Source organism: Chionomys nivalis, assembly GCF_950005125.1.
Source record: "Chionomys nivalis chromosome 23 unlocalized genomic scaffold, mChiNiv1.1 SUPER_23_unloc_1, whole genome shotgun sequence".
Classification (NCBI taxonomy): Eukaryota; Metazoa; Chordata; class Mammalia; order Rodentia; family Cricetidae; genus Chionomys; species Chionomys nivalis.
The window spans coordinates 257,944-540,792 of NW_026646869.1; the positions used below are offsets into that span (position 1 = coordinate 257,944).

General features: G+C 45.4%; 6 protein-coding genes and 2 pseudogenes across 7 annotated transcripts; 1 reads left to right on the top strand and 7 right to left on the bottom strand.

The window, feature by feature from the left end:
* Positions 1-1,804: 1,804 nt before the first annotated feature.
* On the bottom strand, positions 1,805-31,841 carry LOC130868879 (melanoma-associated antigen D1-like). The gene is given in 14 exon segments (XM_057760883.1): positions 1,805-3,184; positions 3,186-3,445; positions 3,448-4,334; positions 9,868-10,018; positions 10,181-10,286; positions 12,726-12,839; positions 13,700-13,837; positions 14,283-14,343; positions 19,092-19,198; positions 19,876-20,007; positions 20,189-20,310; positions 23,971-24,124; positions 29,188-29,379; positions 31,752-31,841. Coding segments are annotated over 14 exon segments (3,687 nt in total). The 3' UTR covers positions 1,805-2,011.
* Positions 14,341-71,153, bottom strand: LOC130868880 (E3 ubiquitin-protein ligase HERC2-like). Its single transcript, XM_057760884.1, is given in 34 exon segments — positions 14,341-14,545; positions 16,738-16,810; positions 23,971-24,124; positions 29,188-29,379; positions 31,215-31,354; positions 31,752-31,938; positions 33,561-33,732; positions 37,740-37,964; positions 41,343-41,487; positions 42,104-42,275; positions 42,363-42,444; positions 42,629-42,806; positions 43,076-43,166; positions 44,239-44,382; positions 44,480-44,561; positions 47,937-48,048; positions 49,253-49,428; positions 54,503-54,630; positions 54,682-54,787; positions 55,600-55,790; positions 58,378-58,503; positions 58,600-58,768; positions 59,001-59,099; positions 60,294-60,430; positions 60,523-60,790; positions 60,999-61,141; positions 61,416-61,547; positions 62,768-62,954; positions 64,104-64,334; positions 64,648-64,844; positions 64,918-65,065; positions 65,471-65,652; positions 68,596-68,779; positions 70,964-71,153. Coding segments are annotated over 27 exon segments (4,179 nt in total). The 5' UTR covers positions 71,108-71,153; the 3' UTR covers positions 14,341-14,545; positions 16,738-16,810; positions 23,971-24,124; positions 29,188-29,379; positions 31,215-31,354; positions 31,752-31,938; positions 33,561-33,732.
* Positions 71,154-71,945: 792 nt separating this feature from the next.
* On the bottom strand, positions 71,946-92,376 carry LOC130868881 (uncharacterized). Its single transcript, XM_057760885.1, has 7 exons — positions 92,362-92,376; positions 91,382-91,726; positions 90,779-90,871; positions 77,073-77,187; positions 74,195-74,332; positions 73,112-73,173; positions 71,946-72,118 (listed from the first exon to the last, which is right to left on the bottom strand). Exons 1-7 carry the CDS (start codon positions 92,374-92,376, stop codon positions 72,086-72,088), a joined length of 801 nt encoding a protein of 266 aa, XP_057616868.1. The 3' UTR covers positions 71,946-72,085.
* A 10,745-nt stretch (positions 92,377-103,121) lies between these two features.
* On the bottom strand, positions 103,122-119,502 carry LOC130869026 (transmembrane protein 143-like; annotated as a pseudogene).
* LOC130869027 (intraflagellar transport protein 172 homolog) lies at positions 118,937-144,934 on the top strand (annotated as a pseudogene).
* Positions 144,934-181,962, bottom strand: LOC130869022 (uncharacterized). 2 transcript variants are annotated; one of them, XM_057761135.1, is made up of 4 exons: positions 181,828-181,962; positions 162,411-163,077; positions 161,549-161,644; positions 144,934-160,643 (listed from the first exon to the last, which is right to left on the bottom strand). In XM_057761135.1, exons 2-4 carry the CDS (start codon positions 162,440-162,442, stop codon positions 146,840-146,842), a joined length of 13,932 nt encoding a protein of 4,643 aa, XP_057617118.1. In that variant the 5' UTR covers positions 162,443-163,077; positions 181,828-181,962; the 3' UTR covers positions 144,934-146,839. The 2 variants fall into 2 exon arrangements, with proteins under 2 accessions (XP_057617118.1, XP_057617120.1); XM_057761137.1 differs by lacking the exon at positions 181,828-181,962 and having other exon boundaries at positions 162,411-169,247.
* Positions 181,963-211,377: 29,415 nt separating this feature from the next.
* Positions 211,378-238,765, bottom strand: LOC130868883 (E3 ubiquitin-protein ligase HERC2-like). Its single transcript, XM_057760886.1, is given in 24 exon segments — positions 211,378-211,558; positions 213,184-213,355; positions 217,355-217,579; positions 220,953-221,097; positions 221,715-221,886; positions 221,974-222,055; positions 222,240-222,417; positions 222,687-222,777; positions 223,850-223,955; positions 223,957-223,994; positions 224,092-224,173; positions 226,179-226,290; positions 227,495-227,670; positions 232,160-232,251; positions 232,341-232,446; positions 233,282-233,348; positions 233,350-233,464; positions 235,198-235,321; positions 235,436-235,544; positions 236,589-236,666; positions 236,834-236,979; positions 237,212-237,310; positions 238,519-238,608; positions 238,757-238,765. Coding segments are annotated over 22 exon segments (2,442 nt in total). The 3' UTR covers positions 211,378-211,558; positions 213,184-213,355.
* Positions 238,519-269,026, bottom strand: LOC130869023 (putative HERC2-like protein 3). The gene is given in 25 exon segments (XM_057761138.1): positions 238,519-238,655; positions 238,748-239,014; positions 239,221-239,363; positions 239,638-239,766; positions 240,959-241,097; positions 241,898-241,923; positions 241,926-242,127; positions 242,441-242,637; positions 242,711-242,858; positions 243,264-243,445; positions 246,245-246,427; positions 248,628-248,820; positions 249,600-249,787; positions 254,292-254,483; positions 256,082-256,233; positions 256,348-256,484; positions 256,559-256,732; positions 257,382-257,515; positions 263,492-263,687; positions 263,773-263,900; positions 264,007-264,139; positions 264,334-264,548; positions 267,019-267,169; positions 268,086-268,189; positions 268,891-269,026. Coding segments are annotated over 23 exon segments (3,588 nt in total). The 5' UTR covers positions 268,119-268,189; positions 268,891-269,026; the 3' UTR covers positions 238,519-238,655; positions 238,748-238,801.
* Positions 269,027-282,849: the final 13,823 nt, after the last annotated feature.

Genomic DNA, 282,849 nt, shown 5'->3' on the forward strand with positions numbered 1-282,849 from the left:
AGAAAACAGAGAAAGCATACATTAGAGGCTTAACAGCACACCTGAAATCTCTAGAAAAAAAAAAAAGAAGCAGACTCACCCAGAAGGAGTAGAAGACTGCAAATAATCAAACTAAGGGCCAAAATCAACAAAATAGAAACAAAGAAAACAATTCAAAGAATCAATAAAATAAAAAGCTGGTTCTTAGAGAAAATCAACAATATTGAAATACCCCTATCCAAACTAATCAAACGGCAGAGAGAGAACGGGCAAATTGATAAGATCAGAAATGAAAAGGGGGACATAACCACAGACATAGAGGAAATTCAGAGAATCATTAGATCTTACTGCAAAAGCATGTATGCCACAAAATTGGAAAATGGTAAAGAAATGGACACTTTTTAGATAGGTACCATATACCAAAATTAAATCAAGACCAGGTGAACTATTTAAATAGACCTGTAAGTAGCAACGAATCAGAAGATGTCATCAAAAACCTCCCTCCAAAAAAAAAAAAAAAAAAATCCCAGGACCAGATGGTTTTAATGCAGAATTCTATCAGAACTTCCTTAAAAAGCCAATACCTATACTCCTTAATATATTTCACAAAATAGAGAAGAGTCATTGCCAAACTCCTTTTTACGAAGCTACAGTTACCCTGGTACTAAAACTACACAAAGACTTAACCAAGAAAGAGAATTACAGACCTATCTTACTCATGAACATTGATGCAAAAAAAATTCTCAATAAAATACTGGCAAACTGAACCCAAGTACACATCGAAAAAATTATACATTATGATTAAGTAGGCTTCATCCAAGAGAGGAAGGGCTGGTTCAACACATGCAAATATATCAATGTAATCCATCATATAAATAAACTGGAAGAAAAAATGATCAATTCATTAGATGCTGAAAAAGCATTTTACAAAATTCAACACCCCTTTATAATAAAGGTCTTGGAGAGATTGGGTATACAAGGATCATACCTAAATATAATAAAAGCTATATACAGCAAGCCAACAGCTAACATCAAATTAAATTGAGAGAAACTCAAAGCCATTCTACTAAAATCAGGAACAAGGCAAAGCTATCCACTCTCTCCATACCTCTTCAATATAGTGCTTGAAGTTCTAGCAATAGCAATACGACAACATAAGAGAACGGGGATTAATATTGGAAAGGAAGAAGTCAAACTTTAATTATTTGCAGATAATATGATAGTTTACATGAGCGATCCCAAAAACTCTACCAAAACACGCCTACAGATGATAAGCACCTTTAGTAATGTGGCAGGATACACGATCAACTCCAAAAAATCAGTCCCCTACTATACACAAAGGATAAAGAAGCAAAGAGGGAAATCAGAGAAGCAAGACCTTTCACAATAGCCACAAATAGCATAAAGTATCTTGGGGTAATGCTAACCAAGGAAGTGAAGATCTATTTGACAAGAACTTTAAGTCTTCGAAGAAAAAATTGAAGAGGATATCAAAAAATGGAAGGATCTCCTATGCTCTTGGATTGGGAGGATCAACATAGTAAAAATGCAATCCCCATCAAAATCCCAACAAAATTCTTCACAGACCTTGAGAGAACAACAATCAACTTTATATGGAAAAACAAAAAACCCAGGATAGCCAAAACAATCTTATACAATAAAGGAACTTCTGGAGGCATTACCATCCATGACTTCACACTCTATTATAGAGCAACATTAATGAAAACAGCTTGGTATTGGCATAAAAACAGAGATGTTGACCAATGGAATTGAATTGAAGACCTGGATATTAACCCACAAACCTATGAACACCTGATTTTTTTTTCACTTTGCAATTTCAACATTTATTTCTGATACCAAAACTTGGCAACACACAAGAAAAAAAAAGTAATAGAATAGCAAATAAATTTATCTTGCATACCACTCAGTCAAGAGGATGTGGCTCTCTAGATAGCTGGGTTCTGAAGGAATCTGAGGCTTCAGCCTTACTCAGAGGGAAAACTATTGCAAATGATGAGCAGGATTGGACATTTTACTCAACCCAGAAGAAGCCAATGGCACTGAATTTGGCGGCGAAGTTGGCAGTAGCTGTACCACTGGGGATGATAATGTGGCCAGTAAAGGCCTGAGGAAATCTGGAGCGGGCATTCTGGTGGTATCGGGCCCAGAAGGTAAAGGGGATTCTGGACCAAGGATCTCCAAAATCTCCTTCCTCATCCCAGGTCAGCAGCTCAAACTCAATGTCATCCCAGCTCCAGGGCCCAGACACAGCCTCATCTCCAATTCCCATGCGGGTTCATGCTTCAGCGCAGGCCTCTGCCTCAGCAGCAGCAGCATCCAGAGCATCCAATGCTTCATCTGCAGCTTCCATGAACTGTGCGGTCCAGTCACGAGGGTCTCTCTTCTGAACCTCTGCAATGAATCTCAGCACTTTCATCTTGCTAGTCTCATGGTAGGAACGGAGGCCCCAGAGGAACTCATACTCAGGAGGGTTGAGGTTGGGCACTTGTCTGTAGTCCAGGTATTTTTGCTTCACGAACTCGTAAGTAAGAAGTTTTCTTGGATCACCAAGGAGGGGGTGTCTGACCCCAGGACGCAGTCCCACCTTGCGCAGTGCATCCCAAAGGACAGCCTCACTTGCACGGTTGCCATTCATGAAGATAATGCCCAGAATCACCAAGAGGAGACCAAGCTTGGGTGTATCTTTGGTCGTTCCCAGTATGCCAGCCAGGGACTCAGGAGTACTGATGGGAATATACAGGTGCTCTTCTTTGTCAATTTCCTTCAGCTGAATTCCAAACTTCTTCTCCAGGACAAAGCAGGCGCGTTCGATGATTTCTGGATAAACATCAGTGTATTCTCGGATGATATCCCTCAGTATTTCTGAGCGCTTGATGAGCACCTTCGTGTAGTCTTTAAGCATCAGGTACTTGACCAACTTATTTGCTCTTTCCTGAAGAAGGGCCACATCTCGGGGCTGTGGTGCACCCTGGTTCTGTGAGGCACGAGAGTTGGGGGAGGATCTCAGATTGGGCGAGGGTCGTAAATTCTGCCAGTCAGGTGGAATTGGCCAGTCGGCAGGGATCCAGTCAGGTGGATAAGGCCAATCAGTGGGAACTGCCCAGTCAGGAGACAGTGACCAGTCATGGGGTAACTGCCAATCTGGAGGGCCTTGCCAATCTTGAGGGTTCTGCCAGCTGGGTGGGAGCCTGCCAGGTGGGTGGGGACTGCCATCCAGTTGTATTCTGCCAGACCATTGGGTTTAGCCAGACAATTGGACCGGGCCAGACAATGGCATTTGGCCATATCACTGGATTCTGCCAGATCACTGGGTTAGGCCAGATCACTGGATTCTGCCATGCAACTGGGTTCTGCCAAGCTGATGCTGTCTGCCTAGCTGGGGGACTCTGACGTGCTGGTGGGGTCTGCTTGGTTTTCTGGTTTTGCCAGCCTGACAGGTTCTGCAAGCCAGTGGGGTCTGCCACAGCACATTCTGGGGTGTGCCAGGTGGGTTCTGAGTGGTCACTGGAACTGGAGCAGACCTCCAGTTCCCTGAAGCCAGTGAGGCCCGTCTTTGATCCGCACTGCTGTTCTCCTCCACATTCAAGTTGTTAATCTTGCCGGTCTTCTTGCCCTGAATTATAGTCCGGGACTCCACATTCTGAGCCTGGGAGCCATCTGCTGAGGTCTGTGCAGCTGCGCCATCAGTTTCAGAGATACCTGGGCTGGTCCCTAAGTCAGCCATCTTGGCCTGGTTTACATTCCGGATCTGGGCATCAGCTGCAGAGACCTTAGTGGTATCATTCCAAGCCTTAGTAGCTGTCTTAGGCTGGTTGTTGGCCATCTCATTGGCACTGGGAGACTGAGAGAAATTGTATGTGGCACTGGGGCCTGCCTTAGTATTCTGGGCCTTAAAGGCCATTTCAGACTTTTTAGCTGCTGATTTGCCTGCGCTTGCTGCCTGGGAAAACTCAGAGGCAGCATTTGGGCCTTTAGCGGTGCCATTCTGTGACGTAAAGGCTGCCTTAGACTGGTTCTTGGGCATTTCCTTGGCATTACGTGCCTGAGAGAAATCATTTGGACCCTTGGTATTCTGAGCTTTAAAGCCTGTCTTAGGCCTAGCAGCAGCTGTTGAAACCTCAGTATCAGCCACCTCATTGGCAGTTGGGGGCTGTGAACTCTGGGGACTAGCATTCTGCCCACTGGCAGCTGCCATGGCCTGGTTGGTGGGTGGAGCCTCGGAGATCTGGATGGCTTCCATCAAGGTCTGCACATGTAAGGCGCGGTCTTCAACAGGGGCCTCAGCCTGGAAGCCGTGGAGGCCTGCACCGCCGTCCGGTTTCTGAGCCACCGGTCTTGTCTCGGTGGCAAGAGCAGAGCCTTGTCTCAGGCTCTAACCCCAGCCCCCTTGCTGCCTTCCTTCTTCACGACTCAGAGAATCAGGACTGCTGGGCTCCGCTCTTGGCAGCCGCACTCCGCACTCTCTCCGTGTCCAGGAGAAAATGCCAGCGCGGCAGCCGAACACCTGATTTTCAACAAAGGAGCTAAAATTATACAATGGAAGAAAGAAATGATCTTTAACAAATGGTGCTGGTATAACTGGATGTCAACATATAGAAGAATGAAAATAGATCCACATCTATCACCATGCACAAAACTCAAGTCCAAATGGATCAAAGACCTCAATATCAATCTCAACACACTGAACCTGATAGAAGAGAAAATGGGAAGTACCCTACAACATATGGGCACAGGAGATCGCTTCCTATGTATAACCCCAGCAGCACAGACATTAAGGGCAACATTGAATAAATGGGACCTCCTGAAACTGAGAAGCTTCTGTAAAGCAAAGGACACTGTCATTAAGACAAAAAGGCAGCCTACTGACTGGGAGAAGATCTTCACCAACCCCACTACAGACAAAGGTCTGATCTCCAAAATATATAAAGAACTCAAGAAACTAGACTTTAAAAGGATAATTAATCCAATTAAAAAATGGGGCACTGAACTGAACAGAGAATTCTCATTAGAAGAAGTTAAAATGGCCAAAAGATACTTAAGGTCATGCTCAACCTCCTTAGCGATCAGAGAAATGCAAATCAAAACAACTTTGAGATATCATCTTACACCTGTCAGAATGGCTAAAATCAAAAACACCAAGGATAGCATTTGCTGGAGAGGTTGTGGAGAAAGGGGTACCCTCATCCATTGTTGGTGGGACTGCAAACTTGTGCAACCACTTTGGAAATCAGTGTGGCGGTTTCTCAGAAAAATTGGGATTAACCTACCCCTGGACCCAGCAATACCACTCTTGGGAATATACCCAAGAGATGCCCTATCATATGACAAAAGCAGCATTATTTGTAATAGCCAGAACCTGGAAGCAACCTAGATGCCCTTCAATAGAAGAATGGATGAAGAAAGTATGGAATATATATACATTAGAGTACTACTCTGCGGTAAAAAACAATGACTTCTCAAATTTTGCATGCAAATGGATGGAAATAGAAAATACGATCCTGAGTGAGGTAACCCAGACCCAAAAAGAAGATCATGGGATGTACTCACTCATAATTGGTTTCTAGCCATGGATAGGGGCCACTGAGTCTATAATTTGTGATCCTAAAGAAGCTAAACAAGAGGGTAAACCCAAGGAAAAACATATAGATATCCTCCCAGCTATGGGAAATAGACAAGATTGATGGGCAAAAAATTGGAATCTTGGGGGGTGGGGTGGGATGGGGATGAGGGGTGATGGGGAGAGAAAAGTGTGAAGGAGAGGATGAGGGGAACTGGGGGAATCGGGGTGATTGGGGTTAAAGGAAGGTTGGATTGGGGAGCAGGGAAACTCATACCTTAGTTAAGGGAGCCACCTAAGGGTTGGCAAGAGACTTGAACCTGGAATGGCTACCAGATGCCCAGGGCAATGTCCCCAGTTAGTTCATTGGGGCACCTGAGGATAGGGAACCTGAAATGAACCTATCCTATAATCATACTGATGAATATCTTGCATATCGCCATAGAACCTTCATCTAGCGATGGATGGAGATAGAGACAGAGACCCACACTGGAGCACCGGACTGAGCTCCCAAGGTTATAATGAGGCGCAGAAGGAGAGAGAACATGAACAAGGAAGTCAGGACCATGAGGGGTGCACCCAACCACTGAGACAGGGGGGCCGATCTATTGGGAGCTCACCAAGGCCAGCTGGACTGCTACTGAAAAAAACATGGGATAAAACCGGACTCTCTGAATGTGGTGGACAATGAGAGCTGACGAGAGGCCAAGGAGAATGGCACAGGAACTTTCATCTGGCGATGGATCGAGAGAGAGACAGAGACCCAATTTGGAGCAACCGTCTGAGCTCTTAAGGTCCAAATGAGGAGCAGAAGGAGGGAGAACATAAGCAAGGAAATCAGGACCACGAGGCGTGCACCCACCCACTGTGACAATGGAACTGATCTATTGGGAGCTCTCCAAGGCCAGCTGGACTGGGACTGAGTAAGCATGGGTTGAAACTGGACTCTCTGAACAAGGCGGACAATGAAGGCTGATGAGAAGCCAAGGACAATGGCACTAGGTTTCGATCCTAATACATGAACTGGCTTTGTGGGAGCGTAGCCTGTTTGGATGCTCACCTTCCTGGACCTAGATAGAAGTGGGAGGACCTTGGTCTTCCTGTAGAGCAGGGAATTTGGACTGCTCTTCAGTATCGAGAGGGAGGGGGAGTGGACTAGGGGGAGGAGAAGTGGAGTGGGGATAGGGGGGAGGGGAGCGGGGGGAGGGGGCAATATGTGGGAGGAGGGGGAGGGAAATGGGAAACGGGGAGCAGTTGGAAATTTTAATTAAAAAAGAATAAAAAAAAACAGGAACAAAAAAAAAGAAGGAAAAAAAGATGAGAACTGGGGAGATGCTCAGTGGTTAAGAGCACACAATCAGGACCTGCATTCTCAGCACCCACCTCAGGGGTCCACAACCCCCTGAAATTCCTGTTAGGGCCCAAAGAAATTCAGGACAAATGGCTGAGGTGCCTAGTAACGTATCAAAGTAGGTGCTGGCCTCAGGCTCTCCAGACAGGCTCCTCCAGGCAGTTCCAGAGTCCTGGCTCCTCTCAGCACTTCTCACCTGTGCCCCGAGCTTTGTTCCCTTCCCCAGCTTCTCCAGCTCATCCTTCTCATGTGCTCTCATGGCCCCTCCAACTCTTTGCTCATACTCTCAGTCTCTCCCCTACCCCACTGTGCTCTCTGTCCACTTGTGGCCTGGTCTATTCTACCGCCATGCTCTGTCCAGACCCTTCCAGGTGCCTCTGGCTGTTCTTTCCCTCATATCTACAAGAAACCTTCTCCTTACCCACACCTAGGAGCGGCCATGTCCTCATTTTCATTCCGCTCCAGATCTGAGACAATCTTCTGGCCCCAGACACCCATTTACATATGTGCACACACGGAGACACCAAAAATAAAACTTAATTTAAAAGGAAAATAAACCTTGGGTCAGCAAGAAGGTCCAGTGAGTAGAAAGGCACTTGCGGCCAAGCCTGATGACCTGAGCTCAATCCCAAGACCCATGTTGTGGAGAGACCTGTCTCCATATGAGTGCCTCGGCACATATACGGACACACAGGGGCGGGGGCACGACACGACATGACTGACTCATAAATAAATAAATAAGCGTAATAAGATTTAAAAAAATAAAATTGAGGCTGGGGAGAGGACTCAGCAGCTAAGAGCACTAGCTACTCTTACAGACCTGGGTTTGATTCCCCGCACCCATGCAACAGTTTACAGCTGTTTGCAACTCCAGTTCCAGGGGATCTGACGCCCTCTTCTGTCCTCCAAAGAGCATAGAACAGACATGGTGTACAGACATACATGTAGACACACTCACACATACAAAACAAATACAAGTAACCTTAATTATCAGATTACACAAACACCAGTTGGTCAGATATAAACTGGGGCCTGGCAGTATGTCGACTGACTCTGCAGCGGTGCCAGCTTCTCCTCTCCTCTCCTGCCAGCGCCCAGGGCAAAGGCACCCCAGCCCCATCTCCTCCAGATGATTGCCACCGGCTCCTATCTGCACCATCTGCCAACACTGACTTCCCAGCAGTTCCTACCCACCCAGCAGGCAGAAAGTCCATCTCTGTAATGCCCTTGCTGACCCCATGGTCTCCGTGGGCAAGGCTGTCCCTGTACCTCAGGAACGTGGTCAAAGGCTTCCCATCACCAGCCTCTGGCCTCACTGGTTCAGCCCCTTCCACCCAGTTCCCTCCCCTCTGAACATGCTGCCTTCCTGCCTGGACCCCGGCACCTTCTTCCCTTGGTTCTCCTAAGGCCTCAGAGCTACCACCCCCACCCCAATCTACCCAATGTCTTCTCAGAGCGCTCCAATCTCTTTCTGGCACAATTCAAAATTGAAGCATCTCTCTTTGGGAGCTGGGCGCTGACAACCTATCCCTACCACTCGGGCTCAGCTCCCTGTCACATGTGCAGCCCAGCACAGGGCCACACCAAAAGCAGCCGCACAGGAGCATTCACGGAGCTTGCAGCTGAAACCTAGCATGGATGCTCCAACACAAAAGCAGAGGGGAGAGCAACAGGACTTGAACCCAAGAATTATTTTCTAAGGGTAACTGACTTTCTTCAAAGTTGAAGGGTTGCAATGCTTCCTTGGTGACTAGGCTCCTAGCTTTGGTGTCAGCAACCACCTTGTCCTTGTCCCTAACACTTCCTTTCTTAGTTCCTGTGACCTCAGCTATTCAGGCTCCCCAGCCCCTGCAATGCTGGTGGTATTCCACCTCCAGCTGACCAGCCTAGGAGGCCAATCATCAGGATGCAGGAGAGTGTGCCACCTAGTGGCCATGTGGCACCAAACCTGAACCCTCATCACCTGTCTCAGCAACACCTCTCTAGGCTGCAAACCCCTAAATATCTTTCCATTCCGTCCTTGACATGCATGTAATCAGTGACTACATGGTTAACTCTACCAACAACCGGAAACATCTCCAAGAACACCTCCACACCCACCACCATCAGAAAAGCCAACAAAGCCCTCTGGGATCAGACAAGGAAAGTGCTCACTTCAGAGAGATTTTTCTAAGACAGACAGACAGAGGTAGAAATATGATTATTTATTGTGTTTGTATACATGTGGAGGTCAAGGACAACTTATACAAGCCTATTCCCTTCTTCTACCACGTGGCTCCCAGGGATCAGATTCAAGTTGTTAGGTGTGGCAGGAGGCACATTCGCCTTCACCTTTTTTTTCCACTTTAACAAACACATTTTAACTTAAAAGCAAAAGAAATCAATCCTTAGTGTCCAACACGCAAGTGTCTTCAGTTATTAAGACTCAGCTCTCATCTTTCCAAAAGAAAGCCAGCAGACTCTCGAGAGCTACTGGAACTGAGGGAATCCTGGGCAGAAATACAGTCAGGTCAAGGCTCATTTTCTTCTCCACCACTGCTAAGAGAGGAGCTGGGAGGCTCCCAAGACTGCACACAGCCGTGGTTGGCTAGTTTATGTCACTTCACACACGCTGGAAGCATTTGGGAAGAGGGAATCCCAACTGAGAAAATGGTCCCACCAGATGGGCCTGTAGGCAAGCCTGTGGTTCATTTTCTGGACTGATAACTGATGTGGGAGAGCCCGGCTCACCGAGGATGGTGCCACTCTTGGGCAGGTGGTCTGCATATATAAAAAAGGAGGCTGAGAAAGCCAGATGTCAGCCATCCATGGCCTCTGCTTCTGTTCCTGCCTCCAGATCCCTATCTGACTTCACTCAGTGATGGACTGTGATATGGAAGTGTTAGCCAGATAAACCCTTCCCTCCTCAAGTTGCTTTTGGTCATGGTCAGTAGTCACCCTGACCAGACAGCACACTTACCCAGTAGCAATGAGGTCTGCCAGCTGCGGAGTGTTGGGTGCAATTTTGATGGTGACCATCTCAAAGTAGAGATGCTCCTTCTGAGCATGGATGGTGTACGTCCCTGTCGTTATGTTCTCTAGGCGGAAGGAGCCGTCAGCTTTTGTTCTGACTGTGAAACCAAAGCGCGTGAATCAAAGAGAAGCCCAAGCTTGTGTCCCATGGAGATTCTGCCCCTTGTGTCTCTATCGTTCCAGGATTCAAGCGGAGCCTTTGAGCACACTCAGGACCACCATGCCTGCCCACCTCTAACCTGTTGTTCAGGGTGACTAACCTTTAATCTGGTTGTTCAGGGTGACCACAGCCTCTGGAACACCTTCTCCTTCAGGTCCATTCAAGACCCGCCCAGTGACAGAGAAGCCCATGACATGGAACACGGGCTGCAAAGTGAAGAATAGGTGTTCACATGCCAAGTCACCAAGACCCCATCCTGGCCAGCACCACGGCTCCACGTGTTGGCCCTTGCAGCTCTAGTTCCAGCCAGGCCCCTCTCCCTCACAGCATCTATCCTTTCAGATGGTGAACGGTCACCAGAGTGGAATAAAAACAGCCGCCAGGCTCGCTCCCCAAGCCAGGTTGCTGCTTCTGGATTGTGGGTTTCCCCAGCTTTGCCCTTTCCTGCTCCCTCCGCAGCCCCATCCACATGTCCCCACTTTGGTGAATCCCACCTGTCTCCAGCCTCTCAAATACAAGCCACCTTGTCCCAGAGCATCTCCTGGGACCCAGCCTGTCCCCCAGAATCTCCTGGGACCCCAACCCCTCCCCCAGAATCTCCTGAAACTCCTGCCTATCTGTCCCCTGGTGTCCCCTGGGACCCTAACTTGTCCCCTAGCATCTCCTGGGACCCCAGCATCTCCCTAGACCACCAACCTGTCACCCCCAACATTACTTGTGACCCACAGCCCTTCCCTTCACCCATAGCATGTCCCTTCAGCATCACCTGAAACCCCAACCTACTCCACCAATATTATGTAAGATCAGTGACCTACCCTCCCCTTTCAAAGTCCAAGAGCCCACAGCTAAGATCCCAGGCCAGGTTCCTTCAGTCCATACTTCATCTGCAAAGTCTCTCAACACACAGCCCCATGCCTTGTCGGTGTGTGCCCTGTTTGGTCCAAGCACCAAGACTGGGCTCTCCTGGGTAGCACTGAGCTCCAAGCCCCCACCTTTGATTTCTCAGGTGAGCTATCTGGGTGAGATATCACCAACCCAATTTTCTATCTTCAAACTCCTCAGCATCTAAAAGGCCCGACTGATTCCCTACATCTCATTTCCCTCTGGTTAGGCTCAGTGGAGCCCGTCCTGCCTCAGCCCCATGCTACGAAGTATGCATTATTTGAGAGAGAGCTGCAAAGAGGCAAAACTTTAGCCTGGCACATCAAAACGCCCTTGGACTGCAAGCACCAGGTATAACTGCAGGGCACGGTGGCACTCGGCACCCAGGCGGCACCTGCCTGTGATCTCAGTACTCAACTGGCTAATCAGGAGGATCATAATGGTTCTGTCTCAAACCAAAAACAGGAAGAGTGTGCAGAGGGGAGAGGAGGAGTAAGAAAATGGCTTCCATTTGATTCAGGGATAATCTTCTGAAGGTAAGATCTGAGCTGGCTATTTATCCACTTATCAACTCACAAGTCCAACAGATGTTTTCAACGCTTACTACGTGCCAGGTGCTTGAAGCACACAGATGAAATGGGGAAGCTTCCCTGGCCTGATGGAACATTTTAGGCCCTCACTTGAAACTCTACACACTGCGGGTTAAAGCCTGCATCTGACCACTGTCTGGTACTTTGCCCAAGGACCTGTCACACCCTTCCTGCAAGGCCAATGCTGGCAATAAGGCTCCGTGTTCATCCTCCTGGCCTCCTGGACTTAGGTGTCCTAATGCAACCTTAGACGGCGGGGCCAGCTCCCTTGACTGCTATTTTAGAGGGCTGCTTCTCAGTGCATCATAAAACAATCCGAGAATAACTTTTCACTAGCACAACTGCCAAGTACCCCCCTTAGGGCGCTTCCTCTGTGTTGCAAGCTGCCAGCAGGGACCACTTCCATGTCTGTAAGCAAAGACACAGAAGAACAATGAAAACACACTTACCATGTCTTCTGAACATCTCACCATCCCCTGAGGGCCATGCTCTCCTGAGCTCACATGGTTACTGCCCAGGCCAGCTTTCCTCATCACCTCTCCTCAGCAATACCCAAGTCCCAGCAGCATTGGAGAGAAGTGGCCAACCAAGGTCTACACCATCAACTCTCCAAGCTCCGTCCTCCCCTCCACTACAGCTCCCCTGACCTCCTCAGGAGCACTCCTGCCTTGAGACCTTTGCACTCACCACACATTTTAGGGATAACTCCCCTTTAGGCGGTAGCCCGGTGTCACTTTCAAAGGGGACTCTTGATGGCACATGCAGCCCTGCGTCCTCATCCTGAGCTGCACAGCCCTTCTTCTGTCCAGACAGTGTGTGCTTCCTCTAGCACACTGACTAACTTGCTTATCTAAACAGGCACTGGCTCTTCCCGTCACAAAATGCAACTTCCAGAAAGACCATTGGCCACTTAAGCCCACACTGCATGGCCAAGACAGAACAGAACCCAAAGCACAAGCCAGGCTCTCAGTGGGCAACCTCACTGAAAGAGCAGCGCTGACCAGACTCCAGCTAGCTCTGCGAGATGAAGACACTGTGTAAGAGAGGTGGGATATCTAGTGTACCCCAGGCTAGGGCACAGAGTCCACGTCCTCCAACAGTCATCCTGGGCAGGATGCTGATGTGGACAAGTTTGCAACATCTGCGCCCAGAGCTAGGATCCCAAACGCCTGCCTCCAGGGCACGACGCAGCTTCACCTCGAGTCTCAGGCTGTCGTGCTCCACAGTGAAGTCAAGCCTGGAAGGTGCCACATCGAAGGTGATCCTCTCTCCTCTGTAGAAGGGCACCTAGAAGGAGGGGTCTGGTGATTATGAAGAATGCACCGCACAATTCCACAGTCAGTATTCACCTGGGCCTAGCAGCCAACACACCCAGAGGAATGTGAATCCCAGCTGCTGGTCTAGTGGAGCCCTGTGCTCCATGTCTCATGTCAGTTCGGGCTGTGATCCCCAGGGTATCCCCACTGAGCTGCTCAGATGCAGGACTGCCTGCAGTGCATGATAAGACATCTTGTGGGCAAGTCCAAGTCTGAACTTGAGATCCACTGCATTCCACACACATAGTACAGACAAAGAGACAAAACCTGATGGCAAACTCAATAGTGTACTCAGATTTTAGAGTGTTTTAGATATGGGATTTTAGCTTTAGGGACAGTCAATCTATCCTTGCTTGGCTGATTGCTCATGGATACAGGCTCACCATTTATTTGACTATTCAATATCTACTACTGATTTGGATCTGAAATGCCCCCAAATCCTATGCACTAGCAGGCACATCCAACACGCAGTCCATGTGCCACACGTGTCCCAGGATAACTGTGGATGTGGCGGCAGGAGGGCCGTGCTGCCACGTGAAAAGGCCGCTCCTGGGCTGGGACGTGGCAGCACCTGTAGGAAGCAGGGCCTGAAGGAACTGAATAGATTTCCTCTACCACAGACTTCAACCACACCCTACTGCCTCACCTCAGTCCCAAAAGCAAGAGGGTAATCAGCCAGAAACTGAAACCATGATCCAAGATAAACCTTTAGTCCTTTCGGTTGGCTCAGCTCAGGGGTGTCGTCATACAGAAAGATGACTCGCACAACGCCCAAAGGGCAGGGCTCGTCTCCCGCCACAGTGTCCTGTACAGAGAGACCCACTCACTCACCACAGTGCAGCCCCCACTCGGCAAGGAATAGAAAGAAAACGAGCAGTCTTCTTTGGAGACCGCATGGCACAGATAAACCAGGCTCTCATCTGGATGCTGGAACCCGGACACCGGGGACACATTGCAGCCCAGGACATCCTATGTCAGAGAAGAAGAAATTCCCATGTTCCGATTACCCAACAGCCACAAACAAGACCAGGCCAGCTTCTAGAGGTCAATGCATGGGTTTCTTACAAGAGGTTAATTTAAGCAGGCAAATGGAACACAAATCTCTACACCCGGCCTCAGAAGTTAAAAATGGGCAGTCTTCTTAGGAAAACTGGTGAGGCATCTCCCCAACAATAAGAAAACTGGCCAAGGAAGAAAAGTGACACACCCAAGATGCCACAGAGCAACAGGTGGTAGAACCTGACACTGTGTGAGCCTGGCCAGAACCCAAGCATCTCCCAGCTCCACGGCCTCGCGGTGCAGACAGTCCATGGAGATATGGTGTTCTTAAACATCCAGGTCACAAACCAACCACTACTGGTATGGTCAACAGCAAGTCCCAACCTGCCACTCCCCACCCCCGATCTATGCTTACCTCTTTGTTTACTAAAGAAGAAAAGAGAAGAAACTTCACCCCTTTCATGGGCTCCCCGTCACTGCGGACAGAGCCAGACACATTATAGCCAGCCACTAAAAGGGGGCCGGCTGCATGAGCATTGGAGTTCGTCACCCTCACCGTGGTACTTGCCTAGAAGAAGGAGGAGTTCTTAGTTCAACAGTGCTAAACCCTGACAGCCCAACACAGGAGTAGGAAGAAGACTGTGAATTTGAGGACACCCTGGGATACAATGTGACAGTCTCAAAAGGAAACAGACAAAAATAATAAGTCCTTCCAGAACACTCAGCAACAGAAGGACATGTTTAAATTTTTAACTAAAAAGGCAGTATGAACACAGAATTCATAATAAAATTACAGACACGGGCATCCCAAACTCAGACAGCCTCAGGTACCCAGTCCTTTTAAAACAGCATACTGCATGTACAGAGGCTATACACATCTCCCCAATACTAAACCTCCATTAGTTTCCATATCCAACAAACAAGCAGTATTTACCATTTGAGAATCAAGAATAAGAAAAATGCCTACGTATATCCAATCCATAGCTGGTTGAATCTGAGACTGGCTGAAGCAATGAATATTTAACCCTCAGCCAAGGAGGGCTGGCTGCCGAAAACAACACAGCCACTGTGTGTTCATGTGTTGACTGCAGATGCGCATGTCATGGAGTGCATGTGGGGGTCAGAGGACAACCTGAGGTGGCAGTCCCAGCCTTCCTTCCACCTCGCTTGAGGCAGAGCTGCTTGTGGTTTCAGCTGTGTGCACCAGTCTGGGAGGCCCGGGAGCTAAGGGATTCTCCTCCCATCTCCCCAAGGAGCACTGGGATTGCAGACAATCTTTCACATGGGTTTTGAGACCGAAACTCAAGCTGTCATGTCTGCATGGCGAGCACTACCCACTGAGCCCTGCAATTTCTTCTTTTCTATGTGAAGTGATGAAAGGAAGTGTGAGATGGGGCACCCACCCATGTGGGTGGTGACCCCACACTGACGGACCCCTCCTTCCTTCACGTCCCTCTCACAGTCCAACTTCTTGTTGTTTGTTTTTTGAGACAGGGTATCTCTCTGTAAGCACCTTGGCTGTCCTGGAACTCACAGAGATCCACCTGCCTCCGCCTCTGGTGTACTGGGATGAAAGGCGTGTGCCACCATCACCCCACACTTCTTAATATAGAAATATTTATATGTTGGGGGGTGGGGCCATGCCATAGCACACATGGGAAGTTGGAGGGCAACTAGGAATCTCTCCTTTCACCATGTGGGTCCCAGGCTTTTAGGCCTGGCAGCATGTACCTTTACCCTGAGCCATCTCTCGAACCCCTCCAATTTGTGTTTTAATGAGCAGGCTGGTTTTCCCTTTCTGTTGCAGAGCGGCTTCATACGGACAGAATGCAATCCCCAGACACCGTGCAATGCCCCTGCTAACCAAAATCTGACAGAGACAAACCCAGGGCCAGAGCCCCTGCTCCCTCAGGGTAGCCAACACCCCATGTTGACAAAACAGAACCAGGGCCAGAAGCACTGACCCTGCCAAGTAACTGTTAGCCGAACTTATCATATCATGCTTTGCTTTATTATTTATTTGTATTCAAAAACATTCAATAACTATAAGATGATAGAATCAGCCTTTATATGACATTTCAAGCACTTATAATCTTTTAGATAGTCTTTGGGGTGTTTTTTTTTTTTTTTTTTGAGTTAAGGTCTCACTCTATAGCCAAGGCTGATCTAAAATTCACATTGGAGCCCAGACTACAAAGCTCATTGTGATCCTTCTGCTTCAGTATCCCAGGTACTAGAATTACAGGCACAAGCTATCACACCTTGCTTAGACACTCTTTCAATGAACACTGCTACTACTCAGTCATGTCTGATTAAATTTTCAATACCAAGCAGAATAAAGTTGAAAATTTCAACCAAAAAGGAAAGCACTGTTGTTTCTTTCCTTGAAACAAGAAGTTTTCTCTGGCTTGCACGCTCACTGCTGCTGCTGACACTCAGACATGACGCTGCCACTCACAAGACACTGACACTCAGATAGGACAACACGCAACCCATTCTCCCTGAACAATCATAGGCTGTTTGAGATCTCCCTCTCCCCGGGAACGTGGACAATAGGCCTCTAGAATATTAGCATATTATCGATTTCTGTTTTAGACAGAAAAAGAACAAACTTCACTGGGAATTTCTGGTGTTGACTTAGCTCAATACAGTGACAGTGGATGGCAGAGAATGTCACAACTGTCACCTAAAGAAGAAGCCAAAAGCAGAGGCACCCACTGTGGCAGGGGAGTTTTCTCTCGTAACACCTACATCTTCAGCACCCGGTTCTTTCAAGGTATCTGGAGAACACTATGACTTATTTCATATCCCAAACTCATCCCCACAATTGCTTCCAAATAGCGCACCCACAGACACGGGACGAAGCTCACCTCCTTCAGAGCCCAGGTCGGATGGGTTGCAAGGATTTCATAATCTCCAGGAAGAACTTTAAAAAATGCAAACCTGAGAAACACAGAACAGCACATCACTTAACCCAGGTTTTAGACAGGGACTATGCGGGAATTACTGTAGGCTTCCAAGAGCTACTCAATCCAGTTCTGTCCAAACTCACTCACTGAACACTCCCCGTGTGCCAGGAAGCAAGGAAAGCCACTCTGCACACTGCTAGCACACAGTGAGCCAACACTCCCCGCGGCTCCAGGAGTCCTGGCGTAAGCTCACAATAATCAGCAGGCTTGATTGACGTGAACAGGGATGGGGAGGAGAAAAAAATAGCTAAAAGCTAAGGAGTGGGATGGGAGGAGCTGTGCCCCAGGCTGGGGCAGATAGCTAATACAGAGAGGCCCTAAAGCCAGGCATAGTGACATGCACCTGTAATTCCTTTATTCAGGAGGCCGAGGCAGGAAAGCTGAAAATTCAAGGTAGGCGCCAGAGAGCTGTCTCATGGCTAAGAGCACTGGCTGCTCTTCCAGAGGACCCAGGTTTGGTTCTGAGTTCAGGTGACCCCAGGTCCAGAGGATGCAATGCCCTCTTCTGAACAAGGTCAGTGACCTCTCTCACAGACAACTGTGACGAAGCCATCGGCCAATAAGCGGACTTCTAGAAACTCCAGATGAGCTAAGGCCACGGCCAGTTGAGACGGGACTGCAAAGGCTACAGCCAGAGCCATACCAGGCTCCATCTGAACAAGGCACCTGCCAATCAGAAGCTAATTTTGCCACAAGGAACTTACTACAGGCAGTAATTGCACTCTCCTGTGGTCTATGAAACGCCGCCGTCCGGACAGGGCTTGAGAATTACTTTGCTACAATAAAGCTGAAGAGGCCACTGTTTTCTGGCACTGTTAATTTAGCCTTTCTACTCCCCAGGTCCCAACATGCGCTCTGAGCACTGCTTAAGACAGTTCATGGCAAAGGAGCTTAAGACACCTCCTGGTCAGGTCTGCAACAAACTACAGCTGGGGCATCCTTCGTTTGAACATCAGAAATCCAAGATCCAGAACTTTTTGAGTACCAATACGATACCACAAAAGTAGAAAATTCTACACCACTGAATTGTGTACTGTAGTAATTATTTAAAATTCTGGATGGGAACTTCAGCCTGCATGCTTAAGACACGCACAGACGAAATGAAGTCCATGTTCACATGTCCCTGAAGGCACGTGTGCTGTGGTCTCGGTTCCCAGTACAGGGTTAGAGGGTTTGCCTAACCAACAGAGCAGCCGTTGACGGATTCGGGACAGGATGAACCATTGGAGGTGGTGGGGAACACAGAGGGACAGGCCTCAGGGAAGAAGTTGTCACTACAGGAGTGTCACTAGGTAGGGGGTGGGGCCTCGGTGCAGGAAGTGTGTCACTGGGGCAGGGGGCCCAGACACATGAAAGCTAAATGCCCATGGTCTGAAACCATGAGTCAGATAGAGCCTCCCTCCTGTCAGCTGTGATTATTAGCACTGAGAAACAAAACATTGTATGTATGAAAAACATTCCAAATTCTGGAAAACCGAGGCCCTTCTGGTTCCAAGAACCTGGCTGAGGGACACTCAGTCTAGGCTGGGCCAGGAAGAAGAACAGCTGGGTGCTACTCTAGACCAAGACCAGGCACTGATCAGGGACAGCCGATCAATGGCGACTTTGACGTTGGATAACACACTAGAAGCTGACTATTAGCTGCAGTTACCACGTTGGTTGGGTTTGCAGGCTGAAGTAGCAATGCTCTAAACGTTTGCATAAGTATCAGCTCCGATTACTCTGGTGTTAATCCAGCACATCTGCTCACAGCTACAGCCGTGCTCCCCCACTGCACAGCGCAGTAAACAGCTCTTTACGTTTCATTCCGCCAGGTTAACTAAGCAGCCACCAGATCCAACTACAAAATGGTTTCCATGTAAATGATAAAACGCTGTCTCTGAACCCTAACTGTGTTAGTCTGTGGTCAGCACACGCTCATTAGCACCACCTGGCCAATCTGAAACAATCACACTTGTCTTCCCAGGAACCTCTCTTTACCTTCATCCGTAAATTAGAAAAGCAAAGCAGTGGGGTAAAGTGGCTGTCCCAAGCCAAAGGCAAATGGAGGAGCCCATTCAAACCCAGGCTGGGGCACAGCCTTTACAGACAGTGGCTGGTAATTAATCACCCACCTGCACAGTGGGTCAGATGACTCCCACTTCAGGGAATGTGGTGTTCCAAAAGCATGAACTTGCTTAAGAGCCAGATCAGGGTCTGAGCCCACCCACCCCCTCAACCCAAGCAACCACACTAGACTCCAGGACGCCACTCACTTTCCGCCAGGCTGTGTGACTGTGAACTGGACCTTTGCATCAGTGCCTGTGCTTCTCAGGGACACCTGAACTCCTGCAGGCCCCCGGGGCTGCCCTTTGCTGAGGACCTATGAGAAGGAGGACATCAGGACCCAATGGGCAGCTCAGCCAGCCAAGGAGTCAAGGCCCCTGTTTCATGCTCCTGCGCACAAAGTGGCACCTAAAACATTTTTCTTTGTGTCAAGGGCCTCTCTGAGGAGGATGTAGTCAGGACTGGTGAAGAGGGGACAAGGACAGTAAAATGCTGCATCACTGAATGTAAGACAGCATGTGTACCACAGTGGGGCTGCAGGCTGCTCAGTGGTTGCTTAACAGTGAGCACTGCTCTTGCAGGGGCCTGGAGTTAAGTTCCCAGCACCCACATCAGGCAGTTTGGAACTGTTTTAACTCCAGGTCTAGGGTGATCCAATGCCTCTGGCCTCCAAGGACACCCACATTCAAACATACATATCCACACATAATTAAAAATCTTTTTTAAAATGTATCATTATTTTACAAATCTCTAAGAAAGAAAAATACCCAAGATCCCCTCTTGCAGTAAGAAACCCACAGGAGACATTTGAGGGCCTCACTTCCAGCACAAAAGAGCACTTCTAGGTCTACACACTGGACCCTCGCCAGCAGAGCCCTCATCTCTACTTGGGGGTCGGCGGGAGGAAGAACGAGGGCTCCACTGAGAATGGAGCTGGGAGCAGACACACACACACACACACACACACACACACACACACGAAGCAGCACTCACTGCCCAGGGCGCCAGCAGCTCCCCAGAGCAGCTCCGAGAGAAGGGGTGGAAGGAGCTTCCCCGGAGGAAGTGCACCTCGCTCTCACACAGCAAGCGCAACGACTCCGGTCCTGGGCATTTGCCCTTCCCTTTCTGCACCCCACCACAGGCCATGCCCCATAATCAAGCAGACCCCAGGTTACCACAAAGCACAGACCCCTGGAGCTCACTGTGGGTGACCTAGAAGCGCAAGAGCCCCACTTCTGTAAGGGTGACAGGAGGTGGCACACAACAGAGCAATGTAGAGAAGAGCAGACAGAGCCTGGAGCCAAACCTTTCCATTCACAGAGAAGCCAGTGAACACAAAGTTGACGTCCCCGCCCTTCATGCAGATGTCGCTCACATCATCCACGTGCAGCTCCACACTGTATCCTGCCTTTCTCGTAGAGAGTTTCCCTAGATAGCAAACTAAAAAGTGAGGGAAAACACCTTTCTAAAGTACTCAAGTTGATAAGTAAGAAGGAAGCAGTTCAGCCAACAGTACTACTTCACAACCTCCAATGGAGCAATAACCTTGGTGCTGAGCAGCAACAGCAGCTGACGCTCTAAGATGTGCAGATACAGGTGCATTACTGACACTCTGAGATGTGCAGATACAGGTGCATTACTGACACTCTGAGATGTGCAGATACAGGTGCATTACTGGCACTCAGATGTGCAGACACAGGTGCATTACTGACGCTTTAAGATGTGCAGATACAGGTGCATTACTGACGCTCTGAGATGTGCAGATACAGGTGCATTACTGACGCTCTAAGATGTGCAGATACAGGTGCATTACTGACACTCTAAGATATACAGATACAGGTGCATTACTGACACTCTGAGATGTGTAGATACAGGTGCATTACTGACGCTCTGAGATGTGCAGATACAGGTGCATTACTGACACTCTGAGATGTGCAGATACAGGTGCATTACTGACCCTCTGAGATGTGCAGATACAGGTGCATTACTGACACTCAGATGTGCAGATACAGGTGCATTACTGACGCTTTAAGATGTGCAGATACAGGTGCATTACTGACTAAGATGTGCAGATACAGGTGCATTACTGACACTCTGAGATGTGCAGATACAGGTGCATTACTGACACTCTGAGATGTGCAGATACAGGTGCATTACTGACACTCTGAGATGTGCAGATACAGGTGCATTACTGACCCTCTGAGATGTGCAGATACAGGTGCATTACTGACACTCAGATGTGCAGATACAGGTGCATTACTGACACTCTGAGATGTGCAGATACAGGTGCATTACTGACACTCTGAGATGTGCAGATACAGGTGCATTACTGACTAAGATGTGCAGATACATGTGCATTACTGACTAAGATGTGCAGATACAGGTGCATTACTGACACTCTGAGATGTGCAGATACAGGTGCATTACTGACCCTCTGAGATGTGCAGATACAGGTGCATTACTGACACTCAGATGTGCAGATACAGGTGCATTACTGACGCTTTAAGATGTGCAGATACAGGTGCATTACTGACTAAGATGTGCAGATACAGGTGCATTACTGACACTCTGAGATGTGCAGATACAGGTGCATTACTGACACTCTGAGATGTGCAGATACAGGTGCATTACTGACACTCTGATGTGCAGATACAGGTGCATTACTGACACTCTGAGATGTGCAGATACAGGTGCATTACTGACACTCTGAGATGTGCAGATACAGGTGCATTACTGACACTCTGAGATGTGCAGATACAGGTGCATTACTGACCCTCTGAGATGTGCAGATACAGGTGCATTACTGACACTCCAAGATATACAGATACAGGTGCATTACTGACACTCTGAGATGTGCAGATACAGGTGCATTACTGACGCTCTAAGATGTGCAGATACAGGTGCATTACTGACACTCTGAGATGTGCAGATACAGGTGCATTACTGACACTCAGATGTGCAGATACAGGTGCGTTACTGACGCTCTAAGATGTGCAGATACAGGTGCATTACTGACGCTTTAAGATGTGCAGATACAGGTGCATTACTGACACTCTGAGATGTGCAGATACAGGTGCATTACTGACACTCTGAGATGTGCAGATACAGGTGCATTACTGACACTCTGAGATGTGCAGATACAGGTGCATTACTGACACTCTGTGATGTGCAGATACAGGTGCATTACTGACGCTCTGAGATGTGCAGATACAGGTGCATTACTGACACTCAGATGTGCAGATACAGGTGCATTACTGACGCTCTGAGATGTACAGATACAGGTGCATTACTGACACTCAGATGTACAGATACAGGTGCATTACTGACGCTCTGAGATGTACAGATACAGGTGCATTACTGATTAAGATGTGCAGATACAGGTGCATTACTGACGCTCTGAGATGTACAGATACAGGTGCATTACTGACGCTCTGAGATGTACAGATACAGGTGCATTACTGACGCTCTGAGATGTGCAGATACAGGTGCATTACTGACTTAGATGTGCAGATACAGGTGCATGACTGACACTCTAAGATGTACAGATACAGGTGCATTACTGACGCTCTGAGATGTGCAGATACAGGTGCATTACTGACTAAGATGTGCAGATACAGGTGCATACTGACTAAGATGTGCAGATACAGGTGCATTACTGACACTCTGAGATGTGCAGATACAGGTGCATTACTGACACTCTGAGATGTGCAGATACAGGTGCATTACTGACACTCAGATGTACAGATACAGGTGCATTACTGACACTCTGAGATGTGCAGATACAGGTGCATTACTGACACTCAGATGTGCAGATACAGGTGCATTACTGACACTCTGAGATGTGCAGATACAGGTGCATTACTGACACTCTGAGATGTGCAGATACAGTTGCATTACTGACACTCAGATGTACAGATACAGGTGCATTACTGACACTCTGAGATGTGCAGATACAGGTGCATTACTGACGCTCTGAGATGTGTAGATACAGGTGCATTACTGACACTCTGAGATGTGCACATACAGGTGCATTACTGACACTCAGATGTGCAGATACAGGTGCATGACTGATGCTCTGAGATGTGCAGATACAGGTGCATTAATTAGGCTGGTAGAAACCAACAAGAAAGCTTGTTGAATCCTGAATCAGAAGGGCCAGGCTGAGGAACATGCTGAACTGTGGGAGTTTACAAAAACAGAGTTGGTCTAAGGAAGGTAAGTTCAGCCCCCTGAAGCCTCACCAGAGAAGTCATGTAGCAGGTGAAAGGGAGGAGTGGAAGGGGAGGAGAAACTGAAAGTGTACTATCGAGGAACAGAGCCTGTTGGAATTGTACATCAGCAGTGCTAGACACCAGGACGACTCTTGTCACAGGATGTGAGCATTGCTTCTAAAGAGCTGGTCAGCAGACTTCAAACGTAGGTCTTAGGGAAAGGGCATTCATCTAACAGCTGACAAGATGAAATTTATTAGGTGCATGTTCTAGTCAGCTGCAGCTATCAACCTGGCACAGCCTGGAGTCAGCAGAGGACCTGCCAGGTCAGATTGGCCTGGCTGATAGTTGACGCGAGAGGCCCAGCCTACTGCAGAGAGCTCAAAAGAGCTGTGGGTAGAAGCCTTGCACTTCCCCACTGTAGCCAAGTGTCAGTGTGTGCACCAGAGTCAGCTGCTGTACGCTGTGTCCACTGAAAATGCCTAGAAACAATGACAAGACAGCAGCCAGGTCTGGCTGCGTGAGAAAGCTAGCTGAGTATGAGCTAGTGAGCAACACAGTGAGCGCCATCGCTCCATGGATTCTGCTCCCACTCAACACAGACTGGAACCCGGAGGTAAAAGTCAAATAAGCTCTCTCTCTTTTTTTAATCTCAAGCTACTTTTGGTAACAGTGTTTATCACAGCAACAAAAAGAAAACTAATATAGTGCAGCTTCTGTGTTACATTTTATTTGACAAAGATTTCAGAAAAAGATCTGAGATGATCCTATTTCTTATTTTCACAAGAGGGAAATGGTTGCCCCTGTGGAGGAAGCTGTAAAACAAGCCTTCCACAGACAGGGGCCCTCACAGCCTTCCCAGGGTTGGTTCACATACCTGGTATCTTCACCGTGCCATTGGTGGAAGTGTCATCTGTATAGGGATGGCTACTCTCTACCACTACAGGCTGGGAGGAAAGACGGCCACTCTGTGAATCTGTAGCCACATCTTCTAACTCAGTTACACAGAGCTCCAACAACATGTCTGCCACCTAGGAAAGAACCAAGAAATGACTTGACGCTGCCCCTGGGTCATGCACGCTCATCCTGCTCTCTGCTTTCTACAGGGACAGGGTGGCAGGGTGGAAGACTTGGAGTTCATACAGAGTTAAGGGGCTGGGAAAATGGCTCAATGGTATGTAAGCATGCAGACCTGAGATTAGATCCCTCGATTCCATGTACAAAGCCAGGTTATGGCAATGCACACCTGCATTTATTGTGCCTAGGAAGTAAAGACAGGCTGTCCTGTCTTTCTAGCCAATCACTGTGCTCTGGGACCAGTGACAGATGGCATCTCAAAAAAACAAAGTATAAGAGTAATGGATGAGGGTGGTGGTGGTGCATGCCTTTAATCCCAGGGAGGATGGGGCAAGTAGATCTCTGTGAGTTCAAGGTCAGCCTGGTCTCCAGGACAGGCATCAAATCTACAAAGAAACCTTGTCTCAAAAAAAAAAAAAAAAAAAGAGTAATGGATGAAGATACCTGACATTGACTTCAGGTTAAAACACACACACACACACACACACACACACACCTATACATGCACACATCAGAGAAAAAAGCCATCAAACATGAAAAAATGATTCAAGACTTGAAAACCAAAATAGAGACAACAAAAAAAAATTCACAAACCAAGGAAATTCTGGATAAATAATCAGGAACCAGAAATGCAAGCATAAACAGCAGAATACAAGAGATGAAAGAAAGAATCCCAGTTGTTGAAAATACAATAAAGGAAATAGATTTGTTGGTGAAAATATTAAACAAAAGCTTAACATAAAACATCCAAGAGATATGACACAACATGAAAGACCAAACCTAAGAATAATAGGGATAGAAGAACTCCAACTAAAAGGCACAGAAAATATATTCAACAAAATCATAGAAGAAAACTTTCCCAATCTAAAGAAGAATATCCCTAGGAAGGTACAAGAAGCTTACAGAACACCAAATAGATTGGGACAAAAAAACAAGTCCCCATGCTACATAATAATCAAAATACTAAACATACAGAATAAAGAAAGAATATTAAGACCTGCGAAGGAAAAAGGCCAAGTAACATATAAAGGCAGACCTACTAGAATTACACCTGACTTCTCAAAGGAAACAACGAAAGCCAGAAGGTCCTGGTCAAGTCTTATGCAGACACTAAGAGACCATGGATGCCAGCCCAGACTACTATACTCAGCAAAGCTTTCAATCACTACCAATGGAGAAAACAAGATATTCCATAATAGAACCAGATTTAACCAATACCTAGCCACAAATCCAGCACTACAGAAAATACTAGAGGGAAAACTCCAACACAAGGAAGTCAGCTACACCCACAAAAACACAGGCAATAAATGATCTCACAGTAATACACCCCAAAGAAGGAAAAAATATACACAATAACATCACCAACAACAAAAACTAAAATGACAGGAACTAGCAGTCACTGCTCATCAATATCCCTTAATATAAATGGAGTCAACTCACCTATAATAAGACACAGGAACAGACTGGATAAGAAAACATAATCTATCCTTCGACTGCATACAAGAAATACACCTGAACCTCAAAGGTAGACATCACCTCAGAATAAAGGGTTGAGAAAAAAATTTCCAACAAGCTGGTGTAGCTATCCTAATATCTAACAAAATAGACTTTGATGTGGAATTCCCTTCTGTATGCTGTGAATATCATTGGTTAATAAAGGAACTGCTTTGGGCCTATAGCAGAGCTATAGGGGAACAAAGCTAGGTGGGAAAAACTAAATGGAATGTTGGGAGAAAGAAGGTAGAGTCAGAGAGAAGCCATGGAGCCACTGGAGACAGACACCGGAACTTTACCCATAAGCCACAGCCTCGTGGCAATACAGAGATCAATAGAAAAGGGTTAAATTAAGATGTAAGAGTTAGTCAATAAGAAGCTAGAGCTAATGGCCCAAGCAGTGATTTAATTAATACAGTTTCTATGTGATTATTTCGAGACTGAGCTGCCGGAAACTAACTAGCGACATCCTTCAACAAGACTTCAAACTAAAATCAATTAAAAGAGACAAAGAGAGATATTTCATATTTGTCAAAGGAAAAATCCATCAAGAGGAAATCTCAATACTGAACATCTATGCCCCAAATACAAGGGCATCCCCATATGTAAAAGAGACATTACTAAAGCTTAAATCACACATAAAGCCCCACACACTAATATTGGGAGACTTCAACATCCTACTTTTACCACTGGACAGGTCTGCCAGACAGAAACTTAACAGAGAAATAAGGGAACTAACAGATGGGCATAACAGACATTTATTGAACATTCCATACAAACATAAAAGAATATACCATGGAACCTTCTCAAAACTTGATCACATACTCAATAACAAAGCAAACCTCAACAGATATAAAAAAAAAAAAAATTTGAATAACCCCATGCATCTTATTGGATCAACATGGTTTAAAATTAGAATTCAACAGCAACACTAATTTCAGAAATCCCACAAACACATGGAAATTGAACAGTGTTCAGCTGAATCACCAATGGATCAAGGAAGAAATAAAGAAATTAAAGACTTTCTAATATTTAATGAAAATTACCACACAACATATCCAAACTTAAGGGAAATAATGAAAGCAGTGTTAAGTGTAAAGTTCACAGCACTAAACGCTTACATACAGAAGCTGGAAAAATTCCACACTAGTGAATTAACAGAACATTTGAAAACGTTAGAACAAAAAGAAGCAAACTCATCCAGGAGGACTAGATGGCAGGAAATAATCAAATTGAGAGCCGAAATAAACTATATAGTAACAAAGAAAACAATACATAGAATCAATGAGAGAAAGTTGGTCTTTCAAGAAAATCAACAAAATAGACAAACCTTCATCCAAACTAACCAAAGGTTTGAGAGAATAACCAAATTATCAAAATCAGAAATGAAACAGACTTAGAGGAAATCCAGAAAATCATCATAAAGCCAGCCACATAGAAGAGAAAGTGGGAAGGACACTTGAACACATTGGCACAGGAGACCATGTCCTAAATATAACTCCAGTAGTACAGACACTGAAAGAAACAATAAATGGGACCTCCTGAAACTGAGAAACTTCTGTAAAGCAAAGGACACAGTCAACAAGACAAAGCGGCAGCCTACAGAATGGGAAAAGATCTTTACCAACTCCACATTGGACAGAGGGCTCATCTCCAAAATATATAAAAAACTCAAGAAACTTAACATCAAAAGAATATAAAAAAAATGGGGTACAGACCTAAACAGAGAACTCTCAACAGATGAACCTAAAATAGCTGAGATTCCATTCTATACCTGTAAGAATGGCAGATCAAAACAAAACAAAAAACTGATGACAACTTATGCTGGAGAGGATGTGGGGTAAAGGGAACACTCCTGCATTGCTGGTGGGAGTACAAACTTGTACAACCCCTTTGGAAATCAGTGTGGCAATTTCTCAGATAATTAGGAAACACTGTACCTCAAGACCCAGCAATACCACTTTTGGGAATATACAAAAATGATGCTCAATCATATCACAAGGACATGTGTTCAACTATGTTCATAGCAGCATTGTTTGTCATAGCCAGAATCTGAAAGCAATCTAGATGCTCCTCAACCTAAGAATGGATAATGAAAATAAAAATGTAGTACAATGGAGTTAAGAAAAATAATGAGATCTTCAAATTTTGCAGACAAATGGATGGATCTGGAAAAATACATATTGAGTGAGATAAGCCAGACCCAGAAAGACAAATAGAATATGTATTCACTCATAAGTGGCTTTTTGACATAAAGCAAAGAAAAACCAGCTTACAGGCCACAACCCCAGGAAAACTAGACAACAAAGAGGACCCTAAGAGAGATATACATGAGTCTGCATAGGAAGGTGAAAAAGACAAGGTCTCCTGACCAAATTGGGAGCACTGGGGTCATAGGGGAGGGTAAAAGGGGGAAGGGGAGGGAGGGAAGGACAGAGGGAGTGGAAGAAAATGCGTAGCTCAATAAAAGCAATTTTAAAAAGTGAGAATTCCTGCAGGGCAAACAATATCAGTCTAATATCTAAAGAAAAACTAGTGGGGGGGCTGGAGAGATGGCTCAGAGGTTAAGAGCACTGACTGCTCTTCCAGAGGTCCTGAGTTCAATTCCCAGCAACCACATGGTGGCTCACAACCATCTGTAATGAGATCTGGTGCCCTCTTCTGGCCTTCAGGCATATACATAGACAAAACATTGTATACATAATAAATAAATTAAAAAAAAAAAAGAAAAACTAGTGGCAAACTGTAAAGCATACAGAAGGAGTTACTTAGTAAGAATAAGGTACACAGGGCTACCAAGACCACTCAGGGTACTTGCCACCACACCTGATGACCTGAGTTCAATCCCTGGAACATATAATGGTGGAAGGAGAAAGAAACCAATTCCTAAACGTGTCCACACACACATAACTAACACAAGCTAAAAAATGAAATAAAAATAAAATAATGTGGATTTTGTTGTTCTTGTTTTTCTGTGTAGCCCTGTCTGTCCTGGAACTAGCTCCTTAGACCAGGCTAGCCTCGAACTCACAAAGATCCACCTGCCTCTGCCTCCTGAGTGCTAGGATTAAAGGTATGTGCTACCACTGCCCAGCAATAACAATTTTGTTTTTTAAAAAACAAGAGTTAGATGGCTCAGTGGTTAGGAGTACTTGCTGCTCTTCAAACAACCTAGGTTTGGTTACTGCCACCTACACAGTGACTTACAACCATCTGTAAATCCAATTCAAGGGGATCCTATCCCCTCTTCTGGCCTCTGCAGGTACCATGTGTGAATGTGGTATGCACAAATACTAATACACAATTTAAATGAACAAACAAACGAAGGAATGAACGAACAAACGAACAGGTAAATAAATAAACAAATGTTTAAAAACAGATATACACATTAGTTCTAGGCTGGATAGAAGATGTCACTGGGAGAACAGTGTCAGATGTTGTCGTAAAGGACTACTCCTCAACCTCGGTGACACCACGCGTGAAGATACTGGGTGCTGCAGAGAACACTGGCCCCAGGACTCACCTGTGGGTAGGCGGTGTCCATGCCCGACAGCACAGCCGAGAGCACGTCCCTGCCGCTGTCTCCAGCCCTGCTGCAGACTGACAGCTTGAGCAGGTCCACGGCCACCCGGGTGTCATCAGCGATCAGCAGACTGGTGAACTCATCCAAAGACTGGGGCTCTGGACCTGATGTTTTACTTTGGCTTTCAACATCCTAAACCAATTGAAAATGAACAGTTAAAGAGAGAATGGAATATGGAGAGATGAAACTGACCAGCTGAGTCAGGACATGTCAGCAATGGGGAAGGGACATCAAAAACCAGATCAAGACATGATGACCCCAAAGTCTCCACTGAAAAGCAAGGAACTATTTTACAGAACTACAAGAGCATCCATCGAAGAATAATGCCTTCACTATAAAGAAATGCAGTTTGCTGCTGTGCCCACTTAGGCAGCACAGGTAGGTGACACAGCATGAGACTGGAAGGAGGCCACGGCACATGCAACCTACCGCTACTTATCAGATTTTATAACTTTCCTCTAGATCTCCTCCTTAAGTCTTCCACAGAATCTTATTTAAAATTAATCCTGTGTGTATAACACATCATTCATACTATCAACTCCCCTTGGCTTCCTCAGAAAAGCCATTTTTTAAACATTTTTAGATAACACTTTTAAATGTTTTTACTATTTTTCTACATGAAGTGGAAGAATCCCTGGGTGAATGTGTGCTGCTGTCATGGGTGCAGTCATACCAAGGCCCTTAGCCTCACACACACTGGAAAATGAGAACATACCACGGATGGGGGTGGGGGTGGGGGAGAGACATTAGACTCAGATGGCAATGGCAAAGCCTTCCCTTCTGGCCCAAGCATGGATGCTGCAGTATGTGCAGAAAATGTCCACCATGGCTGTGGTTTGAAATAAAATGGGCCCTCAAAGGGAATGGCACATAGGAGGTATGGCCGGCCTTGTTGGAGTAGATGTGGCCTTGGTGGAGGAAGTGTGTCACTGTGGAAGCAGGCTTTGAGGTCTCAATGCTCAAACCACTCTCAATGAGACAGACGCTTCCTGCTGCTTGTCAATCAAGGTGTAGGACTCTCAACTTCAGCACCAAGTCTGCACACTGCCACATCCCCCACGATGACGATGGACTGACCCTCTGACACTGTAAAGCACCCCACACTCCACGTCCCCCACGATGACGATGGACTGACCCTCTGACACTGTAAAGCACCCCACACTTCACGTCCCCCACGATGACAATGGACTGACCCTCTGACACTGTAAACCACCCATTGAATGTTTCCTGTATACGTTGCCGTGGTCATGGTGTCTCTTCACAGCGACAGGAACCCTAACTAGGACAACAGCTTTTTCCTCCCAAGATGTTTTAAGACTGTCCCTCTAGGAGATGTCCCTCTATGAGATACATGCTATACTTCAAGGTTTATCAGTCACAGAGCTCTCCCATAAATTTCAGAGAGAGTGGCACTAGTGTATGTTACTTGGAGAAACTACAGTTTATAGATGTATCTTTTAGTTAAACGCCTTAGTTTGGGTTTTTATTGCTGTGAAGAGACACCATGACCACAATAATTCTTAAAGCATACATTTAATCGAGGTGGCTTGCTTACAGTTTCAGAGGGTCCATCCATTCTCGACAGTAGATGTGCTGGAGCTGAGTGCTATATCTTGCAGGCAACAGGAAGGTAACTGCACTGAGGGAAAAGCCCACCCCCACAGTGACACACTTCCTCCAGCAAGGCCACACCTCCTAACAATGCCACTTGCTTTGGAGCCATTTTCTTTGAAGTCTGTCAGTATTTCACAAGGAAGCAAGGGTAGGACAGCTGGCAAAGGAGAAGAGTGAGAATGGGAAGGAGTATCTCATAGAGGAACAGTCTGTGGCCTTAAAACAGCTTGGGAGGAAAAAGCTGTGACTGATAAACCTTGAAGTACAGCATGTTCTAGCTTTAAATATGACTCCTGAACTTTTGAGTACGATTAAGGCAATTTTATATTTCAAGTCAAAGAAGATCTCCTGACCTCTTTGGTTTTGGTCATGGTTTCTGCAATGATGCTGGCAGCTCCTGGGTCATCTGTCACTGGGATAAATGGCCGAGATGAGGCCGAGGGAGCAGATGGTGTCACCGCAGAGGGGTCACAGCAATCTCAGAAGAGACAATCTAATTGGAGAGGAACAAGGAAAACACCTGTCGCTTTCTGGGAAGACCCAGCACTTATACCACATTCCCAGCTATCACCCTAGTGAGCCAAAGCAGCCCTAGAAACAGCAGGCGAGCAGGCGCACAAACCACTCTGCCCCAGCTCATGCGTCTCTAAGGAGTCTTTTCCCAAACAAACTAACAGTTTTCAACTTTCTGATTCCTAACATTTCAGAATTCTATTTAGTGACTTTTTAACAGCATACACTGATTTTCATTTTAACACTAAGAAATTCTTTAAATAGAATAATTTTACCAAGTCAAACTCAAAACAAATTGCAGACACAAAACTTAAGTGACAGAATGAGTAGAATTCCTTCGCCTTCAAATTCAACACAGCCTGAAGCTGCCCCTTTACCTCTCTCTTTTCTTGCCATAGATTTGGACTCAGTCTGTCCTCAAGATCAGCAGCCAGCATGCCTTCCTCTATGTTCATGGGGCTGGCCATTGCCGATGCATCAGAAGCAGGTGCTGAGGAGGAGAAGGAGGGGCATTCCACTGGGGCGAGCATGCCGGCTGGCATCAGGGCTCCAACCACCGCATCTCTGTCAGGACAGAAGGCCAGGACTGTGGTAAGCCACCCTGTCATCTGGGTACCACAAGAAGCAGCAGGAAGGGTCAAATGCTCACTAACACTATGTCCTCATTTTTATAGACTATGTATAAATGAGTTTTAAAAAACTACTGTGCATTTTTAGCCCACAGTTCTAGGGTAAAATGTATATCCCAATCTTATTTATAGGTCTAAGATACATAGTAACATTTCAGTCCACAACTGTGATTGTATATGACTATATCAACTAGAAAGGTCCCAGTGACTTTAATTTACATGTATATAAGAAAGTTCTTACAACATTAATATAATGCATTTTTCAGAATGTAACCTCATTGTTATATTAAACAACACATGGTTGTATTTTAGCAGACACAAGTAACAACAAGGGATGCCCAACCTGTGGGTCATGATCCCTTTTGGGGTCTGAACAATCCTTTCACAGGGATTACATATCATATATCCTCCATCTCTGTTATTTATGTTATAATTCATAACAGCAGAAAAATTACAGTTATGAAGTAGCAAGGAAATAATTTTCTGGTTGGGGTCACCACAACATGAGGAACTTTATCAAAGGGTCCCTGCATTAGGAAGCTGAGAACCACTGGTAAAACCAGAGCAGAGTAAGCCTCTAGCTCAGTCTAGGAAAACCTGCTGAGCTGCTGTTGAAGCTTAGGAATAGACGGTTGATGTTAATGAAAACTAGATATGGTAAGAGCAGATTAACTGTCCCCTGATAACTGCTTTGGGCTCCGCTCCTAGGTCTGTAAGCACGACTCTCAGACCCCAGCCAGGAAACAGACCCTGTGGTTGAGCATTGCTGCCCAGGCTTCACTGCTGGGAGCTGGTGGGACAGGGTCTAGGGGAGTCCTGGGGTCAGGAGAGCATGTCACTGAGGAGACTGGAACATGGCTTCCTTCTTTCTCAACTTTTGACCATGAGGTGGGCAGGTTTTGCTCTGCTTCTGGCTCCTATTATGACATGTTTACCAGAGGCCCAAACCTGGGGCTAGCCACTATGGACCAAATAAAATTTCCCTCTTTCTAAGCTGAGTGTCTCTGGTGTTTTCTTAAATGTTGGGAAGCTGACTGCAACAGGCTCTAACAAGAGCAGCAAAGGAGTACGTTAAGACAGTGAGAACCACCTTATCACGTGGATAAAAGGAGCAATCTTTTTTTTTTTTTTTTTTGAGACAGGGTTTCTCTGTAGCCCTTGCTGTCCTAGAAATCACTCTGTAGACCAGGCTGGCCTTCCGAATGCTGGGATTAAAGGCGTATACCACACTGCCCAGCAAGAATAATCCTTTTAAACAAGACCTTAAATTAGCATCAATTCATTCTTCCTCTTACCTAATACAGATATAGAATTATCAATAAAAAAGAAAACATCTTCAAGCCTGATGTTCTGATTCACATTTCAATAATGAGCTGGGTTTTGTCTGTAAGGCACCAAGAACCCATCAATCATCAGCATGGGTGTGTGACTCGTAACTGTACAACTAGTAGGGCTGACGACTAATAACAACATTTTCATAACCATCTGCTCAATCGCAATACTACAAACTATAAAGTTCACAGTGAGGCAGGATTTATAAACCAACACACAGCCTACCTGGCATACATGATCTGCAGTGCGGTAAGAATGTGTGATAAGGCCTGCTGCTTAGCCAGGTTTCCTTCCAGCGACAGGAGGATCTTGGCAAGAGAAGGGCGATTGGGCTTACAGTTATTTGCACCATTTATCTTATTGCTGGCAGAAGAAGAATCAGCATCTGAAGACACACCTAAGAAAGGGAAACAAAAAACAAAGCTGTTTTTAAGATCACAGATTGCTCGTTCTCTATTTGGTTTGACCACTTAGGCTATCTTGAAAACAAACCACAGTCTGCATTTTGCTTTTTGTGCAGCAGTACCTGCAGACATCAGTCAGACTGGCAGACCCTATGATTCACAATCCTCCTTCCTAGCATGGATAGGGAGGGGCAACCATTACCAAATGATGGCTGCTGGAAAAGAAGTCAGTTTTCTTCAGAGAAGATTGCCCTGAGAGGGGACCCATGCTCTAGCAGACCAAGCACATACAGGCAACACTAAATTGACTCAGTAAGTACTGAGGGAGGGGGGTGATGAGGGACAGAAGAGAAACTGGAGGGGACAGAATGGGGTCCTGGATTTAATCTAAGCATTATAGACATGCATGAATTCTTTTTTTATTTTGTTGGTTTGGTTTTTGTTTGTTTTTAGACAGGGTCTCAGCATGTACCTCTGGCTGTCCTAAAACTCACTACACAAAGTTCACATCAAGGCAGGATTTACAAACTAATACACAAGAGGCTGACCTCTAACTCACAGAGATTCACCTGCCTCTCTCTCCCTCTCGAGTGCTCTGGAATAAAACGCTACAACGAAAAACAAGTTGTGGAGGAAAGGGTTCATTTTGCTTACACTTCCACATCACAGACCATCACTGAAGAAAGTCAGGGTAGGAATTCAAGGCAAGAACATGAAAGCAGGAACTGATGCAGAGCCCATGATGGAACACTGCTCGATGGCTTGTTCTTCATGGCTTTTTCAGACTCTTATACACTCTAGGACCACCTGCCCAGGTTGACACCACCCACAGTGAGCTGCACCCACTTACGTCAATCATTAATCAAGGGAATATTCTACACTCTTGTCTACATGTGATCTGAAGGATGTAATTTGCTCAAGAGTCCTCTTCACAAATAACACTACCTTGTGTCAAACTGATAAAACTGACCAACACAGTCATAAAATGCTGTGTTTTACTATAGTACATAAAAGCTGTAGTAAAAGTTCCTGAAAATTTCTTATGAAAGAGAATGAAAAGAACTACTCTTGTAAAATAATGTAACTACATTATACCCAGAACAGTGCAAGGTAAAATGCACTGGTGTATGGTACGTAGCCAAAAATTACAGGGCTGGCAGAATGCAATATAACACAATACATAAATCACAAGAAGAAGTATAAATCAGCCAATGAAATCAACCGGAAGTTGACAGAGAGATTATAACTAGTAAAGAAAACACTTATCTAGTCCAAAAAGCAGACAGAAACATGACAATATGAGAACAGCCAACATCTGGGGAAGGAAACCTCCGGGTAAGGCGGTGACGAGAAACTGCCCGTATGACTAGGTCAAGGAGAAGTTAGGACAGGAACAGAGATGGAGCGAGGGAGGGAGAAGGAGAGAGAACATGGCCAAGCTTTGGAAAGTCACAAAGGCAGTGTGACAGGACACCAAAAGTGCAGACAAAACAACAGGTGATGCCAAAGGAAGCAGACAAGGCCAGAGACTCCAGCCACAGAGCTCCTGGCCGAGCGGGAGGTAAGCCAGGCAGCCCTGGACACAGTGAGCTGACATCCTGATCAGAGGACAGGCCCACGCCCACAGAAGAACTGGACAGGCGTCAGCAGTGGACAGGAATCCCATGTTGTCACTCCATATAACTTAGGAGGTTGTTATCTAGGTGCCATTTTGAGAGGAAATCTTCTGCTTAACACAGAACTACTCTGGGAGTCTGAAAACAGAGAAGACCTAGTTAGGAAGCCTGACATTCCACAGTCCCGGGATGAGAGACAGCCCTCTCAGGATGAGAAGCATTAAATATGCATTTTGTGTAGCAGACGGGGCACTGCAGGAAGCCATGTTCTCTTTCATGTGGACCTTAGCCTTCAATCTGTAGATAAGTGTGTTTAAGTTTGAGTACCCACAGAAGAAAGGAACGTCGGAAGGGGCAATGTGGAGGGCGGATGCCAAGGGAAGGACAGAATGTAGGTGGTAAGAAGGGTGAACAAGCAGGGTTAAATGAGATGGGGTAGGGTAGAGGTAGAAACACAGGCAGAGCTAAGTAGCACTAGAGATCTTTGACAAACTCACAAGGAAACTTACTCTGTAGCAGCTTCCTAAAATACAGACATATACATAAGCATCTATGAAAGGGATTTAAGTGGAGTTGCCTTGAACTGGGAGATAATGCTTTTCCCAGATATCATACGCTACCAAATATAAGTTCCAGTGTTAAATACAAGTTACCTCTTTTTGAGTTACTGATACAACTGTTTGCTTTCTTTTTCTGAGTGTTTTTAGAAACTGAACCCTCAGTAGCAGGCTGCTCAATAAGACGACTTCCCAGGGCTGGGGAGATGGCTCAGCAGGTGAAGACACTTGCTGCCAAGCCTGACGATTCCCACAAGTTGGCATCTGCCCTCCACAGGTTTAAAAGCAACAGTCAACAAAAGGAAGAGAGAGAACTGAAGTGGGGAGAGGCTACTGGCTCTCAAAATTCACTCTCATGGCTTCCCTCCTCCAGGAAGGCTGCGGCTCCTCATAACCTCCCTGAACAGTGCAACCCACTGGGGACAAGTACTCAAATGCCAAGCCTGTGAGGGACACTTCCCAATCAAGCCACCACAGTAAGGAAGCACACCCAAAGGTACTTAACGTGAGTCAGCCCACAGTAAGAGGCCGTCACACGCCCATCACAGGGCAAAACCAGAGTTCAGGGAACACTGGGAAATAGAGACGGCAATGTCAGAGACCAGGGCATGTGCTATACGATATTATCGTCATGAGTCTAAAGTATGGTCACCTACACAGCACCAACATGACAACACCACCAGCTGGCACACCAACGTGAATGGGAGAAATCTCACAAGGCCACACAGATCAATGAAGTAAAGCTACAGTCAACTAATGGCTGCTAGGCAAGGCGGGGGGAGAATATGATTCAGTCTTCTCCAGGGACCAGTACCTGATAGGTTATCCAATCTCAAGTGGTCAGCCCTAAGCACACGTAAATAGGGGCAACACTAAATGGATGCAGTAGTGTGTGTGTGTGTGTGTGTGTGTGTGTGTGTGTGTGTGTGTGATAACAACTAAAGAAGGAGGAGTCATAACTGGAGTGGGGGTGGGGACAGTTGAAGAGGGGAGTGAAGTGATGTAGACACAGTAGCCATGTAAATAAGTAATAAACAGTCCTTTGGGACTTAGTAGCTTAGTAGCTGTGTGTGGCTGCCTGCAGAAGATCTGTCCAAGATCGATACTGGGTCAATATTCTGCCATGGAGTGGAAAAGGGCTCAAGAGCCCCCGTTCCTAAGGGAGGATCTATCGACAGCTGGAGAAGGAGTCAATGTTCCTCTTATAGCCCCACACCCAGAAGTTACGTAGACATAGCACACACTGGAGTCTGTGGATTATTAAACTTTTAAAAAAAGAAGGTAAGAATGGGAGGAGACAAGGAAAGGGCAAATCTGGAAGGAGTTAAGGGGAGGAACTGAGGGTGAAGAGGAACAGAGAACACAGTAGGAAATGATAGGGGAAAATCAGATTATTCATCTATTGCTAACAAGAATACAAAAGAGTCCAGTTATTATAAAAACAATCTGACAGTTTCTCATGGCATGCACTTGGAAAGACATTCTTGGGCATCATACCAAAGAATCAAAACTTGCTTCCACTCACGCAAAAACAAAACAAAACAAAACATTAATTTGTAACAACCAAAAATCACAAAGAACTTAAATGTCCTTCAATGACTGAATAAAGCACGAAACAGTATTCAGGAACAAAAAGGCGTCCACTCTTGACACAAACAGCCATCTAAGTAGACAAAGCAATGCACAGGAAAATCTGCACAAGTAAGACAGGACAGAAGTTGCGCATTCAAGAGATGCGAGAGCCAGCCTGCAGGCCAGCAGAGCACAACCTTTGTCAGCAGGACCACACGCACCCAGGTGGCCATGCAGTCTACAGGAGAACATTACCTAAGTAGGAAGCACCTGGCGGGTCTCTTCCGTCTGGAAGAGGACAGGTTCGTGGACAGAGGGCGTGGCTACGTCCACTGTCGTCCAGGCTACACTATGTGAGGACCCACAAGCCACTCGAGTGATCTTCTGGCCCTCCAGGCCCTGCACCAGGGTGGGCTTTCTGTTAACTGTGGTCGTGCCATTGCCCTGTTGGCCATGGTCATTGTCCCCCCAAGCATACACCTGTTAAAGGGGAAAAAAATTATATTTTTCAACTTTACATTATTTCTAAAAACACTTGAAAATGCATAAAACATGTCATGGTCCTTGAAAGAACTGCACTCTTAAAGATAAAATGTATTTCACAATATAACAAAAGAGCATGCGTACATTCAGTTCTGAGGGAAAAAAGTCAACCATGAAAATGTTTAACAACTATAAATGCTATTTAATATTATTCTAATTAATTCGTCCTTCTTTGGGTGGAAGACAGAGGATGTACTGCTTTGGCTAAGTACAGTAAATCCACTATACTATAAAGAGTAACGAAAAAGAAAAATAGCATGCTCATTTTTCAAGTAATTTGCTCTTAGGTTTTACAGTTATAAAGCATAATTCACTTTGAACAAAACAATGTTAATTTTGTTTTCATAAACCAAACTTAAAATATGGCTCCATGGGCTAGTCATGGCATACTCTTCTTAAAACAACAAAATCAATAATATCTACGAAATCCTGTATTTCCAAAGTAAAGTATGTGTAGCCTCTATCATGTAAATACAGCCTCTGTTGTATAGGTATAGCCTCTATCATGTAAGTCCAGCCTCTCTTACATAGATATAGCCTGTATCATGTAAGTACAGCCTATGTTGCATAGGTATAGCCTATATCATCTAAGTACAGCCTATGTTGTATAGGTACAGCCTCTATCATGTAAGTACAGTCTCTATTATGTAGGTACAGCCTCTATTACGTAACTACAGTCTCTCTTATTGTAGGGATATAGCAAAAAAAAAAAAAAGAAGAAGAGGAAGAAGAAGCGGGATTAACTGGTTTTTTGGGATGATTGGTATCTGTGAATTACTGTTTATAGAAAATTGTATTGGTACTGTTTCTTGTATATTGATATGTTAAATATTGAATGTGAGTGTTCCTACCTCTATTTTTGTATGAGTATGCTTATAACTTTGTCTATATTGTATTGATACATCTACCATATTACATTGTACATTTCTACTTCTGATACTATGACATTGTTTACAGTTGAAGATCATTGTCTTCATATATTGCACAGTTGTTTATTCTTTTAGTCTTCAAAGTTAGATAGGTATTGAGAATTATATGTTTGTCATATTTATTTTTAAGTTAATCAGGTCTTTTAGTTACATAGAGATTATATTTAGTATAGATAGTATGATCTTCAGCCTCTTCGAAGAGCTGTAAAAAATGGCCTTTAATCTAACCTAAAATTTCTGTGCCAACGAGACACAATTACTCCTGACAACACCACTCTACTCCCGAGAAAACGTTGAGCACCAAAGACACTCCACTGGGAGCTTCTCTTCTTGGCAGAACTGGTCTTTGGGTTAAGAAAAACCCATACCTCAACTTCTAACAAAGATACAAAATATCCCTAAGTGGATAAAACAGGATTGTCTTATCTTGCCAAGACAGGGTAGGATAGTCCTAAAAAAGTTCCTTGCCTTTAACAATGGTATGCCAGTTATGTTAGGCCTTAGCCAAAGTTGGTTGACTCAGCATTACAAACGAGACTTTGGGTGATTGCCCAGATAGTCAGTTGTCTCTGTCAATTGTTGCACATTTTGGATATCTCTCAATTGTTAAGTAATATTTATTCCCTTCTCAGATCTTTAACGGAGTTAAAGATTATATAATTGTAGTTACTCTCTATGTTATTTAGACTCCTTGAGATAAAATGTTTAACAAAAGTTTTGTTCTCAATATTGTTTGTTATATTTATTATTTGTTATTATTGTATATAGTTGTATTTGGTTTAGTTCTATCTTATTTAGACAAAAGGGGGAGATGTAGGGATATAGCCCCACCCATTGGGGGTGTGTTTGCCTCGGGCTAATGTTTACGGATAAATCTGCCGGGCGTGATCCCAGGAGCCCCTTTCTTTTGCTCCGCTTTTCCTGTGCTCCGTGGGAACCTGTGGTCCTGTAAGTCTATTTCCTTATTAAAGCTGTATATATCTATATAATCTGTCTGCATTCATTTGCGCCGCCACATCTTATGTAGGTGTAGCCTATCATATAAGCACAGCATCTATTATGTATCTATAGCCTCTATCATATAGGTACAGTCTCTATTATGTAGGTATAGTCTCTATTATGTAAGCACAGTCTTTATCATGTAGCTACAGCCTCTATCATATAAGTACAGCCTCTATTATGTAGGTGTAGCCTCAAACATGTAAGTACAGCCTCTCTTATGTAGCTATTGCCTCTATCATAAGTACAGTCTCTATTATGTAGGTATAGCCTCTATCATCTATGTACAGCCTCAGCCTCTCTTATATAGGTATAGCTTCTATCAAGCATCAGGTGTCCCCCCCCCCCCGCAAAGTAAAAGCTGCTAATAGCTTAGGGGTGGGAGTATTTTCAATAATTTTTATATTCTAGCATGGACTTCACAATGTAAAGGATGGTTTGCCAAGACCCCCCCCCAACCTGTGCTAACACTTAAGCAATACACCAGGAAACAAGATGAACTCTGCTCCACCTTAACAGCTCTCCAATATCCGGTTGGCGCAAAACAGATTACAGTTTTGAAGCATGAATTTTAAATTACTGTAAACAGGTTCAAAACAAGTATTTATTAATCAAAATGGAAACCATTACAGCCAAAAGACACATTTTTGCAAATGAAATGAGTAAGAAAATCACTAAAACTTGGTTTTGTCTAGTATCATTTCAATAGTATAAAATAAATGACAAGTGTAAGTCATCATATATATATACACACATATACATATATGTATATGTGTATGGAGAGAGAGAGAGAGAGAGAGAGAGAGAGAGAGAGAGAGAGAGAGAGAGAGGTAAAATGATGCATGATAGGGATCGTTGAGAGGCTCAGCATTAAGTCCTTGTGGACAAGACTGACAACCTGAGCTCAATCTCCAACACTCACATGGTGAGAGAACCAACTCTAGAAAGTTGCCCTCTGACTTATACATGTGTGCACACAGATAGACAGACAGACATAAACACCCACAGATAAAATGATTATAAAAAAGTAAGAATTATGTATAATAAACATAATAAACTTATTTAGAATATATTTCAGTATCAAATGGCAAATTTCAACACAAAAACCGTGATTATTTTTGCACTAACCTAATATTAAACTCACCTAAGCATTTCAGGAGTCTAAGGGATATTTGTTGTTTTTATTTTCTTGGTGTGGCATGCTGAAAATGTGACCCAGGCTGGCCCACCAGAACTCACTATGTAACGTAGGCTGGCCTGCAACTAGCTATTCTCCGGCTCCAGACTTCCGAAGGCTGGGTGTTAGCGCGTCCTCCAGTCTGGACAAGACAAGCACTAAACCCGCCGAGCACTGCTAGAGCCCTTACCACAGGTCACTGAGCCTCACCTGTCCCGAGTCTGTGACCGCCAGGCAGTGCAGGGCTCCGACCGCCACATGCACGATCTTCTTCCCTCTCAGTCCCTCCACCACTTGCGGCTTCCGCACGTGCACATCTGAGCCGTGGCCCAGTCTGGAGTAGTCCCCTTTCCCCCTGGGGACAAAGCAGCAGTTCCGGATCACTACATGGTTACAGTCTGGCAATGCTACAGGAACACTTTCACGACCGCACACCTTCTAGAGTGGAGTGATAACATCACACAGAATATATACCACATCCAAATTAGCGCAGACTAACTTGGCGGGAAAGACCTCTCGTGGTGTCATGTGTCACATAAGAACTCAGTTACTATGGATTATAAAGAGACGGAATAGAGCACACCGCCAACCCCCCTCCCAAGCGCTATCTGGAATGTCTTTTCAACTTGATAATTGCCTGACATGACATAAGGAAGTTAGAAGTCTGTTTCGTTGTCTTATTTCATGTAGCTTCCAGTATAATGTAATTTACAATTTTTTTAAAGCTATATAAACCTCACACAAACTGGGTGAAACTGTCTATAGATTTCTTTACAAAATGAACTGTAAGATATTCCTTTTTCATAATTTTATCAGTAATCTCAATTCAACATAGATTTTTTTTTTCACAAAAAGATGCCAAATGAGTAAGAAAGTAACAGTTTTACTAGCAGCCGAGGCTGGGCACAGGGCAAAGCCAGGGCTCTCCAAACAGTCTGCCTTTGGCAATGACACTGAGGAAGCTTACATACCATGTCCACACCACTCCTGACTTGGTGAGTGCCAAGGAAAACTGAGCTCCGCACTCAATCTGGCACACACCCTGGCCATTTAGTCTCTCGATGTTCTGGGGAATGTTACAGCCTTCACTTCCCCCTCGGCCCAATTTTCCAAAATCACCATCACCCCAGGAAAACACCAAACCTAGGTTTAAAAAGCAAACACCTCAGGTAAATTCTTAGTATTTACATCCCTACCCAGAGGACACTCAGCATCACAACCAGCTCCTACCTTCATCAGTGAGAGCCAGTGTCTGTGCATCTCGGCTTCCACACGCAACCTGGATTACTCTGTGACCAAGAAGGACTTTCACCTACTCGATTACAAACACAAAAACAGAATGAAGCACGGGAACTGGGAAAGCAATGGGAATTTTTCCACAGACTGAAAGTCAGTATATTGTTCGTGTCTTTAAAAACCCAGACTTGAGGCTTATCTTCACTTGAAAAAAACAAAGTGAAAAAGCTTTTATAAGCAATGAAAATGTGTATAATCACCATTTTGGGCTTCAGCTGTGTGGTATTATCACCGTGTCCCAAGCGGACATACTCGCCCAGGCCCCAGGTGTACAGCTCCCGGCTGGACGTCAGGGCTGCACTGTGAGAACTGCCCCAGGCTATGTCCCTGATGCGCTTGGTTTTCGGGGCCTCAATCCGCCTTGGCTTGTCACAGTTCCTAGGGCAAGAGTAAAGTACACTTTTTACCAAGCTGTTTTTCAGAGACGGCCCATCTTTGATCAACAAAAAATATACGTCACCCTAATTGTCAAACCTTAAAAAAGAGAGTGAATCAAACTACAGTGTATCTATCTACGGTTTTAAATATTAATATTTATATCAATAAATAACTTCTATCAATAATTTTCTGTAAACAACTGTGAAAATACCCTATTATTACTAGCTAACAGTTTCTTAGGAATGAGCAAGATTGAGGAAGAGTCTTACATTCTACTGAAGTGTCCAAGTTTCCCATCATCACCTTCACCCCGCGAGAACACTTTCCCATCCACTGTTAAGGCTGTAGCATGCCGGCCACCTGCAACGTACACAGGGGAAGGTTGTCAACACGTAATGTCTAAAGAGTTCACCGTGTGCTACCTACTCTGCCTGGCATATGGAGGCACGTGCTCGATGTGTATGTGTTAGCTAAATGAATAACAGAACCATCACCACAGTTATCACAGAAAGCTTTCTGGGTGACATATATGTAAAATAAATGAACTTTTATTCCCCGACACTCTCCCATCCCAGCGCTCTGCCTCGCGTTACAGGCGTGAGCTCTGGCTGCATAGTCAGGGAAGGATCTACAAACCACTGAGCTCCAAGGCAGAGCAGACGGGGCTCCCGGCAGCAGGGACTCAGCAACAGACAACTCCATATACTATCAGGGGCAACAACAAGTCCAGCTCTAGAGAAGGGCTGCACAGGCTAGAGTATTACAGCCACCTTCCCCAGCAACAGGCCAGAAGGGCCAGTGCTCTTCACAGGCAGATGCCTTACAGATGGGCTCAGACCCTACCAGGAGCTTAACAGGGGAGAAGAGTAAGTCCTTGTTTCGCACATAGGTCCTCTGGAATCCTAACCAGTACAAGTGTGAATTGAGTTTAGTATCCAGAGTCGGCTCCATCCCTCGGGACCTGGCACGGTGTTCAGAACATTTCAGTAATGCCAAAGCGGAAGCTGAGGGGCAGCAGTGAACTTGCTTGAAAACCACTTTTCTCACACTGAGAATTCATTGGTGCTCTGGGGAATCTCATGGGAGCCACTGAGTTTTCATAGTAAGATACCCTATTTAAGTGACAGAACTTTACAGTTTCATAGCTAAAAAGTGCAGGGTCTGACAGATACAAGCGCTCCAGGACTGAGCACAAATCCTCTGAGAGGCACAACACACACCTGAAATGCCAACAATGATGGCTTCCAAAAAGCTTTATTAAGCTTTAATAACTAATCTTAGACTGAGTCACATCATCTACCTCTTTCTTCAGACTAGTTAACTAAAACTTAAAAAAGAACACAAGGATACTTCAGAGAGTTCCTGAAGGGCTTGAAACACTTGCAAAGCAAGAGGCACATCAGGCCCCTGTGCACTGGTGCTGGGCTCGTACCTGAGTGGACCGCTACCTTTTTGACCACGTAGCTGCTGAGGGCTGTGATCTGCCGAGGAATAGGGACCGTCCCGCTGGACATAGCCAGCCCCAGCCGGCCGTTTGTGGCTTCTCCACAGGAGTACACCTTCCCTTCCACAGTCACTGCAAGGAGCAGTCAGAAGTCTCAGCTCTCACAACATAAAGGCCACACTGTTTAATGTGTGTTCAACATAATTTACCAATACTAAAATCATCATACCTGCAAACAAACTCTTAGATCCACCAGCCACCTGAACCACATTCAGAGCAGACAGAGTCTCAGAGAATGAAGGAACCTTGATCTGGAAGGATTTTTTAAAGCAAAGGAAGAAAAAGAGAATGTTTATACTTTTTCACCCCTAAGTGATCTTAACAGATGATATACAGAATTGCTGTCAGTCTGTGATTACCTTAACCACAAGAGTCCTTAGCTCTTAGAAGTACAAACTAAAGTGTTTTAGAGATGAAAGAATACAATTAGATTTACTTATAGTGGGTCTACAGTACAGAAACACAATTAGATCAGGGGCTGGGGAGAAGACTCAGTCAAGGGTTCGCCATGCAAGGATGAGGATTTGAGTCCAATCCAGAGTTCAATAAAAGAATCAAGTGTGGTGTGATGCGGAATGTCCTTCTGTATGCTGCGAATATATGTTGCCTTTATTGGTTGATGAATAAAGCTGCTTTGGCCTATGGCAGGGAAGAATACAGATAGACGGGATAGCCAAACTGAATAGGCGGGAAGGCAGAGTCTGGAAGAGTAAGATGCCAGAGCATTACCAGTAAGCCATGGGGCACGTGGAGATACACAGATCAATGGAAATGGTTAATATAAATGTAAGAGCTAGCTAGTAAAAGCCTAAGCCATTGGTCGAACTTTTATAATTAATATTAAGCCTTGAACTGGCAGGCAGGAGAGAAACCTCCAGTTGTGGTGCTGTTCAGTGCTTATACTCTCAATGCTGGAGAAGAAAGGCAGCTGTCCTGTGCTTACTCATTGTTGGGAAAGAAAGGTAGCTAGATCCTTTGGAGTTTGCTGGTCAGCCAACCTAGCCTAAGCAATAAGTTTGGGACTAATGAAAGCATATGGTGCCTAAGGAACTGCCATATGCATGAAAACATACAAAGAGCAGCCAGTTGTGGACAACACTTGGAGTCTGAAATGAGGACAAGAGAAGTCACAACTCTAAACCTGTCTACCTTGGTACCTGTGAACATTTTTGTACTGAAAGGTCTAAGAAGAAATAAGCATGCCGTGACCTGAGGACAACATGCCCCACCAGTTCATGTGTTTGAACATTTACTCTCCAGTCGTAGTACTATTCTGGAGAACTGGAGACTACAACAAGGGGGAGTTAGGTGGAAGAAATGAGATACTTGGGGGTTGGCCTGGAGGGTTACAGCACCACAGACTGCTTGTAGTCTTCTCTCTGTTTCCTGATCTGCTCAGATGCAGTAAGTAAGCTGCTGCCACCATGACAGATTGTGTTCCTCTCGAAATGTGGACCGAAGCACACCTGTCTTCATGGGAGTGCTTCTTTGAGGTGTTCTGTCACAGCCTTGCTCACTCTGACTGTGACTCACATACATAAGAAACTGTGCTAACTGGGCATGGTGTGGCACATCCTTTATCTCAAAGTCTGGTAAGCAGAGGCAGATGAGGATCTCTGTGAGTATAGGGCAGCCCAGACTGCAGGCTTAGTGCCAGGCCATCCAGGGCATGAAGGGAGGGAGGGAGGGAGGGAGGGAGGGAGGGAGGGAGGGAGGGAGGGAGGGAAGGGAAATAAGGAAGGAAGGAAGGAAGGAAGGAAGGAAGGAAGGAAGGAAGGAAGGAAGGAAGGAAGGAAGGAAATTACATGTTTCTGCTTTTCACTGTGATAGATGTGGTTAAAATTAAAAATCCTGCCTAAGAAACCCTGTATTATTATATGGTGATTTGTTTTGCATTATGAATGGACTGGACTATAACCTGGAACTGTGAGGTAAAAAAGGCTCTGGTCCAGATAAGACCTATACCTAACCATCAATATACCTATACCTGACCTATACCTAACCATCAATATACCTATACCTGACCTATACATAACCATCAATATACCTATACCTGACCTATACATAACCATCAATATACCTATACCTGACCTATACCTAACCATCAATATAACCTATACCTGACCTATACATAACCATCAATATACCTATACCTGACCTATACATAACCATCAATATACCTATACCTGACCTATACATAACCATCAATATACCTATACCTGACCTATACCTAACCATCAACATACCTATACCTGACCTATACCTAACCATCAATATACCTATACCTGACCTATACCTAACCATCAATATACCTATACCTGACCTATACCTAACCATCAATATACCTATACCTGACCTATACCTAACCATCAATATACCTATACCTGACCTATACCTAACCATCAATATACCTATACCTATACCTAACCACTGCAAAATGGGGATCTGTGACCTCAGGACATAAATGTCATTTAAGGCTGCCTAAATAACAATATAAATTAGTTCAAGTAAGTGAGTTCCAGCAGTCTCTGCTTCCTAGTAATACCGGTGACAGAGGCACATGACTGATGTTGTCACCACAGAGACTAAAAAGAACAGATCTCATCAGGTGAAGTTGTCCCCCAATACTAAAAATTAGAGTAAGTTGGGTTTTTTGGACCTCATCAAACAAGATACAATGTACAATTAATTCAGTCCTAATTCAGATGCATTATTTGTTAGAGTTACTCTATTTTTTTATTTGGAAAATGTCACCTTTTTTGTGAGTAAGCACTTCAAAAATTAGCCTTTAACTCAATTATTTGTGAAATCAAGTATAAGCATAGAAGCAAATGTTTGGTTTTTCAAGACACAGAAAACCTTTGGAGCCTGTCCTGGAACTCGCTCTGTAGACCAGGCTGGTCTGGAACTCACGGAGATTCACCTGCCTCCACCTCCTGAGTGCTGGGATTAAAGGCGTGTAGCACCACTGCCCAGCAGTCTCAGGATGAATCAACAGTGAAAGGAAGGACTGGGTGGAGAGGAGTGAGGGGAAACCATGATCAGGAGGTAAAAATGAATGAATGAATGATAAGTGAATGAATGAATAAATGAATGAATAAGTGAATGAATGAATGGGTAAAAGGGGGAAGAAGGGGAAACCATGATCAGGATACAAAAATGAATGAGTGAGGGCTGGAGAGATGGCTCAGTGGTTAAGAGCGCTGCTTGCTCTTCCAAAGGTCCTGAGTTCAATTCCCAGCAACCACATGGTGGCTCACAGCCATCTGTAGTGAGATCTGGTGCCCTCTTCTGGCCTGCAGGCATACATGCAGAATACTAAGAATACTGTATACATAATAAATAAATAAATCATTTTTAAAAAAATGAGTGTGTCAATGAGTGGAGGGGGGAGGGGGTCTCTACCCACAGCCACTCCACAATGACAAGTATGCACAGATCTACTGTCCCATTTCTCTGTGCTCACAAAGCATTCTCTCCATACAACTGTATATAAAGGAGAGAAGCAGCTCACAAAGTCTGAACTCAGAACCCACATCTAGAAAGAGGGTTAAAGAGCCTGCCTAGCTGAGCCTCAGGCAGAAGCCACAAGCACTGCCATCAGGCACAGGGAACGGGGTAGGTACCTTAGAGCCTTTGAGCCCACCCAGCTGGTCCTTGTCATTCAGGCCCCACACAAACACTTTGGTTCTTATTGTAGCTGTTGACTCCAACCCAGCAGTCTTCTTTCTAATGAGACTAGACAGGAAACAAAGGTAGAAACAAAGCATTTAAAACATAAAGAGCTCCTCCAAGTAAGGAGTCCATCTCAAAGACTTGCTTTAGCACATGAAACCACCAGTCTGTATACAAGCAAATGCTCCAGAGCTGTGGCACAGATGACAAGAGCATGTGTTGAGCAGCAGTACAGATGGAGCTGCTCTCTGTCTCCTTACATCACTGAAAGTCACTTACAGCAAAATGCGTTTGGTCACCTGAGTTGTGTCCACCGCCTATGGAAGGCTCTGGCCCTACTAGGAAGCCAGCATGGCAGGAGCAGTGTTGGAGACACTGAAATGTGTTTTGCACGTTTGTCTGAACAACCCCACACGCACTAACCCATCTACAAAAGCTCAACTGTGAGGAAAGTGATCAGCACAATGTTTCTGTCAGGACTCCAAAGGAAGCCTAAAGTAGTCCTTGTTACACACGTCATGGAATTAACACACAATGGAAGAATCTTTGTCACCCCTGACACACCCTGTTTCATAACACTGAGCTTTCCTGTCCGGGGCAATGTTCCACTGCAGTCCCACACAACCCCTTTCTTCCCAGCTCCAACACCACGCTGATGCAGGGGAGTCTGTCCAGTGTCACCGTCCACCGCAGGACGGACCCACAGAAGCTGCTGCACACACACGTACAGAATGACAGCCACAGCAGCAGGCATCCCCACCTACAGAGTCAGGTAACAAGAAGTCCTAGGATTGCACAAGAATTATACACAAGAGCCTCGAGACAGCCCAGAGTCAGCAGTGTAACAACGTCCATGTCCTTAATGCCACCCAACTGTAAGCTTAAAACTGCAGAAGTGAAAAATCAGGCTTAGTGTATTTTACCATAATAAAGAAAAGCTAAAACATTTAAGTTAACAGTAAAATAGCTAGCAATAGAATGTGCCGTACCGTGTCTACAGAAAATCATGATCTAGCACAGAAAACAAAAGGAAGCTACAGGGATTTAAACCAAAACAGGAACAGAACGTTTCAGATTAAAAACAAAAGTAAGCTTTTTTTCCCCAATCTTCTCTCTAATGGTCTTTTTTTTTTTAATGTGCATTTTTTATGTTTTATTTTCTTGCAAGATATTATTTTTGACAACTCGACTAAGCATCCTAGTAGGCACGATTCACAAACTGGGGATGGGACAGAAGGCAGCCAGTCCCAGAGGAAGAAGCTCTCACCTCCCAGTGCTGCCTTTGTCATCCTCCTCCTCCCCGTTATCTGAAGCCAGAAAAGGAACCGCTGCCAAATCCTCCTCCTCAGCCCGGATGCGTCCCAGCAGGATGAGACCGTGAATTTTGCAATCGATCCCTGAGCCCCTGCACTGCTTTATTGCGATCTCAATGTACCTGTGATACTGGATGAGAAAATGACAAGTTACAGACGCCTCAGACTCAGAAGACAGACACTGACATTGACATTCTGGGAAGATTGCAGGTTACAAACTACATCTGTGATTTCACCAGTCTGGGTAGAAGAAGGCCAAGATAAAAGGAGAAATCAAAGAATAAAATGGAGAAATAACATAAAGAACTACAGAAAACAGGAAGAAGACAGAGTGGGATTTCATTTCCTGCCCCCAAAGAAGCCAGTTAGTTCATCTGACCACACCAAGGAGCATGGTCAGGGCTGAATCTTGCCAGCAAGTGCCCTGAAGGGACTCCTAGCTCCCAGGGAAAGCATGAGAGCTGCCAGGACAGACAAGTGTGAGCTGCTGGAAATTCAAACTGGAGTCAGAACATCAAGCTAACTAGACCTCGGGAAATTACACCCTAGAAAGAGGTGGAAGAACCTGAAACTGAACGCTTCCAATACTTAAAATCCTCCTTCCCCACCACTGCCTGGAGAAGTAACAGGTAATCTCACAGCCAGGCAGTGGAGAAGTGTAAAGAATGCCAGAGACTGAGCCAAATCTGTGCCTGACCAGAAAAGAAGAGTAGGGATTGTGGATCACACACAAGTGAATCAGACCCAGGGAAGGGGCTGTAAAACCCGGAGCATGGTACAGCATCTGGCCAGAAGCACCAAATGCCAAGCTAGACGGTGTAGAGGGGCAGAAGCACAGGCGCGGATACAAAGCTAAGATCTGTGACAGCCCCAGCCAGGTCACAGCAAGGAGGAGGTACAGGGGCTCCATGGAGTTGGTGGCAGACCCTGATGCACACAACACAGGGACAGACTCTCCCCTCCCAGGGTCCAGAAGCACTCCTGAGAACACAGTACCTCTTCTCTTTTATCCAGTATGGCTTTTTATCAGTAATCTTTTGATTTTAGCAACCTATTTTATACACATACATCTTTTTTCATTTTAAGAATTTAATTCTTCCATATTCATACTTTTGTACCTTAAGTAGTCGATTAATATGCTGTGGTTTATATCATGTTGGAAAAGGCTCTTAGATCCATGTCTCATTTCTCTAAATCTAATATACATTGTTTTCTACTGCTTTTTTTAAACCTCTAACCCACATACTTTCCTTCTTACTCTATTTTTCTCCACAGTTCCTTCACTGACTACTTAAAATACTGATACTCTTAATCCCTGTGAGTTTGCAACATTCTCTCCAACCACGAGGCTAGTGTCCCTGTCTCCAAATCTTATAGGGACAAGTAAGGGACACAGAACTCACTCCTGGAGCTAATACTAGTACTACTGTCCAAACATCAGAAATGTTACTGCAGCCAGTTTCCCCCTGAATATAAACCCAAGTGAAGACAACCCACATGGCTGAATTCATATGAAATAAAAGTGAGAAATCTATCAACCCAAACCCAAACCCACACACACGATGGATAGATAGATAGATAGATAGATAGATAGATAGATAGATAGATAGATAGATAGATAGATAGATAGATGATAGGATAGGTGTGATAAAGCACAGAGGGTCACTATATGCTAATAAAGAGAACAATTCAAGAGGACACAATTATTTAATTTTTTTAAGTAAAAATTTATAGGTAAGTATTTAATACCCAGAATTTTGGGCTCCAAATTCTATAAAATACTGAGAAAGTGGATTTAACAGGTATCCTGCCATTCTCTAAAAATTGATGTTACAGGCAGACAGAGAGCAGAAATAATCCCTGAATGCGATGGGAAAAACCCACCCCACAGTGACCCTTAGAAAACACACAAATACTTTAAGACTAAACAATACATTTTAAATGAACAGTGACTCACTGAAGAAATGGGGAAGGAAAATTTCAAGCTCCTACAACAAGTGTACAATGTTCCATCACCCATGGGATAACCTGAAAAAGATATTACTAAAACAGGCACCAATGAAGCCCACAAGATCATTAGAGAATACTTTGAAAATGTGTGTTCCAAGTTTGAAAATCAAGAGATAAAATTTCTAAGTACATATGACCTACAGGAATTAAATCTACAGGATGTTAACAATATAAACAAATTCATAACTTTAAAATTCACAATGAAAAGCCCAGAACTGGATAAGATTACTGATGAATAATAGCAAATATGTAAAGGAAATCTGACACCCATCAGCATTTATGAACATTTCACAAAACAAAAGGGGAAGGTATAGTATCAATTTTATCTTACTAAATCACTATCACCTTGATATCAAACCAAAGGAACCATGATTAATTTATTTATCAACAGATATAAAAACGCCTTTGTAAACTAAAGTCGAAATCACATTAATAAGATTATATGCCTTGATCAAAGTGGTTTCCTTCCAGAGATGAAAGGTTGGTTCAATATATGCAAATCAATCAACATAATATAACATATTAATAGACTTAAAAACAGAAACCACATCGTCATCTCAATAAATACAGAGAAGGCAATTTACAGAGTTGAACTAAAGATAAAAGTCCCTGAAGAAATTAGGAATAAATGGAACAGACCCCAATATAGTAATATTGGCTATTAGATACGGCAAACTTAGAGTCAACACCGTACTAAATGGGGAAAACTGACATCTCCTCTACAATTGGAACAAGACAAGAGAACCTGCTTCCTCCATTCTTATAAAATATGATGTTCATCATCTCAGCTATAGCAACAAGATAGAAATAAAAAGGGATTAAAAACTGGAAATATTAGTGTGCAGATGGCAAGACTCTATACTTAAGACACAGTGAGTCTAATAGGAAACTAGAAGACCTGGTAAATGCAGTATACAAAATGATAACACAAATAGTAATAGCTTTTATTTATACAACAATAGTAAACTTGCTGAGAAAGGAACTCAAAAGAAAAAATCCTGTATACCATATTTTCTTTTTTTTTTTTTTTTTTTTTTTTTTTGGTTTTTCGAGGCAGGGTTTCTCTGTGGCTTTGGAGCCTGTCCTGGAACTAGCTCTGTAGACCAGGCTGGTCTCGAACTCACAGAGATCCGCCTGCCTCTGCCTCCCGAGTGCTGGGATTAAAGGCGTGCGCCACCACCGCCCGGCTATACCATATTTTCTTAAAAGAGGGAGAGAATCTAGGAATGAACTCTCAGCAGAAGGTAAGTATACAAACGCTGAAGACAACACTAGGTGACTAAAACAAGCCCAGGCTCCTGTCTTGGCAGAGCTAATGTCATAAAGACAGCTCTGTCACCAAGAATAATTAACAGGTTCAATATAAGCTTTTTCCAAACTGCAATGATGTATTAACTGAAGTAGAAATAAATCTTAAACTCATATGGAAACATAAAAACAAACTGGGTAGTCAAAGTAATTCTATGCAGAAAGAACACTGCCAGATGCATCATAATATACAACCTCAAATTATTCTACTGAACGTTACAGTGACAAAAGCCACATGGTCCTGGTACAAAAACAAACACGCTGACAAACAGAACAGAATGGAGAACTCAGAAATAAATGCACACCGCTATTTTTCAAGAAATGATGTCAAAAACAAACACCAGGAGGGAGAACAAGAGCAAAAAATCAGGACCACGAGAGATGCACCCACCCACTGTGACAGTGGAACTGATTTATTAGGAGCCCACCAAGGCCAGCTGGTCTGGGACTGAATAAGCATGGGTTGATTCCGGACTCTCTGAGCATGGCGGTCAATGAAGACTGATGAGACGCCAAGGACAATGGCACTAGGTTTCAATCCTAATACATGAACTGGCTTTGTGGGAGCTTAGCCTGTTTAGAAGCTCACCTTCCTGGACGTAGATAGAAGACCTTCGTCTTCCCGCAGGGCAGAGAATTTGGACTGCTCTTCAGTATCGAGAGGGAGGGGGAATGGTGTGGGGGGAGGAGAAGAGGAGTGGGGATAGGGGGAGGGGAGTGGGGGGAGGGGGCAATATTTGGGAGGAGGGGAGGGAAATGGGAAACGGGGAGCAGGTGGAAATTTTAATAAAAAAAAAAAAAAAAAAAACTTAGTAAACAGAGGATTGACACAGCTATATGCCCACCTGTAGAAGAATGAGATCTTTATCTCTCACCCTACACGCAACTTAAAGTGAACAGGAGAGCAACTGGAAACACTGAAATGGCTAAAGGGAAATGCACAGAAAACACTTGGTATAGCTATACATGAGAACTTTCTACACAGAACACCAACAGTAGAGCTAAGAGCCCCAGAGCTAAGAAGCAGAATGACTAGAAGCTAAAGTCTCACACAGCAAAGAGACCATGTGCAGAGGGCACAGCCAGCTGAAGTCTCTGCACAGCAAAGAGACCATGTGCAGAGGGCACAACCGTCCTACATGTGTACAGAAAATCTGTCAGACGGACTTTTCAAGAGACACAACAAACCCAGATTCTTTCTGCAAGATATTTTATTATTACTTCACAGGTTCAGCAGTTGAAGCAAAGGCACATCAACAAAGAAGCAATTTCAATATCACAAATATTGTCAGAAAATCTACCTTAAGGAAAAGATATTAGGTGTTGACAAATATGTATGGATGTAAAGAGCAACTTCAGCCAGGGACGGTGGTCACACATGCCTTTAATTCCAGCACTCTGGAGGCAGAGGCAGGCAGGTAGATCTCTGTATGTTTGAGGTCAGCCTGGTCTACAGATCCAGTTTTAGGACAACCAGGGCTATACAGAGAACCCTGTCTAGAAAAACCAAAACCAATCCAAAACCAAAAAGAAGAAAGAGAGAGAGGGGGGGGGGAGGAAGGGAGAGAGAGGAAGGGAGAGAGAAAAGAAAGGAGGGAGGGAGGGAGGGAGGGAGGGAGGGAGAGAGAGAGAAAGAAAGAAAGAAAAACTCCAATCAAAGCTTTTTTTAGAGAGCACTAGGAATATGAACATATGCTTATTACCAAAAATAGGGAAAAGTGAAGTTGGTTTTGTTTCTTTCCCAGAGGTAATTGTATAAAATAAGGTATTAAGGAACGTAAATCATTTAAGAAGAAAAAAACTCATCTAAGTGCGAACACATAGCTGCCATCCATGGGCTACACACAATCACACAGAAAGAAACAGGTCACTACAACTCAACTCACCTCGGCACAGTCATTCAGCAGGGGCACGGTGGTGTCAGTTTGGTTGATATTAATAGTCTTTAGTTCAATTAGGTTATAAGGAACTTCCACCTGGGGGGAAAGAAAGGTAAAGAAATCAAACAAGCAATCTTTATTAAACGTTAGGAGAGGCTTCTTTTAGAGGAAACGAATTCAATTACCTGACACCACGACCAGGGATGGCATGTAGCTACTGTCTGCAGGATCTACTATCATTTTTAATCTATGAACAAGAACATCTGGGAAAATCTCCAAACGAATCCAATGCTTTTTTTAAAGGGGGAAGAAAAAAAAAATAGATGCTCAGTTACCGAAATTTAAGTTATATTTAGCTGCTAAAGAGTCTTCACTAGGCGCTAGCATGATGGCTCGGAAGACAAAGGCTCTTGCTGCTAAGCCTGATGATCTGCGTTCAACCCCAAGGAACCTACATGGTAGAAAACCACGAGCTCTGACCTCCACGTGCGTACACACACACACACACACAGACACACGCACACACACACCAACAAAGTAATATAAAACAATATCACTGAAGCCTGAACCTGAGTTTTAAATGTAAAATGTAGTGTGACGATTCACCCCTACTCTGGAAGAAAGAACATCCCTTCCCACCACTTGCTGATTTGAGCAGTCTCACTCCAAGTCACATAAATGGTACATTTACAGACTTCTGACCAGGATCTAGACTGGGTCACAGAAAACGTTTCCCTTCCCATCACATCTGCCCTGCTGGCACACAAGGTACAAACAGTGTTAGTGAAATCCCCAAAACTCATCTGTATGCCAGAAAAACTTGTAACCTGGAGTATAATAGGAATTAACATTTTACATATGAAAATATATAAAATAATTGGTTACTCAACTGGTCACTTAATAAAATCTGTATTCACAGTGTTTAAAAATCTAACAATAATACACAATATACTAGTCTGTATGTTTAAAATTATTTAATGACCTGAAATTTAAAATGAGCGCTGAGAGGGTATTTGCAAAGCTAAAAGTTCTCAGTTCAATGCAAAGGTCTAAAATCCACCTTCTAAATCAGAGTGTTTCCTGACACATCCCACAAACATTACCTTCCCTTGGGATCCAGATGATTGCCAACAGGGCTCACTGCCATCAATGAGACGAGAGGCCTGGTTCACAGAGGACGACACATTCAGACTCTTCACCATCCGCGACCAGCTGTCTAGCAGCATTCCAGGCTGACTGCTGTGACAGAGCTTCAGCTGCTTTCCGGAACGGCCACAGAAGACTGCAGACTGCCCTATTGCATGGTCAGACAGAGGACAGACACTATGGGACTGGACAGAGCCCCCATGTCTGAGAAACCAGAGGACTACACAGCAAAGTGCTTCTAACTATGCTAGTTTCAAATATCTTTAAATTTAAAAAGAGCCGTTAGTTAATACCAAAAATGGCTTTCAAAAAGCTATCCAATATTACTTTGTATCAATTTGAGAAATGAGGTCTGTATAATGCTGTAATTCATTCCACATAAATCTTCTCAGATAATAACAGGGCAATGTATTTCCAAACAACCTGTGTCAGTTCACAAAAAAATATTATTAGAATGACTTTTAGGATCTGAGAGAGTAGTTCAGTGGGAGAATGTGTGTGTGGTATACAGGATGCCCCAGAATCAGTCTCTTGACTACAAAAATAAGAATAATAATAATACTTTTATAAATGCAGCGCTAAAGATCAACTTTGTATTTACACATCCATTAATGGTGAATTCTGAAATTCAGTTAGCCTTTCCCAACTAAAAGAATAAGACAAAAGCGCCTTTAATCCCAGCACTTGGGAGGCAGAGGCAGGCGGATCTCTGTGAGTTCGAGACCAGCCTGGTCTACAAGAGCTAGTTCCAGGACAGGCTCCAAAACCACAGAGAAACCCTGTCTCGAAAAACCAAAAAAAAAAAAAAAAAAAAGAATAAGACAAAAGAAAAAAAAGTAAACAAACCTCTGTTTGAAAGTACCGAAATAATGAAATAGAAAAGAATTAAGGCCAGCAACTAAAGAAGGCTAGGGATAAATGGAAGTGTGCAGAGGAGACGCGGCCTGGATCTGACAGCTCCCTTTATTGCTATCAGAAAGGCCCAGGAGGGTTGTGAGCAGCTCCAGGAGCCGAGCTGCATTTGAAATCCCAGCAGGAAGTACAGACAAGAGTGAACTATGAAGTGACGTCACATTTGGGAGGTGTCTCTGTCCTCTGTTCACTAGATTACAGCTCAACATACACCTATGTCAATGACAGTTGATAAAAGTGAGCTCAAATAGGAATTGATCACTAACATCTGACAAACCAACCCTGCTGATTAAAGGCTCAGTTTACCCCACTGTCTTCAGGGTTCTTCTGTGCTGTAATGTTTCATCAGAATGTGTCTTACACAGTTGATAGTCACAACTTTCCACTGAATATGTATATCAAGTGTTTTTATCTGTGTATTTATTCATGGCCATTTAAGATTTGTTTTCCATGTTGGCTATTGTGAATGATGCAGCCATTAACATGGGTGGGCAAGCATCTGTTTGTGTCTTGGGATGGGAGCAAGCAAACAGACAGCACTCTTCTATGGCCTCTGATTTAGTTTCTGCCTTCAGGTTCCTGCTCAGTTTATAAATCTGTAAACTGCAAAATTAAATAAACCCTTTCTTCCCTAAACTTCTTTGATCATGGTGTTTTATCACAGCCACAGGAAGCCTAGCTAAGGCAGCAGGAATAGGAAAGACAAGATGAGGGAGTTAAATGCTAATGTCTGTTTGGATGGACAGATGGTTTTGGAAATACATAGTAGAGACAGCTAGCACAGGACAGAAACTACCTGAGACAACTTTACAGTCAACATAAACCTAAGCTCAACACTGCAGCTCTGTGGTAAGTGCTGTAGGCATTCCCATTCCTTAAAGAACGCTCCTTAGCAATGAGACGGCACTTAGTCATCAGCCAGCTCCAGCAGAGCAAGAGTGAGTTCTCTGTGGCTGCACCGATGAGAAGGTACAGATGCTCGTATCTTCTATTTGTGCTTATAATCTCCATACTAACGAGTTTTTAATTATAAAGGTCAAAAACTGAACTTAGTCCCTTCATATATTAGGAAATAAACCACATTAACAATGCTAAAACTTTCCATCCTTTAAGAACAATCTTCTGTCAAAACACTGATTTAGCAGCCATAAATGCTTTTTTAAACATATTTTTGTTTTGATACACAAGAATCTTTTAAGCAGCTGGGCAGTGGTGGTGTATGTCTTTAATCCCAACACTTGGGAGGCAGAGGAAGGTGGATTTCTATGAGTTCAAAGCCAGCCTGGTCTACAAGAGCTAGTTCCAGGACAGGCTCCAAAGCTACAGAGAAACCCTGTCTCAAAAAAAAACAAACAAAACAAAACAAAAAAAACTGATAGGGTTTCTCTGTAGCTTTGGAACCTGTTCTTGTTGACCAGGTTGGCCTCGAACTCACAGAGATCTGCCTGCCTCTGCCTCCCAAGTGCTGGGATTAAAGGCGTGCGCCACCACCGCCTGACTAAATAATCCTTTAAGTAAAGAAAAATACTTATAATAAAAATTAAAATATAAAAGAAGTCATTTGTTCTGCGCGACCTGGGAAGTTCTAACGATGGCCAAGCCCTGGGAAAGCAACAATATTCCAGAATCCAAGTGCTGAAACATAAAGTAATGGTGGCACTCGTCTGTTTAACCTGGCTATTTTTATGTCTGTTTATTCCTGGCCTTTACTGTATTTCTCAGACATATTAATCAAACTTTTATAGCATGGTAAAAAGAAATGTTAATGCACACAGTAATAAGGGAAACTATAGTCTGTAACAAAGCATTCTGTTGGCTGTTACCTTTCACGAGCCCCACACTTTGATGAGTAACGGATCCCCACTTGTATTTTGGTGTGGTTACGGAAGCTTTGACCCGTACTTTATCACCAATCTTGATGTGAGAAGAAGAACTCGGTGGGGGATAACCTAAGGAGTTCATTGGCAAACACACTATGATTAGTGCTAACTTTCTGGGAACCGTGTCTCTAAGAAATAAAATGTGTTAAAAAGGAGTGTGCTCACCTATGAGTTCAACGTGAATATAGCTAACCCACTAAGTACCCCCTTTCTGCTGCCAATCACACTGCACATTGAGGTCATGCAATCCATCTCTGTCCAGCTTGATGACTTTGCCCACATCACCTTCACACACTTCTTCATATGCTCGACAGCATCGAACCATCATTCCCACCTGAAATTGAAATGCAAAGTGCAGTAAAGTACACCTAGACAGAAGATACAATGTAAAGATTTTATTTAGGACCCAGAAATAAGCTAAAAATATTGCGCTGGTTAGTTTGTCAACTTGACACAAATTAGAGTCACCAAAGAAGACAGAACGTTGAGGAGCTGCCTCCATCAGGCTGGCCTGTGCGCCAGCATATGGGCGGTGCTCAAGCAGATGAAAGACGAACAAGGCCCACCTGAACGTTCTCTCTCACATACACAGCGTAGTCATCGTTACTCAGGAAGTCAGCACGCTTCTTGTAAGTCTGGCTCTCAGTCACAACAGCACCAGCAGCCTAAGTGACATAAACACATAAACAAATTGAAAAAGACACATAAGAAAGACTGTCAGCTGGGCATGGTGGCACACACCTTTAATCCCAGGAGGCAGAGACAGATGGATCTCTAGAAATTTGAGGTCATTCTGGCCTACATAGTAAATTCCAGGCCAGTTAGTTACACAATGAGACCCTATTGACAAAAACAAAAACAAACAAAAGTACTGAAATCCATAATATAAACAAATGCAGTAGACAATACTGTACTTTCATTATAAAAATTTTCCTACCTTATCAGCAATAGCACAGTATGTAAAATAAAGTTTTGTAAAAAATTTTAAATATATTAGTGTTTTGGCTGCATAGATGTATGTACACTACAAGCATGCCTGGCATCACAGAGGACAGATGAAGTTACAGATGGTTGTAGGCCATCATGTGGGTGCTGAGAATTGAACACAGGTCTTCTGTAAAAGCAACAAGTGCTTTTAACCTCTTAGCCATAATTCTAGGCAAAATGAATCTTAACAGTTTGCAATAAACAAAACTTTCCAGAGCTTTTAAAAATGAATTTTATAAAACAATTGTTTCAAATAAAAAAATCACTGTATCACACAAAATATGATTGCGTATTTAAATGGTTGTCTTTACACGGGCTGTCAGTATGCATCCCAGGCTAGTTTCTGACTCCTGATCCTTCTGCCTCAGTTTCCAAAGTAGTATTACAAGCATGCAGCACTATGGCACGTATTTTTGACTTTTAAAAACAGAGTATTGGTATACTTCCAAGGCTAGTCTAAAACCATCCTTGAACTCATGATCCTCTTACTATGGAGGGTTCAGCATATTTATTTGTATTTTAGCCAGACAATGTCTAATGATGCTGCCAGGAACAGCTTTGAACTCTCAGCTCAATCAATCCTCCTTCTTTCAGTCTGCAGAGTAACTGTGACCACAACAGACACGGCTGTCCAGTGTCTTCTACCCAACAGCACTCAATTGTTCTCATTGGCTTCTAAAACTAAGAGGAATTTAATAGAGGAAAACCAATCATTATCTCAGCGGCAAAAGACAACTTTGTTCTCTATATAGCAGAGCTGTGGGTAAAGCTTGCACAACTGGCCACAGGGCATGCACTGGCTCTTTTGAGGGATGGAGAAAAGTAACACAGAATCATCGTGTAAGACTGGTAGGGTACGTGGAACCACTGACCACAGGGTATGGGGTATCGTCCACATCTTCCACCACCTCCTCGTCTGAATACTCGTCAGATACTGTGTCCGCATCCGAGAACTCTGTAACCTGGACATCAGAGTGGTCTAGTAGCCACCCAACCAAGGCTTCCACACCTAAGAGCAAAAACACTCAGCTACCTTCAAGACCAATAGCACTGTACTTCAAACCCAAAAAACAAGCAAGCATATACAGGAAAAAATTATACCAGGCAAACCAGATGCATTCCCAGATGTGCCGGAGAGCGACTTCAGAGCAAACTCTATATTCTTCCTAGGAAATCCCATTTCCATGAGCTGCACCACAATAGGCAGAGCAGGCGCTGGCGACGGCCTGCGCTTTTTCGCCCTGGCAAGATGGATGTGCTGTGCAGAGACTGGGGTGCTGGCCTCACTGGAGATGCAGTCTTCACAGCCTGCACTGGAAGGGGGTGTGGGTTCCACAGCCAAGCACGGACAGAGGGCCAAGGCAGCAGCCTAGGCAAACAAGGAAGGTTAGGAGAAGGGCCCTCGACCATCTGAGCATCTTCCATGAGCTGCACTGCAGAGTACAGATTTACGAGTGCATCTCAAAATGAATTAATAAAGCACGTTAGGGAAGGGGACTGCTTCAGTTAGAGCTAGTCAGTCAGTCATTCGCAGTTAACCACACTGAGTTACAGCTATCAAGGTTAGACAAGTGTACCTCAAGTTCCTGTTTATCAAATATGGCTTTCACAGGAGATGGCTGGGTGGCTGAGGACAATAACTGCTGCAGGAGGATCATCGGAGGCTGTGGCCCTTCAGGTGACATGTCCCCGAGGTCAGGGGATGCAGCTGCTCCATCATCTGAATTTGAAAACAAAATCTGTATATCCTACTTCTCAACAGCCAACCCACCTCTACTGAAGGTAGTGTGCTGGCCCGCCTGCACTGTACACAGCCAGGCATCAGTCCTCAGACACACAGGTCTCATAGCTGACAACTGCATCTGCAGCGCAGCCAGCCCACACACCAGGCATGCGCTCTCCTTTTATCAACTGCTAATTCATGCTCCTTGTACATGTTTCCACTAGAGTATCTTTCTGTCACATCTACGTAAAACTCCCTGTTAAGAAGATACCTGCATGTAGAGTCCCGGGCTGAGACAGTAGATACTGTCTTAGTTTGTCTTGGTGGGAAAGCAGCGCCCGCCCTGCTTTCAGGATGTACAGCTTCGGCTGCTGGCTGCGCAGCAGGTCCAAGTCTACTTGTCCTATGGAACAAAAGAACCAGTCAGAACCAGATATCCAGCTCATGTTCACCATGCGTGCCATCGCTACAATGGGAAAGCAATGGTGTGGCTTTCAGGAATGAACTGATTACCAACAACTGTGACCTCTGACCCCTAGGTCTCCTTCCTTCGGCGCCCTAGGTATCTATCTTAATGCATTGAACTGAAGGCTAGAACCATGTAAGCATTTCCTGCTATCATTAAATGTTTCCCAAATTACTGAAATTTCAACCAGACACAAATAAAACATTTTCATATTTTCTTGCAATATTCCTAGGAGGAATTTTGTCAAAAGCATCTACTTTAACTGAAGTCATTTCCCTAGGATGAGCTCTCTGATGCAGTGATAGGAAGCCGTGCCACATGTGTCTGACAGCAGACCAAGGACCACAAAATAGCCTATGCAGGAGAGAAGCAACATTCCTAAGCAGGGGATGTAGGAGGCCTTAGGGATAGCACGGCAAGTGTAGGTTGAGAAAATGAAATTAGATGAGTCCTTGAGCACTAAACTTGGACCAGCGGGCAGACCAGTTTGTTCACTATGATGAACAAAAACGGAGACAATTGGGAGAACACAGACTGAATTTGAGACAAAGGGCTGCTATATTCACAGGCCGTCCACTCAGAGCTGTGAACTGCAGACTCAAAATTAAAGGTGTTTACCATCACAGACGTTGGAGCAACAACAAATACGGTGAGTAAACAGGGAGAGTATGTTCAAAGAGGAGACAGAATGAGATGGGGTTACGAGGGAAACCATAAGATTTCAATGGTATAAAGAGCAAGAGAAACAGAAACAAACTCCGAGCATAACCAAAGGGCAGGAAGAGGAAAATCCCAAGAGTGGTCACCCAGACCCAAAGGGAGGAAAGGTTTTAAGGAAGCTAGCTGCCCACCACAGTTAGAGACAAAGTCAAGAGAATCCAAAGACAAAGTTCTTTAGGGCTGACCCTGAGAATGTCATGAGCAGAGAAACAAACCCGATATCCTAAAAGTCTGCTAAGAATAGGTGCTGGCAGTTCAAAGTGATGGGGTTCCACATCTGAAGTCAACGGCAAACCTAAAAGGTACTTTATTTTCCTAACTATAGCCCACAAGTGCTACGTGAACTCCAAGGCTCCAACAGTCACACAACCCCACTCTGATAAAACGACAAGCAATGCCAGTTCAGATTATTTTACCGTGGAACACTATGCACTGACCTGCAAAGGCCTGTTTTGCTGATTTCTTTGTTTTGTGCTTTTCCAATTTGCTTCCAGCAAGGTTCACCAACTCAGCCCAGACAGAAAGCATAGGCTCCGTGAAAGGCAGGTTGTTTAGGCTAAAGGCCACAGCAGGGAGCTGAAGAAAGGGCACAAAATCCTTCAAAGAGTTGCTGATGAAGAAACCCTGTCTTGAAAAACCAAAAAAAAAAAAAATCTTTAGCCGGGCGGTGGTGGCGCACGCCTTTAATCCCAGCACTCGGGAGGCAGAGGCAGGCGGATCTCTGTGAGTTCGATACCAGCCTGGTCTACAAGAGCTAGTTCCAGGACAGGCTCCAAAAAACCACAGAGAAACCCTGTCTCGAATAACCAAAAAAAAAAAAAAAAAGAGTTGCTGATGAGATTAACAAAGTCTGAAATTTATTAAAGCATGAGACCTGAATTTAAATATGCATACTCCAAGTCATGTCCTGCCTGAGGATAATTCTGAAAGATACTCCAGAAAGATAAAAGTACACATACAACAGATATACTCTATATGAAGGTTTTCTTTACCAGTTCGTCAACACTAACCTATCAGGGTGGTAGTTATAATCTAAGACTTTTTCTGTACGTTCCAAATTTACTACGTGTTCTTATTCCTATTATAATCAAAAATATTTTATTAAAAAATACATAGTCAAATTGCACTTGGGTTACATAGAATTATATAACCTTCTCTACTGTCCTAAGGCATGGGCACTTGGGTTACGTAGAATTATATAACCTTCTCTACTGTGCTAGGGCACGGGCACTTGGGTTACATAGAATTATATAACCTTCTCTACTGTGCTAGGGCACGGGCACTTGGGTTACATAGAATTATATAACCTTCTCTACTGTCCTAAGGCATGGGCACTTGGGTTACACAGAATTATATAACCTTCTCTACTGTGCTAGGGCACGGGCACTTGGGTTACAGCAGCTAGCTAAGCTATGGCATTCCCCACGATTAAAATCAAGATTAAAAGCATTTTTCTAACTAAAGATTATTATTTTAAAAAATCATTTTTAGAAGCCAAATTATTCAATAAAAATACATTTTAGAAACTCTTATTTTAAATACTTAAAATTACCTTATAGAATGTCAATCTCTTTTTATGTCTAAAAGTCCCTGGCTGTATGCTCCCTGAGACGGGCCTTTCCTAGAAGCACAAGCTAGCGCAGAAGGAAAGCTACGTGAACTCCTGACTCACACAGACAGCTTCCTAGAAGACAACATAAAGTACAGGTTCTGACATTACACACCAGTTTCAGTGCCACCCCTAACACTCGAGAGCTCCACCAAGCTACATACCGGTTTGAGCTGATTCAACGGGCAAACTCGGCACATGCGCATGTCACAGAACTGCACAGTGATTCTGCCCTTCGGGGTGATGCGAGTCACTGTGCCCTCTCCAAACTCATCATGCATGACCTGGCTTCCCAGGCGCAGTCGGCCATCGATCCCTCCAATCACAGCCAGCACTGCCCTGAGGCCCCCCACTTCCAGGTTCTCAGAGTCTGGGAAGTAGTCCTCCAGCAGGGCCTAGAAGGGAGACAGCGAGTGTGAAGTGTAGCTAAACTCAAGTCCTTTATCTCATTCACTATGTATAAATTCACTTTAGGAAACAAGAGCATCACTACATTGTCCCAGACTTGTGAGCTCAGGCAAACCATCTGCCTCAACCTTTCAAGCAGCTGGGACTACAGGCATACACCATGCCTATCTGAATTGTTAATTTCTTTAATAGTTATTTCCATCAAAATGCCCTTAAGTAAACATGAAATAAAAATGCTTCGTGTTTAAAGATAACTTGACCGCTAGGATCCCAGCACACTGCTGGAAACCTGGAACACACCCTTTCTGGAGTCTTCCCAGAGCAGCTGTGTGTGACGGAGCAGAGCTGGGAGTTAATGTATTTGTTGATGAGGCCGTTCCACTGGGTGAGCGAGTGCAGAGTGCGGAGCAGCCCCACCACCTCCTCAGCCAGAGTGCTGCTGTGAGTGGCAGTCAAGGAAGCCTGCGGCCGCGCCCTCCGCTTCCTCAATGTGGATTCTGAAGCAGAGAGAAAAGCAAGTTGCACAGCACTCACTAAACAGGGGCACCAAGGACACGCACCGCCACTCACCTCTAAGGAATGGGACATCAGAAGAACAAGTAGTGAGCAAGCTGCCCAGGAAGCCAAACAGCTTTTCCACCAGACACTTCATGTCCCGTGCCCTTTCCGTCTTGTCCCATGACGGAAGAACTGCTTGTAGTAAATGGACAGCTAAGATCTGCTCAAACACAACACAAAATGATATCAGACAGCGTTACCTTCTCTTTTCTTTATCCCTTAATGAAATTAACCATCTGCAACTTTGACATTCATGATTAATCAGACGGTTAACAGGAAAGACTACCAGGAATTCAAAATGCATGAATTGAAGTGAAACTGTTCTTTAAACTTAACTCCTGGCAACTGTGCTACTGTTTTCATGGGCGGACGAGAACAACTGAGAAAAGACGAAGAAGCTTATTTAGCAACTGAAGGGACTGCAGTAATCAAGACCCTCAGCAGCCAAGGCCAGGAGGTTCCTGCTGCACCTGTGGCTATTTTCTCCATGAAGAAGCATGGTTGCCAGGTCTAGCTTCACTCAGGACTGCCCTCAGTGAGCTGGGTTTGGCTAGCAGCACATTACCTGCCTCTGCAGGGAGGCGGCAGTGAAGGGCGCATGCCCCTCCACAATCTTCATGAGCAGCGTGATCCACCTTGGGGAGCTGAGGGCCCCGCAGGCCTGCGGGGTGAGTGCGATGCTCCGGACGAAGCCCAGTGTACACCAGCTCCGGTGCTGCTCCCTGCACACCAGTCTGTCTGGAGGAGCTGCCAGAGGAGACAGGGCACGCTTGAACCAAGAGTCCAGAAACCAAGCGTGAGCACAACCCTCACAGTTAAATTACCTACCAATTCATTTTGGGCAATAAGCTGCCTTACAAGGGGACTCAGACAGGAGTGGAGAAAGGCTTTAAGTTGGCTCAAAAAACATTTCATGGCATCATTTTAACCCTTTCAAATGCATGCAATCAGACTAGTTAACCTACTTACCCTGTTTCTACACTTCTAACAGCAGTAATTTACAGTGTGCAGCTATTATACTTCTTAATCTCATGTGCCTTAAATGTCCCCACAATTTTGACTGACATCATAAAATGCCCAATCCAAGTTTACTTTGTTTTTTTCTTATGTAGCCAGAACACATGATCCTACCTCTACTTCTCCAGTGACTGGATTAGAGGGACATTCTAATATGCCCACGAGAACGAGGCTTTCTACTCCTCCTGACTTCCCAGTGTCCAAAGAACATGTCCGCCTTTCTATTCTCTCAAGTTAGGATGTGAAGCCTGTGGTCTGAGTTCCCATGGCAACAGCAGCGGCAGCAGCAACTCACCTTCCCCCAGCCCATACTGCATTCCTGCCCTCCGAGCTCACTAAGACCCATGTCTTAGCTAAGACACAAGCTCACATACTAACATTCACATATATACTTAGACACTAACTCCAAATTTCTGAGACATATTCAAATATTGTCTGCCACAGTCACTCACACAAGCTCTCACCTTTACTACTACTGCAATCACTAGTAGACTCACAATCATACACTGCATACAGAAGCAAAGGACACACTTTGCACACATCCCTCCTATTTACACAGAAGACATATGCTTAGACAATCACTCATGCTAAAATACGCATACACATCCATTTGCACTCATCCACCTATGCACATATATGTGCTCACTTTCTCCCTCTATCAACAAACAAGCCTCCTCCCAGTGACACATTCAAAAGTCTGACCTTTGCTCTCCTATGTTCGTTCACAACAGCGACACTGATAGCATGCATGTGCTCAGCTAACACTCAACACCTGCTCCCATATTATCACAGCCATCTGTGCCTATGTTTACCCCCCAGACCACACCCACACGCCCTCACTCTCACTGGCACGGACACTCATGCATGCTCATTCCCGATACTTGGTTTTGCACTCACAGTCAGGAACAGACACTCTCACACACTTGCAACCACACAAGTGGGACACACACAAGCACATTCCCACTACATCTGACGCAGCTACTTGTCCACAGACCTTCCCGTACATACATACTCACACAACCACACTGAAACACTCAAATACACATAACTTCATGCTTCCAACACAAGATCACTCATTCAGTGTGATTCTATTATTGGTTGCTAACCGACGACCTGGAATTAACTAAAAGCAGAGATGCTAGGTACAGCTGTGAGGAATTTTTCTTTTCTTTTTTTTTTTTTTGTTTTTCGAGACAGGGTTTCTCTGTGGTTTTGGAGCCTGTCCTGGAATTAGCTCTTGTAGACCAGGCTGGTCTCGAACTCACAGAGATCCGCCTGCCTCTGCCTCCCGAGTGCTGGGATTAAAGGCGTGCGCCACCACCGCCCGGCAGGAATTTTTCTTGATGGAATTATCTGAAGTCGGAAGACACTTCGTAAATCTGGGACACACCTTCTGGTGTGGAGCCTACTTACAGGACATGGAAGGAGGAAGCGTCTGTTCTTTCACGCTCCTCTCTCTCACTGAAGTTCTTGCCCTCATGGGCATTAGACCCTACTTCTTTGTGGTTCTGGCATACACTGAAGGCCAGTACAGACAGTCAGCCTTGTGAACCAAACAACCACTAGATGCTTGGTCTGTCTGTTGAAATAGCTGGACCATAGTCTGTAGGCCACTCTAATAACCCTGTTTTCACACTGATAGATTCATTTTGTCAGTTCTGTTTCTCTAGAGAATTCTGACTGACACGCTCAGCGGTGGCAAACAAACTCTGTCTCACACAAGCATTTACTCACACAGAGCTAACACACGCATCAGAAATGTATCCAAACACATCTGTGTGCATTCACACTCACAAGCATGCTAACAGCTACACATGCTCCAAATTCCTTTGACAGTCATACACACTTTCAGGCAACCAGAAACATCCACCCAAGTTCAAGTGATATTTGCTGTTTTTACACTGGTACTCAGTCAGAACACCAGCATTTGACCCTAGTTGAAAATAAGGTCTCTGAGGATTAATATTAAAGACTGAGATAACATGCAGGAAGGGGCTGGGCCCAAAGCAAATAAAGATTTCCACAAGAGAAGGACATAAGTAGTGCAGAGTGCACAGAAGACAAGGAGACCAGCAGTGAAGTCTGCAGCACAAGATGTCCAAAGAAAAGGCAAAGGGAAGGAGCAGGGCTCTGCTGAGAGCCTGCCGTGAGATCCCTGGTCTCCAGAGCTCTAAGGGAGCAGCACTAGAGGCTGAGTAGTCGTCACACATACACCTCCCCCATCCCATGCCCACCCTCATTCAGTGCTAGCTTTGACTCTAGCATCTGACAAGGGGAAGATGTAAATAGACCGGGTGAGGTTCACTGGTACCCCTGTAAAGAGGAAATCTGAAGCACATGCACACAAACACACACATGCAGAGGAGAGTGTAAACAAGAAGACAAAGACTATGTTCACATGCCTACAAGTCAAGAACTGTCAAGCAAACCAGTATTAGAGAAGCCTGGAACACATTCTCTCTGGTAGCCTCAGAAGGAAGCAGCCCTAGTGAAATTTTCTGTTGTTTGCTACATCATGCCTATAATGCTGAGGTCCAGCAGCCACAGGGGCCTTACTACACACACCTGACTCACAGTCTCACCCCCAGACTGGCCCACAGACATACAGACATGAGAAGTTCACACACACGCATCCACACTGAGGCTCTGTGCTCATATTGATTCATGTCATACATAGCTTATCTGTTGTTCCACTTTCCACTAACATTCTCAGCAGTCCACACAAAGTCTTGGTGGCCTCGCTCTGCATGACATCAGTGTGGACACCAACGGACAGACACAGAGTCTGCAGTAAGTTAATAATGCTGGTCAGCATCATCGCTGTGGGGTGGATGCTCCTGTCTCCTGGTTCAGCTTTCTGAAAACAAGAAACAGCCGTCCTGAATAAAATCATCTGGGGGTGTCATTTAAGGTACTTAATAACACACTCTGTTTTTCTTTACAAAAACTGAACAAAGTTTAGAATAGTTTTAGGTTCACAGAAAAATTAAGAAGATACAGAGATCTAACAAACTTCTTTTTAATACTAGAAAATGAAACAGACCTTCACAATAAAAAAGGAAACTTAAAATTTATTCTCTTTCTCCTTTCTTTTTTTCCCCAAGAGACTCTCACAATATTACCCAGTCTAAGTCAAGTCCCTGGGTCCAAGAGATTCTCCTGTCTAAGCCTCCTGCCACTGCCACTGGCTACCTGACCATTTTTGCTACCATCTTCCTCAAAGAAAATGAGATTTAGGAGGAGGAGGTGCAGGTGCAGAGAGAGTGTGGAAGCTAGAGGAAAACCTCCAGTGTCTTTTTTTCAGGTAACATCCATTTTGTTTGTAAAGACAGGGCTTTCACAGAAACTTGTGACTTGCTGATTAAGTTTACAAGTCTGGCCAATAGATCTACACCAACCAGAGTTGGGATTACAAGCATGCATGTTACCATGCCAACTTTTTGCTGGAGATCAAATTCAGGTCCTCATATTTACATAAGAATAATCACTTTACGAAGTGAGCTATCTACCCCACCCTAGAAAATGAGATTTCAGAGTAATATTGTGTTTAAGCAACCTTACTATATAAGCAATAAAATGATTCCAAAGTTTTGTATCTTGAAAAAGAAAACTTATCACCAGGCAGTGGTGGCGCACGCCTCTAACCCCAGCACTTGGGAGGCAGAGGCAGGTGGATCTCTGTGAGTTCGAGGTCTACAGAGCAAGTTCCAGGACAGCCAAGGCTGTTACACAGAGAAGGCCTGTCTCAAAAAATCAAAACCAACCAAACAAAAACGACAAGTTATCAAATGTCTAGGAACTACAATGGGAGCAAAGACAAAGCAGCAGCATCCCCTGAGCAGCCACGTGCATGGCGAGTCAGTCCAGCTGTGGGACAAGGAGGTCACGGCTCTGTCACACAGCCACCTCTTCCCTGGCTCACTCCACAATGACAAATACTCCCATACAGCTGGGAAGAAGAAGGGGCTACAAGAGGCACACACTATAGCTCAGATGCTCTGACAGTATAGCCAACACCCACCCACAAGATAAGCACTTGTCATCTTAGACTAAATGTGCACGCTCCGAGCCCACTGCAGTTTATGGGACAGCTTCTCTCACATTCAACACCAGGAGCTCTCTTCTTAGCACACCCTCCAACTATCAAGGAATAGGGAAGAACTTAAAGGAAGCAGGTGGGGCCATGGTGTAGGAGGTTCTTCTGTTCATGTGTTGCTTTCATTGGTTAATGAATAAAGAAACTGCTTTGGGCCTGATAGGGCAGAACTTAGGTAGGAGGAGAAGATAGAACTGAATGCTGGGAAGAAGGGCAGAGTGAGAGAAGTCATGGATTCTCTGCTTGAGATGGACGCTGGTTAGAATCTTGCCAGTAAGCCACAGTCATGTGGCAAAACACAGATTAATGGAGATGGGTTAAACTAATATGTAAGAGTTAGTCAATAAAAAGTTAGAGCTAATGGCCAAGCAATGTTTAAATTAATACGGTTTCTGTGTGGTTATTTCAGGTTAAGCTAGCCAGGTGGCCGGGACAAACAAGCGACCCACTCTCCTTACAACAGGGCCATACCTTGAAGCTGGTGGAGGAAGAAACAAAGCGTCCTCAAACAAAATAAGTACATAAATAGATTTGTTGTAGTTACTGTTTCAAGGTTCAGCAGGCAGAGATACCTGCCACCAGTGACCCCAACAAATTATCCCCTAACTTATCACATACAGGTAAGACACACAAACACACATATAAAAACAAATAAAAAGACTTTAAGATCCAATTTAACAAGCATGCTGCACTCTATCTTCCACCCCACTCTGGAAGGGCGTCAGGAAGCACAAAATAAAGGTGAAGATGCGTCAGTCTGTCCAGGCTACTGGACCGAGCCCCTTTACCCATCTATACCAGAATCATGTGTTTAAGGGGCAAGCAGAGCAATGTCTTCCAATGCATCCTGACCACTTCTAACTCTGCAGAGGGAAAGGACAGCCACCCAACTCATGAACAATCTGCCACGCTACCCTGACCTAAAGGATTCTGTGAGTCACCCACCTGAGTCATCTTCTGTGTCTGAATCCTCTGCAGAGGGCTGTGATGACACTGGCAACTCCACCAGCTTGAGGTCATACTTTCCTTCTTTACCCATCCTGTATGAGTTAGTGCTGCCCGTGTCCCACTGGACCCTGATCCAGCCATCCTCTCCCAGCTCACCAATTACACGGCCTAAGCCTGGCGGAGGCCCATCCTGAAACAGCAAAACCAAAGACCAGGTAAGAAAGTGACTGTCCTGTTCTGGACCCACCATGGTTCCTGTATTGATTCTGTACAGAGATTTTCATTCAGCCTCCTCCTGACCCAAATATAACTAAAAAAATGTATAGATTCTATCATTGTTTTTACTTTGTGTGGGGTGGGGTGGGAGGATTAAGACAGGGTTTCTCTGTGTAACTGCCCTGGCTGTCCTGGAACTCACTCTGTAGACCAAGCTGGTCCTGAACACAGAGATTTGCCTGCCTCTCCCTCACAAGTGCTGGAATTAAAGGCATGCACCACAACTGCCTGGCAATCATATCATTTTTATGCCATGAAATCACAAGCTCATGTTCCTTTATTAAAGAAAAGAATTCTGTCAACTAAGGAATTCTCTGAACAAAGCATAGTGAGTGTCCCAGCAATCAAAGTGGCCTTTCCAATGACCTCAATCACTAGGCCTTTTAGCAATATTCTGTCAAGTATCCCAAAAGAGAAAGGTATTGACAGGGTGCCATTACCTGATCTCAGACAATTTAATTTCTAAGAATACGGAGACCAAACCCATGCTTAGCAGTGTGTCTGAGAAAATCTATATGACATCACGGGAAGGAAAATATTGTTCTCATGTCTTTTGCCTCTATTTTATTGCTCAGAAATCAATAAGTCACCTATTAATCTTGTAAGTCCTGAGTTCAGATAGCCACCTATTCCAACTTCCACTGTTTGGTGTTAGATGTGCTAAGATGTTAATGAAAGCTCTGAGTACCTGGTCACCCCACTTCCAGTCCACGCCTCTCATGACCCTGGTTCAAATCTTCATCATAGCAGCCAGTTCTGGCCCTGAAACAGGGAGCTGAACAGGAGCGGTTTCCTTCCTTGTTTCCTCCAACACTGAAGCAGAGGCTCCCCGGGCAGAAGCACTCATGTCCTCCTCAACACTGTCACAAGTAGGACCTGTCAGAATGCCGAACAACAGCTGAGCCTGTAATTAGCCGCAATGTCCTACTTTTACTATTTTAAAAATTGCACTTATGTGTAAGTTGCATGTCTGAGCGTGGGTTTGCACATGTGGGTACAGTGGCAGCAGGTGCCATAGAGCTGGAGTTACAGGCAGTTGTAGAGCAGCAAACACGGGTGCTGGGAACTAACTAAACTCGGGTTCTCAGCATCAGGGGAAGTACTCCTTCAACAGCAGAGCCATCTTCCCAGCGTCCAATGTGCTATGTTTTTACAGACACATCAGAAAATGTGGTGACATCATATCATCCTAGCACTAAAGAGGATCATGAGCTCAAAGCAGACTGTTCTACACAGAAGGATCCTGACACACAGAGACACACATGATAGATAGACAGTCAGACAGACAGACACACACACACAGCACAAAGATCAAGAAGAACTGATCAGCACTAAGTTTAAAGAACTTATACTGGAGTCTCACCCCCAACCCTGCAGGAAACCATCTGCAAGTGTCTTTCCTCCCTCTCCATTCCCCGGGAACTCTGCAGATGCTGGCAGGACCCAGCCTTTCTCACCCAGCCTCATCCTTTTTGTCAGCCTCCAATACCCAAGGACACTCTCACCTGGGAACTCACTGGCCGCCATTGCCTGGGAACCCAGTAGGTGATCTTAACTTTCCCCCCATGGCAAGTTCGTCAGTCTCATCCCAGCCTGTAGCAGACCACATGAAGGGGCCTGGTCACCCTTTCTAACTCTACTCTATGTCAAACCTCACGGTAGACCCAGCTTTTTTCCTTCTTGTGGACCCACTCAGTCCCCTTTTAGCTCATCTCCAGGCATTCATATCAGACCCCAATACCAAGGAACAGATTCTACCCAGGACTCCCAATGGCCACACTTGGCAGCAACTCAAAAACCCAAAAGAAAGTAAAACTAAAATTTAAAAAATTTAGGAAGTCACACAAAAACCTCAGAGGTAAGCCTTACCAACAGAGTGGATGAAAGATAGAATCTCAGGCATTGAAGACAAGATAAAAGAAATAAATACCCTGGCAAAAAGAAAAAGGAAAGAAAAAAGTTAAATTCAAAAAAATTCAGGCACAAAATATCTAGAAAGTCTGGAACACTATGTAAAGACAAAATCTACGAATAAACATAATAGAAAGAGAAGAAACTCAGATCAAAGGCAGAGAAAATATTTTCAACAAAATCACAGAAGAAACTTTTCCCAACCTAAAGACGGTGATCCCTATCAAGGTCCAATAAACATATAGAAAACCAAAGAGAATGGACAAGAAAACAGACTGCCCTGACACATAATAACCAAAACACTAAACATATACAAAAAAGAAAGGACATTAAAAGCTGTAAGAGAAAAAGTCCAAGAAATATATAAAAGCAGACCCAATAGAATAATATCTGACTTCTCAATGAAGACTAAAATCCAGAAGGGTCTGGATCAATGAGTTTCCTAGATTAAAGTTATTTTAAATAAAGGTTATTATTACCAAAAAAGGGGTGGAGAGAAGCACCCCAACAGTCTACCAACTAGTGCAGAACATAATCAAAGTAGGCACACAAACAGTGAAATATTATTTAACATTTTAAAAGGTCACAACATGCACCCGGAAAGTAGAGGCAGGCAGATCTCTGACCTCAAAGCTAACCTGATCTACAGAATGAGTTCCAGGACAGCCAGGGCTACACAGAGAAATCCTGTCTTGAAAAACCAGAAAGGCTACATCATAGATAAATTTAAATACATACTAAGCAAAATAAACTAGATAAGAAGAATAAAGACTAAGCCTATTTATATGGAGTACTATTGAAGAATGAAGTGTAGCTGCCTGGAGGGCTAGAGGACAGTTTAATGGATATGGGTGGTAATACTTTTGTACCAGAATATGAACTGTGTGCTTAAAAATTAGTTATAATGGTTATATTTTTATCAGATACATTTTATTCTTATACTTTATATCAGACATTATTTTACTGTAATATGGGTTTTAATTTTAGAAAATTCCATTAACAAACAAAAACCTGATCCACTTATGTCAGAAAGTATAATACCTGGTTGCTTGCCCCACACCCAACTCTCCAGGATTGATTTGACTTTATACACGGGTGCAGGCATCTCTTCCTCCTCCTTCTTCTCTTTGTCAGTAAGATCTTCTTTCTTGGTTCCATTCTGAGTATCAGCACCATCATCTGGAGAATTAAAAATGTTTATGTCCATAATTGGTTTTCAAAATGCAACAGTCAATCTGGGCATGGTGGCTCATGCCTATAAACCCCAGCACATGAGTTCAGGACCATCTTGGGCCACACAGTAAGTTCCAGGCCAGCCTGGGCTACAGAGAGAGGCCCTGACTCAAAACAAGGATAGGAGGAAGGAAGGGAAGGAGAGAAGGAAAGAGATAGGAGGCCAGGGGAGCATTTCTTGCCAATCTCTACAAACGTTCTACCCAAACATGGGAAGTTACAGCATACATCAGTAACTCGATATTTTATTTTTTTAAAAAAACTGCAAATGATTCAGTATAGTTTACTCAATAATGAAAGAATACAATATAAGGGATTTTCAAATTCTTTAAAGCATGAAGTTCTTTCTTTAACATTTTTCAGTGTCTTACTAGATTTCAATGTCTTTAGCATTTATCTATTTGGATTTCACACTAACTGCTTTAATGCAGTGGCTCAAAACTGCTGGACGACCACAGGAAGAACTAGGGAGATAACTCTAAAATCATTTTCTAACTGTCCGATGTTCTCCTCCACTGCCAGCTGAGAACCACTGCCATAAAGACCACTACCACTGAGATGACAATGTGAGTTCCATTCCAGAACCACACAAAAGTGGTAACTGTCCTCTGATGTCCACATACCTGCCATGGCACGAGCACACACACACACACACACACACACACACCAATAATAAGTGCATTCGAAGGACCATTATCATTGAAATATAATTCAGGAGCATTGAGGCACAAAAGAAAAGCTGAAAAAACTACCACCTTAAGCCACTGTAAAGCCTCAAACAGTAATACGTGCCTTGAAACCCCACACATGGCTGTGAAGAGAAGATGGGATGAATCTTAGCCCTAAAATGTCAACAAGTCCTGTCATAAAAGGCTCTAACTAAAATAATCACATAAATTACATATATATACATATATACTATATCTTAGAGTATATGTTTGTGTTTCACACCAACCAAATCACAAATTTTCTGTTAACTAAACTTTGTTTTTTAAAGTGTCTAGAATTCCTTTGCAAGCCCTCTCAGGTTTTAAGTGGATTTTAGTTGGCCACATGGGCGCCAATTTGTTGAAGGGCGTTTGTACCATATACCCAAGGCGTCTCTGTTCAAACCACTGAGCCTAGGTCCTAGACAGTTGCCAATGATTCAAAAGAGAAGGCCCAAGAGGAGTAAGTTGACCAATTTCAAAGAAAACAAAATTAAGAGTTCTGCAAAATCCTGTGTGCTGAACTTCAAATGCTGTTCTGCTAACGTTTTCTGTACATCAACCCTAACTGCTCCATATCCTAAATACTAAGAGGCCTTATTACTGAAAACAAGTTTTGTAGGCTAGTGTAGCACAGCCCAGAGTGTCTGCCCAGCATGACCACAGTGTTTGCTAGCAAGCTCAAATCCCTAGGCTTCATACAAAAAGTAAATTTTGCTTCGTATTTGTTTCTTTCAGCTTTGGGGCCAGTTAACCTGGGGCCACAGAGAAGCAGAAACAAGACCCTACCTCAAAAGTCAAGATGAAAGGAAAGAATTGATTCCTGCAGTTATTCTCTGACCTCCTCATGTGCACCTGCTTGCAAATATAAACACACACACACAAACACACACTAATAAAGGAAAACTTTTAAATTAAAAAACTCAAGGTAACAATATGCAGGAAGCATGTGAGGAAGGCAGATGAGAGACAACGGCGAACAGGCACAGTGCCAAAGACTGTGGGGATGAATTTGCATCCACTCACTGTATATACATTTGGGAGAGTCTGCATGTATATGGAAACTTCCACATAAACACAAGAAACAGAGCTCACTCTAATAGATGATGTAACCAAAAACATAACCTAGTAATAGTTTTCCTCCTACACTTTCCAGTCAGCTGTAACCAATTCATTCCACAGGGAGAAAAGTCATACATTCTAACAGTACCAATGCCTTTATACTGGGAATGACACTCAACAGACTCTGCAGTGAGCCTCAACCCAGGCTTTTCAGATAGACAATCTGGAGTAAGTGCTGGCATCCATGTCCTTTTTCAGTGTTGGTGCTGATTTCAATGGCCAGGCACAGCAAGAACACATGAGTCGTGGTGAATTTTGAGCACTAGAGGCTTCAACAGGATTACTCCTCCCTGACAAAGGTTTACTCATGAATAATTTGCACCCAATCTCACAATAATCAACATCTATAGTTAGTAGGAAGATCTGTTTCAAAATTTAAAGGAGAAGCTATTCATGACTTCCTACAAGCTATACACTAGTTAATACAAACAAAAACTCCAGACAGCTTGGCATATTAACTAACATCTAGACAAAAATCATCAAAAGGAGAACAAAGTATCAAGATCAAAGTTCAAGTGCTTTTTCTAGCATATTACAGTCTCTGGAAAACGCAATTTACACACACAAATAAATAAGTGCAATTTTTAAAGGGGGAGGGGGAAATAGTCCAGCATGTAAAGGCACTTAACACCAAACCAGACGATCTGAGTCCAATCCACAAGACTCACACAGCAGAGAAAACCAACTCCCAAGTTGTCCCGACATGCACACCATAGCACCTATGCACACACACAAACATGCGCACAGACACACACACGCACGCACACACAGGCACAAACACATTTTTAAAATATTACTTTAAAATGCAATTACAATGATATTTACAAAATAAAAAAGTATTCATTAAAAGCTTTTACCCTTCCTAGAAGGGAGTTCTTGATCCTGGGTTAACTCTGTCCCAGTGTACACAATTTCTCCATCTTTAACCATTTCATTCCACAGACCACAGAGTCCATCTCTTGTGAATGCGAGCTGGCAAATACAAAAAGATAAACTTAAAGAGAGATCCATATAAATCTTTTTTATTTTAATTTTTTTGTTTTTGAAAATGTTATGAGTACTCAATCTACTCCAACTCATGTGCCCCTCTCAATTCATGACCTCCTCTTCTGCAATTATTGCTATCTACATAGATCATATATTGCACATATCTATACACATATATAAAATATACACTACTTACTAAGTCAATTTAATGTTGCTCATGTGTTTAGAACTGACCTTGGGAGCGGATAACCTATCAGGGGTTTCAGCACTGAAGAAAACTGATTCTCTCAGCAGGCATTGATTACCCATAGCTCTTGATGTGGGGTGGGGCCTTGTGAAATCTCCCCATCCACACTGTCATATCCACTGGTGCTAACACTGTGTAGAGACTTGTTTAGAGAACACCACTGCTGCATTGTTATGGATACAACATCCCTTCTGTATCTAGGAGACACTATCTCATAGGAGGCCCCTGGTCCTCTGGCTCTTACAACCTTTCCACCCCCTCTTCCATGATGTTCCTTTAGCCTTAGGTGAGGGTGTTATGTTGTGTCAATCACGGTTATTTCTCTCTGTAGTCTGACCAGATGTGAATTTCTGTAATTGCCTCTGTCTGCTACCAAAGAAACTTCCTTGATAAGGGGTGAGAACTACACTCACCTGTAGATACAGGGATAGCACTGGAATACAGTTAAAAATTACATCAGTTTACTCCAGGCACAGGTAGTTGAGTAGGTTTACAGTACTGGGCACGAATGGCCTACTAAGCTGGTTGCAAATACAATTGGGCAGCTGGTAGCTACTCCAAAATCAAAGTTCAACTGTTGCACCACAGGGGATATCTTAGTGGGCCTGCGATAGCTGTGTTTTGCAGGTCTGATGGCTGGGTAGGACTACTGATTCCTTTTGTCCCTTGGAAGCTTACAATATATCTTCAGATACAATAAGAGTAAGTCCTCACAGAGGGGCTTTCAAGTCAGTTCTAGCTCAATTTCTTCAAGTTCTGTGTGCAAAATGTATAGTGTCTTCAGCAACAGGGTCTTAAAGAATTATATATAGAGGGAGAAAAAACCCTGGTTCCCCTTATTTTATTCAATTATTCAATAACAAAACAATGGACTATTTACTTTACTTAAAACCAAGTAACATGTCAAAGATCAAAGAACAAAAACAGGACGGTGAAAGAGCACATTATGTCACTGTACACCATGTTGACTTTCATTAGTGGATCTGGGTTTTTGTTTGGTTTTTTTAAACAGGCTCTTACTAGGCATCCTAGTCCAGCCTCCAGCTCTAATCTTCCTGTGTGATTACAGGAATGTGTCACAATGGCAGGTTTTATGTACAGGAATGGGTAACCACTGAGCCATCTCTCCAGCCCCACTGAGGTACTATTTTAAATAATAATCTCTATGTCTGTGTTTTCAAGTATTTCCACACTATTTCCCACTAGCAGTTTCAAAGTTTCTGGTGTCACAGTAAGGCCTTTGTCCATTTCACTGGTTTTCACACAGGATAAAAGGCAGAGGACAAGTTTCAGCCTTCTCCCCGTAGAGTCACAGCTTTCAGCATCGTTCTGGAAACCTGACGGCTCTAGCTATGTGTCTACCTGTGTGGCTCCTTGCTGCACTCTAACAGCCAGGCTTTGTGGCATTATCATGGTGTCTGTCTTACTATCACTATATAGTATAACTTGAACTAAGTATTGAAACTTCCAGAATTGCTCTTTTCCCTCAAGACTGCTTTGGATAATCACTATACTAAATTTCATGTGACATGCAAAAGGGGAGTAGGGGCATACATGCATACACATGCTCTGAAGAGATAAATCAAAAATAAGACATAGTGATTATGTATGAGGAGACACTCATGGAACATGGAGGAAGCAAAGAATATAAAAAGCAGTGAGTGTTCCTTCTAAGTGTGAAACATAAACTGTTTCAGGAGAATTGGCTCAGCACTTAGGAACACTGGCTGCTCTTCCAGAGGACCTGGGTTGGATTCCCAGCACCCACATGGTGGTTCACACGCTTGCTGTTAATGCATAAATATACTTGCAGCCAAAACACCCATACAGATAAAATAAACATTTATTTTTAATTCAAGTTACAATATACAAAAACAAAACCTGTAACTGGAAACACGCAAAATAACCCAGGTTTATTTTTTTAAAAATACCTTTTGAGCCAAACAAAAACAACAAACATGCTAACATGGAAGGAAAAGCCCACAGGACATCGACCCTGTACAAGAGCTACAGGAACTAAGGAGTGCTGAGGGTGGAACACAGTCTTCCTCAGGCAGAGCACACCAATTAGTTACCCAGTACCAAGTGGTCAGCCCTGAAAACAACACAGAAGTAACATTATATAGACTGAGCAGGCTAAATTTAGGAATGTGTGTGAGTGTGTGCACACACATGGTTACAGGCAAAGAGGCCAGGTACTGAGGCTCAGGTGGTGTGCTATGTTACAGGAGTTACATCCAACCTTCATGCTCGGATCTCAAGGGAACCCAGGAGCCTTTCAAGCCTCCATGTCTAAAGGGGGAGAAAGAGGAAGAAACTATGAAAACATAAAGTAAAAGAGTCAGAGCCAAGAGCCAATCAACCACGACAAGGAAAGTTCAGATCAGTGTTCAGATCGGGTGTGAGAAGTTAGGAAAGACAGACAATAAAAACAGGAATGAAAATTGGTTCACTTTTAACTGTAGAGATTTACGCAAATGCTACGGTTTAGGTAAGTGTCCCGCAAAGTTCAGTTGCAGCTTGGTCCTCAGAGGGCTACTATTACAGAAAGGGACTAGAGTGTTTGTTCACACTCAACTGACCTAGGCTGAAGTCATCTGAGAGGAAGGAACCCAATTGAGAAAATGCCTCCATAAGATCAGGATGCAGGCCGGCAAGCCTTTATTGATGATTGACGGGGAAGGCCCATTAAAGGTGATGACACCCCTTGGCTGGTGGTCCTGGGTTCTCTGAGAAAGCAACTAAGCAAGCCATGGGAAGCAGCTCTCCTCCACGGCCTCTGCATCAGCTCCTGCCTCCAGGTCTGCCCTGTCTGAATTAATGTCCTGACTTCCTTCATTGATGAACGGCAACATGAAAGTGAAAGCCAAATAAACCCTTCCCTCCCCAGTTTGCTTTTCCAGGTGCTTCATCACAGCAAAAGGAACCCTGACTAGGACAGTGATCCTACTTGGGGCATCTGGTTAGTGACTCAGGAAACTGTGGAACCCAAACTATGTGTCTGCCTTCTGCTTCTTGGCTGATATGATGATCAAATTTGCTATACACGCTACCCTATGATGTACAGAAAAAACAATCAAGTCAATCAGCCATGAAGTGGAATCTTCAAAGCTCCTAGTCAAAATGAACCTTTTCTCAATGAATAAATTACTCACCATCAACGGCTCTCCCTACTAATATGCCATGAATATAAACCTAGATCTCAGCAGAGTGTTCCAGGAGAGAAGGCTAAATCTGGAAACCTCAGATAGATACAGGAAATGCCAACATCCCAATAGAGACAGTGGGCACTATGTTCAGCCCCAACTGCACTTTAGGACGGCCACAGACTGGCTATCAGTCTATCACCTATCAGTGCTCTAGAATACAGTCTAGATTGTTGAGACACTGGCATTCAAAAGTGAATTTGTAAAAATGTGGGCTAGGAGAACACTTGCTTAGTATTTAAGAGGCCCTAGGTTCAATCCCCAACACTGCATAAATCAGGTATGGTGATGCATGCCTGCAGTTCCAGCGCTCAGAAGGTACGACCAGGACATCAGAAGTTCAAGATCAACCTCAGCTACACAGAAAGCTGACGGCTAGCTTCAAAAACAGAAAACAGCAAAAAAAGATGAAACATTTCAATAGTTAAAGACTAAGCCAGAGCAGATGCTACATTCACAAGGAAGAAAGGAAGGAAAGAAAAGAGGGAGAGAGGAAGGAAGGAAGGAAGGAAGGAAGGAAGGAAGGAAGGAAGGAAGGAAGGAAGGAAGGAAGGGAAAGATGGAGGGAGGGAGGGAAGGAGAGGAAGGGAGGGAGGGAACAAATCCATTCTTTAATCACCGGGGTGGTGTAGGATCGTTATGTTACTTTTCTGTTGCTGCGACCCAAAAGTGACTTACAGAAGAGCTTATTATGCCTTGGGAAAGAAGGTCTATAATGGGGCTAGAGAGATGGTTCAGCAGTTAAAGAGCACTGACTGCTCTTCCAGAGGTCCTGAATTCGATTCCCAGCACCCACATGGTGACTCACAACTCCAGTTCCAGGGAACTTACACCCTCAAATAGACATACATTCAGGCAAACCACCAATGCACATAAAATAAAAATAAATAATTTTTTTTTTAAAAAAAAGAGGAAGTCTATAATGGCAGGAGAAGCATGAGAGCAAGCCATGGGAGCAGGAAGCTGAGCAGGAAGACAGAGCTGAAGTAGGATGAGGCTGAACGTCACAAAGCCCACCCACAGCGCAGCGCTTCTCCAGCAAAGCTTCATCTCACACAGTGCAACCAACTGCGGACCAAGTAAGTGTTCAAATACGTACGCCTATGAAGGGCGTCGCTCATTCAGACCACCACCACAATTATGCAGCAGTTTTTCAGAACTGAAATCTTCCACCCAGAAAGGAAGAGGGGAAGCTCAGAAAACTGAGAAGTAATTAACTTACAAGTCTCAGAAGGTCCTTGAAACTACCGAGATTTACAAGGACCCTCCTCGAGACTATAGACATAGTGCACAGACACCAAGAGAGGGGACGGGCACATCTATCAGGCTCCAGGGTGAGTGTCCACGAGTCCCCACTGGGGAGATGGGCCTACAGCGACGCAGCAGCCTTTGAGTCAGCCCCAATCTATAGAGCCAGAGCTCCCATGTTGGACTTTGGCAGGAAGTTTTTTGTTCTGTCATCAGGTCCCTGTGTGTGATCGAAATGTGTTGGCATCGCCCCAGGACAGCAAGGGACAGAAGCTGCGTACGTGGCAAGTCATCTTTTCTTGGAAGGCATGGGCTGGATGTCTTGAGGAACACAATGTGAAGGAACCGATAGCCAACAGATAGACATGAAGCATGGCCTCAAGCAGCACAACCCAAGTGCAACAGAGAGTATCCCCCAGCCAAGCATCACTAGTCTTAGGAAGGGCCCAGCCGCAATGGTTCAGACAAATTATCTAAGAGTAAAGGCTATATGGACCAACCTAACTAAGCACTAAGACAGAGCTTGGAACCAAAACTGATCTGAGGCAAATGACATATATGCCTAAGCAAAACTCATTCAGATTTTTTATTTTCATACACATACATATTGTACATTAACCATAACCCCATTCTCCCCAACCTTTGTTTATCCCTTTTTCAAAAAATCTAAGCTAAAATTAAATCCACAGCCAGGTACTATAATGGATGACTGTTGTCCCAGACATTCAGAAGGCTGAGGCAGTTGGATCAAAAATTTATAAAGTCAACTTAGGAAACATAAAATTAACCTCAAAAATAAAGATGTAAAACAAAGGCCGGGCGGTGGTGGCGCACGCCTTTAATCCCAGCACTTGGGAGGCAGAGGCAGGCGGATCTCTGTGAGTTCGAGACCAGCCTGGTCTACAAGAGCTAGTTCCAGGACAGGCTCCAAAACCACAGAGAAACCCTGTCTCGAAAAACCAAAAAAAAAAAAAAAAAAAAGATGTAAAACAAAATCTAGCATAACATTTATAATGCTCAACATTTAATCACATTTTAGCAAAAATACACCAACCTATAGCCAGAGTAACTGATTGATGCAAATGACAGAATCATTCAAGAGGTTGGTATCGGTGACTGATTCAGCAGAAAAAAGCATTAAAGGTTCTATAGAAAGAACCCAAGTAGGCTAGATGATGATGATGCCACACGCCTTTAATCCCAGCACTAGGGAGGCAGAAATAGGCAGATCTCTGTGAGTTCGAGGCCAGTCTGGCCTACAGAATGCGTTCCAGGACAGGTTCCAAAGTCACAGAGAAACCCTGTCTCAGAAGAAAGACCCGATAGAGTGATGTAAAATACGGCAGTGTGAACTTTATCTGTATGATGCTCTCCCAGTCTTTGCTCCTATCCCCTAAACACACAGGAGTCCAGGCAGAGCTTCCCATGACCACACCATGCCACTATTTCTATGCAGATCTATAGTCATGTGATATCAAAGAACTTCGTTTTTCTACTCATTCCTCAGGAGCCAGGAGAAACCTTCCTGAGGTACTCACTCAAGTCCAGGCAGATCTCACGTGAGGCAAGCACTCCACCCTACCACTGAGATCTCCACCTCCAGTCTTCCCAGCCTTTCCTTTTCTCCCCACAGCGCTTGGATATTTCTGGGGTAGTGCCTTACTGAGGTGCCCAGGGAAAGGACTTGAACTTCAACCCTGCTACCTCAGCTTCCCAAGAAGCCGGGGCTATAAGCCTGTCCCACCAGTTTGTGTCCTTTTTCCCTGAGTTTGGTTCCCTACACCCATGTCAGATAGTGCACAACGGCCTCTAACTCCAGCCTGGGGACCAAATGCACTCTGGGAGAACCCGTACACTCCTGGCATAAGCTCACTAGGACACACAGATAAAAATAGAAATATGTTTAATTTAAAAATGACTAACAAGATCTACAAAGTGCATATAATCAAAAGCATCAATAAAAAGCCACACTATCTATAAAAGTTATTATAGCAAATCACTATCAACTACTTTACACTGCATAAAACTGAAGAATTTGGAGGTAGTTAACAGGAACTCACTGCAGGAGAGAGGAGCACAAGTTTGCATCTAGGTCCTGCAGAGAGAAAGGATGCACTCCTGTGTGGATGTGTGCAGTGTGAAGTCTAGGTCCTGTGTGAGAGAGAGGATGCACTCCTCTGTGGATGTGTGCAGTGTGAAGTCTAGGTTTCACAGTGAGAGGATGCACTCCTCTGTGGAAGTTGTGAGTGTGAAGTCTAGGTCCTGTGTGTGAGAGGATGCACTCCCCTGTAGATGTGCGCAGTGTGACATCTATGTCCTGCAGAGAGAGAGGATGCACTCCTCTGTGGAGGCTGTGAATGTCAAGTCTTGGTCCTGCAGAGAGAGAGGATGCACTCCTCTGTGGATGTGTGAGGTGTGAAGTCTAAGAGCCAGATAGTGAAGCCCTGTCTTTTGCATGTGTTCCTTAAACTGGAACAGCAGAGCCAAGTTTGTATTTGAAGATTCTTTTTAATAACAGCATAGGAACACCCAAGTCAATAACTCTGCTCAATGCTTCAAACCCAACAAAATGTCATACACAAAAACAGCAAACCCTAACTTTCATTATGGAGGTCTATTAACAATACTATTCTATTGAGGCGATTATACTTAGATACAGGGAAAGAGAATCCCAAAGACATCAGATTCCCTACATTCACCATACTCTTTTATGTCAGCATATCAGCAACCAGCCAGTTAGTCACAACCTAGGAGCAGCACTCATCAGATGTCCATGTGCATACACCTTTGGATCTACTGACATGTCTAAGCATAATATGACATCATTTATAGTCAACCTTCAATTCTTTGTTTTTAAATATTTATTTATTTATTTATTATGTATACAACATTCTGTCTGTGTGTATGTCTGCAGGCCAGAAGAGAGCAACAGACCTCATTACAGATGGTTGTGAACCACCATGTGGTTGCTGGGAATTGAACTCAGGACCTTTGGAAGAGCAGGCAATGCTCTTAACCTCTGAGCCATCTCTCCAGCCCTCAATTCTTTTTTTTTTTTTTTTGGTTTTTCGAGACAGGGTTTCTCTGTGGTTTTTGGAGCCTGTCCTGGAACTAGCTCTTGTAGACCAGGCTGGTCTCGAACTCACAAAGATCCACCTGCCTCTGCCTCCCGAGTGCTGGGATTAAAGGCGTGCGCCACCACCGCCCAGCCTCAACCTTCAATTCTTAAGTGCACTTTTGAGCTTAATCATTTTGAATTGATGACTATGTGCCAAATACAGATAAATAAGTGATCCAGAATTTAACTACAGGTTAACACAAAAACTCTAAAGGCATTATGCTAAGTTAACAAAGCTGACCTCAGAAAAACCACGCACCATACGATAATCTAAAGATAACTTGATAGACCAGATTGATTCTCAGTGCTGGAGGGAAGTGACACAGAGGGGTAGCACCAAGAACACCACTCGGGTGGTGACAGCTCCATGAACTGACACTAAGGCAGAAGGGCACAGAACTGTGCATATGAACGGGAAGGATGCAAACTACTGATTTTGATAGTATACCACAGTGAAACAAAATATAACGCTGGGAGCATCTGGTTAAAGGGAACACACTGATCTTACTATGTTGTTGGCAACTTTCTGAGTCTATCACTATTTTCAAAATGAAAAGGTTAAAAAAAGTGCTTCAGGCATATCCAATTTCATGTGCCATTTCAAAGAATCCTTAAATAGAAAATGTAAGTAGCTTATGTAAGAAAGAGCAACAAATTTCTATCTAGTCTCATGCTCAAAGACATAACCTTAGTCTTCCATCAAGAGTGACAAAAGAAAAAAGTTTTAAGAAACAAAAGTCTGAAAGTATAACGTACTACTATGTCCTGTAAGTAATTTTCTTTTTGGCTCACTGAAAAACTACCATCAGCTCAGATAAACAGTAATAAGGTCATACATTTCACCCTTTTATTATATTGCCTTTTCGAGAGTAATGAACACTAAATGCCCCAATAAATCTACATAAAAATTAAGAGTGCTAAACATTCAAGTGTGGAGAGTTTCTTGGCATGTATATGCATGCATGGGTGGACTGATGTGTGCAAATGCACATACAAATGTGTCTGGAGGCCAGAAGCTGAGATCAGCGATCCCTGTTTCCTGACACAGAAAGCCTCCCTTGAACCCAGCGCCTGTCATTCTGCTAGTCCAGTTACTGAGCTTGTCTTGGGAACTCTGCCTTGGCCTTTCAGCACTGAGATGACAAAAGGGTCATCACAGCCACCGTGTGTGGTGGAAATCAGAGCTGGGTCCTCACAATTGCCCAGCAAGCTCTTCTCTGACTTTTCTGAGCCACTTCCCCAGCCCACAATGCTATAAATGTGTGTGTGTATGTGTGTGTATGTGTGTGTGTGTGTGTGTGTATGTGAAAGCCAGGTGAGCTCTTGGCCTACAATGGACACTATATTAAAAACTGCTGGTTGTAATATCCAAAATAATGTATCTATGCCAAGATTCTATGTTATTATACACATGTTAAATTTTTCATACTTCAAAAGCATTTCCTTTCTAAAGTTATTAACATTTCTTGGGTATTTCAAACAAAACAAGCTTATAAAAATGAACTGGCTAAAATTTACACGTATAAATACATACGTATATCTTTCACAAATACTATTTATTAACTGTATGTCAATACAAAAGCCTAAGAGGAAATAAGGAAATTCCCAATCCAGGAAGACAACACATACTCCACCTCCCACACAAAAGGCAAAGTCGGCCAGCGTAAGATGAGTATGTGCAATGTGGGTTTGCCAGGATCCCAAAAAGGGACACTGGGTCTAAGCCTTAGAGAAGAACAATTATTATTGTTCTTATTCCTTATATTTCTTTTCTTCAAAACAGGGTTTCTTTGTGTAGCTCTGGCTGTCCTGGAGCTCTGTAGACCAGGCTAACCTCGAACACAAAGATCCACCTGTCTCTGCCCCCCCACCCCAGAGTACTAGGATTAAAGGTTTGTGCCACCATTGTCCAGTCTGAATCCCTCATATTTAGTAAGCAATGATAGAGAAAGTGCACAAGCCATTTACATATCTGTATCACCAAACACATTTCCCTCTGACATGTAACCAAAACCTAGTCACTTGTTCTTGGGAGATATGGGAAGACTTTAAAAAAAATTTTTTTAATGTCTAAGAAGGGTCAAATACTAGTATGCCACTGAATAAATAAAGTGATATGTACTCTAAGAATGACTAGTGATTTATTTTATATATATCTGACTCTTCAGAGACAATCAGTGCATTATTAAGCTAGTTTTGAATCAAAATACTAAACTCACATTTGGCAGTTATTCAGTTTGATTACTAAGGCGGGAAACACAACCCCATTAGGTAAAGGGAGTAGATTCTCTGTTTTTGTTTGATGTGGGTTTTTTGGGTATGGTTTCAGGTTTTTGGTTTTTCTGCATTGATAACAATCTAAACCAGGGCTTTGAACACACTGGGAATCCACTCTACCACGGAGCTATAAACCCCCAGCCCTTAAAACATTTTCTTGACCTCAACGAGTGTCTCAAAGTATACCAATCACAAAAAGCAAATTTGTATTGGGGTGAGGAGTTGGTTGAGCAAGAAAAAGCAATTGTTAAGAAGCCTGACAACCTGAGTTTAGGTCTGTGGAACTTATATAAAAAGCCAAGCTCAGCAGAGCATGTGTGTAATCTCGGTATCCAATACTACAGGAAGACAGGAGGCAGAGAGAATTTCTGTGGAAGCACATGGGCCAGCTGGCCTGGACCACACAGAGCAGCAAATGAGAGTGACCCTGCCTCAAACACCATCGACGTTCAGGACCGACAGAGGTTGTCCTCTAACCTCTACACATGTGGGTGGCACATGTGTACCCTTGCACACGAGCACAATGACACCTGTCATATACACACAGGAGAAAATAAAATTTAAAAGTTTTTTAAAGTTTGTCTGACTCTCAATATTTCATAAGAAATCACTTATTTCTCACCTATCTAACCTGCTTATAAAAGACAAAAGAAAGCAGACACAAATAGTTAAACAAAAAAGAGGTATTTAAACAACAAACAAAGGGTAAGTAACAAACCACTTAAGTCTCCTTAGCTCAATCCTATCTATCTTCACACCATGAATAACACACCTGTCATCTGCAATAGTCCTCAACACACCTGTCATCTGCAACAGTCATCTACAACAGTCCTCAACACACCTGTCATCTGCAACAGTCCTCAACACACCTTTCATCCACAACAGTCCTCAACACACCTGTCACCTGCAACAGTCCTCAACACAGCTGTCATCTACAACAGTCATCTACAACAATCCCCAACACACCTGTCATCTGCAACAGTCATCTACAACAATCCTCAACACACCTGTCACCTGCAACAGTCCTCAACACACCTGTCACCTGCAACAGTCATGTACAACAGTCTTCAACACGTCTGTCATCTGCAACACATATGTACAACAGTCATCAACACACCTGTCATCTACAACAGTCCTCAACACACCTGTCATCTGCAACAGTCCTCAACACACCTGTCATCTACAACAGTCATCTTCACCAGTCCTCAACACACCTGTCATCTACAACAGTCATCTGCAAAAGTCCTCAACACACCTGTCATCTCCACCAGTCCCCAATACACCTGTCACCTGCAACAGTCATGTACAACAGTCTTCAACACATCTGTCATCTGCAACAGTCATCTACAACAGTCCTCAACACACCTATCATCTACATCAGTCATGTGCAACAGTCCTCAACACACTTGTGATATGCAACAGTCACCTACAATAGTCCTCAACACACCTGTCATCTACATCAGTCATCTCCAACAGTCCTCAACTCACCTGTCATCTACATCAGTCATCTCCAACAGTCCTCAACACACCTGTCATCTGCAACAGTCCTCAACACACCTGTCATCTACATCAGTCCATCAGTCATCTCCAAAAGTCCTCAACACACCTGTCATCTGCAACAGTCCTCAACACCTCTTATCTACTGACATTCAGTGTTTGAAGGGACTAGGAAATCAATAAGAGGCAATAAACTTGATTACAAAACTCCATGATCAAAGGCTGCTCACACTACCTTACAGTCACGAATGCTACATAATCAACTCTAAGCAAAACTATTATAAAAATGAGTTGTCTGACAATTATTTAATGTGGTTAGCCCCCGAAGAGGAAAGGACACAGACACTTTTTTTTTTTTTTTTTTTTTTTTTTTTTTTGGTTTTTCGAGACAGGGTTTCTCTGTGGTTTTGGAGCCTGTCCTGGAACTAGCTCTTGTAGACCAGGCTGGTCTCGAACTCACAGAGATCCGCCTGCCTCTGCCTCCCAAGTGCTGGGATTAAAGGCATGCGCCACCACCGCCCGGCTCTCAGACACGTTTTCATGTCTGTGGTAACGGAGGTCCAAAAGTACCCCTCTACACTATGTATAAACAGCAAGTAGCTCATAATCAGCCCCAAAATTCTTACTGTGATCATTTATCTCATAATCTCCTGACACTTGTAATTCCTTTACTAAACATTACAGACACAGGCCAGCATTCTGCTTCTCATATTCCTGGTGCAAAAATCTGAACATTCCTCTTCATTACAGCTGTAATCTATGTAAAACCAATAGCTCAACCAAACTTTCATCTCTCCAGAAGCAGAAACACAAAATCGCAGAAAATGATAACTTACTACACATCACTTCACTGCTTCCCCACACAGCTAACAATCTTCTCAAAAGTATCGGGAAGAAACAAACACTGGTGGGCAAGGTGGCACATGCCTTTAATCCCAGCACTCAGGAGGCAGGGGACAGCCAGCCACGGTAAGGTGCATAGAAAGACCCTGTCTAAAAATAAGAGAGGAAAAATCAAACTGACAACAGCCACGTCTTGACTAAGAGTGTTGGCAAGAGCTGGGATGGCATTCAGCTGGTCAAGCTCTTGCCTAACTGCACCACAGAAACCCAACAAGGTGGCACATGTCTGAAACGCTATCAGTCCAGAGGTGGAGGCAAAAGGATTGGATTTCAGGTCATCCTCACCTACATGGAGAGTTCAAGGCCAGCCTGGGAATATGAAACCCTATCTTAAGAAAAAAAAAGACTCCCGATAAAAATTGAAAAATTGCATAACTAGCTCTCAAGTTTCTTGCACTTACAAATGACTTTAATTAAAACATAACCACATAGCATCTACCTCAACAGTCATAATAAACATTACATCGTAAGTTATAAGAAATAACCCTCCTCAGACCAGATCCATCTACCTCAACAGTCATAATAAACGTTACATTGTAAGTTATAAGAAATAACTCTCCTCAGACCAGATCCATCTACCTCAACAGTCATAATAAACGTTACATCGTAAGTTATAAGAAATAACCCTCCTCAGACCAGATCCATCTACCTCAACAGTCATAATAAACGTTACATTGTAAGTTATAAGAAATAACTCTCCTCAGACCAGATCCATCTACCTCAACAGTCATAATGAACGTTACACTGTAAGTTATGAGAAATAACCCTCCTCAGACCAGATCCATCTACCTCAACAGTCATAATGAACGTTACACTGTAAGTTATGAGAAATAACTCTCCTCAGACCAGATCCATCTACCTCAACAGTCATAATGAACGTTACACTGTAAGTTATGAGAAATAACCCTCCTCAGACCAGATCCATCTACCTCAACAGTCATAATGAACGTTACACTGTAAGTTATGAGAAACAACCCTCCTCAGACAACATCTAGTTGCTAGCCACTCACATGTTCTACTTAACCAAAAACTTTATAGAGACGGGGACACACAAAGAACACCACAACACGCCAACCCCACCTGGATATCTGTCTTCAACCATTTGGAATCAAGTCGAGACTGGGCAGCCAAACAGAAGGACTCAGAAGGCATGTTTCCTCCCGGTGGTCGGGCCTGCAAGTCAAACAGAAACATTGGAGACCCATAGCTTATGAAACTATTACACCGTTCTGCAGTTTAACGCGGCAGAGAGGTAAAAAGGGGGAAAGGAGAGCAGGAAGGCGGGGGACAAGAGCTCGAGAGGGAAAGCTGGACCAAGAACGGGAGGAGGAAGCCCTTCCATTAGGGGTGGAGTCGCCAGCCCTGGAGTGGTCACAGGCGACCACCGCACAATGTCACCCCACTCCTTAAATCCCAAAGGGGCGCGCGCACACACGCCACGAAAACTCACTATGGCCACGACTGATGACACCACGGTGCATCAGCCGCTTTACCTACAGCAGTCACGGGTGTGGGGAATCAACAAAAGTCCCGTCTGCAGAGAGATCTACAACCATCGCCTGACCACTCAAGGCAGAGCCAGGCGGTCGCGGCCCCCCAAAGCGCACAGGCCCTGTCGTCCGCGACAACGCCCGCCTTCCGCCCGCCGCGCTCCCGGGCCCCGCGCGCCCGGATCTCCCAGACCTGGCGCCGCCCGTCGTCGCCGCTCCGCCCTGCTCCGGCCCGCGTTCGGCCAGACGCGGCGCCGCCCGCTCCGCCAGCCGGCTGCGGGAACCCTCCCTGCGGGAACCGGCCGGCGCTAGCGAGCCAGCGGTCCGGTCTGCGGCCCGAAGCGCAGGCTGACGCACGACGGCGCCCGCCCAATAGCGCGAGGCGACGGGACGGCCGCGGCCAATGGGCTCGCGGCGGAGCCCGGCCCGCCCCTCCCTCCCCTCCATTTCCGCTTCCTTCGCTGGGCGACAGCCAACCGCAGACGCCGGGAGGCGGGACTCCTGCGCGCGCACACTGGCTCGCACCCTCCCCTTTCTCCTACGGACCCGAAAGGAGTTGACCGTCTCCAAGGCGACGACACCCGAGAGGCTCTGTGCGCTGCACTTCGAAATTCGAGCCTCTGGGCAGGGGACAAAATTTAAGAAAAAGCTATTGGGGCAATATGTGGGAGGAGGGGGGAGAGATATAGGAAACGGGGAGGAGGCGGAAATTTTAATTAAAAAAGAAATAAATAAAATTAAAAAATAAATGAATAAATAATTGCTCTTCCTAAAAAAAAAAAAAAAGAATTTCTTTGCAAACAATGTAAACCTATTCCCATGTGCTATTTAAAAAAAAAAAATGCTCTTGACGTCCGAGAAATGGTGTCTTACCTGGGGCTGGAGGCTAGGCTAGACTAGGCTGGGTTTCTGTGCAGAGAGGCAAGGGTTCTTTTTAAAAATACATGTATTTATTTATTTATTATGTATACAATATTCTGTCTGTGTGAATGCCTGCAGGCCAGAAGACGGCACCAGACCCCATTACAGATGGTTGTGAGCCACCATGTGGTTGCTGGGAATTGAATTCAGGACCTTTGGAATAGCAGGCAAAGCTCTTAACCTCTGAGTCATCTCTCCAGCCCGAGGCAAGGGTTCTTGCATGCTACAGCCCTACAGAGGGAAAAAGTGTACCTGAGCCTCCCCCATCAGGCACGATATACTGCTCTGCTCCCCGCCTGGCTAACATGAGGCCTGAGGCCCAGCCTCATCAGCTGTGACCTCCTTTTATGCCTCTTGCGTCAATTCCAAGGTTGTTGTCCCCCACAAAGAGAAAGGAAACCTGGCCATCTCTCTCTGCCTCTGACCACACACCCACGAGTGTCCACTGGGCATGCACCTGCCATGTACTCTATCCTGGATGCTGGGGACAGAGGGAGGCCCAGGAAGCGACAAAGCCCACAGTATGGAAAGGCTGGCATCCCAGCTGAGGGTCCAGAGGTCAGGGGAAGGCTTCTTGAGCAGAGAAAAGGCCAAGAACAAAGACCCCGAGGCAGGAGCATGCCCAGGTTCTCAGTCTTGCGCTGTTGGCATTTAGGGCTGAGAATTCCTCATTGTGGACTGCCCTGGGCCTTGTAGGGTGTTTAGCAGAACTAAGCACAGAGGAACTCCAGCCTGTGGTAGCTGACAGCAGGGGGTGGACAGGAGCAGGCAGGGCAGAGGCAGAGGCCTGAGCAAGGCTACTACAGCCAAGCAATCACATCATGTCCTCTCTGTGTGTGCATGTGCGCGTGTGCGTGGGTAGGCATACAGTAGTACACATGGGCACACGCATGCGCTTACATCTGTGTACTGCCTGTGCATGTGACTCTGTACACCAATGTTTGTGGCATGTCTGTAAGTGCTTGTGTGGCAGGCACAGTGTACACGTGACGTGCTCAGGTGTGAGAGGGAAGACGGTTCAGATACTCAGACAAGGATCGGGGAGGAACGGCCCTGTGTATCCTCTTAATGGTCTCCCCAGGCCTGAACAGCAGGATGGGGCGGGTGTGTTTGGGGTTCCCTGCTTCTGTACACACCCAAGCTGACCTTTCAGAGCTATATTTCCCCTGGGTTGTCAGGATCAACCTCACCGTGCCCCAGGGCTGTCTGCTGGCTGTTGTGGGCCCAGTGGGGGCTGGGAAGTCCTCCCTGCTGTCTGCCCTGCTCGGGGAGCTGTTGAAGGTAGAAGGGTCTGTGAGCATTGAGGTAAGACACCCTGTTCCTCCCTGCCCTGGCCACTGAGATGTATCCTCAGAGATCCCTCATAATCTTCCCTCACAGGCCAGGTCCTGTCAACCACTGTAAGCCTCCTGCCCTCTGAGCACCCAATCCCCTACTCTCATATGAGCTACCAACTGTGAAGCGTGTTTCAGGGTTCCGTGGCCTATGTGCCCCAGGAGGCCTGGGTCCAGAATACCTCAGTGGTGGAGAATGTGTGCTTCAGGCAGGATCTGGACCTGCCCTGGTTGCAGAAAGTTCTGGAAGCCTGTGCTCTGGAGTCTGATGTGGCCAGCTTCCCTGCAGGAGTCCACAGCCCAATAGGGGAGCAGGTGAAGAGCCCCTGGGTCCAAATACCTCCCTGACCTGGGGATAGTATGATGAGGGACAATAGGGACAGAAAGGGTGTTGTGAAGGAGGCCCCAGCTCAAAGCCAAACACATAGCAGCTGCTCCGTTATTAAGGAGAAATTGATTTTAAAAATTAAAACAGAGACAAAAGGAGAGCAGAATGCCCTGCTGAGTAATGTTAGCCAGATTGTTTCCCCTTTCTTTGCCTCACCAAAGTATCTAAGCTGAGATGGTCCCCACACAGGACACAGGCATCTGAAGCTATTGAACACACAGAATCAGAAAACTATGTGCTAAGTGCTGGCCCCCTATTTGTTTTTGTAAATAAAGTTTTATTGGGACATAGTCATCTATTCACTGCCTATGATCTATGACTACTTCAGAGCTAGGAAATTGGGGCAGACATCAAATGGCCCTCAAACTTTACAAAAGTTGGGGCTGGAGAGATGGCTCAGTGGTTAAGAGCACTGGCTGCTCTTCCAGAGGTCCTGAGTTCAATTCCCAGCAACCACATGGTGGCTCAAAACCATCTGTAATGAGATCTGGTGCCCTCTTCTGGCATGCGGGCATACATGTAGGCAGAATGTTGTATACATAATAAATAAATAAAATCTTAAAAAAAAAAAAAAACTTTACAAAAGTTATTCTCTGTCCCATCCTAGAAAATGTGGAGTAGCCCCTGGGTTAGGGAACTGGGAATCACTGCTGGAATCAAGCTTTGCAGATTCTGAGCAACTGCTTCACCTCTGAGCTATAGTCTCTTGTTTTGTTTTGTTTTATTTTTTATTTTTTTGGTTTTTTTGAGACAGGGTTTCTCTGTGGTTTTGGAGCCTGTCCTGGAACTAGCTCTTGTAGACCAGGCTGGTCTCGAACTCACAGAGATCCACCTGCCTCTGCCTCCCGAGTACTGGGCTTAAAGGTGTACACCACCACCTCCAGCCTCATTTTAAAGATGAAGGATCCAGTGTATGTAGGAGCTGGTCCTTGTCTCTATGACAACACTCCAGTCTAGGGAAGCCCAAATCTGAAAGACATACTATCATTTCTCTTCTCCCAAACCACCTTACCTTTTTCCACAGCCCATCCTTAACCCATGTGTGCATCCCTCACCTGTCCTTCCTTCACCACCCAGATCAGCCGGTAGCTACGGCTCACATGGATCTACAGCAGAAGGGTCCTGAGGCAGGAGTCTGTAGAAAGATGCCCAGTGAGGCTTTGCTAATGATGCCTTTGGGAACTTGAGTTGAACTAGGCCCAACTCATTCTCTCCTCTGTGTGTCTCACAGGTGAAGACCACCACGTACCTGAGCTACCTGAAGGCGGTGGGCACACCCCTGTGCACCTACACCCTGTTTCTCTTCTTCTGCCAGCAAGTGGCGTCCTTCTGCCAGGGCTACTGGCTGAGCCTCTGGGCTGATGACCCGGTCGTGGACGGACGGCAGAAGCATGCAGCCCTGCGTGGCTGGGTCTTTGGACTCCTGGGCTGTCTCCAAGGTACCCTATGTCAGTGAGCAAAGCTCTGCTCCCACTCCACCCACTCCTGTCCTTAGATGTCTGCTCAGGACATTCTAGGAGCAGCCATCCCAGGTCCTTGATGTAGCCTGAGGACAGCTCTTCCCTACCAAGAAGGTATCTCTGAAGTTAGCCAGCTAATGGCCTCAATCACCCGCCCCAAACCTCCAGACAGCCACATTCATCACAACTGAACCCAGGCTACAACCCCTCCCCAGGGCACTCTCTTTGGCCTCTTTCACTGCCCCATTTTCTCCTCTTTCTTTTTCATTCTTTCTTTCTTTTCCTTCCTCCCTTCCTCCCTCTTTCCTTCCCTCCCTCCTCCCTCTCTCCTTCCTTCCCTCCCTCCCTCCTTCCTCCTCTCCTCCCTCCTTCCCTCCTTCCTTTCCTTCCTCCCTCCTTCCTTCTTCCCTTCCTTTCTCCTTCCCTCCATTCCTCCCTCTTTCCTTCTTCCTCCCTCCTTCCTTTCTTCTCAGGAACTTTTAAAAAACACTTGTTTGTTTATTATTCTCAGTTTGTGCACGGACACGTGAACACCACAGCACACGTGTGGTCACACCCGTAGGAGTGGGTTTTCTCCTTCTCCCACACAGATCCCAGAGTTGGTATGCCCAGGCATCAGCCTTGGCGGCGAGTCCTTCTGCTGAGCCTTCTCGCCAGCCCAGCAGGGCCCAGTGAGAGGTGCGTGCTGGATCTACCCGTTCAGAATGTACTGTTGAGCACATTCTTCGCGCTGAGCTATGGACTGAATCTGGAGACAGAGAAAACAAGATCTCTGTCCCCATGGAGCCCAAGACTCCTAATGGCGACAACAGCTGTGAAATCAAATGATTTGTCTGGTGAGAGAAGCAGGGACAGGAGGTCAGTGGATGTGAGAGGAAAAGACACAGTCAGGGCAGGCTCCCAGGAGAGAGTGCTGGAGCTGACCTCACGAGGGGGCAGGCCAGGGCTGGGACGGCTCATGAGTAACAAGCTTGCCTTTGAAGTAAGAGGGTGTGGGCTCAAGCCCACATTCGAACTCACCTTACCAATAACTCAGGTGTAGTGGCATGAGCCTGTCATCCCAGCACTTGGGAGAGAGGGCTTGGGTTGGAGGCACGTGGGTCCCTGAGGCTCACTGGGCAGCCAGCTAACTCTTTTGATGAGTTCTAAGCCAATGAGGGACCTTGTCTTAAAACAGGAAGGAAGAGCTGGATCCTGGTGGGTGTGCCTTTAATCCCAGCACTCGGGGGCAGGGGCAGGAGGATCTCTGAATTCAACAGAGTGAGTTCCAGGACAGCCACAAAAAAAAAAAGAAAGCCGGGCGGTGGTGGCGCACGCCTTTAATCCCAGCACTTGGGAGGCGGAGGCAGGCGGATCTCTGTGAGTTCGAGACCAGCCTGGTCTACAAGAGCTAGTTCCAGGACAGGCTCCAAAACCACAGAGAAACCCTGTCTCGAAAAACACCAAAAAAAAAAAAAAAAAGAAAAAAAAGAAAAACCTCAAGATGGATGACACCTGAGGAATGACTATTAGGGGACATTTGATCACACTGTGAACCCCGAGTTTGTATTTGTGTTAATTAAATAAAGTTAACCTTGGATCAGGAAGCCGAGTTAGCAGCTAGTTAACAGAAAGCAATCGTAGAGGGTCAGAGGGCACCGAGAAGAGATAGATGCAACAGAATGGGAGGGATTTGGAGTGGTGCAGCCTTTTTGTTTGGCAGAGCAGAAGGTGTCTCTCTTTGGGAGACATCAGCAAGGGGAAAAGGTCAGCTAGTTGCTACTCAGCCTCTCTGAGCTAGCAGGTTTTCGCCCCAGCCTTTGAAGCTCAAGATTTATTTATAAATAGGATGATAGAGATTTAGTTAATGCTACCTTTAGCAGAGGCAGAGCCGGTGCCTACGGGAACAGAATTCCCACCAGCCTCAGCCTGAGTGGCCGGGCCGCTGCCGGGAAGCAGGTCATAACTGCACGGACACAATAACTGGCTGAACTAGCAGAAGATTAAGGCGCAGCCACTGTGCCGAAGATAAAACAACAAATGACAGTTGAGACTGACCTCTGACTTGCACACACACGTGTACATGTAGCCAAACACCCACCAGGGAGAGGACGTCTCCAAAACAGGAAGCTCTGTGGAACTCCCAACATGTGCCAGGCCCTCGGCTGGGTGACTGGGCAAAGCAGTTAGGTCCCATTGTGGGGCCCCCAGTGGGTGCTGAGCGTCTACCATGACCAGAGAAGGGGGTCCTGCTCATCCTGCTGAGCCCTGCTTTCCTCCACAGGTGGTTGGCTGCCAACCTGGAGCTCCTGGGGAATGGCCTGGTGTTCGTGGCCACTCTGTGTGCTGTGCTGAGCAAGGCTCACCTGAGTGCCGGCCTCGTGGGATTCTCAGTCTCAGCTGCCCTCCAGGTACTCCTGCATCCACCCCTGCTGGAGGTGGGCAGAACAGAGACAGATGGGCCTGATGTGGGAGTGATTTCTTTCTAATCTGTTGCTTTCATTGGTTAATTAATAAAGAAACTGCCTAGGCCCATTTAATAGGCCAACCCTTAGGTGGGTGGAGTAAACAGAACAGAAGGCTGGGAGAAAGAAGCCGAGTCAGGGAGTCGCCATGATTCTCCCACTCCAGACAGACACAGGTTAAGATCTTTCCTGGTAAGCGAGCTCATGGTGCTACACAGAATATTAGAAATGGGTTAGATCAACATGAGAGCTAGCCAGTAAGAGGCTGAAACTAATGGGCCAGGCAGTGTTCAAAAGAATGCAGTTTCCGTTTAATTATTTTGGGGCATAAGCCATGCGGGCGGCCGGGTGCCGGGGACGCAGCCCCGCCGCTCAAATTACAACACGGGCCCTGCTGGAGTGTTCTCCACTGCCCAGCACTAGGGAACCTTGTTTGACCTCAAGCAAGTGGCTCAAGACCCTCTGTGTGCCCATCCAAGTAATGGTCCAGCACTCTACCTCTTCTGGTTAGGAGAGACAGGCAGAATGTTGAGAGGTGTCCAGTGGGGTGTTTATTGTTAGTGCTTGACAGTATGCAGTGCTGGGTTAGAATGCCTGTGTCCACAAACACACACATACACACTCTTACACACATATACACTCTTACACATAGTCTCTACACACTCACACACTCTTACACACAATTCTCTCCTCTTATACACACCATCTTACACTGTATCTTGCACATACATAAAATTCTCTCCTTACACACACTGTCTTACCCTGTATCTTGCACACTCTTATACACAATTCTCTCCTTACACACACTGTCTTACCCTGTATCTTGTACACTCTTACACACAATTCTCTCCTTACACACACCATCTTACACTGTGTCTTGCACATACATACAATTCTCTCCTTACACACATCATCTTACACTGTATCTTGCACACTCTTATACACAATTCTCCCCTTACACACACCGTCTTACCCTGTATCTTGCACACTCTTGTACACATGCGTGCACATACACTCTGTCTCATCTGCGCAGCAGCAGCAGTTGAAGGTGTTACTCTAAGAGCATCTTCGTAAATTACAGGTCATCTCCTTCAGAGTAAGTGCTCTGGGCAGAACCAGCAGCAGCAAGAGAGGCCATGGGGGGCATGTGGCAGGCTGTCCCTGTGAGCCAGCAGAGGGAGAGGAATGAGAGCAGGGCCAGCTACGGAACTGCTCATCGGCCCCAGCAAAGCACTTAGAGGCTCAGTGGGATGGACATCAGGGAAGGCCTGGCCCCTCTGTAGAAGCTGCCTGAATGGAACCCACAGACCCAGGTCTTATGTGAGTCCTGGAGAGGCCAGGCACCTTCTCTGGTCCTGTCTGGGACAGTGCTGCCCCCTGCATGCTCCATTGTCTGTCCTATAGGCCAGAGCCCAGTCCCACCCCTGAGGGCCCAGGTCCTCAACCTCCCTGTGCCTACAGTCCCTCTTTCTTTGCCTTCCCTGGCACTTGGCCAGGAAGACCTGATGAGACCCAGAGGAGCCCAGCTGAGGTGTCTTCTCAAACCAGGTGACACAGACCCTGCAGTGGGTGGTCCGCAGCTGGACAGATCTGGAGAACAGCATGGTGGCGGTGGAGCGCGTGCAGGACTACACCCACATCCCCAAAGAGGTGACGAGAGGGAGGATGCCTGCCCCTTCCTACCAGGAAGCAGCGTCCCTGTGGGCAGTGACAGCCAGGGTGACCGCGAGAGTGGAGAGTCTGAAGCCTCCTGCTGTAGCAGGACAGGTCACTGCAGCAGCAGGAAGGGCGTTCCCTCAGCTTTGTGACGTGAAAGTGACAGCCATGCTCCAGCCCTGCAATGGGGCATAGGACAGGGCGAGGCCATCACCCGGGCCAACAATGGTGGTAGAGTGATTTCTTAACTAGCGACAAGCCAGGACAGCTGCGGGTGCCGAGGACAGACCAGGGTTCTCATGGCACAATGCCACAGGAACGGAGCAGCGAGGTCAATGACGTGGCGTCAAGCTGGGCACAACAGCTCACAACTAAATCTCAGCTCTTAGGAAGTTGAGGCAGGAAGATCGCTGCTAGGTGGGAGCCTGCCTGGTCTGTGTAGTGAGTTAAGGCTACTCTGAGCTACATAGTGAGAAGCTATTCTGGATAGAAAATTTGAAGTTATCCTGGGCTACATAGCAGATTGGGGCTAGCCTGGGCTATATAGTAAGTTAGAAGCCAATCTTGGCTATATAAAGCAAGCAGGAACCTAGCATGAGCTACATAACAAGTTAGAGGCTATTCTGAGAGGCTATACATAGAGAGTTGGAGTATATATATATCCTAAATAGAGATTTGGAGGCTAGTCTGGGTTACAGCAAAGTTAGATGCTAGTCTTGGCTAGGTAGCATGTTAGAAGCTAGCCTGGGCTATATACTGAGACCTTGTCCTACCAACAAGATGCTGCTCGAATGACCTGGAGTGATTTCCAAATGAAGGTGTAGTGTGGGATGTGGGAAACTGAGGCTCTGAGGGGCAGACGCCCCATAAAGAGCTTAGGACAACTCCTCTGACCTGTGTCCAACCTGTTCCCCGACCCAGGCTCCCTGGAGGCTGTCTACCTGTGCAGCCCGGCCTCTCTGGCCTACGCGGGGACAGATTGAGTTCCGGAACTTTGGGCTCAGACACTGACCAGAGCTGCCGCTGGCTGTGCAGGGTGTGTCCCTGAAGATCCATGCAGGAGAGAAGGTGGGTGGCACTCCCACTACATCCTGTGGGCAACAGGCTCTAAGTCTGAGAGATGCCCAGCTTGCTTGCTTTCTGTTTTTGTTTGGTTGGTTTTGGGTTTGGAGTTTTTGATTTGTTTTGGTTTGGTTTCAGGTTTTTTGAGTCAGGGTTTCTCTGTAGCTTTGGAGCCTGCCCTGGAACTCGCTCTGTAGACCAGAACCTGTCTGGATGGAAAGGCCACTGCCTCTGTCCTGATGGATCAGAAAGGGTGGAGGCCACATGCTACAGGCTTAAGAAATGGGGAGAAAGCTCCCTAAATGCTGAGAAGGTAAGGCTTTCCAAAGTTGTAAGGAAATGGAGCGGTGTTGTGCCTGTGAGAGCCGTTCCCTGCAGCTGGGGAGAGCAGAAAAGGCCAGAGTTCTAAAGGCATGGAGTTGTCTCCTCCCAAATGTCTAAGGGTGGCAGGTGAGGGTGGGGATGGAGCTCATCAGGGAGGGTTTGTGTGGTCTGTGATCCCTGTGATACATACACCCCTGAAGCTTGCCTGGCAGAGACCAGCAAGCGGGGAAGTGGGGGTGGGCTGTGACCACACTGCGTCTCCCCCTACAGGCTGGCTGAAGGCAGTGCAGGTGCTCATGGTGCTCTCTCTGGTCCTCTGCTGCCTGTCCTTCATCCTCTTCATGTTCCAGCTCTACACCATGCGAAGAGGAGGGCTCTTCTATGCCACTGGCCTCTGCCAGCTTTGCACCAGTAAGCACTTCCCCGAGATCAGGGGATGGGAGTCCACCTCGCCAGGCCCTCCCCCAAGGACAGCCTCAGTGACCCCAGTTCTCAAGAGGTGCCGTGGAGGCCTTGGGACTTTAGAGAAGTAGGTTTTGGTAAATGATTTGGGTTCCAGGAATGGAGGCACAGAAGAGATACCAGGAAAGGAAAGCTCTGAAACCTATCCGCCAACTGCTGTTTCTTGTTCAGGGAGTTCACGTTTTCTCTTCATTCAATATTGGGGATGTAACAAAAGCCTCTGGCATGCCAGACAAGCTCCACACTGGTGGATTCTAGGCATGCACTCTCAACCCTCTTTCTGTTTGGAAAAGGGGCTCACTAAGTCGTCCTGGCTGGGCTTGAGTTGTCCTTCCCCGCCTCCCCCTGGGGAGCTGAGAGTGCAGGTGTGGGCCATCAAGTCAAGGTCCACTTTTTTTAAAGATTTGTTTATTTATTATGTATAAATGTTCTGTCTGCATGTTTGCCTGCAGACCAGAAGAGGGCACCAGATCTCATTACACATGGTTGTGAGTCTCCATGTGGTTGCTGGGAATTGAACTCAGAACATCTGGAAGAGCAGCCAGTGCTCTTAACCGCTGAGCCATCTCTCCGCCCCCCCCCCATTCACACATACACACACTTTTTTTTTAAAGGTCAAATAATTTGAGGCTTGAAGGGTTCTGGGGATGAAGAAGAGGTCACTGAGATTTGAACACACAGCTCTTTTTTTGTTAATTTTTTGGCTCTAGGTGCAAAGGGCTGAGTTAATCATGGTGGTTTGGGACACATCTTCCTGGGTTCCCTGGGAAACTCCGCCCATGTTACCTACTCATGTTTGTATGTTTGGTTCATGGAAAAACTCAAGAAGAATCCCATGGATGGATGGTTGCCACGGCCTATTTCACAGATGGGCATTTGGGGACCCAAAGCCACGCTGCAGCAGCTGGGTGCCTGTGGAGGTCTGGCGTACTGCAGAGGGCCCAGGGCAGTGCAGCCGCCCTGCCAGCCTCACACTGTGCTCCCGTTCCCCAGGTGCAGCCGTGTTCTCTGGGGCACTGATCTACGCCATCCACCCTGAGGAGATCCTGGAAAAGTACCCACGTGGGGGCAGCTTCGGCTACTGCTTCGCCCTGGCCTGGGTGGCTTTCCCCCTCGCCCTGGTCAGCGGTATCATCTACATCCACCTGCGGAAACGTGAATGAAGGCTGTGTGTCTAGAGAATAAAATCTGTTTGACCACGGTCCTAGCTCGGCTCCCTTCCTCCCTCCCTCGCTAACAGCAGCCCTCCTCTCCAGTCTCAGTCAGAGCTCAACTCCCAGGTTCTCTGCCCTGGGACACCAGCTGGAGCCAGCCTCCTGAGGGCAGTTGACCTAGGTAAGATCAGGATGACCGCGTTCCTCTCTGAAGACCGCATTAGAACTGTCTCAGAGCCCTCTCCCTGCTCCAGTTGTGTGGCCTCTCTCAGGGACCCAGGCTGCTCGCACTTCTGAGCTGGTGATCTCTTCCACATCTTGTCTCTGCCCCAACCACTGAAAGAGTTGTCTCTTACTGCAGACTGTTCTCCCCTCCCTCCCAGAACCCAGCTCTTCCCACACCCACACAGGCCACTGTAGAGTCAATGTAACACCCCCTCTACTCAGGCAGTGGGTACCGCTGGGCCTCCCAGGATTTCACCTGCTTCAGGCTGGGTCCCACTGTGTGCTTAACAGTCTGCACTGCCGCGCCCGGTCTTCTTGAGGTCCAGACTCTTGCAAACAAAGCTTTCCTCTGGCACCAGTGCCTTCTGAGACCCCCATCTGGGACCCCGCCACACCCTCTTTCCAGCATTCTGACCACCCCTTTCACCTGCAGCCACACTGACCAGATTTATTAAACATTATTTATTCCTCTGGAAGAAGGTAAAGTCATAAAAGGTGCACAGTAGGGAGACCCATACCAAAGCGGCTTCTGCAGCAAGGGCTGGTTGGGCCTGAGCTGGAGTGATCTTGGAGCGGAATGCTGCAGGCCCACCGTCTTCTTTGGGCCAGGCAGTTCCCATTGCCTTCAACCAGCACGGATCAGCTGCAGAACAGATGGCTCATCTCACATAGATTCGCAGAATTCCTCCAGGAATTCTGATTGGCTGCCCGTGGTTGAGGTGCCCAGGACCAAATGGCTTGCCAGCTGCAGTGGGCCCCGCCCAGGTGTGTGTGGCAGCCAGTTCCTGTGCAGGCTAAACGGAAGATGAAGCAGGGCCTCCAGGCACAGCTTTCACAGCCCGGCCGGGCTCACAGTGCCAACTCCAGCAGCTGCAATCCAGCAGCTGTGTCAAACCTCCCCAAACTCCGCCCCCTCCTCCCGGCCTGGGTGAGGATCCCGTCAGGGGCGAGGCCGAGAAATAAAATACAAGCTGAGATACACGACTTTGATTGGCTGGCTTCAGGAGGCTGCTTAGCAACTGCCGCAGCCCTGACTGACTACTCTTTAAGTGCATAGCCAAGAGTCCGGGCAGGAGATACAGGTGCCGCGATTGACACCTTGCTATGGAGGAGGCGGAGCTTGGCACCCTGCCAGTACCGGACATGGTTAAGTGGTCAGGATGAGGGGTAGCTACCACTGGGCGCAGCAGCCTGCGGGGCCTCTGGAGTGTCTAGGACCCGTGGGTCAAGTTGTGGCAACTCAGGTGGTGGGATCAAGCCCAAGCTGGGAGTCAGGGCTTGTAGGTGGGCTAGGGCCCGAGATCCATTGAAGGCCACATCACAGCCGGACTGGGCTAGAAGCCAGCTCTCCACTTCAGACTGTAGCCACTTGGAGGTCTCTGTGGGGAAAGACCATGTTCAAGCTGGAGCTAGACAAGACCTGGGCCTGAAGGTCACATGGCTGGCATAGAGAACAGCAGGGAAAGCCGAAGACCAGCAGGTTGGCATGGAGATCAAACAGCTGGGTTGACCTGGGGACAGCGGGGAGGGTCTGGGGACAGTGGGGAGGGTCTGGGGACAGTGGGGAGGGCCTGGGGACAGTGGGGAGGGTCTGGGGACAGTGGGGAGGGCCTGGGGACAGTGGGGAGGGTCTAGGGACAGTGGGGAGGGTCTAGGGACAGTGGGGAGGGTCTAGGGACAGTGGGGAGGGTCTAGGGACAGTGGGGAGGGTCTAGGGACAGTGGGGAGGGTCTGGGGACAGTGGGGAGGGTCTGGGGACAGTGGGGAGGGTCTGGGGACAGTGGGGAGGGTCTGGGGACAGTGGGGAGGGTCTGGGGACAGTGGGGAGGGTCTAGGGACAGTGGGGAGGGTCTAGGGACAGTGGGGAGGGCCTGGGACAGCAGCATTGGCATAGGAGACATTAAGGAGAACCTGGGCAGGGAGGGCCCAGGGGTAGCAGGGAGAGCCTAGGGACAGAAAGGAGGGCTTGAGGGACAGCAAGGAGGAGTTGGGGACCGAAGGGTTGGCATACGGGACAGCGGGGAGGGCCTGGGAGGTAATAGGGAGGCCTAGCAACGGCAGGAGGACCTAGGCTTCAGGGAGGGCTTACCTTCAGGGAGGCCTTGGGCGCCCCCTGGGCAGCGGGCTAGAAAGCTGCGAGCCAGCAGGGCCTCCTTGATGTGCTCCTCCTGTGCGCGCAGCGCCAGGGCACTGAGCAGTTCCGAGTTGTTGGATGTGCTGCGGTAGTACAGCACGTGCGCCAGCTCCAGCGCCTGCGCACTTCTACGCTGCCCAAACACCTGTGGGGACACAGGCTTAGAGACAGGGCTTCCTCAAAACCAGAGTGCCCTGGAGCCTGCGTTGGGGCTGAAGCCAAAATGCACCCCGCTGCCAGTGGTCCACGGCTTTGCTATCTGGCAACATGTTAATGGGTTTGTGCAAAGATATTAAACATGAGTTCTAGCCTAGGCAATTCCAATACCAGTACATCCTTGTCAAGTGTTCTTCCATAGCCCACATGACATGCCTAAGATTTGCTTTATAGTGACCCAGTACAGAGACTGGGGTGTTGTGATACAATCAGAACACTGGGTACAGCCTGGACCCTCCACCCTCCCAGCCCTCTACCACATTAGCCAGGATGGAAGAGCTCAAGGTAATCCTGGGCCTTTGTGTTGCCTCTGCCATCCCCGACCAGCTTCAAGCCCTTGACTGAGAGTGGTCCCGAGAGCACTGTCTGACTACAAGGTTGGTGCTGCAAGGACCCAGGAAGTCAATACACGGGACAGACAGCGTAAGGACAGAGCTACTATACCCACCTGTCCCTAGAGTTCAGCCTGAACTGACACAGCTGGGGGCCTCACAACATGGCTGTGTGGATGGACTTCCTAAGAGCGCACACCAACGAGTCTACCCCTGCCTTGGAGTCCATTGCCACAGAGGCAGGAATCTGTGCTAAGGGCCACCATGCAAGGAAGAGCTGGGTCTCCTGTGATCACCGGCCAAGACTGAAGTGCAGAGCTCTCATGGCTAACGGAGCACACCACACATGCTCCCCAACTACCCAGTCCCCGTTCCGGTAACCCCACCTTCTCTGTGTCACAGGCCACACCCTACCACCATCCTCATCCCTCCTGGCCAGTTTGGCTGTCCCTGGCCCATCCTGCTCCTTGCCTCCTCCCTGGCTTCATCTCCACATCCCCTGCTCAGCTCTGAGCTTCCCTGTACGCTGCTGTGCCCACATGCCCCTTGTCCCCTCAGAGCCTGGCTCTTCAAATGAGCAGTACCGCACAGTCTGTTCTTAGAAAACACTGTCCAGAGAGCAGATAAATCCTCAGGCTCCTACAGCCCATGCGCCCACCCGTCTCTACAGTCTGCACCCCACTGGAGAGACCTACACTCCTACAACCCATGCACCCACCCGTCTCTACAGCCTGCACCCCGCTGGAGGGACCCACACTCTTACAGCCCATGCGCCCACCCATCTCTACAGCCTGCACCCCACTGGAGAGACCCACACTCTTATAGCCCATGCACCCACCCGTCTCTACAGCCTGCACCCCGCTGGAGGGACCTACACTTTTCTGCAACCTCCGGGTTGCTCCTGTCCTGCTCTGCACAGCAAAGGCAGCATAGGGTAAGGTTCCAGAGACCCATCAGGGTTGATGGCCTCTGGGCAAGGGACAAGGAATGCACAGGGGTGGCCAGCCCAGTGAGAGAGAATAGTTAGCCAGAGGGGACAGCACACAAGGTGCAGAGTTTGGGAAGCAGGAGAGGTCAGGGGTCACAAACACACAAAGAGAAGGAACTGGGGTGCAGGTTAGAGTGTTGAAGGATTGTAACCAACCATGAGGTTCGCTGAACAGTACGCTCACTAGACAGTGAGAAGGAATGGTAGCCCTGCAAAGAGCAGATTTCGGAGACGTTGGCCATAGCAGCCAGTGAGAACCATTGCTTCAGGCCCAGATGGCCAGAGACTCAAGGTGGAGACAAAGGGTCTGTATCCTGCTCCAAGGCAGGAGCTGAGAAGCCAGGCAGAGAGCATAACGTTCCACAGAGGTAGAGACGGGAAAGGACCAGGACAGGGGCCTGTGGTACAGCAGACACGGGGACACTAAAGCCCAGAAGGAATGAATAATTAGGGATAGAGATAGATGGCTGGGATTTCTGGTGGGAGGCCATGGCTGGGGCCCAGTGGAGTATGAATAAACAGGTAATCAGAGTACCAGAACTGGATAAACTGGGCCCTTCCGCTCCTTTAAGCCCCGCTGAGGAGTGACAGTGTCTTCTCCCCACAACACTGGAATGCCCTCACTGGGCTGACCCCTGCTCTCAGTCACCCCCTCCATTGCAGCTCCACTCTGTTTGGGTTTTTTGTTTTTTGAGACAGGGTTGAGATCTCTGTAGCTTTGGAGTCTGTAGACCAGGCTGGCCTCGAACTCACAGAAATCCACCTGCCTCTGCCTCCCGAGTGCAGGGATTAAAGGTGTGCACCGCCACCGCCTGGCTCCTCCCTGCTTTTAACCTGTGTCCCCTGCGAACCTGAGGAGAAACCTAGATGTGTGCCCATGGGCCACCCTGGCCACGCTGGGCCTTGTCTAAAACCCTGCTGCACACCCCTCTCCCTGCTTCCCCTTGTGGCCCAGATGGTCTGGCCATCATTTGACAGCAACTTGAGAACTAAGGAGCTGGCAGGTAGATGACGGAATGCCGAGCTCACAGCAAGCTGCACTCCTGGCGCACTGTAACCCGGAAGAACTGAGAAACGCCACCCTTCCCACCCATCTCAGCCAACAGGGCATGCAATGGCAAGGAGAACCCAAGTTGGGTTCTTTTTTTTTTTCTTTAAGACTTACTTATTAATTATGTATACAGGGTTCTTCCTGCATGTATGCCTTCAGGCCAGAAGAGGGCACCAGATCTCATTACTGGTTGTGGTTGCTGGGAATTGAACTCAGGACCTCTGGAAGAGTCAGTGCTCTTAACCTCTGAGCCATCTCTCCAGCCCCCAAGTTGGGTTCTTGAATCCTAGCTCCTGAGCAACGCCTCTCTGAGGAGGCCCTGAACTCCACGCTGCAGCTCAGCAAGGAAGGTTATTAAATATGCAACTTCCTGGCCCAGACCCTGAGTTTCCAAACCCATCTTTTGGGGCTCTCTTACTGATCACAGTAGCCCTCCAGGAAGGAAACGTGGGAAACAAAGAGTCCCATTCTAGGAACCATAATCACCTCAGCAGTGACCCTGGACAGTACTTCCTGAACTGTGGCAGGCTCACACTGACTCCTGCCATCTCTGTCCATCCCTGCCAACCCGTCCACCCTTCGCCAGCAGGCCCTGGCACCATTCTCACCGTGCAGAGAGAAGTCAAGCGACTGACTGAAGACCGCACAGCTGCGGGACAGCAGCCACATCCAGATCCAGTCCGGCAGGCTCCGAAGTACACACCTTTGCTCTGCTCTTAAACTGAGGCACAGGGGGTAGGAGCCCTGTCTGGGGTGAAGGGTGCTGGTGAATGAAGTAAGGAGGATGTAAGGGCACCGGGCACCAGGAACAGGTTGTGGAATAACGGAAAGTACTGGGGGGCCTGGCCGGGCAGTTCAAGCAGCAGGGACCCAAGGGTGCTCACCTTGGAGGCCCTCAGGCCCATGAAGGCAGCAAAGAGCAGTAGCAGCAGGGAGGTGGCCATCTTGAGGTCAGACAGTATCACCATGCCCACATTGACGAAGAACACAACTCCCGAGACCACCAGCATCAGGTTGAGCATGGCGCGCTGCAGCATGGGCGTGCGCACCTTCAGTTCCGGCAGCAGCTGCTCTAAGCCCTCCAGCGGGGTATCCTTGAAGCTCTTCAGAACCAGGTGCCCTCGTTTAGTATGCGCTGCCAGCACCACACGCTTGAAATATCTCCTGAGGGCCAGAGAGGAGGGGGTGAGTGCAGGGTGAGGGGTGTTAGGGCCAGAGCGTCTCACCTTGTGATGGCAACTCCTGGTTGTCACCTTGACCACATCTGGAATCAACTAAAACCCACGCTGTCGGGCACTCCTGTGAGGGCGTGCTTGACTGGAATGTCACACTCTAGTGACAGCCCGTATAGAAGGCCTAGGGTTTGGGGGTGCACACGTTTGATTCCAGCTCTCAGTAGGCAGAGGCCGACAGATATTCTGAGTTTGAGGCCAGCCTGGTCTACATAGGGAGTTCCAGGCCAGTCAGAGCAACATAAGGGGAGACCATGTCTCAAAACAAATAAATAAAGGGGCAGGAGAAAGGAGGCTTCTGCTTTCTGCCTGCCTGCTCTCACTCCCACTGGCAAACTCATTCCTGGGTTAGGACTAACTTCAGGGTTCCTCAGCAGCTCTCCAGAAACCTTCATGACTGAACAAACACTGGATTCTTACCCTTCCCATCATGAGGCAGCCATGATTGGACTACCCTGACCACAGCCTGAAAGCCAGTCTAACAGATCATTATATACATGACTTATTATATATATGCACACACACATATAATCATCTCTGACTGATACACACCTAAAACTCCATGTCTCCATGCTATATGGCCTTTAGAAAGCTACTTAATCACAAGGAGTCAGAAGCAGATTACATGTTCAGCCATGGAGGGCGGTCACTTTATATTCTTATTGGACCAGAGCATGGCTGTGCCACTTCTTCGGGATGTGGCCTCCCCTCTCTGGCCCTCAGTTTTCCTCATCTGGAAAATGGAGATGACTGGCCTCCCCTACTCTTTCTCTAGAGACAGTAGTTCACACTTCCTCTTGGGAAGAAAAGGCTGCATTCTGACAATCATACCTCCCATTTCCGGACTTCTCCCTGGCCAAAGACACCAAAGTCAGACACTGACTTATCATCCCCTCTCAACTCAAACCTTGCTCCCCTTTGCTGCAACTGGGGAACAAGGGCCTCCTCACCTCTCCACAGGGGGCAACTTTCTGAAGAAGCCACGTTTGGAGCCTACACTGGACATGTGGGGCATCTGCCCAACTCTCTGGCCCAGGGCCCAGAACTGCATGTAGATATACTGATCCAAATCTATTGTCACCTGCCAAGGGGGAAAAAGGAAGCAGAGGTAGCTGAACATGAGCCAGGTGTTAAGGGCAGGGTGCCAGCATACACATCCGACCCAGAAATGGAGCCTGCCTTCTGTTGCTGAACATGCAGTGTGTAGGTAAGGGAGTCGTGCATGGTCCATGTTGTACATTGCATAGGGTTGGGGCTGCACACAAGAAACTGCTTAGAATCTACGACAGCACTGGCTTTAAGAGTTTCCGTTTATGAAGCAACTACAAAGACAAGACATCGTCACTTAAACCATGTCCCACCGCCACTGGCAGATCACATCCTAAAATATGACAGAATATGTCTAGAAAAAATACAGTTTAAAGTTCTCTAAAATGTAGAACTGGAAGATTTTAGTATTTCTTCACCTTTGCTGACTTTATAGAAGAGAAGACAGAGAGGTTTTTTGATTGTTATTGTTTGGTGCATTGAGACAGGGTTTCACTATATAGTCAAGACTGGCCTGGAACTCACTCTGTAGACCAGGCTGAGCTCCAACTCTCAGAGGCCCACCTGCTTCTGCCTTCCACGGGCTGGGATTAAAAGTGTGTACCACCACACCAGCCTATGATTTTTTTTAAGTTTTATTTTTATTTTATATGTACAGGTGTTTGGTCTTCACGTATGTAAGTGCACTGCAGGCATGCCTGGTGCCCACCTGAAAGGCCAGAAAAGGTGCTGGGTCTCCCAGAGCTGAATCACAGGCAGCTGTAAGAGGCTATGTGGGTGCGGGGAGCAGACCCTGGGTCCTCAGCAAGAGCAACAAGTGTCATCTCTCCAGCCCACGGAATGAGCTTTACACTGTTTACCACAGAACTGTCAGGTGGCAGCACCGCACCTGGCCAAGACCCTCATCTGATAACCCGTTCCCGGAAGAGGACCAAAGTGGCTGGGGAAGAGGGGTGCTTTCTCTAGGTAAGAAAACATGGCTCCTTTGGGGACAGGTACCTGGACCTGATCCTGAGGGTGATGGACGACAAGTGCGTAGGCCAGGGCATCTTCAGAGAGTGCAGAGAAGTTGGCCTGGGCCAGCAGGGGCTTCAGAGCCTGGAGCACATCCTTCTCACTGGACAGACGCTGGGGATCAGAAAGGGATGGCTGGTCCAGGGTCTCCCTGTCAGGGTTGATGGGGTCATACAAGGCCTGAGGGGAGACAACAGGAAAAACAGGGAAGTTACAACACAGGGATATGGACCCTGGGGCCTGGGGAAGCCCAGAGCTCGGTGTGCTATGCTCTCTTCCAAGAGAGAGTGTTACCCTGCCACACACACCTAAAACACTGTGCAGCTGGATGCGGCGGCGTGCACATCTTTAATCCCAGCACTTGGGAGGCAGACTCAAGTTGATCTCTGTGAGTTAAAGCCCAGCATGGCCTACATAAAGAGTTCCAGGTTAGCCACTGCAACATAGTGAGAACCCTGTTTCAAAACAAAAAGCAACCTTGTCTCGAAAAACAAAACAAAACAAAAAAACAATAAAACAATGTGCGGACAAGCTCACCCACATCGCCAGCTTCCGAGGTCTGCCCTGAGTGCATCTCTCCTCCTCCCAAGCAGCTGCAGGAGGCCGGACTGCCAGGTGGAGAGCAACCTCCCAGCCGCCCAGGGCCAGGGCACATGGAGGGACTGAATGGAGGTGACAGCTGCCCCGTGAACTTCTACTCCTACTTGTTGGGCAAGCCTCAAACCGTACGTGGCCTGATGAACTGTGAGTGCTTTAAAATTTGTACATTAGGGCACTGGGCCTCCCGTACTTTGGCTGGAGAATCCTTGAAGAAGAGGGCTGGGAGAGGTATTGGCTAAGCATGGTGGGATACACTGTCATCCCAGCGCTCAGGAGATTAACATACGAGTGAGCCTGAGTGAGCCTGGACTGTCGAAAGACTCTGTCAGAACGAAACCTCGCAGGCTGTGGAAGGCACGGCCATCCCAGCAGCAGCAGAGGCCCAGCCAGAAGTGTGTCTGAGGTGGGCAAGGTGATCGGTTGGTCTAAAGCTGCCTACATGCCTCCAGTCCTCCCACAGGGACCATGTCCTCAGAGGCTCCAGACCACGCACAGCCCACCACACCAAGCCTGCAGAAGGTCTCATCCTGTATAGTCCCAAGCTTCTGCTTCTTCCCTGCCTTTCTCAGAAATCCCAACAGAGCTCCCAGCATCCCAGGCCTGCCTGGTGTGGCCCAGCACAATGTGGTTTGGACGGCACCTGCCTCCAGGATAGTGAGGAAAGTAAATGCTTTCCCAGGTCTCCCCCACATCCCCTCCCATGGCTGTACCTGCTAACCTCCCTGATATGATTTAAAAAAAAAAAAAAGATAACATAATCTGGACCTTGTGCCAAGGCCTGTCTTCCCATCTTCTAAAGAAGAAGAAACAAGAACAGGGAAAGCTCAAAGCCAGCTTGGGCAACTTAGCAATATCCTGTCTCAAAAATGAATGAAAGAGGCCAAGTGATGGTGGCGCACGCTTCTAATCCCAGCACTCAGGAGGTGAAGGCAGGCAGACCTCTGTGAGTTCAAGTCCAGCCTAGTCTACAGAGCTACAGAGTAACCCTGTTTCGAAAGACAAGAAAGAAAGAAAGAAAGAAAGAAAGAAAGAAAGAAAGAAAGAAAGACAGACAAGACAGGAAGGAAGGGAAGGAAGAGGCTTCTGATAAAGTTCATGGTAGAAAACTTGCCTAGAATCCCCTATTGAGGTTTTGGGGTGTGGCTCAGCAACCTGGGTCCCAGCATAGCAAAAATATTTAAAAGAACAAAGAAAAACACTTTCAGCAGATCACAGGGGTCAGTAACATGGAAGGAATTGTTTGTCCCAGGGCCCCACAGGACTCCCTGCCTCTAGAACCCTGTATAGGATCTGTGTGTACAGCTGAGCCTGTGCACTAACTAGTGCCAACACCCCATCAGGACCTCACACTGCTGCAGCCCAACATGCCATCAAAATGGCCACTCTTCCTTCCCTCCCCAAGATGTCCCACCTGGTTCTAGACATGCCAGCCCGTCACTTCCAGTCGTCCCCCCCAGCACTCCCCTCCCAGGATACTTCATCTGCAGGCTCCCTCCTATCATCACCCCATATTCAATTCCTGATTCCACACACTGAACCCCGTCTCTCCTGACCCCTCCACTCCCAGCTGAAGCTTCCGTTTACCTATGGGCTCTCCCCACGTAAAGCTAACGCAAAGCCTCGCCTCACAGCTTTCCACTGAATTGGGAATGAAAGGTGAATCTTTTTTAAGAGCCCCTCAAATCTGCCCTAGCCCCCCACATCTTCTGTACTGACAACCACCCCCAACCATCTGGGGGTGGGGGAAGATGAGGGAGAATCGCAGCTGCCAGCCTATCTGGTCCCAAACAGTGTGACTTGCCTTGGAGGGAAGTGGAACCCAGCCCACAACTGAGGGACACGGGGTCTCAGGGTATCAGAACAATCTCTGAGCAGGTATCCCAGGGTGTCTGATGTCTTTTTCTGATATCTGTGGGTACCAGGCCTGCATGTGGTACACATACATACATGTAGACCAAGTATTAATACATATAAAGTAAATCTTAAAAAATCAAAACAAACAAGCAAAGACAAATGGGAAGCTCGTGGTGGTTAGATCTACATTGCGGGTGGGTACAGTGAACTGGGGAAAGCATGTCTGTGCTGGACAGCGACTCATGAGGAGGAGTAAATAGGGAAAGCAGTGAGCAGGGAGGCAGGGAGAAGGGAGAAAAGGAACATGGGGAGGAGGCGCATCAGGCCATGCGCCATGCCTAGGTGTCTACCTTAAAGCTGTCAGAGGAGAACCTGGCTGTGGCGAAGCCTGAAGGGTACAGCCCCTGCCCTCATCGTCATCCTCATCTTCTAAGGATGCAGCTTCAGTCCCAGCCGTGCAATCCTTCAAGGTCCTTCTGGGCATCTGAGGATGTGGTCCGTGGCCAACTTTGCTTGAGTCCTGGGCTGGCCTCCCCATCTGGATGGTCTCAAGACCTTACTGGGCCCTGCAGCCAGCTCACTCTCTCACACTGCTGTGACATCTCAGCGAAGGATGGAAAGGGCGAATGGAAATCCTGCACATGTTTCTGTTATGCTCGAAGCAGGTTGGAGGCACATTTCCAGCATGTGAAAATGGGACCACTGTCATCCTTGAGTACAGATGTGGGACTGAGCTATGGACCCAGATCTGCCACTTACTTACAAAAGCCCTTTAGTGCTTGGGAGGCTGAGGCAGGAGGATTGTGCATTTGTGGATCTGAGGCCAGCGTGGGCTACCAATGAGACCACACCTCAATAAATAAATAAATAAAGCCCTGGCAAGGTTTCCATTGTCGTTGGGAAGCAGAATCATACACCCGTAAGGTCGTATAAAACTTGCATGTAATACTGGTGTGTTTGTTTCCACCTTGACATGGGTGCTGGGGCTGGAACCGAGGTCATCAGGCTTGCATGGCAAGAACTTTCACCTGCTGAATCACCTCAATAGCCACGATGGAGCTTTTGAGGAACAAGTTTTACTCTATTACATAATTTTTAAGATTTATTTTTCTTCTAACTATGCATGTGTGTTTACTGTGAAGCCAGAGGAAGGCATTGGCTCCCAGGTGCTGCAGTCACGGGTGGTTATGAGTCACCTGATGTGAGTACTAGGAACCAAAGGGGCCTCTGGAAAAGCAGCGCGTGCTCTAAAGCACTGAGCCGTCCGTCTCTCCAGCCTGTATGTGTGCACATATATAACACACAGCACCACACAGGTGTGAAAGTCAAAGGATAACTTGAAGGAGTTGGTTCTCTCCGTCCACCATGTGCATTCCAGGGACCAAATTCAGGTCATCAGACTTAGTGGCAAGCACCCTTATGTTGGGAATTAGGTCTGTACGATAGATAACCAGACCAGCTCAAGAATAACAGTTATACTTTAATAGTTGAAAAGGGGAAACTCACGCTACAAGAGTGGGAGGTCCGACGTCCTATATGTCCGGTGGGCACCGCACAGGGAGAGAGGGGGGCGCACCTGGATCTCCCAGTATTTCTACTTGGGCCCAGGTAGCCACACCCTAATTAGATGCGATTGGTTGATAGTTTCCCCATCCCTTAGAAGCTGGTCCTGCTTGCTTTTTTGAAACACATTTATGTATCCAAGTCTGACCTTGAACCCTGATCTTCTACCTCCCAATGCTGGGGTTATAGGAGTGCACTGTCAGACTTGGTCCCTGCAAGTTTAAACTTAAAAACCGCATGAGGTCAGTTGCTACAACAGTGTATCTTGCCAGGCTGCAGGAGGCACCACTTCAGAATCTGCATACTGACCTCCATGGAGAGTCATAGCCAGCCTCAGTAGCTACACAGACCAGTCCTCTACACTCACAAGGGGCTCTGATTCTTGTCTGTCCCCACCATTCCCACTCAGCGCCTATCTCCAGGCTCAGGGGAGCCTCACGTTGCTAAAGAACAAAAGGCAATGGCTATCTGGTGGTAACCCACGTCCTGGGGCCTCCCACCTGAGTCCTGATGCGCAGCCCAGAGCTGATCCAGTCCTTGCAGCTTCAGGCTACCCCCGGCAGCACCCAAACGCTGCCCACTCACCATCCTCCCTTCCTCAGTGAGAAGGGCACACCCTGGGTTGTCCTGGACTCTTCTCACTGGCCCATGTCCCAGCATAAAGCAGTCCTGAACGCACTATGTTCAAAGTAGACCCAGGACCTAACCATGTCTAGGCCTGATCTGAGCACACAGCTGGTGACACAGACCCGAGGCCAGCAGTATCTCCACCTGCAAGGTTCCCCCATCCCAACTCCACTTCCCATGTTCCGGGGACTGACTGTCCAAACAGGCTGGGGCACTGGACCAATGACTGGGGCTGTGGTTGCAGGACTTCAGTATGCCTTTACCACACTTTCTACTAAGAGACCACTAGAGGTGCCTGCTCACACTGACCATAGGTCCAGTTCCCCTGTGCAAAACCCTCCTCAGAAACTTCTTTGTTTTGGGGTGGGGGAGTGTGCATAGCACCAACCTAAGGCACCTCTACCTCCTAGCTCCTGTCCAGGAAATCTGCCCCACCAATAATGGTATACTCATATTCTACTCTGCATCTCTGTGTGTTCAAACATTTACATAGCAAGGTCAGGCATGGTGGTCCACTCCTTTCACGACAGCACTCAGGAGGCAGAGGCTGGGAGATCTGTGAGCTCAAGGCCAGTCAGGGCTACATAGTGAGACCTCCCGACTCAGAGGAAGGGGGAAGAGAGGGAAGGACAGTAAATTTTACATAGCAACATATTTTGAAAAAGAACTAATTCTACCTCTAGAAGCCACATGTACCCCAATGACAGAACACGGTGGCGGTGGCGGGTGAGGAGATCTGGGACTGACCCGGTACTTGTGATCCCTGCGAACTTGAACATTCCCAAATCCTCCCTGAGCCTGGCTTTTTGTCTGTACAAATGGGGCTAGCAGTAGCAGAGCGGGCTGCAACCAGACACAGTGCACGCGGGGCTCAGAAGTGTTGTTGTTCAAGGAAGAGGGGGGCAGCCAGAGACTGGAATGTGAAATCAACTCAGTAGTCTATGGGGTCCCAACCTCAACCATCTCAAGAAAATTTGGCCCCTCACCAGCTGGTAAGAAGGAGCCCTAACCTAGGGATACAGGGATGCCCTTCATAGTGATCGTCTGGTTGGCCTGCAGCCTTGATGGCTTCAAGCGGCCTTTGCTGTCACTGTAACTATGGCTGCACCTAAACTATCAGCTCTGTCTAATCTATGGACGAGCTAGAGAAAAAGGGTCGGCCTCCAGGCCAAGATGTGACATTGGCAGGTTAGACTGAGGTGGTGAGGCCAGGGCCCTCACGGAGATCCTTATGAGAGACCACAGAGTTCTTGCTCAATCCTCCCATGTGTGAGGACGAGGCCGAGAGCAACAGGTGTGAATGAAGAAATAACCTCGTGCTGGGCGGTGGTGGCGCACGCCTTTAATCCTAGCACTCGGGAGGCAGAGGCAGGCGGATCTCTGTGAGTTCAAGCCTGGTCTACAGGAGCTAGTTCCAGGACAGGCTCCAAAGCTACAGAGAAACCCTGTCTCGAAAAACCAAAACACAGCCTCATTAGGTCCTAGATCCTGGATGCCTTAAGTTGATATTTAGAGCTCAAACACTAACGTGTAAAACAGCCAACAGATTGCATTTTTGTTACCATATCCTAATGTAAAACACTAATCCTCTTAGTCTCAGTATCATCACATCCTTCCAAAGCTTCTTCACTGCAGAGTCTTCCTGTCATCCTCCACAGGCCAACAAGCTGCTCAGATAACTAACTTCCTCCAGGCATACTGCCACACACACCTCTAATGCCAGCCAGCACAAAGGAAGCAGAAGCAGGTGGGTCTCTGTGAGTTCAAGAGCATCCTGGATCCTAGTCTGCAGAGTAAGACACTATCTCAGAGCGAGGGAGAGAGGGAGAGGGAGAGAGAGAGGGAAAGAGAGAGAGAGGGAGAGAGAGAGAGAGAAAGAAGAAGAAGAAGAAGAAGAAGAAGAAGAAGAAGAAGAAGAAGAAGAAGAAGAAGAGAAGGAAAAGGAAGAAGAAGGAGAAGGAGGAGGAGGAGGAGGAGGAGGAGGAAGAGGAGGAGGATGAGGGAAAGAAAGTTCCTTCTCCCTGCAGATCCTGAACCCAGACTTCATATTTACACTCATTTTATTTTCTGGCTCCCCATCTGAAGTGCCAACTCCATGAGCGTATGGCTACATCTGTCCTGGTCTATCCTCAGAACTTAAAAGAGAACTAGGCTCCAAGCATGTATTAAGTACTAAACAGACAAAGAGCAAACATGCATGACAAGACATGACAGACCTGCAGCCTGGCCAGGAGTTGATGGTAGTGAAACAGGGTACAGAAGTCCACGTGAGTTGAGAATGCCTCCAAATCCGCTCTCTCTGCTGGGCTAGAGTGGAACTCCTGGTAGCCAGAAGAAAACCTCATTAGGCTTCTTTCCTCTTCCTCCAGAGAAGGTTACCTCTCATGGTAACCCACACACAGGATGGTAACTCTGGACCAATTGTACAGCCGCCGTATACATCGCATAGGGACAGCCAGAGGCTGGGCACCTGCTCCGCACTAATGTTAAACATTCCCAGAATGTGTGCCGTGTGGCAGGTGCTCTTTCTTGACAGAATCATCCCCCAGAGAAGAGAGAAGGTTGGTGGAGTTAGAACCCCAGTTTTTCAAAGGGGGAAACAGGCTCAGTGAAGCCATTTGCAGAGGGTCATGATAGGCCCACCTGGCTCCAGAGTGCCACATGAAGACAGCCATTATCCAGACAAATGACCAAACCTGCCTGAGCTTCAGTTTCCTTGTGAGCAGATGGCTATGGAGAATTTATTTATTTATTTTTTTGTGCATATGTGTTTTGACTGTATGTATGTACATGACACCATGTGTATGCCTAGTGCCAACAGCCATCAGAAGAGGGCACTGACCTGGAACTAGAGCAATGCATGACTGTGAACTACCACGTGGGTGCTAGAAGCAGATCCTGGGTCTCCCACAGAGTAACAAATGCTCTTAATTAATAAGCCATATTCCCAGCCCAACTATGGGAAATTTTAATGAGACCATATGTGCGCTATGTGCACGGGTATGTAGTCTAGCATAGGACTTGGTATACATGGCAGGCGATCAATAAGTAACTCAGAGTAAGATCGTCTCAGCAGCGGTAGATCTGACAGTGATGGCGGGCTGAGAACTCAGACTCTCAGTACATCAGGGGTGAGGTAAGGCAGTCACTCGGAGAGTCAGCACAATGTGAGTCATTGCTCTGCTTTTAACTCACCTGTAAAATGGGATGATGGTGGTCTTTCTTATTGAGTTGTTCTGATGGTTCTATACATGACAACCATGTAGCCCTGGGCCACAGAGTAAGAACTCAAAGTGTGATAATAATTATTATTATAGATTTGAAGGTACGATTTTATTACATAGTAGAAAGTAATGATGAGGAGGACAGTTAAATCTATTTCAAGGGAAAACCTCAGGTCTCAGAGTGCCTGTTTAAAGCCCGGAAGAAGCCCGGGTCTGGAGTTCATTAGGCAACTAACTCATCTTGGAGCTCTTGCCCCTGCATTCTAACTCTTCTGGCAACCACTGACATGCTAAGGGACTAGGAACTACAACTCCCGGGAGGCGCTAGAGCAGTCCTCAATAGCAGGTATAGTGGTGCAGTCGCAAGGTTGGCTGGAAATTGTAGTCCCCAGGCTCAGACCACTGGTGGGCAGTACCTGTATCAGGAGGCGGAGCAGCTGCTCCTTGGAGAAGGGAATGAAGCGCTCGCAGTACTGCAGGGCCCAGTCGCGGGGCTCCGTGGGATTCCACATCTTTCGGTACACCCCCATCTTGTTCGCCAGGGACGACAGAGCCCGGGGAGTCCCAAGAAGGGCAGGCACCAGGGACCATACTCGGACCTTGGACCCCCAGGTCACATGCAACATGGCCCCAGCCCCCTTTCCCAGAGCCTAAACATAAGCAAATGAGGGGGTGTCAAAGGTCAGTTGGAGGCAGTACCTCCACGCATCCCGCCCTTCGGGGGGGGGGGGGAACAGTCTCTATCTTAGCTTTCTTGTCCGGTTCCTTTTACATTGCACGTTTAGGTGGGTTACAGACTAGGGGCAGAGGTCGTAGTTTGGAACATTTTGCAGGCTCAGGGGCTCTGTAGTGGTACAGGTGGTCTCTGCGGAGCTTTGACAGCGAGGTGAATCTCAGGAGTGTTGAGAAACCAGGAAAAGTTAATAGCGGGTGCTGGGCCGTCCTCCCTGGGCCATGCAATCCCCCACCCTTCCCTCACCTTAGCCGACGCGCGACTGTCATTGAGTCTTCTGCGCATGTGCACGAAGAGATCCTGGGCTCAGAGGATAGGTTTCAGCAAACAGACGCATGCGCAGAGCCTGGGTCTTTGAAACCATTTTTTTTTTTTAAGAGCCTTTATCTCAATTACGCAGGCTTCACCGCTAATCTGTGTTTACGTGTGCGCACGCGCCAAAGAAGCGACACCCGGCCCGCTATTTCAAAGAGAGAGGCGGGGCGGGTGCGACAAGCCCGGAGGCTGGGGCGAGTCGGGCCCTCAAGCGCGCCCGGCCAATGGCGACCGGCCCAACGTCGGTCAAGGTTCGGATAGGTGGAAAAGAAAGGGCGGGACTTGGGTGCAGCCAATCACCTGTAGAGAACAGAAAAGGCGGATAAAGAGGACCCAAAAGGAGGCTAGAGGTGTCGGGGAGCGGGAGAGGAGGGCAGGCAGACGAGGATTCTAGCTCCCAGAGGTGAACGTTGGTCCTCGGCCCTCGGAGAATAGGTGGTCCTCGGCCCTCGGAGAAGAGGTGATCCTCGGCCCTCGGAAAATAGGTGGTCCTCGGCCCTCGGAGAATAGGTGGTCCTCGGCCCTCGGAGAATAGGTGATCCTCGGCCCTCGGAGAATAGGTGGTCCTCGGCCCTCGGAGAAGAGGTGGTTCTGGGCCCTCGGAGAATAGGTGGTCCTCGGCCCTCGGAGAATAGGTGGTCCTCCTCCGGCAGCGCCCCCCTGGGGTGAGAGAAGGCCCTGTTCTAAGAAGGTTGTCCCATGAGTGGCGGTTGACAGACCAGACCCCAGTATGAGACAATGTGTCTTCCTGAGACAGAGCTAAAGCCTAAGCAAGGCTCATGTTATGGGAAATGACCCAAGTCAGGGAATATCTCAGATATGCCTGGGCCCTCCACGGCCTTCTATGCCAAGGGAGCTAGCTACACTCCCTCCGGGACTCCCGTCTACAACCCTCCTCACTAGTGTCCCGTGTCCTGGGGTGCCTAACCACTCTGAGGACCCAGCAGGTCTGTCACCCTCATCGCCCTCATCACCCTCATCCTGTATTCCCAATACCAGGGTCTTCAGAACCCTTATCAGCTCCTAAGACCTCCAACAGTCCTTGAGCCTACTTCCAACTTCTAGGACCTGGGTTCCCATTCCCAGAACCTATCGTCCCTTACCCCAGCACCCAGAACCACCCAGCAGGTTCTCACCCCATATTCCTGACTACTGAAAAGTGAAGCAACCCCTTCACCCTATTCCTCTCTCTTCCTAAAGCTCCTAACAGCCCCTTGGTCCGTCCTTCCCCGCCTCGGGACCCTTGGTCTCAAACTGGCTCCCACCTCTGGACACCCAGTCCTCCCTTGACACCAGACGCTGACTCCAGCCTCCACCCTACCCAAGCCTGAGCCAGTGCTCCCACCTCCCAGCACCCCTACTCAGACATTCCCATTTGTGTTGTCTTGCAGCAATTGAGCTCTGGGGTGGACTTGAAGCACACAGACAGCGGTGCCCAGAAAGCAGCACCCAACACCTCTGCCCCCACCTCCCAGGACAAAGAAAAGCAGCCACCGTGCATCTTCCTGAAAGCCTGCAGGACCTGGAGGACAGTGAAACTGTTCGCTTTCTGAAGAGACCAAAGAGCATCTCGAGGGTCTGCGGAGGGGTGAGACCCTGCGGATCAGTTCTCAGATCGGGAAGAGGGAGGGGTTGGATAGGGAAACGAGCACACAGGAGCCTAAAGCTGAAGCCACCTTTTACTGAGGATCTGGTCACACGACTAGCCATTCTCAATACCAGTTAACTCACCACAAGAAAGGACCCCACAAACTTGAGCATGATTTGTAATAGCAGCACATGAGAGACTGCAGGAGGAGAATTGTCATGGGTTTGAGGCCAGTCTAGGTGACAGTGTAGAAAAGGAAAAAAGTGGAAAAGAACCCTTTAAAGGAGAAGAAAGATACCCCTCCCCCCAAAAAACCCCATAATTTTGATAAATGGAATCAGAGCATTTGAAGACTGCTTGCCCAGTGGGGTAGCCACAAACCACATGAGCTACTCCAATTCCAACTAATTTAATTCAAATAGCATTCTACATTCAGTGTGGCTATATTTCAGGGGCTGAGCTGCTGCAAGTACCTCGTGGCTTTCCCATTGGACATCATAGGTTCAGGACATTTTCATCATGCCAGAAAATTCCATTAACCAGCATCATTAAAGTTAACACAGAAAGGGACAGTACCACTGCGTTCTATGAGATACCCATTCATTTTCCATTTCCCAGGTGGGGATGGGGAAAACAGGGTCTGAGGTCTATTTCAAACAGGAAAAGATCTACAGATGGGAAGAAGACAGTACGCAACAGATTGAGGCATCAGGTGTGAGTGGTCAGTGTCAGGCATGGGGCTGACGCTTTCTGTGCACCCTTTAGTCACCACCATATCCCCTGAGAGTCAGGACACTCATGCTGTGTGGCCTTGACATGGAACGAATCACTGACTCTCAACATCAGTACCGATGTCATCTATCTATGTGTATGGGCTTAGCCTGCACTGCTTCCTTCTCTTTTAAATTATTTGAATGTGCCTGCATGAGTTTATGCGCACCACATGCATATAGGCACTGGTGAGGCTAGAGAGTGCCAGATCATCTGGAAGTGCAGTCAGAGCTGACAGTCGGGGCTTCTGGGAACCGAAACCTGGATCCTCTGTAAGCACAGCGTCTTAGTTACTGTTCTATTGCTGTGAAAAGGCACCATAGCCAAGGCAACTTATACAAGAAAGCATTTAATTGAAGGCCTGCTTAGAGTTTCAGAGGGTGAGTCCATGAGCATCAGGGCAGGGAGCAAGGCAGCAAGCAGGTATGCATGTATGCATGCATGGAGCTGGAGCAGTGGCTGAGAGCCTACTTCCTATCTGCAAGTTAGAGGCAGAAAGAGCAAACAGGAATGGCATGGGCTTTTGAAACCTCAAAGTCCACCCCTAATGACACACCTCCTCCAACAAGGCCACACCTCCTGATCCTTACCAAATCGTTCCTCCTACTAGGGAACAAGCATTCAAATATATGAGCCTGGCCAAGGCATAGTGGTACACATCTTTAATCCTAGCACTCAGGAAGCAGAGGCAGGAGGATCTCTGTGAGTTCGAGGCCAGCATAGTTTACACAGCAAACTCCAAGACAGCCAAAGCTACATAGAGAGACCCTGTCTCAAACAAACATCAAACATGTGAGTCCATGGGGGCCATTCCCATTCAAATGACCCAGGCAGTACATCCTCTTAACCACTGAGCCATCTCATAGTCATGCCCCCACACACCCTCTTTTACGTCTGGGATGTCTTTTGTATATTTTTGTTGTTTGAGACAGGCTCTAATTTTGTAGCCTAACCAGGCTGGCCTTGAATTCATAACAGAGCTTCTGTTTGAGCCTCCCTGACTGCCGGGATATAGGCATGAGCCACCCATGCTCACCCATGCTTCTGTTGTTATCCCCAGACAGAACTGGCAACTGAGGCCCAACGATGATCTGGTTAGGGTCATGGGAGCAGGAACCATCCTTCTGACCTGGTTCTGCAGTGAGAGTCTCCCCAGGTTCCCAATCCAGAATACCCAGACTATCTTCTCTCTGTCCTCTGGAACAATTCAGACAGGCCTAACTTTGAGTCTTAGCCTATATGTCCGTCAGAGGGACAAACTACCCTGTTGGTTGGGCTGCCCCAGGCATAGCCAGCAGCAGCAGCAGCAGCAGCAGCAGCAGCAGCAGCAGCAGCAGCAACAGCTCCTTTCCTTCCCAGAAATGACCCTTTGGCTCACTAACTTACATGGTCAGACTGTGGCCTGACACATCCGTCTTCTCTGAACCCGTGTCCTCATCTGTAACAAAAGTGCCCAATACCCCCACTCCTGGGCAGGATTGCTGTGAAGATGAGACAAGGCAATACATATACACCCTGACTAGCAGGGGCTTGCAAATGCTGAGCTCTCCTTAAATAGCAAGTATTGTCACTGAAATAATTCTCAACTGTGAGGGAGGAGAGGGCTGGAGGAACCTGGGATGACAGGAACTGGTGCACGCTGTCTTTTATTGTCAGAAGAGGGGACTTACGACTGTCACACACTGCTCACTGGTGCCTTCTCTCCTCACCCCAACCTATGACAAGGACATACTAATATGTATAATCCAAGGGGAAACTGAGACTCCCAGATGGAGGTTGAGTGATGGATCTGTCAAGGTCATTACCCACCAGATGAAGAGGTCAAACTCAGATCCACTCACTGTCTCCAGTGCCTGGACAGGGGTAGCAGGCATGAAGGAGCAGGGAGCCCAGCTGGTATGGCCAAGGGCAAGCCAGGAAGAAGGCAGCCAGCCATGCTAGACCTTGTGGTCATGGACTTTGCCTGGGCTCCCATCCTCCCTCCCCAACAGTCTCCTTCCCCTGGCCTAGTTCCTCAGTGGGAGTCTCTGGGCAGCTGGTATTCGTGTCCTCTGTGCTTCTTGCCAGCTGGTATCTGAACTCATGAATCTTTGTTTCCCTCCTGGAGACAAGCGAAGGAGGGTGCTGGAAGAGATGGGTCTCAGCCTTCAAGGAAATAGGATCCGCAGCTAGTTGATGTCCCTCCCCACATTTCCAATGCCCTAGGCTCCACTGTGGACTAACAGCCCCTGGGGCCCGGAAGTCAGGAGACTCAAGCCCCACCCTAGAGCAGCTAACTTTAAGGGTCTGCTTCCTCTCTAGTGAGTCCTGTGAACCAGTATTGTCCTGAGCACTTCCCAGACCTGAGCCCCCACTGTTCCCCACAACATAAACACACTGGGAAGCTGAGGTCCCACGGTCTGAGTGCCTTGCTCAAAGCTACGCAGCTTTGCAGAGTCAGAAGCGTGTGGCTCTTTCTGCTGTGTTGTAGTGTGGCAGGGAATTAACAATACACACTTCCAGGGAGGAGCCGGTGAGAAGAATATGAGTTCAGAATAATTGATGTGCCCTCCTGCTCTTTCCCGGCCTCATCTGGGCGTGAGCAGTGTGCTTCCTCAAGACTGAGCCTTAGCTCCCAGACCAGTGGTCCTCACCCTTCCTAGTGCCGTGTCACGAAATCATCTCATTGCGACTTCATAACTGTAATTCTGCTGTTATGAATCGTAATGTAGGAAAGGTTGAGAACCATTGTCCCAGACCATCTTACAGCCTTCCTTCATGAACTTAACTAGAAAGTACTTGGCAAGAAGAGAGACTAGTTATTTTTGTTATAAAGCGATAACTAAAGGAGAGGAAGACAGGACAAAGGCAGGTGATTAGGGAAGGCTTTTACCTCACCCCACACACTGAAAGGCACGGAAAGAGGTACCCTTCCCACATTAATGTAGGTCCTACCTGCACTGCTGCAAACATACACACCCCTACAGAACCTGTGCCTGGAATTCAAAACTTATCAAAATTTTCGTTTTTCTTCTGCACAACTTCCCATTGTTTACAGTTAGAGCCAAAATGTCTCTGAAATCCTCAGGGCTCTGTTCTCCCTCCTAGCCTGCTCTGTGAATTTCTCTCTCACACTCACCCTTTATACAGTCCATCGGCCACGTGACCCCAGAGAACTTCCCCAATCCTTGGGTCTGGCCCTAGCTATCTTAGGACCCTTCCATGCTTGAAGAAATTCTTTTTTTTTTTTTGGCCGGGCGTGGTGGCGCACGCCTTTAATCCCAGCACTTGGGAGGCAGAGGCAGGCGGATCTCTGTGAGTTCGAGACCAGCCTGGTCTACAAGAGCTAGTTCCAGGACAGGCTCCAAAACCACAGAGAAACCCTGTCTCGAAATTAAAAAAAAAAATAAAAAAAAAAAAGAAATTCTTTTTTTTCATTTTTTATTGATATTTATTGAGCTCTACATTTTTCTCTGCTCCCTCCCTGACTCTCACTCTCCCCTCCCCCCTTCAACTCTCCAAGGTCCCCATGCTCCCAACTTACTCAGGAGATCTTGTCTTTTTATACTTTCTACTTCCCATATAGATTAGATCTATGTAAGTCTCTCTTAGTGTCCTCATTGTTGTCTAAGTTCTCTGGGATTGTGGTTTGTAGGCTGGCTTTCTTTGCTTTATGTTTAAAAACCACCTATGAGTGAGTACATGTGATGATTGTCTCTCTGGGTCTGGGTTACCTCACTCAACATAATGTTTTCTAGCTCCATGCATTTTCCTGCAAAATTCAAGCTGTCATTATTTTTTCTGCTGTGTAGTACTCCATTGTGTAAATGTACCACATTTTCCTTATCCATTCTTTGGTTGAGGGGCATTTAGGTTGTTTCCAGGTTCTGACTGTGACAAACAAAGCTGTTGTGAACATAGTTGAGCACATGTCCTGCTCAAAGAAATTCTAACAAGGGGCTAAAGAGATGGCTCTTGTTTTTCCAGAGGACCCAAGTTCAACTCTGACCACCCAAATAGTGGCTCACAACCATCCTTAACTCTATGAAAATGCCTGTTCTACTTTCCATTCCACTCAACCCCCAGGCAGTCCAGTCAGGCACGTATTGCAGAGAAACGCGTCCCCATCGATTGTGGGACTTGGGGATGTTTGCACTGTGTGAGGAGAGCAGAAGTCAGTTAGAAGAAAGGAAAGCTGAAGGGATAGAGCCCGCACTCGGTGGTAGAGCAATAAAAAGTTGTACTCCTTGCTCAGTAAACTGGTACTGTTATCTGTCATTTCAAAATACCCTAATGGAAACATTGGAAATAGAACACTTTGGTCTCTAAAAAAAGATGATGTCATGGTGCAGCTGGGCCAGATGCCCAGGATGGACAGCCTTGAAGGAGGATGAGCAGCCAAAGCTGATGAGGCGCCTGCACCCCCTTCTAGCCGATGGTAGTGAATGGTTGGCTCATGACCATGGTGGTGGTGCAGCTATTTTCTGGTTGTAGTTTGAGGATTTGGGGGCAGTGATTCCCCTGCTGGCTCTGGACGTATTTGGGTTAGGTGTAGAAAGTAAAGGTGTTGTAAGCCAGACCTCTAGTAGCCCAAGTGGTTAATCCAACATTTGGCGTAGGAGCCAAATTTCATCTCAGGAGCCTGAGAGGACAGCTGGCGAGGGACACGCAGAGTAATTCACTGTGTGGTGATCACGTATTTTCTTTTTTGGTTTTTCTTTTTTAAGTCAGGGTCTCATATAGCTCAGGCTGACTTCAAACTCACTGTGTAACTGTGGAGGACTTTGAATGTCTGACCGTCCTGCCTCCCCCTCCCAGGTGTTGGGATTGCAGGCGTGTGCCGTCTTCCCTGCCATTCCCATATTCTTTTTATTTCTTTGCTTACTCTTGTGCAGTGCGAAGGCTCACACCTGGGGACTGATGAATGCCAGACAAGCGCCCTATTATCTGGGCTGTACCCTTGTTTTTGCAGTGGTCACTTTCACTACGAACCTTTAGTGGACAGTTAACAGGGGAAAGTGACATTGTTTATCCCAAGTCTCAATTCTAATTCTGTTGCTCCTCGTTTCCAAACTTACACTGTCTCTGTATTCCTGCCCAATAAATCCAAATCGTTAGCAGCCTCCAGAGACCCTTCCTGAGCTAGCCCTGTCTACGCTTCCTGAGCTAGCCCAGTCTACGCTTCCTGAGCTAGCCCAGTCTACGCTTCCTGAACTAGCCCAATCTACGCTTCCTGCCCTGCCTCCTCTCTTGTTGGCAGTCTCAGCTTCCTTAAATTGCTGGTCCTTGGCCAGAGCTTGACTTCGTTCATGCTACTCATTACATCTGAAGTAATTTACCATTCGATGGCATCCCTTCTTCAAAGTTTAATCTTGACCATTTAAGCATAAAATTGTCTTGGGCTTCTCTAAATTATTACTACACTCAGAACATATTTTTCTTATGGGAAATTTCCAATTTCTCAGTGTCCAATTAGAACCTACGGTAGGATCTGTGCTTTGCTCTTTGTCTCTCTGTCGTCTTCCAGCCAAGTGTCTTTGACAGTAAAGTGCTGGAAAACATTAATTGAATGAGTAGCTATAAAGGCTAAAATTTATCAGATTAATTGATTTTTTTTTCAGTCGCAGACCTGAAAGATGAAGGAACAAGGAGGCCATTGCTTTTGGAACGGTTGATGCGTTACATTTGTACCATGAGTCTCAGAAAAACACAGTAGGGGACAAGGAGATGTAGCTTGGTAGTACAGTGTTTGCTTGTCTCGAGTGAAGCCCTGAGTCCTGTCCCTGGCATGGTATAAACTAGACAGGGTGGTGTACGCCTGGAATCCTAGCACTCAGGAGGATCAGAAGTTCAAGTCATACCTGCCATACAGTGAATCTGAGGTCCGTCTGGGCCACGTGAGGCCCTGGAGACTATATTCTTACAGTGCAGGTATCCGAGCAATTTGTCTCATTTTGTTTAGTTTTGAGAGAAAACCTGTGATGTAGATACAGAACAAAGGCACACGAAGACTGATGGACCTGGAGACGCTCTGTACGCTGGAGACCAGCGCCGTGTTTACAGTACCCCTTTGCCTCCGCAGGATGGAGCTGCGAAGGTGACTTGTATGGCCTGGTCCCAGAACAACGCTAAATTTGCTGTCTGCACAGTGGACCGAGTGGTATTGATGTACGATGAGCATGAGGAGCGGAGAGACAAGTTCTTCACCAAACCAGCTGACATGAAGGTGGAGAGGACTTGCATGTGCTCCAACACGTTATCCGAGAAAGCTGTGTGATCTGCCTTCTATCCATAGACATGGGCAATGGTCTATTCTATTTCTTGCTATAAACTTTCTGGTCTTTTGGGAAATGTTTGTGTTTTCTTTTCTCCTTCATTTCTACTCATTATCTTTGTTTTTACTCCTAATATGGGAGGAAGAGCTACATGGTAAAGGGCATGGCTTTCTCTCCTGATTCCACTAAAATTGCCATCGGACAGACTGACAACATCATCTATGTCTACACAATTGGAGAAGCTTGGTGAGGACAGGATGGGGGGTAGGTGGGTTGTGGCCACTAAAGAAGAGTTGGGCATGGGAAATACCTCGCTGGGATAACGATGACATCAGGCATGGAAGGCAGGGACTCTCTAGAGCCTAATTCTATTGTGTCCACCTCTGCCTGCCCCACCTGTCCTGCAGTCCCATCCCTGGAGGGATGAGTGTAAGCCAGCAGAAGGTCCCGAGAGCCAGTGATATGCTGTGTCATTGGCATAGCTCCAGGGCTCCTTGGGGACCCACTCACTTCTCCATCAGACCTCCCACAGAGGGCCATGTCGGGCAGTTCATTGGGAAGTGATTTTTAAGGTTGCTTCCTTGCCTTTTGTCTGACAGGGGTGACAAGAAGGTCATCTGCAACAAGTTCATCCAGACGGTAAAGTTCAGAGATGAGCCGCACCGCTTCCTCCTTGTAAATGTAACAGGAGTTGCCTTTTTCAATGTCTGACCCCGACTTGACCTGCTAAAGGATGGTGCTGTCACCTGCTTGAGAGCCTTGTTGTGTCCCCTGCCTGCCTTTTCCCCCTGGAGAGGACTAGAATGACGGTGTGTGGTGGGTGGCGGTTGTTCTGAGTGTGCCAGTCCACACAGGCGGGTCACCCTTTCACCCCTTCTCATACAGAGTGCTGTCACCTGTCTACAGTGGCATGCAGAGTACATTATTGTCTTCGGACTGGCTGAAGGCAAGGTAACGGAGGAGAGGGAGACACAGGTTAGGTATTGGGGGGGATAGTGTCCTGGGGTGCCGGGCAATATGGTTCATCTTTCCCCTGGAGCTCAAGTGCGTACTTGAGAAAAATGCATGAGGACTAATTTTGTCACTTGGCATTTTTACTTCTGTTTCTCCGTGCCTGGGTGGCACTGTAAGCAGCCTAGCCAGGCTTGTTTGGTTTTCAGGTTCGCTTAGCAAACACTAAAACTAACAAGTCGTCTACCATCTATGGGACGGACTCGTGTGTGGTGGCGCTGACAACCAAGTGAGTAACGGAAGTCGACTGGGACTGTCAGGACAAAGCTGCATTTGATGGAAAGGGACTGTCACGGGGCGGAAGTCCCTCGCTCTGTGCCCACCTCTCTGCCTCTGCCCTTCAGTTGCTCTGGGAAAGGCATCCTCTCAGGTCACGCAGACGGCACCATCGTCAGGTATTTCTTCGATGATGAAGGCTCCGGAGGGTCACAGGTATGAAGGGCGCACACTCACTCTGGGGTGGGGTGGACATTCCAGGAGCCCTCCCGGGGAAGCTGCAGGTTTAAGCACCATGACTGGAAAAGGGCAATCTTGGAGAGAAGCATTTGGTGCCATCACGGAGACTGGTGTTCAGGAGGTTAGAACTCACTATTTATAGGGAGGAGTGAGCGGAAGGGACCTTGAAAGAAGGGAAATAAAGACTCTAAGGGCGACAAAAAATGAAAATTATTTCCATTTATGTAAATACATACATATACACAAATGTATGTATATATATACATGTTTATGTAATGTATATACATCCAAATGCATAGGAGAAAAAAGTTAAGAGCCCATCAAGATACCTCAGCAGGTAAAGGTGCCCAGTGCCAAACCTGACATCAGGACCCTTGCCATGCAAGGACAGAAGTGACTTCCGCAAGTCATCCTCTGCCCTTCGACCATGTGCACATATGCAAATGTGCGCACAAAAACACACACAAATAAATAAGATGTTAAAGAATTAACTATTTTCTTGGAAAAAGAAAAGATAGACATACAGGGAAACTTTGCTGTTTTACTCTGTATAATTTAGTACTGTGGAATCGTTTACATTGTGAGTTACCCACATAATTCAATTTAGCCCTTCTTGAAGCCATGTACTCTCTTGGACCTAGACAGTGTTGGTTACTGTGTGTCGTCTCTCTTTGGGTGGCTTTACTAGTACGTACCAGAGGTCTCAACACACCACTGTGAGTACACGGCCCGTGTACACATGGTATGCGTGTGCTCATGATACAGAGACAGGCTGTGAAGCCTTCAGAACTCGGGCGTGTTGATGTGGGAAATGCTGGCAGGAAGGCTCGCTTTCTCTCCGGGGTGGGATGGTCAAGAGTGTGAATCAGCTGCTAGCCTAGCATTCACAACGAACAATTGAAATATTCTGTCCCAGGGGAAGTTGGTTAACCACCCATGCCCACCGTATGCCTTGGCTTGGGCAACCAACAGCATCGTGGCAGCAGGCTGTGATCGGAGGATTGTGGCCTATGGAAAGGAAGGCCACGTGCTACAGACTTTCGACTACAGCCGTGACCCTCAGGAACGTGCATTCACCACAGCTGCAGCAAGTCCTGGAGGCCAGTCTGTCATGCTAGGAAGCTATGACAGGTAGGTCCCCCGGCCAGTTGCATCTTTTTTTTTTTTTGATTTTCGACACAGGGTTTCTCCATAGCTTTTGGTTCCTGTCCTGGAACTAGCTCTTGTAGACCAGGCTGGTCTCAAACTCACAGAGATCCACCTGCCTCTGCCTCCCGAGTGCTGGGATTAAAGGCGTGCACCACCACCGCCCGGCCCATTGCATCTTCTACCTTTCTCTGTGAGCTCTGCCCTAGCCAAGTTCTGAACCGCAACGGGAACCTGGACAGAAGCAATGTCTGTTGAAAGGGATTCTCAGATTGTCATCTGCTTCAGGATGCGCTGTGCTGCCTCAGCCTGGACTCCACAGCAGATGCCATCGCGTTCCCCATGTCCCCCTGCCTCGTCCCCACTATGCCATTGTGTTCTAGTTTGAGTGGAAGACTAAGTAGCCGTCCTCATCGCCAGTGCCTGCACTGGCATGGTCTGTAATGTAGCCGCCATTTGGTGAATGAATAAAGAAACAGCCAAGCAGCTAGGGTCAGGTCTCTTTGTCTGTCTGTCTTTATGTCCTTCCAATCTCACGTGTCTCCTGAGGTTCCATCCTACTTTGACTCCTACACTCTGTTTCTTCCTCTTCCCTCTCCTGGCAGTCCGTTTGTCTCACTTGTCCTGCTGTCCTGCTGTCTCTACTTCTGGCTTTTGTGTTGTTGTTGGTTTTTGAGACAGGGTCTCATTCTGTGGCCCCAGCTAGCCTGTAAGTCACTAGGTAGACCAGGCTGGCCTCAAACTTACAGTGATCCTCCTGCCTCTGCCTCTCACCTGCTGGCATTACAGGCGTGTACCACCACACCTGGCCTCCATCTTCTACCTGCTCCTTTCACCCCTACCCCCTCAACTCCCCGCACCTTTTCCCCTCCCGTTGGGCTGCCTCGCCGGTCTGCCCTTTTGTTTGCTTCCCTTTCTGTAGAGTGAGATGCTTCCCTATCAGTACTGGTCATTTTCACTCTTTACCTTTCTAGACTCCGGGTGTTCAGCTGGAGTCCTCGAAGAAGCATCTGGGAAGAGGCCAAGCCCAAGGAGATTGCCAGCTTATACACCATCACAGCCTTGGCGTGGAAGCGGGATGGCTCCCGGCTCTGTGCGGTGTGTTGTTAGGAGCCCCTTTCTGTACTGGCGTTTGTCTCCAAACTACAGTAAAATAGAAACTACTCCCTATGCCAAGGGAGTCGCTCTACTCTGACACAAGAGAACTCCAGCTGCCTTGTGACTTCAACCTAAAAAAATCTTCTGTTAAAGGCAGGAAAGGGAAACTTACAGTTTCCAGGAGGCCCTGAGGGACACGCTTGTCCAGGACAGCCTGATCCCCTCATTGTCCAACCCACATGTGATCCCTGTAAGTCCTGGGATTGCCACTTTTTTTCTGATATGTCCAGAACCTGCCCACCCTTTTGCTGGCCACTTCTGTCTAGATTGTGACACTGAGGTCTGAGGTCTTGGGGTATATCCAGACACCGTCCTTGGCCAGTGTGCCGTGCATCGCCTTCCATGCTGTCCCTCTCTCTCTCAGGGCACCCTCTGTGGTGGGGTGGAACAGTTTGACTGCTGCCTCCGAAGGAGTATTTACAAGAACAAGTTTGAGCTGACGTATGTGGGTGAGCAGCTGATGGCCTAGCATGCTGAGACCTCTCATGGCTCATCTGTCCTTGTCACATTTCCCCCACCTGCTGGCCACAGCCACAGTGTCAAATTTAACCTTCCTCCCTCTGGCAGAGCTATCGTAGGGAACTGAATGTGTCAGGGCAACTTCTGGCAACCCTCCTGCTACGTAGTTGTTCTAACCCATCGCAAGCAAAGGTTTACACACCTGGCTCAAGAGATACAGGGATTGGTGCCTGTATCTCCCCAGTATGAAGCTGTTCTCAGCGCCGCCCACTAGAGTTGTGGACGTGTAGGATCTCAGGCGAACTGTAAACGCACGACTCTGTTGTCCCAGAGACGCACGTCTCACTCTCCCACTTCCCTTCCCTTGCTCTTATTACCAGTTTGTTCCTGGATCTTTCCAGTCTCTCCAGAAACGTTTATCCTTTCTCTACTGTGTGAGATCTGTTAAGGACTGAGAGTACAAAGGTAATTTATCTGTAAGACATCGTACCCAGAGATACGGCTCTTACTATTCTTACAGAGAACACAAGTTCAGTTCCCAGTGCCGTGTTAGTGTCTCACAATCGCTGGGTCTTCAGCCTTGGGGATGCTACGCCCTCTTCCGACATCCGGCACCTGCACTCACCTTTGTACACACCCACACATGTAATTCCAATTCTTTTTAAAAAAGACATTGTGGTCTGGTATGTGGCCAGTGAGCTTGAGGCCAGCCTGGTCTATATAGCAAGTTCCAGGCCAACCAGGGTTACACGTCTCAAAAAAGAAAAAAGTAGAAGAGGAAGAAAAAGAAAGAAAATCTTAGCATTTAGGAGGATGGCCAGTTGGAGGTCATCTTAGGCACATGATGATATAATAACGATAACAATAGGTTCATAATTATATAACAGTAACGATGATATAGTATTCTGTCTTCATAGGTAAAGAGCTTTGTACTAAGAAGTGCGGGAACAAAGTGAGTGATTAGTGTTACCGAGTAGAGCTCTCAGAATCGAATGGCCACGGACAGCCCAGGCCATGGGGAAGTATTTCCTAGGTAGCAAACCCCTGTGTGGGTGCAAGTGTTGTCCTTATCAACAGCATCCCAGGCCGAGGGAGAAACAAGGTATCCTGGAGTTGCGTGAGGGACCAGAGCACCTTCACTCTTCTCCTGCTCTGGGAAAGCCTGATGGGTTGGACTGGTCCCTTCCCAGGTGATAGTGAAGAACCTGTCTTCAGGGACCAGGGTGGTGCTCAAGTCCCACTATGGCTATGAGGTAGAAGAGGTGAAGATCCTGGGGAAGGAACGGTACTTGGTGGCTCACACATCGGACACGCTGCTGCTCGGAGACTTGAACACCAATCGCCTCAGTGAGGTAGGAACCGAGAGAGGAAGGGTGGGTAATGGGATGTCTTGGCTTGCTAATTCTGAAGATGCGGGCCCTAAGAAGTAAGATTCCCCATAGGATACCATTCTGATATTATTTCCTGGAATATAAACTTCCACAGTCAGACTGGTTTCTCTTGGAAATATGAGGATCAGGGCAAGAGTCTGATACAGCGCACCTTTTGTGTAACGTCAAAACCTCCCAGCCGGGCGGTGGTGGCGCACGCCTTTAATCCCAGCACTCGGGAGGCAGAGGCAGGAGGATCTCTGTGAGTTCGAGACCAGCCTGGTCTACAGAGCTAGTTCCAGGACAGGAACCAAAGCCACAGAGAAACCCTGTCTCGAAAAACCAAAAAAAAAAAAAAAAAAAAAAAACCTCCCTGAATACCATCTCTCTTCCTTGCCACTGACATCCTCCAGCCTTGTCTTGGGTGATTTTCTACATTGTCTATGATGTTTTCTCCTCACTTTGCAGATAGCCTGGCAGGGATCTGGTGGCAATGAGAAATATTTCTCTGAAAATGAGAATGTGAGTAGCCGCGATTCCCTGCCCCCATTTCAGTAAGCGGGAGCTTCTAGTCAGAGGGGCGAGAGGCGAGGGATGGGGAGACTGCAGGTAAAGGGTGGGGATGAAACAGGAAAAGACAGGGAGAGGTCACCCTGAACTACAGTGCCCCTTCCCCCACTTCTCTCCACACCGCCTCCATTCTTCCCTGATGATCTTCAATGCTGGAGAGCTCACCCTGGTGGAATATGGGAGTAATGACTCCTTGGGTTCTGTACACACTGAATTCATGAACCCTCACCTCATCAGGTAACTGAACCCTAGAAATCCAGAAGGATTCCTTTGGGACTTCTAAAGTGTGTGTCTCCAGATCAGGCTAAAAATGTTGTCCCATGTGCTATTTCAGAACCCTCCAGAAGACCCTAGCAAAGCCCATTTATCTTACCTTGTTGTTTCATGTTTCAGCGTCCGTATCAACAAGAGGTGCCAGCGAGGAATGGAAGATAATAAGAAACTGGCTTATCTTGTTGATATTAAGACTATTGCTATATGTAAGATGCTCTTATAACTTTAATACTGACACAGATACCTGTATTGCACTTGTGTAACATGAGCATATTCAGTGATGAACCTGAAAGGCACTAGGTAAGTATGTAACCTCATTTTTACAGTGTTAGAGGAAATGTTTAAGTCCCTGTGGGTATGCCTTTATGAAGTGTCTGGCTATGGATACATTCATGCTCAGGCCTGTCAGAAGGCCTGTCCATAGAATTACCATGTTCTCTCATCATATATCTTAGGGTCAGCAAGTTGTGAACAGTAGAGAATTATCAGCAAATTTAGGGATTTTCCTGTTTAGACATCATCAAATCCTAGACTCTTTAGAACTGGAAGGACTGTATTTTTTATATTTATGTTATTAGTAACCCTTATTATTAGTAACTAGTAACAATAGAAATGTAATTTGCATTTCACAAGTGTTTCATTTATAAATCTCCACTTTATGATTTCTGTCACCAAATCTTCCAAGCATGGAAGGAAGAACTAAGATTAGCTTAGGATCGTGCAGAAGGTGTAGAGACGAGCATGCCACATAGTATGTCTGTAAGGATGGGACTGGCGTCAGCTACCCTGTCCGTACTTACTGCTCTGTGAGCTTAGCAAAGTTACTTCGTCTTTCTTAGTGTCTTAACCCACACAGTGAACGAAGACAGCACCTATGTCAGATGGAAGCACTCAGATCCTTCCCTGCCACATAATCGTTAATAACGTCCAGCTGCTGAGAGTCATGACCTATTGTTAATACTTGCTTATCCATGCCTAGTGCTGTTAAATCAGAACTTTTTGTTGCATTTACATTTAGTTTTTTACCTCATCTCTTACTCATGAGCATTAAGAGAGTGGTTTTTGTTTGTTTGCTTGTTTGTTTGTTTGGGTTTTTTTTCATTGTTTGGTTTGGTTTTATTTTGAGACAGGGTTTCTCTGTGTAACCCAGGCTGACCTGGAACTCACTCTGTAGCCTAGGCTGGCCTCAAAATCAGAAAGATCCACCTGCCTCTGCCTCCCATGTGCTGGGACGAAAGGTATGTGCTGCCACAGCCTGCTGAGTATTAATTTTTTAAAGGTTTATTTTAGTTGAAAGGATATTTGGCCTGCATGTATGGCTGTGCGCCACGTGCATGCCTTATGCCTTTGGAGGCCAAAAGAGGACAGTGGGATCCCTGGAACTTGGTGGGTGTGAGCTGCCATGTGGTGCTGGGGATTGAACCTGGGTCCTCTGAAAGAACAGTCAGTACTTTTAACCTCTGAGCCATTTCTTCAACCCCTAGTTGTTTGGGGTTTGTTGTTTGGTGTGGTTTTAATCACATTACTGCTACTTGCCGAGGTCCATGCTTAGAGCAGAATTGCTGAATCATAGGAGCAGCTGTGCCTTCAGCCTGACTAAGTGTCTCCCATTGCTCTCCAAAGAGGACGGTCAATGTCCGTTCCTCTCCCAGTCAGAGTTCCTATTCTTCCACATACTCTCCAGGACTTGAAATGCATGGTGTGTGTGCAATGCCGTTTCACTTACTTATTGTTCACTTGGATTTCTCTTTTGTGACTTCCAGTTTCTCATCCCTTATGCATTGTGAAAGTCAAGTGGTCTCTTTGTTAGAGATGTGAAATTCTCTATATAACCTCTGATGGTTACTTACATTGTAGTTTTTTTTCTCAGTATGTGTGGCTTGAGTTTTCTCTCATTTAGGTATCTTTAGTATTGAGACATTTAAAATTTTATTGTAGTTATTTATGTAATGGAACCGGTTGGGGGAAGCATTATGCCATGGCACTCAAGTAGAAGTCAAAAGACAACCTGAGAAGCCGGGCAGTGGTGACACACACCTTTAATCCCAGAACTCAGGAGGCAGAGGCAGGTGGATCTCTGTGAATTCAAGACCAGCCTGGTCTACAGAGCAAGTTCCAAAGGTACACAGAGAGACTCTGTCTTGAAAAAAAAAAGACACTCTGAGGCGGTAGATCCCTCCTTCCCACTGTGTGGGTCTAGAGGATCAGACTCAGGCCCTGTAGCACACACCTTTAAATATTAATTGAAGGGCCAATGGGATGACTCAGCCTCTAAAGATACTGGTCCAAGCCTGATGACTCAGCTTCAGTCCCTCAGGAGAAGAGCAACTCCTGCAAGTTGTCTTCTGACTTCCACGTGTGCTCCTTGCAAAATAGAAACAAAGAGCTAACAATGTAATTAACAAATTCTTAGTTTAAAAAATTGAGTCTAGGGATATAGTTGGGTGGCGGAGTGCAGGGGAGCCCTGTGTTCAATCACCAGTGCTGCCAAAATAATAGTAATAGTAATTTCTGGTTTTGAGGTCTCATTTAAAAACTTTTCCCCATATTCCCTCCTATATTTTAACATTCTTAAGTTTTGCTTTCCATCTGGAATTTATTTTTGTATGTGATGTGGGTAGGGTTTTAACTTTATTTTTTCCATCTGTGTAACCATTTACTGAAAGCCCACTTATTTGTTATACCATCCCTGTCATAAGTCAAGCTTTCGTATACATATGGGCCTCTTCTTAAGATAGTTTCCTATTTCATGAATATTACATTTCACATCTGAGCTCAGAAACACAGGTATCTGCACTGGGAATTATATGTAGGCCAGGAGGCCTAATTCTCATGGCGGTGATAACTCAGACCCGTCCATTCGCTCGCGCCATGAATTTTACATATTTTTCAATATATGTAAAATGATAGTCGGTTCTCTAAGTCACCGGTCCTTTTTAATGTAATGAAAATTATAGACATTTCTCAGGAAAAATGCATAAATATCAAATTTTCTATATAATTGCAGGGTCCCTATGTGGTCCTGGAGGCTCTAACAGACTTGGTTGGGTTTGGCTTTGGTTACTGTGTTGTTTTTCAGTGTTTGAAGGCAGGGTCTCACGTTGCCCTGACTGGCTTGGAATTTGTGGTCCTCTTGTCTCAGACCCCTGGATACTGGGATTATAGATATGAGTCACCATGTCTACTGTCATAATTTCTGTCTCCAGGTTATCAGTCTGTGTGCCGGCTGGTCCCATTGGTTATCCTCCTGCCTCAGCCTTTTTGCCTTGTGCTTGAGCTTTGGGTGTGAGCCACTGAGCTTCACTGAGTGAGCTCTCCTCAGGGCTTCCTTCTTCGTCACTTCACTTGTGCATCCACTGCTCTGGTGACTCCGCGCAGCCAGGGTGACATCACCAGGTTATTTCACTCCTCAGCTCTCTCTGGTACTCAGTAACACAGTCACCCTCTTTCACTGTCTTTTCAAGACAGGGTCAAACGAGGCAGCTGGAGCTGGCCTACATAGAAGGGCCTGGCCTCAAACCCCTACTCTTTCTGAGGGCCGGGTTATAGCAGTGTACCACCATTTCTCCATGAGATCTCCTATCTAGTTGCCTATAAAGCCAAGTAAAACATTTATAATTCTAGACAAGTTTTTCTAGAATTAATTTTCTAGAATTATTTTTCTAGACAGTATTTCTCTGTGTAGCCTTAGCTGTTCCTGACTGTCCTTGAACTCTCTCAGTAAACCAGGCTGCCCTCAAATTCACAGAGATCCACCTGCCTCTGCCTCCTGCATGTTAGGATTAAAGGTGTGTGCCACCACACTTGGCAAGACCCAGTTTTTTAAGCATCTTAGAAAAATCGTGCAATATTGGTCATTTGTGGTCCCCATTGATACCTCTGGACTGATAAAATGTTCCTGAATCCCAACATGATTATAAAGCCAGCATTCTAGAGACCAAATGCAGCCCTCTACATGGCAGGGTTCGCTCTTCTTACCCTGTCTTCTTTGCAGTGGATCTTATTGGCGGCTACAACATTGGTACTATCAGTCACGAGAGCCGTGTGGATTGGCTGGAACTTAATGAGACTGGGCACAAGCTTCTCTTCAGGGATCAGAAACTTCGTGTGAGAGGGGTTACTAGGGTTTTCGGCCTGGGCTGGTCCACAAGTTGTTACCAGGGATTGTGGGGGCAATGCAGGACATAAGTTCTTGGTTCCATATGCCATTAGCATAGCAAAGTGGACCAAGGATAGTCTATACGCTGTCAGAACCTGACCTAGGGACCCTGACAGAGACCGTTTACAGGCTGCGTCCTCGTGAAGCTGCTTCCCCTCCTCAGGTCCAGCTGCCCTTTGCCCCATCCCACTGCTGCAGTGTGCTTCAGCCACATTAGCTGAAGGCATGGACGCTGACTCGAGCAGTCTCTTGTCAGGGTGGCATCTCCAAAGAGGTTCGCTTTTCTTGTGATGCTTCATTCCAGTGAGAGCCTCACTGCAGACTGTCAGTTCACTTAGTTTGTGTGTAGCCCACCTGCTAATGTGGCCCAGGGTTACTCTAAGAACCGATGCTCCATAGTCTGACCTTCACCTGACCACACCTTGAATTAGATCGTGGTTGTTTGGTCATCTCATACTCGACCAGTCAGGATTTACCAACTTAGCACGAACTCCAAGGGCTGGCAACTCAACACATAACTGACTGGTGGGTCATTTCACCGTGGGGGAAATGGGCAGAACCAAATGACATCAGTGCTGTCTCCCTCTCCAGTTGCATCTATATGATACTGAAAGCTGCTCCAAGACAATGATCCTCAACTTCTGCTCCTACGTGCAGTGAGTTCCCGGGAGCGATGGGCTGGTAGCCTAGAACCGAAACAGCTTGTGTGTGTGGTACAACATTGAGGCGCCCGAGAGAGTCACCATGTCCTCTATCAGGGTACGTTGGTGCCAGGAGGCCCAGGTGTGTCGCTCTAACTCATTAGCGCTCCAAGGAGAAGTATGTGGAGACCATGTGGTGTTCTCTACCCACCACCCACAATTGCTATGATAAAACTGGGAAGCGAAACTTTCACCCCCTCCCCATACTGGCATGGCCTCCAGAGTTATCCTTGCTTGCATTTCCTGACCTTGTGTTGCATTCCTAGAGATGAGGCCACATTCCAATGGCCCTGGGCTATATAAAGTCACCATATGGCATTCTTTGCAGTCTAGAAGACAGACCCCAGTAGGAGGGATGGACACTCTTTACTGTCCCATCACAACACCACACACACACACATCCTCCACATACATACCACACACACACACCACATGCCACACATGCACCACACCACACATACACACCATACAACACATACACCACACACACATACACACACACCACACACACATCACACACACACACACACACCACACACATACCACACACTCATATGCAAGCCCTTGAAGGCTCTCAAGTTAGCCACCATGTAACTTTCTCTCTCTCCCCACAAATAATATAGGACCTTGCAAGGCTTTGGCTTTGGTTACCTCTCTTTTTTCTTTGTTGAACAATATTTTCATTCTAACCTTTAAATTTTTAAATTACATTTATTTATTTTGTGTATGTGTGTATGCATCTATGGAGGCCAGAGGACAACTTGTGGGAGTCTGCTCTTCCCACCATGTGGGTCCTAGGAGTGAATGCAGGCCAACAGGCGCCTCTACCTCTCGAACCTTCTCTCTGGTTCTTAGTGCTAATCTTCGTTGCTGCTGCTGCTGCTGCTGCTGCTGCTGTGCTGGAATCAAACCCAGGCTTCAAGCGCACTGCACAAGTATTTACCACTGCACTTCCAGGAGTAGTAAAGGGTTCCTTTAGTTTTGATGGGTTTTTGTTTTTGTATTTTGTTTTGTTTTTCTTTCTTTTTTTGTGTGGGGTTTTTTGTTTTTGGTTTGGTTTTGGAGGGATTTTTTAAAAAAAAATTATGTATTTATTTATTTAATTTTTTAAGAAAGAAAGCACACTATCTTTTTTCATTTTACATGCCAATCCCAGTTCCCACTCCCTCACCTCCCTCCCATTCCCCTGCCTTTACCTCCTAAGCACTTGAGTGCTGGGATTACAGACCTGGGCCGCCATGCCTTGCTAGAAGTTTTTTTTTAACTCCCAAAATGGGCATCATTCATATTCAATGTCTTATTCTTTCTCTCCTCTCCTTCCTCCCTGAATGACCTGGAACTGGAACTTGTAACCCAGGCTGGCCTCCATGAGTGCTGGTATCACAAACACGGGCCACCACACGTGATTTATGACACTCAGAACTTAGATTTCCCCACTACCATATTTCTTCCTACTTTTTCTTCTTGCAATGTTGGTCTCCCCTCAGGAATTAATTTTCTGCCTGGAGAATATCACTTAGAAATCCCTTTGGTGAGGGTCTCTTTAGTGGAAGATTATACTCTCTCAGGTTTTGATGATCTGAAAGTAGCTTTGTTTAGCTTTTGTTCTAAAAACGCTTTGAGACTAAGTACCCAGCTTCAAACTGACAGCTAACTTTTCTTAGCTGTTTGTAACATGTTATCCCAATAGATAACATGTGTTGTGCATATGTGTGCAATGCCTGCTGAGGCCAGAAGAGGGCATCAGATCCCTCAGAGCTGGAGTTACTGGCCACTTGCTGTGAGTGCCCATCTGTGCTGGGAACCAAGCTTGGGCCCTCTGCCATAGCAGTGTTCTTAATCTCTGAGCTGTCTACTCTTGCCCCTTTGGTTGCTCCTAAAACCTACCTTTTTTTTTTTTTTGGATGTTTTGACACTTGACTACAATTTTTGTACATAGTATTTTTCCTCATGAAGGGGTCTTGCCATATCGCACACCTGGCCTCAGATTTCGGGGCCCAGGCTGTCCTCCTGCCCTGCCTCTTGAGAGACAGGGACTGTAGTCACAGGCCACCCATCGGGTTAGAGGGTCTGGGGGTTGTTTTTGCAGTGGATGGCTAGCGACTGAACCTGTACATTAGAAGTGAATTCTCTGGTACTGAGCTGTACTCCAGCCTTTTTACATGAATTTAAATGATATCCCATGCAGCATATGTTGGGTTTCATGTAGTTCCGAACACACACATCGTGCTCAGTCTTGGGAACTTCTGGCCACTCTCTCGGAACGCTGTTACCATTCTCCCAGGAATTCTGACTCAGCATATGCTACGTTTCTTGTTCCATCTTGTTTGCCTTTTCAGCTTCTTCTGTGTCTCCTTCTTCTGCTCCATGAACGTTCCAGATAGTATCTTCAGATCTCTCCTTCAGCTCCTTGGCTCACTCTTTTCCTTGTCTGCTGCTTATGCCACAATTGGGGTTTTGCTTCAGAGTTAAATTTGGGCCAGGAACTTCTCCATGTTCAATGTCTCAGGCTTCACTTCCATAAAATTTTATTTGATTCTTTTTCCAGTATGCCCAGCCACTCCAGTCTTTCCTTAGTTAATTTTCCATGTCATTTTTATATCTTCAAATATGTAATATTTAATTTTATTACAATGCATTGTCTATAACTGCCATTTTTAATATCTAAAATGCTTAAAGACCTAAAATTATTGTTTATAATTACAATTTATTCTTTCATACTGGTTGTGTTGTATGTGCGTGTGCTTGCACACATACACCCACATGTTACTCTGAAGGCAGTCTCTACTTGTTTTCCCGCTGAGATGGTTGTTTTCTTCTGTAGCAATCAGAATCCATGTTAAGGCTGTGCTCCCCTTGCTTTGGTGCCCTTTGCTACAGAACGGGCTAGGCCGGGTTTACTCAGAGACTGACTCAGCCCATCCACGTGCTGAAGGCCCGAGGCTCATTGTCAGATACATGCATTTGCCTTCAGATCAGCACCCCCTTTCCTGCTGCTCAGATTTTAGCTTTTGGCCTTTGCCCTTCTGTCTTTTCTCTTTTTTATTATTTATTTATTTATTCTTTGGTTTTTTGAGACAGGGTTTCTCTGTAGCTTTGGAGCCTGTCCTGAAACTAGCTCTAGTAGCCCAGGCTGGCCTTGAACTCACAGAGCTCCAACTGCCTCTGCCTCCCAAGTGCTGGGATTAAAGGCGTTGGCCACCACCACCCAGCTAAAAAATGTCATTTTACTGATTTGCTTTGTTTTGGTTGTTTTTTATTTTTTAAAGGGGGATGGGTAGCATAGACGTGGGGAACATTCTTAGTGATTTTGTCACGTGAACTGAGCAGTGCCGGAAAAGAAAAAGTATGTTCTGGGTAAAGGTTCAAGTTGTAATTTAACTGGAGGACCCCCAAGAATATCTCAGTCTGGGGCCTGGGGAAATGGTTCCATGGATAAGGGTGCTCGCTGCCAAGCCTGATGACCTGAGTTCAGTCTTCAGGGCCCACATGGACGGACACACACATGCTAAATAAATAAACATGAAAAAGTAATTATATAGATATATATTACAGGGTTTATCTGTGCAGCCCTGGCTGTCCTGGAACTCACTCTGTAGACCAGGCTGGCCTCAGACTCACAGAGATCCACCTGTCTCTGCCTCCTGAGTGCTGGGGTTAAAGGTGTACTACCACTGCTTGACAAAATAATACACTTTAAAAAGAATATCAGTCTAAGAGTTGAGAAGATAACTCATTTGGTAAAGTGCTTGCTGTTCAAGTAGAGGGGCCTGAGTTTGAGCCCCAGAACATACAGCAAGAAAGTGAAGCGTGTTAGTGCACACTTAAATCCCAGAGCTGGAAAGGCAGAGACAGGCAGACCGCTAGGGCTCAGCCCAGCTTACTTGGTAAATTCCAGGGCCAAGCTGAGATCCTGGTTGAAGAAAGAAAGGGTGGAAGCAGCTGAGTGACACCCGAGCGTGTCTTCTGGCCTGCTCACATGTACAAGTGCAGTCACACGCGCACCCACAGTCTGTGCGTGCCCACACACCCCTAAGTCTGTTTCCTACTGAAGAACTGGATGCCACTCTTTGTATACTGTGCAGGGTGACGTTGTAGGTCTGGAGCAAGGTGGAGGGAAGACAGAGGTGATGGCGACCGAAGGGGTGACGACTGTGGCCTACACCCTGGACGAGGGCCTGATTGAGTTTGGAACAGCCATCGATGACGGCAGCTACACCCGGTGAGAGCTGCTAACAGCCAGTGTGGTGCTGAGCCAGTGTGGGCCTAGCAGTGTCACAGCTCAATGGGGCCCTGTAGTCATGGGAGGAGCCTAGACAAAGGGCGGTGTTACTGGCCTTTCTTCCTCCCTCCTGCTGCCCCAGCAGCACCAGGGTTCCCCTCTGCTCCTCCAGATCCTGCTTCATTCCTGTGCTTTCTTCCCTTCCTCTCCAGGGCAACAGCCTTATTGGAGACCCTGGAGATGACCCCAGAAACAGAGGCAATGTTGAGCAAACGCCCGGGAGGCAAGGCAGCTCCACACTGCTGAGAGGTGAGAGCTGTGGAACTGAATGCTGGCCACTAGGAGGCCTGTGGGCTGCTTATGTCCTGTGTGTGGGCACTGCTTCCCACACACCCCAACAACATGAGCCCTTCCTGGTGCACCTACTCCAAACTCCTTCCTACTCTAGATCAATATACCTTTTTAAAAATAGTTTTAAATTCTGTGAATAAGAATGTCGATGTGTTGGTTTGTGCACGTGAGTGCCAGTGCCTGCCAAGGTCAGAAGAGAGTTTTGAACCTCCTGAAGCTGGAGTTCCAGGCGGTTGTGAGCCGCCTTGATAAAGGTGCTGGAACCAGACACCAGTCTCTCCAAGAGCAGTATACACTCCTGATTGCAGAGCTGTTCCTCTAGCTCTGAATATGCCCTAATGTTTTAGCTTCTCCTTTGCAAGGTTTTCCTTTAAGAGGTTGTTTCTTGTTTGTATTATTACTGTCTATATATTTAAAGCTTTTACATTTTTAAAATTTAGTTACTTTGAACTGGGTGTTTTAGTCACTTTTCTATTACTGTGGCAAAACACCGTGACCAAGGCAGCCTATAAAAGCCGCACAAAATGACCTTACAGTTCCATGATAGCGGCAGTGCGAGCAGAGTGGCCTGGACAGCTGAGAGCTCACATCGTGGAACCAGCAAACAGACAGCACTGGAGATGGCAGAAAACTTTTGAAACAGCAAAGCCTCACCCGCAGTGACAAACCTCCTCCAACAAGGCCATACTTCCCAATCCCTCCTAAACAGTTCCACCTCCTGGGGACCAAGTCTTCAGACGTCTGAGCCAGTGGGAGGCAGTCCCATCCACACTGCCACAATGTGTCTGTGTGAGGGTCCATGTGTGGGTATGTCCACATGAATGATGGTCCCTGCAGAGGCCAGAGGTGTAGGATCGCCTGGAACGAGAGCTTCAGGCAGTTATGAGCCTTCATATGTAGATAGTGGGAATTGAACTCAGGTCCTCTGCAAGAGCAGTACACACTCTTAACCACTAAGCCATCTCTGCAGCCTGCCCAAGTCTTTTTAACATACCTCTGTGTCTTTCCTGGGTGTGGCACAGAGGTAATGAACACATTTGGGACCTTAAATTCCTTGAGTTCAAACGTTGGTTCAACTTTTCATCTTGTATAAACTTAGAAAGGTCATTCACCCTTTCCAACCCTGAGATTTGGTTTTCTTCATATAAAATGGGGGCACAGATGACAGTATTTACCACATAGTATTATAAAAGAGAGTGGCGATGGTAATGGTGGTGAAGAACAAGAAAGAATCTGCAAAAGGCTTAGATGTAAGGGTTTAATAATGTCAGCTGTTTCTGGGAAGCAGCTTGAGCTTTTTCATATATACCCCTCCTCCCTTGACCCCATGTAAGCTGTCCGCAAGTTCTCAGGACTCTACCTTGTCTGCCTGTGTGTCTGTCTGTCTGTCTATCTATCTATCTATCTATCTATCTACCTACCTACCTACCTCTCTGTCTGTCTGTCTACTTTTTACCTTTTAAGGTAATAATTTTATTATTACGTATATGACTGTTTTGCTTACACAGGTACCCATGTATGGCTGGCACCCATGGAGGTCAGAAGAGGGTATCAGATCCCCTGAAACTGGAGTGGTTGTGAGCCACTTTGTAGGTGCTGGGAACCAAACTCAGGTCCTCTACAAGAGCAACAAATGCTCTTAACTGCTAAACCATCCTTCCAGCCCCAATTTTGTTTTTGTCTTGTTTTTTTGAGATTTTTTTTTTTTTTTTTTTTGGATTTTTCGAGACAGTGTTTCTCCGTAGCTTTTGGTTCCTGTCCTGGAACTAGCTCTTTTAGACCAGGCTGGCCTCGAACTCACAGAGATCCGCCTGCCTCTGCCTCCTGAGTGCTGGGATTAAAGGCGTGTGCCACCACTGCCCGGCTTTTTTTGAGATTTTGTTTTTAAGCAAAGTCTTGTGGAGCCCAGGCTGGCCTCAAATTTCATATATAGCCAAGGGTGACCTTGGAGTTCTGATCCTCCTGCCTCTTCCTCTCAGTGCTGAGATTGCAGGCTTGCACTGCCTCGCCAGTTTATTCAGTGGTGGAGACCAACCCAGAGCTTAGCGAACACTAGAGTGCTCTACCAGCTGGGCTACACCCCAGCCCAGGTCTTAGACACTACATGCATTCCCAGTCTGATATCTGGTCTGGCCATACGACCACCAGTCCAGACCGCCAGCATCTCCCACCTCAGTCGTACAAAAGCCTCTTCCCTAGCCTTACTGATGTTAGCCTTGTCCTTCAAAATCTGCCCATCACACAGTGGAGACACACAGTGTAGACCAAGTTGACCTCAAACCCAGTGATCTGCTCAGATTCCCCAGTGCTTAGGTTAAAACCGTGTGCCATGACATTTGACCTATTTTTTTTAACTAAGAGGCTAGAGAGATGGCTCATCAGTTAAGAGCACTGCTTGCTCTTCCAGAGGTCCAGGATTCAATTCCCAGGACCCACCTAGAAACTTACAGTCTTCTGTAACTCCAGTCCATGGGATCCAATGCCATCTTCTAGCCTTGGGGAAAATCAGGCATGCATGTGGTGTACAGACCACATGGAACATAGACATATATGCAGACAAAATACCCATACACATAAAATAAATATTTTTTAAAACCATCAATATAGGACCGGCAAGATGTCTCAGTGGTTAAAAGGTCTTGCTGCATAAGCCTACTACTGATGAGTGTTCAATCCCCAGGACCCACAGTAGATGGAGAGAATCAACTCCACAAGCACAGCATAACACAGGCATGCCTGCATCCACACACACGTCATACACACAAACAAACAACTAAAATAATTTTTAAGACCATTTTAATTTTAGAGGGCTGGGGCTTGCCTAACAAGCATGCCGCCCGACTTTGATCCCCAGCACCCCATATACCAGACATATGTTTCGGGTGTGGTCCCTTGGAGAGTTGAATGTCTGGGTCTCTCCTTAGGGGAACTGTGCCGGAGCTTCCCCTTGGGGCTGTGATGGGGTCTCGCATGGTGACCTTCCTGGTTCCGCTCTAAGCGTCGGCTCCTTTCAAAATGACCGCAGCTGCTGTCAGAGGGGCTGTAGTGAGTTCTCTGAGAATGGCTGCGGTGGAGTCTGGAAGGCCTGTGGAGCCTGGACTTAGAGGGACTGCGGTAGCCTCTTCCAGAAGAGCTATGCCTTGTCCTGCCAGAGTGTCTGGAAGGGGGTCTCTCAGAGAGAGTACTATGGCTCCGTTCTGAAGAACTGGCCCATGTTCTCCGAATAGGACTGAGATGGCTCCTTTTTGAGGGGCTGCGGCATCTCTGAAAAGGGGGACTGTGTTGGTTCCTCCCATAAAGACCGAGCTGACCCTTGGGGGAGGAATTATGTCCCCTTCTCTCACAAGGGCTCCTCCCTGAGGAACTGCGAGGCCTTCTCCCAGAAGGGCTGGGTTGGCTCCTCCCTGCGGGACTGCGACCTCTCCCCTTAGAGAGCCTGGGCAGGCTCCTGTCAGAGATACTCTGAGGGGTTCTTCTAGAGGGACTGCGATCCTTCCTCTGGGAGGGACTGCGACATCTCCTCTCCGAGAGGCTTCTGAGGGTTCTGTCAGAGGGACTCGTAGGCTTTGTCTGAGGACTGTGGCGTTGGAGAGAGCTCACTTGTTTTGATTGTTGAGCTTGGTCACATGTTTTCTGCAACCTGTCTTCTTTCTTAGGGGTGGAACCCATGAACCTTTGCTTGATAACAGGTGTGCTGGCCCCTCTGCCATCTCCTGTTAAACAATCATCCTCGTCTTTTTCTTTGGGGTACAAGTTTTTGCTTGACCACAAATTGTCTGGACTAGCCCTGTCCTTAGGCTTCTGTGCAGTGAGAGCCATAACTCTTTGGAATGCCTGCTTTAGGCGCTGAAAAAGCAGCTGGATGAACCTGGGCTGGGAGGATTTCTTTGGTTGTCTCTTTGAAGAAACAGTGCTGGTTTGAGCGGTTTTGATACTCTTGCTTCTTGATGGATCTGTCAGTGTTCCAAAAGGACACTCTTCTGTGGGTCTGTTTTTGTAGAATTTTATGTTTTGCATCTTTCTGCGTCTTGACTTAGCCCATTTTTCATGCCGGTTACTTTCAGAGCCACTCTCTGACGTGGAGAGAACCTCACAGAATTCATAATGCCCAGAGTCTTTGGCTTCTGTCTTCCCTGCCACGCCACAGCTGCCCCATTGCTTTTGCCTCCTGTGAACTGGTACAGAAGCCGGAGACTGGGAAGATCTGGGCTGGAAATCTCTTGTAGAAGTTGGACTCTTGGAAGCTGGCGTATACATTTTAGCTTCCCTGTGCAGTGATGAAGGGCTCTTCGATGTGTCCGCTCTGTTTCTCCCATGATTCTTTGAGATGTGAGGTCTTTTCCTTATGCGCAACCTAAAACCAAGATGCAATCGAGTCTCACCGTGGCCTTCAGGGTTTCTTATAAGGTGGATCTGTGGGTAGATGAGAAGGTAAGACCCAAAACCAGACTGTAACTCATGACCGCACCTATATCCTGAACATTGGCCGCACTGCAAGCAGATGGGGTATTTCAGGACAAGACCTGACCCTGGGGGTGGAGGGACGTTGTGGGGTATTTGACTGCGTAAGAGTTTTGCTGCTACCTTTAGCTGTAGATCTTTAAGTAGATGGAGCTGTTCTGAGTGATCGGTCTTGGTCTGGGAAAAATAACTTGACTTTGAGCGGTGAGACTCAAAAGTTCCTGTCTGTGAATCGCTCTGGGAGGTTTTACTCGGCTCCCTGGAAACAGGATCTTCCCTATTGTAAAGTATCCCGAGAGGAGACTCTGGCTTCCCTAAGGCAGGAAACTGGGCCCCTGTACATGAGACAGGCACGTGCTGAGTGACTTCCTGGAATATATCACTGAGTTTTGAGTTTGTTTTCTTTAGTCCCAATCTAGTACCAGAGTACTGCTGTATTATGGAGGATGTGGATCCGCGTGTCCACATCTTTAAGGGCATTCTTTTCTCGTGACCATGGCCTAAGATATGTCTCTGAATATAGTTTTTGACCACTGACGTCTGTGAAATCGTCCTTGGGCCCCTCTCTAGTAGGCTCTGGGAAAATTCCATCAGTTCAGCTGGAACCCCAAATAAATTCTGAATCGATCGGCAGATATCCATAGTGGCTCCTTCTGTTAAAAACGGTTGAGAACAAAGCTTCCTTTCCATAGTGGTTCCCAGAACATTCCCCAGCATCAGCATATTGGAGAGGTACTTCCTGGGTAGTCGCTGCCTACAGACATGGCTTTCCCAGATGTTCAGTTGTCTGCCCAGGAAAGAACGGATAGAGTTTCTTCGAGCTCCTAATCCTGCCTGAAACTCCGAGGGTAGTAATCTCAGTGGATAAGGAGCATAGCTCTGCAGTAAATTCCCAAATTCTTCCATTTGCTTCTTTTCGGTTGATTCCTTAGTTATGACATCCATATCCCAGATCTCGGGATATAGGGATCCCACAGAGTTCCCTGTTTTATCAGAGGGAAGGACCAAGGGAAGAGCTGGTGACCGCATCCTAATAGTTTCTGTATAGGACTCTGGAGACTGCAAAATGCCAGCATTAGAGTTCTTCATAGTCCGGGCTCTTGACACTTCCGGCCTTCCAGAACCCTGAAGGGGCCCTAATTCGCTTGTTTTGACAGAGCTTGAAATAAATGGTATCGGAGGGCTGCTTATGAACCTAGAGAAGTAATTCTCTGCTTGTAACTTTTCTGATGTTATCATTTCCGAAGCTCTGTTCTGACACACCCGTCCTTGATTCAGATCCATTTCCAGTACTTTAGGAGATTCTCTTTTGATTCCTACAGATTTTCCAGCCTGAAGCCTTTGCTTATGAGTTAATACTGGAGGTTCCTCAAGTGGAAATGTTTGCTGTACGATTAATTCTGGAAAAGTCTCTTGAATATTTGCCCTTCGAGTTCGTTTTATAGGTTTTATCTTGTCTTGAAGATGTGGTCTTGGGAGTAAATTCAAAGGATCCTTTACTTGAGTTCTTGATCTTGTGGCAACTCCTATTGGTTCGACAGCCTGAGGACTTGGTCCTGGTGCCAACTCTTCGGATTTCACAATCAGAAGCAGGGGCTTGGGAAGCAATATCGTCTTTATCACTTGAAAGCCTGATAATTCTATCGTTTCTAAAATATGATGTGTTGGCTCTGCGATTAATTTCTTAGATTGCACATTTTGTAGCCAAAGTCTTGGAGCAAACTCTGCAACTATCCTATCATGCAGTTTGGGAGTCAAATCAACATATTTTGACCCTTGAGAGGTCGGCTCCGGTATCATCACTGACTCTATAACTTGAAGTGGTGGTCCAGGAATCACTGTCAGAGATTCAGAGACTTGAGGAACTTGAAGCTGTGTCTTTGCAGGTTCTGTCATTTGATCGAGTGGCTTTGGACTCACCGTTACGAAGTTTATAATCTGATCCAGTGATTCTATTGGAGTGACGTTCGCTTTTTCAATGCTTGCCTTCTGGGGCGTTGTTAGACCAATTCCTACCTCTTCTGTCTGACATTCCTCAAACGTGAGCTCTACAGAGGCTGTATTTCCCTCAACTTGATTGGTTGGCTGGGTGGCCAACTCTAAGAATTTTTCCCTTTGCAGCCATGGCTTAGAGGTCAAACCTACAGATTCAGGAATCTGAGGTCCTGGTGTTATTCCTGGAGCAGAATCCGGAACATGATAGAATGGCCTTGGTGACGAGGCTACAGATTGTTCCCTTGGGGATCTTTTCTCGGAGCTCCCCATCACAGGTCCTAAGTCTTGAGGATATGGCCATGGAGATTTTTCGACACATTCAGTCTCTCTGTTTACTGGTGTTGAAGTCACTCTAAGAAATTCTTTCCCTTGCTGTCTTACCTTACGAGTTAGCACCGTCATTTCTGTGGCATGATTCTTGAGGTCGAGGGTCATTCTCTTAGATCCTGTGGCTGGTTGGGTCTGTGACTGCTTGAAATCTTTCACTTGAGGCCACGAACAAGAAAGCATCTCCAGGGTTTCTAGGCTCTGGTAGTTTTTCTGTGGGGTCAGTTCTGAGGCGTTTGAATCTTGATCACTTAGTGTTGGAGTCAGATCAGCAAATCCTGGCACTTGAAGCTCTGGCTGCTGCGGCATCCCCAATGATTCTGTGACTGTATCCGTTGGCTTGGGGAACAACCTCATAGATTTCTCTGTTGTTTCTGTGCTTTTGTGTCTAAACCCTTTCGTCATTTCTGAAGATCCCACATCTTCTTGATAAACAGGCAGCGGAATATAATTTTCCAATTTAGGGGCTTGGTACCTGATCTTCGTGTTCATCTCTGCATAGTCCACCAGGTGGTGTACTGGTCTGCACGTCACCTTAGAGGGTTCTGTGATTTGATCATTTGTTTGGGGAATTTGGTTCCCAAATGTCACATTTTGAAGGAATGGACTTGGTGATAAGCCCACAGAGTTTCCACTTCGTGGCAGGGACACTGATGATAATTTCACATGTTTTACACTTTGCCCCCTCAGCTCTGAAGTCAAAGCCTTAAATTTCATACATTGCGACTGCGACTCTGGAATTAAATTTGAAAATTTGACACTCGTCAGTGCTGGTCCTGCCAAGGACTTCCTGGTGGACTCCTGTGTTACTACCATTGGCGTTTCATCTAAAGCAATCTGTTGGCAATTCATACTTTGCTGTTGGGATCCAAGACTCAGCTCCATGGGTTTTAGATCTTGAAGACATGGCTTTGGGGCAAAGAAAGACTGAGCACATTGAGACCCGTGGCATGGAGCGAACTCTGAAGAGTTCCCGCTCTGAGACTGTGACCCTGGCTTCAAACACATAACTGTTTGAAAGCAAGGTCCTGGTGAAAATTCCTTACTTCTGAAGTCCTGCAGACCATATCCAGGTGTCAGGTTTACAGAGTTTGTACAAAGCAATGGCTGTTTGCTCATCTCTGGAAACATTTTATCTTCAGGCAGTGGTGTTGGTAAAACTTCCACAGAGTCCACACCAGTTGACTGAGGCTTTGGAGTCAACATGGGTTGTGCAGTTTGCTGCCGTGACCCAAATTGCTTCTTCAAAAATGGGATCTCTTGAAACTTTGCCCCTACCGATAAGTTAGATGGCTTCACACCTTGAAAAGGGGGTCCAGGGCTCAATAGAACAGATCTTGTACACTGCGATTCTGATCCAGAGGTCGATGCAAAGGACTTTATGTTTTGCAACTGTGGCCCTGAACCAAGCTTTGCTAAATTTATGCGTTGTAATTCTAATCCTGGATTCAATTCAGAAAAATTCACACATTGTTCCTGTGGCCCAGGGTTGTATTCTGCAGGTGCTATACCTGTAATATTTGACCCTGGAGTTAATTCAAGCCTTAAATCTTGCAAGTGCTGTCCTGGGTTAACTGTTATAGGCATCTCTCTTTGAATTCCTGTCCCTGGGTTCAACTCAGGAAACTTCATACCTTGAAGTTTAGGAGCTTCTAAATGTGGCCCAGGGTTGTATCCCATAGAATTTGCAGACTGTGATTCTTGTCTTCGAGTACATGCAGAAGAATTCACATTTTGCAAATGTGTTTGGACACTGCACCAAACACAATTTACACACATATTTTGTGGTGCTGGAAATGTTGTATCAGAATGCATTCCTTGAAGAAGTGGCCCAAGATTATTCCTATTAGAATGTTCACACTGAGGGTTTTGGCTTGGAATGCATGCAGAATTCACACCTTGAAAATGTGCTTTAGAATTGCACTCAGTGGAATTCATACATGGAGGACTTGGCTCCCGGGTGCATCCGGAAGAATTCACACACGGAGGACTTGGTCCTGGGGTGCATACAGAAGAATTGACACACGGAGGACTTGGCTCTGGGGTGCATACGGAAGAATTCACACACGGAGGACTTGGCTCCGGGGTGCATCCGGAAGAATTCACACACAGAGGACTTGGCTCCGGGGTGCATCCGGAAGAATTCACACACGGAGGACCTGGCTCTGGGGTGCATACAGAAGAATTCACACAGGGAGGACTTGGTCCTGGGGTGCATATGGAAGAATTCACACACGGAGGACTTGGTCCTGGGGTGCATATGGAAGAATTCACACACGGAGGACTTGACACTGAAGTGCATGCAGAAGAATTTACATCTTGCAAATTTGGCTCATGATTGCACACAGTAGAATCTACACATTGCAATTTTGGTCCTAAAAGGGAATTCATTCCATTAAAATGTGGCCCAGGGTTGCACATAGTATTTATACGCCAAGGGTCTGGCTCTGGAATGTGTGCAGAGAAATTTGTATTTTGCAAATATGACCCAGGTTTATATTCACTGGAATTTGTATACTGAGAATTTGCATCGGGAGTACATGCAGAATTCACATCTTCCAAATGTGATCCAAGGCAGAATTCCTTAGATTTTATGCCTTGAAGGTCTAGATCAGGGTGCAACTTAGGCGATTCTACATTTTGTGTTCCTGTGTTGGATGTCAGATTTTTACATCCTGGACTCAAGTCACAGAATCGAGACTTAAATTCCAAAAATAACTCATCTGACAGCTTGGACTCTGTGCACACATCAGGAGCTTTTCTCTCTCGCACCTGTTGCTCTGAGTTGAATTCCATAGATGTCAGATCTGGAAGCTTTGTACATACTTCTGATGACTGGATATGTTGCAAATGTGGCCCGTGACTGCAGACTACCGGTTTTATACTTTGAAGCTGTTGCTTTTGACTTAATTTGTGAAATTTCCCATCTTGCTTCAGGTTTCTGGCACTGAGTTCAGAAGGTCCCACACTATAAATTGTGGAGTCCGAGTCCTGCTCAGCAAATCCCACAACCTGCGATTCTGCACCATGATTGATCCCCATATCCTTCACTGCTTGGACATTTGTAGGCTCGGGCTGCAGGCCTTTCAACTTCGATCCAGGCTTGACTGCCTCAGGTTCCATACCTTGAAGATGTAATTCTGGGGTTAACACGGATCCTTTCCCATCCTGGAACTGAGGGATTTTCAGCTGCAAAAGCTTCCTGTCAAGTGCCTTGCCGAAAGTCCGCTGAAGAGATTTTACATCCTGCCACAGTGACTGGGCCACAAAGCCCTTGGGTTTCTCTCCTTGAAGCATATCCTCTGAAAATACTTCAGAAGACCTCATACCCTGCAAGCGTGGGCTAGAACTGACCTCTGTAGATCTTGCATCTTCCTGCTTTATCCCCAGAATTGACGTAGAAGATTTCTCATCTTGTAACTGAGGGCCCAAGTTTAACTCCACAGACTCCCCATTTGGGGACTTTGACTCCACTACCAAAGATTCCCCTTCTTGTAACTCTGGTTTTGGGGATGCCTCAGGGGTTTTTATGAGCTGTACTTTGGGCCTTACAGTCGTCTCTGATGATTTCAGACCTCCCAACTGTATGGATGGTTTCTGGGATTGTGACCCATAATTTTTCCCTAAACACTTCACGCTGTGGAACTCAGGTCCTGGTATCCACTGAATGGATCTTAGACTTCCAACCGGTGGATCTTTGTTTTGATCCACAGTTTTGATTCCTTGAGGTTGTGGCTCTGATGTTAAGTTCAAAGTTTTTGTTTTCTGAAGCCCTAGTGCTAACGGAGAGGTTTTTACTTGCTGTGACTGTGGCTCAAGATGCAACCCTACAGATTTTTCTTCTTGAATTATTTTAGACCTGACAGTCAATTCAGAGGGCCTCACACCCCTCCATTTTGTAGACGGCTTCAATTCTGTAGGTGTGGAACTTTGAAATTGCAACCTCAAGTCTGACCCTACCCATTTCTCATTTTTAAATTCAGATATTGGTATCCATCGGACGGATTTTGTACTTCCCGTGTGTGGCTCTGTGAACACCATAGTTTTCACATCTTGAAATGGTGGCTCTAACATTGGCTCTGAGACTTTCACCTGGTGCTCCTGTGGCCCTGGAGTCACCTGGCATGGTTTCACACTTGGCACCTGGGGTTCATCTTGGGCCTCTTCAGGTTTTACACTGTGAACAACTGGTTTAGGAGTCGATTCAAATGATGGTGTATCTTTAAATTGTACTTTAAATTTGATCTCTTTAGGTTTTTTATCTGCAGGTTTGGCTTCTTGACCTGACTTCATGGACAACACATTTTCTGACTCAAAATGTTTGCTCAGCTGGTCTAAAACCCCACCTTTCCACTCGGGTGATCTTACAGTTATCTGGTCATCCTGTCCAGGCTTGAGAGTTAAATCTGTAGGCGCCATCCCTCGACACGGTTGTGTTGAGACTAAATTCACAAGTTTTACTCCTGGGATTCCTTGTGTTTTGGATATATTCACAGGTTTCAGACTTTGTGGCTTCAAACATGAGATAATCACATGTTTCCTACCCCGCATTTGTGACGGTGCAGTCAGTTCCTTGGGTTTTATACCTTGTAGTTGAGGCACCTGCAACACCTCCATAAACTCATCTTGAAACTGTATCCCTGGTACAAAAGTCACAGGACTCTCTTCTTGCTTTGGTTCAAGTTTCAAACCCATGGCATTTGCATCTTGAACATGTGTATCACGGGCCAGCCCCACAGTCTTCAAGTCTTGAATTGTTGAACCTGGAATCAACTTCACAGTTTTTGTACCATCTGACTGGGAACTACATGGGGATACCACTGTAGATTTTATCCTCTCTGGACATTGTCCTACAGTTAAGACTGCAGATTTCCTATTCTCTAACTGTGGTCTTGAAGGTAGTAACTCAGATTTTAAACCTTTCAAGTTGGGGCCCCGGGGCAGCTCCTCAGGTATTTTATCTCCTGCTTGTTTCCCTGGGGTTAACAGTATAGTTTTGACTTTTCCCCGCTCTGACTTTGACCTTAACTCCATAGATTTCACATATCCCAAATGTGGCCCTGGCGTTAACTCTTCCTGCTTTGACGCTGTGACCTTCTCCACAGGTTTTATATGTCCCAAATGCTGCCCAGGGATCGATTCAGAAGATTCTATACCTTGTGCCTCTGGTCTTCCAACCAACTCAGAATGATCTACACTTGCTAGCTGTATCCCGGGAGTCAATCTCACTGATTCTGCCACTGGTATCTGTGGCTCAGATGGTAGTTTATAAGACATCTCATCTTCAAAGCTTGGTGCTTGATTCCTTGTGACATATGCCCTGTCTTCAAACAGCGTCTCCTGTATTATTAACTCTGGCTTCATCCCTTGCCTCTCTGGCTGTGTGGTAAACTCAAACATTTTTACACACTCCAACTGTAGCCCCGAGTGTAACTCTGAAGTCGTCACACCTTCAGATTGAGTTCCTGATGTTCCATCAAAAAGTTTGACATTTTGCAGTCTCGGCCCAGAGTTAAAACTCACCTGCTTTGTATCGTTCAGCTTTGGGGTCATCTTCGCTAGCTTTGGATTATGTATCCCCAACTCTGGAGTCATAGAATGCATACCATGAAACAATGGTCCTGGAGTTTGCTCCCCAAATTTGACCCCTTGAAGTCTTAGCCTAGAAGTTAACTCAGAAAATTTGGTATCTTGTTGCCGCAGTTCCGGGTTTACCTCCTCAGATATCACGCTTGGATATTGTAGTTCAGAGGCTGGTATTGTGTGTTTCCTGCTATGAAACTCTGATACTTCCATAGGTAGAACAAGCTTCCTATCTTCAACCTGTGGCTCTTGGCTTAATGGCAAAAATGATTCTGGCAAAAGTCCCTGAGACTTCCTATCTTGAAAGTGAATACCTGGTATGACCTGTGTACATCTGAAACCTTGGTGCTTCGGCTCAGGGGTCAGATCAGAGAATTTCACAGCTTGCAAGCATGGTCCTACATTTACTTCCACAGGCTTCACATGTTGCAGTTTTGCTTCTGGAAGATTTGGCCCCGGGATACAATCTGATGATCTGATTTTTGGTACTGGGGAACATGAGAGTGCCTCATCAGATTTCACACCATAACGTGGGGGGCCTGAGATGAAATTTCCTCGTTTTCCCCCTTGGTAGAACGCTGGAAATCTGATACTTTGCAGTTGTGGCCCTGGAATCAACCCAGATTTGATACTTAGCTGCTGTGGACCTAGATTTAAATGCACAGATTTCACTTTCAGGGGCTGTGTCTCCTCAATCAGTTCCTTCGGGGATGGACTCTGTGGCCCTGACTCTGGCTTTGTCTTTTCAGGACCTACCTCTCCTAGAGACAACTGTCGTGTTACATTTACAGATTCCTCATTTTGCAACTGTGATTCTGTATCCATTTGCCTAAGTTTGACTTCGAGCTGGGGCCCTGGGATCACATCTTTAATGTGTGGTTTGGGTCCTGTAGTTAGTGCGATAGGCTCTGCAGCTAGTACAGGTGGTTCACCAATTACTTCCACAGACTGCAAGTGTTGAGCCAAGGACTCCGATTTCTCACCTTGCACTCCTGGTTCTAGACCCAACTCCAGAGATCCCATTTCTGAATATGGTTCTATCATGGCCCCCTGAGTATCATCAACTTTAGGAAATGTTAATCTGATAGTCTCTCTGTCTTCGTACTCTGGTTTTAGAGTTATTTCTGATAAGTTAGTAACTTCTGAACACGTTTCTAGAGTCCCATGAAGAAACTTCCCATCTGAGGGCTGTGATTCTGGGGCCATCACCGCTGAGTTCATATTCTGCACTTCTGAGTCTGGTAGCAAATCCGGAGCATCTTTAATTGCATTTTGTGATTCTGGAGTCTCTTCCATCTCTTTTACAACCTGGTTCCTAGTTTCAAGAGTTTCTTGGAGTGGTGGTGAGTACATCTCCATAGAGTCTGAGGTTTGGCGCAGTGGTATCAGCCTCATTCCTAATGCTGATTGTGTCAGCTCAACAGATTCTTCCACCTGATGACAAATGTCAGAGCCCACTCTTTCTTCTGGGGCTTGACGCCGTAGGGCCAATTCTGCAGGTTCCAGGAAATGATAACTTGGGTCGGGGTTCACTTCTAAGGGTTTTACCGCACAAAGGTGTGTGCTTGGGACCAATTCACTAAGATTCACACTTTCCACCAGTGCCTCGGGAATTAAACTCCTACCTTCTACCAACAGAGTCTTTCTGTCTTCGAGCAATGGCACATGGGCTGTCTTCTCAAAGCTGGTGCTTTGTGAATATGGTTTTCGGGTCAAGTTCGCAGATTTCTTATCTTCAAGTGATGGTCTTGGAGCCAACTCCACCATTTTTGAATCTCCTTGTAACTCCTGCGATAGGGCTGAATGAACAACCCCTTGCATACCTTGAGTCTGTGAACCAGGGGTCAAATGTACTGATGTATCACTTTGCCCCTGTGGACCTGGGGCCAGCCCAGCAGCCTGTATGTTTTGGAGTTGTGCTTCAACTATCACTTGGCCAGATTTCACATCTTGAAGTTGAGATTCAGGGGCCGATGGCACAGATTCCTCACTTTGCAATTGTGGCATGTGGGTTAATTCCTCAAACTGCATAGTCAGCTGATGCAATTCTAGGGTCAAATCTGTAGATACTGCTCTTGAGGTCGGTGGTCCATATTTTACCTTTTCTGGGACTAAATCCATGGCTATGTCCACAGATTTCATATTTCGCAATCTTGGATCTGGGATTAAGGGCTCAGATTTTACGTTCTGTAACTCTGGCTGTGGAGTCAAACCAGGAGGCTCTACAACTTGGAGTGGTGGGATCATTCCCACCCCATGTGGCGCCTGTACTATCGGGGTCACCTTTAGAGCATGCGGGGACTGACCTGATGGTAGCAGAATCACTCCTGATGACGCTAGGGCTGTAGACGGTAGCTGTGGAGGTATGCCTCGAGATTCTGCTGCTCCTCTTGGGACAGCAGAAGTCAGAACGTCTGGCTGAGTTGGTAGTGGGGTCAAATTTTCAGTTTGGATCAAAGCCCGAGGTTCTGTAATGTGTGGCTGTCCTGGTGGAATTTTCTGCATGAAATCCATGGTTTGTTGTGCCACTGGGGTTGCTTTTGTATAATCAATGGCTTTAGGAAGTGCACTTGAGCTAATTTCCAATATATTTTCATGTATTGGACCGGGAGCAATCCCAATGTGTTCTGGGGCTTGATTCTGTGGCCCCAAGGTCGTGTTCGGTGTTCCCATGACTTTATGCTGAGGCTGGGGGATCACTTCCACAGTTCCCAGAACTGATTGCTGTAGCCCTAGACTCTTATCTTCTGGTCGTATGGCTTGGTAGCCATGCAATGTATCCACCTTTGCCGACTCCATGACTTGGTATTGTGGCTTTGGGGCTATTTCTGCTGGTTCTATGACATGTGGGTATAATTCATTAATCAGCCCCATGGAATCCATGATGCGAAGCAATTTCTCAGGAGTTACCTTCATATTATCTGTGACTGGACTCAGTCTTGAGGCCATACTCTTTGATTCTGTAGCTGAATGCTGAAGACTTGTTACTGTTTTTTGTTCAATTACTTGATCTGATGGCCGAGGAGTTAGACTCACTGTTTCTGCTTGATTTGGTGGCTGCGGGGGAAACCCCACGCTGTCTATCACCTGCGCGTGTGATTCTGGGATCATTCCCATCAAGCCCATAACCTGAAGCAATGCCACTGGAGTAACCTTTATGCTGTCCGTGGCTGAGCGTGGTACCTGGGCTGTCAGTTCCACGTCAGTTACTTGTGCCCTTTGTGGCTGTATCCTTTTTTCTGGAAGACCTAGGACCCTCTGGTCTATATTCAGCTCTAACACATGCCTTGGATCTTTTTTCAGTGAACCGTTTTCTTCCCGAACTATGTTAATGGGAGCTGGAGTGCCCATTGATATAACTACAGGGTTGTAGCTAAGAACCTGGCGGTCATTAGCAGACTGTAACTGCTTGTTTGAGGTCAGCGGCTGTGACACTTCCGTCCTGCTTAATTCAGAATTCACCCCAATGTTTACATGGACATGAAACGATGGAGCATCTGGAGATCGGCTGGTATTTTGCTCAGCCCTCTGAGGGAGGAGTGTAGGTAACTGAGTTTTGGGGAGCCCTTGTTCAGGGACTCCTTGTACATCCAGCAAATGATTCAGTATTTCCCAGGATTTCTTCACAGGCAGAGGCACCACTTGTGCCCGCAAAGTAGAAACCTTATGAGACATGTGTCCTTCCAGTTCTCCTCTGACTAAAGGAGAGAGCTGGAGTGGAGCCCGTACTAGGGGTGGGCCTGGGCTCTCATTCAAAACCGAATTTGGCCCAAGATCTGATTGGGCCAAATGATTCTTTCTCTTATTTCTTGTATTCTCTTGTTTGCAAGAATCTAGGTTTTCTAAAACTGAATTAATAAAAAAGCGTTGAGTTTTTAAGGGAGGAGGAGCTGCCAGATTTTGAAAAAGATCTGCTTTCTTAAGATCTGCCTGCTGAAAAATAGGCAGGGATGAGCCCTGGCTCCTGGGAGCGGGCGGTTCCTTTCGGGAGAAAGCAGGTAAGCTATGGCTGTGCAATTGCCACGTTGCTCCTCCAGGAAAGACTGGAAGATAAGATGGGTTCGAGCTGTCACTGGATGATACAGCAGACTCACTGGATGATACAGAGGACACGCTGGAGTCATAAGAACGGTTTCCCGCCGTACAGTAGCAAGAAGGTGGGATAGCCTCCCGACCCACAATGTCAGAGACGGAGGAGGAAGATAAATCTTGCGAGTCTTGTAGACTTAAAAGTGTTGACCTGACAAAAAGAAATGTTTTCGTTTTCTTTGGGATCAGTAGGCATAAAATTAGTAAGGAGAGAGAGTGGTTGTTTCAAGTTCAAAACATTTTTGATCTAAGGGAGAGATGAAAGGAGGGCTTGCATTCACAAACATCAGTTGTTTATGTAAAGAATCCCTCCACCAAGAGCAAAATGTGTGAGTCAGTGAGGAAAGGACATGCTGTACAAAGAGAGAAGCTGAGTTCCATCCCCAGGACCCACATGAAAAGAAAGGGACACAGTGCCCCAGTGCTGGGGAAGCAGAGAGAAGTGGGTCCCCTGGGGCTCACTGGACAGCCAAGGCTAATTATCTCAAAAATCCAGCTGATGGCTCCCCAGAAATGACACCCAAGTTTTGTAGATACATACATGCACACACACACAACCTGTGCTTGCCATTAAGCCAGAAGACCTGTGTTCGATCCCCAAGAACCACATGTCAGAAGGAAAGAACTGACTACTGTGGCTTCTCCTCTGACCACCATGTACATGATGTGGTACACATGTGCACACATGCACAAAAATAATAAATAAATACCTAAATAAATGTGATGTGTACACACACATTTTGGGGCCTAGAGATATGGCTCAGCAGTTAAGAGTAGTGTCTGCTCTTCCAGAGGACCCAAGTTTGCTTACCAACACCCACATGGTAGTCTACAAACATTTCTAACTGCAGTGCCAGGGGATCCAATGCCCTCTTCTGGCCTCTGTGGGCATCAGGCATGAATGTGGTGCACAAACACACATGCAAGTAAAATACCCATATAAAACATGGAATAAATAAAGCTTAAAATAGTATTCTCCATTGCTCAAACTCAAATTTCTTTTACCTCCCTCCTTTTACTCCCTCTCTCCCCTACCCAGAAACTCTGTTTTCTGACCTTGCATTTTCCAGATGTTGGAGGATCTGTTGAAGACTCCTGTCTATTGACGAGAATACATATTCCTCGCTCCAGCCCATAGAAAGTCCTGAAATACTGAACACAAAAGGGGATGTCAGTAGAACTGAAGTGATATTAAAGTACCAGTAAGCCAGCCAATAAGAATAGGAAGTTAATTTAGGAAGGAGGCAATTGCTGTCACAGTAAACGAAGTAAAAGTCCCAGGATTTTACACACAGCATCTACGGTTAAGATGGTGTTGCAGCCAGGATTTCCATTGTTGTGCTGAAACACGATGGCCACAAGCTTAGGGGGACAGGGTTTGTCTCAGCTTACAGTTCTCAGGTTACACTCCATTGCTGACGGAAGTCATGGTAGGACCTCAGGGCAAGATGGACCCAGGAGGCAGCAGCTGATGCAAAGGCCGTGGAGGAACCCTGCTTACTGGATTGCTTTCATGGCTTGCTCACCTTGCCTTCTTGTGCTACTTGAAACCACCAGTGCATGGGTGGCATCACCCACAGTGAGCTGGACCTTCCTATATCAATCATCAATTAAGAAAATGTAGCTGGGCAGCGGTGGCACACGCCTGTAATCCCAGCACTTTGGAGGCAGAGGCAGGTAGATCTCTGAGTTCAAGGCCTGTCTGGTCTACAGAATGAGTTCTAGGACAGCCAGAGAAGCCCTGTTTTGGAAAACCAAAAAAAAAAAAAAAAATTTAAAAAAAGCAGCACAGGCTTGTCCACAGGGCAATCTAGAGAGGGCAATCTCTTCCAAAATGATGCCAGTTTGGATCATGTTGACATGAAACCAGCCATCATGGTATTTGTCATAGGACAGTCTGAAGACAGACTCTGCTTACCATGTTAGATCAGCTTCAATGACATTCATCATTCCAGCTTTTTTCAGCTGTGAAACTGTAACAGGAGTAAAGAGACCATGAGCATAGTGACTACTGACATCATCTAACAATTAGGGGAGCAAAGATGAAGTCACATCGTGAAACTGATGAGTGGTACGGCCCAGGTATCAAGTTTTGTTTTGCAAGCAAACTATACTGTCTTCATCATGTACTAGAAGTGACCCCGGAATGCTGTAGTGAGGGACACAGAGGTTCCCAATACATCTTTTCCTTTAAAGATGTCTACCCCACATCCACATCCGTGGTAGCGGAATAAAGGAGATGGACCTCCCTCACCAAACTCTTGGTAGTTAATTTTTGCCCATTCTCCTTTCCCATATTTTGGGCTTTCCATGAAAATATATGGGACAGAGAAGCACAAGGAAAGCAAACAATGTAGGAATTATGGAGCTGTCTGCATGACTTTGGAAGTGAAGATGTCAGAAAGATGGGGGTACTCTCCAGGAACACCCTCTTTTTCCACTTTCTTCCACCCGCTGTTCAAGACTAGAGTTTGAAAGCATGGCCCACGGTTGATCAGTCACCAGCCTTGAGCTGATCAGTAAGGGAGAGAATCATTCTGACCGGTCATTTTCTGGATTTGTTTTACATCCTGTTGCTTGGAAATCTAGAGAAACACACAAAAAGAAACAAAGTCAGGTTTATGCTCTAGATTGGGGGTTTTATGGACAACACTTCTCACCTTATCTATGGGATATTGACACATTTCATATCAGGTATCAACACGGTTGTCATCTGTAACCATATTATTACTTACCATCTCATCGAATAACGTGTGAATAATTTATTAAATATACTGAGGGACCAGCAAGATGGCCCTGTAGGCACAGGTATTTGACACCAAGCCTAATGACCTGAGTTCCATCTCTGGAGCCCACAGAGTAAAAGAAGAAAAGCAATTTCCACAAGTCGTCTTCACCTCCACACGCGTGCCATGGGCATTTGTACATGGATGTACACACATACAAATTAGTCCTAGATTATTGTGTATAGTACTGAGACTCTAGAGATAAATATGAGTCCTGTACTCTAGAGACTTGCATTCATAAGGAAAATAGTCAACCAAACAGGTAAGATGCCATGTGGGAGCCAGCAAAACGACTCAGTGGCTAAAGATACCTGTGGCCAAGCCTTGGCAACCTATGTTCAATCCCTATCACCAGTATGGTACATGAAAAGACTCTTTCAGGTTGTCCTCTACGTCCACATGTCCCTGGCCCCATGCCCTATGTACACATGTACACACACACACACAAAATATAATTTTCATTTTGTTTTGTTTTTGTTTTTCGAGACAGGGTTTCTCTGAGAAACCTGGCTGTCCTGGAACTTGCTCTGTCGATCAAGCTGATCTGGAACTCACAGGGATCCCACTTCTGCCTCGTGAGTGCTTACAAATGTAATTTTTAAAAAATGGGGTACCTCACTCAGGATAGTGTTTTCTAATTCCATCCATTTGTATGCAAAATTCAAGATATCATTATTTTTTACTGCTGAATAGTACTCTAATGTGTAAATGTGCCACATTTTCTTTATCCATTCTTCAGTTGTGGGCCATCTAGGTTGCTTCCAGATTCTGGCTATTACAAATAATGCTGCTATGAACATAGTTGAACAAATGTCCTTGTAGTATGATTGAGCATCTTTTTGAGGTAACCCAGACCCAAAAAGATGAATATGGTATGTACTCACTCATAAGCGAATACTAGCTATAAACAAAGGACATTGAGCCTATAATTCATGATCCTAGACAAACTAAGTAATAAAGTGAACTCTAAGAAAAACATATATAGATCCACCTGGAAAGTCGAAATAGACAAGATCGCCTGACAAAATTGGGAGCACGGGGTGGATGGAGAAGGGAGGGGAGAAGGGAAAGGCTAGGGGAGAAGGAGAGGAGTGAGGAGAACTTGAGGGAATGGGATAGTCGAGATGGAGGAAGGACAGAGATGAGAGCAAGGAAAGAGATAGCTTGATTGAGGGAGCCATTATGGGGTTAACAAGAAACATGGCTCTAGATATAGGAATTCATAAGGATGACCCCAGCTAAGACCCTAAGCAATAGAGGAGAGGGAGCCCAATCTTAATTTGCCCTGTAGTCAGACTGATGAATATCTTAAATGTCAACATAGAACCTTCATTCAGCAACTGATGGAAACAGAGGCAGAGACCCACTTTGGAACACTGGACTGAGCTCCCAAAGTCCAGTTGAAGAGTGGAAGGAATGAGAATATGAGCAAAGAGGTCAAGATCACGATGGGTTCACCCACTGAAACAGTCTACCTGAGCTAATGGGAGCTCACCAACTACAGCTAAACTGGGAAGGAACAAGCATAGGATCAAACTAGGCCCTCTGAATGTGGGTGGCAGTTGTATGGCTGGGCAGATTGCGGGACCACTGGCCCTACTGCATGCGCTGGCTTTTTGGGAACCTACTCTCTTTGGATGGATACCTTGATCAACCCAGATATAGTAGAGAGGGCCATGGACCTTCCCCAAAGCAATGTGCCTTAACCTCTCTGAGGATGGATGGGGTAAGGTGGGAGGTGTGTGGATGGAGTGAGAGGAAGGGAAGGAGTGGGAATTTGGATTGGTGTGTGTAATGAAGGGAGATTGTTTGTTTTCTTTTTTAAATATAGAAATAAAGATGGGGTGGGGTAAATGTCATAGAAATATATCAGCCGAGCTGTGGTGGCGCACACCTTTAATTCCAGCACTTAGGAGGCAGAGGCAGGTGGATCTCAATGAGTTCAAGGCCAGCCTGGTCTACAGAGTAAGCTCCAGGATAGCCAGGGCTACACAGAGAACACTGTCTCAAAAAAGAAGAAGAAGAAGAAGAAGAAGAAGAAGAAGAAGAAGAAGAAGAAGAAGAAGAGGAGGAGGAGGAGGAGGAGGAGGAGGAGGAGGAGGAGGAGGAGGAGGAGGAGGAGGAGGAGGAGGAGGAGGAGGAGAGAGAAAGGAACAGAAAACAAAGAAAGATATCAGTGAACACAGAAGACCACGATTCATTTCTTAAGAAAGAATGGAAGAATTGCCATTTGGGGTAGATATCAAAGAGTCAGTGGCTTTTCAGGCAAGAAACTCGGTTTTATGGACATGTTACTAGTATGCAGATTCTTATTCTTTGTCTTCTATTGGTTACATGGATCCTGTTCTTACCCAGCATTCAACAGTCAGTGCTGCTTGCCCATACAAATCCCTACTTTCCCCGTCTTCTCTAGAACATGGATCCAAAGGCTCCAGGACCTATGCTTCTTGGATTGCTACTTATAGGACTCAAATAAGTTCTTTTAACTTTACAGGTTCGGGTTGAATTGATTATCACGTGTCAAAGAGTGAGAAATCCGGTATGGGAACAAAACAAAACAAAAACCCGAGGAGCAACAGTGAAACCTCAGAGGCCACCCCGAAATCCTAAGTCACGCCAGTGTCAGACTCTAGAAAAATCTGGGTTAGCGAAAGAGTTGGGACAAAGAATGCCCTGTATAAAGTAACTAAGACCTTATTTACAAAAAGAAAAGTTCTCAAAGTGTCACATGCTCAGAGGAAACAAGGCGCCCTTCTCTGGGAACCCAGACTGTGTCCCTGGGGAAAGAGAAGCGAGTTGCAGTCTGGACTCCTCGCTGATCTCTTCTTTACTGCAGAAGCAATGTTACCGCTACCCTAAGCTCCCATGGCCACAATTTCCCCAGTGGACCATGACCTTGGGAAACTGAGCAGAACTGAACCTTTCTCCCAATGAAGTCACTTCTGTTAGAGCAGTCAGGGGACAGGAAAGGAGCTAAGACAGTGGCAAATAACAAAGAGAAAAATAAAAGTGTATCATTTCTCAATATGGGATGCGGAGACGGATGCTAAGAGGATTGCGAATTCAAATGTGGGGTGCTGGAGAGGTGGCTCAAGAGTTAAGAGCGCTGGTTGCTCTTGAAGAGGACCCAGGTTTGGTTCCCAGCACCCACACCGTGTCTTCTAACTGTAACTCCGGTTTCAAGGGACCTGGTGCTGTCTTATGACCCCTGAAAGCACCAGGCAACATGTGTTGTCATGTACACAGGCAGGCAAAAATCTCATACACAGAAAATAAAACAATTCTTATTTTTTTAAAAAAAAAATTCAAGTGTGAAAAAAAATGTGAATTTTTTGTTGTTTTCTTTCTTTTTTTCTTTTTGTTTTTTCTTTCTTTCTTTTTCTTCCGAGAGCGAAGGGTTCCTGACTGTCCTGGAACTCACTCTGTAGACCAGGCTGGCCTCAAACTTAGACATCTGCCTGCCTCTGCCTCTGAGTGCTGGGACTAAAGGCGTACAGCTCCCCAATACCCCGCTGGCTACTACTGCGAATTTTAAAGAATTCAGGTGTGAAAGACTGGAACAGAGAAAATAAATGTGTTTTTTTGTAAAGCCCTACAATCTTGGGCAATGAACTAATTAAAGAAAGTTTTTTGTTTGTTTGTTTTCGAGACAGGATTTCTCTGTACAACAGTCTTGGCTGTCCTGGAACTTGCTTTGAAGACCAGGCTGGCCTCAAACTCACAGAGATCCCCCTGCCTCTGCCTCCAGAGTGCTGGGATTGAGGGCGTGCGCCATCACCTCCCGGCTGAAAGAAAACTTTTTAAAAACTATAATTGCTAAAAGGATAGATCTTAAATTTCTGATCATACACATGAAAAAAACCTGAAAAGCGTGTTAACTAGCTTGATTTAATTATTATGCAATGCACGAAGCAAAACATATTATGCTTCATAAATATGTATTTGCTAATAACATTTTCTTATGTGTATGAGTGTTTACTTGTGTGTATGTGAACCATATGCATGCCTGGTGCTCTTGTGAGTCCAGAAGTTGGTGTCAGGTTCCCTGGAACTAGAGTTACAGATGGTGAAATCTCTATGGATTCTGGGAATTGAACCTGGGTCCTCTGCAAGAACAGCAAGTGCCCTCAATCACTAAGCAATCTCACCAATTGATATCATTTTTAATCCAGCAGAGGACACCCCACATGCTCATTTAGAAGCGCTCAATGACAAATTTACCACATATTTCTAGGCCCTGGAAACTGCCAGCAGATTCGGCTTCACACTGAAAAGTTGCAGCAGATGATTCTCAGTTTCTATCAGTTACTTCTATTGCTGCGTCAGCTGCACTAAAGCGGACTGAGGAAAGAGGAAGGAACGGTGTATTTTGAGGGTCAGACCATCACGGTGGGGAAGGCGGGCCTTAGCTGGTCACATTCCAGCCCCAGTCAGAGAGAGATGAGTGGCGGTCAGCTGGTTGACACCAAAGTCCCTGGAGCCATGCTGCCCACATTTAGAGTGGGTCTTCCCACTTCAATAACACAGTCTACAAACTCCTTCACGGGCATGCTTATCTTAGGAGACTTGAGTCAGCGTCGAGTTCACATTATCTGAGTGCTCCTCAAACTACCTTCAAACCATGAATTATAAAGTGTTTCTGGATTGATGGTGCCATCCTTGAAGGCAAATGAAATGCCTTTGAGGAAATTCCTAGGCTTCGAAACTCCTACAAAGCCAGATTACGGTGGCTCGTCCGGAAACCCTCCTCTCTGGAGGGCGACCTGAAAGGATTGCCATGAGTTCAAGACCATCTTAGGATATCTAGCAAACTCCCAGCTAGCCTGGGCTTCAGAATGAAATCCCACTTCAAAACAAACATCTGAACTTGGTTGATGAACGCCTTTAATCCCAGCAAAATGGCTATTTAAAAATTTCTCCTAGTCAATTTAAAATTCCCATGTGGTGAAAGATCTGAAGAGGGTATGGACAGTGCAGCCTAGAGAGGTAAAATGGAGTCAACGAGCATAGGAGATACAGCAATAAGAGCCCCAGAGGCAAGGGCAGCAAGAATGTAGCAAGACATTACTTGAAGATCAGTAATACTGAACTACATAGAAAATCAGTATTTTCTGTTCAGTTTTCCAGGACTCTGAAACCTGCTTTATTTTTATGTATGTTTGCGCGTGGGTACGCATGTCCCTGTGGGTACACAAGTGTACAAGGGTGTGTCTGCCTATGTGGCGGGTGCACATGGAAGCCTGAAGTCAGCGTTGGTGTCATTCCTCTGGTACCATCCACCTTGATTTTTGAGACAAGGCCTCTCATTGCTAAGAAGTTTATAAACTAACTGGGCAGGGAGCCCCAAGAGTGCACCTGTCTCTACCCCCAACCCCAGTGCTGAGGTTACAAGCGTGTGCCGCTGAACACAGATGTCTTACATGATTCTAGGATCAAAGTCGGGTCCTCATGTTTGCCAAGCAAGTGCTTTACTGATCTCTGCAGCTCTGAAAACTGCTTTGAAGCAGTCTGTCCTTGGATTTAATAACTAGGAACTTGTGAGAACTGAGAAGCACTGACGTGTAAGAGCTGTGACGGCAGACGCCGAAGAACAGCTGAGTTAAGTACATTCAAAACTGCTGGAAGAGAAAGAGAAAGAATTCTAATACTTGTCCCCGAATAAAAGAGCTATCATAGCCACATGAATAGTGAGGTGAAGAGCTGGTGTGTTTTCAGAAACATCAGGCATCAGAAAATAGCAGAATAAATTCTTCAATGTGCTAAAAGAAAACAACCGCCCATCCTGACTTACACTTTGTAAAACTACTCAAAAATGTAAGATAGGGCAGAGAAATTGCTATTGAACGTTAAACATAGGACACCTAACTGGGTAGGCGAGATCTTACAGAATGATGATGAATATAAACATTTGGAATTTATTCAAACAATGTATGGATGTTTGATGTGACAGAGACACTTGCACATCAGCGTTCACCGCAAGCACCATTCATAACAACTAAGTTATGGAGCCATGTGTGAGCAGCCGCAGAGGGATGGGCGTTAAATATGTCCGTATACTCAATGCATTTTTTTCTGTCATGAAGAAGAAGTTACACACTTTTCAGGAAAAGGGATGCAACTGGGGCTCATCTGAAGTCAGCTAAGCCAGCCTCAGAAGGACCAGCACCAAATGATCTTTCTCATTTGTAGTTCCTAGATTTTATATAGATACAAAAAATCATAAGCGTAACCATGCCGCTAAAGCAGAAATGTAATTACCTGTAAGAGTAAATGAAACCAATGGGGAGACAGTGAAGACGAGTGGGGAGGAAAGGGGGATTGTGCTCAATGTACAACACTTACTCTATGAAATTATCCTTGTGGAACAATGCCATATACAACAGAGATACACCGTGAAGATGATTTTTTAAATAACGCATAGCTATTTAAACATAACACAAGGATCAATACATTACACCATACTAACAGCATAAGTAGGAAACTGTCATGTCATCTCACTGGTGCAGAAAAATAAAAACAAACATCCAACAAATTAGAAATACCAGGGAACTTCCCCCGACATACACTGGGTCCAGTGCTATCCCCCAACTTGATATGTAGAAACCCTAACCCCAAGGTAATAGTGTTAGTAGGTGGGGTCTTTAGGAGGTAGCTATGTCATGAGATAGAAAACTACAAAACATTGTCGTAGAAAGTAAATAGTAATTAAGACATTCTTTGTTCATGATTGGAAGGTTTGATGCTAAAATGACATTACAAACACAATCTATAGATTCTGTAGGGATACTACACAATTCCTATCCAAGGCCCTCTTTTGTATAAATGACAACTCTGTCCTAAAAATCCCTGTGGAATTACAAAGGCCCCTCAGGAGCCAAAACAATCTTGAAAAAGAAGAGTTGGAAGGCCCATATTTTTTGATTTTAAAACTTTGTACAGAGCTGGGTGGTGGTGGCATAAACCTTGATCCCAGCACTCGGGAGGCAGAGGCAGGCAGATCTCTGTGAGTTCGAGACCAGCCTGGTCTACAGAATGAGCTCCAGGACAGCAGGGCTGCACAGGGAAACCCTGTCTTGAAAAACAAAGCAAAACAAAGAAAAAGAAAAACTGTGTACAAAACAAAACTACAGTGCTCAAAAATAGTTGTGGTTTAAGAATCTAATATTAAAAATCAGCTGGTTCTCTATAAAGATTCCATGACCATTCAATGAAAAAAAAAAAAGAACCTTCAACAAATGGTGCTGGGACAACTGCATAACCACGTGGAAAGGAATGAAATTGGGCCTTTACTTCATATCCTATTTAAAAACAAACTTGAGATGGAGTAAAAACCTAAATGTAAGAACTACTTAAGTCATGAAACTCTTTACAAATAGAAAAGAAGGGGGCTGGAGAGATGGCTCAGTGGTTAAGAGCACTGGCTGCTCTTCCAGAAGTCCTGAGTTCAATTCCCAGCAACCACATGGTGGCTCACAGCCATCTATAATGAGATCTGGTGCCCTCTTCTGGCCTGCAGACACACATGGAAGGAATGTTGCATACATATTAAAAAAAAATAAGTCTTAAAAAAAACAAATAGAAAAGAAGAAAAGAAAGAACCGGGTTTGGAAAGATGGTTCAGCAGTTACAGCGCAGCTCTTGCAGAGGACCCAGGTTTGATTCCTAGCACACACAGCAAATGCTCACAATTGCCTGTAGCTCCAGCTCCAGGGGGTCCAGCACCTCTGGCTTCTGCTGGTTCCTGTGCTCATGTTCAGACTCACAATTACACAAACACAATTTTGTATATACACACCCACTTTTAAAAATGATAATGATAAGTCCTTTTTTTTTTTTTTTTTTTTGGTTTTTCTAATCAGTGTTTCTCTGTGTAGCTTTGGACCTGTCCTGGAACTCACTGTAGACAAGGCTGGCCTCAGACTCACAGAAATCCACCTATGTCTGCCTCCCAAGTGCTGGGATTAAAGGTGTGTGCCACCACCGCCTGAATGATAATAATAAATCGAAGCAAGAGAAAGGAGTGTAATGGTTAATTCTTATGTCGACTTGGCCAGGCTATGGAGCCCAGTTGTTTGGTCATATATTAGTCTAGAACATTTCTTTGACAGTAATTTTACATATGATTAACATTTAGAATCAGTACACTTTGAAGCAGATTGTTTTCCATACTGCGAGTGGGCATCACCCAATCAGCTGAAGGCTTTAAGAACAGAGACCAGAACACCCTGAAGAGGAACAAATCCTTCCACAAAACGGAAGCACACAGAAGTTACCTATTTTACTAGCCTGTCCTGTCCTGCAGATTTTGGACTGGGGACAATAATATTAACTCTTACCCAAGTTTGTCTATGAGTTTCAGAGGAGATGTGAGAGGTTTTTTTTTGTTTGGTTGGTTTGGTTTGGTTTTGGTGTTTGAGATAGGATTTCTCTGTGTAGACTTGGAACCTGTCCTGGAACTCACTCTGTAGACCAGAGGCCTTGAACTCACAGAGATCCCTTTGTCTCTGCTTCTCAAGTGCTGGGATTAAAGGCGTGCACCACCGCGGCCCAGCTGAGAGCCAATTTCTTAACTTTAGTCACTATTCCTTTAGAGAGAGAGAGAGAGAATGTGTGTGTGTGTTGCGTGTGTGCATGCACATGTGTGTGTGTGTAATAAAGAACAATCTGGTCTTTGTTCCAGATTCTTAGTACAAACTCCCCAAACCCCTATAACTCTGTGAGCATTGAGGGCGTCTGCTCCGTTAATGAGATGGAAATGTGGATTTGCTTCTGTTTTAATTGAGGAAGCTGGAACAATCACCATTCTAAAATCTAATTAAGACCTGACCACTCAATATATTTATGCAAAGTTGCATAAGTACCAAACAAAATATTAGCAAACTGAATCTAATAAATCTAATTAAAGTGTTGGATCCAACATTACAAATGAATTATACATTTCCTAGGAATTCACAGTGGATTTATTATCTTACATTCTCATGCAACTCGGTACATTGATTGAACAAACAAGAAAAAATATGACCATCTAAATAGAGGCAGGAAATATACTTAATACTTAGCACTCAGTATGAAGAGATTAAATTTAAAATTTTAGAAGATTTTTTTAATTAACACCAATTCTTGCTAAAATTTCCTTGATTTGATAAAGAATATTTGAAAAGCTACAGAAAACATTATACATAACTGGTGAATTACAGAAAACTTTCCTTGACTTAATAAGAGATAGATGCCCACAACACACTGCTCCTGAATATTGTACTGGAAGTCATATTCATAAATGAAGGCAAGGAGAACAAAATCATAAATAAGAACTGGAAAATAGGTAATAAAACTCTTGTTATTTACACATAACATGATTTAGAGTATTTTCCTTCTGGAGAATAGATTCAAAGTGAGAAACTTAACAGGGTCTAAGCAGATCATTATGGAAAGATGTTGTATTTGGGGGTTTCAGCATCATTTAGAAAATGGTATTTACAAAGGGCAGCAGTGGCACGTATCTTTAATGCAAGCTCTCAGGAAACAGGAGCAGGTGGATCTCTGTGAGTAGGCCAGCCTGGTCTACAGAGTGACAAAGTGAGTTCCAGGGCAGCCTGGGCTACACTGAGAAACCCTGTCTTAACCCCCTCCCCCGAAAGAAAGGTGGTGGACTGCTTGCCTAGCACACCAGACCCCAGATTTGATCCCTAGCACTAAAAATACATAAAAAGATAGATATAGGCGATGGAGGATAGATGACAGATAGATAGATAGATAGATAGATAGATAGATAGATAGATAGATAGATAGATAGATGATAGATATGATAGATGATAGATAGATAGATAGATAGATAGATAGATAGCCATACCAGAGTAGACAATATGTGCCTCCTGATGAGTATCATGACCTATGAAGTATGTTCTCTTTTCTCAACAGAAAACAAATTCCTCCTGGTTCTAGTTCATGTTGAGTTGCAAAAAATAGAATATTTGTCATCAGCCTATCTATGAAGGAAGGGGTTTAGTTGGCCTCATGGTTCCAGAAGTCTAAGAGCCTAATGCTAGCTTGTCCTTAGTATGCGTGACGTCTTTGTATAGCTTCAACTCACAGCAGAAGCAGAGGAGCTGGTGGGTGTATGGGGAAGACAAAATGGATCCGACTTCTATGGCAGCTAACCCAGTCCTCAGAGAGTAAGGAGCCCCGCCTGGGAGACCCTACCCAGTCTGCAAAGAATGGCATGAATCTCTCCTGAAGGTCACACTTGGCAACCCTGATCCCCTGGAAGATGCATATATTTCTACATGAGTTTTGGAAAAATCCCAACTCACAGGAAGTACAAGAGGCAGCAAAATGTATCAAATCACAACATGGATGGGTTTTTAAATAATTTTTCCTAATTCAAAAATATTTTATACATGCATACAATAAAATATAATCATACCCACCCCTCCCCACTCCAACTTCCCCCATATACCCCACAACATATCCAACTCCCAACCTCATGTCTGCTTTTTTTTTTAATAACCCACTAAATCCAAATAGCATCATCCTCATGTGCGTGGCTGCACAGCACGGGTATTTGATCAACAAAATGTTGACTGTAAAATCTAGACAAATGTCCCTTTTATCCAATACTTAAATAAAACTATTAAAAGAAAAGAAAAGATTAGAATAAAGAAGCATTCTGGCAAGAAACCTGGCTCTAGAGAAATTCCCAGGAATCCGCATGGATGACCCCATCTAAGACACTAAGCAATAGTGGAGAGGGTGCCTGAACTGGCCTTGTCCTGTAGTCAGACTGATGACTATCTTAAATATCACCATAGAACCTTCGTCCAGCAACTGATGCAAGCAGAGGCAGAGACCCACAGCAGAGCACTGGGCTGAGCTCCCAAAGTCTAGTCGAAGAGTGGGAGGAGTGAGAATACAAGCAAAGAGGTCAAGGCCATGATGGGGTTACCCACTGAAACAGCTTGCCTGAGCTAATGGGAACCCACCAACTCTGACCTGATGGCGAGGGAACCAGCATAGGACCCAACTAGGCCCTCTGAATGTGGTGACAGTTGTATGACTGGGGCACTGCGGGGCCACTGACAGTGAGACCAGGATTTATCCCAACTGCCTGTACTGGCTTTTGGAGCCCACTCTCTTTGGAGGGATACCTTGCTCAGTCTAGATATAGTGGGGAGGGCGTTGGTCCTGACTCAAAGCAATGTGCTAGACTTTGTGGACTCCTCTCTGAGGAGTGAGTGGGGGGAGGTGGAGGAAAAGGGAGGAGAGGAGGGAGTGAGAACTGGGATTGGTATGTAAAATGAGAAACGAAAGTTTTTACTAAATAAATAAATAAATAGAGACATACTGTTGCCAGGCGGTGGTGACACACAGCTTTAATCCCAGCACTCGAGAGACAGAGGCAGGCAGATTTCTGTGAGTTCGAGGCCAGCCTGATCTACAGAAAGATCTCCAGGACATTCAGGATTACATAGACAAACTGTGCCTTGAAGAACCAAAAGGAAAAAAAAAAAAACTAAAACAGACAAACAAAAATCAAGGAAAAAATGCACCAGAAATGTAGTCATTGCTTTGCCTGGAATGAGCAATGACCTGAATTTGATCAACACTAACATACACACAGACACCCAGATGCTCACATGCTCACACACACATTCACACCCACACCCACACACACTTACACACAAATTCACACAAACAAAAAATGCACAAATGACTTGAATAGGCAGTTTACAAAGGAGAATTTCCAAACGACTAATAAACCTGAGATGTTGTTCAATGTTATTAATATCGGGGGGCAGGGTGGGGGATGCACGTGAAACCACAGTGCAATACCACACACTCACTGGAGTGACTCAATAAAGAGGTGGGCGTGCCAAGTCTGGGAAAGATGACAGGACTGTAGGAGAGCCAGCTGCTCATGGTCTGCTAAGAGGATCAGACTCAGAAGAGGCGTGATCTACTGATGTTTCAAACACATGAACAATGTACTCAGACAATCCCTCTCCCACTGGAAATAGAAACTCCCCAACCAAGCGGCACTTGCAATTCACTCCCTGAGACCTTCTTTGTCTTGTCATATGGTTATAAATCTTTCTTTGTAAGACAAGCTCACTCTACCATCTGCCTCCCATCCATGCGATGGACAATATCCACACCACTCTTACCACATTCTTTTCCCTCACTTCCCCAGAGTTAAGTCACATGAATGCTCCATTTCAGCTAGAACTCCTAGACAGCACTTCCTCTATAACTAGTAATTCTTCCTCAGTGTCTATTTGATAACAGATCCTGAAGCTACCGAAGCTACTTCTTTCTTCTTTTTTTTCTCCTCCCCTTTGACTTCTCCTCCTTGTCGTCGTCTTCTTCTTCTTCTTCCTCTTCTCCTTCCCCCTCCTCCTCTTTCTCCTCCTCCTCTTCTCCCTCCTCCCCCTTTCTTCCCCTCCTCTTCCCGCTCCTCCTCCCCCCCTCCTCCCCTTCCTCCTTCCCCTCCTCCTCCCCCCTCCTCACGCCCCCCTCGTCCCCCGTCGTCGTCGTCCTCCTCCTCCTCCTCACCCTCCTCCTCCTGCTCCCCCTCCTCGCCTACTTGTCCTTGTCATCCTCCTCCTCACCCTCCTCCCACCTCCTCCCCCTCTTCTTCTTCTTCTTCTTCTTCTTCTTCTTCTTCTTCTTCTTCCTCCTCCTCCTCCTCCTCCTTCTTCTTCTTCTCCTTCTTCTTCTGCTTCTTCTTCATCTTCTCCTTCCCCCTCCTCCTCTTTCTCCTCCCCCTCTTCCTCCTCCTCTTCCCCCTCTTCCTCCCCCCTCCTTACTCGCCCTCCTCCTCCCCCCTCTTCATCCCCCTTTCCCCTCCTCCTCCTCCCCCTCATCCTCCTTGTCATCCTCCTCCTCGTCATCCTCCTCACCCTCCTCCTCCTCCTCCTCCCCCCTCCTCACCAGCCTCCCCCCTTGTCCGCCCTCGTCCTCCTCGTTGTCGTCATCCTCCTCCTCACCCTCCTCCTCTACTCCTCCTCCTCCTCTACTCGTCCTCCTCCTCCTCCTCCTCCTCCTCCTCCTCCTCCTCCTCCTCCTCCTCTTCTTCTTCTTCTTCTTCTTCTTCTTCTTCTTCTTCTTCATTTTTTGAGACAGAATCTCTGTTCAGTCCTGGCTGTCCTGGAACTCACTATATAGACCAGGCTGGTCTTGAAATCAGAGAGATCCTCCTGCCTCTCCCTCCCAAGTGTTGGGACTAAAGGTATGCACCACCATACCCATCCTAGGGCTTCTTGAAGTGAATTAAGAGAAAGACAAGGCAGGTAGTGCTGGCTAATGCCCTTAGTCTCAGCACTTGGGAGACAGAGGCTAAAGAATCTCTGTGAGTTCAAGGCCAACCTGGTCTACAGAAATCAGGAGAGCCAGGGCTACACAGAGAAACCTTGTCTTGAAAAATCAAAAGAAAAAGAAAAAAGAGGAAGCATCTATTAGTAATGTCTCAACTCCCTTCTGCCCTCCATCCAGGTCCTCCTATGGCCCAGAGGACGGGCATTCAGACAAACCTATAGGACATCAGCATGGGGAGAAGTGACTAGAGAAAGAGTGGTTATCACGTACCTCTGTCTTGGCTGCCACCTGGCCCTGGTTCTGATACCTAGAAAACAGTATCCATGCAACACAAACTAAAAAACCAAGTAACATAAGGCTGAGATTCGCTGGCAGTGGGGCAGCCAGGCCCCACATCAGCGCCATTCCTCAAGCCTATGCCCCCTCTCAGCTACAGCTTCTGCCTTTATACTGAGATTCCATGACATCACAATAGGCCCTGCCAGGGAAAGCCAGGCTGTGGGCACGCCCAGGTACCAGCTGCTGCCCTTCCCTGTGTCTGCCCGTGGCTCTGAGAGCTCTGATATCTAAAGCTCATCTGTGAATCTCCTAGGGTTCAGCTAGGCAGACTTGTCATTAAGGGGGGCGTGATGAGGCAGACTTTCAAAGGTCTTCCCAAATGACTTGTTCTGACTCACATTTTCTTTGGAGCCGGTCACTGGTCACTGTCAAGTTTGGACTGGGTCTATGGCCATAAATTGCAAACTGCAGGTTAGAACACAGACCCAAGTGGAATCTAAGAGAGCTGGGGTAGATCAAGTGGAACCCCTCAGGGACTTGGAGGTGCTTGGTTCTCTAGGTTTACAGGTCTCCATATTTCCTAGTTGCTGTTGTCCTGACACACATCACACTGAGCAGTGGCCTTAAGAGAGGATCGACGGTCTCATTGCCCAGCTCGGTCCTTATGCCACCCATCACTCCATCTTCCCTAGAGTCACGGCAGTGCAAACAAGACTGATGTGATCACTGATAAAGAAAATGCTTTTCTTCCTCTAGAACACTAACGGACTACTGCCTAGTAGGCACCGTTTTAGGAGACTAGGTCTTTTCCCCACAGGGTCTTCCGTCTATAGGGGCAGCGCAATTACTATTCTTGGGAAGCCCACTAAAAAAAGAATAAATATGGAGTGCGTGCTTTATGAAGCGCTGTGCAACTCCTACAAGGATTTTAATCATCAAGAACTCTGCCCTGCACCCTGAGCACCGGGCAGGTGCTAGCCACGTAGCATGGATGGATGTACACCGGGGTAAACCAGCCTGGAGTCCTGGGAAATAATTAGCAATGAAACATCCCTTCGGGTTCTTAAAACATTTGTGTGCAGTTCAACAGGAACCCTTAAAGATTTGCTTTTCTTACTATTTTAAATTGTGTGTGTATGCGTATGCACGAATGAGTGCAGGTGCTATGGAAAGGGGCCGAGAGGGAATCTGCAGGGACAGGTGTTTGAGAACCACACAACATGGGTGCTGGGTACTGAACTTGAGTCTGCAAGAGCAGCCTTCATTCCCCACCTCTGGGCCACCTCCGGCCTAACAAGGAGCTTTTAGGCCCTGTCATTTAGATTATGATGTCAGTAAGTCCCTTGAGGGTTCAGGGGGGGGAATTTTTTTTTTTTTTTTTGATTTTCGAGACAGGGTTTCTCCGTAGCTTTTTGGTTCCTGTCCTGGAACTAGCTCTTCTAGACCAGGCTGGCCTCGAACTCACAGAGATCTGGCTGCCTCTGCTTCCCGAGTGCTGGGATTAAAGGTGTGCGCCACCACCGCCCGGCCAGGGGGGGGAATTTTATCCCATAGTGAGGCATTAAGAGAGTAGGAACTTAATTCAACTACATAAATAGCTGTTAATTATTAAATAAAATAATGTTTACTATTTTATCTAATATTTTTACTTAACATTTTTGATACAGGACCCAATTGGGCCTCAAGTTCTCTATGTAGCCAATGCTGGTCTTGAACTTCTTCCTTTTTTAAATTTTATTTTAAATTTTTTTAAATTTATTTTACATATTAACCCCAGTTTCCCTTCCCTTCTTTCCTCCACTCCCATCCCCTCCCCTGCAACTCCCTTCTATCCCCTTTTCCAACTACTCCTTCTCTAGAAAGGGAAGGCCTCCCATGGGCTTGAACAAAGTATAGAACATCAAGGTGAGGTAGCACTGAGCTCTTCCCCCTGCATAAAGGCTGGGAAAAGTAATCCAGCATGGGGAACGGGTCCCCAAAAGCCAGCTAAGGGCCAGGGCCAGGTCCTGATCTCACTGCTAGGAGCCTTACAAACATACCAAGCTACACAATGGTCACACGCACGCAGAGGGCCTAGGTCGGGTCCTGAACTTCTTGGTCTTTCTGCCACCACCATCCCAGTGCTGGAAGGGCAACCTAAGCACCATTAGCCTGACTTCAACTATGGTGTTTAAAAATGGGGCCTTTCAGGGGAGATTAAGCATAAAATTAAGCAAGTGGAGCCCCCATGGCCGAAGACTGCTAACCCTAGAAGGGGAAGAGATGAAAATGGAATACGTACACACATGTGCTCCCTATCTCTTGCCATGTGACAACCCTCTCTGTTCCACATCTAGACTTCACCAGCAAAAGGTCACCAGACGTGGCCTTTCAACACTGCTTCAACTCAGAACCAAGATAAACTTCTTTTCTTGATTAAGTAACCTCCTAGTCTGTACAGAAAAGCTATCCTCTCTTTCTTAATTGCTTAGCCAGTCTCTATATGTCCATTCGGCCCACTTGCATAGTGTCTATGGCTGCTTTCATGTCACTTTGTCACAGGAAAGTAGCTGTGCTGAAGGACTAGGTAGCAGCGTAGGAAACCTTTACATGCCTTTAGGAAATATCTTTTCCGCCAGTGCTGAGAGTTTCAGACCAGGGACTCATAGACGCTGGCCAAGGAACCGACTACTAAGCTACCCCTAGTGAATGCCTTTTTACAAAGCACATTTATCACTTGTCTCTTTAGTGTGTGTGTGTGTGTGTGAGAGAGAGAGAGAGAGAGAGAGAGAGAGAGGGGAGAGAGAGAGAGAGAGAGAGAGAGAGAGAGAGAGAGAGAGAGAGAGGTGTTTGTGAATTCTTGACTGTGGCTTGACTCCTACATACGGAGGTCAGAGGGCAACTTGATAAAGTCAACTCTCTCCTTATCTCCAAATATATATTTTTTAGATTTAGTTCTTTTTATGTGTTTTGTCTGCTTGTATGTGTCTGTACCACATGTGTGTCTGGTGCCCAAGGAGGTCAGAAAGGGGCATCAAATTTCTTGGAACTGGAGTTTGAGATGGTTGTGAGGTGCCTGTGGGCGCTGGGAACTGAACCTAGGTCCTCTGCAAGAACAAGAAGTGCTCTCAACCACTGAGCCAGCTCTTCATCCCTGCACTCTTCCCCTTCTGAGAATCAAACTCAGGTCACCAGGCTTGGAAGTCAGGGCCTTTACCTGCTGAGTCATCTCACCAGCCCTGGGTATCTTTTACAGTGTGCTATACACACTAATCAGAGTGTTAAATCAATCAAACATTTATTCTATTATACATGATTCAGGGTTCTTAGACCATTTAAACTCATTTAGCCTTTCCCATGCATAACATGCTATTATAGTCAGGACTGCGGCTGTTTGTCTGTTTGTTTTGTAAAGCCCCGCCCACCCTAAAACTCTCTGTAGACCAGGCTGGCTTTGAACTCAGGGATCCTCCTGCCTCTGTATCCGAGTGCTGGGATTAAATCATGCACCACCACTGCCTGGCAGGAATTCTACTTTTTATTTTGGAGTAATCACAAAAGCTGTAATAAATGGATAGTAAACCACATTTACCCTTGCTCCTCTATCCTTAACACCTTTTTTAAAATTTATTTTATGTATATGGATATTTTGCCTCCATATATGTCTGTTACCACATGTGTACCCAAGAGAGTCAGAAGAGGACATCAGATCTCCTGGAACTGGAGTTACAGACAGTTGTGAGCTACCATATGGGTGCTGGGACTCAGCCTAGGTCCTCTGCAAGAGCAGCCAGTGATCTTAAAAACTGAACCATCTCTCCAAACTCACTCTTCTGTTTGTTTGTTTGTTTGCTTGCTTGCTTTAGTCTTTGTTGTTGCTATTTGGGACAGGGTTTCTCTGTGTATCAGTGCTGGCTGTCCTGGAACTCACTCTGTAGACCGGGCTGGCTTTGAATTTACAGAGATCCAACTGCCTCTACCTCCTGGGTGTTGTGATTAAAGCCGTGCACCAACACTGCCCAACCCCAGCCCCACTCTAAATATCTTATAAAACTTTAGTACACTTGTCAACGCCATGAGATAAACCTGGAAGGTGGAGGCAGGAGGATCCAGAATCTAAGGTTATCCTTGGCTATACTGCAAATTCAAAGCAAACTTGAGCTACATAAATCCTATCTCAAAAAATAAAATAAAAACACTGGCGTATTTACTATTAACTGAGCCTCAGCCTTCACTTGGATGTCATGTTTTCCCACCGATGCTCAGGATCCAACCTGAAGATGCCAGGCTACAAAATATCCAGAGGTCACCAGACTTTCAGTAAATATTTTCAGCTAATTTTTGTCCAATTTAATTTGTTGTTGTTGTTTATGTGGAATGCAGCTCTGGCAGACCTTGAACTCCTTCCTGTGAGCCTTGCAGGTCTAGACTTCTGGACTCTGCCAGTGGCCTGTGAGGAGTAGTTAGCATGTGCGCATGGGCGTGACAGGATACCACAGAAACTATAAAACAGGCAGTTTGCCAGCTCTGAGACAGAACACAGACCCCAGAGAGAGAAGCCTACTTTCCACTAGCCAGAAGTCTAGTCCAAAAAGAAGGCAGGAGCTGGTTTGTTGAGGACAGGAATGGCACCCGCATGGGCCACTGCCCTGCTGACCAAGTTCTGAGCTTTGCTTAGTCCCTTCCTGAGAAAGGCTATCGTACCATTTCACAGATGAGCAAACCATCTGTGGAGGAGAAAGAGTGGCTGCCCAAGGTCCCTCTAGAGCTAAACGGCAGACATGAGACTGGAATCATCATGACCGTTCTGGCACTTAGAAATAAAATGATTTGTCAGGGTACCCTCCCCAAAGCAGACACGTGGGGTGGGACCTTTGCAGGTCAAGGTCCCAGGACAGAGTTCCCAGGAAAAGGTCTACAGAAAGCACAAAGGGGGAGCAGGCTTGGGAGAGTTCACGACAGGAGCAGGCTTGATCTTACCTTTGTATTTCCCAGGGAGCACTTTGTCAGAGGTAAAGGTCATGGAGTTGACCTTGACAGAGAGCTGGAGGCTGCGTTTCTCACCCTGGCGGCTCAGTGACTGCAGGGTCACCAACAGGTCACCGCACGTATCTAGAGAGAAGACCCGAGAACCTCACAGGACTGCCACAGCAAACCCTGCCGAGATTCTGAGTGCTTATCCTGAGCAATAAGCCCTGGAGGCAAGTTCAGAAAGAACGCCTGGGAGCCCCCAAGAGCAGTTCTGGCCCACTTCCTCCATGACAGTACAATGACCCAGTTCTCAGTCACCCCAAGACAGGGGAGGGTTAGTAACTTGCTCCAGGTCACAGTCCTTGGAATCTAACCAGAATCAGCAGCAACACTGAGGAAACTGCATTTAAACCCCTTATAGACGCCAAGAGGGGCAGTATGCCCATTTTACAAAGTGAAAGTCTCAGGCCTGCCGGGAGTCGTGGTGCACGCCTACAAACCTAGCATTTGGGAGCTGAAGGCAAGAAAGTTAAGATCATTCTAAGATGGGCTGGAGCGATGGCTCAGCAGTTAAGAGTATACTTCCAGAGGTCCTGAGTTTAATCCCCAGCAACCACATGGTAGGATCTGGTGCCCTCTTCTGGCCTGCAAGAACACATGCAGGCAGAACACTATATACATAATAAATGAACCTTTCAGAAAAAATAGCATTAAAAAAAAAAAAAGCATTCTCAGCCTTGGACTAGATGAGACCTGGACTCAAAAAAACACCAAAGGAGGCTGGGGAGATGATCCAGATGTGTGTGTGGTGAGCTGCCTGCCACACACACATGAGGGTCTGAGTTTGGTTCCCATAAACGCAGATAAAGAGCTGGCATGGCAATGTGCACCAGGAGCCCCAGCACTGGGAGCGGGCAGAGATAAGCAGTACCTAGAGCTCTCTGTCCAGCCAGCCTAGCTGAACCGATGAGCTTCAGGGTCAGTGACGGACCCTGTCTCCAAATAATAGAAAAAAGTGTAGACAGATCAAGGGAAGACATTCAATACCGTCCTCTGACCTCCACACACAGGCACACATGCGCAAGTGTGCCCACACACAGTGTGCCCTTACCTACACACACACTCACACCATGCACGCGCACACACACACACACACACACACTCATGTGCACACACTTTCATGTACCAAGCATGCATACACACATCATACATGCACGCACACAGGATCTGATTTCAGCCTAAAAAGAACCTTTGGAAAATAAAGTAGAAAAAATCCAGGTGCCTGGTAGCTAGGCGGTTACTGAGAACTCACCATTCACAAAAAAAAAAAAAACACCTCAGAACCCTGCAGGTCTCCCCAGGAATGGCACTGCCTTTACTGTAACCCCACTTCAGAGACACCTGGTCCCATCTCCTCCCACTGTCCAGTTCTCCCAACTCTCATTTGCAGTGGACACTTCACCTAAGCAGGAGACTTTTCCAGAAACAGATGCCAAAAACTGCACAAAAGCCACATCCATCACAGGCCTGTTGGTCACGGTGACAGGGAACGTCTGCGGTTTCAGCATCAGCCCAGCTCTGGTCTCAGCCTCAGGCACAGCACCTGTGAGAAGATGAGATGGCAGTGCTTCTCAATCTTCCTTATGCTGTGGTGGCCCCAACATAGCATTTAGTTCACAGCTGCAGTTCTGCTACTGCTGTGGCCACACTGCAGCATAAACATCCGACACGCAGGATTGTGATATAGGACCACACTGCAGCATAAACATCCGACATGCAGGATTCTGCCATGGGACCACACTGCAGTATAAACATCAGACACGCAGGATTCTGATATGGGACCACACTGCAGTATAAACATCAGACACGCAGGATTCTGATATGGGACCACACTGCAGTATAAACATCCGACACGCAGGATTCTGCCATGGGACCACACTGCAGCATAAACATCAGACACGCAGGATTCTGCCATGGGACCACACTGCAGTATAAACATCAGACACGCAGGATTCTGATATAGGACACCCCCCCCCCCAAAGGGTTGTGACCCAGAGGTTGAGAACTTGTGCTAGAAGCTTCAGAGAACAGCTTTCCCCAGCCTGTGAGGCTAGAAGCACTAGAGCCTTCCTGAGGGCCTCAGGCTCAGCAGATACTAAAGGGTGAAGGTTCACATTGAGCCTAGATGTGTAATCACACCAAATATAACAATTCTGTTTGTTCCCCGAGACAGGGTTTCTGTGTATCCCTGGCTGTCCTGGAACTCACTCTGTAGACCAGGCTGGCCTCTAACTCAGAGATCCGCCTGCCTCTGGCCCCAGCACAGGGATTAAAGGCGTGCGCCAGCATGCCCAGTAGGAAGTGGTATTTTCATAGTAACACACTAGTAGTTTAATACCTAAGCCAGGCATGGCAGCACCAGCCTCTAACCTCCCACTCAGGAGTCTGAGGCAGAAAGAACACCCCAAGACCAAGTCAACCTGGGCTGTTGTAAAACCAACTCTCAAAGAGAGAGACTGTCTGGTGCCTCCCCAGAGGCACCCATAGAATTAGGTCATTTTTCTTTTTCCATGTGCTTATTTTCTTCTGTGTTACTTTAAGACAGAGACTCTGCAGTCCAGGCTAGCCTGAAACTCACACTCCTGCTTCCACTCCCCAGCGCTGGGACTGCAGGCATGTGCCATCACACTCGATTCCTTTCCTGTGTGCCTTTCCCAAGCTCAGAAAAGGATGGGGAAGGAGGCACACATCCCTGCTGCATTCCCAGTAAAGAACTGCCCAACTCTGGGCTTCTGACAGAGCCTCGGGAGCTGTCGATGTGGCCATCTTCACATAAGCTGGGCACCCACCAAATATCTCCACTTGTCCCTCCAGAAGGAGGAACCCACTCCAGAAGACCCACGCTTAGTAGACACTTCCAGGCCTCCCTCACTAAAGCTGGGAGCAGAGCTGATTTGACTGGCCAGCCCTGTGGGCTCCAGGCACATGGTCTTTCCCAGGCAGGCAGACCTCTGGTTGTCATCTTGCCAGTAGCCCAGTTGTGCTCAGGCCTACTCCATTGTGGGGATACTCCAGACAGGGGCTGCCCTGCTCCTCTGCCTGAATGGGCAAGCTCCCTGGGGTCTGTGGTTGTCCTGGAGTCAGGGTGGGGTAGTTCCTCTAGTCTGGGCTCTCAGAAGCTGGCACCATGAAATTCTAAAACTGCAAGAACTGGTTTTGCCCTGCTTTGGCCTCGTGGATGCCCTAGAGCAGCCAGAAACAAGGATGGCACAGGAGGGCACACGTTTGCTGCCAGCCCTGCACATACCCAGGGAGAGAAGACAGCCTCGGCCTACCACAGCCCTCACACGGAGGAAGGAGAGGGAACTGAAAGGCGTATAACAATCTGGAAAGCCCTTGCTTTTCCCCGAGCTGGGGTGGGGGCAGTTAGAGTGAGTGGAGGCTGGATGTCACCTTGGACGCTGTTTCCTCAGAAACCAATTATCTTGTTCTTTGGAGATGAAATCTCTCATTGGCCTGGGGCTTACCTAGCAGGCAAGCCTGGTCAGCCAGTGAGCCTCAGGGATCTGCCTGCCTCTGCCTCCCCAGCACTGGAATGACAAGCCAATGCCAGCACACCTGCCTTTTAATGGACTCCAGGGATCAAAGGTCCTCATGCTTGCAGGGCAAGCACTCTCCTGACGGTCACCTTCCCAACCTGCAGATATTGTAAGACAAACATGCACCTGGACTTTGTAGGTCCCTGGTTTCGCTTTAAAGCAAAATGATCCATGAGCATCCATCTCCACGGTGACCAAAGCCTTGTCCTTGTCTTGAGAGGACAGGACCACTTTGTATTTACTCATCTGTTTGACAGTATCAGGGGAGCGGATGATGGATATCTGGCCACAGATGCTGAACCTGCAACGAGAAACCTGGTCATTCCAGCAAGACTTAAGGCAAGGGGCAAGCCCCAGGCAACCTAACACAAGACCATCTAACAGACAGACTTTGTGACTTTCACTTTAGAGACCCGCCTGCAGAAGTCTGCAGCTGGGCCCAGGGCAGAGCTGTGTGCTCTGGGTAACATACTGTCCCCACCCCACCTCCGCAGTAGCCATTTGCAGGAAATCTGCAGGTAATAGAAACATTTTAGATAACTGGATTACTGATATGACTTGGTCAACCTTCAAACAGGAAGAGCTGTCAGCTGCTCACAAAAAGAAGGACCATTACCCAGGCCAGGAAACCACCAGTCCTCATTTGTGGTGAGATGCCAACTAAGAACAAATGCAAAGCTGAAACTGAACTCAGGAGCTCGAGCCCCAGTGCCTCTCATAAAGGCAGAGCCCTATGGATGGGAAGGACCTGGCTTCCAGCTTCCAGATAACGGGGCCCTTCAAGAAACACACAGCAGGTACAGCTGCTCCCCAAGAAGGCTAGCAAGAACGCCCAATTCCATGTCTGGTGTGCAGCTAAGACACCATCTGGAGGCCAGCCAACTCTCTAACTCACTAAAGGTCAAGTCTCATCTTAAGCCATCACAGGAGGCAAACGTCAGCTGCTGCTTTGGACAGAATTATACTAAAGAAGCCGGGCGGTGGTGGCGCACGCCTTTAATCCCAGCACTCGGGAGGCAGAGGCAGGTGGATCTCTGTGAGTTCGAGACCAGCCTGGTCTACAAGAGCTAGTTCCAGGATAGGCTCCAAAACCACAGAGAAACCCTGTCTCGAAAAACCAAAAAAAAAGAAAAAAAAAAAGAATTATACTAAAGAACTTTGTGCTTCTGACAATCATGGGCCAAACAAAATGCTGGAGAAACTGATGTCTGACCCAACTGGACAATCAGGGACAGGCTCAAGGAATGGTTGCAGACAGCTGTGCCGTTCAGGAGCGAGTGAAGGGCTCACCACCTGCCTCTGTGGTGACTGTCATCCAACAGAGGCTTCTACATTCTTTTTTCTTTCTTTCTTTCTTTCTTTTTTTCTTTCTTTCTTTATTTTATTTTATTTTATTTTATTTTATTTTTGGTATTTTAAGACAGGGTTTCTCTGTGTAGCCTTGGCTGTCCTGGAACTCACTCTGTAGACCAGGCTGTCCTGGAACTCACAGAGATTCCCTGCTTCTGCCTCCCCAGTACTGGGATTAAAGGTGGATTAAACCACCATGCCCAGTGGTTTCTACATTCTTAACTTGTCAAACAGTTTTTTTCTTAAAAAAAGGATCAGGACTAGTTGGGCACAGGTGGCGCACACCTTTAATCCCAGCACTGGGGAGGCAAAGATAGGCAGATCTCTGTGAGATCAAGGTCTTCAGAGAGAATTCCAGGACAGGCTCCAAAGTTACACAGAGAAACCATGTTTCAAAACAGGAAGGAAACAAAAGAAGGAAAAAAGATGAGAACTGGGGAAATGCTCAGTGGTTAAGAGCACACAATCAGGACCTGCATTCTCAGCACCCACCTCAGGGGTCCACAACCCCCTGAAACTCCTGTTAGGGCCCAAAGAAATTCAGGACAAATGGCTGAGGTGCCTAGTAACGTATCAAAGTAGGTGCTGGCCTCAGGCTCTCCCGACAGGCTCCTCCAGGCAGTTCCAGAGTCCTGGCTCCTCTCAGCACTTCTCACCCGTGACCCCAGCTTTGTTTCCTTCCCCAGCTTCTCCTGCTCATCCTTCTCATGTGCTCTCATGGCCCCTCCTACTCTTTGCTCATACTCTCAGTCTCTCCCCTACCCCACTGTGCTCTCTGTCCACTTGTGGCCTGGTCTATTCTACCGCCATGCTCTGTCCAGACCCTTCCAGGTGCCTCTGGCTGTTCTTTCCCTCATATCTACAATAAACCTTCTCCTTACCCACACCTAGGAGCGGCCATGTCCTCATTTTCATTCTGCTCCAGATCTGAGACAATCTTCTGGCCCCAGACACCCATTTACATATGTGCACACACGGAGACACCAAAAATAAAACTTAATTTAAAAGGAAAATAAACCTTGGGTCAGCAAGAAGGTCCAGTGAGTAGAAAGGCACTTGCGGCCAAGCCTGATGACCTGAGCTCAATCCCAAGACCCATGTTGTGGAGAGACCTGTCTCCACATGAGTGCCTCGGCACATATACGGACACACAGGGGCGGGGGCACGACACGACATGACTGACTCATAAATAAATAAGTAAGTGTAATAAGATTTAAAAAAATAAAATTGAGGCTGGGGAGAGGACTCAGCAGCTAAGAGCACTAGCTACTCTTACAGACCTGGGTTTGATTCCCCGCACCCATGCAACAGTTTACAGCTGTTTGCAACTCCAGTTCCAGGGGATCTGACGCCCTCTTCTGTCCTCCAAAGAGCATAGAACAGACATGGTGTACAGACATACATGTAGACACACTCACACATACAAAACAAATACAAGTAACCTTAATTATCAGATGTACACAAACACCAGTTGGTCAGATATAAACTGGGGCCTGGCAGTATGTCGACTGACTCTGCAGCGGTGCTGGCTTCTCCTCTCCTCTCCTGCCAGCGCCCAGGGCAAAGGCACCCCAGCCCCATCTCCTCCAGATGATTGCCACCGGCTCCTATCTGCACCATCTGCCAACACTGACTTCCCAGCAGTTCCTATCCACCCAGCAGGCAGAAAGTCCATCTCTGTAATGCCCTTGCTGACCCCATGGTCTCCGTGGGCAAGGCTGTCCCTGTACCTCAGGAACGTGGTCAAAGGCTTCCCATCACCAGCCTCTGGCCTCACTGGTTCAGCCCCTTCCACCCAGTTCCCTCCCCTCTGAACATGCTGCCTTCCTGCCTGGACCCCGGCACCTTCTTCCCTTGGTTCTCCTAAGGCCTCAGAGCTACCACCCCCACCCCAATCTACCCAATGTCTTCTCAGAACGCTCCAATCTCTTTCTGGCACAATTCAAAACTGAAGCATCTCTCTTTGGGAGCTGGGCGCTGACAACCTATCCCTACCACTCGGGCTCAGCTCCCTGTCACATGTGCAGCCCGGCACAGGGCCGCACCAAAAGCAGCCGCACAGGAGCATTCACGGAGCTTGCAGCTGAAACCTAGCATGGATGCTCCAACACAAAAGCAGAGGGGAGAGCAACAGGACTTGAACCCAAGAATTATTTTCTAAGGGTAACTGACTTTCTTCAAAGTTGAAGGGTCGCAATGCTTCCTTGGTGACTAGGCTCCTAGCTTTGGTGTCAGCAACCACCTTGTCCTTGTCCCTAACACTCACTTTCTTAGTTCCTGTGACCTCAGCTATTCAGGCTCCCCAGCCCCTGCAGTGCTGGTGGTATCCCACCTCCAGCTGACCAGCCTAGGAGGGCCAATCATCAGGATGCAGGAGAGTGTGCCACCTAGTGGCCATGTGGCACCAAACCTGAACCCTCATCACCTGTCTCAGCAACACCTCTCTAGGCTGCAAACCCCTAAATATCTTTCCATTCCGTCCTTGACATGCATGTAATCAGTGACTACATGGTTAACTCTACCAACAACCGGAAACATCTCCAAGAACACCTCCACACCCACCACCATCAGAGAAGCCAACAAAGCCCTCTGGGATCAGACAAGGGAAGTGCTCACTTCAGAGAGATTTTTCTAAGACAGACAGACAGACAGACAGAGGTAGAAATATGATTATTTATTGTGTTTGTATACATGTGGAGGTCAAGGACAACTTATACAAGCCTATTTCCTTCTTCTACCACGTGGCTCCCAGGGATCAGATTCAAGTTGTTAGGTGTGGCAGGAGGCACATTCGTCTTCACCTTTTTTTCCACTTTAACAAACCCATTTTAACTTAAAAGCAAAAGAAATCAATCTTAAGTGTCCAACACGCAAGTGTCTTCAGTTATTAAGACTCAGCTCTCATCTTTCCAAAAGAAAGCCAGCAGACTCTCGAGAGCTACTGTAACTGAGGGAATCCTGGGCAGAAATACAGTCAGGTCAAGGCTCATTTTCTTCTCCACCACTGCTAAGAGAGGAGCTGGGACGCTCCCAAGACTGCACACAGCCGTGGGTTGGCTAGTTTATGTCACTTCATACACGCTGGAAGCATTTGGGAAGAGGGAATCCCAACTGAGAAAATGGTCCCACCAGATGGGCCTGTAGGCAAGCCTGTAGTTCATTTTCTGGACTGATAACTGATGTGGGAGAGCCCGGCTCACTGAGGACGGTGCCACTCTTAGGCAGGTGGTCTGCATATATAAAAAAGGAGGCTGAGCAAGCCAGATGTCAGCCATCCATGGCCTCTGCTTCAGTTCCTGCCTCCAGATCCCTACCTGACTTCACTCAGTGATGGACTGTGATATGGAAGTGTTAGCCAGATAAACCCTTCCCTCCTCAAGTTGCTTTTGGTCATGGTCAGTAGTCACCCTGACCAGACAGAACACTTACCCAGTAGCAATGAGGTCTGCCAGCTGCGGAGTGTTGGGTGCAATTTTGATGGTGACCATCTCAAAGTAGAGATGCTCCTTCTGAGCATGGATGGTGTACGTCCCTGTCGTTACGTTCTCTAGGCGGAAGGAGCCGTCAGCTTTTGTTCTGACTGTGAAACCAAAGCGCGTGAATCAAAGAGAAGCCCAAGCTTGTGTCCCATGGAGATTCTGTCCCTTGTGTCTCTATCGTTCCAGGATTCAAGCGGAGCCTTTGAGCATACTGAGGACCACCATGCCTGCCCACCTCTAACCTGTTGTTCAGGGTGACTAACCTTTAATCTGGTTGTTCAGGGTGACCACAGCCTCTGGAACACCTTCTCCTTCAGGTCCGTTCAAGACCCGCCCAGTGACAGAGAAGCCCATGACATGGAACACGGGCTGCAAAGTGAAGAATAGGTGTTCACATGCCCAAGTCACCAAGACCCCTTCCTGGCCAGCACCACGGCTCCACGTGTTGGCCCTTGCAGCTCTAGTTCCAGCCAGGCCCCTCTCCCTCACAGCATCTATCCTCTCAGATGGTGAACGGTCACCAGAGTGGAACAAAAACAGCCGCCAGGCTCGCTCCCCAAGCCAGGGTGCTGCCTCTGGCTTCTGGGTTTCCCCAGCTTTGCCCTCTCCTGCTCCCTCCGCAGCCCCATCCACATGTCCCCACTTTGGTGAATCTCACCTGTCTCCAGCCTCTCAAATACAAGCCACCTTGTCCCACAGCATCTCCTGGGACCCAGCCTGTCCCCCAGAATCTCCTGGGACCCCAACCCCTCCCCCACAATCTCCTGAAACTCCTGCCTATCTGTCCCCTGGTGTCCCCTGGGACCCTAACTTGTCCCCTAGCATCTCCTGGGACCCCAGCATCTCCCTAGACCACCAACCTGTCACCCCCAACATTACTTGTGACCCACAGCCCTTCCCTTCACCCATAGCATGTCCCTTCAGCATCACCTGAAACCCCAACCTACTCCACCAATATTATCTAAGATCAGTGACCTACCCTCCCCTTTCAAAATCCAAGAGCCCACACCTAAGATCCCAGGCCAGGTTCCTTCAGTCCATACTTCATCTGCAAAGTCTCTCAACACACAGCCCCATGCCTTGTCGGTGTGTGCCCTGTTTGGTCCAAGCACCAAGACTGGGCTCTCCCGGGTATAACTGAGCTCCAAGCCCCTACCTTTGATTTCTCAGGTGAGCTATCTGGGTGAGATATCACCAACCCAATTTTCTATCTTCAAACTCCTCAGCATCTAAAAGGCCCGACTGATTCCCTACATCTCATCTCCCTCTGGTTAGGCTCAGTGGAGCCCGTCCTGCCTCAGCTCCATGCTACGAAGTATGCATTATTTGAAAGAGAGCTGCAAAGAGGCAAAACTTTAGCCTGGCACATCAAAACGCCCTTGGACTGCAAGCACCAGGTATAACTGCAGGGCACGGTGGCACTCGGCACCCAGGCGGCACCTGCCTGTGATCTCAGTACTCAACTGGCTAATCAGGAGGATCATAATGGTTCTGTCTCAAACCAAAAACAGGAAGAGTGTGCAGAGGGGAGAGGAGGAATAAGAAAATGGCTTCCTTTTGATTCAGGGATAATCTTCTGAAGCTAAGAGCTAAGCTGGCTATTTATCCACTTATCAACTCACATATCCAACAGACGTTTTCAACGCTTACTACGTGCCAGGTGCTTGAAGCACACAGATGAAATGGGGAAGCTTCCCTAGCCTGATGGAACATTTTAGGCCCTCACTTGAAACTCTACACACTGTGGGTTAAAGCCTGCATCTGACCACTGTCTGGTACTTTGCCCAAGGACCTGTCACACCCTTCCTGCAAGGTCAATGCTGGCAATAAGGCTCCGTGTTCATCCTCCTGGCCTCCTGGACTTAGGTGTCCTAACACAACCTTAGACGGCGGGGCCAGCTCCCTTGACTGCTATTTTAGAGGGCTGCTTCTCAGTGCATTATAAACAATCCGAGAATGACTTTTCACTAGCACAACTGCCAAGTGCCCCCTTAGGGCGCTTCCTCTGTGTTGCAAGCTGCCAGCAGGGACCACTTCCATGTCTGTAAGCAAAGACACAGAAGAACAATGAAAACACACTTACCATGTCTTCTGAACATCTCACCATCCCCTGAGGGCCATGCTCTCCTGAGCTCACATGGTTACTGCCCAGGCCAGCTTTCCTCATCACCTCTCCTCAGCAATACCCAAGTCCCAGCAGCATTGGAGAGAAGTGGCCAGCCAAGGTCTACACCATCAACTCTCCAAGCTCCGTCCTCCCCGCTACTACAGCTCCCCTGACCTCCTCAGGGGCACTCCTGCCTTGAGACCTTTGCACTCACCACACATTTTAGGGATAACTCCCCTTTAGGCGGTAGCCCGGTGTCACTTTCAGAGGGGACTCTTGATGGCACATGCAGCCCTGCGTCCTCATCCTGAGCTGCACAGCCCTTCTTCTGTCCAGACAGTGTGTGCTTCCTCTAGCACACTGACTAACTTGCTTATCTAAACAGGCACTGGCTCTTCCCATCACAAAATGCAACTTCCAGAAAGACCATTGGCCACTTAAGCCCACACTGCATGGCCAATACGGAACAGAACCCAAAGCACAAGCCAGGCTCTCAGTGGGCAACCTCACTGAAAGAGCAGCGCTGACCAGACTCCAGCTAGCTCTGCGAGATGAAGACACTGTGTAAGAGAGGTGGGATATCTAGTGTACCCCAGGCTAGGGCACAGAGTCCACGTCCTCCAACAGTCATCCTGGGCAGGATGCTGATGTGGACAAGTTTGCAACATCTGCGCCCAGAGCTAGGATCCCAAACGCCTGCCTCCAGGGCACGACGCAGCTTCACCTCGAGTCTCAGGCTGTCGTGCTCCACAGTGAAGTCAAGCCTGGAAGGTGCCACATCGAAGGTGATCCTCTCTCCTCTGTAGAAGGGCACCTAGAAGGAGGGGTCTGGTGATTATGAAGAATGCACCGCACAATTCTACAGTCAGTATTCACCTGGGCCTAGCAGCCAACACAACCAGAGGAATGTGAATCCCAGCTGCTGGTCTAGTGGAGCCCTGTGCTCCATGTCTTGTGTCAGTTCGGGCTGTGATCCCCAGGGTATCCCCACTGAGCTGCTCAGATGCAGGAGTGCCTGCAGTGCATGATAAGACATCTTGTGGGCAGATCCAAGTCTGAACTTGAGATCCACTACATTCCACACACACGGTACAGACAAAGAGACAAAACCTGATGGCAAACTCAATAGTGTACTCAGATTTTAGAGTGTTTTAGATATGGGATTTTAGCTTTAGGGACACTCAATCTATCCTTGCTTGGCTGAGTGCTCATGGATACAGGCTCACCATTTATGTGACTATTCAATATCTACTACTGATTTGGATCTGAAATGCCCCCAAATCCTATGCACTAGCAGGCACATCCAACACGCAGTCCATGTGCCACACGTGTCCCAGGATAACTGTGGATGTGGCGGTAGGAGGGCCGTGCTGCCACGTGAAAAGGCCGCTCCTGGGCTGGGACGTGGCAGCACCTGTAGGAAGCAGGGCCTGAAGGAACTGAATAGATTTCCTCTACCACAGGCTTCAACCACACCCTACTGCCTCACCTCAGTCCCAAAAGCAAGAGGGTAATCAGCCAGAAACTGAAACCATGATCCAAGATAAACCTTTATTCCTTTCGGTTGGCTCAGCTCAGGGGTGTCGTCATACAGAAAGCTGACTCGCACAACGCCCAAAGGGCAGGGCTCATCTCCCGCCACAGTGTCCTGTACAGAGAGACCCACTCACTCACCACAGTGCAGCCCCCACTCGGCAAGGAATAGAAAGAAAACGAGCAGTCTTCTTTGGAGACCGCATGGCACAGATAAACCAGGCTCTCATCTGGATGCTGGAACCCGGACACCGGGGACACATTGCAGCCCAGGACATCCTATGTCAGAGAAGAAGAAATTCCCATGTTCCGATTACCCAACAGCCACAAACAAGACCAGGCCAGCTTCTAGAGGTCAATGCATGGGTTTCTTACAAGAGGTTAATTTAAGCAGGCAAATGGAACACAAATCTCTACACCCGGCCTCAGAAGTTAAAAATGGGCAGTCTTCTTAGGAAAACTGGTGAGGCATCTCCCCAACAATAAGAAAACTGGCCAAGGAAGAAAAGTGACACACCCAAGATGCCACAGAGCAACAGGTGGTAGAACCTGACACTGTGTGAGCCTGGCCAGAACCCAAGCATCTCCCAGCTCCACGGCCTCGCGGTGCAGACAGTCCATGGAGATATGGTGTTCTTAAACATCCAGGTCACAAACCAACCACTACTGGTATGGTCAACAGCAAGCCCCAACCTGCCACTCCCCACCCCCGATCTATGCTTACCTCTTTGTTTACTAAAGAAGAAAAGAGAAGAAACTTCACCCCTTTCATGGGCTCCCCGTCACTGCGGACAGAGCCAGACACGTTATAGCCAGCCACTAAAAGGGGGCCGGCTGCATGAGCATTGGAGTTCGTCACCCTCACCGTGGTACTTGCCTAGAAGAAGGAGGAGTTCTTAGTTCAACAGTGCTAAACCCTGACAGCCCAACACAGGAGTAGGAAGAAGACTGTGAATTTGAGGACACCCTGGGATACAATGTGACAGTCTTAAAAGGAAACAGACAAAAATAATAATAAGTCCTTCCAGAACACTCAGCAACAGAAGGACATGTTTAAATTTTTAACTAAAAAGGCAGTATGAACACAGAATTCATAATAAAATTACAGACACGGGCATCCCAAACTCAGACAGCCTCGGGTACCCAGTCCTTTTAAAACAGCATACTGCATGTACAGAGGCTATACACATCTCCCCAATACTAAACCTCCATTAGTTTCCATATCCAACAAACCAGCAGTATTTACCATTTGAGAATCAAGAATAAGAAAAATGCCTACGTATATCCAATCCATAGCTGGTTGAATCTGAGACTGGCTGAAGCAATGAATATTTAACCTTCACCAAGAAGGGCTGGCTGCCGAAAACAACACAGCCACTGTGTGTTCATGTGTTGACTGCAGATGCGCATGTCATGGAGTGCATGTGGGGATCAGAGGACAACCTGAGGTGGCAGTCCCAGCCTTCCTTCCACCTCGCTTGAGGCAGAGCTGCTTGTGGTTTCAGCTGTGTGCACCAATCTGGGAGGCCCGGGAGCTAAGGGATTCTCCTTCCATCTCCCCAAGGAGCACTGGGATTGCAGACAATCTTTCACATGGGTTTTGAGACCGAAACTCAAGTTGTCATGTCTGCATGGTGAGCACTACCCACTGAGCCCTGCAATTTCTTCTTTTCTATGCGAAGTGATGAAAGGAAGTGTGAGATGGGGCACCCACCCACGTGGGTGGTGACCCCACACTGACGGACCCTTCCTTCCTTCCTTCACGTCCCTCTCACAGTCCAACTTCTTGTTGTTTGTTTTTTGAGACAGGGTATCTCTCTGTAAGCACCTTGGCTGTCCTGGAACTCACAGAGATCCACCTGCCTCCGCCTCTGGTGTACTGGGATGAAAGGCGTGTGCCACCATCACCCCACACTTCTTAATATAGAAATATTTATATGTTGGGGGGTGGGGCCATGCCATAGCACACATGGGAAGTTGGAGGGCAACTAGGAATCTTCCTTTCACCATGTGGGTCCCAGGCTTTTAGGCCTGGCAGCATGTACCTTTACCCTGAGCCATCTCTCGAACCCCTCCAATTTGTGTTTTAATGAGCAGGCTGGTTTTCCCTTTCTGTTGCAGAGCGGCTTCATACGGACAGAATGCAATCCCCAGACACCGTGCAATGCCCCTGCTAACCAAAATCTGACAGAGACAAACCCAGGGCCAGAGCCCCTGCTCCCTCAGGGTAGCCAACACCCCATGTTGACAAAACAGAACCAGGGCCAGAAGCACTGACCCTGCCAAGTAACTGTTAGCCGAACTTATCATATCATGCTTTGCTTTATTATTTATTTGTATTCAAAAACATTCAATAACTATAAGATGTTAGAATCAGCCTTTATATGACATTTCAAGCACTTATAATCTTTTAGATAGTCTTTGGGATTTTTTTTTTTTTTTTTTGAGTTAAGGTCTCACTCTATAGCCAAGGCTGATCTAAAATTCACATTGGAGCCCAGACTACAAAGCTCACTGTAATCCTTCTGCTTCAGTATCCCAGGTACTAGAATTACAGGCACAAGCTATCACACCTTGCTTAGACACTCTTTCAATGAACACTGCTACTACTCAGTCATGTCTGATTAAATTTTCAATACCAAGCAGAATAAAGTTGAAAATTTCAACTAAAAAGGAAATCACTGTTGTTTCTTTCCTTGAAACAAGAAGTTTTCTCTGGCTTGCACGCTCACTGCTGCTGCTGACACTCAGATATGACGCTGCCACTCACGAGACACTGACACTCAGATATGACGACACGCAACCCATTCTCCCTGAACAATCATAGGCTGTTTGAGATCTCCCTCTCCCCGGGAACGTGGACAATAGGCCTCTAGAATATTAGCATATTATCGATTTCTGTTTTAGACAGAAAAAGAACAAACTTCACTGGGAATTTCTGGTGTTGACTTAGCTCAATACAGTGACAGTGGATGGCAGAGAATGTCACAACTGTCACCTAAAGAAGAAGCCAAAAGCAGAGGCACCCACTGTGGCAGGGGAGTTTTCTCTCGTAACACCTACATCTTCAGCACCCGGTTCTTTCAAGGTATCTGGAGAACACTATGACTTATTTCATATCCCAAACTCATCCCCACAATTGCTTCCAAATAGCACACCACAGACACGGGACAAAGCTCACCTCCTTCAGAGCCCAGGTCGGATGAGTTGCAAGGATTTCCTAATCTCCAGGAAGAACTTTAAAAAATGCAAACCTGAGAAACACAGAATAGCACATCACTTAACCCAGGTTTTAGACAGGGACTATGCGGGAATTACTGTAGGCTTCCAAGAGCTACTCAATCCAGTTCTGTCCAAACTCACTCACTGAACACTCCCTGTGTGCCAGGAAGCAAGGAAAGCCACTCTGCACACTGCTAGCACACAGTGAGCCAACACTCCCAGCGGCTCCAGGAGTCCTGGCGTAAGCTCACAATAATCAGCAGGCTTGATTGACGTGAACAGGGATGGAGAGGAGAAAAAAATAGCTAAAAGCTAAGGAGTGGGAAGGGAGAAGCTGTGCCCCAGGCTGGGGCAGATAGCTAATACAGAGAGGCCCTAAAGCCAGGCATAGTGACATGCACCTGTAATTCCTTTATTCAGGAGGCCGAGACAGGAAAGCTGAAAATTCAAGGTAGGCGCCAGAGAGCTGTCTCATGGCTAAGAGCACTGGCTGCTCTTCCAGAGGACCCAGGTTTGGTTCTGAGTTCAGGTGACCCCAGGTCCAGAGGATGCAATGCCCTCTTTTGAACAAGGTCAGTGACCTCTCTCACAGACAACTGTGACGAAGCCATCGGCCAATAAGCGGACTTCTAGAAACTCCAGATGAGCTAAGGCCACGGCCAGTTGAGACGGGACTGCAAAGGCTACAGCCAGAGCCATACCAGGCTCCATCTGAACAAGGCACCTGCCAATCAGAAGCTAATTTTGCCACAAGGAACTTACTACAGGCAGTAATTGCACTCTCCCATGGTCTATGAAACGCCGCCGTCCGGACAGGGCTTGAGAATTACTTTGCTACAATAAAGCTGAAGAGGCCACTGTTTTCTGGCACTGTTAATTTAGCCTTTCTACTCCCCAGGTCCCAACATGCGCTCTGAGCACTGCTTAAGACAGTTCATGGCAAAGGAGCTTAAGACACCTCCTGTTCAGGTCTGCAACAAACTACAGCTGGGGCATCCTTCATTTGAACATCAGAAATCCAAGATCCAGAACTTTTTGAGTACCAATACGATACCACAAAAGTAGAAAATTCTACACCACTGAATTGTGTAGTGTAGTAATTATTTAAAATTCTGGATGGGTACTTCAGCCTGCATGCTCAAGACACGCACAGACGAAATGAAGTCCATGTTCACATGTCCCTGAAGGCACGTGTGCTGTGGTCTTGGTTCCCAGTACAGGGTTCAGAGGGGTTTGCCTAACCAACAGAGCAGCTGTTGATGGATTCGGGATAGGATGAACCATTGGGAGGTGGTAGGGAACACAGAAGGACAGGCCTCAGAGAAGAAGTTGTCACTATAGGAGTGTCACTAGGTAGGGGGTGGGGCCTCGGTGCAGGAAGTGTGTCACTGGGGCAGGGGGCCCAGAAACATGAAAGCTAAATGCCCATGGTCTGAAACCATGAGTCAGATAGAGCCTCCCTCCTGTCAGCTGTGATTATTAGCACTGAGAAACAAAACATTGTATGTATGAAAAACATTTCAAATTCTGGAAAACCGAGGCCCTTCTGGTTCCAAGAACCTGGCTGAAGGACACTCAGTCTAGGCTGGGCCAGGAAGAAGCACAGCCGGGTGCTACTCTAGACCAAGACCAGGCACTGATCAGGGACAGCCGATCAATGGCGACTTTGACGTTGGATAACACACTAGAAGCTGACTATTAGCTGCAGTTACCACGTTGGTTGGGTTTGCATGCTGAAGTAGCAATGCTCTAAACGTTTGCATAAGTATCAGCTCCGATTACTCTGGTGTTAATCCAGCACATCTGCTCACAGCTACAGCCGTGCTCCCCCACTGCACAGCGCAGTAAACAGCTCTTTACGTTTCATTCCGCCAGGTTAACTAAGCAGCCACCAGATCCAACTACAAAATGGTTTCCATGTAAATGATAAAACGCTGTCTCTGAACCCTAACTGTGTTAGTCTGTGGTCAGCACACGCTCATTAGCACCACCTGGCCAATCTGAAACAATCACACTTGTCTTCCCAGGAACCTCTCTTTACCTTCATCCGTAAATTAGAAAAGCAAAGCAGTGGGGTAAAGTGGCTATCCCAAGCCAAAGGCAAATGGAGGAGCCCATTCAAACCCAGGCTGGGGCACAGCCTTTACAGACAGTGGCTGGTAATTAATCACCCACCTGCACAGTGGGTCAGATGACTCCCACTTCAGGGAATGTGGGTTCCAAAAGCATGAACTTGCTTAAGAGCCAAATCAGGGTCTGAGCCCACCCACCCCCTCAACCCAAGCAACCATACTAGACTCCAGGACGCCACTCACTTTCCGCCAGGCTGCGTGACTGTGGACTGGATCTTTGCATCAGTGCCTGTGCTTCTCAGGGACACCTGAACTCCTGCAGGCCCCCGGGGCTGCCCTTTGCTGAGGACCTATGAGAAGGAGGACATCAGGACCCAATGGGCAGCTCAGCCAGCCAAGGAGTCAAGGCCCCTGTTTCATGCTACTGCGCACAAAGTGGCACCTAAAACATTTTTCTTTATGTCAAGGGCCTCTCTGAGGAGGATGTAGTCAGGACTGGTGAAGAGGGGACAAGGACAGTAAAATGCTGCATCACTGAATGTAAGACAGCATGTATACCACAGTGGGGCTGCAGGCTGCTCAGTGGTTGCTTAACAGTGAGCACTGCTCTTGCAGGGGCCTGGAGTTAAGTTCCCAGCACCCACATCAGGCAGCTTGGAACTGTTTTAACTCCAGGTCTAGGGTGATCCAATGCCTCTGGCCTCCAAGGACACCCACATTCAAATATACATATCCACACATAATTAAAATTCTTTTTTAAAATGTATCATTATTTTACAAATCTCTAAGAAAGAAAAATACCCAAGATCCCCTCTTGCAGTAAGAAACCCACAGGAGACATTTGAGGGCCTCACTTCCAGCACAAAAGAGCACTTCTAGGTCTACACACTGGACCCTCGCCAGCAGAGCCCTCATCTCTACTTGGGGGTCGGCGGGAGGAAGAACGAGGGCTCCACTGAGAATGGAGCTGGGAGCAGACACACACACACACACACACACACACACACACACACGAAGCAGCACTCACTGCCCAGGGCGCCAGCAGCTCCCCAGAGCAGCTCCGAGAGAAGGGGTGGAAGGAGCTTCCCCGGAGGAAGTGCACCTCGCTCTCACACAGCAAGCGCAACGACTCCGGTCCTAGGCATGTGCCCTTCCCTTTCTGCACCCCACCACAGGCCATGCCCCACAATCAAGCAGACCCCAGGTTACCACAAAGCACAGACCCCTGGAGCTCACTGTGGGTGACCTAGAAGCGCAAGAGCCCCACTTCTGTAAGGGTGACAGGAGGTGGCACACAACAGAGCAATGTAGAGAAGAGCAGACAGAGCCTGGAGCCAAACCTTTCCATTCACAGAGAAGCCAGTGAACACAAAGTTGACGTCCCCGCCCTTCGTGCAGATGTCGCTCACATCATCCACGTGCAGCTCCACACTGTATCCTGCCTTTCTCGTAGACAGTTTCCCTAGATAGCAAACTAAAAAGTGAGGGAAAACACCTTTCTAAAGTACTCAAGTTGATAAGTAAGAAGGAAGCAGTTCAGCCAACAGTACTACTTCACAACCTCCAATGGAGCAATAACCTTGGTGCTGAGCAGCAACAGCAGCTGACGCTCTAAGATGTGCAGATACAGGTGCATTACTGACACTCTGAGATGTGCAGATACAGGTGCATTACTGACACTCTGAGATGTGCAGATACAGGTGCATTACTGACACTCAGATGTGCAGATACAGGTGCATTACTGACGCTTTAAGATGTGCAGATACAGGTGCATTACTGACTAAGATGTGCAGATACAGGTGCATTACTGACACTCTGAGATGTGCAGATACAGGTGCATTACTGACACTCTGAGATGTGCAGATACAGGTGCATTACTGACACTCTGAGATGTGCAGATACAGGTGCATTACTGACCCTCTGAGATGTGCAGATACAGGTGCATTACTGACACTCAGATGTGCAGATACAGGTGCATTACTGACGCTTTAAGATGTGCAGATACAGGTGCATTACTGACTAAGATGTGCAGATACAGGTGCATTACTGACACTCTGAGATGTGCAGATACAGGTGCATTACTGACACTCTGAGATGTGCAGATACAGGTGCATTACTGACACTCTGAGATGTGCAGATACAGGTGCATTACTGACACTCTGAGATGTGCAGATACAGGTGCATTACTGACACTCTGAGATGTGCAGATACAGGTGCATTACTGACACTCTGAGATGTGCAGATACAGGTGCATTACTGACACTCTAAGATATACAGATACAGGTGCATTACTGACACTCTGAGATGTGCAGATACAGGTGCATTACTGACGCTCTAAGATGTGCAGATACAGGTGCATTACTGACACTCTGAGATGTGCAGATACAGGTGCATTACTGACACTCAGATGTGCAGATACAGGTGCATTACTGACGCTTTAAGATGTGCAGATACAGGTGCATTACTGACTAAGATGTGCAGATACAGGTGCATTACTGACGCTCTGAGATGTGCAGATACAGGTGCATTACTGACACTCTGAGATGTGCAGATACAGGTGCATTACTGACGCTCTGAGATGTGCAGATACAGGTGCATTACTGACACTCTGTGATGTGCAGATACAGGTGCATTACTGACGCTCTGAGATATGCAGATACAGGTGCATTACTGACACTCAGATGTACAGATACAGGTGCATTACTGACGCTCTGAGATGTACAGATACAGGTGCATTACTGACACTCAGATGTACAGATACAGGTGCATTACTGACGCTCTGAGATGTACAGATACAGGTGCATTACTAAGATGTGCAGATACAGGTGCATTACTGACGCTCTGAGATGTACAGATACAGGTGCATTACTGACGCTCTGAGATGTACAGATACAGGTGCATTACTGACGCTCTGAGATGTGCAGATACAGGTGCATTACTGACTAAGATGTGCAGATACAGGTGCATGACTGACACTCTAAGATGTACAGATACAGGTGCATTACTGACGCTCTAAGATGTGCAGATACAGGTGCATTACTGACTAAGATGTGCAGATACAGGTGCATTACTGACACTCTGAGATGTGCAGATACAGGTGCATTACTGACACTCAGATGTACAGATACAGGTGCATTACTGACACTCTGAGATGTGCAGATACAGGTGCATTACTGACACTCTGAGATGTGCAGATACAGGTGCATTACTGACACTCTGAGATGTGCAGATACAGGTGCATTACTGACACTCTGAGATGTGCAGATACAGGTGCTTTACTGACGCTCTGAGATGTGTAGATACAGGTGCATTACTGACACTCTGAGATGTGCACATACAGGTGCATTACTGACACTCAGATGTGCAGATACAGGTGCATGACTGATGCTCTGAGATGTGCAGATACAGGTGCATTAATGAGGCTGGTAGAAACCAACAAGAAAGCTTGTCGAATCCTGAATCAGAAGGGCCAGGCTGAGGAACATGCTGAACTGTGGGAGTTTACAAAAACAGAGTTGGTCTAAGGAAGGTAAGTTCAGCCCCCTGAAGCCTCACCAGAGAAGTCATGTAGCAGGTGAAAGGGAGGAGTGGAAGGGGAGGAGAAACTGAAAGTGTACTATCGAGAAACAGAGCCTGTTGGAATTGTACATCAGCAGTGCTAGACACCAGGACGACTCATGTCACAGGATGTGAGCATTGCTTCTAAAGAGCTGGTCAGCAGACTTCAAACGTAGGTCTTAGGGAAAGGGCATTCATCTAACAGCTGACAAGATGAAATTTATTAGGTGCATGTTCTAGTCAGCTGCAGCTATCAACCTGGCACAGCCTGGAGTCAGCAGAGGACCTGCCAGGTCAGATTGGCCTGGCTGATAGTTGACGCGAGAGGCCCAGCCTACTGCAGAGAGCTCAAAAGAGCTGTGGGTAGAAGCCTTGCACTTCCCCACTGTAGCCAAGTGTCAGTGTGTGCACCAGAGTCAGCTGCTGTACGCTGTGTCCACTGAAAATGCCTAGAAACAATGACAAGACAGCAGCCAGGTCTGGCTGCGTGAGAAAGCTAGCTGAGTATGAGCTAGTGAGCAACACAGTGAGCGCCATCGCTCCATGGATTCTGCTCCCACTCAACACAGACTGGAACCCGGAGGTAAAAGTCAAATAAGCTCTCTCTCTTTTTTTAATCTCAAGCTACTTTTGGTAACAGTGTTTATCACAGCAACAAAAAGAAAACTAATATAGTGCAGCTTCTGTGTTACATTTTATTTGACAAAGATTTCAGAAAAAGATCTGAAATGATCCTATTTCTTATTTTCACAAGAGGGAAATGGTTGCCCCTGTGGAGGAAGCTGTAAAACAAGCCTTCCACAGACAGGGGCCCTCACAGCCTTCCCAGGGTTGGTTCACATACCTGGTATCTTCACCGTGCCATTGGTGGAAGTGTCATCTGTATAGGGATGGCTACTCTCTACCACTACAGGCTGGGAGGAAAGACGGCCACTCTGTGAATCTGTAGCCACATCTTCTAACTCAGTTACACAGAGCTCCAACAACATGTCTGCCACCTAGGAAAGAACCAAGAAATGACTTGACGCTGCCCCTGGGTCATGCACGCTCATCCTGCTCTCTGCTTTCTACAGGGACAGGGTGGCAGGGTGGAAGACTTGGAGTTCATACAGAGTTAAGGGGCTGGGAAAATGGCTCAATGGTATGTAAGCATGCAGACCTGAGATTAGATCCCTCGATTCCATGTACAAAGCCAGGTTATGCCAATGCACACCTGCATTTATTGTGCCTAGGAAGTAAAGACAGGCTGTCCTGTCTTTCTAGCCAATCACTGTGCTCTGGGACCAGTGACAGATGGCATCTCAAAAAAACAAAGTATAAGAGTAATGGATGAGGGTGGTGGTGGTGCATGCCTTTAATCCCAGGGAGGATGGGGCAAGTAGATCTCTGTGAGTTCAAGGCCAGCCTGGTCTCCAGGACAGGCATCAAATCTACAAAGAAACCTTGTCTCAAAAAAAAAAAAAAAAACAAAAAAGAGTAATGGATGAAGATACCTGACATTGACTTCAGGTTAAAACACACACACACACACACACACACACATATACATGCACACATCAGAGAAAAAAGCCATCAAACATGAAAAAATGATTCAAGACTTGAAAACCAAAATAGAGACAACAAAAAAAAAATCACAAACCAAGGAAATTCTGGATAAATAATCAGGAACCAGAAATGCAAGCATAAACAGCAGAATACAAGAGATGAAAGAAAGAATCCCAGTTGTTGAAAATACAATAAAGGAAATAGATTTGTTGGTGAAAATATTAAACAAAAGCTTAACATAAAACATCCAAGAGATATGACACAACATGAAAGACCAAACCTAAGAATAATAGGGATAGAAGAACTCCAACTAAAAGGCACAGAAAATATATTCAACAAAATCATAGAAGAAAACTTTCCCAATCTAAAGAAGAATATCCCTAGGAAGGTACAAGAAGCTTACAGAACACCAAATAGATTGGGACAAAAAAACAAGTCCCCATGCTACATAATAATCAAAATACTAAACATACAGAATAAAGAAAGAATATTAAGACCTGCGAAGGAAAAAGGCCAAGTAACATATAAAGGCAGACCTACTAGAATTACACCTGACTTCTCAAAGGAAACAACGAAAGCCAGAAGGTCCTGGTCAAGTCTTATGCAGACACTAAGAGACCACGGATGCCAGCCCAGACTACTATACTCAGCAAAGCTTTCAATCACTACCAATGGAGAAAACAAGATATTCCATAACAGAACCAGATTTAACCAATACCTAGCCACAAATCCAGCACTACAGAAAATACTAGAGGGAAAACTCCAACACAAGGAAGTCAGCTACACCCACAAAAACACAGGCAATAAATGATCTCACAGTAATACACCCCAAAGAAGGAAAAAATATACACAATAACATCACCAACAACAAAAACTAAAATGACAGGAACTATCAGTCACTGCTCATCAATATCCCTTAATATAAATGGAGTCAACTCACCTATAATAAGACACAGGAACAGACTGGATAAGAAAACATAATCTATCCTTCGACTGCATACAAGAAATACACCTGAACCTCAAAGGTAGACATCACCTCAGAATAAAGGGTTGAGAAAAAAATTTCCAACAACCTGGTGTAGCTATCCTAATATCTAACAAAATAGACTTTGATGTGGAATTCCCTTCTGTATGCTGTGAATATCATTGGTTAATAAAGGAACTGCTTTGGGCCTATAGCAGAGCTATAGGGGAACAAAGCTAGGTGGGAAAAACTAAATGGAATGCTGGGAGAAAGAAGGTAGAGTCAGAGAGAAGCCATGGAGCCACTGGAGACAGACACCGGAACTTTACCCATAAGCCACAGCCTCGTGGCAATACAGAGATCAATAGAAAAGGGTTAAATTAAGATGTAAGAGTTAGTCAATAAGAAGCTAGAGCTAATGGCCCAAGCAGTGATTTAATTAATACAGTTTCTATGTGATTATTTCGAGACTGAGCTGCCGGAAACTAACTAGCGACATCCTTCAACAAGACTTCAAACTAAAATCAATTAAAAGAGACAAAGAGAGATATTTCATATTTGTCAAAGGAAAAATCCATCAAGAGGAAATCTCAATACTGAACATCTATGCCCCAAATACAAGGGCATCCTCATATGTAAAAGAGACATTACTAAAGCTTAAATCACACATAAAGCCCCACACACTAATATTGGGAGACTTCAACATCCTACTTTTACCACTGGACAGGTCTGCCAGACAGAAACTTAACAGAGAAATAAGGGAACTAACAGATGGGCATAACAGACATTTATTGAACATTCCATACAAACATAAAAGAATATACCATGGAACCTTCTCAAAACTTGATCACATACTCAATAACAAAGCAAACCTCAACAGATATAAAAACAAAAAATTTGAATAACCCCATGCATCTTATTGGATCAACATGGTTTAAAATTAGAATTCAACAGCAACACTAATTTCAGAAATCCCACAAACACATGGAAATTGAACAGTGTTCAGCTGAATCACCAATGGATCAAGGAAGAAATAAAGAAATTAAAGACTTTCTAATATTTAATGAAAATTACCACACAACATATCCAAACTTAAGGGAAATAATGAAAGCAGTGTTAAGAGTAAAGTTCACAGCACTAAACGCTTACATACAGAAGCTGGAAAAATTCCACACTAGTGAATTAACAGAACATTTGAAAACGTTAGAACAAAAAGAAGCAAACTCATCCAGGAGGACTAGATGGCAGGAAATAATCAAATTGAGAGCCGAAATAAACTATATAGTAACAAAGAAAACAATACATAGAATCAATGAGAGAAAGTTGGTCTTTCAAGAAAATCAACAAAATAGACAAACCTTCATCCAAACTAACCAAAGGTTTGAGAGAATAACCAAATTATCAAAATCAGAAATGAAACAGACTTAGAGGAAATCCAGAAAATCATCATAAAGCCAGCCACATAGAAGAGAAAGTGGGAAGGACACTTGAACACATTGGCACAGGAGACCATGTCCTAAATATAACTCCAGTAGTACAGACACTGAAAGAAACAATAAATGGGACCTCCTGAAACTGAGAAACTTCTGTAAAGCAAAGGACACAGTCAACAAGACAAAGCGGCAGCCTACAGAATGGGAAAAGATCTTTACCAACTCCACATTGGACAGAGGGCTCATCTCCAAAATATATAAAAAACTCAAGAAACTTAACATCAAAAGAATATAAAAAAAATGGGGTACAGACCTAAACAGAGAACTCTCAACAGATGAACCTAAAATAGCTGAGATTCCATTCTATACCTGTAAGAATGGCAGATCAAAACAAAACAAAAAACTGATGACAACTTATGTTGGAGAGGATGTGGGGTAAAGGGAACACTCCTGCATTGCTGGTGGGAGTACAAACTTGTACAACCCCTTTGGAAATCAGTGTGGCAATTTCTCAGATAATTAGGAAACACTGTACCTCAAGACCCAGCAATACCACTTTTGGGAATATACAAAAATGATGCTCAATCATATCACAAGGACATGTGTTCAACTATGTTCATAGCAGCATTGTTTGTCATAGCCAGAATCTGAAAGCAATCTAGATGCTCCTCAACCTAAGAATGGATAATGAAAATAAAAATGTAGTACAATGGAGTTAAGAAAAATAATGAGATCTTCAAATTTTGCAGACAAATGGATGAATCTGGAAAAATACATATTGAGTGAGATAAGCCAGACCCAGAAAGACAAATAGAATATGTATTCACTCATAAGTGGCTTTTTGACATAAAGCAAAGAAAAACCAGCTTACAGGCCACAACCCCAGGAAAACTAGACAACAAAGAGAACCCTAAGAGAGATATACATGAGTCTGCATAGGAAGGTGAAAAAGACAAGGTCTCCTGACCAAATTGGGAGCACTGGGGTCATAGGGGAGGGTAAAAGGGGGAAGGGGAGGGAGGGAAGGACAGAGGGGAGTGGAAGAAAATGCGTAGCTCAATAAAAGCAATTTTAAAAAGTGAGAATTCCTGCAGGGCAAACAATATCAGTCTAATATCTAAAGAAAAACTAGTGGGGGGGCTGGAGAGATGGCTCAGAGGTTAAAAGCACTGACTGCTCTTCCAGAGGTCCTGAGTTCAATTCCCAGCAACCACATGGTGGCTCACAACCATCTGTAATGAGATCTGGTGCCCTCTTCTGGCCTTCAGGCATATACATAGACAAAACATTGTATACATAATAAATAAATTAAAAAAAAAAAAAGAAAAACTAGTGGCAAACTGTAAAGCATACAGAAGGACTTACTTAGTAAGAATAAGGTACACAGGGCTACCAAGACCACTCAGGGTACTTGCCACCACACCTGATGACCTGAGTTCAATCCCTGGAACATATAATGGTGGAAGGAGAAAGAAACCAATTCCTAAACGTGTCCACACACACATAACTAACACAAGCTAAAAAATGAAATAAAAATAAAATAATGTGGATTTTGTTGTTCTTGTTGTTTTTCTGTGTAGCCCTGTCTGTCCTGGAACTAGCTCCTTAGACCAGGCTAGCCTCGAACTCACAAAGATCCACCTGCCTCTGCCTCCTGAGTGCTAGGATTAAAGGTATGTGCTACCACTGCCCAGCAATAACAATTTTGTTTTTTAAAAAACAAGAGTTAGATGGCTCAGTGGTTAGGAGTACTTGCTGCTCTTCAAACAACCTAGGTTTGGTTACTGCCACCTACACAGTGACTTACAACCATCTGTAAATCCAATTCAAGGGGATCCTATCCCCTCTTCTGGCCTCTGCAGGTACCATGTGTGAATGTAGTATGCACAAATACTAATACACAATTTAAATGAACAAGCAAACGAAGGAATGAACGAACAAACGAACAGGTAAATAAATAAACAAATGTTTAAAAACAGATATACACATTAGTTCTAGGCTGGATAGAAGATGTCACTGGGAGAACAGTGTCAGATGTTGTCGTAAAGGACTACTCCTCAACCTCGGTGACACCACGCGTGAAGATACTGGGTGCTGCAGAGAACACTGGCCCCAGGACTTACCTGTGGGTAGGCGGTGTCCATGCCCGACAGCACAGCCGAGAGCACGTCCCTGCCGCTGTCTCCAGCCCTGCTGCAGACTGACAGCTTGAGCAGGTCCACGGCCACCCGGGTGTCATCAGCGATCAGCAGACTGGTGAACTCATCCAAAGACTGGGGCTCTGGACCTGATGTTTTACTTTGGCTTTCAACATCCTAAACCAATTGAAAATGAACAGTTAAAGAGAGAATGGAATATGGAGAGATGAAACTGACCAGCTGAGTCAGGACATGTCAGCAATGGGGAAGGGACATCAAAAACCAGATCAAGACATGATGACCCCAAAGTCTCCACTGAAAAGCAAGGAACTATTTTACAGAACTACAAGAGCATCCATCGAAGAATAATGCCTTCACTATAAAGAAATGCAGTTTGCTGCTGTGCCCACTTAGGAAGCACAGGTAGGTGACACAGCATGAGACTGGAAGGAGGCCACGGCACATGCAACCTACCGCTACTTATCAGATTTTATAACTTTCCTCTAGATCTCCTCCTTAAGTCTTCCACAGAATCTTATTTAAAATTAATCCTGTGTGTATATCACATCATTCATACTATCAACTCCCCTTGGCTTCCTCAGAAAAGCCATTTTTTAAACATTTTTAGATAACACTTTTAAATGTTTTTACTATTTTTCTAAATGAAGTGGAAGAATCCCTGGGTGAATGTGTGCTGCTGTCATGGGTGCAGTCATACCAAGGCCCTTAGCCTCACACACACTGGAAAATGAGAACATACCACGGATGGGGGTGGGGGTGGGGGAGAGACATTAGACTCAGATGGCAATGGCAAAGCCTTCCCTTCTGGCCCAAGCATGGATGCTGCAGTATGTGCAGAAAATGTCCACCATGGCTGTGGTTTGAAAGAAAATGGGCCCTCAAAGGGAATGGCACATAGGAGGTATGGCCGGCCTTGTTGGAGTAGATGTGGCCTTGGTGGAGGAAGTGTGTCACTGTGGAAGCAGGCTTTGAGGTCTCAATGCTCAAACCACTCTCAATGAGACAGACGCCTCCTGCTGCTTGTCAATCAAGGTGTAGGACTCTCAACTTCAGCACCAAGTCTGCACACTGCCACGTCCCCCACGATGACGATGGACTGACCCTCTGACACTGTAAAGCACCCCACACTCCACGTCCCCCACGATGACGATGGACTGACCCTCTGACACTGTAAAGCACCCCACACTTCACGTCCCCCACGATGACGATGGACTGACCCTCTGACACTGTAAACCACCCATTGAATGTTTCCTGTATACGTTGCCGTGGTCATGGTGTCTCTTCACAGCGACAGGAACCCTAACTAGGACAACAGCTTTTTCCTCCCAAGATGTTTTAAGACTGTCCCTCTAGGAGATGTCCCTCTACGAGATACATGCTATACTTCAAGGTTTATCAGTCACAGAGCTCTCCCATAAATTTCAGAGAGAGTGGCACTAGTGTATGTTACTTGGAGAAACTACAGTTTATAGATGTATCTTTTAGTTAAATGCCTTAGTTTGGGTTTTACCATGACCACAATAATTCTTAAAGCATACATTTAATCGAGGTGGCTTGCTTACAGTTTCAGAGGGTCCGTCCATTATCGTCAGTAGACGTGCTGGAGCTGAGTGCTATATCTTGCAGGCAACAGGAAGGTAATTGCACTGAGGGAAGCTTGAGCAAAAGAGACCTCAAAGCCCTCCCCCACAGTGACACACTTCCTCCAGCAAGGCCACACCTCCTAACAGTGCCACTTGCTTTGGAGCCATTTTCTTTGAAGTCTGTCAATATTTCACAGGGAAGCAAGGGTAGGACAGCTGGCAAAGGAGAAGAGTGAGAATGGGAAGGAGTATCTCATAGAGGAACAGTCTGTGGCCTTAAAACAGCTTGGGAGGAAAAAGCTGTGACTGATAAACCTTGGAGTACAGCATGTTCTAGCTTTAAATATGACTCCTGAACTTTTGAGTACGATTAAGGCAATTTTATATTTCAAGTCAAAGAAGATCTCCTGACCTCTTTGGTTTTGGTCATGGTTTCTGCAATGATGCTGGCAGCTCCTGGGTCATCTGTCACTGGGATAAATGGCCAAGATGAGGCCGAGGGAGCAGATGGTGTCACCGCAGAGGGGTCACAGCATCCTCAGAGGAGACAATCTAATTGGAGAGGAACAAGGAAAACACCTGTGGCTTTCTGGGATGACCCAGCACTTATACCACATTCCCAGCTATCACCCTAGTGAGCCAAAGCAGCCCTAGAAACAGCAGGCGAGCAGGCGCACAAACCACTCTGCCCCAGCTCACGCGTCTCTAAGGAGTCTTTTCCCAAACAAACTAACAGTTTTCAACTTTCTGATTCCTAACATTTCAGAATTCTATTTAGTGACTTTTTAACAGCATACATTGATTTTCATTTTAACACTAAGAAATTCTTTAAATAGAATAATTTTACCAAGTCAAACTCAAACCAAATTGCAGACACAAAACTTAAGTGACAGAATGAGTAGAATTCCTTCCCTTTCAAATTCAACACAGCCTGAAGCTGCCCCTTTACCTCTCTCTTTTCTTGCCATAGATTTGGACTCAGTCTGTCCTCAAGATCAGCAGCCAGCATGCCTTCCTCTATGTTCATGGGGCTGGCCATTGCCGATGCATCAGAAGCAGGTGCTGAGGAGGAGAAGGAGGGGCATTCCACTGGGGCGAGCATGCCGGCTGACATCAGGGCTCCAATCACTGCATCTCTGTCAGGACAGAAGGCCAGGACTGTGGTAAGCCACCCTGTCATCTGGGTACCACAAGAAGCAGCAGGAAGGGTCAAATGCTCACTAACACTATGTCCTCATTTTTATAGACTATGTATAAATGAGTTTTAAAAAACTACTGTGCATTTTTAGCCCACAGTTCTAGGGTAAAATGTATATCCCAATCTTATTTATAGGTCTAAGATACATAGCAACATTTCAGTCCACAACTGTGATTGTATATGACTATATCAACTAGAAAGGTCCCAGTGACTTTAATTTACATGTATATAAGAAAGTTCTTACAACATTAATATAATGCATTTTTCAGAATGTAACCTCATTGTTATATTAAACAACACATGGTTGTATTTTAGCAGACACAAGTAACAACAAGGGATGCCCAACCTGTGGGTCATGATCCCTTTTGGGGTCTGAACAATCCTTTCACAGGGATTACATATCATATATCCTCCATCTCTGTTATTTATGTTATAATTCATAACAGCAGAAAAATTACAGTTATGAAGTAGCAAGGAAATAATTTTCTGGTTGGGGTCACCACAACATGAGGAACTTTATCAAAGGGTCCCTGCATTAGGAAGCTGAGAACCACTGGTAAAACCAGAGCAGAGTAAGCCTCTAGCTCAGTCTAGGAAAACCTGCTGAGCTGCTGTTGAAGCTTAGGAATAGACGGTTGATGTTAATGAAAACTAGATATGGTAAGAGCAGATTAACTGTCCCCTGATAACTGCTTTGGGCTCCGCTCCTAGGTCTGTAAGCACGACTCTCAGACCCCAGCCAGGAAACAGACCCTGTGGTTGAGCATTGCTGCCCAGGCTTCACTGCTGGGAGCTGGTGGGACAGGGTCTAGGGGAGTCCTGGGGTCAGGAGAGCATGTCACTGAGGGGACTGGAACATGGCTTCCTTTTTTCTCAACTTTTGACCATGAGGTGGGCAGGCTTTGCTCTGCTTCTGGCTCCTATTATGACATGTTTACCAGAGACCCAAACCTGGGGCTAGCCACTATGGACCAAATAAAATCTCCCTCTTTCTAAGCTGAGTGTCTCTGGTGTTTTCTTAAATGTTGGGAAGCTGACTGCAACAGGCTCTAACAAGAGCAGCAAAGGAGTACGTTAAGACAGTGAGAACCACCTTATCACGTGGATAAAAGGAGCAATCTTTTTTTTTTTTTTTTTTTTGAGACAGGGTTTCTCTGTAGCCCTTGCTGTCCTAGAAATCACTCTGTAGACCAGGCTGGCCTCCCGAGTGCTGGGATTAAAGGCGTGCGCCACCACTGCCCGGCAAGAATAATCCTTTTAAACAAGACCTTAAATTAGCATCAATTCATTCTTCCTCTTACCTAATACAGATATAGAATTATCAATAAAAAAGAAAACATCTTCAAGCCTGATGTTCTGATTCACATTTCAATAATGAGCTGGGTTTTGTCTGTAAGGCACCAAGAACCCATCAATCATCAGCATGGGTGTGTGACTCGTAACTGTACAACTAGTAGGGCTGACGACTAATAACAACATTTTCATAACCATCTGCTCAATCGCAATACTACAAACTATAAAGTTCACAGTGAGGCAGGATTTATAAACCAACACACAGCCTACCTGGCATACATGATCTGCAGTGCGGTAAGAATGTGTGATAAGGCCTGCTGCTTAGCCAGGTTTCCTTCCAGCGACAGGAGGATCTTGGCAAGAGAAGGGCGATTGGGCTTACAGTTATTTGCACCATTTATCTTATTGCTGGCAGAAGAAGAATCAGCATCTGAAGACACACCTAAGAAAGGGAAACAAAAAACAAAGCTGTTTTTAAGATCACAGATTGCTCGTTCTCTATGTGGTTTGACCACTTAGGCTATCTTGAAAACAAACCACAGTCTGCATTTTGCTTTTTGTGCAGCAGTACCTGCAGACATCAGTCAGACTGGCAGACCCTATGATTCACAATCCTCCTTCCTAGCATGGATAGGGAGGGGCAACCATTACCAAATGATGGCTGCTGGAAAAGAAGTCAGTTTTCTTCAGAGAAGATTGCCCTGAGAGGGGACCCATGCTCTAGCAGACCAAGCACATACAGGCAACACTAAATTGACTCAGTAAGTACTGAGGGAGGGGGGTGATGAGGGACAGAAGAGAAACCGGAGGGGACAGAATGGGGTCCTGGATTTAATCTAAGCATTATAGACATGCATGAATTCTTTTTTTATTTTGTTGGTTTGGTTTTTGTTTGTTTGTTTTTAGACAGGGTCTCAGCATGTACCTCTGGCTGTCCTAAAACTCACTATACAAAGTTCACATCAAGGCAGGATTTACAAACTAATACACAAGAGGCTGACCTCTAACTCACAGAGATTCACCTGCCTCTCTCTCCCTCTCGAGTGCTCTGGAATAAAACGCTACAACGAAAAACAAGTTGTGGAGGAAAGGGTTCATTTTGCTTACACTTCCACATCACAGACCATCACTGAAGAAAGTCAGGGTAGGAATTCAAGGCAAGAACATGAAAGCAGGAACTGATGCAGAGCCCATGATGGAACACTGCTCGATGGCTTGTTCTTCATGGCTTTTTCAGACTCTTATACACTCTAGGACCACCTGCCCAGGTTGACACCACCCACAGTGAGCTGCACCCACTTACGTCAATCATTAATCAAGGGAATATTCTACACTCTTATCTACATGTGATCTGAAGGATGTAATTTGCTCAAGAGTCCTCTTCACAAATAACACTACCTTGTGTCAAACTGATAAAACTGACCAACACAGTCATAAAATGCTGTGTTTTACTATAGTACATAAAAGCTGTAGTAAAAGTTCCTGAAAATTTCTTATGAAAGAGAATGAAAAGAACTACTCTTGTAAAATAATGTAACTACATTATACCCAGAACAGTGCAAGGTAAAATGCACTGGTGTATGGTACGTAGCCAAAAATTACAGGGCAGGCAGAATGCAATATAACACAATACATAAATCACAAGAAGAAGTATAAATCAGCCAATGACATCAACCGGAAGTTGACAGAGAGATTATAACTAGTAAAGAAAACACTTATCTAGTCCAAAAAGCAGACAGAAACATGACAATATGAGAACAGCCAACATCTGGGGAAGGAAACCTCCGGGTAAGGCGGTGACGAGAAACTGCCCGTATGACTAGGTCAAGGAGAAGTTAGGACAGGAACAGAGATGGAGCGAGGGAGGGAGAAGGAGAGAGAACATGGCCAAGCTTTGGAAAGTCACAAAGGCAGTGTGACAGGACACCAAAAGTGCAGACAAAACAACAGGTGATGCCACAGGAAGCAGACAAGGCCAGAGACTCCAGCCACAGAGCTCCTGGCCGAGCGGGAGGTGAGCCAGGCAGCCCTGGACACAGTGAGCTGACATCCTGATCAGAGGACAGGCCCACGCCCACAGAAGAACTGGACAGGCATCAGCAGTGGACAGGAATCCCATGTTGTCACTCCATATAACTTAGGAGGTTGTTAGCTAGGTGCCATTTTGAGAGGAAATCTTCTGCTTAACACAGAACTACTCTGGGAGTCTGAAAACAGAGAAGACCTAGTTAGGAAGCCCAACATTCCACAGTCCCGGGATGAGAGACAGCCCTCTCAGGATGAGAAGCATTAAATATGCATTTTGTGCAGCAGACGGGGCACTGCAGGAAGCCATGTTCTCTTTCATGTGGTCCTTAGCCTTCAATCTGTAGATAAATGTGTTTAAGTTTGAGTACCCACAGAAGAAAGGAACGTCGGAAGGGGCAATGTGGAGGGCGGATGCCAAGGGAAGGACAGAATGTAGGTGGTAAGAAGGGTGAACAAGCAGGGTTAAATGAGATGGGGTAGGGTAGAGGTAGAAACACAGGCAGAGCTAAGTAGCACTAGAGATCTTTGACAAACTCACAAGGAAACTTACTCTGTAGCAGCTTCCTAAAATACAGACATATACATAAGCATCTATGAAAGGGATTTAAGTGGAGTTGCCTTGAACTGGGAGATAATGCTTTTCCCAGATATCATACGCTACCAAATATAAGTTCCAGTGTTAAATACAAGTTACCTCTTTTTGAGTTACTGATACAACTGTTTGCTTTCTTTTTCTGAGTGTTTTTAGAAACTGAACCCTCAGGAGCAGGCTGCTCAATAAGACGACTTCCCAGGGCTGGGGAGATGGCTCAGCAGGTGAAGACACTTGCTGCCAAGCCTGACGATTCCCACAAGTTGGCCTCTGCCCTCCACAGGTTTAAAAGCAACAGTCAACAAAAGGAAGAGAGAGAACTGAAGTGGGGAGAGGCTACTGGCTCTCAAAATTCACTCTCATGGCTTCCCTCCTCCAGGAAGGCTGCGGCTCCTCATAACCTCCCTGAACAGTGCAACCCACTGGGGACAAGTACTCAAATGCCAAGCCTGTGAGGGACACTTCCCAATCAAGCCACCACAGTAAGGAAGCACACCCAAAGGTACTTAACGTGAGTCAGCCCACAGTAAGAGGCCGTCACACGCCCATCACAGGGCAAAACCAGAGTTCAGGGAACACTGGGAAATAGAGACGGCAATGTCAGAGACCAGGGCATGTGCTATACGATATTATCGTCATGAGTCTAAAGTATGGTCACCTACACAGCACCAACATGACAACACCACCAGCTGGCACACCAACGTGAATGGGAGAAATCTCACAAGGCCACACAGATCAATGAAGTAAAGCTACAGTCAACTAATGGCTGCTAGGCAAGGCGGGGGGAGAATATGATTCAGTCTTCTCCAGGGACCAGTACCTGATAGGTTATCCAATCTCAAGTGGTCAGCCCTAAGCACAAGTAAATAGGGGCAACACTAAATGGATGCAGTAGTGTGTGTGTGTGTGTGTGTGTGTGTGTAATAACAACTAAAGAAGGAGGAGTCATAACTGGAGTGGGGGTGGGGACAGTTGAAGAGGGGAGTGAAGTGATGTAAACACAGCAGCCATGTAAATAAGTTAATAAACAGTCCTTTGGGACTTAGTAGCTTGGTAGCTGTGTGTGGCTGCCTGCAGAAGACCTGTCCAAGATCGATACTGGGTCAATATTCTGCCATGGAGTGGAAAAGGGCTCAAGAGCCCCCGTTCCTAAGGGAGGATCTATCGACAGCTGGAGAAGGAGTCAATGTTCCTCTTATAGCCCCACACCCAGAAGTTACGTAGACATAGCACACACTGGAGTCTGTGGATTATTAAACTTTAAAAAAAAAGAAGGTAAGAATGGGAGGAGACAGGGAAAGGGCAAATCTGGAAGGAGTTAAGGGGAGGAACTGAGGGTGAAGAGGAACAGAGAACACAGTAGGAAATGATAGGGGAAAATCAGATTATTCATCTATTGCTAACAAGAATACAAAAGAGTCCAGTTATTATAAAAACAATCTGACAGTTTCTCATGGCATGCACTTGGAAAGACATTCTTGGGCATCATACCAAAGAATCAAAACTTGCTTCCACTCACCCAAAAACAAAACAAAACAAAACATTAATTTGTAACAACCAAAAATCACAAAGAACTTAAATGTCCTTCAATGACTGAATAAAGCACGAAACAGTATTCAGGAACAAAAAGGCGTCCACTCTTGACACAAACAGCCATCTAAGTAGACAAAGCAATGCACAGGAAAATCTGCACAAGTAAGACAGGACAGAAGTTGCGCATTCAAGAGATGCGAGAGCCAGCCTGCAGGCCAGCAGAGCACAACCTTTGTCAGCAGGACCACACGCACCTAGGTGGCCATGCAGTCTACAGGAGAACATTACCTAAGTAGGAAGCACCCGGCGGGTCTCTTCCGTCTGGAAGAGGACAGGTTCGTGGACAGAGGGCGTGGCTACGTCCACTGTCGTCCAGGCTACACTATGTGAGGACCCACAAGCCACTCGAGTGATCTTCTGGCCCTCCAGGCCCTGCACCAGGGTGGGCTTTCTGTTAACTGTGGTCGTGCCATTGCCCTGTTGGCCATGGTCATTGTCCCCCCAAGCATACACCTGTTAAAAGGGAAAAAATTATATTTTTCAACTTCACATTATTTCTAAAAACACTTGAAAATGCATAAAACATGTCATGGTCCTTGAAAGAACTGCACTCTTAAAGATAAAATGTATTTCACAATATAACAAAAGAGCATGCGTACATTCAGTTCTGAGGGAAAAAAGTCAACCATGAAAATGTTTAACAACTATAAATGCTATTTAATATTATTCTAATTAATTCGTCCTTCTTTGGGTGGAAGACAGAGGATGTACTGCTTTGGCTAAGTACAGTAAATCCACTATACTATAAAGGGTAACGAAAAAGAAAAACAGCATGCTCATTTTTCAAGTAATTTGCTCTTAGGTTTTACAGTTATAAAGCATAATTCACTTTGAACAAAACAATGTTAATTTTGTTTTCATAAACCAAACTTAAAATATGGCTCCATGGGCTAGTCATGGCATACTCTTCTTAAAACAACAAAATCAATAATATCTACGAAATCCTGTATTTCCAAAGTAAAGTATGTGTAGCCTCTATCATGTAAATACAGCCTCTGTTGTATAGGTATAGCCTCTATCATGTAAGTCCAGCCTCTCTTACATAGATATAGCCTGTATCATGTAAGTACAGCCTATGTTGCATAGGTATAGCCTATATCATCTAAGTACAGCCTATGTTGTATAGGTACAGCCTCTATCATGTAAGTACAGTCTCTATTATGTAGGTACAGCCTCTATTACGTAACTACAGTCTCTCTTATTGTAGGGATATAGCAAAAAAAAAAAAAAGAAGAAGAGGAAGAAGAAGCGGGATTAACTGGTTTTTTGGGATGATTGGTATCTGTGAATTACTGTTTATAGAAAATTGTATTGGTACTGTTTCTTGTATATTGATATGTTAAATATTGAATGTGAGTGTTCCTACCTCTATTTTTGTATGAGTATGCTTATAACTTTGTCTATATTGTATTGATACATCTACCATATTACATTGTACATTTCTACTTCTGATACTATGACATTGTTTACAGTTGAAGATCATTGTCTTCATATATTGCACAGTTGTTTATTCTTTTAGTCTTCAAAGTTAGATAGGTATTGAGAATTATATGTTTGTCATATTTATTTTTAAGTTAATCAGGTCTTTTAGTTACATAGAGATTATATTTAGTATAGATAGTATGATCTTCAGCCTCTTCGAAGAGCTGTAAAAAATGGCCTTTAATCTAACCTAAAATTTCTGTGCCAACGAGACACAATTACTCCTGACAACACCACTCTACTCCCGAGAAAACGTTGAGCACCAAAGACACTCCACTGGGAGCTTCTCTTCTTGGCAGAACTGGTCTTTGGGTTAAGAAAAGCCCATACCTCAACTTCTAACAAAGATACAAAATATCCCTAAGTGGATAAAACAGGATTGTCTTATCTTGCCAAGACAGGGTAGGATAGTCCTAAAAAAGTTCCTTGCCTTTAATAATGGTATGCCAGTTATGTTAGGCCTTAGCCAAAGTTGGTTGACTCAGCATTACAAACGAGACTTTGGGTGATTGCCCAGATAGTCAGTTGTCTCTGTCAATTGTTGCACATTTTGGATATCTCTCAATTGTTAAGTAATATTTATTCCCTTCTCAGATCTTTAACGGAGTTAAAGATTATATAATTGTAGTTACTCTCTATGTTATTTAGACTCCTTGAGATAAAATGTTTAACAAAAGTTTTGTTCTCAATATTGTTTGTTATATTTATTATTTGTTATTATTGTATATAGTTGTATTTGGTTTAGTTCTATCTTATTTAGACAAAAGGGGGAGATGTAGGGATATAGCCCCACCCATTGGGGGTGTGTTTGCCTCGGGCTAATGTTTACGGATAAATCTGCCGGGCGTGATCCCAGGAGCCCCTTTCTTTTGCTCCGCTTTTCCTGTGCTCCGTGGGAACCTGTGGTCCTGTAAGTCTATTTCCTTATTAAAGCTGTATATATCTATATAATCTGTCTGCATTCATTTGCGCCGCCACATCTTATGTAGGTGTAGCCTATCATATAAGCACAGCATCTATTATGTATCTATAGCCTCTATCATATAGGTACAGTCTCTATTATGTAGGTATAGTCTCTATTATGTAAGCACAGTCTTTATCATGTAGCTACAGCCTCTATCATATAAGTACAGCCTCTATTATGTAGGTGTAGCCTCAAACATGTAAGTACAGCCTCTCTTATGTAGCTATTGCCTCTATCATAAGTACAGTCTCTATTATGTAGGTATAGCCTCTATCATCTATGTACAGCCTCAGCCTCTCTTATATAGGTATAGCTTCTATCAAGCATCAGATGTCCCCCCCCGCAAAGTAAAAGCTGCTAATAGCTTAGGGGTGGGAGTATTTTCAATAATTTTTATATTCTAGCATGGACTTCACAATGTAAAGGATGGTTTGCCAAGACCCCCCCCCAACCTGTGCTAACACTTAAGCAATACACCAGGAAACAAGATGAACTCTGCTCCACCTTAACAGCTCTCCAATATCAGGTTGGCGCAAAACAGATTACAGTTTTGAAGCATGAATTTTAAATTACTGTAAACAGGTTCAAAACAAGTATTTATTAATCAAAATGGAAACCATTACAGCCAAAAGACACATTTTTGCAAATGAAATGAGTAAGAAAATCACTAAAACTTGGTTTTGTCTAGTATCATTTCAATAGTATAAAATAAATGACAAGTGTAAGTCATCATATATATATACACACATATACATATATGTATATGTGTATGGAGAGAGAGAGAGAGAGAGAGAGAGAGAGAGAGAGAGAGAGAGAGAGAGAGGTAAAATGATGTATGATAGGGATCGTTGAGATGGCTCAGCATTAAGTCCTTGTGGACAAGACTGACAACCTGAGCTCAATCTCCAATCCTCACATGGTGAGAGAACCAACTCTAGAAAGTTGCCCTCTGACTTATACATGTGTGCACACAGATAGACAGACAGACATAAACACCCACAGATAAAATGATTATAAAAAAGTAAGAATTATGTATAATAAACATAATAAACTTATTTAGAATATATTTCAGTATCAAATGGCAAATTTCAACACAAAAACCGTGATTATTTTTGCACTAACCTAATATTAAACTCACCTAAGCATTTCAGGAGTCTAAGGGATATTTGTTGTTTTATTTTCTTGGTGTGGCATGCTGAAAATGTGACCCAGGCTGGCCCACCAGAACTCACTATGTAACGTAGGCTGGCCTGCAACTAGCTATTCTCCGGCTCCAGACTTCCGAAGGCTGGGTGTTAGCGCGTCCTCCAGTGTGGACAAGACAAGCACTAAACCCGCCGAGCACTCCTAGAGCCCTTACCACAGGTCACTGAGCCTCACCTGTCCCGAGTCTGTGACCGCCAGGCAGTGCAGGGCTCCAACCGCCACATGCACGATCTTCTTCCCTCTCAGTCCCTCCACCACTTGTGGCTTCCGCACGTGCACATCTGAGCCGTGGCCCAGTCTGGAGTAGTCCCCTTTCCCCCTGGGGACAAAGCAGCAGTTCCGGGATCACTACATGGTTACAGTCTGGCAATGCTACAGGAAAACTTTCACGACCACACACTTCTAGAGTGGAGTGATAACATCACACAGAATATATACCACATCCAAATTAGCGCAGACTAACTTGGCGGGGAAGACCTCTCGTGCTGTCATGTGTCACATAAGAACTCAGTTACTATGGATTATAAAGAGACGGAATAGAGCACACCGCCAACCCCCCTCCCAAGCGCTATCTGGAATGTCTTTTCAACTTGATAATTGCCTGACATGACATGAGGAAGTTAGAAGTCTGTTTCGTTGTTTTATTTCATGTAGCTTCCAGTATAATGTAATTTACAATTTTTTTAAAGCTATATAAACCTCACACAAACTGGGTGAAACTGTCTATAGATTTCTTTACAAAATGAACTGTAAGATCTTCCTTTTTCATAATTTTATCAGTAATCTCAATTCAACATAGATTTTTTTTTTTCACAAAAAGATGCCAAATGAGTAAGAAAGTAACAGTTTTACTAGCAGCCGAGGCTGGGCACAGGGCAAAGCCAGGGCTCTCCAAACAGTCTGCCTTTGGCAATGACACTGAGGAAGCTTACATACCATGTCCACACCACTCCTGACTTGGTGAGTGCCAAGGAAAACTGAGCTCCGCACTCAATCTGGCACACACCCTGGCCATTTAGTCTCTCGATGTTCTGGGGAATGTTACAGCCTTCACTTCCCCCTCGGCCCAATTTTCCAAAATCACCATCACCCCAGGAAAACACCAAACCTCGGTTTAAAAAGCAAACACCTCAGGTAAATTCTTAGTATTTACATCCCTACCCAGAGGACACTCAGCATCACAACCAGCTCCTACCTTCATCAGTGAGAGCCAGTGTCTGTGCATCTCGGCTTCCACACGCAACCTGGATTACTCTGTGACCAAGAAGGACTTTCACCTACTCGATTACAAACACAAAAACAGAATGAAGCACGGGAACTGGGAAAGCAATGGGAATTTTTCCACAGACTGAAAGTCAGTATATTGTTCGTGTCTTTAAAAACCCAGACTTGAGGCTTATCTTCACTTGAAAAAAACAAAGTGAAAAAGCTTTTATAAGCAATGAAAATGTGTATAATCACCATTTTGGGCTTCAGCTGTGTGGTATTATCACCGTGTCCCAAGCGGACATACTCGCCCAGGCCCCAGGTGTACAGCTCCCCGCTGGACGTCAGGGCTGCACTGTGAGAAGTGCCCCAGGCTATGTCCCTGATGCGCTTGGTTTTCAGGGCCTCAATCCGCCTTGGCTTGTCACAGTTCCTAGGGCAAGAGTAAAGTACACTTTTTACCAAGCTGTTTTTCAGAGACGGCCCATCTTTGATCAACAAAAAATATACGTCACCCTAATTGTCAAACCTTAAAAAAGAGAGTGAATCAAACTACAGTGTATCCATCTACGGTTTTAAATATTAATATTTATATCAATAAATAACTTCTATCAATAATTTTCTGTAAACAACTGTGAAAATACCCTATTATTACTAGCTAACAGTTTCTTAGGAATGAGCAAGATTGAGGAAGAGTCTTACATTCTACTGAAGTGTCCAAGTTTCCCATCATCACCTTCACCCCGCGAGAACACTTTCCCATCCACTGTTAAGGCTGTAGCATGCCGGCCACCTGCAACATACACAGGGGAAGGTTGTCAACACGTAATGTCTAAAGAGTTCACCGTGTGCTACCTACTCTGCCTGGCATATGGAGGCACGTGCTCGATGTGTATGTGTTAGCTAAATGAATAACAGAACCATCACCACAGTTATCACAGAAAGCTTTCTGGGTGACATATATGTAAAATAAATGAACTTTTATTCCCCGACACTCTCCCATCCCAGCGCTCTGCCTCACGTTACAGGCGTGAGCTCTGGCTGCATAGTCAGGGAAGGATCTACAAACCACTGAGCTCCAAGGCAGAGCAGACGGGGCTCCCGGCAGCAGGGACTCAGCAACAGACAACTCCATATATTATCAGGGGCAACAACAAGTCCAGCTCTAGAGAAGGGCTGCACAGGCTAGAGTATTACAGCCACCTTCCCCAGCAACAGGCCAGAAGGGCCAGTGCTCTTCACAGGCAGATGCCTTACAGATGGGCGCAGACCCTACCAGGAGCTTAACAGGGGAGAAGAGTAAGTCCTTGTTTCGCACATAGGTCCTCTGGAATCCTAACCAGTACAAGTGTGAATTGAGTTTAATATCCAGAGTCGGCTCCATCCCTCGGGACCTGGCACGGTGTTCAGAACATTTCAGTAATGCCAAAGCGGAAGCTGATGGGCAGCAGGGAACTTGCTTGAAAACCACTTTTCTCACACTGAGAATTCATTGGTGCTCTGGGGAATCTCATGGGAGCCACTGAGTTTTCATAGTAAGATACCCTATTTAAGTGACAGAACTTTACAGTTTCATAGCTAAAAAGTGCAGGGTCTGACAGACACAAGCGCTCCAGGACTGAGCACAAATCCTCTGAGAGGTACAACACACACCTGAAATGCCAACAATGATGGCTTCCAAAAAGCTTTATTAAGTACTAATAACGAATCTTAGATTGAGTCACATCATCCACCTCTTTCTTCAGACTAGTTAACTAAAACTTAAAAAAGAACACAAGGATACTTCAGAGAGTTCCTGAAGGGCTTGAAACACTTGCAAAGCAAGAGGCACATCAGGCCCCTGTGCACTGGTGCTGGGCTCGTACCTGAGTGGACCGCTACCTTTTTGACCACGTAGCTGCTGAGGGCTGTGATCTGCCGAGGAATAGGGACCGTCCCGCTGGACATACCCAGTCCCAGCCGGCCGTTTGTTGGCTTCTCCACAGGAGTACACCTTCCCTTCCATAGTCACTGCAAGGAGCAGTCAGAAGTCTCAGCTCTCACAACATAAAGGCCACACTGTTTAATGTGTGTTCAACATAATTTACCAATACTAAAATCATCATACCTGCAAACAAACTCTTAGATCCACCAGCCACCTGAACCACATTCAGAGCGGACAGAGTCTCAGAGAATGAAGGAACCTTGATCTGGAAGGATTTTTAAAGCAAAGGAAGAAAAAGAGAATGTTTATACTTTTTCACCCCTAAGTGATCTTAACAGATGATATACAGAATTGCTGTCAGTCTGTGATTACCTTAACCACAAGAGTCCTTAGCTCTTAAAAGTACAAACTAAAGTGTTTTAGAGATGAAAGAATACAGGAAGGAAAGAAGGAAGGAAGGAAGGAAGGAAGGAAGGAAGGAAGGAAGGAAGGAAGGACATGAAATTCATGTTTCAGCTTTTCACTGTGATAGATGTGGTTAAAATTAAAAATCCTGCCTAAGAAACCCTGTATTATTATATGGTGATTTGTTTTGCATTATGAATGGACTGGACTATAACCTGGAAGTGTGAGGTAAAAAAGGCTCTGGTCCAGATAAGACCTATACCTAACCATCAACATACCTATACCTATACCTGACCTATACCTAACCATCAATATACCTATACCTGACCTATACCTAACCATCAACATACCTATACCTGACCTATACCTAACCATCAATATACCTATACCTGACCTATACCTAACCATCAATATACCTATACCTGACCTATACCTAACCATCAATATACCTATACCTGACCTATACCTAACCATCAACATACCTATACCTGACCTATACCTAACCATCAATATACCTATACCTGACCTATACCTAACCATCAATATACCTATACCTGACCTATACCTAACCATCAATATACCTATACCTGACCTATACCTAACCATCAATATACCTATACCTGACCTATACCTAACCATCAATATACCTATACCTATACCTAACCACTGCAAAATGGGGATCTGTGACCTCAGGACATAAATGTCATTTAAAGCTGCCTAAATAACAATATAAATTAGTTCAAGTAAGTGAGTTCCAGCAGTCTCTGCTTCCTAGTAATACCGGTGACAGAGGCACATGACTGATGTTGTCACCACAGAGACTAAAAAGAACAGATCTCATCAGGTGAAGTTGTCCCCCAATACTAAAAATTAGAGTAAGTTGGGTTTTTTGGACCTCATCAAACAAGATACAATGTACAATTAATTCAGTCCTAATTCAGATGCATTATTTGTTAAGTTACTCTATTTTTTTTGTTTGGAAAATGTCACCTTTTTTGTGAGTAAGCACTTCAAAAATTAGCCTTTAACTCAATATTTGTGAAATCAAGTATAAGCATAGAAGCAAATGTTTGGTTTTTCAAGACACAGAAAACCTTTGGAGCCTGTCCTGGAACTCGCTCTGTAGACCAGGCTGGTCTGGAACTCACGGAGATTCACCTGCCTCCACCTCCTGAGTGCTGGGATTAAAGGCGTGTAGCACCACTGCTCAGCAGTCTCAGGATTAATCAACAGTGAAAGGAAGGACTGGGTGGAGAGGAGTGAGGGGAAACCATGATCAGGATGTAAAAATGAATGAATGGATGATAAGTGAATGAATGAATAAATGAATGAATGATAAGTGAATGAATGAATGGGTAAAAGGGGGAAGAAGGGGAAACCATGATCAGGATACAAAAATGAATGAGTGAGGGCTGGAGAGATGGCTCAGTGGTTAAGAGCGCTGCTTGCTCTTCCAAAGGTCCTGAGTTCAATTCCCAGCAACCACATGGTGGCTCACAGCCATCTGTAGTGAGATCTGGTGCCCTCTTCTGGCCTGCGGGCACACATGCAGAATACTAAGAATACTGTATACATAATAGATAAATAAATCATTTTTAAAAAAATGAGTGTGTCAATGAGTGGAGGGGGGAGGGGGGCCTCTACCCACAGCCACTCCACAATGACAAGTGTGCACAGATCTACTGTCTCATTTCTCTGTGCTCACAAAGCATTCTCTCCATACAACTGTATATAAAGGAGAGAAGCAGCTCACAAAGTCTGAACTCAGAACCCACATCTAGAAAGAGGGTTAAAGAGCCTGCCTAGCTGAGCCTCAGGCAGAAGCCGCAAGCACTGCCGTCAGGCACAGGGAACGGGGTAGGTACCTTAGAGCCTTTGAGCCCACCCAGCTGGTCCTTGTCATTCAGGCCCCACACAAACACTTTGGTTCTTATTGTAGCTGTTGACTCCAACCCAGCAGTCTTCTTTCTAATGAGACTAGACAGGAAACAAAGGTAGAAACAAAGCATTTAAAACATAAAGAGCTCCTCCAAGTAAGGAGTCCTTCTCACAGATTTGCTTTAGCACATGAAACCACCAGTCTGTATACAGGCAAGTGCTCCAGAGCTGTGGCACTGACGACAAGAGCATGTGTTGAGCAGCAGTACAGACGGAGCTGCTCTCTGTCTCCTTACATCACTGAAAGTCACTTACAGCAAAATGTGTTTGGTCACATGAGTTGCGTCCACCGCCTATGGAAGGCTCTGGCCCTACTAGGAAGCCAGCATGGCAGGAGCAGTGTTGGAGACACTGAAATGTGTTTTGCACGTTTGTCTGAACAACCCCATACGCACTAACCCATCTGCAAAAGCTCAACTGTGAGGAAAGTGATCAGCAGCAATGTTTCTGTCAGGACTCCAAAGGAAGCCTAAAGTAGTCCTTGTTACACACGTCATGGAATTAACACATAATGGAAGAATCTTTGTCACCCCTGACACACCCTGTTTCATAACACTGAGTTTTCCTGTCCGGGGCAATGTTCCACTGCAGTCCCACACAACCCCTTTCTTCCCAGCTCCAACACCACGCTGATGCAGGTGAGTCTGTCCAGTGTCACCGTCCATTGCAGGACGGACCCACAGAAGCTTCTGCACACACACGTACAGAATGACAGCCACAGCAGCAGGCATCCCCACCTACAGAGTCAGGTAACAAGAAGTCCTAGGATCGCACAAGAATTATACACAAGAGCCTCGAGAGCCCAGAGTCAGCAGTGTAACAACGTCCATGTCCTTAATGCCACCCAGCTGTAAGCTTAAAACTGCAGAAGTGGAAAATCAGGCTTAGTGTATTTTACCATAATAAAGAAAAGCTAAAACATTTAAGTTAACAGTAAAATACCTAGCAATAGAATGTGCCATACCGTGTCTACCGAAAATCATGATCTAGCACAGAAAACAAAAGGAAGCTACAGGGATTTCAACCAAAACAGGAACAGAACGTTTCAGATTAAAAACAAAAGTAAGCTTTTTTTCCCCAATATTCTCTGTAATGGTCATTTTTTTTGAAATGTGCATTTTTTATATTTTATTTTCTTGCAAGATAATTATTTTTGACAACTCGACTAAGCATCCTAGTAGGCACGATTCACAATCTGGGGATGGGACAGAAGGCAGCCAGTCCCAGAGGAAGAAGCTCTCACCTCCCAGTGCTGCCTTTGTCATCCTCCTCCTCCTCGTTATCTGAAGCCAGAAAAGGAACCGCTGCCAAATCCTCCTCCTCAGCCCGGATGCGTCCCAGCAGGATGAGACCGTGAATTTTGCAATCGATCCCTGAGCTCCTGCACTGCTTTATTGTGATCTCAATGTACCTGTGATACTGGATGAGAAAATGACAAGTTACAGATGCCTCAGACTCAGAAGACAGACACTGACATTGACATTCTGGGAAGATTGCAGGTTACAAACTACATCTGTGATTTCACCAGTCTGGGTAGAAGAAGGCCAAGATAAAAGGAGAAATCAAAGAATAAAATGGAGAAATAACATAAAGAACTACAGAAAACAGGAAGAAGACAGAGTGGGATTTCATATCCTGCCCACAAAGAAGCCAGTTAGTTCATCTGACCACACCAAGGAGCATGGTCAGGGCTGAATCTTGCCAGCAAGTGCCCTGAAGGGACTCCTAGCTCCCAGGGAAAGCATGAGAGCTGCCAGGACAGACAAGTGTGAGCTGCTGGAAATTCAAACTGGAGTCAGAACATCAAGCTAACTAGACCTCGGGAAATTACACACTAGAAAGAGGTGGAAGAACCTGAAACTGAACGCTTCCAACACTTAAAATCCTCCTTCCCCACCACTGCCTGGAGAAGTAACAGGTAATCTCACAGCCAGGCAGTGGAGAAGTGTAAAGAATGCCAGAGACTGAGCCAAATCTGTGCCTGACCGGCAAAAGAGTAGGGATTGTGGAGTTGAGAAATCACACACAACAAGTGAATCAGACCCAGGGAAGGAGCTGTAAAACCCGGAGCATGGTACAGCATCTGGCCGGAAGCACCAAAAAACGCCAAGCTAGACGGTGTAGAGGGGCAGAAGCACAGGCGCGGGTACAAAGCTAAGATCTGTGACAGCCCCAGCCAGGTCACAGCAAGGAGGAGGTACAGGGGCTCCATGGAGTTGGTGGCAGACCCTGATGCACACAACACAGGGACAGACTCTCCCCTCCCAGGGTCCAGAAGCACTCCTGAGAACACAGTACCTCTTCTCTTTTATCCAGTATGGCTTTTTATCAGTAATCTTTTGATTTTAGCAACCTATTTTATCACATACATCTTTTTTCATTTTAAGAATTTAATTCTTCCATATTCATACTTTTGTACCTTAAGTAGTCGATTAATATGCTGTGGTTTATATCATGTTGGAAAAGGCTCTTAGATCCATGTCTCATTTCTCTAAATCTAATATACATTGTTTTCTACTGCTTTTTTTAAACCTCTAACCCACATACTTTCCTTCTTACTCTATTTTTCTCCACAGTTCCTTCACTGACTACTTAAAATACTGATACTCTTAATCCCTGTGAGTTTGCAACATTCCCCCCAACCAAGAGGCTAGTGTCCCTGTCTCCAAATCTTATAGGGACAAGTAAGGGACAGAGAACTCACTCCTGCAGCTAATACTAGTACTACTGTCCAAACATCAGAAATGTTACTGCAGCCAGTTTCCCCCTGAATATAAACCCAAGTGAAGACAACCCACATGGCTGAATTCATATGAAATAAAAGTGAGAAATCTATCAACCCAAACCCAAACCCACACACACGATGGATGGATGGATGGATGGATGGATGGATGGATGGATGGATGGATGGATGGATAGATAGATAGATAGATAGATAGATAGATAGATAGATGGATGATAGGATAGGTGTGATAAAGCACAGAGGGTCACTATATGCTAATAAAGAGAACAATTCAAGAGGACACAATTATTTAATTTTTTAAGTAAAAATTTATAGGTAAGTACTTAATACCCAGAATTTTGGGCTCCAAATTCTATAAAATACTGAGAAAGTGGATTTAACAGGTATCCTGCCATTCTCTAAAAATTGATGTTACAGGCAGACAGAGAGCAGAAATAATCCCTGAATGCGATGGGAAAAACCCACCCCACAGTGACCCTTAGAAAACACACAAATACTTTAAGACTAAACAACACATTTTAAATGAACAGTGACTCACTGAAGAAATGGGGAAGGAAAATTTCAAGCTCCTACAACAAGGGTACAATGTTCCATCACCCATGGGATAACCTGAAAAAGAAATTACTAAAACAGGCACCAATGAAGCCCACAAGATCATTAGAGAATACTTTGAAAATGTGTGTTCCAAGTTTGGAAATCAAGAGATAAAATTTCTAAGTGCATATGACCTACAGGAATTAAATCTACAGGATGTTAACAATATAAACAAATTCATAACTTTAAAAGAGTGGAAGCAGTACATAAGTAACCCTTCACAATGAAAAGCCCAGAACTGGATGAGTTTACTGATGAATAATAACAAATATGTAAAGGAAATCTGACACCCATCAGCATTTATGAACATTTCACAAAACAAAAAGGGAAGGTATAGTATCAATTTTATCTTACTAAATCACCTTGATATCAAACCAAAGGAACCATGATTAATTTATTTATCAACAGATATAAAAACACCTTTGTAAACTAAAATCGAAATCACATTAATAAGATTATATGCCTTGATCAAAGTGGTTTCCTTCCAGAGATGAAAGGTTGGTTCAATATATGCAAATCAATCAACATAATATAACATATTAATAGACTTAAAAACAGAAACCACATCGTCATCTCAATAAATACAGAGAAGGCAATTTACAGAGTTGAACTAAAGATAAAAGTCCCTGAAGAAATTAGGAATAAATGGAACAGACCCCAATATAGTAATATTGGCTATTAGATACGGCAAACTTAGAGTCAACACCGTACTAAATGGGGAAAACTGACATCTCCTCTACAATTGGAACAAGACAAGAGAACCTGCTTCCTCCATTCTTATAAAATATGATGTTCATCATCTCAGCTATAGCAACAAGAAAGAAATAAAAAGGGATTAAAAACTGGAAATATTAGTGTGCAGATGGCAAGACTCTATACTTAAGACACAGTGAGTCTAATAGGAAACTAGAAGACCTGGTAAATGCAGTATACAAAATGATAACACAAATAGTAATAGCTTTTATTTATACAACAATAGTAAACTTGCTGAGAAAGGAACTCAAAAGAAAAAATCCTGTATACCATATTTTCTTAAAAGAGGGAGAAAAAGAATCTAGGAATGAACTCTCAGCAGAAGGTAAGTATACAAACGCTGAAGACAACACTAGGTGACTAAAACACGCCCAGGCTCCTGTCTTGGCAGAGCTAATGTCATAAAGACAGCTCTGTCACCAAGAATAATTAACAGGTTCAATATAAGCTTTTTCAAAACTGCAATGATGTATTAACTGAAGTAGAAATAAATCTTAAACTCATATGGAAATATAAAAACAAACTGGGTAGTCAAAGTAATTCTATGCAGAAAGAACACTGCCAGATGCATCATAATATACAACCTCAAATTATTCTACTGAACGCTATAGTGACAAAAGCCACATGGTCCTGGTACAAAAACAAACACGCCGACAAACAGAACAGAATGGAGAACTCAGAAATAAATGCACACCGCTATTTTTCAAGAAATGATGTCAAAAACAAACACCGAAAAAAAAACTTAGTAAACAGAGGATTGACACAGCTAGATGCCCACCTGTAGAGGAATGAGATCTTTATCTCTCACCCTACACGCAACTTAAAGTGAACAGGAGAGCAACTGGAAACACTGAAATGGCTAAAGGGAAATGCACAGAAAACACTGGGTATAGCTATACATGAGAACTTTCTACACAGAACACCAACAGTAGAGCTAAGAGCCCCAGAGCTAAGAAGCAGAATGACTAGAAGCTAAAGTCTCTGAACAGCAAAGAGACCATGTGCAGAGGGCACAACCGTCCTACATGTGTACAGAAAATCTGTCAGACAGACTTTTCAAGAGACACAACAAACCCAGATTCTTTCTGCAAGATATTTTATTATTACTTCACAGGTTCAGCAGTTGAAGCAAAGGCGCATCAACAAAGAAGCAATTTCAATATCACAAATATTGTCAGAAAATCTACCTTAAGGAAAAGATATTAGGTGTTGACAAATATGTATGGATGTAAAGAGCAACTTCAGCCAGGGACGGTGGTCACACATGCCTTTAATTCAGGCACTCTGGAGGCAGAGGCAGGCAGGTAGATCTCTGTGTGTTTGAGGCCAGCCTGGTCTACAGATCAAGTTCTAGGACAACCAGGGCTTTACAGAGAACCCTGTCTGGAAAAACCAAAACCAATCCAAAACCAAAAAGAAGAGAGAGAGAGAGAGAGAGAGAGAGAGAGAGAGAGAGAGAGAGAGAGAGAGAGAGAGAGAAAAGAAAGGAGGGAGGAAGGGAGAGAAAGAAAGAAAGAAAGAAAGAAAGAAAGAAAGAAAGAAAGAAAGAAAGAAAGAAAGAAAGAAAGAAAGAAAGAGTAACTCCAATCAAAGCTTTTTTAGAGAGCACTAGGAATATGAACATATGCTTATTACCAAAAATAGGGAAAAGTGAAGTTGGTTTTGTTTCTTTCCCGGAGGTAATTGTATAAAATAAGGTATTAAGGAACGTAAATCATTTAAGAAGGAAAAAACTCAGCTAAGTGCGAACACATAGCTGCCATCCATGGGCTACACACAATCACACAGAAAGAAACAGGTCACTACAACTCAACTCACCTCGGCACAGTCATTCAGCAGGGGCACGGTGGTGTCAGTTTGGTTGATATTAATAGTCTTTAGTTCAATTAGGTTATTTAAGGAACTTCCACCTGGGGGGAAAGAAAGGTAAAGAAATCAAATAAGCAATCTTTATTAAACGTTAGGAGAGGCTTCTTTTAGAGGAAACGAATTCAATTACCTGACACCACGACCAGGGATGGCATGTAGCTATTGTCTGCAGGATCTACTATCATTTTTAGTCTATGAACAAGAACATCTGGGAAAATCTCCAAACGAATCCAATGCTTTTGTTAAAGGGGGAAGAAAAAAAAATAGATGCTCAGTTACCGAAGTTTAAGTTATATTTAACTGCTAAAGTCTTCACTAGGCACTAGCATGATGGCTCGGAAGACAAAGGCTATTGCTGCTAAGCCTGATGATCTGCGTTCAACCCCAAGGAACCTACATGGTAGAAAATGACAAGCTCTGACCTCCATGTGCATGCACATGTGCGCGCACGCGCGCGCGCGCGCACACACACACACACACACACACACACACGCCAATAAACAAAGTAATATAAAACAATATCACTGAAGCCTGAACCTGAGTTTTAAATGTAAAATGTAGTGTGACGATTCACCCCTACTCTGGAAGAAAGAACATCCCTTCCCACCACTTGCTGATTTAAGCAGTCTCACTCCAAGTCACATAAATGGTACATTTACAGACTTCTGACCAGGATCTAGACTGGGTCACAGAAAACGTTTCCCTTCCCATCACATCTGCCCTGCTGGCACACAAGGTACAAACAGTGTTAGTGAAATCCCCAAAACTCATTTGTATGCCAGAAAAACTTGTAACCTGGAGTATAATAGGAATTAACATTTTACATATGAAAATATATAAAATAATTGGTTACTCAACTGGTCACTTAATAAAATCTGTATTCACAGTGTTTAAAAATCTAACAATAATACACAATATACTAGTCTGTATGTTTAAAATTATTTAATGACCTGAAATTTAAAATGAGCGCTGAGAGGGTATTAGCAAAGCTAAAAGTTCTCAATTCAATGCAAAGGTCTAAAATCCACCTTCTAAATCAGAGTGTTTCCTGACACATCCCACAAACATTACCTTCCCTTGGGATCCAGATGATTGCCAACAGGGCTCACTGCCATCAATGAGACGAGAGGCCTGGTTACGACACATTCAGACTCTTCACCATCCGCGACCAGCTGTCTAGCAGCATTCCAGGCTGACTGCTATGACAGCGCTTCAGCTGCTTTCCGGAACGGCCACAGAAGACTGCAGACTGCCCTATTGCATGGTCAGACAGAGGACAGACACTATGGGACTGGACAGAGCCCCCATGTCTGAGAAACCAGAGGACTACACAGCAAAGCGCTTCTAACTATGCTATTTTCAAATATCTTTAAATTTAAAAAGAGCCGTTAGTTAATACCAAAAATGGCTTTTAAAAAGCTATCCAATATTACTTTGTATCAATTTGAGAAATGAGGTCTGTATAATGCTGTAATTCATTCCACATAAATCTTCTCAGATAATAACAGGGCAATGTATTTCCAAACAACCTGTGTCAGTTCACAAAAAAAATATTATTAGAATGATTTTTAGGATCTGAGAGAGTAGTTCAGTGGGAGAATGTGTGTGTGGTATACAGGATGCCCCAGAACCAGTCTCTTGACTACAAAAATAAGAATAATAAAAATACTTTTATAAATGCAGTGCTAAAGATCAACTTTGTATTTACACATACATTAATGGTGAATTCTAAAATTCAGTTAGCCTTTCCCAACTAAAAGAATAAGACAAAATAAAAAAAAGTAAACAAACCTCTGTTTGAAAGTACCGAAATAATGAAATAGAAAAGAATTAAGGCCAGCAATTAAAGAAGGCTAGGGATAAATGGAAGTGTGCAGAGGAGACGCGGCCTGGATCTGACAGCTCCCTTTATTGCTATCAGAAAGGCCCAAGAGGGTGTGAGCAGTTCCAGGAGCCGAGCTGCATTTGAAATCCCAGCAGGAAGTACAGACAAGAGTGAACTATGAAGTGACGTCACATTTGGGAGGTGTCCTCTGTTCACTAGATTACAGCTCAACATACACCTATGTCAATGACAGTTGATAAAAGTGAGCTCAAATAGGAATTGATCACTAACATCTGACAAACCAACCTTGCTGATTAAAGGCTCAGTTTACCCCACTGTCTTCAGGGTTCTTCTGTGCTGTAATGTTTCATCAGAATGTGTCTTACACAGTTGGTAGTCACAACTTTCCACTGAATATGTATATCAAGTGTTTTTATCTGTGTATTTATTCATGGCCATTTAAGATTTGTTTTCCATGTTGGCTATTGTGAAAGATGCAGCCATTAACATGGGTGGGCAAGCATCTGTTTGTGTCTTGGGATGGGAGCAAGCAAACAGAAAGCACTCTTCTATGGCCTCTGATTTAGTTTCTGCCTTCAGGTTCCTGCTCAGTTTATAAATCTGTAAACTGCAAAATTAAATAAACCCTTTCTTCCCTAAACTTCTTTGATCATGGTGTTTTATCACAGCCACAGGAAGCCTAGCTAAGGCAGCAGGAATAGGAAAGACAAGATGAGGGAGTTAAATGCTAATGTCTGTTTGGATGGACAGATGGTTTGGGAAATACATAGTAGAGACAGTTGTACAACATACACAGCACATTCACTATAAATTTATAAAGGCAAATTCTAAGCTCTGTGTATTTTACTTCAATACAAATACATAATGCAACAAATGGAAACCCACACCACCAACTTCCATTGCACCCAACTAAACACAGATGTGCTCTTAGTTTCTGGAGATGATTCTAACATTTCTGGAAACTGAGACAGGCAAACCTTACTGCTCTAAAGGAAAGAAGGCAGGGAAAGGGGAGGAAATGGATCCGACTGTCCCTTCCCTCTGCAACACTCCCTGTCCACACGTGAACCTAATGGCAGACTTCAGTAATTATGTCACAGTAGGACTTAATGGAGGACGAAGGACAAGCACTCAGCTCTACCTGGCTCATTAATCCTGCCAAAAGTATGTCTGCTGTTGTGTTTCTTTGTCTTGAAACAGGTTTCACAGAAATCAAAGTCATCACAATTTCTGCACTTGAATTTGGATCCACTGATAGGGAATGTCTGACAGCCATCACAGTTGTTTTTAAGAAAGATAAGAAAATGATGAAGTCATTCTTAAATAACTTTAGAAGAAAACTCTTCCTCCCCAAACTGATCATGAAACCAGAAACTCACGTGACCCCTGGATGAATACTGGGCACCAGCTCCATTTCGGATAGCAACCCAGTCCAGTGAGACTGCTGGGGGAAATCCACAATGATGTCTTTCCCGTTGGCACTGAAAGCTAGCACAGGACAAAAACTACCTGAGACAACTTTACAGTCAACATAAACCTAAGCTCAATACTGCAGCTCTGTGGTAAATGCTGTAGGCATTCACATTCCTTAAAGAACGCTCCTTAGCAATGAGACGGCACTTAGTCATCAGCCAGCTCCAGCAGAGCAAGAGTGAGCTCTCTGCGGCTGCACCGATGAGAAGGTACAGATGCTCGTATCTTCTATTTGTGCTTATAATCTCCATACTAACGAGTTTTTAATTATAAAGGTCAAAAACTGAACTTAGTCCCTTCGTATATTAGGAAATAAACCACATTAACAATGCTAAAACTTTCCATCCTTTAAGAACAATCTTCTGTCAAAACACTGATTTAGCAGCCATAAATGCTTTTTTAAACATATTTTTGTTTTGATACACAAGAATCTTTTAAGCAGCTGGGCAGTGGTGGTGTATGTCTTTAATCCCAACACTTGGGAGGCAGAGGAAGGTGGATTTCTATGAGTTCAAAGCCAGCCTGGTCTACAAGAGCTAGTTCCAGGACAGGCTCCAAAGCTACAGAGAAACCTGCCTCAAAAAAAAAAAAAAAAAACTGATAGGGTTTCTCTGTAGCTTTGGGACCTGTTCTTGTTGACCAGGTTGGCCTTGAACTCATAGAGATCTGCCTGCCTCTGCCTCCCAAGTGCTGAGATTAAAGGCGTGCACTACGACCGCCTGACTAAATAATCTTTTAAGTAAAGAAAAATACTTATAATAAAAATTAAAATATAAAAGAAGTCATTTATTCTTGCGCGACCTGGGAAGTTCTAACAATGGCCAAGCCCTGGGAAAGCAACAATATTCCAGAATCCAAGTGCTGAAACATAAAGTAATGGTGACACTCGTCTGTTTAATCTGTTTAACCTGGCTATTTTTATGTCTGTTTATTCCTGGCCTTTACTGTATTTCTCAGACATATTCATTAAACTTTTGATAGCATGGTAAAAAGAAATGTTAATGCATACAGTAATAAGGGAAACTATAGTCTGTAACAAAGCATTCTGTTGGCTGTTACCTTTCACGAGTCCCACACTTTGATGAGTAACAGATCCCCACTTGTATTTTGGTGTGGTTACGGAAGCTTTGACCCGTACTTTATCACCAATCTTGATGTGAGAAGAAGAACTCGGTGGGGGATAACCTAAGGAGTTCATTGGCAAACACACTATGATTAGTGCTAACTTTCTGGGAACCGTGTCTCTAAGAAATAAAATGTGTTAAAAAGGAGTGTACTCACCTATGAGTTCAACGTGAATATACCTAACCCAGTAAGTACCCCCTTTCTGCTGCCAATCACACTGCACACTGAGGTCATGCAATACATCTCTGTCCAGCTTGATGACTTTGCCCACATCACCTTCACACACTTCTTCATATGTTCGACAGCATCGAACCATCATTCCCACCTGAAATTGAAATGCAAAGTGCAGTAAAATACACCTAGACAGAAGATACAATGTAAAGATTTTATTTAGGACCCAGAAATGAGCTAAAAATATTGCGCTGGTTAGTTTGTCAACTTGACACAAATTAGAGTCACCAAAGAAGACAGAACGTTGAGGAGCTGCCTCCATCAGGCTGGCCTGTGCGCCAGCATATGGGCGGTGCTCAAGCAGATGAAAGACGAACAAGGCACACCTGAACGTTCTCTCTCACATACACAGCGTAGTCATCGTTACTCAGGAAGTCAGCACGCTTCTTGTAAGTCTGGCTCTCAGTCACAACAGCACCAGCAGCCTAAGTGACATAAACACATGAACAAATTGAAAAAGACACATAAGAAAGACTGTCGGCTGGGCATGGTGGCACACACCTTTAATCCCAGGAGGCAGAGACAGATGGATCTCTAGAAATTTGAGGCCATTCTGGCCTACATGGTAAATTCCAGGCCAGTTAGAGCTACACAATGAGACCCTATTGACAAAAACAAAAACAAACTAAAGTACTGAGATCCATAACATAAACAAATGCAGTAGACAATACTGTACGTTCATTATAAAAATCTTCCTACCTTATCAGCAATAGCACAGTATGTAAAATAAAGTTCTGTAAAAAATTCTAAATACATTATATTAGTGTTTTGGCTGCATAGATGTATGTACACTACAAGCATGCCTGGCATCACAGAGGACAGATGAAGTTACAGATGGTTGTAGGCCAGCATGTGGGTGCTGAGAATTGAATACAGGTCTTCTGTAAAAGCAACAAGTGCTTTCAACCTCTTAGCCATAATTCTAGGCAAAATGAATCTTAACAGTTTGCAATAAACAAGACTTTCCAGAGCTTTTAAAAATGAATTTTATAAAACAATTGTTTCAAATAAAAAAAATCACTATATCACACAAAATATGATTGCGTATTTAAATGGTTGTCTTTACACAGGCTGTCAGTATGCACCCCAGGCTAGTTTCTGACTCCTGCCTGATCCTTCTGCCTCAGTCTCCAAAGTGGTATTACAAGCATGCAGCACTATGGCATGTATTTTTGACTTTTAAAAACAGAGTATTGGTATACTTCCAAGGCTAGTCTAAAACCATCCTTGAACTTATGATCCTCTTACTATGGAGGGTTCAGCATATTTATTTGTATTTTAGCCAGACAATGTCTAATGATGCTGCCAGGAACAGCTTTGAACTCTCAGCTCAATCAATCCTCCTTCTTTCAGTCTGCAGAGTAACTGTGACCACAACAGACACGGCTCTCCAGTGTCTTCTACCCAACAGCACTCAATTGTTCTCATTGGCTTCTAAAACTAAGAGAAATTTAACAGAGGAAAACCAATCATTATCTCAGCGGCAAAACAGACAACTTTGTCCTCTATATAGCAGAGCTGTGGGTAAAGCTTGCACAACTGGCCACAGGGCATGCACTGGCTCTTTTGAGGGATGGAGAAAAGTAACACAGAATCATCGTGTAAGACTGGTAGGATACGTGGAACCACTGACCACAGGGTATGGGGTATCGTCCACATCTTCCACCACCTCCTCGTCTGAATACTCGTCAGATACTGTGTCCGCATCCGAGAACTCTGTAACCTGGACATCAGAGTGGTCTAGTAGCCACCCAACCAAGGCTTCCACACCTAAGAGCAAAAACACTCAGCTACCTTCAAGACCAATAGCACTGTACTTCAAACCCAAAAAACAAGCAAGCATATACAGGAAAAAATTATACCAGGCAAACCAGATGCATTCCCAGATGTGCCGGAGAGCGACTTCAGAGCAAACTCTATGTTCTTCCTAGGAAATCCCATCTCCATGAGCTGCACACAATAGGCAGAGCAGGCGCTGGCGACGGCCTGCGCTTTTTCGCCCTGGCAAGATGGATGTGCTGTGCAGAGACTGGGGTGCTGGCCTCACTGGAGATGCAGTCTTCACAGCCTGCACTGGAAGGGGGTGTGGGTTCCACAGCCAAGCACGGACAGAGGGCCAAGGCAGCAGCCTAGGCAAACAAGGAAGGTTAGGAGAAGGCCTCGACCATCTGAGCATCTTCCATGAGCTGCACTGCAGAGCACAGATTTACGAGTGCATCTCAAAATGAATTAATAAAGCACGTTAGGGAAGGGGACTGCTTCAGTTAGAGCTAGTCAGTCAGTCATTCACAGTTAACCACACTGAGTTACAGCTATCAAGGTTAGACAAGTGTACCTCAAGTTCCTGTTTATCAAATATGGCTTTCACAGGAGATGGCTGGGTGGCTGAGGACAATAACTGCTGCAGGAGGATCATCGGAGGCTGTGGCCCTTCAGGTGACATGTCCCCGAGGTCAGGGGATGCAGCTGCTCCATCATCTGAATTTGAAAACAAAATCTGTATATCCTACTTCTCAACAACCAACCCACCTCTACTGAAGGTAGTGTGCTGGCCTGCCTGCACTGTACACAGCCAGGCATCAGTCCTCAGACACACAGGCCTCATAGCTGACAACTGCATCTGCAGCGCAGCCAGCCCACACACCAGGCATGCGCTCTCCTTTTATGAACTGCTAATTCATGCTCCTTGTACACGTTTCCACTAGAGTATCTTTCTGTCACATCTACATAAAACTCCCTGTTAAGAAGATACCTGCATGTAGAGTCCCGGGCTGAGACAGTATCTGCCTTAGTTTGTCTTGGTGGGAAAGCAGCGCCCGCCCTGCTTTCAGGATGTACAGCTTCAGCTGCTGGCTGCGCAGCAGGTCCAAGTCTACTTGTCCTATGGAACAAAAGAACCAGTCAGAACCAGATATCCAGCTCATGTTCACCATGCGTGCCATCGCTACAATGGGAAAGCAATGGTGTGGCTTTCAGGAATGAACTGATTACCAACAACTGTGACCTCTGACCCCCTACGTCTCCTTCCTTCGGCGCCCTAGGTATCTATCTTAATGCATTGAACTGAAGGCTAGAATCACGTAAGCATTTCCTGCTATCATTAAATGTTTCCCAAATTACTGAAATTTCAACTAGACACAAATAAAACATTTTCATATTTTCTTGCAATATTCCTAGGAGGAATTTTGTCAAAAGCATCTACTTTAACTGAAGCCATTTCCCTAGGATGAGCTCTCTGATGCAGTGATAGGAAGCCGTGCCACATGTGTCTGACAGCAGACCAAGGACCACAAAATAGCCTATGCAGGAGAGAAGCAACTTTCCTAAGCAGGGGATGTAGGAGGCCTTGGGGACAGCACGGCAAGTGTAGGTTGAGAAAATGAAATTAGATGAGTCCTTGAACGCTAAACTTGGACCAGCGGGCAGACCAGTTTGTTCACTATGATGAACAAAAACGGAGACAATTGGGAGAACACAGACTGAATTTGAGGCAAAGGGCTGCTATATTCACAGGCCGTCCACTCAGAGCTGTGAACTGCAGACTCAAAATTAAAGGTGTTTACCATCACAGACGTTGGAGCAACAACAAATACGGTGAGTAAACAGGGAGAGCATGTTCAAAGAGGAGACAGAATGAGATGGGGTTACGAGGGAAACCACAAGATTTCAATGGTATAAAGAGCAAGAGAAACAGAAACAAACTCCGAGAATAACCAAAGGGCAGGAAGAGGAAAATCCCAAGAGTGGTCACCCAGACCCAAAGGGAGGAAGGGTTTTAAGGAAGCCAGCTGCCCACCACAGTTAGAGACAAAGTTCTTTAGGGCTGACCCTGAGAATGTCATGAGCGGAGAAACAAACCCGATATCCTAAAAGTCTGCTAAGAATAGGTGCTGGCAGTTCAAAGTGATGGGGTTCCACATCTGAAGTCAACGGCAAACCTAAAAGGTACTTTATATTCCTAACTATAGCCAACAAGTGCTATATGAACTCCAAGGCTCCAACAGTCACCTAAACCCACTCTGATAAAAGGACAAGTTCAGATTATTTTACCATGGAACACTATATGCACTGACCTGCAAAGGCCTGTTTTGCTGATTTCTTTGTTTTGTGCTTTTCCAATTTGCTTCCAGCAAGGTTCACCAACTCAGCCCAGACAGAAAGCATGGGCTTCGTGAAAGGGAGGTTGTTAACGCTAAAGGCCACAGCAGGGAGCTGAAGAAAGGGCACAAAATCCTTCAAAGAGTTGCTGAAATTTATTAAAGCATAAGACCTGAATTTAAATATGCATACTCCAAGTCATGTCCTGCCTGAGGATAATTCTGAAAGATACTCCAGAAAGATAAAAGTACACATACAACAGATATACTCTATAGGAAGGTTTTCTTTACCAGTTCGCCAACACTAACATATCAGGGTAGTAGTTATAATCTAAGACTTTTTCTGTACGTTCCAAATTTACTACATGTTCTTATTCCTATTATAATCAAAAATATTTTATTAAAAAATACATAGTCAAATTGCACTTGGGTTACATAGAATCATATAACCTTCTCTACTGTCCTAAGGCACGGGCACTTGGGTTACAGAGAATTCTATAACCTTCTCTACTGTCCTAAGGCACGGGCACTTGGGTTACAGCAGCTAGCTAAGCTATGGCATTCCCCACGATTAAAATCAAGATTAAAACCATTTTTCTAACTAAAGATTATTATTTAAAAAAATTATTTTAGAAGCCAAATTATTCAATAAAAATACATTTTAGAAACTCCTATTTTAAATACTTAAAATTACCTTATAGAATGTCAATCTCTTTTTATGTCTAAAAGTCCCTGGCTGTATGCTCCCTGAGACGGGCCTTTCCTAGAAGCACAAGCTAGCGCAGAAGGAAAGCTACGTGAACTCCTGACTCACACAGATAGCTTCCTAGAAGACAACATAAAGTACAGGTTCTCACATTACACGCCAGTTTCAGTGCCACCGCTAACACTCGAGAGCTCCACCAAGCTACATACCGGTTTGAGCTGATTCAACGGGCAACTCGGCACATGCGCATGTCACAGGACTGCACAGTGATTCTGCCCTTCGGGGTGATGCGAGTCACTGTGCCCTCTCCAAACTCATCATGCATGACCTGGCCTCCCAGGCGCAGCCGGCCATCGATCCCTCCAATCACAGCCAGCACTGCCCTGAGGCCCCCCACTTCCAGGTTCTCAGAGTCTGGGAAGTAGTCCTCCAGCAGGGCCTAGAAGGGAGACAGCGAGTGTGAAGTGTAGCTAAACTCAAGTCCTTTATCTCATTCACTATGTATAAATTCACTTTAGGAAACAAGAGCATCACTACATTGTCCCAGACTTGTGAGCTCAGGCAAACCTTCTGCCTCAACCTTTCAAGCAGCTGGGACTACAGGCATACACCATGCCTATCTGAATTGTTAATTTCTTTAATAGTTATTTCCATCAAAATGCCCTTAAGTAAACATGAAACAAAAATGCTTCGTGTTTAAAGATAACTTGACCGCTAGGATCCCAGCACACTGCTGGAAACCTGGAACACACCCTTTCTGGAGTCTTCCCAGAGCAGCTGTGTGTGACGGAGCAGAGCTGGGAGTTAATGTATTTGTTGATGAGGCCGTTCCACTGGGTGAGCGAGTGCAGAGTGCGGAGCAGCCCCACCACCTCCTCAGCCAGAGTGCTGCTGTGAGTGGCAGTCAAGGAAGCCTGCGGCCGCGCCCTCCGCTTCCTCAATGTGGATTCTGAAGCAGAGAGAAAAGCAAGTTGCACGGCACTCACTAAACAGGGGCACCAAGGACACGCACCGCCACTCACCTCTAAGGAATGGGACATCAGAAGAACAAGTAGTGAGCAAGCTGCCCAGGAAGCCAAACAGCTTTTCCACCAGACACTTCATGTCCCGTGCCCTTTCTGTCTTGTCCCATGACGGTAGAACTGCTTGTAATAAATGGACAGCTAAGATCTGCTCAAACACAACACAGAATGATATCAGACAGCTTTACCTTCTCTTTACTTTATCCCTTAATAAAATTAACCATCTGCAACTTTGACATTCATGATTAATCAGATGGTTAACAGGAAAGACTATCAGGAATTCAAAATGCATGAATTTAAGTGAAACTGTTCTTTAAACTTAATTCCTGGCAACCATGTTACTATTTTCATGGGCAGACGAGAATAACTGAGAAAAGACGAAGAAGCTTATTTAGCAACTGAAGGGACTGCAGTAATCAAGACCCTCAGCAGCCAAGGCCAGGAGGTTCCTGTTGCACCTGTGGCTACTTTCTCCATGAAGAAGCATGGTTGCCAGGTCTAGCTTCACTCAGGACTGCCCTCAGTGAGCTGGGTTTGGCTAGCAGCACATTACCTGCCTCTGCAGGGAGGCGGCAGTGAAGGGTGCATGCCCCTCCACAATCTTCATGAGCAGCGTGATCCACCTTGGGGAGCTGAGGGCCCCACAGGCCTGCGGGGTGAGTGCGATGCTCCGGACGAAGCCCAGTGTACACCAGCTCCGGTGCTGCTCCCTGCACACCAGTCTGTCTGGAGGAGCTGCCAGAGGAGACAGAGCACGCTTGAACCAAGAGTCCAGAAACCAAGCGTGAGCACAACCCTCACAGTTAAATTACCTACCAATTCATTTTGGGCAATAAGCTGCCTTACAAGGGGACTCAGACAGGAGTGGAGAACGGCTTTAAGTTGGCTCAAAAAACATTTCATGGCATCATTTTAACCCTTTCAAATGCATGCGATCAGACTAGTTAACCTACTTACCCTGTTTCTACACTTCTAACAGCAGTGATTTACAGTGTGCAGCTATTATACTTCTTAATCTCATGTGCCTTAAACGTCCCCACAATTTTGACTGACATCATAAAATGCCCAATCCAAGTTTACTTTGTTTTTTTCTTATGTAGCCAGAACACACGATCCTACCTCTACTTCTCCAGGGATAGGATTAGAGGGACATTCTAATATGCCCATGAGAACGAGGTTTTCTACTCCTCCTGACTTCCCAGTGTCCAAAGAACATGTCCGCCTTTCTATTCTCTCAAGTTAGGATGTGAAGCCTGTGGTCTGAGTTCCCATGGCAACAGCAGCGGCAGCAGCAACTCACCTTCCCCCAGTCCATACTGCATTCCTGCCCTCCGAGCTCACTAAGACCCATGTCTTAGCTAAGACACAAGCTCACATACTAACATTCACATATATACTTAGACACTAACTCCAAATTTCTGAGACATATTCAAATATTGTCTGCCACAGTCACTCACACAAGCTCTCACCTTTACTACTACTGCAATCACTAGTAGACTCACAATCATACATTGCATACAGAAGCAAAGGACACACTTTGCACACATCCCTCCTATTTATACAGAAGACATATGCTTAGACAATCACTCATGCTAAAATACGCATACACATCCATTTGCACTCATCCACCTATGCACATACATGTGCTCACTTTCTCCCTCTATCAACAAACAAGCCTCTTCCCAGTGACACACTCAAAAGTCTGTCCTTTGCTCTCCTATGTACGTTCACAACAGCAACACTGATAGCATGCATGTGCTCAGCTAACATTCAACACCTGTTTCCATATTATCACAGCCATCTGTGCCTATGTTTACCCCCCAGCCCACACCCACACGCCCTCACTCTCACTGGCACGGACACTTGTGCATGCTCATTACCGATACTTGGTTTTGCACTCACAGTCAGGAACAGACACTCCCTCTGACCACTCTCACACACTTGCAACCACACAAGTGGGACACACACAAGCACATTCCCACTACATCTGACGATCTGACGCAGCTACTTGTCCACAGACCTTCCCGTACATACATACTCACACAACCACACTGAAACACTCAAATACACATAACTTCATGCTTCCAACACAAGATCACTCATTCAGTGTGATTCTATTATTGGTTGCTAACCGACAACCTGGAATTAGCTAAAACCAGAGATGCTAGGTACAGCTGTGAGGAATTTTTCTTGATGGAAATATTTGAAGTAGGAAGACACTTCATAAATCTGGGCCACACCTTCTGGTGTGGAGCCTACTTACAGGACATGGAAGGAGGAAGCGTCTGTTCTTTCACGCTCCTCGCTCTCACTGAAGTTCTTGCCCTCATGGGCATTAGACCCTACTTCTTTGTGGTTCTGGCATACACTGAAGGCCAGTACAGACAGTCAGTCTTGTGAACCAAACAACCACTAGATGCTTGGTCTGTCTGTTGAAATAGCTGGACCACAGTCTGTAGGCCACTCTAATAACCCTGTTTTCACACTGATAGATTCATTTTGTCAGTTCTGTTTCTCTAGAGAATTCTGACTGACACGCTCAGCGGTGGCAAACAAACTCTGTCTCACACAAGCATTTACTCACACAGAGCTAACACACGCATGCACTCATTCATCAGAAATGTATCCAAACATATCTGTGTGCATTCACAGTCACAAACATGCTAACAGCTACACATGCTCCAAATTCCTTTGACAGTCATACACACTTTCAGGCACCCAGAAACATCCACCCAAGTTCAAGTGATATTTGCCGTTTTTACACTGGTACTCAGTCAGAACACCAGCATTTGACCCTAGTTGAAAATAAGGTCTCTGAGGATTAATATTAAAGACTGAGATAACATGCAGGAAGGGGCTGGGCCCAAAGCAAATAAAGATTTCCACAAGAGAAGGACATAAGTGCTGCAGAGTACACAGAAGACAAGGAGACTAGCAGTGAAGTCTGCAGCACAACGTGTCCAAGAAAAGGCAAAGGGAAGGAGCAGGGCTCTGCTGAGAGCCTGCCGTGAGGATCCCTGGTGCCAGAGCTCTAAGGGAGCGGCACTAGAGGCTGAGTAGTCCTCACACATACACCTCCCCCATCCCATGCCCACCCTCATTCAGTGCTAGCCTTGACTCTAGCATCTCACAAGGGGAAGATGTAAATAGACCGGGTGAGGTCCACTGGTACCCCTGTAAAGAGGAAATCTGAAGCACGTGCACACAAACACACACATGCAGAGGAGAGTGTAAACAAGAAGACAAAGACTATGTTCACATGCCTACAAGTCAAGAACTGTCAAGCAAACCAGTATTAGAGAAGCCTGAAACACATTCTCTCTGGTAGCCTCAGAAGGAAGCAGCCCTAGTGAAATTTTCTGTTGTTTGCTACATCATGTCTATAATGCTGAGGTCCAGCAGTCACAGGGGCCTTACTACACACACCTGACTCACAGTCTCACCCCCAGACTGGCCCACAGACATACAGACATGAGAGGTTCACACACACGCATCCACACTGAGGCTCTGTGCTCATATTGATTCATGTCATACATAGCTCATCTGTTGTTCCGCTTTCCACTGACATTCTCAGCAGTCCACACAAAGTCTTGGTAGCCTCGCTCTGCATGACATCAGCGTGGACACCGACGGACAGACACAGAGTCTGCAGTAAGTTAATAATGCTGGTCAGCATCATCGCTGTGGGGTGGATGTTCCTGTCTCCTTGTTCAGCTTCTGAAAAGGACAGTGGAAACAAGAAACAGCCGTCCTGAATAAAATCATCTGGGGGTGTCATTTAAGGTACTTAATACCACACTCTGTTTTTCTTTACAAAAACTGAACAAATTTTAGAATAGTTTGAGGTTCACAGAAAAATTAAGAAGATACAGAGATCTAACAAACTTCTTTTTGATACTAGAAATGAAACAGACCTTCACAAGAAAAAAGGAAATTTAAAATTTATTCTCTTTCTCCTTTCTTTTTTTTTCCCCCAAGAGACTCTCACAATATTACCCAGTCTAACTCAAATCCCTGGGTCCAAGAGATTCTCCTGTCTAAACCTCCTGCCACTGCCACTGGCTACCTGACCATTTTTGCTACCATCTTCCTCAAAGAAAATGAGATTTAGGAGGAGGAGGTGCAGGTGCAGAGAGAGTGTGGAAGCTAGAGGAAAACCTCCAGTGTCTTTTTTTCAGGTAACATCCATTTTGTTTGTAAAGACAGGGCTTTCACAGAAACTTGTCACTTGCTGATTAAGTTAACAAGTCTGGCCAATAGATCTACACCAACCAGAGTTGGGATTACAAGCATGCATGTTACCATGCCAACCTTTTGCTGGAGATCAAATTCAGGTCCTCATGTTTACATAAGAATAATCACTTTACGAAGTGAGCTATCTACCCCACCCTAGAAAATGAGATTTCAGAGTACCATTGTGTTTAAGCAACCTTACTATATAAGCAATAACATGATTCCAAAGTTTTGTATCTTGAAAAAAAAAAACTTATCACCAGGCAGTGGTGGCGCACGCCTCTAACCCCAGCACTTGGGAGGCAGAGGCAGGTGGATCTCTGTGAGTTCGAGGTCTACAGAGCAAGTTCCAGGACAGCCAAGGCTATTACACAGAGAAGCCCTGTCTCAAAAAATCAAAACCAACCAAACAAAAACGACAAGTTATTAAATGTCTAGGTGCTACAACCGGAGCAAAAGCAAAGCAGCAGCATCCCCTGAGCAGCCACGTGCATGGCCAGTCAGTCCAGCTGTGGGACAAGGAGGTCACGGCTCTGTCACACAGCCACCTCTTCCCTGGCTCACTCCACAATGACAAATACTCCCATACAGCTGGGAAGAAGAAGGGGCTACAAGAGGCACACACTATAGCTCAGATGCTCTGACAGTATAGCCAACACCCACCCACAAGATAAGCACTTGTCATCTTAGACTAAATGTGCACGCTCTGAGCCCACTGCAGTTTATGGGACAGCTTCTCTCACATTCGACGCCAGGAGCTCTCTTCTTAGCACACCCTCCAACTATCAAGGAATAGGGAAGAACTTAAAGAAAGCAGGTGGGGCCATGGTGTAGGAGGTTCTTCTGTTCATGTGCTGCTTTCATTGGTTAATGAATAAAGAAACTGCTTTGGGCCTGATAGGGCAGAACTTAGGTAGGCAGAGAAGATAGAACTGAATGCTGGGAAGAAGGGCAGAGTGAGAGAAGTCATAGATTCTCTGCTTGAGATGGACACTGGTTAGAATCTTGCCAGTAAGCCACAGCCATGTGGCAAAATACAGATTAATGGAGATGGGTTAAACTAATATGTAAGAGTTAGTCAATAAAAAGTTAGAGCTAACGGCCAAGCAGTGTTTAAATTAATACGGTTTCTGTGTGGTTATTTCAGGTGTAAGCTAGCCAGGTGGCTGGGACAAACAAGCGACCCACTCTCCTTACAACAGGGCCATACCTTGAAGCTGGTGGAGGAAGAAACAAAGCGTCCTCAAACAAAATAAGTACATAAATAGGTTTGTTGTTGTTACTGTTTCAAGGTTCAGCAGGTAGAGATACCTGCCACCAGTGACCCCAACAAATTGTCCCCTAACTTATCACATACAAGTAAGACACACAAACACACATATAAAAACAAATAAAAAGACTTTAAGATCCAATTTAACAAGCATGCTGCACTCTATCTTCCACCCCACTCTGGAAGGGCGTCAGGAAGCACAAAATAAAGGTGAAGATGCGTCAGTCTGTCCAGGCTACTGGACCGAGACCCTTTACCCATCTACACCAGAATCATGTGTTTAAGGGGCAAGCAGAGCAATGTCTTCCAATGCATCCTGACCACTTCTAACTCTGCAGAGGGAAAGGACAGCCACCCAACTCATGAACAATCTGCCACGCTACCCTGACCTAAAGGATTCTGTGAGTCACCCACCTGAGTCATCTTCTGTGTCTGAGTCCTCTGCAGAGGGCTGTGATGACACTGGCAACTCCACCAGCTTGAGGTCATACTTTCCTTCTTTACCCATCCTGTATGAGTTAGTGCTGCCCGTGTCCCACTGGACCCTGATCCAGCCATCCTCTCCCAGCTCACCAATTACACGGCCTAAGCCTGGCGGAGGCCCATCCTGAAACAGCAAAACCAAAGACCAGGTAAGAAAGTGACTGTCCTGTTCTGGACCCACCATGGTTCCTGTATTGATTCTGTACAGAGATTTTCATTCAGCTTCCTCCTGACCCAAATATAACTAAAAAATGTAAAGATTCTATCATTGTTTTTATTTTGTGTGGGGTGGGGTGGGAGGATTAAGACAGGGTTTCTCTGTGTAACTGCCCTGGCTGTCCTGGAACTCACTCTGTAGACCAAGCTGGTCCTGAACACAGAGATTTGCCTGCCTCTCCCTCTCAAGTGCTGGAATTAAAGGCATGCACCACAACTGCCTGGCAATCATATCATTTTTAAATGCCATGAAATCACAAGCTCATGTTCCTTTATTAAAGAAACGAATTCTGTCAACTAAGGGATTCTCTGAATATAGCATAGTGAGTGTCCCAGCAATCAAAGTGGCCTTTCCAATGACCTCAGTCACTAGGCCTTTTAGCAATATTCTGTCAAGTATCCCAAGAGAGAAAGGTATTGACAGGGTGCCATTACCTGATCTCAGACAATTTAATTTCTAAGAATACGGAGACCAAACCCATGCTTAGCAGTGTGTCTGAGAAAATCTATGTGACATCACAGAAAGGAAAATATTGTCCTCATGTCTTTTGCCTCTATTTTATTGCTCAGAAATCAATAACTAAGTCACCTATTAATCTTGTAAGTCCTGAGTTCAGATAGCCACCTATTTCAACTTCTACTGATTGGTGTTAGATGTGCTAAGATGTTAATGAAAGCTCAGAGTACCTGGTCACCCCACTTCCAGTCCACGCCTCTCATGACCCTGGTTCCAATCTTCATCATAGCAGCCAATTCTGGCCCTGAAACAGGGAGCTGAACAGGAGCGGTTTCCTTCCTTGTTTCCTCCAACACTGTAGCAGAGGCTCCCCGGGCAGAAGCACTCATGTCCTCCTCAACACTGTCACAAGTAGGACCTGTCAGAATGCCGAACAACAGCTGAGCCTGTAATTAGCCGCAATGTCCTATTTTTACTATTTTTAAAAATTGCATTTATGTGTAAGTTGCATGTCTGAGTATGGGTTTGCATATGTGGGTATAGTGGCAGCAGGTGTCATAGAGCTGGAGTTACAGGCAGTTGTAGACCAGCAAACACGGGTGCTGGGAACTAACTAAACTCGGGTTCTCAGCATCAGGGGAAGTACTCCTTCAACGGCAGAGCCATCTTCCCAGCGTCCGATGTGCTATGTTTTTACAGACACATCAGAAAATGTGGTGACATCATATAATCCTAGCACTAAAGAGGATCATGAGCTCAAAGCAGACTGTTCTACACAGAAGGATCCTGACACACAGAGACACACATGATAGACAGACACACACATACACACACACACACACACACACAGCACAAAGATCAAGAAGAACTGATCAGCACTAAGTTTAAAGAACTTATACTGGAGTCTCACCCCCAACCCTGCAGGAAACCATCTGCAAGTGTCTTTCCTCCCTCTCCATTCCCTGGGAACTCTGCAGACGCTGGCAGGACCCAGCCTTTCTCACCCAGCCTCATCCTTTGTGTCAGCCTCCAATACCCAAGGACACTCTCACCTGGGAATTCACTGGCCGCCACAGCCTGGGAACCCAGTAGATGATCTTAACTTTCCGCCCATGGCAAGTTCGTCAGTCTCATCCCCAGCCTGTAGCAGACCACATGGTCACCCTTTCTAACTCTATTCTATGTCAAACCTCATGGTAGACCCAGCTTTTTTCCTTCTTGTGGACCCACTCAGTCCCCTTTTAGCTCATCTCCAAGTATTCATATCAGGCCCCAATACCAAGGAACAGATTCTACCCAGGACTCCCAATGGCCACATTTGGCAGCAACTCAAAAACCAAAAAGAAAGTAAAACTAAAATTTAAAAAATTTAGGAAGTCACACAAAAACTTCAGAGGAAAGCCTCACCAACAGAGTGGATGAAAGATAGAATCTCAGGCATTAAAGACAAGATAAAAGAAGTAAATACCCTGGCAAAAAGAAAAAGGAAAGAAAAAAGTTAAATCCAAAAAAATTCAGGCACAAAACATCTAGAAAATCTGGAACACTATGTAAAGACAAAATCTACGAATAAACGTAATAGAAAGAGAAGAAACTCAGATCAAAGGCAGAGAAAATATTTTCAACAAAATCACAGAAGAAACTTTTCCCAACCTAAAGACGGTGATCCCTATCAAGGTCCAATAAACATATAGAAAACCAAAGAGAATGGACCAGAAAACAGACTGCCCTGACACATAATAACCAAAACACTAAACGTATACAAAAAAGGACATTAAAAGCTGTAAGAGAAAAAGTCCAAATAATATATAAAAGCAGACCCAATAGAATAATATCTGACTTCTCAATGAAGACTAAAATCCAGAAGGGTCTGGATCAATGTTCTACAAACCCGTAAGAGACCACAGATGCCAAACCAAACTACTACACCTGGCAAAATTTTCAATCACATTAGACAAAGAAAGGAAAAGATTTCATGACAGAACTAAATTTAAGCAGGATCTATCTATAAATCTAGCTCTACAGAAGGTGCTAGAAAGAAAACTTCAATCTAAGAAGTTTATCACACTCCAGGAAAGAGAAGGAATAAATAATCTCAGAGCAGCAAATCAAGAGTGGAGGAGCCTACACCATGACAAGAAAATAACAGGAATCAGCAAACACTGCTCACTGATAACTCTCAACATCAATGGTCTCAGTTCACCAATAAAAACCATAAATTAATAAAAACAAACAAACAAAAAACAGGATCCATCCTTCCACTGCTTTCAAAAACCACACCTTCCATCAAGGACAGACATCACCTCAGCATACAAGGATAGAAAAGAATGTTCCAAGCAAATGGACCCAGGAAGCAAGCCAATGGAGGTATTTAATATCTGACAAAGAATACTTCAAACCAAAATGAGTAAGAAGAACTAGGGAAGGACACGGCATACTTGTCAAAGAACGAATCCAAGAGAATCATTCCAAACATCTACGCACAAACACGAGGACACAAAGTTCACAAAGAAACACTGTTACGGCTAAGATCACATGCTGACCTTCACCCAATGAAGTCGGGTGATTTCAAAATTCAACTCTTGAAACAGATGGATCATCCATACAAAAACTAAACAGAAAAATGCTGGAGCTAAATGATGGCATAAATAAATGGACCTAGGATATATTTACAGAATATTTTACTCAAAGACATAAAAAAAAAGTGCCTTCTTCTAAGATCTCATGGAAATTTTTCCAAATCTACCACATACTTATATTTAAAGCAAGTCTTAAAAGATACAAGAAAATTAAAATAACACCCTGCACCCTATCTGACCATCAAGGATTAAAATTGGTTATCAACAACCACAAAAACTGCCCAAAGCATACCAAGTCATGGAAACTGAACAATTCACTATTGAATGAAAAGTGGGTCAAAACAGAAATTAAAAAAGAAAATTAAAAATTTTTTGGACTGTAATGAAAATGAAAATACACCATGCCCACATATCCAGGAAACAAACTATCAGTCCCAAGAGGCAAGGTATAGTGCTAAGTGATACCCAGGAAGTTAGAGGTCTCACATTAGCAGTGACTTACTGACATGCCTGAAAGGTGCAGAACAAAGTGAAGAATAACACCCAAAAATAGTAGATGGCAGGAACTAACCAAACTCCAGGCAGAAATCAATAAAATACTAACATAAAACAGTACCACCGCCATCATCAACAACAAAAATACAAATAAATCAATGAAATGAGTTAATTCTTAATGAAAATCAGTAAGATTGATAAAAGTTTAGCCAAATTAGCCAAAACATCTAAAGAGAAGATCCAAATTAATGAAATTAAGAGTTGAAAGGGGGACATCACAACAGACAGAAGAAATCCAGAGAATCATAAGGACATAGTTTAAAAATCTATAATGCACCAAATAGGAAAATCTAAAAGAAATAAATATATTTCTTGGTATATACCACCTACCAAAGCTAAATCAAGAGTACACAAGCAATTTAAACAGATTACAGTCGGTAGTGAAATAGAAACTATTATTAAAAGTCTCCCAAGCAATAAATAAATAAATAAAAACCAGGACCAGAGAAATTCAATGCAGACTTCTACAAGACTTTCAAAGAAAAATTAATGTCAATACTCCTCAAATTATTCCACAAAATAGAAACTGAAGGAACATTGCTAAATTCTTTTGACCAAGGCCATAATTACCCAGACACCTAAACCATCTCATGACCGGAAGAAGAAGCAGAATTCCAAACCACTGTAAGAGCCAGAAGAACAGGAAGCATGCTTTTGAGATTGCACCTCTTAGGAAACCCAGGAACCCTGGACAGGCTGCTGTCTAACCCTAGACAAGGAACCAAGGAATGCTGAGAGGGAGAGAAATTGTCTTCCCAGGGAAGAACCCACAATTCTTTTTTCCCCCCACTTTTTAAAATCCTTCTCATTTAATTGTAACAGAGCTTGTGCACAAAGTGAACACTGTGAGACCATCCCAGTCTTCCAGTACGGGTGCCATTCACTCTTACAGCCCCCAACAGTAAGGCTCGCTAGCGCTCATTACAGCTGAGAATACTTCCTCAGTAAACTGTTGGGTTTCTCTCATCTGCATGTTCCTACACTGGTTTCCTGTTCCAGTATTAAACAACCTGGAAAGAACAAGGGGCGCCTTCCAAACTCTAGCATCCACCTGCAGAATTACTATGAGATCTCAGTGTTTTCTCCTTTTACCATCGAAAGAATCAGAGACAGATATCCAAGAATTTATATACATTCCTAGCAAAATCACTCACTAAAGTAAAATGATAAAATATCCCAACTGTCCATCAATGGATAAACAAAATGTCAAATACTCAAATAATAACATTTCAGCCATAAAAAAGAATGAAATACTTACTTACACTTAAAATACAAAGACAAAAGCCTACAAATTACAACAGCACTTACATGAAATCCTCAAAAACTGTAAATCCACTGAGACAGAAAGTCCTTGTGGCTGCAAGGACAGGAACGTGGGATAATCAAGGGTGATGGGTAAACAGGATGCATTTGAGGTTATGAAAATGTTCTAAAACAACACCGTAGTGACAGCTGCTCCAAATGTGACTGTCACCAATGGGGACCCTTCACCTTTAATCCCAGCACTCCGGAGGCAGAATCAGGAGGATCTCTGTGAGTTTGAGGCCAGGGTGGCCTCTATGAAGAGTGCCAGGCGGGGCAAGGGTATATATACAGTGACCGTGTAGATATCTACACGGTCAGAGAGAAAATAAAGAAAACAGATGTTGATGTCAGTAACATTGTTCGGTTACACTCAGCACAGTTAAAAGGCTAGCTTTTATGGGTAGATGTGTATGTGTGCTGTGGTTAAGGAGAAAATGTAAAAGTCACGTTTTTCTAAAGGATCCAAGGTCAAAGCCAACCTACCGATCAGCCTCAGTGCCGTCTGTGTGAGGGCCAGTGTGCCTGAGTTGAGCAAGAGATCAAAGTTGTTTGCACCATGCTGCAGGGTGAGCATGCTGAGCATCACCAGAAGAAACCGAGCTTGTGGGATGGTCCCCAGACTTGGTCCTGCCAGGTTCTCATTGGTGATGGTTTGCAGGGGGACAGGCTGGATACCTAATGAGCATTAACATTCAGCTGAATTTCTCATTTATAGACACAATGCAGATGAATCACAACACAGTGGAGTTCGGTTATTATTTACTTATTTATTTATGTAACTTTTTTTTTACAGTGGGTTTCCCCATAGTTACGGCAGATCTATTTTATTTTGTGGTATTCTTACCATCTGCATACCACATACTGTGATCTTTGTCTTCAAGATAAAGTACAAAAGGGGAAAAGTTAAGTTAGTTTAGTGATAAATTCTAGTACAATTTTCACCATTATTGTCAAACTGAACTCTGTAATGCCAGTATTTAAGGGAGGAAGCTAAGCTTTTCCTGATTATACTGCTTCAAAAATTCAGAGATTCTGAAAGGGTTTCCAGCAGTCTCAGCACAGAAACTATTTAGAGGTAAGAGTACTCGTGCACACCTTTAATCACAGTGCTCTGGAGGCAGATGCAGATAGACCTCTGTGCGTTGGAAGCCTACCTGGTTTAAAGTTTGAGTTCCAGAACAGCAAAGCATACATAGTGAGACCCTGTCTCAAAAAAGAAATGAAACACCAAAAAATTCCAAACAAATACCAATTTAAAAGTCTGGAGACAAAATAAAAAAAATTTGGGGATAAGAACCCCAAAGTGTGGCACTCCATACTACACAGTAAAACCCTAAGGTTAATTTATGTGTGTGTGTACTAATATACATTAATATAAATATATTACATAAATATATATATATATATATATATATATATATATATTTAGCACTGGGCAAGGTGGTGCACACCTTTAATTATATATATATTTAATAAATATATGTATTATGTAACTATATATATATTTAGCACTGGGCAAGGTGGTGCACACCTTTAATTCCAGCACTTGTAAAGCAGAGGCAGGTGGACCTCTGTTAGTTGAGGCCAGCGTGGTCTACAGAGTGAGTTCCAGGACAGTCAAACACAAAGAAACTCTGTCTCGAAAAATAAACAAAACAAAGTGAATATATCATATTTTCTAAATATTTTTGGGTGTCTTTCACTTTACCACTATAAAACTAATCTTGCCATTTCTCTACAATACTCAAATTACCTAGGAAATCAGTATTAGTGTAGGATACTGATGCCTCAGAGTATATGGTGTAACACTCATGAAAATGCAGCCTAATTTATTTTATTAAAATATTGAGATTATGTCTTTTGCAAAATGCTCAGAGTTCCATTCTGAATCTAAAATAAAGCTCAATGCAGCCAAGATTATTGTTCTGGTGCACAAAGTTTCCAAAAGTGACTTTTAGTAATTCTCTACACTACACACTTAAGACAACGACACGGCATTGCTGCAATCACAGTCACTACCGTATTATCAGTTTTAAAATAAGGACTTTTAGCCAGGCGGTGGTGGCGCACGCCTTTAATCCCAGCACTTGGGAGGCAGAGGCAGGCGGATCTCTGTGAGTTCGAGACCAGCCTGGTCTACAAGAGCTAGTTCCAGGACAGGCTCCAAAACCACAGAGAAACCCTGTCTCGAAAAACCAAAAAAAAAAAAAAAAAAAAAAAAAAAAAAAAGAATAAAATAAGGACTTTTAATTATCACGTTTTCTTTAGCTCACCCAGTTCTTTAAATTTGGCACTCGCATCCATCAGAACACACCGAATATTCTGAACTGCCCAAGCATACAGCTTGCCGAAAGTCACTTCCAGCAGCATCCGATTGAACGGTGGAATTAAATCCACATCCTTCAAGCAGTCTGTAAGTGGTTCCCTTTCAAACAAAGAGACAGAATTAGACTCGCAACACTGCCAGACTTTTAACTCCAGAAGAACGGCAGTGTGTTGCCAAGATTCCCATATTTGAGAAAAATTTATAAAGCTTTACCCTATATCAATTCCTTCAGGAATAAGTCTTTGCCATCCACAAAACATAGCATATTGCACAGAAGGAAGTAAGAAACTCTTGGCTGCCAGTTTCAAAATTGTATCTATCCCTTCCAGACGAACCTCTGCTCTCTCCAACTGCAAAAGAGCAACATTTACAGTCAGTGCTCCATCTGACTCAGTGTGAAGAAGCGTGCCACACAAAGTCTTACCTGTTTCAGGAGGCACTTTCGCATTTTCTCCACATCTACCGGCTCTTCCTTAAGAGCAAATTCAACGATGGTACTGAGCAGTGCAGACTGTGGGTAAAGGCCCTGCACACTCTGCTTTAACCACTTGTATTTATGAACTCCTGTAACTGTATTCAACAGCGGCTGCCATTTGTCCTAACAAACAGAACAGCGTGCTCCATTAGTTTCTCTACTAACATGCACTCTAAACAACCAGCACTAGCGGTTCGGTTGTTTGCTCATCTGCTCATCACTAAGAATAGGACCCAGGACTTTGCAACACAAGCAAGAAAAGCACCTCGTCACTGATATTTTAAATTGAGTAAGTAACAGATTACTTTTTAAAAACATTAATTGCCTCATGGACCAATAGTTTCTCAAACAAATAAGAAAATGAATGAATGCTACATTTAAAAAAAAAAAAAGCTGGGCACCGGTAGCACGCACCTTTAATCCCAGCATTCGGGAGGCAGAGGCAGGCGGATCTCTGTGAGTTTGAAGCCAGCCTGGTCTACAAGAGCTAGTTCCAGGACAGGCTCCAAAGCTACCGAGAAACCCTCTCTCGAAAAACCAAGGTGGGGGAGATGCACTACAGAGTCAAAACCAAAAGGAAACAGTCCTCTGGCAGTGTGACTAGACAGAACACTGTCAGTCAAGGTTAATAAGAAGTCTGGGGCCACGCTTCTAAAAACGCACTATACTCAGTAGCCTGCACGTGCTCAGGACAATGGCATGGCACTAGAGATTCCTCTGCTGTGTGCAGTGTTTGTATCACCCAATCTAAGAACCACAGAGAATACTTCACCTTGGGAGACTTCATGGAAATGGGTCTTTTGTCTACATTTATAGGACTATGAGGCAAAACACAAGCTTCTTCTAAATCACTCTCTTCGTTCCCAATCTTTTCTTCACCATCAGTAGATTCTGGCTTCTTAGGAACTGTATTTTAAAACATAAAAATCATTTATATAATTGTTAATTAAGAACTACTTTAATGTGCAAGAATATACGTGCTGGTTTTTCCGTCAGCTTCACACAACAGAAAAAATGCCTCCCTAAGACTGGCGGGGGTGGAGGGGGGGGGAGGCCAAGCCTGGGGATTATTCTCCTAATAGTGATTGATGTGGGAGACCCTAGCCCTTGCCGTCCCTGGGCAAGTGGTCCCGGGAATGTACAAGGGCAGGCTAAGTAATTCATGAGAAGACAGTCAGTGAGCAGCACTCTTCCGTGGCCTGTTTCACTTCCTATCTCCAGACTCCTGCTGGAGTACCAGCCCTGACATCCCTCAGTGATGGAGTGTGACCTGAGAGTTGTAAATGAAATACACCCTTTCCTCCCCAACTTTCTTAGGGTCAGTGTTTATCACAGCAACAGAAAGACCTAGAAGGATGCATATTTTCTTCAAAACAGCACAGAATGACACTGTCAACGGTAATGCTCAAATGACAAAAGTAAAAACTATTACAATATGTATCCCATGGCATCTAGAAACAACACTGACATAGGTCAGAGTCAGGAGAGAAACAGTACAGCAGACTCTCCTAAAGAACAAAGGTGAGAGCTGCGCCATGTGGCACGCCCTTTTAGTGCCAGCACCTGGGAGGCCGTTCAATCCACCTAATCCGCTATAAACACTCAACACTACAGTCTCCACCTCACGAAGAGGAGTTATGACCACATAAATGTCAAGAGGGAGAGGCAGGCAACAGCTGGAACTACTCTGCAGAAAAGGTGTGTGCTGCCGAGCCTGACAACCAGACCTTAATCCTTGAAACACACATGATGGTAGGAAAACAGACTCTTGCAAGCTGTCCTCTGATCCTCACAAGTATGTCATGGCAGCTGTGCCCACATGCATGTGCGGATGTGCCCACATGCACATCTGTGTGCGTAAACACACACAAATATTTTTAAGTGGCACTTTTATTTATGAAAGTTGCAATTTATATTTCATGAAATTTCATGAGTCAAAATAGTACCCTTCTTTCTAATTTCTTCTTACAATTTAAAATTGTAAAAAATCAAGACTGAGCCAGCCACCTGGGCTGGAACAGGCCTAAGGCAGTGAACTCCACAGGAACAGGACTGAGACAGTGACCTGGGCCTGAGCGGGCCTGGAACAGTGAATTCCAAGGGAGCAGGAGCGGATCCAGACCAGGGACATTTATGGGAACAGGACTGAGCCTGCAACCTAGGCCTGAGCAGACCTGAGACAGCAAACTCCATAGGAGTAGGTACAGAGGAGCAACTGCTGAGAGAGTGGGCTGGAGCCAGAGACCATTGCGAGTCCCAGCATGAGTCTGGGACCTTCAAGGGAGCAGACCTGAGCCAGGACCCCTGCAGGTCCAGGCATGAGTCTGGGACCTTCGAGGAACTAGGCCTGAGCCAGGACCTTTATGGGTTCAGGTCTGGGCGCACTGGAGTCTAGGACCTCCTAGAGAGTAGATCAGAGTCAGAGATGTTTGCAGAACCAACCCCAAGCCAGGGACCTCTGCAGGAGTGAATCCAGACCAGGGACATTTACAGAAACAGGTCTGAGCTGACAACCTAGGACAGAGCAGGCCTGAGACAGCAAACTCCACAGGAGCACTGAGCAACCTCCAGGAACATGGAGTAATCAACAGGGTGACTGGAACCATGGCACTGACTGCAACATGAGGAGCAACCATCTAAGCCTTGGATCAATTGGCACCTGGAAGATTGATCACCAGAGTCAGACAGCCCCAACTACACCAATCAGAGGAAAAGATGGGTAGACAAGGTAAAAACACATGCAACACCACAAAGAGCAACACAACACCAGTATAATCTAGTGACCCTATAACAGCAACACCTGAACAACCAATTATAGATGAAGCAGAAGAAAATGACCTAAAAAATAACTTCAGGAGAATGTCTGAAACTCCTAAAGAAGAAATGAGAAATTCCGTCAAAGAAATGGAGGAAAAGACAAACAAAAAATGGGAAGACATCAACAAATCCCTTAACGAAAGCCAAGAAAAGCAATCAAACATATGAAAGAAACTACTCAAGACTTAAAAATTGAAAAAGAGACAATAAAGAAAACACAAGCCTAGGGAATTATAGAAGCAGAAATCATGAGAAAACGATCAGGAACCACAAACGCAAGCATAAACAGCAGAATACAAGAGATAGAAGAGAGAATCTCAAGGGCTGAAGATACAACAGAGGAAATAGATTCGTCAGTCAAAGAATACATTAAATCTAACAAAAGCTTAACACAAAATATCCAGGAAATATGGGACAACATGAAAAGGCCAAACCTAAGAATAATAGGTATAGAACAAGGAGAAGATGTCCAACTCAAAAGCACAGAAAATATATTTAACAAAATCATAGAAGAAAACTTTCCCAACCTAAAGAAAGATATGCCTATGAAGATACAAGAAGCTTACAGAACGCCAAATAGATTGGATCAAAAAAGAAGTCCCCTCGCCACATAATAATCAAAACACTAAATATACAGAATAAGGAAAGAATATTAAGAGCTGCAAATGAAAAGGGCCAAGTAACATAAAGGCAGACCTATCAGAAAAATCACTTAACTTCTCAGTGGAAACAATGAAAGTCAGAAGGTCCTGAACAGATATGCTGCATTCAATAAGAGACCACGGATACCAGCCCAGACTACTATACCCAGCAAAACTTTCAATCAACATACAAGAACAAACAAGATATTCCATGACAAAACCAGATTTAACCAATACCTAGCCACAAACCCAGCCCTACGAAGTACTAGAAGGAAAATTACAATCCAAGGAAGTTAGCTGCAACATCAAAAACACAGACCATTGATGATCTCACAGCAGCAAATCCCAAAGAAGGGAAAAACACACAAATTAACATCACCAACAATGAAAACTAAATTAACAGGAAATAGTAATCACTGGTCATAAATATCCTTTAATATAAATGGACTCAACTCACCTATAAAAAGACACAGGCAAACAGATTGGATATGCAACAGAATCCATCCTTCTGCTGCATACAAGAAACACACCTCGGACTGGAGAGATGGCTCAGAGGTTAAGAGCATTGCCTGCTCTTCCAAAGGTCCTGAGTTCAATTCCCAGCAACCACATGGTGGCTCACAACCATCTGTAACGAGGTCTGGTGCCCTCTTCTGGCCAGCAGGCATACATACATACATACAGAATATTGTATACATAATAAATAAATATTTAAAAAAAAAAAAAAAGAAACGCACCTCAGCGTCAAAGACAGACATCGCCTCAGAGTAAAGGGTTGGAAAAAAATTTCCAATCAAATGGACCTAAGAAACAAGGTGGTGTAGCTATCTTAATATATAACAAAATAGACTTCAAAAATTCAAGCATAGGGGCTGGAGAGATGGCTCAGAGGTTAAGAGCATTGCCTGCTCTTCCAAAAAGTCCTGAGTTCAATTCCCAGCAAACATATGGTGGCTCACAACCATCTGTAATGGGGTCTGGTGCCCTCTTCTGGCCTGCAGGCATACACACAGATGAATATTGTATACATAATAAATAAATATTAAAAAAAAAAAACAACAAAAACTCAAGCATAGCATATAAACAACACAAAGACAGCAAGAGGCCACATTCAGCTACAGTCCTGCTTGTCCTCGCTGATCTCCCACATGAAGGGTCTGCCATCAGTGTGTGAATGAACAGCCTGACTCCTCTGTTAGCGTCTGCAGTGAGGAGCACTTCTACCGAATGTGCAGAGTGCTTTGGTATGTCTTCCCTTTCTTGGTCTTTTAAAGTTTTTAGACTAATTCTGTTCAACATATAACATAGAGAAAAAGGACAATATACCTAGGTATAAGGTGTTAACAAAGCCAGACTGGGTAGTCTAAACCCTGCAGGTTAAGGAAAGTATGGGATGGAAAGATGGTTTATGGGAACAGTGGATGCCCTTTCAGAGGACCCAGGGTCAATCCTAGAATCCACACGGCAGCTCATCATTGTCTGCAACCAGGGAATTTGGCACCATCTTCTGACTTTCAGGGGTACCAGGCATTCATGTGGTAGATAGACATAGATGCAGGCAAAACACCCATGCATATAAAATAATAATGATTTTTAAAAAGAACCAAAGAAAGGGAACTTTGTACCTTAACTAGCTCCTAAGTACTAAGAATTAAGTCCTAAGAACAGCCTCCTTTTAGGAGTGTTTTGGTTAAGTATGGGGAATCCCTATTATCCAGAAGCCTAAAGGCAGAGTCAGGAAAATGGCAAGCTTAAGACTAGCATAGGCTACATACCAATGTCCTCTCTCTAAAAGAGTGTTTTTGCTGGTTTATGGTGGTGCACCCCTTTAATCCCAGCACTTGACGAGGCAGAGGCAGGTCGATTTCTAAGTTTGGGGACAATCTGGTCTACAGAGCAAATTCCAGGACAGCCAGGGCTACACAAAGAAACCCTGTCTCAAAAGGCAAACAAACAAAGAGTGTTTTCATGTACCTGAATTCTAGAGCCATGATAGGTGATAACGGATTGTGATGTTAAGAGTACTATATAACAGGTGCAAAAACTTTGCAACACAAGCTAGAAAAACACCCTGTCACTGATTTTTTTAATTGAGTAAGAAGCAAATTACTGTAAAAATCCATTAATAGCCTCAGGAACCAATACTTTCTCAAACAAAGAAATGAAGAATGCTACACTCTGGGGAGTTGAAATTTGAGTGACTTGTGTCAATCACACAAGTCCTGCCTACCTACTGGTCTGACAGCCACCAACAGAAACGATGGAAATGAAAGTTCATGAAAGTTTCCCTGGCAGACACTAGCACTGGGAAACAACACAGGTTCTTATAGGATCCCACCAGCAGGAGACCCTGGAAGCTGTGCCAGACTGGCTCTCAGCATCCTCCCACACACACCCCTTTTCAATCCCCTTCTGTATCCTTTTGCAGTGATAAACTGTATCTGTGAGCATTAGCACATGCTATCAAGTCTGACAATATGCTGGATACGCAGAGTCATCAGTCATTTCTACAGGCCAATGAGTTTCCAAGTGAGCTGGGAAGAAAAGCAGGGAAGAAAGAAAAGGAGAGGGGGAAAAGGAAAAAGAAGGGAAAGGGAAGAAAAGGGAGACATTAGTAGGAAGAAAGGTAGGTAGAAGGGAAAGAGGAAGGGAATGGAAGGAGGAAGAGGAGGATAGAGAAAAGGGGGTGAGTAGGAAGGGAGGGGAAAAGAGCAAATGGACCGGCGAGAGGACGGAAAAGCTTCAAACATCATACAGTACATCTAGACACCCACAACAAGCAGTTCAGGGTCCAGAAATAAGAAGCAACTGAGTTTTGACACAGGCCTGAGATCTGGCTATATACGTTTCCATGGTGTCAGTACCTGTGCACAACTGTGATCCAAAAACATTTGAATTTATTTGTCTTGAGTCTTTGAGGAATGAACGACTATATCCAGGGAAGCCCACTATATTCAACTGCTGTAATTATTCTGCTTTATTTACCAATTTGTTGTGCTTGGTACTACCTGCAGTTTTGAGCACCCACTGAAGGTCTTAGAGTATATCACCCAAAGATAGAGGAAATTATCTTACTCAGTACTTCAAAACAACAAAACATTGTTCTCACAAAAAAAGGTAAAATAAAATGTTCCAATATATTTCATTACAGGAAGATAGTATAAATTTTTTAAAGTTCTTTCATTATCAACTTACTAATCAGGACTTCTGTATTCAATCACAAATATGCATAAATACTATGACAAATCATGAAAATGCCACAGGCAATGCCCACTATCACACACAACGTCTCTCTGAAGTCAGACTCAGTCAAGGCAGGAATGCATCCTGATGCTTACATCCCACAATGTCCCTCCGAAGTCAGACTCAGCAAAGGCAGGAAGGGATACACGGTAACGATACATCCTGACACTGACATCATTACCTCTCTTTTTCCTTCTTTCTCTAATGATCTTCTGAGCTATCCTCCTCCAACGGGGTAACGAGCCTAACAGCTTAAACTTAGACATTATAGAGAGGTCACTACAAACAGCAGGCCTCAATTCATTGAAGAGAAATCTCAAACGTTCGATGACAGGAGCACACACCTCCTTGTAGGAACGGCCCTGTTCTTGATGAGTCTGTGAAGTTAAACAGGGAAACTGATTAACAACAAACGCGTTGCAACTGTTTACCCAGCACGGAAAAAGATTAGAATCCGCTCACCTTAATGAGTGAGCATTTTGCCTGGTAGACAACTCGACAAACATCCACCACAGATTTAGGCAGTGTTCTGTGCTTCACTTGCTCAATGCCAAGTGCTCCTACATGAACTAAAGATAATGCCACGTGACCTGTAAGAGACATTTTTGGAAAGGGCAAGGTAGGAATTGATATAAACTGCACATCATTTGAAAGGTCTACAATATAGTGAAAACACACAGGTTCTTAGCTCTGTACCTAAATCTTCATGTTTCAGGAGGCAGCATAATAGTAGACGGCCAACCTCCTCCACAGGATGCTCAGGAGGAAATGTGATTGGCGTGGTCAAGTGGCACTGTCTACAGTACCTTTCGATTTGACACAGAAAGTCCTGCAAGAAGAGCCAGAGGTAACCTCGGAGTCACGAATAAATCTTCACAAACCCCAACATATCATAGCATCGACCCAGCTTTTTGCCACAGGTATGGAAACAAGTAATTACCACCTCAAAACCAAATCTCAAATAACAAGCAATGCTGTGCTACTTGAAGATTACAGAATGCTGAGTCAGAGTATCAAACGCACCTTCACATTGTGGTCCTGGATGTTGTTGTCAGCGATGGCTTGCAGGAAGGCCTGAGAATGATCCCCCAGGGCCCATCTGTGAGAACACAGTCGGGACTTGCTGATGGGTGTGCCCCCAGGAGAGCTACAGTGATCCTCATCTTTCTCTTCATTGTAGTTGTAGTGAATCTGGCTGGTCTGTAGACCCCCAGAGAAAATCGATGACTGTAGCCACTCTAGAAAATGCATAAGTATTCATTAAAGAGAAACTAAAGTCTTCAGAAATAAACACACACACACACACACACACACACAATCCTAAACAGAATACCCAGTTTCAAAAAAGACATTCAGCATCACTCTTGCTAACATACTTAAACTCCCTACACTAGTCATGTGAAAAAAAGTAACACAACTTTCTGACCTTAGCTATGGTGTGATGATTAGTTTAAATTGTCTATTTAACACAATACAGAATCACTTGAAAAGGCTATCTGTAAGGGATTGTCTAGATCAGATGTGTTGTGGAATATTATTTTAACTAGGCAAAGAAGTGTTACATGTACTTTTTTGCTGCAGAATATGACTTTAACTGTGTAAAGGTGTGTTATGTTAGATTATGCTGCATTTGTTTAATTATGTAAAGAGCTGTTATATTTGTTTCACCTTGCCTGCCTAAGGCACCGGATTGGTCTAATAAAGAGTTGAATGTTCAATAGCTAGGCAGGAGAAAGAACAGGCAGGGCTGACAGGCAGAGAGAATCAATAGGAGGAGAAATCTAGGCTTGGGAGGGAAGGAAGAAAGAGAGAAAGAGGAGGATAGAACAAAGGAGACACCCAGGGCAAGAAGCTAGGCCGTCAGCAGCTATGCATGAGGAGCAGTGAAAGTAAGATGCACAGAAGAAAGAAAAGTAAAAAGCTCGAGGCAAAAGGTAGATAAAGAGAAACAGGTTAATTTAAGTTAAAAGAGCTAGCCAGAAAGCTAGCCAAGCATCCAAAACTAGTAATAAGTCTCCATGTCAAGATTTGGGAGCTGGTTAGTGACCCCCCCCCCCCCAAAAAAAAAGCCTGGTACACAGATGGGCCCTGCACACTTTTATGGAAGATTGCCTTGACTGCATCTAAGCTGAGGGACACCATTCTCGGGATTTAGGTCCTGGACTGTGTCAAGTGGAGACCGGGAGCAGAGTAGCAAGCACACATGTATTTATTTTCTGCCTGCTTTCAACTGTGCACGGGATTAGCTGCTTCAAGTTCCTGTCTTGACTTTCTCACAATGGCCTGTTGACCTGCAACTGTAAGTCAAACACACTCTTTCTCCCTTTAAAGCTGTTGTGTGTCAAGGTGTTTTATCAGAGCGACAAGAACAGAACTAAAATGCATAACAGAACTGTGCAGGCTTCACAAGTACTGGTTTGGAGATATTTTTCCCAAAGGATTCTTACATTGGGAGTTTGGTCCCCAACATTTCAGTGTTACAGTATGGGGCCCAGGAGGGGGTCCTCAGAGGCAGGACACCATGGTTGTACCCATGGAAGAGTAGATTTCGTGGGGGGTCCTCAGAGGCAGCTCACTGTGGCTGTGCCCGTGAGAGAAAAGATATCGTGCCTACAGGGCCCTGATTAGCTCTAGAGAAAAACTGCTACAAAAGCATGAACTTCACTCTTAAATCACATTCTGGCTTTCTGGATTATCACGTGATCTCATCCATCAGGGGTGGATGAGTCATGCAGCCCAATGGGCCTGCCAGTCAAGCTATTTCTGACGGTAGCAAAAAAATTAATACAGCACCTAAAGACTCACATACACACATTCACATGGGAAACCAGCAGACGCTCCCCTTACTCCAGCTCTAAGAGGGAGGGCAGCAGAGGCCTATCAAGGGCACTGAGGTGGAAGATCAGCACTATACTAGAGGAGGAGGAGGGACAGCAAAGCATTCTGAGTTCTGCAATCAGAGATGCTGAGCATGCAGACAAGAAAGCAGCATGCCTGAACAATCTAAACTGTTCACAAAACTAAAGAAACAAGACAATATTTGAACAAACAACCCACATGTGTTTAAAGGAAACAGCTTAGAGATGGGAAAGCAACGGGCTGGAAAGGAGAGAGCTGCGTGTTCTGCATTTGAAACATGGGTCCGGCAGCTCTAACCGGATATACCTTTTGTTGTGGTGATTAGGGATATTTACAGCTGCTTACGCCTCAGTGGAGGAAACCCCACTAGAAGATGACTGGCATGCATATTGCTACAGGCTTTTGTTGAGGACTTGGGGATGTATTCAGTATTCTTACTGGATACTTAGATTTGAAGTACTTGGGAACTTTCACAAATAGCTACATCAATTCTTCTAAACCACAGAGCTGAGCTGATCCTAATCACTTTGCTCTATGGAAAACATGAGCAAGTGCTGGTTACCTCCCAAAGACAAGCTTCTGAGCTGGCACTGGGTTGGGCCCCACCTGTCCAGGGGCACAGTGCCTTCCATTCTAGTTCCTCCTCTGTTGACCACTAGTACAAGTCTCAGGGAGGAAGGCTAACAGCACGTCTACTCCACAGGCAGCTCAGGGCTTGGAGGTATCCTGTCGTCTCCAGACATCCACTCTAACAAGCAGCCAAGGTCTCTGACCTCTTCGACAGTGCCCTTCCCTATATGTGCCAGTGCGGCACCTAAATCTGGTTAACAAAAGTAAAATCGCTCTTACTGGCACATTCAACCTCCACAGGAGACAGCGGTGTGCTCATTGCTAAATAGGAAGCATGTAATCCAAGAAGCAGGCCCAGGTTTCTCTCTGTGTCAATCAGAGGTGAAGACAGACTTCCCAGATCTGGTATGGTAACAACTTCTTGGTCAGGCTGAAAAAATTGTCAGTTGAGAAAACAAAGTTTACTAAATACAACACCAAAAAGACCAGGGGCTGGTGCGTGTAAGAGCTACTGCCATGAGGACAAGAAGGTGCCAAGGGCACTTGTTACCACCTCAGGCAGTGAGTTCACAGTAGAGTCTGGAGCACACTAGAGAGCACACAGAGAAAATAAACAGCTCTGGGGCATAAAAGAGGAGAAGCTTTGTTAAATGACTGAACTAGGATATTCCCCTGAAGAACCCAATAGGTATTTCAAATGACTTGTACATAATGTTTCCAGAAAGTACAGTGACTCACTGACCGCACAGAGACAGTGAGATCGAGAACAGTGGACACGCAGCATGTCTTAGCAGGACAGTGAGTCGTGGCCCTCGTGGGCAGGAAATCAGTAATTCAGGGTTAACAATAAAGCAAATGTGCTGTACAAGTAAACTTTCCAGTCACCCCAGACAATGCACGAAGTTCATTTTCCCCTCCAGAAAATGCCTTAAGCCTCATTTGCTGACTTCTATTACTTCCTGATATCTGGAAGGTTAATCCAAATATATAAACTCCAATATTCATAAAGATGCATTTCTTTCTTAAATTACACTTCTTTCACTTTTCTCTAGGACAGTAAACCATTCTAAATTTTTATGTAAGTTGACCAACTGTAAAGCCAAAGCTTAATGTCTTTTTTAAGTGGAACATTTCTCTATTTCTGACATAATGTGAACTTTTCAAGACTTACATATAATAAACCTTAACATACAAAACATGAATTCATCCCAAAATATCATGTAAACCAACATAATCACTTATGTTGAAATATTAGTATAACAAGGTAAAAAGTCACTGCATAACAGGAACATACAGAGGGAGCCTCTCCTCACAACCCTGCATATTAAAGCAGGCACAAGGCTCACCTCCAAATACTGGCCAACACAGAACGCATGCATAGATTCCTGTGTGTCTTCAAACTGCAAAGCCGCTTCCAAAGCCACCACTGGATCTTCCCCTGCAAACTGAGCTAAAACAAAAAGGAAAGCAGCAGCATGACTTCAATGCAATTTGACCAGACAGCTCTAATAGATACACAGCAGGCCAGACAGCTCTAATGGATACACAGCAGGCCAGACAGCTCTAATGGATACACAGCAGGCAGGAAGTAAGTCTGCTTCAACTCCAAAGTGTGAGCTGCTGGCATGGAAGAACCTGCTACTCTCACAGGCCAACTCAGGGAACTTAGGACAAGTTCTAAAAAGTACTAGAAAATAAAAATGCCAGCCTAGTCTACAAAGCAAGTTTCAGAACAGCCAGAGCTGTTATACAAAGAAACTCTGTCTCAAAAAACAACCCCTTCCCAAAAAAAGGGGTCATGGTGGCTAGGCATGGTGGTACTGGCCTTTGCTCTGTAGGCAGAAGCAGACAGCTATCTAAGTTCAAGGCCAGACTGGCAGCCTAGTCTACAGAGTTTCAAGACCGCAATGGCTACACAGAGAAACCTTGTCTCTCAAAAATAAAAAAATAAAAAACAACTACAAAAGCATGATAATGGGAAATTCTTCAACTTGAGCACAAATTTGTTGTGAAGACAAGACCAACGTCACAGATAGACTTTGTTAAATTCTGTTATACCTGGAGATATATTTAAGAATTTATCTATAAGCTGAGGACTCTACTTAAATGAACACAGACGGTCTCTAACTATGGAATAGAGTGAGCCCTTACCAAGTATACTATTTCCTGTTAATGACTGTGTTTGGAAGTCCTTTATATCATACACTTTTCAGTCAATTACAGTCCAGAAGCCGCCATCCTTATTGTGGTTCTCCAAGTCAGCTTTGCGTATCAGGGTGACTTCTTCATTATTTCTACAGCTCTGACCAGTGAAAAACGACTCTGGAAAACAGAAAGCAAACATCGGTCAACAGAGCAATAGTAGCTACTGACACAATAAAACTTTTACATATAATATGGAAGAAAATTTGGCAAAGTGAGGTGGTCTGAATGTAACTGGTCGCCACAATCTCACAGGGAGTGGCACTATTCGGAGATGAGGCTTTGTTGGAGTGGGTGTGGCCTTGTTGAAAGAAGCAGGCTTTGAGGTTTCCTACGCTCAGGATACTGCCCAGTGTCTCTCACACCATTTCCCGTTGCCTGTAAGATGTAGGCCTCTCAGCTCCAGCACCACGTCTGCCTGTACATCACCATGATGACTAAACCTCTGAAACTGTAAGTCATCACTTCAATTAAATGTTGTTTTTATGAGAGTTGACGTGGTCATGGTATCTCTTCACAGTAAAAAACTACTGAGATGGAAAGTGGGGTTTGGGGGGCATGTTTATAGTATGTTGTGTGTATGTTTGCACATATGCATGCTCACATGTGTGGGCACACATGTGTAGATGTGAAAATACCCATGTGTGAGTAGGTGTGAGGAAGCCAGAGGTGGATGTATGTTGTCTTCTTAGATCACGCTCTACCAAATTTATTATTTACTACTGAATCTAGAACTTGCCGATTTGGCTGTTTTAACTAGCCAGCCTGCCTAGGCATTCCCAGATCCACCTCCAAGAAGCTGGGATTACACCCACTAGGCTTTCTTTAGTTTTTAGCTTTGTTTTTGAGACAGGGTCTCACTATCACTATACAGCCCTCACTGGTCTGGAACTCAGTATGCAAATTAAGCTGTCCTCAAACCCACAGGAAAAACAAAGAAATTGATCTCATTATCTGTTCATCATAAAATTTGTGAGAAAAAATATTCTTCAAGGAAAAGATGTCAAAGGCTTGTTGGATACAAAGTATACAATTACTTTTTTAAAAAAGAAACATGTAATTAAGGCTTGAGCTGGCATTTTGCAAAAGCAATGCCTATCTAGTTAACATACATGTAGAAGTATTTTAAACCTAATTAACTATCTGAAGGGAAAAAAAAAGCTTTGGTAAAACTACAGAGGGGGCAGGGAGCTAGGGATACAATTCAGTAGTAGAATTTTCCTAGGGTGTGCAAGATCCTGGATTTTATCCTTAGCACCAAAAAAGGGGAGGGAAAAAAAGGAAGCCACAGCAAGAAACAACTGTACATCCACCAAAATGGACACGTGCCAGGTCCTGCCGTAAACATACAACAGTGAAAATCCACCCCCAGTGAAAATCCACCCCCAGTGAAAATCCACCCCCGGAGTAGGGAAGGTGAAAGCTGGTACAGTGGCTACAAAGTGTCACTTTGTGGTGAAAATCTAGAAAACAAGCACTGCCATCAAAGAACACACAAATGTGCAAGCCAAAACTTGTCATACCCTAAACCTGGAAACAGCGAGTAGAATAAAGAAATAAGGTATGGTCAAATAATGATATACTATACAAAGCAATAAAAATGAACTTGATGGCAAGATAAAGCTAAGAGACCTAATGTTGGGGAAAAGAAGGCAGAACCCAAATATAAAACTGTACAATTTCATTTACATCAAGTCTAAGAACAGACAAAATGAAAAGCTGTATGTTCAGAAGCAAAAGCATACTCGATGAACGGAATGACAACAAGCACTCATCCTGGAGGGCAGTGTTTGTATCAGCCCCACCACGCTTCCATGCTTAACCTAGACAGGTGGGACACAGCTTTCCCTGTGCGCAAACACAGAGCCAGTCTGTGTGCACTTGTGCGTATGTTGTGTGCGCGCACGCACACTTTCACTGCAAAAATTTACATAAAATAAAATAAAAAAGATGGGTTTGAGTGACTGCTGAGTGTTTGGCCCTGCACATGACATATAACCCCCACCTTTACTCCAAGGCTCAGGCACCATGGTGGAAGGGGAGACAGAAATTATTTCTGTCTGTGGACATTCCCTGGCTGTTGTCAATGAACTCAGAAGCGGTGGCTACTTGTACAAAACTGGGCCTGTCAACAGACTATCATCAGTGTGGAAGGGTCCAAAGGTCCCATCTCTCCCTGGGCAGCTGATAGGTAATTAATAGTTGCTGGGAGAGAAGTAATCATATTACTCAATAGTGTAGCCACTTATGGCTTTTGGCTTAAGTAAATAACCCCCTACCCACGCTCATGAAGGCAACACTAATTAAGTCCAGGTGGGCCATCCCCCCCACCAACAACAAAACAGACAAGAAAGTAAATGATTAAACTGCTGGGCAGAAACAGGACGGCGTACAGTGGGATGGGCAGGAAAATGGGCATGACCAAAAAAGACCGTGGAGAACCCATCCGTAACTATGACATTCAGTAATTCTTCTGAGACTTTCATACGAGGATGCAATGTTTAACACCTGCCCCACCCCCTTCCACCCAGATGTTGCCCCCCCAACCTGTCCCATCCCCTCTCAAATTCGTGGGGGTTTTTAAGCTTTGTCTTAAATAATCCGTTCAGTCTCATTTGTGTTGCCCTCATACTCATGATACGGCGCCTCCTACTGAGGTCCAGGGCCACATTCTAGATGACATCGACTGTCCACAGCTCCGCAGTTAGGAGTGGAGCATTAGAAAGCCCTTCACAATCCCTTTTAAAGTGCTGCACAACCACACCTCCAGGCCTTGTGTAGGCGACCACAGATGCTGTGCGGTTTTGAGTGTCTAGGAGTCTGTCTCACACAGGTCCTCCCAGCCCTCTCTGGCTCTTACCATGTTTCTACCCCTCTTCCAGGAGTAGACCACCAGCTTGTGGCTGAGCCCTCTACTCACTGCTGACAGATTACACAGAAGTGACAGACAGCTCTAACGGGCAATTGGATACTGTGTCCATTTAGCAAAACAATAGTAGTAGGTTCCCCACTCCCCAACCGTGGGTCCTTGTCCAGACTTACAGTTCCAGGACTGCACTTCCTCCGGTGGAGGAAGCCTTAAACCTAGCCAACAACTGTTACTCCTGTAACGTCTCTGCCATTTTCACACCCAATGGCTTATCTTGCCACAATAATTGTTCATCACTACACTAAGACTGTTAAAGACTCTGCCCCCACCCCAACTCCATGTCTACATGTCTTCAGGTACTAGGAAAGGTAGCAGCTTCTTGACCAGTGCCAGCTTGATTTCTCCGCACCCTGTACCCAAGGTGTGTAGTATCCCGAGCAGCAGTCTTACCATCAAGTTCCTGCACGCAACCAAGAGAAATAGCCATAGCCTGTATCATAGCCTGTATCATTTTGGAGGAGTCTCTGGGATTTCTCCAAGTAACAGCTTGAGAGAAGGCTCTCCACATGTGGTACTGGGCTTTTTATCTGGCAACCCAGTTACAGGGAGGAGCATTCTATATGTGTTTGGGAAGCTAATAAAATAATAGACTTCCATATCACTTTTTAAAACACCCTAGCGTTAAGTCACATGTGGCATGGCTCAGGGGGTAATGGCAATTGCCACACAAGCCAGACACCTGAGTTCAATCCCCAGCAGTCACATAAGCGTGGAAAGAGAAGCCTGACCACACAAAGCTGTCCTTGGAGAATGCACGCTATGGCCACTCGCATGACCACCACTCAACGTCACAACCAACGTGTACACACAAACAACAGTGACAAGAAAAAAAGACTTGAAACAAGTAAAATATTGATCAAATTCAATGCCCTTAATCAAATTTAGCAGAGAAAACAAAATGAGCAACACTTAGCTCACTCTGAAATAAAAACAGATAAATGGGACTGAAATAAGTATCAACTGCACTTAAAAATAAAATTTCTAAAAAATGTTAAACTTTTCTTTAGGCTTCTGTCACTCTGGCCTAAGCCTGTGGTGTAAAGATGAGTATGGAAAAGGGGAAGGGGGAAACCAGCAAGAGCTTCCATGAAAGAAGAACCACAGCTCTAGCTAATTCCGAGCCCAGGAAACCAGTCACATAGAGCGCAGAGACTTAGCCTCAGCTTCAGAAATCCCGCAGCTCAATCCTGGGGCACTCAAAGGTCTGCTCCAACTGCTACACCCTACAGACAGTGACTGCAGCCTCAGCTGAGTGCAAACCTCCCTGTTCACTGTGTTACACAGCACAAGTGATCAGGAGGTCAGTCTTTCCAACTGTCTCCTGGGCTGCGCTATACCTGGTCACCTAATAGTAACTTCTGGAAATACCACCCGGGAAGGGCACTAGACCCAATCACCTTAATAGTAACTTCTGGAATACTGCCCAGGAAGGGCTTGCAAAATGTTTCTAAAATCAGAATTTAACTACCAAAAGAAAAACCTCTCTCGAGTAAGCTAATTCTCTTCTTATTTGGATTATATTCTATCCCCACTCATATGGCCATTGGTGAAAATGGCAGTAATTAGATGTCCTTTTTCAAGTCGTCTCTAGACAGGAACTTCTGGGTGACATAGACAGAAAGAACACTTTCCTCAGCGCACATGCTTCAAGTGAAGAGGGCATACCCATTATTCCAGGCCAGGCCAACTCTTCATGATCGTCCCGCTCCTTTCCTGGTGCCAAGTGGTTGAAACGATCCAGGTGCTCCAGGAGACCTCCGAGCAGAGGGATAGCTCCAGCCTCCTGCATGAGACTAGCATTTTTACTGAGCAGAAGCACTATGGAGACCACCAGCTCTGGAAGGAGTACACCTACATTTAAAACAAAAACAGTAAGATTTCTGGAGTGTGGGCTGGGGCTGTAGGCATGCCTAGCATGTACAGGCCCTGAGTTCAATGACACAAATAAAACAGAATTAAAACCTTGCTTTACATTTAAGTTCTAAGTCACAGAATAAAGACACTTGTTCACTAGCATGTTTTTTCTTCTTTTTGTGGGGAGGCTTTTGAGACAGGGTTTCTCTCTGTAACCCTAGCTGTCCTGGAATTCCCTCTGTAGACCACTGAGGTTGGCCTCAAATGTTGAGATCTGCCTGCCTCTGCCTCCTGAGTGCTGGGATTAAAGATATGTGCCACACTGCCTGACTACAATACTGTTTTCTTAGAGAGAACAGTAAAGTTGTAAAGATTGAACTCTGTAGGTGACACAAATATTTTTCAAAACACAGACCTATTTTACTGGTGGATGATTTACTTTAAAAAGTATAGGTTTGGCAATATTTTTACCATCTGAAAGTAAGTCCTGAAAAACAATGCTCTAGTAATCTCACAAAATTAGTACAAGACGCTGAAAGCAGCAATTCATTTTTTTTAGATTTATTTATTTATTATGTACACAGTGATCAGCCTCCATGTATGCCCACAGGTCAGAAGAGGGCACCATATCTCACTACAGATGGTTGTAAGCCACCATGTGGTTGCTGGGGATTGAACCCAGGACCTCCGGAAGAGCAGTCAGTGCTCTTAACCTCTGAGCCATCTCTCCAGCCCCAGCAATTCATTTTTATGCAGTAAAAATGAAATTAAATACTAGCCATTCACCTCATTACATTTCTGTTTGTATTTTAAGACTGCATTACCAGCTTACTTAACAAAACGGGAGAGGGACAGAGGGAAGGAAAAAGAAAGGGGACCAGAAAATAAAGAGTGAACACAGAAAGTTTTATCAGCAGGGCCTACATCATAGCTTTCGCCAGTCTCCTAAGACAACACGAGTTAACGAAAGTCAAAGCACAAGGAAGGTGAACAGATAAAGTAAGTAAAGCAGGAGAGGCACCTGTGAAGTCCCCTTCCATTACGCAGGCGACCTCTGCGAAGTGCTGCCAGCTGGTGGAAGCGATGCTGGCTGCCACAGGCAGTATATCTCCAATGTGTGTGCACAGGAGAGCTGTGTACTTTTTCAGCAAGGAACCAACACCCATTAACTCAGGACCTGAAAGCAAGATTTAGAAAATTGCAGTTTCTTTTTTTTTTTTTTTTGGTTTTTCGAGACAGGGTTTCTCTGTGGTTTTGGTTTTTTTTTTTTTTTTTTTTTTTAATGTTTCATTGATGTAGCTTTATTTCAGAAATATATTTACTAAGCACATAAACACAATTAACAGCAACAAAAGACTCTGAGGGGTTGGGGAGATGGCTTAGCAGGCAGATGTGTTTACCACCAAACTGGAGGATCTGAGTTCCATCCCCAGGACCCACATGGTGGAAGGAGAGAACCAACTCTGCACCTTGTCTTTTGACTTCCACCCTTGAACTGTGGCCTATGTGCATGCGTGTGTGAGCGCTCTCTCTCGCTCTCTCTCTCTCTCTCTCTCTCTCTCTCTCTCTCACACACACACACACACACACACGATAAACACATAGGCAAGTAAATATGAATTCTTTTAAATTACTCTGAGCTAGAACAAATTTAAGGTTCTTAGAATTTGGCCGTCTATGGTTCATCTACAACTTGTGTCCCAATGCCATGCCAGTTTAAAACAGGAACTAGATTGATGCACGCACCAGGGAGTCCTGAGCACAGTGCCTCCTCCCACGAGGCCTGTGGGCTTGGCAGAATTTATAAATAAATAAATTAATTTTAAAAAGGGGAAAAAAATGAAGCCAGTTCGAAAGGATGGTGAAGTAACAGGAAGAAATGGAACGGCATTTTATCACAGTGAAGTGGAACAAATGTTTGGACTGTCCTGCTTAAGTTAAGTCACCAGGCATTCTTGAGTCTGAAAATTGCATTTTCACTACTAAAAATTTACTCTGATGACAGAATTGTTCTCCTATTCCACTCCCAAGAAGAGACTGTTTGTTTACCTGTCTTCCCAAACAAGAACATATTTACCCTCAGCCTCTGACTCTTTTTTATATCATGTTAACTAAAGAGATTACATCCCTGATAATCTTAAGAATTTATATGTTTATATAATTCAGTAAAATAATAGTGTCTCCACTGCTGGCGAGATGGCTCAGTGGTTAGAGTAATTGTTATTCTTACAATTTACAACCATCCAGAACTCCAGCTCCAATGAATCTGACGCTCTCTTTCGACCTCTGTGAGCACCAAGCATACATGTGTTGCACACATACATGAAGGCAAAAGATTGATATACACAAAATAAACTTTTATAAATAAAATTTTAAATCTATTAATATAAATAGATAAATAAATAGTAGATTAAAAATGGAGCTTCCAAAATTGGTGCACTTAATATAGTACAAGAACTATATTTGGATTTGGATATACAGAATGGGCAGATTAAAACAAAAAAAAAATTTTAAAGCTCCAAATGCATAAGTCAATTTCATGCTTTTAAAAACCTTACTGGAAGCATCTGTGCTCTGAGCAGTGTTCTCTCCTGGGTAGAGCTTACTGACGAGCAAGCGCTGGAAGCGCAGTAACAGGTCCAGGGAGGCAGACCGCTCACAGCTATGCTGCTCGGAGTCCAGGCACGACGATATGCGGCGAGCAACGTCCTTCAGTCTGGCTACAGTCTGAGACGCAATGTTTCTAAGAAAGGGAGAGAGAGTGAAAAACTAAACATTTCTGCCAAAAAGCAAAGCAAAGACCGTGACATAAACTAGTTATCAAAAGCACAGAGCACACGTAAGTTACCCACCCCAAATGTGTGAAGCGGATCTGCACCAAGCACACCCTCATTCCAAAGATCTAACAAAGTCCTTGGTTTACCAATTAGCTCCTACAGAACATCAAACAATGACACAAAATAAGAGAAGATCTTGTTCAAAAAGGAAAATTCCTAATAAAAGCCTCTGAAAGCAAAAAACTCTTCTGTTATTCTCCACAGTGGTACCTCAAATACAAACGTCGTTTGTTCTAAAAATCAGGATCACCACATCACTACACTGCCTCTGCAACGTCTGCTCGCGGAGGCACTGAGGTGCAGCACAGGGGTCCTCTGGGCAGAGGGCACAGGACAGATACTGAACTGAGTATAAACTGCCCTGCTTAGAATAACAGATACCCACACACCATAGCAAGGAGCAGCAGCTGCAGGCCTAACTGTGCACTGTGCCTTGAGCCCCCAGCAAGGAAAGGAAGGAAGTCATGAGATTCTGCCACATCTGTAAAGTAGAGGAGGTTCCTGTTCTACGACCACATACAAAGGATCAAAGGTAGAAACAGCTAGAGAAGGGCAGCAAAATCATGCTGCTAGACCTAAATCCTGCAACAGGGCTCACTGAATTCTGGGAGAGTAAAAGGGGGACATTATTTACACAAGCAAGGGGCAACTGAGGTCAGCATGAATCTCTTGATAGAGGGCAGGGAATACCAGATAAGATACTTGCCAAGTAACCATAGTCCCTGCTCCAAGTGTACAGAAAACAGAAAGAAAGAACAGGTTAATGAAGGGAAACAGAAAGACAAGAGATAAACTCAGGCCTGATTCCAGGGCTGCCACTAAACCAGATCTACCCCAGCAGCCCCAGGCAGGAATACATGTAAGCTACCAACACCTACCGTGGTCCCCAAAAGACCAGCCTGGGAACCTCTGAACATCAGAAAAGATCAAGAGCATACTTTAGGCTCCACCTCTTTTTAAATAATAATGCTTTTATGTATTCTTTGAGAATTTCATACATTATGTCTTGTTGGGCTTCACCTCTTAGTTCCTAACTGATGAGAAAATTATTAATAGCTTCTATCCTGTGGTCAGTACCACAAAACTCTGAGCAGTATGAATGAAGATAGGACAGGAAGGGGAAAGGGGGAGGGGTTGTGGCTGCTACAGTAATTCCACCTTACAATGAAAGGTTTTCCCAGGCGTAGGACCTCATTCTGACCACACGTTACAATGAGCACACAGTAGGATCCCACTTGACCTCCCCTGTCAAGCTCACTACCTGCTAACTACCCCTGACAACACTGCAACAGAGGAAATGGGTCCAGAATCTTGGTGGGGAAGGGCAAGCAAATGGCTCCCAGCAGCCAGGGTGATCTGAGGCCTACGGCTTCCGTGTGCACCTGCATTCACAAGCACACACCCACACATCAGCACACACATCTACATAATCTAAAATAACCCAAGTAAATCTTTTATAAAATAATACATCTTAAGGAGAAAAATGGAATAAAATTTTTAACTAGGGGCTGGAGAAATAGCTCAGTGGTTAAGAGCACTGACTGCTCTTCCAGGACATGGGTTCAATTCCTAGCACCCAGGTGGCAGCTCACAACTGTCTGTAACTCCAGTTTCAGGGGATCTGGCATCAGCACACATACATGCAGGCAAAATACCAATGCACATAAAATTAAAATAAAGTTTTAAAAAATTAACTTATTTCCTTATTACAAAGTTCAGGTCTATAATCAGGATATGTAATATCAGACTCTTTTTCTTTCACATGTACATAAGATTCTATAGCATCCCGCCAGCATGATCACTTTGAACCTGTTCCTGATTATTGTTGGCAAGGATCAACTTCACCAACCCATATCTTCTATGGAATAAACGACGGGAAATGCCTCTAAGTTCTCTTGCATCTTTAGACTGTTTGTAAAAACTAAACTAACCGAGTCAACATAAATATCTGCTGATCAGTATCTGAAGAATAAAATATCTACTCATGAAAAAAAAGGTACATTCTATGTTTATCTTAACAGCCCAGGTTATAGGTGTCCTGCTAATGAAAGGTGTGGATTCTCTGACTGATTCCCAAAGATTTTGTGAGGCAAAATAGGTATATAACTCCAAGACACAAACGTGCCACGGGGAACCTACCTGCCATAGGGATAAAATACATACTCACTAAAGAGGAAGAAACCAGTGAGGGTGGCACAGAACAAGAGAAACAACACCAATATGTAACATTTTAGTAACACCAATAAAAGGACAAATAAACACACAAGTTTTAATATATTTACGCCATGCTATAGTTTTGAGAGGCAGACGCCAAAATCCCAGCTATCAAAAGCTTTGTCCTCGGTTGGGCACTACTGGAAGATGGTAAGGCCCAGTAGGAAGAACTCTGGTCACCTCAAAGGGAATATTGGGAGTCCTGCCCCTCCTGTGTTTCTATCTGCTCCCCAGCCGCCATGAGATGACAACTGCTTTGCTCTGCCACACATTCCTACCACGATGCACCACAGGCCCAGAGGCTACAGAACCAACCTACCAGGGAGTTAAACCTGGTGTACGAGGTTCTTCTGTTCATGTGTTGCTTTCATTGGTTAATGAATAAAGAAACTGCTTTGGGCCTGATAGTGCAGAACTTAGGTAGGCGGAGAAGACAGAACTGAATGCTGGGAAGAAGGGCAGAGTGAGAGAAGCCATGAAATCTCCCACTTGAGACGGACGCTGGTTAGAATCTTGCCAGTAAGCAACAGTCACGTGGCGATGCACAGATTAATAGAAATGGGTTAAATAAAGTTGTAAGAATTAGCCAATAAAAAACTAGAGTTAATGGGCTAAGGAGTATTTTAATGAATACAGTTTCTGTTTGGTTATTTCAGGGGTGTAAGGTAGCTGGACATACAGGACAAACAAGGGGCCGCCTCTCCTTGCAACATAAACCTATACAGTCATGATCCAAAGTAAATCCGTTCTCACACTGACACAAAGCTAACACATTCAAATGCTTGGAAAATGTTACCATTTCAGTATTAACCCAGTATAGAAAAAAAACAATTGGTGTGTGTATGTGTGTGTGTGTGTGTGTGTGTATTTCTTGATGCTGGAGACTGAAATCATCATGTATGCTAGGCAAGCACTCTACCACTGAGCCCACCCACAGCCTTTTCTATTGCTGAAGCTTTTAGAAGAAGTGTTTACTAAAATTGATAATAACTAGTTTTAAAACTTAATCACCAAAATTACACCATTAATCTACTGAAGAGAGCAGGCATGCCCACCCTACACCTACTACACACAGGTAGACAGAGCTGCTGCCACTACCCGGTCTCTTGCTGTGTGGGCAACTGCCTGGGCCAGTCCACTAGAGCTCTACTTTCTTTGTGAGTATAAAATACAGTCTAGGAAGCCAGATACCGGTGGTGCACACCTGTAATCCTAGCACTCGAAGGGCAGAGGCTGAAGGTTCTCTGTGAGTTCAAGTCCAGTGTGGCCTATAAAACAAGTTCCAGGACAGCCAGGGCTGTTAGACCGAGAAACCCTGCCCAGGGTGGAGGGCTGGGGTTGGAGGTGAGGGTTATAATCAAGGCATGTTGGGAAAAAGAAGCTAGAGATTCAGAAGTCCAGTGCGGCACTAGGCTGCACAGCAAAGGCCAGGCTGGTTATCTGAGACTGTCTCATTACCTCTTCTCCCAAAACGGAGAGCATAATAAACCAAGAGCCTAAATTCGCAGAGAGCAGAATGTTAAAAATGTGATTGTTTACTTCATTTTCTAATACATCCCTTTCCCAGGTCACACTGACTTTTTGCTTTTTGAATTATATTTGTTATCCAACTATGTCTGACTTTGGACCTTCCCAAAGTTAACATTTATTTTTTATTGTTTTTATTGACCTATACATTTTTCTCCACTCCCCTCTTTTCGCCCCCCCTCCCCTTCTGCCCTCTCCCATGACCCCCCATGCTCTCAATTTACTCAGGAGATCTTGTCTTTTTCTCCTTCCTATGTAGATCCATGTGTGTCTCTCTTAGGGTCCTCTGTGGTGTCTAGGTTCTCTACAGTTAACTTCTGATGACGGTTTGAATTCACTTTATTCTTACTACCTCTGGAAATGGCTTTCCAAAGAACCATTCACTATTCCTTCATTAAGATTTTCATTTAACTTAAAAGTTGTCTTATGGCTGGGCGGTGGTGGCGCACGCCTTTAATCCCAGCACTTGGGAGGCAGAGGCAGGCGGATCTCTGTGAGTTCGAGACCAGCCTGGTCTACAAGAGCTAGTTCCAAGACAGGCTCCAAAACCACAGAGAAACCCTGTCTTGAAAAAGAAAAAAAAAGTTGTCTTATAAGTAACATATATATTATTTTGCATCTATATAAAACTATGTTTGACAGAATCTTGTAATAGTACAATGAGGTTTCAAACAGTAAACTTGCCATAAATGCTGTAATTTGCAGTTCCCTGCTTATTAACGGGCATTAAGAACATTACTGTTTGCTGACACTCCTGCTGTTCCATCAGCCTTACAAAGTGCTGCCTCTCTTCCCGCTCTCTCGTCTTCCCTGTGCTTCAGCACCCTCTCTGCACTCTACAGTTCACACTGGGTACTCTTCAGGGTAAGTCCTCAACAGCCAAACACTCTTGATGCTCCAGAGTTAATGTCAGTATGTGAGTATTTCAAACAGAAACTCTTACAAAAATAACACAGTTAATGCTGCTTACCTAAGAAGCTGTTGGATGAGTTGAACTAGAGGCAAACACTGCTTGCCAGACGATTCATAGATCCCAGTATTAATTAGGTCTTTATCCAGAGGAGTCCTATTTCTATGGAACGTTGAGGCATTGGCTTCTTGTTCATCAATTTCTTTTTCCTTCTGTGCTTCTTTTTTGGCTTCTATATCCTAAAATTTATAAAGTGCACACTGGTGAGCGGCGACCTCATGAGCAACACAGCAGCCCTAGCTTCAGACGCTGATGAACACGACCGACACCTGCCTACGTGTCCAGAAAACCCACCTCTTACTTGCTACGGTTTTAAATATATTATTCTCCTGAGGCACCGCCTGTTCATCAGTCTGGTGCTTCAGTCACTATAAAGTGAATGCAATACTTCTTTCTGTTTGTTTGTTTTAATGTGTGTGAGGGTTTTGCCTGCATGTGTGTCTGGGCAGTATGTGTGCTGAGTGACAGCAGTGGCCAGCAGATAGCATCAGATGCGCTAGAACTTGAGTCAAATGAGTGCTAGGAATCAAACTGAGGTCCTCTGGAGGAGCAGCAGCCAGGACTCTTACTGCCCAGTCATCTCTCCAGCCCGAGTCACTGAAACCTTTGCTACCAGGTCTAACAGACACCGAGTGTGAGCTGACTCATACAGCACAGTCTGTCTATTTCAAGGTCAGGAAAAAGCTGCTACTCGCACACAGCTGGTTCAAATGTGAGGGCAATTTCCTCTCTGGGGAAAATGAGCGCATATGCAGCCTAGAACTCAACAGATGCTACCCCAAAGCATTGAGTGACTGGGAAAAATACAGTCTCAAAGGATCAGCACTTACTTTCTCACCTGATCCTTACTGAACTTAATGATGCAAATGACCACAGTGCACTTAAAACCAGAAACAACCAAACATCCTTCAATAGGAAATTAAATAAACAGGGTTACCACCATTCAAAGGAGTGCTTTTCAATAATAAAAACTATGACATAATTCTCAATAATAAAAACAAAGTAGTAGCACAATAATGTGGATGAAAGAAGAGGTACCAGCACCTGCCATCTAATTCCACTTCTGTGACACTCCAACCTAGAGGCAGAGGAGCAGGATCGCAAAGGGACATGCGATCTTCCTGGTTAAATGGTGACCCATGTGATGGCAGTATCTATCACATCACTGAAGTGCACACTTAAGATGGGATCATTTTCACAAATAATACTTCAATCACTTTTACATTAGTAAAACCAAAAAGTTTACATTTTAAAACTTTATATGTAACTAAAAGCTTTGAATCTGGGATTCTTCAATGATTATGGTCATGATTTCTCCATATGCACAAGTATACTATTTTCAACCTCACCTCCACATCAGTGAAATACTCATCAGCGCCTATGCACGCCTAGGGCCATACCTGGATTTCTGCAGTAATGGCTGCATTTAAAGCAGACTCTAACCCTCCGTCTGCCATCAAGCTGCCAACTAAAAGATCGATCATGAATCGACGGCCTGGACTTATGCTCACTTCATTGCCTGAAACTGAACAAAGAAGGTTTTGTTTTGTTTACTTTGCTGTTTGTTTTTGCCAAAC

What these genes read in the sequence shown, in the direction of transcription:
- LOC130868881 (XM_057760885.1), bottom strand. An exon ending in GCGACGACGGGCGGCGCCAG is followed by an intron (nt 90,872 to 91,381) that starts GTCTGGGAGATC and finishes TTTGACTTGCAG; the next exon opens with GCCCGACCACCGGGAGGAAA. An exon ending in AGAACTCCCTTCTAGGAAGG is followed by an intron (nt 74,333 to 77,072) that starts GTAAAAGCTTTT and finishes TTAATTCTCCAG; the next exon opens with ATGATGGTGCTGATACTCAG.
- LOC130869022 (XM_057761135.1), bottom strand. Translation starts at nt 162,442, where the DNA reads ATGATGAATGTCATTGAAGCTGATCTAACATG. An exon ending in ATTGAAGCTGATCTAACATG is followed by an intron (nt 161,645 to 162,410) that starts GTAAGCAGAGTC and finishes TTTTGTGTTCAG; the next exon opens with TATTTCAGGACTTTCTATGG. An exon ending in CAACATCTGGAAAATGCAAG is followed by an intron (nt 160,644 to 161,548) that starts GTCAGAAAACAG and finishes TCTTTTTGTCAG; the next exon opens with GTCAACACTTTTAAGTCTAC.